The sequence below is a fragment of the Vulpes lagopus genome, chromosome 23 (assembly GCF_018345385.1).
Source record: "Vulpes lagopus strain Blue_001 chromosome 23, ASM1834538v1, whole genome shotgun sequence".
Classification (NCBI taxonomy): Eukaryota; Metazoa; Chordata; class Mammalia; order Carnivora; family Canidae; genus Vulpes; species Vulpes lagopus.
Genome location: NC_054846.1, coordinates 29,019,500 through 29,307,857, shown reverse-complemented (window position 1 = coordinate 29,307,857; position 288,358 = coordinate 29,019,500). Strand labels below are relative to the sequence as shown.

General features: G+C 37.4%; 4 protein-coding genes and 1 non-coding gene across 11 annotated transcripts; 1 reads left to right on the top strand and 4 right to left on the bottom strand.

Moving 5' to 3' along the window:
• Nucleotides 1-18,528: 18,528 nt before the first annotated feature.
• On the bottom strand, nucleotides 18,529-42,661 carry NDUFA12 (NADH:ubiquinone oxidoreductase subunit A12). The gene is made up of 4 exons (XM_041739174.1): nucleotides 42,505-42,661; nucleotides 41,347-41,429; nucleotides 37,970-38,057; nucleotides 18,529-18,805 (listed from the first exon to the last, which is right to left on the bottom strand). The coding sequence occupies exons 1-4, from the start codon at nucleotides 42,588-42,590 to the stop codon at nucleotides 18,625-18,627; spliced, it is 438 nt and encodes a 145-aa protein (XP_041595108.1). The 5' UTR covers nucleotides 42,591-42,661; the 3' UTR covers nucleotides 18,529-18,624.
• A 9,109-nt stretch (nucleotides 42,662-51,770) lies between these two features.
• NR2C1 (nuclear receptor subfamily 2 group C member 1) lies at nucleotides 51,771-95,673 on the bottom strand. Of its 3 annotated transcripts, XM_041738382.1 has the most exons (15): nucleotides 95,537-95,604; nucleotides 94,396-94,462; nucleotides 85,354-85,427; nucleotides 82,782-83,012; nucleotides 79,234-79,315; nucleotides 76,931-77,110; nucleotides 75,547-75,694; nucleotides 75,360-75,450; nucleotides 71,992-72,176; nucleotides 70,222-70,387; nucleotides 64,647-64,768; nucleotides 58,611-58,750; nucleotides 57,061-57,198; nucleotides 54,634-54,739; nucleotides 51,771-52,287 (listed from the first exon to the last, which is right to left on the bottom strand). In XM_041738382.1, exons 3-15 carry the CDS (start codon nucleotides 85,405-85,407, stop codon nucleotides 52,113-52,115), a joined length of 1,818 nt encoding a protein of 605 aa, XP_041594316.1. In that variant the 5' UTR covers nucleotides 85,408-85,427; nucleotides 94,396-94,462; nucleotides 95,537-95,604; the 3' UTR covers nucleotides 51,771-52,112. The 3 variants fall into 3 exon arrangements, with proteins under 3 accessions (XP_041594316.1, XP_041594314.1, XP_041594317.1); XM_041738380.1 differs by lacking the exon at nucleotides 94,396-94,462 and having other exon boundaries at nucleotides 95,537-95,673; XM_041738383.1 differs by lacking the exons at nucleotides 82,782-83,012; nucleotides 94,396-94,462 and having other exon boundaries at nucleotides 95,537-95,673.
• A 5,734-nt stretch (nucleotides 95,674-101,407) lies between these two features.
• FGD6 (FYVE, RhoGEF and PH domain containing 6) lies at nucleotides 101,408-211,679 on the bottom strand. Of its 2 annotated transcripts, XM_041738378.1 has the most exons (21): nucleotides 211,379-211,679; nucleotides 202,965-205,365; nucleotides 171,734-171,878; nucleotides 159,831-159,898; nucleotides 159,720-159,750; nucleotides 146,917-147,068; nucleotides 144,276-144,432; nucleotides 141,747-141,834; nucleotides 126,023-126,073; nucleotides 122,849-122,907; nucleotides 122,694-122,765; nucleotides 121,925-121,993; nucleotides 121,290-121,373; nucleotides 120,226-120,305; nucleotides 113,613-113,715; nucleotides 112,970-113,116; nucleotides 112,063-112,165; nucleotides 110,235-110,362; nucleotides 105,017-105,145; nucleotides 103,620-103,768; nucleotides 101,408-101,546 (listed from the first exon to the last, which is right to left on the bottom strand). In XM_041738378.1, the coding sequence occupies exons 1-21, from the start codon at nucleotides 211,392-211,394 to the stop codon at nucleotides 101,510-101,512; spliced, it is 4,269 nt and encodes a 1,422-aa protein (XP_041594312.1). In that variant the 5' UTR covers nucleotides 211,395-211,679; the 3' UTR covers nucleotides 101,408-101,509. The 2 variants fall into 2 exon arrangements, with proteins under 2 accessions (XP_041594312.1, XP_041594313.1); XM_041738379.1 differs by lacking the exon at nucleotides 101,408-101,546 and having other exon boundaries at nucleotides 103,356-103,768; nucleotides 171,734-171,881.
• Nucleotides 156,436-156,620, bottom strand: LOC121481705. The gene has a single exon (XR_005985375.1). It is a non-coding gene; the product is annotated as a U2 spliceosomal RNA (small nuclear RNA).
• Nucleotides 211,680-211,928: 249 nt separating the features above from the next.
• Nucleotides 211,929-286,314, top strand: VEZT (vezatin, adherens junctions transmembrane protein). Of its 4 annotated transcripts, none has more exons than XM_041738323.1 (12): nucleotides 211,929-212,059; nucleotides 239,188-239,322; nucleotides 243,146-243,232; nucleotides 250,192-250,367; nucleotides 252,409-252,684; nucleotides 255,386-255,523; nucleotides 259,376-259,523; nucleotides 264,135-264,466; nucleotides 266,580-266,773; nucleotides 271,434-271,534; nucleotides 273,286-273,493; nucleotides 276,974-286,314. In XM_041738323.1, the coding sequence occupies exons 1-12, from the start codon at nucleotides 212,024-212,026 to the stop codon at nucleotides 277,486-277,488; spliced, it is 2,346 nt and encodes a 781-aa protein (XP_041594257.1). In that variant the 5' UTR covers nucleotides 211,929-212,023; the 3' UTR covers nucleotides 277,489-286,314. The 4 variants fall into 4 exon arrangements, with proteins under 4 accessions (XP_041594257.1, XP_041594256.1, XP_041594258.1 ...); XM_041738322.1 differs by having other exon boundaries at nucleotides 255,374-255,523; XM_041738324.1 differs by lacking the exon at nucleotides 276,974-286,314 and adding an exon at nucleotides 275,896-276,905 and having other exon boundaries at nucleotides 255,374-255,523.
• The last annotated feature ends 2,044 nt before the right edge of the window (nucleotides 286,315-288,358 follow it).

Genomic DNA, 288,358 nt, shown 5'->3' with positions numbered 1-288,358 from the left:
AGTGAAAGTCTCTCTCCTGGAAGGACTTTTGCTTAAACAAAAAAGGAGGGGACAGAGAGAGACTGTGTATGGGAGAGGATGACTGGAAGAGAAGGCTCCTGTGGTATGATTGTGGCCATGCTCACCTGTCCAGCAGCTGTGCCAGCAAATGAAATGAGACACAGGAAAACAACTCACATGAATAATCTCTGAAGATGGATCTTGATACCCTCTTGGAAGGACTCATGGAGCACACCCCAAAGGATGAGTTAATGTTCTGCTAAGTTCTTGCTTTATTTATTATCAAGGATGGTTGCTTCCTGAAACCCAGCACTCTATTAAAACATTCTGCATGTCACTTTGGTTCAAGTAAGCCATAGGGAAGATGGATCACTATTCATTCCCTGAAGAATTTCCCAAGTTAGAGACATAATTAATAATGTTAGAGCAGCCCAGTTCAAAACTCTAACAAGTTACATAACACAGAAGATAAAAAATAGTGAGAAGAGTCATTCTTTTGTGCTTAGAAGAGAATAGTAAATAGTTTTGGTATTATGATTGTTCAACAGATTTTTTTCTTACCTCCTGAGCTACTTCTCCTTGATTCATGCCAGGGGTCCAGGCAGGCTGAGAGAGCCAAAATGTATTTATCTGAAATAAAAGTTTCCAACTGGTTGTTAGAATATAGCAATAGATTTCAAAGTCTTGCCTGGTAATGAGGTAATTGTTTAAGAAAATTATAATATATCTCTAGAATGTAATTCTATTCATTCATTTAAAATGATGCCATAGATGAAAATATATTTGTATAACGCTCACAATATATTGTTGATTACAATTTTAAAAAACAAGTTAAAAAACAACATGGAGGTTATAATCATATGTTTATAAAATACTAAAATATTTATATTTTTGCACAGAAAGAATGAGAAGCTATCCTATAAGATGTTCCTGTGGTTTTCTCCAGGTGGTGGGATAATGAATATTTTTTTTCTTAATTTTTTAAATTAAAAAAATTTAATGAATATTCTTTTTAATCTCTTTCTTCTTGTTTATATTGTCTAAATTTTCTACAATACCCTTTTATTACTTTTGTAATAAGAAAAATACAGCAGAGATATTTTTAATTAAAAAAATAGGGCATCCTGGGTGGCTCAGCAGTTTAGCGCCGCCTTCAGCCTGGGCCTTGATCCTGGGGACCTGGGGTCGAGTCCCACATCAGGCTCCCTGCATGGAGCTTGCTTCTCCCTCTGCCTCTCTCTGTGTCTCTCATGAATAAATAAATAAAATCTTTAAAAAATTAAAAAATTATACCCACTACATCTGTAAATCTCTAATTGTTCTTATATTTTATTCTTTAGAAATTTTGGTATTCTTCCTGTAAGCAGCCACAAATCCTCTGTGGAAAGAGGTCAGGGAAGAAATGCACACATGCATGTATAAATGAGTGAATGAATCAACACAACACTAATTAGAGCAGTAAAGGAAACTCTGGGGAATCCCAAGGCTGACTGGCTATTCCCTTACTTGAATTTAGTTAACATCTAAATGAGATCCCATAGTAGGAGAATAGTCCCAGTCCAAGCCATGTGGGGCATTTTAGTGTTTCTAGGTCTGGAGATGAAGTTTTCTTGCTCCCAGGAGTGACATCTCAAGAGTTTAAGATTCTCATACTCTAGTAAGGAGTCAGTCATCTTTTCCTTCAGCCCCCTGTGGATTTTTTTTTTTTGTCTCATGATCCCTAGATCCTTCCAGTCTCCCATAAGTGGGGTTCATTTGGTATTGGAGGGAATGTTGTCAGTGCTGGACCTCAGGGGCTCCATGACCACTCATGCCAGGGTTTCAGGTGCTGTCCATTGCGTCAACCACTTTCTCTAGCACTGCCACCCCTACGTAGCCCTCATTAGTGGTCACCATCACTGCCTTCACCATGCTCCAGGTAAGCTAGACCACTCCCCTCTTCTTGACTTCTGAGCCAAGAGACCAAGAAACTCCCTCTCATCAGACCCCTATACTCCAGAAATGCAAATGTCCCATCACAGGGTTTTTTCCTAAGTAGGGAAGGAGATGGGCACATTGACTTTCTATCTCAGTCCCCCCAATACCTCTCCTTTCTGCTCACCAAGCTGCTGGACTGGGGGACACACAGTGACGAAGCCTGTAAGTAACATAATTGAGTTATCCACTGGTTGTCGAGCTGTAGCGGGTTGTTGCCAAAGGTAATACAGTCTCAGTGTTGACAGGTTTACTTTTCAAGAGAGTGCAGGGGCAGCCCTGGTGGCCCAGCGGTTTAGCACTGTCTTTAGCCCAGGGCATGATCCTAGAGACCCTGGATCCAGTCCCATATCAGGCTCCCTGCATGGAGCCTGCTTCTCCCTCTCCTGTGTCTCTGACTCTCTCTCTCTGTGTCTCTCATGAATAAATAAGTAAAATTGAAAAAAAAAGAAGTGCAGAAATCTAGATTATGATGTATAATCACTCCATTTTTAAATATTGATTTTAAATATTGACAACTAGTTAAGTAGTTAACTTTTTAACCCCAGGATAGGTTAGGAATTCTGTTTGAGATTCCTGGTTAGGAATAGGTTGCAAATTCTGTTCAGCTGCTGGTAAAAGAAATGAGAAATAATACAACTTAAGATAGATGGGATCCCTGGGTGGCTCAGCGGTTTAGCGCCTGCCTTTGGCCCAGGGCATGATCCTGGAGTCCCGGGATTGAGTCCTGCATCAGGCTCCCTGCGTGGAGCCTGCTTCTCCCTCTGCCTGTGTCTCTGCCTGCCTCTCTCTCTCTCTCTCTCTCTCTCTCTCTCTCATATGAATAAATAAAAATCCTAAAAAAAAAAAAAAAAAAGATAGAGACACGGTACTCTATTTTGGTGAGAACATGAAAGTAGTTCAAAGGTGGGCAGTCTACAGTTACATGCAGCTCCATGAGGCCATCATGTTCCAATCACCCGGCTTGGGTTTCTTTCTAGTGGTTGCTAGACTAAACTGGAACTTGAATTTAAAATCAGATAGCTTGAGTGTCCCTGGGCACAGCCATTTACCTTGCTATGCCTCTGCCTCTGCATTTGTGAGGTGAGCACTAACAGCACCTGCCTCCCAGGCGGGTTTTGAGAATTGAATGAGATATACATGGAAAGCACTTAGCACAGTAAGCCCCCAAAATGTTGATGTGAAACAGAATGAACCCATGACACACTCTTTGATAACCTGGGCCCTCATACACTATCATGACAAAGCAAAATCCTTAGTTATGCAGACATTTGGGCATAGGATAGATGAAAACTGAATTGCTCTGTATTATGTAAATGAGAACTCATTTTCTTTCTTTCTTTTTTCTTTTTTTTTACTTACAGTGCAGGAAATAACAGGAAAGAGAAGGGAAAAGAGGAGAAGCAAGCAACACAGCAGAGTGGAGGAGGACATTTAAAAATACTTGAGGGATCCCTGGGTGGCTGAGCGGTTTAGGGCTGCCTTCAGCCCAGGGCATGATCCTGGAGACCCAGGATCGAGTCCTACATCAGGCTCCCTGCATGGAGCCTGCTTCTCCCTCTGCCTGTGTCTCTGCCTCTCTCTCTCTGTGTGTCTCCTATGAATAAATAAAAAAATGTTTAAAAAATAAAAATAAAAATAAAAATACTTGATAATGGGGCACCTGGGTGGCTCAGTGGTTGAGCGTCTGCCTTTAGCTCAGGTCATGATCCCGGGGTCCTGGGATCAAGTCCCACATCGGCGGTCCCCGTAGGGAGCCTGCTTCTCCCTTTGCCTTGGACTCCAGGATCACGACCTGAGCTGGAGGCAGCGTAAACTGCTGAGCCACCTGGGCTGCCCCCAAATCCTCTTTTTAAAGTCTGATAGGCCCAAAAATATCTGTTGTGAGTAATTTTTGATGGTAAGTGAGAGAAGGGGCTGAGTTCCGTATTTGTGTTGATGTAGAGTAGCAATGTATAGCACATATAGGGCTATATATTCTATCAAATGAACTATTTCTGAATATGTTAGTTCAACAGAAATGGGAATCTGGGGCCAGAGCTTAGTCTGCAAGAATGTAAACCATACCCTTCCCTGAATCTTTGGATAGACTGTTGGGCTTTCTTCAAATGTGAAAGGAGCAGAGAGAGTTTGAGTCCATTTTATCTAAATCTAAAGCAGCAGGAAGAACCTAACCAACATTTGAGTTACATAGAGAGCACCTACCCTCCCCAAGGCCTCAATAACATTCCTAGTGACCCTTCACAAAATGGAAAGGAAATCTTTCCGACATTGCCTCTGCTTTTGCAATACTGAGAAGTCAGGCAAAGCTCGGGTTGGCTGTAATTCTAAAGGATGAATGGATGCTGATGGTGTATCCTAGCAACGGCTGAAAAGAAATCAGCGTCACGTGATAAAAGCTCCGTGAGTAGAACCAAAAGATCCACTGAAAGGCAGTCAGAAGTAACCTGGCCCAGGTGATGACTGCCGGACCCAAGCTGGCAGCTGTAAGCTGACCTATTGTTAGGAAGCTGCACAGAGCGGTTTGGCGCCTGCCTTTGGCCCAGGGCGCGATCCTGGAGACCCGAGATCGAATCCCACATCGGGCTCCCGGTGCATGGAGCCTGCTTCTCCCTCTGCCTGTGTCTCTGCCTCTCTCTCTCTCTCTCTCTCTCTCTCTGTGTGACTATCATAAAAAAAAAAAAAAAAAAGGAAGCTGCACAGATAAAGCAAGAGCGAAAGACCGAGTTAGGCTAATGCGGGCCTCATAAAAATGACCCAACATAGCAATGTTCAATCAGAGTCCAGGTTCAGAGCGACAACCTTAGCCAGAGAAAGCCATTTCATCCGTAAAAAACGGAAGGTCAGTGAAGGCTGTCCAATGTTTATTTGGGGAGGTGGAGATTTCCCTTTAATCTAATTACAAATAACATTTCTTCCTTTAAAGAAAGCCACATAGTGTTAAATGAGACACTAATAATCATATCTCACAAGAGTAAAAATGACTCTTCCATAACCCTCTTTATAAGTTTGGAAAGCATTGATTGTTAGCCGAGTAACATGGAAGACTACAAACATCCTATTGCATTTGTCAGGGCTGTTTTTACTGCCAATAAAAGAAATTCACCTTGAACTTCACTTGAGCAAAAAGAGGACTTGCAGGAAGGAGAAAGTCAGAATAAAGGAGGACATTCCAGGAATCGGGCAGCCCTCAGGCTCTCCAGAGCTAGGAACCACCTTAACACACCTAAGACTCTATTTTTTTTAAGTTAATTTTTAAAAATTGAAGTACTACAAAAACTGAGGTATAATTGACATGCAATATTCTGTTCACGTGTATATCAGGATTTCAGTATTTTTTTTATTTTTTTTAAATTTATTTATGATAGGCACACAGTGAGAGAGAGAGAGGCAGAGACACAGGCAGAGGGAGAAGCAGGCTCCATGCACCGGGAGCCCGATGTGGGATTCGATCCCGGGTCTCCAAGATCCCGCCCTGGGCCAAAGGCAGGCGCCAAACCGCTGCGCCACCCAGGGATCCCCAGTATTTTTTAAAGATTTATTTATTTGTTATAGAGAGAGAGAAAGAGAGTGAGAGTGAGTATGGGACAGAGGGAGAGGGAGAGAGAATCCCAAGCAGACTCTCCACTGGCCTGACTCGAGGCTCAATCCCACCAACTGTGAGATCATGACTTGAGCCAAAACCAAGAGTCAGACCCTCAATTGACTGAGCCACCCGGGTGCCCTGTGATTCAGTATTTTTATACATCATGAAGTGATGTATAAGTGATCCCTGGGTGGCTCAGTGGTTTAGCGCCTGCCTTTGGCCCAGGGCGTGAGTCATTACCACCTGTCACCACACAAAGTTATTACAAATTATTGACTATATTCCTTATGCTACACATCATATCTCCAAGACTAATTTGTTTTATAAATGAGATTGTACCTCTTAACCCCCTTCACCTACTTCACCAGCCCCCTAGTCCATCCCCTTCTAATAACCAACAGTTTATTTCCTGTATCTATGAGTCTCTTCCTGTTCTGTTTTTTAGATTCCACATATAAGTAAAATTGTATGATACTTGTCTCTTTCTGTCTGACTTATTTCACTTAGCAAAATACCCTCTCTGTCCATCCATGTTGTTGCAAATTGCAAGATTTTATCCATCTTTTTTTATAGCTGAGTAATATTCCATTATATATATAGTAAATATATTTTTCTCTGCTTTTCTATGGGTGTTACATTTTCTATGGCTTTTTTCCTGTGTCTAAAGACATGGCCACCTACCTCCCTGGAGCTGTATGTAGTTTTGTTGCCTTGATGATACAGAGCACTTTCTCTACTAATTTCACTTAGAAAAAAAATCTTAGGGAAGGATTTGGTTAGCCTGGTATGGGTCACAGGCCTATCTGTGGGTCATAAATTGGGGCCAGGAAGATGGTGCTAGGCTTGGCCAGGACTCAGTCATGTGCTTACTTTTGGTATAAGGATAGGAGTGGGGTACTCTAGTTAAAAGGAGTGGGATGGGAAGGAAAAGTTCCTCAGAGGAAGGGGGTGCTATTTTCAAAGAGAAAAAACTGGTGCTGAACAGACAAAGAACAAATGCCCACTACATTTATTAAAATAGTGATGAAAGTCATTTTCATAATGTGCTACTATCCTTAGCTGGTCTAAGTTGTCTTGGCAAAGGCAAAACATTACAGAATCACAGCTGTTTGGAATGTACTATGGATTTGGTTTGATCTTTCCGAATCATTTAATTAGCCCCTATAGGAGGTGGGACATTAGCTCTACATTACTGAAGATACCAAATATAAATTTTCCATAAATTAAAGGAAGTTACTATAAAGATAGAAGCTAATATCATAGTTATATTTTAGCTTTGTTTCCAAATATGTTACATTTACTGAGGATTCTTTAATCAGTAAAATAATAATTCAAAGGGTGCCTGGGTGGTTCATTTGGCAAAACGTGTGACTTCAACTCAGGTGGTGATCTCACCGTCCTGAAATTAAGCCCTGTATGGGACCCCAACCTCAGTGGGGAGTCCGCTTCTCTCTCTCCCTCTGCCCCTCCCCCCACTCATGCACTCTCTCAAATAAATAAAATCTTTTAAAAAATAATTCAAAATTAAGTTTTTATTAAAACTTAAAGGAATATTACAGAAAATGACTTTTTTTTATTTTTTTTAAAGATTTATTTATTTAATCATGAGAAGAGAGAGAGAGAGAGAGAGAGACAGGCAGAGACACAGGCAGAAGGAGAAGCAGGCTCCATGCAGGGAGACTGACGTGGGACTCCATCTCCGGTCTCCAGAATCATGTCCTGGGCCAAAGGTGGCGCTAAACTGCTGAGCCATCCGGGTTGCCCAATAACTTTATATTTTAAAGATTGTATTTATTTTGAGACAGAGAGCTTGTGTGTGCGTGTGTGCATACACCTGAGTAAGCAGAGGGGATGAGGGGCAGAGGCTGAGGGAGAGAGAATCTCAAGCAGACTCCATCCTGAGCATAAAGCTCAATGCAGGGCTTGATCTCATAATCTTGAGATCATCACCTGAGCCAAAATCAAGAGCCAGACGCTTAACCAACTGAGCCACCCAGATGCTCCCCACAAAATAACTTTTAAAAATACCTCTAAGACATTCTTGCATAGTGACCTATATTTTTTATTTTTTTAATTTTAATTCCAATATAGTTAACATAGTGTTACATTAATTTCATGTAGACAATAGAGTGATCCAATAATTCTATATATTACTTAGTGTTTATCATGGTAAGCATACTATATAGTGACCTACATCGACATCTATTATAAGGTTTAGTTGAACTAGTATTTATATGATTTCTATTTATTTAAAATAAATAATAGTAAAAAGGCCTAAAATTAAGGACTGCAAATCAGTAAACTAAATTATCATTATTCTAAAATTTTTGTTAGGTTTTTGGATCTTTTGCCTATGAGACTATCAAAATAAATAAGGTATTTCCTCTGGAGATCCATTATATAGCATAGTGCCTGTAGCTAACAATGCTATATTGCATACACTCCCTCATGCTCTTTACATTTGTCATGAAAGTACATCTTATGTTAAGCATTGTTACCACAAAAAATTATAATAATAATGAAGAGTTGGGAGGCGATGGATATGTTTATGGCCTTGACGATAATGGTTTCATGGATTTATAATTATTGCCAAGTTCATCGAGTGGTATACAAAAAATATGTACAGCTTTTTTTCCCCATATGTACAGCTTTTTAACATGCCAATCATACTTCAATAAAGTGGTTTAAAAACAAATAAAATTAAAACTACAAAAAAATTGAAGTATGATAATAATAATGATGACTACCATATACCAGATGCTTTACCTGACAACTCTGTGAGGAGGGTTTTATTATCCATATGTTAGAGGTGAGGAAACTGAGTTCCTAGAAGTTGTCGATTGTTTGAAGCTACATGGCTAGTAACCTCTCTGGTAGTCTTAGGTCCACTTTAGAACCAATTACCTTTCCAATCTGTCATGCTGCTTCCCTGACTAAGCAATGCTAGAGAAAGGAACAAAATTCTGCAGAGTGTTTGTTAATAAGATAGGAATCTAACAATCAAATGTTCTGAACTAATCACTGAATCGTAAATTACATAAATACACTATAAAGTTAGGCAAAGAAGTTAATTTCTTAGATTCCAAAATGTTCTCCAAAACCAGAATAGACATGCTTGCAGCGTGCAAAACGAGTGGCTAATTCTAGGAACTAAAAAAATTCTCGGCATCAAACTCAATGAGCAAACACACCAACAAGAAATGAAGGCAAGGCAGCCATTCCTTAGTCAAAAGTCAGGGAGAAACTATGCGCTAAGGGATGATGAGGGAAAGTATGAGAAGATCATAGTTCTTCTTCAATAATGGAAAACTAGTTAAGGGTTTTAATTTACAGTGTGAGGACAAAAAGGGAGCTGGAGCAAACATAGTTATGTGACAAATATTAATGGCCATCGCAATTCTCAAACTGAAAAATCCAGGTCAGCCTGCAGGGCAGGCTATCTCCAATGGCTTTTTTGAGATTCTCTGGTAAAGCCTACCTAAGTAAAGGAGGTCATCTGAGGTCACATAGAAGTATACAATTCAAAATAAAAAGGGGTTTGTCAAAAGAGCTTTACATTTTTGGCCAAAGCCTCGGATCTTATTTTTTCCGGTAGATGAGGCCACTTTTCTGCACTGGAGAATATTAATCATGACACCACTAAAGCCAGTTGGGCACCACCAAGCTCAGATTAGGATTCTGCATGACAGATATCATTAATGCTAATCAAGAGTTTTCCTCCAGCCTTTGCTAACAGAATCTTAATTTTGTTTGCCTTTCATGTCTTTCAACAAGAACTGAGTCCTCGTCTGGCCTCTGGAGATGAATGTTGATTAATAAATCATTCTTGGTCATCTCATGATCCTTGTCAGGTGACTGGCTTTGGCACGGGCAAGAGATGCAATTCTGGCCAAGAGACTGCTGGAAGTTTCTGGGAAGATTTTTGTCTCTCAGAAAAGGGTTTAAGACAGGGGCATCTTCCCCCTTTTCCTTGTCATCTGCATGTGATGACATGCATCTGGGCATGTGATGCCCAGAACTGTGGTAGCCATTTTAGGACTATGAAAGGAGCCAAACTAAGAAAATAAATCATCATATTGAGGATGTCTCAGAGAGTGGAGAGATGGGAAAAACCAGAGTTCTTGGTAATGGTATAGAAACTGAACTTAGAAACTACTGTTTAATAAAGTCTAACTACAGATTCTTTTTCTTTTTTTAAGATTTTATTTATTTGTTCATGAGAGACACAGAAAGAGACACAGGCACAGGCGGAGGGATAAGCAGGCTCCATGCAGGGAGCCCAACATGGGACTCCATCCTAAGTCTCCAGGTTCACACCCTGGGCTGAAGGTGGCACTAAACTGCTGAGCCACCCAGGCTGTCCTAGAGACTCTTTAATGTGTATTATTATTATTTTTTTAAAGATTTTATTTATTTATTCATGAGAGAGAGACAGGCAGAGACACAGGTAGAGGGAGAAGCAGGCTCCCCATGGGGAACCTGATGAGAGACTTGATCCCAGGACCCTGGGATCACGCCCTGAGCGGAAGGCAGATGCTAAACCATTGAGCCCTGGTACATGTATTATTAAATGTCTTATTACTGATGGCACTTTTGGATTGGTTTTCTCTTTAACCAAAGCTTCCTGAGATTCTCTCTGAGCCAGAGGTATCAAAATCTAGTATCAGGACATCCTGAACAGATCAGCATCCAGTTCTCTCTAACGGCTTTTCAGCTTTCGCGTGGTCTCCTAATGCTTAGGAATTTGGCATCCTTACCTACCTTCTCCTCCCTCCCTTCCTTTCCACTCCCCCTCCCAGACCTTTACTCCATACCTATCCACCCTCAAGCCACATTGCAGTTGCCTTTCAGGTTATGGAATTTGCAGAAGACTCAATTCAAACTATGTTAAGCCCAATTGCCAAAAGATGGCATAATCATACAGTGTTTGCCCACTTTAAGAACTATAGGAGGGTAAATGCCACTTTTTTTGTGCGCTGAAGATACAGAATGCTTTCAATAATTTATTAGAACTAAGTTTCTTAAACCTTTTTTTTTAAAATGAGATAAAAATCACACGACAAAAATATACCATTTTAAAGTGTCTAACTCAGGAGTTCTTAGCATACTCAGTGTTTTGCAACCATAATCACTGTCTGATTCTAGAACATTTCCATCACCTCAGAAAGAAACCCCGTACCTATTAGCAGTTGATCTCGATTCTCAATCTTTTTTTTTTCTTAAAGATTTTATTTATTTATTCATGAGAGACACAGAGAGGCTGAGACATAGGCAGAGGGAGAAGCAAGCTCCCTGTGGGGAGCCCAACATGGTACTCGATCCTGGGACCCCAGGATGATGCCCTGAGCTGAAACTCAACCGCTGAGCCACCCAGGTGCCCCTCTTTTTTTTTTTAACTCACATATCTGAACAGCCAAGAATTTAACTGAGTTTTGTTTCTTACTTGTGTCATGAAAATAATATGGTGGATTGTTTCATTCATTTTACCAATGCAAAATTGTATTTTAATGTCTATTCTTTTTGAAAATATAGATGCCTCCCAGATTCTAATAACCAATATCCTTCCCAATGGGCATCCTCTCTTAGCCCTGGTTGAATATTGCTCTATTTGATTAGATGATACTTAGATATTTTGTGTGGATGGCCTTTCTATAGCCAACTGCTCCTTCTGGGAGTAATTTTTTAACATTAACATTATAAATTTATTAATCCTACCTGCAAACAGATAGCTTTTCCTAAATGAGAAAACAATTTTTCATGGAAACTTAATTTAAATTTCAAATTAGGACGCAGATTTTCTGGCACATAATTTTTCATCCTCCTTCTAATGCTTTGAAAAGAGTATTATAAATCACCTAAAATTGTGGGGTTGATGCTTAGCCTTATTTAGTGACATAAAAATGATTGTCCATTTTTTAGCGATTTTATTGTGGCTCAAAGCTCCAACTCCAGGCTACATGCAGCTGAATCTGCAAATCCACAGATCTCTCCAACTGGAATCATCCATCACATACAGGAATTTTAAAGACCTGGACATATCCTCAAATGCATATACAGAGGCCTCATGGAATATATGTATTCACCTCCGCACAAACTTAAGAATTTTTAAATACAGCTATTTATTAGTTGACAGCAATAAATCCTAACAAACACTACTGCTCCATCATATGCCCACATTTATGAATCAGAAAATTCGTAATCAGGCCTACATCTAATAAGAAAGATGGTGTGTACCAATAATAAATTTCATTACTATATACAGAATAAAGTCATAAGGATGTTATATCAGTGAGGACATTCAGGTCCAAGTGAAAGAACTCTAAATCAATCTATATTTGGGAAAAAACATTGGGGAACTTTATTGGCCCACATAACTGAAAAGTCTGAGAGCTAGCTTCAGGCACTTCCAGAGCCAGGTGCTGAACACTTGCATCAGGAATCTGTCTTGTTCCTTCTCTCGGCTTCCCTGTCCTTTACACTGACTCTAGTTCAAGCTGTCTTCCTTAATGGAGTGCCTCCCAGCGACACCAGGTACAGATTCTCCAAGCTTCAAATCTTACAGAATGAAGAATTCTATTTTGCATTATTTCCAACTCATGTCATGCTCTTGAGTTTCCTTGGCATGATTTGCGTCACTTAGTCTTTCCTGAATTAATCACTGAAGCCAGTGGGATACAATGTTCTGAGAATTAGAGAGTGATTAAAAATCCACTGATCCATATAGACTAAAAGAAGGGGAAGGATGGTCCCCAAGAGAAATCAGGATTCTATGAGAGAAGAAAGGAAAAGCAATGCTGGGAGAGACCAAACAACAGATGTCTAGACATATGCTTTCCAGGAACTGAATTCTCTCTCTGACACTCCTGGTGAGTAACTCAGAACTAATGTATTGTGTGACGCAGGGGACACACTTTATACTGCATGCACGTAGATGAAATATGTAGCACGGTGATGCTTATGTATGCCCCTCCCTCCAGGGGATGGGGAGGCTGCATCTACACTAGACACTAGCCTGGGAAACAACTTTTCAGAGGCCAGTTCTATCCCTGTGGATTGGTTAAACCATCTATCACTACAAGTCCACTTCTATAATTCCATTATTTGCACCTTCCTAGAGCCAGAGCTGACAAATGTGCCTGGATTACTATGTACTCATGATACAGCTGCATTTCATACTCATGGACACCTGGCACCAGGGTATGAATTAACTTGCTTTGGAGAAGAATATTATAAATCAGGTTCCTCCATATGTAGGAGCATGATTTAAAGCAGTGAAGCAGGCCTAGAGGTCTTTGCAAGCTGATCACACAAGTGACTATATACCCTTAAAATAAAACCTGATCTTTTTGGACATGCAGCACAATCATGGCAATTAGTGTACTCTTTTCTTTTTCTCATAAAAATTGGCCAATGAAACTTTTTCAGTTTCCTATTCATAACTATTTGCATTCTTTGATGTTATTCTCCACAGGGGCTTTTACCTCCTGAAATTTCAGAATTGGCTGTTTAAGGACGCTATTTAATTTCAGTTCCTATATCTCACCTGTTGCAAAATTCTGAAATCTGATCGATACTGGTTTACTTCATTATGTTGACATGCATAGTGCCTTAGCAAGTGGACAGTAGGTGTTCAGGTTGTGCTGAACAATTATTTACTGGAATAATTTTGTTCATGCTTTTTCTCAAGAAGGATAGTAAGTACTATGAAGAAAGTAAAGCAAGAGAATTTATAGAAAAAAAAACTGTAAAATAATAGATGTTTCAAGGGAGCTACTTTAGATTAGGTGGAAACAGAACATCTTGTTGAGGTACATGGAGATATCAATGATACAAAGGGGGAAGCAGTACAAAGATGTTACTATCCCAGGCAGAAGGAATAGCAAGTGCAAAGGCCCTGAGACAAGAATGAATCTGGCTGTTTCAAGAATAGAAAGACTGGTGTGACTGACATACAGAGGGAGATAGAGGGAGAAATGAGAAAGAGGATGCCTAAGAAACAGATGAGGGCCCATCTCAAACATAAGCAGGGATTCCCACACACGCTGTTCACTGCCTCTTCTGTTTTCTGTGAAGTGAGTTTCTCAGCCAGGGGCACTCTCCTGTGTATGACAAAACTGCTGGTCAAGGTATAACAGGCAAGGAAAGCAGATCCTCATTCAGAATAAGTGCCTCTTTCCTTGGAAACAAACGCCCTCCAAAATGGAAGAAGTCCAACAATATGAACTTGCCACCATGAGGCTGCTGGTCTTAGATGTATGTTTTGTGTTGGCTTTCCCCAGAAGCCGATGCTGAGATAAGGATTTGTGCTCAGGAGGTGATCCCTATAAGCACTAGCTGCTTTGCTCTAATCTTCTTGGATTCTAAGTCCAATTCTCAAGGTTCCATTGCAAAGCTTGTTCCCAAACCTTCCTATCAATTTTTTTTTTTTAGATTTATTTATTTATTTGAAAGAGAGAGTAAGCACGAGGAAGGGGCAGGACGGAGAGGGAAAGAAAGAGACTGAATCTCAGGCAGACTCCCTGCTGAGTGGGGAGCCCAATGCAGGGCTTGATCTCATGGCCCTGAACCAAAACCAGGAGTCAGAGCTCAACTGACTTGAGCCACCCATGTGCCTCCCCTCTTTTTTTAGGATTCATTTATTTGAGACAGAGAGAGAGTGCATGCACACGTGAGTGGGGGAAGGGGACAGAGCAGAGGGAGAAGGAGAGAATTCCAAGCACACTCCCTGCTGAGAGTGAAGCCTATCTGGGACTCGATCCCACAACCCCAAGATCATGACCTGAGCTGAAACCAAGAGTCAGATGCTCAGCCTACTGAGCTACCCAGGCACCCCTTCACTCCAGTTTTCAATGTTGCTTTTTTCAAGTCATTAGCCATATAACTAGTGATTGGTTACAGAGCCGGAGTCAGATCATGCTTCCTTCAAGTCAAAGTACATGATAAAAGGCATTGCTTGAAATCCTATCTACTGAGATTTGGCTTCTGCTGTCCTTCAAGATAGCTGCTGATAGGAGCCGTGGGATGCAAGAGTACACCTGCAGCCAGTCGTGAATATTGCTCAACAACTCCTATAAGTCAGGCTTGACTTTCTGCATTCTTAATTAGCCAACAACTCTTCATAAGAGCAAAGAGACAGATTGGTAGCAGCAGGGTGTGGGAATAGGGTAGTTAAAGGCACAGAGTGGGGAAAAACCTGTTCCCACAAACTAGAAGTGCCTTCATAACCTGCTCCCTTACCACCTATGAGGTGATACGGTGCTACTGGAAATGGTCAACTTTATGAGTAGGTGGATCAGATAATACATGGTGTCCCACTGTTTCCAACTTACAGAGCAAATGGAAGCTGTTTCTCAAAGGGAAAATAGTAATCTTCCTGAAGGGGGGGTTATGGGCTTGCTCTAAAATCCTGTGGGCTTCCCCCGTGACTCTGGTGGAGACACTTGTTTCTGACTTCAGTAGGTATCCCAATCATCTAGATGCCTTGAGAGCTAACAGAGCTGCCTGGACTAGAGCCTGGGCCATTGAGAGAGACCATTTTTGCACTGCTAGGTTTTCAGGTCATCTGGTACATAAGTTCAGGACACCTGTGTGCTATATGCTGTCTCTAAAATCCAGGGCACCACAAAGTACTGTGCCTTTCTCAGTTGCAGCAATCTGTCCCTAACCCTGGAGGAGCTATCTCAATATGTGCTAGACCACTGAATCCGTGAGAATTTCACTAAGGGGTCAAATCCTTATATTTCTGCAAGAATCAGATTCCTCTCTTGGCATATATGTGTCTTACCAAGGCATTAGGGTATCTGGTATTTCCTGCTCCGCATCAACACAGTAAAGTATTATAACATCCTATGGTTCAGTGACTCATTACGTGTCCTTGTGTAACAAATGGCTGGAGCTGACATTCATGAGACAGATTTATAAAGCTATTTCTGTCCCTGCCATGTTAAAGCAAACAGCTGCTGATGGACTCTACAAACCAAAATGGATAAAAATGCAGTGGTTAGACGAATAGTTACCTCTCAAACGCCAGAGGCTGTATTAAGCTGCTCCAATAAAAAGACCATTTTAGGAACAGCAGCTAGTTTGGATCACCTCAAGATTAGTTTTATTGTAGCGTCCACTGTCATTCTCCAAGACCTATCAAACCTACTCACTGGTCAAATGGAGTACACTGTCCATTTGGGGATATGACAGAAATGATCTGTATCTTTCTACCTTTTGATGGTTGTACTAACCTTGGTAATTACCCCAAGGAGATCCTGCTTTTTCAATTATCATTCTAGTAGGGAAGGAACACTACAATGGCTTCTCCTTGGACTTCTGCCACAGGAACACTTACTCCTTAGGGCAGAGACCTAATGTGGAGGTTCCATTCCATCTACACTTAGGAACTGAGGAAATAAACCATGAGATGGGCTGAAGGGAGAAAAGTTCATGGCCCAATGAGTTGAGAGTCCCATCTGCCTACCATAGTCTCTATTCTGACCAGTGAGTGAGCCACAGTGTTCTCAGCTCTCCATAAAGTTGGTACTAATTTGGAGCAAGTGACCACTGATCCTGAAAACTGTAGATATTTCTCTATTCCAAGTATACATCACCTGAAGAAGTAGCTGGGTAGAAGGTTCATAGTACACCTATCTACTATCAGAGCACAGCCCTTAAGGCAAGCGTTCTGGTCCTGAGAATTGACTTACGTCCAAGAGTTAAGAGAGAAACTGTGATGTTGGTAGCTTGATTCAAGTGCTTATTTCCTAGACCTGTACAGTTGTTTAAAAAAAAAAAAAGGAGGGGGGCTACCTTGGTGGCTCAGTTTATTAAACATCTGCCTTCAGCTCAGGTCATGATCTTGGGTCCTGGGATGGAGCTTGACATTAGGCACCTCGCTTGGCAGGGAGTCTGCTTCTCCCTCTCCCTCTGCCCCTCTCCCATGCTCATGCTTTCTCTCTCTCAGATAAATACATTTTAAAAATCTTAAAAATCAGGCTAAGCCCTTAAGTAAACGCTTGGTGCTCTCACACCCAGAGGCAGGCCCTAAGATTACTTAACCACAGCCAGAGATTGCTGCAGCTCGGATCATTTCCTAGTTATCACCTCTTTCTGCCTTCTCCCTCCCCATAAAGACAACATCCATTTTCACAGGTGAACCTCCAGCATATCTGACCCAAAAAGTCTAGCAGCCAGGACGGCAGAATTTCTAATTGCTCACAAGTCTGATGTATTTCTAATGGCATTAGAAATCAATGTTTTGGGCTTCAAACTTAGTGAAGTGGCGGGTGGACAGAGTATAGGAAATCCCAGTCTAGCACAGACCAGCTTTTAGTGCTTGGTTCTGTTAATCAATCAGCAAACTGCCCAACAGAGCACAATGTATAGTGTCTCCTGAGGGCACAACATTTAACCAGATCCAGCTAAGTAAGGAATACTTAGCAGTGAGACCATGAACAAACTTTAGCGTCTTATGAATCAAGAATGTTTCACAAGAATGTTTGGTGTATTTCTTTAGCTCAGTAGTTCATAACCTTGGCTGCAAATGAATTCATCAGGTTGGGAACAAAGTGGGGAGCTTTAAAAAATACTGGTGCTGGGATCCTACCCTCAGAGATGCTGATTTATTAACTTGGACCTCTTTATTAAAAACAAAGAAACAAAACACCCCAGGTAACCCTAATGTATAGTCAATGATATTCTAGTTTCTTCTCCATTCTCCATGTCCCTTATACCAAGTCAGTCAGCTCTATCCCTTAATATTTTCTTTTTTAAGATTTTATTTATTTATTCATGAGAGACACAGAGAGAGAGGCAGAGAGAGAGGCAGAGAGAGAAGCAGGTTCCATGCAGGGAGCCCGATGTGGGACTCGATCCCAGGTCTCCAGGACCACACCCTGGGCTGAAGGCAGCACTAAACCGCTGAGCCACCGAGGCTTCCTTTTTTTTTTTATTTTTCTTCAAGATTTTATTTGTTTATTCATTAGAGGCACAGAGAGGCAGAGACATAGGCAAAGGGAGAAGGGACTTGATCCCAGGATCCTGACCTGAGCCAAAGGCAGATAGATACTCAACCACTGAGCCACCCAGGTGCTCCACTATCCCTTAACTTTCATATAAGAAACCTGAGGAGGTTAGCAAAGTAGCAAAGTCCTGAGTTTTACTCAATGTCTTGAGTTGAGATTTGGGAATTGAGGTTCATTTTCTTCTGTAAATTATCCAGTGCTCTTAAAAGCAACCATGTGGTTCCATAATCCTGGCGTATTTCCCCCAATACCACTAATTGTTCTAAGGTGGCTGCTAACCAGTACCCAAAGGCCGCCTGCTCAGGGGCTCATGGAAACTGGTTGACTAAAGGCAATAGAGCCTGAAAAGCTGATCACTGAAGCTGCTAGCTTTCCATCCAGAATACAGAGGGGCGTTGCACTGCCTTTCACCCCATCCAGATACAACCAATTCCGGAGAGCCCACCTCTTCCTCAAGGTCTTTTACCTATAACCCATTCTCTGGAACCAATCTGGGTATTAAAATTCCTTTGTTTGTAAGTAACAACGACAACAAAATCAATGACCCTGGTTAGCTCAAGGAAGTAAGAATACATTGGGATGGATCCTGGAATAGTTCAAAGGTCCAAATAAACTGTGAAAGAACCCAAATTCAGGAAATAGGAAATCTCTGCTGACCTCCTCCCTAGAGAGCTGCCATAAAAGCCATCCAGTTCTGGTGACTCTTAGCCTCTGTCGCCCTCCATTCACCTTTCAGATTCCCACAAGAAAATCTGTCAGCTCAGCTCAGCTTTAGGTCTTCCCCTGCGGATCAGCTATGTGAGGCGAGGTCATGAAGCACAGACATGGCACAGTGGCAAGGGGGTAAACCAGGCACCACCCAACAGAAGTGTACTTCAATCACTCACGTTTGGAAGCTTCTATTCTGCAGTTCATGAACGATAAAGGTATGGGCAAAAAAAGCACAAAAGACACTGCTTAATCAAACAATTTTAATCAAATTAATAGGAAGCAGTAAAAGTGCAATTGCCTGAAGATCCCATATTTCACATTTCAAACTGTTTTCCATTGTCTTTACTTGTAAGGTGTTGCAGGTGGGACCCACTCTTGAATCTTCTTTCTTGTGGTAGAATAAGGTACATATTGTTCTGGAGTGCCACTCACATTGAACTTATGGTTTGTCCAGATGAATTTACGAGCGACAGGTGGTTTTACTGTTGGAGGATCATCGGTCATACAGTGAAGCCAACGATGCCTTTAAGAGGAAGAGAAAGACAGTTACAAAGACGCAGGGTGGTGTGGTGGGAGGAGCACTGAGCAGGAAGCTCTGGGGCTATTCTGGTGGCTTGAGCTCAAATCTCAGCTCCCCTCACTTGCTAGCTGAACTGCTATATGCCTTAGCTTTTTCATTTGAGCATCCTGACTTCCCAAGGATGGTGTAAGGATTAAATGCCCCTAGGAAAATTCCTGTGTACGGTAGGTACACAACAAAACATTAGCTATGCTTTTACTGTTACTGTATCTCATCATATGGAGGACACTAGCAATTTTAAGATACACATTAGTTTATGTATCTGTAAGAAAAAAATGCTACCAACTAACTCACACTACTATTGATTATAATATGTACCCTAATTTTAGATGTAAAAAGGTATTTCCAAACTGACGAATATACTATTGCTATTAGATGCTAGAGGCTGCTCTGGGATTTCAGTTTGCTCAGGCTGCTCTGGTGATGGAGCTTTAGCTTAAAATTCAACAAGGCTCCTGCTGAAGAAAAGGTCTCTGCGTGCATCTTAAATTCAGCTTAAGAGCGGGTGTTACAGGACATACGATTTATTATATTAAAAACATTAAATCACAGCCTAAAATTCACAAGTATTTCAGTTTTAAGTGTTTAACAATTTAATTTCAAAGGAAGCTGGATGCCTGGAGTAGAAAGGAAAGAGACCAGTGATGCTGCTACTCACGGCAGAGAAAGAAGGAATAAAGTCCAAGGGACAAAGAGTAGAACTGAGCAGGAAGCCACTCTGAGTTTATATGACACAGGAAGTAGAGAACTCACACCAGATCTCCCAAGGCTGGGAGCTCAAAGACAGGATTATGTTAAGGGAAAAAGGAGTAATGGGCAGGAACAAGCAAGAGAAATGTGGCTCCAAGGGGAAAAAAAAAAGATTTTTCAGCTATATAGAAAAGGGCAAGTGGAGGTTTCAGTAAAATAACTAAAACTAAAGCTAATGAGAAAAGGTTATGGGCAGCCCGGGTGGCTCAGCAGTTTAGCGCCGCCTTCAGCCCAGGCATGGTCCTGGAGACCCGGGATCGAGTTCCACATCAGGCTCCCTGCATGGAATGGAGCCTGCTTCTCCCTCTGCCTGTGTCTGTGCCTTTCTCGGTCTCTCATGAATAAATAAATAAAATCTTTAAAAAAAAAAAAAAGGTTGTGATGCTATTTAAGAATATTTGCTAGCAATAACTGATAGGTATAGGTAATTGGCCAAAACCAATTAGCCTCTCCTAAGAGAGGAGATAAATTACTATTACTGTTGCTCTATTTGTGTCTAAAGATATACCATGATCAGCTAACATAATAAAAAATGAAGATGTCTCTACACACTGGGCTGGTGTCTTTTTTTTTTTTTTTTAAATAGGTACTTCCTAAAGTAAACTCCTTTTTATTTATTTTTTATTATTTTTTTAAGATTTTATTTATTTGAGAGTGAGAGAGAGAGTAAGCATGAGCAAGGGGGTGGGGGAGAGGGAGAGGGAGAGGGAGAAGCAGACTCCTCACTGAGTAGGGTGCCTCCTACAGGGCTTGATCCCAGGACTCCAAGACCATGACTTGAGCAGAAGGCAGAAGCTTAACCGACTGAGCCACCCAGGCACCCCTGGGCTGGTGTCTTATATTCTCCAGCATTAATTGGGGACTAGTGAAAGTGATGTGGACCAATAAACTGTGACTATGAACACAAGCTCTGAACCTCTGAGATGCTGGCAGTGAGACAGGCTCCACTAGTCACTCAAAGGAGGGATTAGCTGTCAAAACGAAGGTTGTTACTTACCAAGGGGCTTTATGTAAGCAGAAATATTTAACTTTTACCTTGTCGAGGCAACTTAAGTAATTAATTTATTCTATTAAAATAAGGAAAATGTATTAGAATAATTGCTGTCAAGACTCTTAAAATTTAAAATGATATTTAAGAAATCAAGAGTCGAAATCTTATATGTGCCTGTTCAGCTACTTAAGTGAGGAACTGAAGATCTTATGGAGAAGCAGAAAATACTCAAGAAAACTAAAAATATTTTTTATCACAATACATAAAATCTGAAAATGTCTATCCAGCAAGACTACAGGCAAAAGTCAAGGAATGAGTAAGTGATAATTTATTCTTATGATGGCAGTATAAGAGCTCTAAGAAACAAGAAAATGTTTATAATCTACTAGGGCTGATGTAACCCTCTCTTGTTATTAAATAAAGGCTAAATAAATCATACCTTCTAGGTTTCCACACCAAAGAGTTTTGGCAAAAAAGATTTTCAGCTGGGTCATTAAAAAATACATATATTTAAAAAATTTTTAAAGTAATCTCTACACCCAAAGTGGTGCTTGAGCTAAAAACCCAGATCTGTTCCCCACAGGGAGCCTGCTTCTCCCTCTGCCTGTGTTTCTGCCTCTCTTTCTGTATCTCATGAATACATATATAAAATCTTTAAAAATAAATCAGTATTTGTAAAGAAAATATATTACATTTTAGGAAATAATGAAAACATATCACATTTTAGAAAAAACCTAGTACTCAAATATATTGAAGTGTGTCTAAATAACTGGAAACAAAGATACTAAATCACAATTACAATATCAAGTGGAAATATTTGATATTTCCATTATCAAATGGAAATAAATCTCAACAGTGGTTAATCCTATTTTCAGTTGTTTAAGAGGAAGAGTATGTCAACAAACAAGGAAGGAAGACATTCCCCTTCTTTGAAAATATATTTCACTTAAATAGTCCCTCAGTGGGAGATTGTCCACCATTCTAAGTGCAAAATGGAGGGATTTGTTTGTGAAGAATAGAATAACCTAATAGGAAATTTAGGAAGTTAAAATATATGCCATATAAAATAGATTTTTAAAAATCACTGCAAATGAAAACAGTTTTTTAAGATTGGTATTAATGTCCAAAGGGTACAAAGATCTCATATAACTCAACACACAACAAACCAATTAAAAAAAAAAAAAAACAACAGGAAGAAGGCCTGAATATAGACATATCTCCAAAGACAGATGGTCAACAGAAACATGCAAAGGTGCTCAACATCATTAATCATCAAAGAAATGCAAATCAAAACCACAATGAAATATCACTTCACATCTGTCAGAATGGCTAGTATCAAAAAGATAAGAAATAACAGGTGTTGGTGAGGATGTGGAGAAAAAAGAATCCTTGTACAACTGTTAATGGGAATGTAAATTGGTGAAGTCACTATGGAAAACAGTATGAAGGTCCCTCGAAAATTAAAAATAGAAATACCATATTATCCACCAATAACACTTCAGGGTATCTGTCCACTGAAAACAAAAAACTGAAAAAGACATATACAACTCTATGTTCCTTGCCGCATTATTATTTATAATAGTCAAGATATGGAGGGAACTTAAGTGTCCATCAATAAATGAATGGATAATAAATAAATAAATAAATAAATAAATAAATAAATAAGTGATAAATGGATAAAGATGTGTATATATAAACAATGGAATATTACTCAACCATAAAAAAGGAATGACATCTTGCCATTTGTAACAAAATGGATGGAACCAGGATGTATTTTGCTAAGGGAAGTAAGTCAGAGAAAGACAAATACCATATAATTTCACTTATATGTGGGATCCAGAAACAAAAAAAACCCAGAAACAGACATATATGCAGAGAACAAACTTGTGTTTGGCAATGGGGAAGAATGGGGCAAATGGGTGAAACAGGTGAAGGGGATTAAGAGGTAGACTTCCAGTTATAAAATAAGTAAATCACAGGGATGTAAAATACAGCATAGGAAATATATAATCAATAACACTGTAATAACCTTGTATGATCACAGATGGGTGTGCTGAGCATTTCATAAGGTATATAAATCTCAAATCACTGTTACACACCTGAAACTAATATAATATAATATGTCAATTACACTTTAATCAAAAATAAACGAAAATAAAAATCTTTGGGGTACCTGGGTGGCTCAGTCAGGTAACCATCTGCCTTCAGCTCAGGTCATGATCTCAGGGCCCTGGCATTGGGCCCTGTGCTAGGCTCAATGCTCAGCGCATAGTATGCTTGAGATTCTTTCCCCTCCTTTTCCCTCCCTCTGCTTGTGCTCGTTCCTTAAGTAAATAAAATCTAAGGGAAAAAAAAGACATCAGAGGATGAAGAACAGTTTCAGAAGAAAATGGATGATTTGAATAAAAATACTCTTTTTCCAGAAAGCCAAGAACTGCTCTACCAAGAAACTGTGAGATGGAAGCAGAGTCCAGGAAAAGCAGCAGGAGAAAAAAAGGGCTGGAGCAGTTGAACTCATGAATAGAACAGGAACTGAGGGCAGCCCCGGTGGTGCAGCAGTTTAGCGCCGCCTGCAGCCCAGGGCGTGATCCTGGAGACCCTGGATCGAGTCCCATGTCAGGCTCTCTGTATGATACCTGCTTCTCCCTCTGCCTGTGTCTCTGCCTCTCTCTCTCTCTGTCTCTATGAATAAATAAATAAAATCTTAAAAAAAAAAAAACAGGAACTGAAAGATAAAGTTAGCCAATTAATATTAATGGCTGAAAACCTGCTGAAGACCATCCCGTTCCCTTATCTCCTTAGAGGTCACGCTTGTATCATGTGAACTGGGAAGCTGAGCAAAAGAGCGAAGCAGAAAATGGCAATGACCCTGTGTATCAGGCAGAAGTTGAAGTGTGTTACTGATGATGCAGACTTCAATGGATCCTTTCAAAGTCCTGAAGAGGAAAACCAATAAATAGCCAGAAAATCGTGGGAAGAAAAGCAAATGAATTAAGAGCTTACAGGACAAACAAATCTCCAAACCGAGGAAGCATTTTGCAGCATGGAAATTCACAGCTTGAAAGTGAGATTAATAAGCAGCTGAAGCTTCAAATTACATTAAGAACATGTCATGCAACTTCAGGGAAAACTATCTTAGGAGGAAACATAATACTTAGAAATAAAGAAGAACTTCCCAAAGTGTGCAGAAACGTCAACTCCACATATCAGATTCACAACCTCTACAAGGTGGCAGAACACATGGCCAAAGAACTGGAGAGAAACACTTCTACTATCGAAAGGAGATCCTCTTCCATGAGAAAAGAGCCCAAGAAAGCTATATAGCAGTTGTGTTGATTGGGAGAAAACTCAAGAAGCTAAGACAAGAAAAATGATCAACAGGCAAATGTTGGACAATATGAGGTCCCACTTCCAGACTTTCCCAAGTGGTCCTTTTACTCCTGTTGTCCATCTGCAGCCCAGAGACCCAGAAGTGTCAGGCGATCCGTTAAAGCATCTGTTAAAGCGCATCAGTTTGTTTGTTTGTTTGTTTGTTTGTTTGTTTGTTTGTTTTTTGGGCTCCAGGGGTAGGGACGGGTCAGGGCAGGGGGGGCCAGCACTGAGGCTGTCAGGCTGTGGGGGGTCTCAGGCTGGGCTCCAGGGGTAGGGACGGGTCAGGGCGGAGGGGGGGGGGGGCTGCACCGAGGCTGTCAGGCTGCGGGCGGGGGCGGGGGGGAGGGTCTCGGGCTGGGCCCCGGGGGTAGGGATGAGTCAGGGTGGCGTGGGGGTGCTGCACTGAGGCTGTCAGGCTGCGGAGGCGGGTCTATTTTTGTTTTTTAAACATTAAATTTATCATTCCCGTCCTGGGGTTAGATGAATCTAGGGATTTTCGCAGATACTTAAATGCTATCATAATCCTAATCCAGTTTCATCTCTTGATTATAATTTAAGTTTCTTGGCTAAATGGTTCTTTTCAACCATTGGGAAGTTTTGTTCACGCCTCAGCTTTGTGGCATATGTGCTGTGGGATCTTGGGAAAGTCATTTCAATTCTATTTACTCAGTTTTAAAATTCGAAATACCTACATTAGTATTAAATAAGTGATTTGAATGGTATGTATGGGTATGTTTCATAAACTAAAGTGGGAGAAATAATCATTTTAGTGTGATGTATATTTTTACCTCAAAAAGCAATCATCTTTTTCTTTAGTCTTTCATATGATTTTTAAAAATAATTTTTTTTTTTTTAAGTAAACTCTATACCCAACATGGGGCTTGAACTCAGAACTCTGAGATCAAGAGTTGTATGCTCCACTGACTGAACCAGCCAGGCACCCCTCCTACCCATTTCTTGAAAAATTGAAAAAATTCTTTGGAATTTCTATGCCCAATGATGTTAACTAGAAACACTGCAACATGAACATTATGATCAGAAGCCAGCCTTGATTCCCAAAATTAATAATATATATTATCCAAGAAGAAGAAAGACACAAAACTGCCTAGATTTTTGTTGTTAAATTTGCTGCTATCAGGATGCCTGGATGGCTCAGCAGTTGATTATCTGCCTTCGGCTCAGGGCATGATCCGAGGTCCAGGGATCGAGTCCCGCATTGGGCTCCCTGTGAGGAGCCTGCTAGCCTGCTAGCCTGCTTCTCCCTCTGCCTATGTCTCTGCCTCTCTCTCTCTCTGTGCCTCTCACGAATAAATAAGTAAAAAAAATTTTTTTTTTTTTTAAGATTTTTACTTATTCGTGAGAGAGAGAGATCCAGGATCACACCCTGGGCTGAAGGTGGCACTAAACCGCTGAGCCACTTGGGCTGCCCCTGAAGAATCCTTTCTAAGATTAATATTAAACCCAAAAAGCCATAAAGAAAAAAAGTGTAATTCTATTACATAAAAACAGAAATGTCTGTGTCTTAAAACTCTGCAAACAAGATTAAATGATGAGGTTTTGGCTCAGGTTATGAGCTCAGGGTTGTGAGACTGAGCTTGCTTAAGATTCTCTTTCTCAGCAAAGAAATAAACAAAAAGTTAAAAAAAAACAACAACAACAAAATCCAGGACGCCTGGGTGGCTCATCCATTGAGCGTCTGTGTTTGGCTCAGGGTGTGATCCTGGAGTCCTGGGATCAAGTCCCACACTGGGCTCCCTGCATGGAGCCTGCTTCTCCCTCTGCCTGTGTCTCTGCCTCTCTCTCTGTGTCTCTCATGAATAAATAAATAAAATCTTAAGAAAAAAAAAAGTTTCATGAAAGAGAGAACTGTGACTTAGACAAGAATAATACTGATAGAGGTCATGATCGATGTGGGACATATTTGGAAAGAACAAAAAAACCTGCTGATAAACTGGATATTAGAAAGACTTGTGAGGATGACTCTTCAGTTTCTGGCTTGGCTAAACATGAGTCATCTAAGGGCTTAGGAACATTCTGCTTGAGAGGTCTGTTTATCTGCATTGGACATTTGAAGACATCGAAAAAAAATACACTACATTTATAAATGTGACCTAAAATGTTGAAAGGAATGTAATTACCTAAACTTGCAAATGGAGACAACTGTTTATGAGATTTTAATCCTTTCCATTAGAGTTTATCAAACATTCATCAAACAAGAGAAAATAATTGTTCTTTATTTTAATGCAAAAATGTTCAATTTACTAATCTTGTTATCCTATTTATAAATTGGACCTCAAGGCTTAAGAACAACTAGGTTTTAAAAATTGCAGCTGTAACTCTCAATAATAGAGAACAATCTGATGGTTACCAGAGAGGAGGTGTGGGGAATGGGTGAAATAGGCGATGAGGATTAAGGCGTGCACATGCTGTGAGCACTGGGTGATGTATGTAAGAGCTGAATCACTATATTGTATACCTGAAACTCATAACAAGGCATGTTAACTGGAATTAAAATGAAAACTAAAAAAAATTTGTGATAATAAAAATTGCAGCTGTAATAAACAGCCTATTAATTTTAAACCCAAATTCCCATTAATCCTTTATACATCAAATGCGTCTCAGACACTAAAAACCTCAAACTGACAAGTAGAATATTTAGTGGACTAGGGGAAATGTCTGTGACTTATTGAGAAGAAGGAGATAGTAAACAGAATATTATATATAATAATGATATATGTATGTGTATATATACACATACCTATATAGTTACTTATAATCATAAATCTTCTTCTAAAAAGGTTATGATTAATAAATTACAATCTATTCTCCACACTGTGACCCTTTCAAAATATTCCTTCTCTATTCAAAAGCAGATCCTCAAATATACATTCAATTAATGAATGAAATGTTAACAGTGCTTGTTTCTGGGCCAAGGAATTAGCGTTTTTGTTTTTACCTCACATATCTCTGTACTTTCCAGGTTCTCTATAACACTTGTACATTTTTATAATCAGAAAAAAAATTAGGAGTGATTTTACTGATTCATTACATGGAAAACTGCATATAATACTAAGAGGGAAAAAAAAACCCTGAATATGATTATGAACACAACTACTACCTAAAAAATTATTTAAAAGACTAAACGAAATATGCCCAGTATTGACAGTGGTGGTCTCTTACAGGGCTATGCAGATTATCCTTCCCCATACCAGATTCTTTAAACTTTTCTGATCTCTCACATTTTTTTTTTTTAACTAGGCTGGGCACTCTGGATGGAGCCCTACATGAGGCTTGACCCATGACCCTGAGAACAAGACCAGATGAAGAGTTGGGCACTCAACCAAGCCACCCAGGTGCCCTGATCTCTCACTGAAAGATCTATTTATTTGAGAGAAAGAGAGAGCAAATGAGCATCGAGCATGCAGGTGGTGGGATGGGCAGATGGACAAGGAGAGAATCCTCAAGCAGATATCTGCCCTGAAGAGCATGGAGCCACACCCTGAGATCATGACCTGAGCCAAAATCAAGAGTCAGAAACTCAACCAACTGAGCCACCCAGGCGCCCCATGAACTCTCAAACTCTTAAGAACAGACTCCATTTAGATTCAACGAAGTTCATATTGCCAAATCACATGAACACTTTTCTGTCCTTATTCTATGAAATCTCTCAGCAACAATTAATACAGCTAGCCTTCTCATCTTGTTGAAATGCTATTCTCTCTTCCTTTCCTTTTAACCTTGCTAGCTACTTTTCTTCTTTGCTAGCCTGATCTCTGTCCTAAGCTTCAGATTTACATACCAGCTGTTCACTTGACATATTTCTTCTCTGACAGTTATCTCAAACTGACTACTTCCAAAAAAGAGGCTTCTAACTGGAATTCTCCACTCCCTATCCTACCTTTCTCCCAGTCTTCCCATCTCAATGAATGATACCACCATCTATCCAACCTCTCAAGCCCCAAACCTATGAAGCATCCTTGATTCCTACTACCCCAAGTAATTCCCCCAACTTGCACCCTACTTTACTACAAGGCATTTAAAATATCATATACTAACTGAAAAAAAGCTGACCACAAGGAAAAGGAATTCTCACAAGAGCAAAACATTTAATTTCACCATGGCCCTGGAAAAATCTTTAAGAAAAAATTATTTTGTTAAAAAATGGAAATTTTCAACATATGCTATTATTTTTAAAAGGATGTTTTTACGTATTATTTCAGGAACTTAACCATTAATCCTAATAAGAAAAATCATTATCAAGAAAATCAATAAGGAGATACGGACTCTACTACACTGAAGGAGAAAAGACGTTACTTAGAAATGAACATAAGGTGCCACCAAGTGGGAAAAAAGTATATACATGGTAGAGAAAAATCTAGGCAAGCCCTATTTGCTTGTTATAACTTGATTTAAAGGATTTCAGGGTCCCAACACTTCACAAAAAAGCATCTTTGTTTCTCCTGATAAAAGCAGAAACAGTAATTTTATACTATTATGCATAGAAGAGCCCAAACTTTTCAGCAATTTACTCTCAACATTTAATCTTGTCAAATTGCATGTAGATACTAATTACTCACTTGGTTTATCAGTCACTGATTCTATACAAAAGCTAACTAGCATAAATACGAAAAAAAAAAAAGAAAATAAAGACTTTTATGCATTACTATCCAGACGGCAGCAATTAGTTTAAAAGAAAGATAAAATTAAGGACAATCAAAAGTGATATAAGACAGTATTTGTATATAGTTGCCCTGATACAGGTCTCCTAAAACCCTTATAAATTCCTAATAAGAGCAGTTAAGAGTAGCTCTTGTTCTAACAAGGTGACTGTGACTAGGCTCCTAGATGGTCCTGGATGAGGTTAGTCACCAGAAAGACCAAGCCATGATCAAAAGCTAGGAATTTTCTGCCTCACCCCTTCCGGATCAATCTATAGCTGGCTGATCAGAAGCACAGGTGACAACCTGGGCTTATGAGTGGCATCTGGACAAGAGGTAGAGTAGCGCAGTGTTGTGGGGCTGAAAACCTTACCTGTGGGATCTGATGCTATCTCCAGGAAGACAGTGTCAAGAATGAGTTAAACTGTAGGACATCCAGCTGGTGTTAGAGATTTACTTGTTGTGGGGGAAAATTTCTAAAGCTTGGTGACCAGAAGTGTCAGAGTGAAGAGTTTTGTATAAGTAGTAAAGGAGACTCACAAGAGAAACACATAGCAGGGAAGAACAGAGTTTTTCCCTAATGAGGAAGGAAAAGATTGAAGTTTTTATCCCCTTTCATCCTTTCTCCATTAGTGTGGGCTGTATTTGCTGGCTCACTTCTAATAACTAAAATACAACATAAGTGTAGGATGTCACTTCTGAGATTAGGTTTTAGAAAGACTGGCCTAATATGTATTGTGCTAACTACACTTCAATTAAAAAAAAAAAAAAAAAAGATAGGCACCTAGGCACCTCAGTTGGTTGAGGGTCTAGCTCTTGGTTTCATACAACCCATGGTGAATGTATGTTTCTGCACAGCAAAATAAAAATGGTAAATGCATTAAAAAAAAAAAAAAAGTGACATCTCAAGGTTCTGGGATCGCTCTGCATTGGGCTCCACACTCAGCACAGTCTGCTTGAGGATTCTCTCACTCTTACTCTGCTCCTCCTCTGTTGTCTCTCTTAAATGTTAAAACAAAACAAAACAAAAAAACAGAAAAGAAAACTACTCACACACAAGGCTGTGTCTTCCATCTCAGGTGATCTCTTTACTTGCTCTCAGGAAGCCACATCCAGAGATGGCCTTGTGGAAGTACAGAAGCAAATCTTCGAGGTCTGCCTATAGTTCATGTGAATGAATTTGGCCGTGGATCCTTCCCAGATTAGACCCTGAGATGACTGCACCCCAAACACTATATTGAGTGTAGCCTTGTGAAAGGTCCTAAACCAGAGGTATCTAGCTAAATTGCACCAATTCCTTATCCACAGAAATTGTGAGATACTGTTTATTGTCTTTTTTTTTTCTGTTTATTGTCATAAGCTAAATTTAGGATAATCTGTTATAGAATAATGGATAACTGAAACAGTCCTAAAACACAACCTGCATCACTATCACCTTAGTCCAGCCTCCAACAGCTCAGACAACTACATACAATAGTTTTCTAAGTGATTAGCCTGTTTTCACACTGTCCCCTTCCTCATTCTTCACAGCAATGACAGAGATGTATGCATGCATGTATGTATATATTTATTTACTTATTTAAAGATTTTATTCATTTATTCATGAGAGACAGAGAGAGAGAGGCAGAGACACAGGCAGAGGGAGAAGCAGGCTCCATGCAGGGAGCCCGACATGGGACTTGATCCCGGGACTCCAGGACCAGGCCCTGGGCTGAAGGCGCTAAACCGCTGAGCCACCTGTGCTGCCTGACAGAGATGCTTTTAAAATGTAAATCACACGTGGTAATCTTTTGGACATTGCCCTTACCAACATATTTATGGATGTGTCCCTTCAGACAAGGGGAATAAAAGCAAAAATAAACTATTGGGACTACACCAAAATGAAAAGATTCGCACAGCAAATGAAATCATCAAGAAAACAAAAAGGCAACCTAGAGAATGGGAGAATATATTTGCAAATGATATATCCAATAAGGGATTAATATCCAAAATATATAAAGAATCTGTACAGCTCGACACCAAAAGACCCCAAACATTCTGATTAAAACATGGGCAGAGGACCTGAACTGATACTTTTCCAAAGACATAAGGATGATCAACAAATACATGAGAAGATGCCCAGCATCACGAATCACCAGGGAATTGCAAATCAAAACCACAACGAGATATCACCTTATAGCTGTCAGAATGGCTAGCAACAAAAAGATGAGAAATAACAAGTGCTGGTGAGGATGTAGAGAAAAAGGAATCCTTATATGTTATTGGTAGGAATAAAATTGGTGCAACTGTGGTGGAAAACAGTATGGACGTTCCTCAAGAAATTAAAAATAGAGAGGCACCTGGGTGGTGGTTAAGTGGTGAAGTGTCTGCCTTCAGCTTAGGTCATGGTCCCAGGACCTTGTGATGGAGCCCCACGTCAGGCTTCTCCCGCTCCCTCTGCCTGCCAAGCCCCCTGCTTGTGTGCATGCACGCTGTCAAATAAATGAATAAGATCTTTAAAACAAAACAACAACAACAAAAGAAATTAAAAAGAGAACTACTAAATGATGTAGCAATTCCACTACTGGGTATTTACCCAAAGAAAATAAAAACACTAATTCAAAAAGTACATGCACCCCTATGTTAACTGCAGCATTATTTGCAATAGCTAAGACATGGAAGCAATTCAAGTACCCCCCCCTACACACACACACAGATGAATGGATAAAGATGTGATATATATATACAGTGGAGTATTAGTTATATAAGACTGGGATCTTACCATCTGTGACAATATGACTGGACTAGAGGGTATTGTGCTAAGTGAACTAAGTCAGACTGAGAACAACAAATACCGTAAGATTTCACAAACATACAAAACATAAAAAAAAAAGTAAAAAGCAGAAGCAGACTTATAAATACAGAGAACAAACTGATAGTTGCCAGTGAAGAGGGAGATAGGGTGATAAAGCAAAATAGGCAGACTGGGAAAATAAATAAATAAACACACACACACATTAACATACATACATGCATAAATGGAACAAGTGCAGTAATGAATTATAACCCATTATTAGAGCAGGAGTTCATACTGACATAAAATGGGTAGAATGAAAGTCTGAGGAGTAATGGGATACTTACATAACCTCAAAGTACCTCCACACAAAATGCTAATTAACTGCAAAGGGAAACTTTAGAAAGGAAAAACCAGACAGAATCACCAAAACTTTAATTCAAAACTTGAATTATTCAAGTGAGAGAACTTATCATCAGTAATGGGACAAGTCAAAATAGGGTGCCACCTAACAGAATGCAACAAGAACATGATGCTGTTTCTGTGACATTCCTGCCAAAGATACATAGCCTGGATCTAGTCATAAGATGAGATCGATGGACTCCCACTGGAAGACTTTCTGTAACGGCCTGTAATTTTCAAAACTGTACAGGTCATGAAAATAAAGGAAAAGCTAAGGAACAAATCTAGAGGGAGACTAGACAGAGTAAGATCCACCTGAAATGCACGATTAGATCTTCTGGCTATGAAAGACCTTGTTGGCACAACTGATGAAATGAAATGGGGTCTGAAGATTAGACAGTAGTGGTATGCCATTGTGAATTTCCTGACTTTGAGAGTTAAACTGTGGTTACACAGAATATCCTTGTTTGTAGGAATCACACACTTTTGAGTATTCAGGTCATCCCTTTGGCAACTTACTTTGAAATGACTCAAATACTTGTAACTTTTCAGAAAGTTTAGTAGGACTGTTCCCAATTTTTAAAAAATTGTAAAACAGATCACATCCTGCTTTACCTTCCAGTGACTTTCGAAGAAATTTAGAAAAAAAGCCAAAAAAAAACATGGCTTACCACATCTGCATAATCTAGGCACTAGCTGTTTCTCCTACCTCATTACCTACAATCTTCCTTTCATTCGTTCCATTCCAGCCAAACTGGCCATGTTGCTGTTCTTTGAATGCAAGCAAATAAATCTCAACACACAGGGTTTTGCGCTGTTGTTCCTGCTGCCTGGAGCTCTTCCCACCACCTCCCCCTTCTCCGGCTTGCTCCCTCCCATTTCCAAACATCATTTCCTCAAGGAAGCATTTCCTAACCTCCAAATAAAACAGCCACCAGATCTTCCCATTACTCATAAAGTCATCCCTTTATGAATGCCAGCTTCGTGTTATCTCCCTTGCATTTATCACTGCCTAAAACATGGAATGTATTTGTTTTTCTGCCTTCCCCGCAAGCAGAGCAAGACCTTTGTTGTACTCCCAGTGCCTACAACACTTCTTGGCACCTGGTAGGTATGCAATAAACAGTTATTTGAATGAGTAATGATGATAAATTGGGTTTGCTATTCACTACTTTATATGTAAGATATATAACTCTCTAATTAAAGATACATCAACCCAACTTCAAATTTATTCATGGATCAAAGGTAAGAATCCACAAAGTTAGAATTCCACAGTGTATTACACTCAACAAAGGGGGTTCTGAGAAACAAACAGCTGAACTTGTCCAACAGCACTTCTCCCTACATCATAAGCCTTTAAGCTTCCCTTACAAACAAGGGTCATGAAAAGTACACAGCCCTTAGGAAGATTCTCTCCACAAAGAAATTCAGCTTTATATCCTCAACTGCCCTCAGGCTCCTGCTGGAGTGATGTTATTTTCTACAGCTTTCAACCTCTTTTCCAAGTGATCTCAGGTCATATAAAAGAACTTGCTTGGCTGAATAGTACTTTTATCTTTTCATAATGTTTACTACTTTGTAATTTTAAATGTTTCATCACATAATTTAAATCAATTCCCCTCCGCCCCCACATCACAGTCACCCAAAATACAGACCATGAGCACCAATGTAAAGATGAGTCCTTTGAGATAGATCTCAATCCATCTAAGATCTGAACAAGACTGCCCACTGACCTTCTGTATCCTCCAAAGACCAATCTTGCCCCGAAACAATCAAATAAACAAATAACTAGGACACCTTGCCTCCTAAAGTCAAATCCACACTAAGACCTGGGACTCAAACAGTGCCCCTGACATATAAAATGCCCCTTCAGAGAAAAATAGATAGCTCTTCATCTAAAATCAGTCTCTCAAACCTTAACAGAACCACAGACTGTTACTGCCCATTGAAAAAAGGAGAGGCACGTGGATGGCTCAGTCAGTTAAGCATTTGACTCTTAATTTCGGCTCAGGTCATGATCTCAGAGTCATGGTATAGAGCCTCGAGTCAGGCTCCATGCTCAGCGTGAAGTCTGCTTCAATTTCTCTCTCCTTCTCCCTCTTCCCCTCCCCCCTGCTTGTGTGTGCACATTCTCTCAAATAAATAAATTTTAAAAAATAAAAAGAATACAAAATCCAGCCTCAAATGCAGAATCACTACTGCGTTCTCAGGTTAAGAGCCCATGAGTTTTATTACAAAGACATAATCCAAGGCAGGCATACCTCAGAGAAATCGTAGGTTTGGTTCCAGACCAATACAATAATGCAAATATTGCAATAAAGCAAGTCAAAGGAGTTTTTCAGTTTTCCATGTATGTAAAAGTTATGTTTATGCTGTAGTCTATTAAATGTGCAATAGTAGTATGTCTAAAAAAAAAATAAAACAAAACCAACATATGCCTTGATTTAAAAATACTTTATTGCTAAAAATACTAACCATCATCTGAGCTTTTAAGGAGGTTTGTTTTTTTAGTTTTTAGGGAGTTTTAATTTTTTGCTGGTGGAGGGTCTTGCCTCAAAGTTGATGGCTGCTGATAGTGGGATGGCTGTGGCAATTTCTTAAAATAAGACAGCAATGAAGTCTGTCACACTGATTTGACTCTTCCTTTCACAAATGATTTCTCTATAGCATGTGATACTGTTTGACAGCATTTACCCAGAGTAAAACTACTTTCAAAATTAGATCAATCCTCTTAAACTTGCCACTGCTTTATCAACCAAGTTTATGTAATATTCTAAATCCTTTGCTGTAATTTCAACATCTTCACAGCATCTCCACCAGAGTAGATTCCATATCAAGAAACTTCTTTGTTTGCTCATTCATAAGAAATAACTCCTCATCTGTTCAAGTTTAATCATGAGATTTCAGTAATTCAGTCACATCTTCAGGCTCCACTTCTAATTCTAGTTCTGTTGCTATTTCTACATTTACTTCCATGGTTACTTTATCCACCGTCTTGAATCCTCAAAACCATCCATCATCAATAGGTTGGAATCAACTTCTTTCAAATTCCTGTCAGTGTTGATATTTTGAACCTTTCCCATGAAATCACAAATGTTATTAATGGCATCCAGAAAGATGAATCCTTTTGAGAAGGTTTTCAATCTACTCTGCCCAGATCCATCAGAGGAATCACTACCTATGGCAACTATAGCCTTATGCAATGTATTTCTTTAAAAAGACCTGAAAATCAAAATCATGCCTGATCTGTGGTCTGGAGAACAGATGCTGTGTTGGCAGACATGAAACAACATGAATCTCATTGTCCATCTCCATCAGAGATCCTGGGTGACCAAGTGTATTCTGAGAAAGCAGTAATATTTTGAAAGGCATTTTCTGAGGTGGGCTTTTTTTCCAAGCTTTTTTTCTGAGGTGGGCTTAAATATTTAGTAACTATGTTGTAAACAGATGTGCTATTACCCAGGCTTTGTTGTTCTACTAATAGAACACAGGTAGATTTATCATAATTCTTAAGGGCCATAGGATTTTCTGAACAGTGAATGAATACAGGCTTCAACTGAAAACCATCAGCTGCATTAGCCCCTAAGAGAGCCAGTCTATCCTTAGGAAACTTCAAAGCTAGGCACTGGGTTCTCTTTAGCTATGAAAGCCTATGGCATCTCTTCCAATAAAAGGCTATTTATTATACATTGAAAATCTGTTGTTTAGTGTAGCCATCTTTACTAATTATCTTAGTTAGGTCTTCCAGATAACTTGCTGCAGCACTTGATGCTTCACCTTGCACTTTTACGTTATGGAGAGAGCTTCTTTACTTAAACTTCATGAGCCAAATTCTGCTAGCTTCACTTTTCTTCTGCCGCTTCCTCACCTCTCTCAGCCTTTATAGAATTGCAGAGAGTTAGGACCTTGGTCTGGATTAAGCTTTGGCTTAGGGAATGTTGTGGTTGGTTTGATCTAGCCAGAACACTAAAACTTTCTCCATATCAGCAATAAAGCTGTTACACTTTCTTATCATTCTTATGTTCACTGGAGTAGCACTTTTAATTTCCTTCAAGAACTTTTCCTTTGCATTCACAACTTAGCTAATTTTTTGATACATGAGGCCTAGCTTCCAGCCTATCTTGGTTTCGATATGCCTACCTCACTAACCTTTATCATTTTTAGCTTGTGATTTAAAGTGATAGATGCACAACTCTTCCTTTCACTTGAATACTTAGAGGCCTTTGGCGGGTTATTAATTGGCTTAATTTCAATATTGTGTCTCAGGGAATAGGGAGGCCTGAGGAGAGGAAGACAGGGGAGTGGCCAGTTGGTGGAGCAGTCAACACAACCAACATTTATTAAGTTTACTATCTTATATCGGTACAGGTATGCCTGTATCATGGTCTTCAAACGACATCACTGACATGCATCAAAGTTAGTTACTCCAAATAGTACACGAGAGGTTCAAAACTGATTGTAGATGAAATCTGACAACTGTGTTTTTGCTTAGTTCACAATATATTTTTAAAAAACTATTCTGTCCAATCAAGTAGCCTATTTAAATTAAATTAAAAATTCACTTCCTTAGTCACAGTAGCCACATTTCAGTGTCCTGGGCTACCTTTCTGGACAGCACAAACAGAATATTTCTATCATCAGAAAAAGTTCTACTGGATTGGGCTGTATTTAAATTGACAAATATTTTAAATTAACATTTAAAAAACAAGAAATCTCACAATGAAATATGCATTTCCACTTTCTCTTGAAAAATCCTATCTAGAGACTGTTGGCTAGATTCTCAGCTGATGGAACTGGGGAGTGATGAATAGCACTGCTGCCCTCTTTGAGAGAGTGTGCTTTTTGGTCCTTTAGATCCCCACTACTCCCTACAGTCTCACACTGTACTTCACTCACTTATGTTACATGCCTGGACTTCCAAGGTATGTCTTGGAATGGAAGTGAATAGAGCCCGAAACTGTTTCTGATGATTCGAAGTTCAAGTAAAATAAAATGTCATAGTTAACCTAATACACTTATTTCTAGTTTTTGGTGAAATTTTCTAGACTGTAACAGATTATCTAAAGTTTAATGGTGTATTAAACAAATGTCATTATCTTAGCAATCTATGATATAGATTATGAGTACTTGGCTTTGAAATATTTTATATAAAATTTGATAATTCAAGTAAAAGCATTTAGAATTCTATGTCAAGATAGGTATATTATAAAATTATAGTTTTTGGAGACCTAAGGAATTTGAGGGCTCTCATTTTACAGATGAGAAAACTAAGATCCAGAAAGGTTAAAGAACTCGCCCAAAGTCAAACTGCCAAATATTCAGAGTCAGAATTCTTTTTGGCTTTCCCTTCACCCACAGCCAGGTGATAATGTGGCATACTGTTTTTCCCCAAAGACAAGCACACCATTGCATACGCCACCATGTAATGTGATGTTGACATGTCTCCATTAAGAGATAGGAATCGGGGCAGCCCGGGTGGCTCAGCGGGCTGAGCCTAGGGTGTGATTGAGTCCCATGTCGGGCTCCCTGCAGGGAGCCTGCTTCTCCCTCTGCTTGTGTCTCTACCTCTCTCTCTCTGGGTCTCTTACGAATAAATAAATTAAAAAACTTAAAAAAAAAAAAAAAAAGAGGAATGTTCTCTTTCATTAAACTTGGGCAGAGTTTTCTAATTTCCTCCACCAACGGAATGCAGAAATGATACTGGATGACTAAGTCCATGACTTCCATGACTAAGTCAGTTAAGACAATAGGGCTCTGCCAAGTGCTTTCTCTTAGAGCACTTGCCTGAGGAAGCCCAGGTGACCTGAGGGTATTCCAACCCAATGCCTCAGCTATGTCCCCAGCTGACAGCCAGCACCAACTGCCAGATAATGAGTAAGTCTTCAGATGATTCTGGTATCCAGCCTTTGAGTCTTCTACCTGACATTGTGAAGCACAGATAAGCTATCCTGACTGTGTCTTGCCTGAACCCTTAAAAACTATGAGAGATAACTATTATTGCTTTAAGACACAAAGTTTTAGGGTTGTTTATTACAGTCACCGTACCTGAGACAGATACTTTCAGAACAACACTGACTTTTATAGATAGATATTCAATAAATATCTGTGTAATTAAATAAATACTGCCAAGACAAATAAAATAGAATGTTGACTTAGTTTACCATTCAGGGGGCACCATGCTTCCATCCACATCCCAAAATGTGTTTTTGCCATTCATTTCAGTAGTATATATAACCCATCGGTGACGACCTGGATGGAAAGATCAACATTTATAAAGATGTGAGGAAATAAAGACAACCTTAACAAAAATGAAAACAAAAAGCATAATTGCATATCAAAGAAGACAACTATTTTTTATTAGTAAAAGACGTTTTTGTGTTCTTACATAGAGAAATGTTAGAATGAGAGACACCTAACTCTGGGAAATGAACAAGGGGTAGTGGAAGGGGAGGTGGGCGGGGGGTTGGGGTGCCTGGGTGATAGGCACTGAGGGGGGCACTTAGTGGGATGAGCACCGGGTGTTATACTATATGATGGCAAATTGAACTCCAATTTAAAAAATTTTAAAAAGAGAGAGAGAGAAATGTTAGAGGAATAGCACCCTGGATGTATTAGTGGAGGCAAGTCTCAGGAAGTGTATGGTATGCTTTTATCAATAGCCTGGCAGCTGCAAGAGCAAAATCCCTACACTAGGGCTGAGACTCACTCTGTGGGTGGAGAACTCTTGTTTCTCCCCTGTTCTTCTGTGAACGGAGTAGAGGAGAGTAGGGGAATGTGTTCCCAGCTGTTCAGGGTATGTAGGAGAGAAAAAGCTCTTCCTGAGACTGGGGCAGGAGAAATGTTTTCACAAGCAATCATACTCAAATTATATGCTTCCATATAAATATTTAAAATGACCATCAGAGATCCTTTTGGAAATTGATGATCATATATAATAAACAAACATTATAAACAATGGTTATATAAGTAGGACAGCTCATGTCATCAAAATAGTATGGCAGTGTTCTTTACTTAACAAGTTTCTGTGGAATAGTTAGGGGCCTAACTACAATTTACATGACTGTTTCTATTGGGTCCTTAAGTTGAGGAGAGACCTGGATTCTAATCAAGACTCTGTTACTTATTATCAATGGACTTTAGGCAAATTTTATGAGCCTCAGTTTCTATGTCTATTAAAAGTGGGTGAGGGATCCCTGGGTGGCGCAGCGGTCTGGCGCCTGCCTTTGGCCCAGGGCACGATCCTGGAGACCCGGGATCGAATCCCACGTCGGGCTCCCGGTGCATGGAGCCTGCTTCTCTCCCTCTGCCTATGTCTCTGCCTCTCTCTCTCTCTATGACTATCATAAATAAATAAAAATAATAATAATAATTTAAAAAAAAAGTGGGTGAATATAGGGGTGCCTGGCTGGTTCAGCTGGTAGAGCATGAGACTTTTAATCTCAGGGTTGTAATCTCTACACCATGCTGGGTGTAGAGATTACTTAAAAATAAAATCTTTTTTTTTTTTTTTTTTTTTTTTTTTTTTTTTTTTTTTTTTTTTTTTTTTTTTTTTTTATTTATTTATGATAGTCACAGAGAGAGAGAGAGAGAGGCAGAGACACAGGCAGAGGGAGAAGCAGGCTCCATGCACCGGGAGCCTGATGTGGGATTCGATCCCGGGTCTCCAGGATCGCGCCCTGGGCCAAAGGCAGGCGCCAAACCGCTGCGCCACCCAGGGATCCCCTTAAAAATAAAATCTTAAAAAAAAAAAAAAAAAGGTGGAGGACTATACATACTACATATTCAGGTTGCTATGAAAATTTAATATCACACGCATACATCTAGTTTAGCACCGGTCAAAAAAGTGCTTAATACATATTAATTCTTTCCACTCCTTCCTTACTGCCCCTACGACCCCCAATTAGAAAATACTGAATTCATCTCTATAATGGATTTTAAGCCAATAAACAAAAAAGTAATCTGCATTTACTTTACAGAGTTGTTTTTTCTTTTTTTAAGATTTTATTTATTTATTCATGAGAGACACACAGAGAGAGGCAAAGACATAGGCAGAGGGAGAAGTAGGCTTCCTGTGGGGAGCCTGATGCAGGGCTCTATCTCAGGATCCTGGGATCACAACTGGAGCCAAAGGCAGAAGCTTAACCACTGAGCCACCCAGATGCCCTCAGAGTTTTCCTAAGTAATATCAACGAATGCTAATTAAATATGGCCTTATCTAGTAAAGAAAATACAGATTTTCAAGCACTACTAGAATCTTCTGGAGCACAGGTGCCTTTCAGGGCCCCCTCTGGGATCCCTCTGGTGTTAAGGCATTTGCCAGAGCCTCTCCCTGCAGCCCCTCAGCAGCTTCTAACCACCCTGAAGCCTTCTCCCAAGTCCTAGACCAAATGGAAACTATAAAGATTTTTGAAGGGAAAAAACAAAATCAAGATTTGGCTTCTTTTATTAGAGAAACCAATCTTGAGAATAAGCAACTACAAGTAAACTATAATCCAATTAGGCAGGGAAATGTGAAGGCAGAGGAGAAAACCTTGGAAAAGGTTTCACAGAATTAGGTCATGATGATAAAAATGGGCCTTAACAATCTCACAATAAACATTTATCAAAATTTTAAATGTACTTTTTATTTTTTTAAGATTTAATTTATTTATTCATGAGAGACACACAGAGAGGCAGAGACACAGGCAGAGGGAGAAGCAGGCTCCCCAAAGGGAGCTCGATGTGGACTCGATCCCAGGACCCCAGTATCACACACTGAGCCAAAGGCAGACGCTCAACCACTGAGCCACCCAGGCACCCCTAAATGTACTTTTTACACTCAGGAATTCCACTTCCAGGAATTTATTCTTACAATACTTAAATGAATATAGATGTAGTTACAAGCAAGTCACTGCAGCATTGTTTTTCTTTCTTTCTTTCTTTCTTTCTTTCTTTCTTTCTTTCTTTCTTTCTTTCTTTCTTTCTCATTCATTCATTCATTCATTCATTCATTCATTTTATTTATTTGTGAGAAACACAGAGAGAGACACAGGCAGTGGGAGAAGCAGGCTTCCCGCAAGGAGCCAGGTGCGGGACTCAATCCCAGATCCCGAGATCATGCCCTGAGCCAAAGGCAGATGCTACACCTCCCAGCCCCCCAGGCCTCCCTGCAACATTGTTTCTAATAGCATACAGCTGAAGGCAATCCAAATGTCTATCAATAGTGAAGTACTTGAAAAAGGAATGATTTCTTCCATACAGTGGAATACTATGTTGTTATTAAAAAGAAACTTTTTTTTAAAATAAAAAAACACCAACAAAAATCCAAAGAAGAATGCTGTAGATACATCCAACTTACCATTATGGAAAAATGGCCCATGAGTTTTAAGTAAGAATATTTCCATTTACAAATAATAGACATAACATAATCCCATGAAATTAAAAAAAATGTACGTTGGTTATATAGTCACTGAAGAAGCTCCTTGTACATTATGGAACACAAGAGTTAAATCAAGGCTCAATCTCACTCTCCTTATTTACCAAAAAATACTGTACTCACCAAAAAACTGCTTGTTGTCTTCATAATATTTGTTTCCATATTTGTCTTCCCCCACTAAGGTACCAACCCTCACATCATTCGTCCTGTGAATATCGAGAGAGAGAGAGAGAGAGAGAGAGAGAGAGAGAGAATTTAGTATGATCTTTTGTCCAAAACACAAATTTATGAGCAGCCCAGGTGGCTCAGCGGTTTAGCGCCCCCTTCAGCCCGGGGCGTGACCATGGAGACCTGGGATCGAGTCCCGCGTCGGGCTCCTTGCACGGAGCCCGATTCTCCCTCTGCCTGTGTCTCTGCCTCTCTCTCTCTCTGTGTTTCTCATGAATAAATATTTTTTTTAAACCCCACAAATTTAATAGAGTTGAGTATAACAAAGGCTGCTGCATCGACTAGGAAAATGAGACCTGGGGCGAGTCAGCAGTTGTGCACGTCTAGCCTTCATCTGCAGGATCAAGCCACCCACTGCTGAAGAGCCAGCTTTCAAGGAAGAGCTCTAGGATCCCCCGCTCAGGTCGCCCCCAGGACCACGCAGATACAGAGAAAGAAAGGACAGATCGACTCAACTCACAGTCCTAAAAATTACACTAAGTATAGAGATGCAATATCTTCAAATTACGAGACTACTTTTATCTATAACTCCAAGGCCAAGAGGCACTGCGGTTAGCAGAGACCCTCAAGGAATCAGGAGCCCGAAGTATTTCATCTTCAAAGGATCCGAACGTCTCCAGGCTTTCACTCGGCTCTGGGTCTCTGGAGGAGCGGCCGCTGCTGCTCCTCCACCTGAACCGATGTCAGGACTAGGCGGGACCCTGACCATCATCTCGGCCAACAGTTTACCGGCCGGAGGAGGAGGAAGCTGGAGGCCACGAAGGCACACACTTTGCCAAGGTCAGAGTGTGGGGCCACGCGCGCTGCGGTCCGGGAGGCCGGGCAGGGCTGCCGCACCCACACGCACTCGACTCTTCCAGTCTTCACAGCTGACTCCGAACCTGCCTCAGGGAGACTCCTGGACGCACGCCTCGGCCTGGGGAGGCAGCGCGGAGACTGACGGCCGACTGTCCTTGACAAGACCTGCGAGTTCTCCCAGGGGACCCGGCCCGGCCCTCCTTCCACGGACTCACGCACACTCCCGGGGGCAAGCGCACGGCTCCGGCCGCCTACCTGAAGAAAACGCGTAGATAGCCGCGGAGGCCGCCGTGGCCGCTGACCTGCTGCAGCCCCCGTTTCAGGACCTGCAGGAGCTCCATCTTGTCCCGTAGGCCCAGCCTCCCCCGCGCGACGCTCAAAACGCACCGGGGGGAAACCAACCCGCGGCAGCGCCGTTCCGGCCACGAAAAGTTCCCGCTCGCGCATGCGCGCCAGATCCGCGGGGCATGGCTCTACGCATGCGCGGAGCTGGAGCGCCTCCGCGCCGCCGCTTTATGATGGGCGGAGGGACGCTCGGCTGGTTTCCATGGGAAACGAAGGCGCGGGAAACTAAACAGTTTTCAGGGTCTGGACTAAGGTGCAGGGCTGGTGCTGGAGAGCTCGCCTAGCCTAGGCTTTCGCCGGTGGAGGTTGCACCTTTGGGAACCTCGGTGTCCTCGCCTAAAATGATCTGCTCAGACTACCTCAAAAATCCTTCCTAGCAAAGAAAAAAAAACCCTTCCTAGCGCCAAGAGTCTTTAGAAACGACTAAATTTCGACTTCCTTATAGAGCACGAATGACATTAAATAAGTTCGATACACTAGTGTAGGGATCGAGGAGCAGGTATTGAAAGGTGTTAGGTTAATATCTGCTCTCAAGGATTTAGTTGCAAAGTTAAAATTCAGAATTTAAAGACTTAAAATTTTCTTAGACAATTAAATCATGCATATTTACTTAAAACATTTTAAATAATAGAGGATACTAAATAGTATTCTAATATTCCAGGAGGTATTTTATGATTATACATAATATGCTTTAAAACTTGTATTCCCCTTTTTTCCCTTCCTTACTTTTTTTTTTTTTTTGTCCTTCCAGTGTATTTGATGAAAAACAGGCAGTTTCTTCAGTAGAGTGTTCCATAGTCTGGGTTTTGTTGACTGTGTCCCTGTGTTCCTCTATCCCCCCTCTCACGTGTATGTATCTGTGATTACACCTAGGTGCTGGACCAGATTTGTGTTTATGTTTTATGTTGTTAGGTATACAGGTTATAGGTGATGGTATCTTTCCATCAGAAAGCATACACAGTGTCTGTTTCACTTTTTGTGATTTTTGGCAGACAGTGGTGAGCATTGCCTAATAATTTCATTTTTTCATTAGCCGCAATTCTTTTGTAAAAAGATAGTTCCCCTCAACTATCTGGGGATAGTTTTTAAATGGAAACACTAATCTTTATTTTCATCATGCTGAAGTGTGTAGGTTCCTGATACACAGTTCATATAGGAAAGGCAAGATAGGTGCTTGATTCTCTCTTTTAGGTGTTTAAAATTACAAATTGGTTTCCTGACATCTTTTTTTTTCTTTTGTGGCAAAAAACACAACATCCTAATCATTCAGGTGTATGCCCTGGGCGGAAGGCAGCGCTAAACCACTGTGCCACCGGGGCTGCCCTATAGTCCATACAGTCTTGGTAGATTTTATTTCCATTTCAACATTATTATAGGGCAGCCCTGGTGGATCAGCGCTTTAGTGCCTTCAGCCCAGGGCCTGATCCTGGAGACCCGGGATCAAGTCCCATGTTGGGCTCCCTGCCTGGAGCCTGCTTCTCCCTTTGCCTGTGCCTCTGCCTCTCTTTCTGTCTCTCATGAATAAATAAATAAAATCTTTAAAAAAACAAAACATTATTATATTTGATTTCAAGGACTCTTTCTTGATCTCTTGTTGCTCTTTTGTCACAGTACCCTGTTCTGATGTTTGTCATTAACTTGATACTAGGATTATTATTATAGAGCCAAAGAAACCTAAAGGCATATGCAGAATCCATTCAGATAATATTGCCCTGCTCATGTGAACAAAAATATTGCACAAAACCTTAATTCTGCTCTAAGCAATCTAATTTGCTGTTTAGCTCACCCATTTTTAAACAAATTTAATACATGGAACATATGTACCTGGTCAAAAGAATCATATTAGTTCTGCATCCTGATCTGATTTCCAACTCCCAAAATCAGGCAGGGAATTGTTTCAACCCTTTAGCTGCTTATCTTGGTATTCACTAACATATTGCTAAATTACATTATTTCTAGAATTTAAAAATTTTAGATATTACCTGACTTCCCAACATAGATGATTCAGCTCTTTGACAACACTGTACTCACACACGCACACACACACATATATTCATGTTCCATTCTCTCAGTACAGTTTGCTAAGTTTATTGGTACATATCTATTAAAGGGCCAGTTTGTCCTGACAACTTTTGAAGGACTTATTCTCCCTCTTCTAGATACAGGGAATTGTGGCAATCTGGCAGTCTAAGACCATCTAGCTTTTTTCCATTTAAGGATTATTTTCTATCAAATTTTGTGAAATACATATATAAGTGTCTATTTAATCTTAAGAGTCTACAACTGAGTCACACAACAATCTGTGACAGATTGTTTTCCAAAAATGGTTGCAAAAAAATTCTGGTTCTCTATACTGGTACAGAATTTTGCCACTCTCCTATCAAGAAGTATAGTTTAATAGCACCTGGGTGGTCAGTGGTTGAGCATCTGCCTTTGGCTCAGGTCATGATACCGGGGTCCTGGGATCGAGTCCCTACATCGGGCTCAACTCAGGGAGCCTCCTTCTCCCTCTGCCTATGTCTCTGACTGTTTCTTGTGAAGAAAACCTTTAAAAAAAGTATAGTTTAGGGGTGCCTGGGTGGCTCAGTGGGTTAAACCTCTGACTCTTGGTTTCTGCTCATGGATCAAGGGATTGAGCCCCAGGTTGGGTTTTGTGCTCAGCATGGAATCTGCTTGAAGATTCTCTCCCTCTGCCCTTTCCCCACTCTTGTGTGTACATACACACGTGCTTTCTCTCTCTCTCCAATATATCTTTAAAAATAAGTATATTTTCCTCTGAATTTGAGGCCTTTGTATTTGTCTCAATGAATAAAGTGACACAGAAGCAATGATTTTAAGATTTTTAGACAGAGTGAGAGCGAGCGAGTGTGAGCAGGGGGAGGGGCAAAGGGAGAGGGAGAGATTCTCAAGCAGACTCCCCACTGAGCATGGAGCTCAATGTGGGGCTCAGTCAAGGACCCTGAGATCATGACTTGAGCCAAAATTGAGTTGGATGCTTAACCGACTGAGCCACCCGGATGTACCAATGATGCCTGGTTTCTGAGTGCTACAGTCTGAATGTGTCCTCCCTCCCCAAATTCATGTAAATCTTAACCCTCAAAGGTGATAGTAGGTGGGGGCTTTAGGTGGTGTTTAAGTCATGAGGATGGTACCCTTGTGAATGCAATTAGTGCCTCTAACAGACTCTAGAGAGATCCTTAGCTCTTTCCATCATGTGAGGACCCTGCAGAAGCCAGCAGTCTGCAAACTTTGGTCAGGAAGTCAGTAGAACTTGACCACACTGGCACCCTGATCTTGGGCTTTTAGGCTCCAGAACTGTGAGAAACAAAAGTTTGTTGTTTATAAGCCACCTGTTTTCAAAAACCAACCTCTGTCCTCCTGAGCCAAAACAGAATACAAAGACAGACTTTGGGGACAAAGAGGAATGATAGTTTTATCATTTGCCCAAAAAGGACGGGCATATTTGTTGGGCAAAGGAGGTTGCAGCAGGCTAATGCCTTCAAAATTGCAGACTCGCCTAAGGTAATAGGCTGAGAGATTTTATATGAAAATATAGGATCTGGTTGCTTTTTTTGTTTTTTTGTTCTAAAGATTTTATTTATTTTTTATACAGGGAGCAAGGCAACACAAGCAGGGACGAGAGGGAAGGGGCAGAGAGAGAGGGAGAAACAGGCCCCCTGCTGAGCAGGGAGCTGGTGGTTGGGCTCCATCCCAGGACCTGATCATGACCTGAGCGGAAGGCCAATGCTTAACCGACTGAGCTCCCCAGGCGCCCCCTGGCTGATTTTGAGAGGAATCTGGTACATGCTGCCAGCCAGGTTTGGTCATGTCTTCAGGGTGTGGTCTCATGACTAGCGCTTGTGCTGGCCATCGGAGTCTACATTGAGGTTGGCAAAGATGTCAAGATGGATACTGAATTCCTGGAACAGAGGGTTCTACAGAAAAACAGTGAAGGGGAGGAGGAGGCTTCAAGAATGAGAAGAGAAAAATTTGTTCAGTTTAAAGTCAAGGTTTGCTGAAGCATTAGTGTGTTCATCTTAATTTCTATCCATCTTTACGTTTCTATAGTGGTTTCACATCCTGTATGTGGTATATTATTATAGTAGCCTAAACGGACAAGGACCCTGAGGCTAGGTTGGAAGACTATCTGGTTTCCACCTGTCTCTTGTCTCTTAACCCTTGCCCAATGGCCACATGGAAATTACCCTTTATTTTTCACAAAAAGGGGCCTATGTCTGTAGCTGAGTAGTTTTCTTTTTAAAGTTTGCCTTTGTTTTTAAAGATTTTATTTATTTATTCATGAGAGAGAGAGAGAGAGAGGCAGAGACACAGGCAGAGGGAGAAGCAGGCTCCATGCAGGGAGCCCGACGTGGGACTCGATCCTGGGTCTCCAGGATCACACCCTGGACTGAAGGTGGCGCTAGACCGCTGAGCCACCCAACGCTGCCCCGCTGAGTAGTTTTCTTAGTCTTCCAGCCCATATAAGTTTGAAGGTCCAAAGGTCTATTTTGTACTGTCCTGTATTTTTTTAGTCCAAAATGCTACAATTATTTTAACTTCTCACAACTTCTTATGTGTCAATTTATAAACAACTCCATTAGACAAAGACCCATCAGGAAACCTTAAGATAACCTCTTCTCTACATTGGGATTCTCCTGAGGCTGCTGAGATACATCCTTCCCAAGAGTGGCAGCAACATTTTTGGTTCTTCATGCTCTTCCAGATGATTGCCACTTCTGCAAAGCAAGCAGCCACTATCAGATAAATGTGTGTGAATGATTCCAAAAATCCCAATTCCTGCCCTTTGAGCTGTTGGGTACAGAAGAGCTGTCCATGCCAAACTCAAGTTTAGAATCATGAACTAACAAATGTTTTAAGCCACTAAGTTTGAGTGGTTTGTTACAAAGCAAGAGAATTTGTAATGAACAGAAGGCATTAATACTTTGAAAGCCCTTGTATGTCCCTCCGTTTGTATCTTCTTCCTTCCTACTCTTCCAGAAGTAACTAGAATTCTAAATTACTTACTAATAATTCCCTTGTTTTTATTTTTTTAAAGTTTAATCTACTTAAGTAATCTCTACACTTGACATGAGGCTTGAACTCACGACCCCGGTATCTAATCACATGCTATTCTGATGGAGCCAGCCAGGGACCTGTCCCTTGCTTTTTTTTTTTTAATTTATTTATGATAGTCACAGAGAGAGAGAGAGAGAGAGAGAGGCAGAGACACAGGCAGAGGGAGAAACAGGCTCCATGCACCGGGAGCCCGACGTGGGATTCGATCCCGGGTCTCCAGAATCGCGCCCTGGGCCAAAGGCAGGCGCCAAACCGCTGCGCCACCCAGGGATCCCCTGTCCCTTGCTTTTTAAGTTAATTTCACCACCTACCTAAGTACCTCTCAATGATGTATTGTATTTATGTTTTCAATAAACAGGTTAAGTCATACTTTTGAATACTCTGGGGTCTGCTTTTTCACACATGACTTGAATTAACAAAACTAAAAGGCAACCAACAGAATGGGAGAAGATATCTGCGAATCTGATAATGGGCTAGTATCCAAAGTTTATGAAGAACTTATCAAACAACACCCAAAAAACCCCCAAATAATCCAGTTAAGAAATGGGCAGAAGACATGCATAGACACTTTTCCAAAGAAAACATCCAGGCAGCTAATAGACCCATGAAAAGATGCTCAACATCACTCATCATCAGGGAAATACAAATCAAAACCATGATGAGACACCACTTCACACTTGTCAGAATGTCCAAAGCTAACAACACTGGGAACAACCGATGTTGGCAAGGATGTGGAGAAAGGGGAACCCTTTTGTACTGGTTGGTGGGAATGTGAGCGGGTGCAGCCACTCTGGAAAACAGTATGGAGTTTTCTCAAAGTTTTGTAATGATGTGGATGGAACTCATGGTGTTATGCTAAAGTGAAAAAAGTCAGAGATAAATACCATGTGATTTCATTCATATGTAGAACTTAAGAAACTAAACAGATAAACATATGGGGGAGGGAGGAGAGGGAAACAAACCATAAAAGACTCTTAATGGAAAAAAAAAGGCTCTTAATGGTAGAGAAGAAACTGAGAAACTGAGAGGTGATGGAGGGAGGTGGGTGGGGGATGTGCTAGATGGGAGATGGGTACTCATCATGATGAGCACTGTTTTGTACTTAAGTGATGAACCACTAAATTCTACTCCTGAAACCAATATTGTACTAGAATTTAAATAAAGCTTTGAAAACAACAAAAAACACCAGACACTCCCAAAGCATCTTTTCTCATTTACTGGATACAACATCTACTTTCTTTCAAAATATTAATTACCTTTGGGGTGGATATTTTTCTGATGCCTGGATTGTATTTCTTTGCCTCCCCTCAGCCCTAACAGTGTCTTTTTTTTTTTTTTAAGATTTTTTTTTTTTATTCTTGAGAGATAGAAGGAGAGAGAGAGCCAGAGACACAGGCAGAGACAGAGCCAGAGACACAGGCAGAGGGAGAAGCAGGCTCCATGCACCGGGAGCCCGACGTGGGATTCGATCCCGGGTCTCCAGGATCACGCCCTGGGCCAAAGGCAGGCGCCAAACCGCTGCGCCACCCAGGGATCCCAGTGTGTCTGACTTCTTAATGTACTGGAGATTTTCTGCAATTATCCTGGCTCTAAGTTCATATTTAATGGTAGTGAATAAAGTGTCTACCCCATGTATACATGTGACTCAAAATTAGTGGGCTTCACTGAAGAATGATGAAGTGGCAAGCAGGCTTTTCACCAAGATACAACCAAAAGTTGAGTATCTGCAATCTTTTCTCTAAGGCCAATTAATTTCTCTGAAGAAAACAACTCTGATAGAGGTTATACCCATGGCCAGCATTGTGGGAACATGATTAGGGAGCCCACATTCAGAATACGTATTTTCACTTAATCCATATTTTTAAGCCTATATATATTTAACCCAGGCTTTCTGTTATTCCTGGTACCCTGTTAAATCTGATCTTCCACTTGAGTGGCTCAAGAGAATTAACCTCTGGCCTCCTGCTCAAAAAGATGGAAGGAAAAAAAATGGTCACCTGACTTAAGTACTTAAGTAAGGGCAGAAAAAAGATAATTCAATGATTTTGTACACAGACTTGCAACCAATCTTTTTAATGTCCCAAGTATCGTTTCTGAATAAGAGCACCAATCTCTCTAGGTAAAGAGCATCTTTTCTGGATACCAGCCTATCTCATTGAACTGCCTTTTGCAGGCACTCAGATTAGAGCTTCCTTGGTCCTGGCTCTGCTAATAAGTCAGTCTTTCTCTACTTGCATTTTGTTTCCCAAGAATTTATTGAATTCTCTTATGCTTTGATATCTTGCTTCCTGTTTTATCATGTGTGGCTACACTTTACTGTTATTTTACTAAAATTTCAGGAGAGAGACAAAATAATAGTCTGCAGTTTTAGTGGAAAGTCTTCAAAGGGAATTGTAAATAATCCTGAAATATTTGATATGGAAATGTTTTCCATGCATTTCCCTTCCTAGAAGATTTTATTATTTTATTAGATTTTATTTATTTATTCATGAGAGACACAGAGGGGAGAGGCAGAGACATAGGCAGAGGGAAAAGCAGGCTCCCTGTGGAGAGCCCCATGCAGGACTGATCCCAGAACCCTGGGATCATATCCGGAGTCAAAGGCAGACACTCAACCACTGAGCCACCCAGGTGCCCCCCTAGAAGTATTAATAAATCCTGTTAGAGACTTCTTAACAAAACAAATGGATGACCAAACACTGAACAAATAGGACTCTGAAATCAAATAAATGGACATTTTTAATGAAGGTCACATTTTAATATAGTTTTAAAACACTTCCAAATATAACTACAAATTTAATCAGGAAAAATACCTGAAAGGAACATGTATCTTAATTAACCACTGGTACATTATTTTAAAGAATTATTTTCCTGAATCCTTGGCTTACTTCATTGGGTTTATAAAGATATAAACCTCCTGATTTTTTTCATTTGAATTATTTTGTACTAAATGTAGTTTTTCCCATTTGATAATTATAAATAAACCTGTTGACAAAAAAAATCACATTTTAAATAGGGAAAAAAGTTTCCTTAATAAGTTGGTAAAGACTGTAAGTTGATACTTTTAAAATTCTGATTTACTATAAAGTAGCAATTAGTAAAATCCACACCCTCCCTTAAATTCAGCTTTCTATTGCAAAAATCTTTGTTAAAAAATGTACTCTGAGTGCAATAAAATCTCCACCTTTTTTTTTTTTTTAAATCAACAAATAGACATACTAAAATAATTCATCATGACAATCAGCAGATTTAACAGCATCAGGTTTGCTAAGGAAAACATTACTGTGGAAGGCATCTAAGGAGTCTAAAATGGTTTTGTCGTGGCAACAGGCTTCAAGCTGATGCTCATACTATTGTTAAAAAACAGCTTTCCCCCCCCTTTATGGTGAAACATCAGTGCATATTCCTTTACATATTAAAAAACTTAAATTTTTAAAATTATCAATTTGCTTTAAAATAGTTTAACTCACCTTGAAAACACAGATTGGCTATGATAAATCCATTATTTAATAAGTTGGGTATTTCTAATGACCTAAAAGAAAAGGACTAAAACTCATGGAAAAGTCAGGAAGTTCTAATGTAGGTCAGAAAAGAGGGAGAGGAGTCTGATGCTTTTTGTGGAATGGAAGAACAACAATTTTAATATCTATTTTAAAATACTGAAACATTTTAGGGGTCAGTCTCTACTACTTTTAAAACACAGCAGTAAACCAAAAATATTAAAACATGAACCCTATCTCATTCTCAAAAACAATTTTCTGCTACATACATAAATAAAAAGTGCTTGCAACTAATAATATACAACACTAAAAAATAAGTCTTGAAATTTCATGTAGGCCTATGTCTCATTGCCAGCAATGAGTGTTATATGCTAATGGTGTCATATATTCACAAAAGACAAAAAATATATATCCAATTATTATTTCCTATGGTTCTAATGTTATTATACCACTGAGCATAAAATAATCTTTTACATAGTAATTAAAACAAACAGATTATATTATGGAAAAGTAAAAATGCAAGGAAATCCTCCTTAGGGATTTCTGAAGATTAAGTGTTTATACTAGTTCATAATGAAAAACATGAATAGAACACAATTCTGGAAAAAAAAACTAATTTATTTGTTTATAAGATAAAATGTAATGAGTGATCTTAGTTTAGATGCCAAGAAGTGATAGCTTAAGGTGTCATCTTAACCAAGAATAAATTCATAGTATTTCTTACTCACTTAAATAAGACAGGAAGGGAAATTCTAATTCCTGTTACCTGTCAGTCACTTAAAAAAATTCTTAAGAAGTTAAAATTAAAAAAAAAAAACACCTTGGGTTTTTGGTTACTCTTTAAAGTCAAAATTTCCTGATACCCTGGAAGCAATGAGTTCAATTTGGTATCTTCTTGTGTTCTGGGGAACAACAGTAAGGTTTGTAGTGCTATTTCAGCCTTCAAATGCTGTGACCAATTATCTGTGAGTTATAATCTGCAGGCTCCATTTTTAAAATATGTGGGATGACACTGTCAATTCGTACGTTGCCGATGAGACCTTTGAAAAACAATTCTTCAGTGATGGTAGCATTCATCAGTCTCAATGCTGGCAATCTGAGTAGTAATCTGGATAACCTAAAAGTAAAAGAAGGGAAAGGAAAAAACAAGAGTGTAAATCAAAAAGAAACTCAGTAGAAAAATATGAATAATTTTTGTATGTATATTGGTTGTGGTGTAATTTAACAAAGATCTGTCAAGAGTTAAAATAACTTAAGTATTTTCAAGCCTTAGAGGGTATGACAATCATCTGGATATAAATGCAGTGGATAAGACTTTGTAGGAAAGCCTTGCTCTTAGCTGCTACACTGTGTTGCCTCTGCCTGGCCATATGGGCCATGGAACTAAGTTACTTATTTATTTTTAAAAAGATATGTTTATTTGAGAGAGAGAGAGAAAATCTCAAGCAGACTCCCCAATGAGTGCAGAGCCTGACAGAGGGCTGATCTCATGACCCTGAGATCATGACCTGAGCTGAAATTAAGAGTTGGACACAATCGGCTGAGCCACCCAAGTGCTCCACCATGGAACTAAGTTATTAAAGCAGAGATCAAATTATATACTTAAGAATGGCTTAGAGGGGATCCCTGGGTGGCGCAGCGGTTTGGCGCATGCCTTTGGCCCGGGGCACGATCCTGGAGACCCGGGATCGGATCCCACATCGGGCTCCCGGTGCATGGAGCCTGCTTCTCCCTCTGCCTGTCTCTGCCTCTCTCTCTCTCTCTCTCTCTCTGTGTGTGACTGTCATGAATAAATAAATAAAATCTTTAAAAAAAAAAAAAAAGAATGGCTTAGAGACTCAGTTGAGGTTGTAAGAAGAGCAATGTTTTGTGTTATCAAGACACATGGGGCTCAATGGTTATCAAAAAACAAATGGAAATGGTAAAACAGGCAGTAGTTATTACTGGGAAGAGCACAGAATACAAAATCAAGACCATTGGTTCCAATCTTGATTCAACGACCTCTCTACTTATGTGAATGAGTGTTAGCCACTTACTCCTGGTTTCTCTGTGTTGTGGTAAAGATCAATGAAATGATTCCTACTAGTTTCTATGCTACTGAGGATTTTAAAGGCAAAACCATACACTGCATAAGGTATAAGTTGAAAACTGCTATCCAAAGATAATTTATTATTTTTAAACAAATCAGAATATAAGAAACTGAGAGAATTCCAGAGATTAGTCGAAGTATGTGGATCCTAATGGAACTGAGGTCAGCAAACCAGCTGTATGTCAAGGAGGAAAAATTTAAATACTACATTTGTACATTGAGATATAAAACAACTTTCAAACTTTAAAAACTGAGAACAATCATAACAAAACCAACAATAAAAAATCTAACTTTCCAAAAAGCTTGGGTATGTGTAACCCTCCTGTATTCTAAGGCCTTGCACTCTAACATCTGAGACCAACTGAAAAGAGGATTAAGTTACTTTCTTGTAGCCACTACTCTCCTCAAACTACCCAATTCTTGTCTGTTCTACCACCTGAGTTGCAGCAATAAGACTGGTAGGAAAACTGGTTAGGTAAACTAAGGATGGTTTTCATGATGGAACTGGCTTATAAACCTACTATGTAGTATCTGTAAAAAATTATTTTACCTTATTTTATTAATATGAAGCATGTTAAATTAATAATAGTAAACACATTTATATAGCCCTTATTATATCATACATATATGTTACATGATATGCAATATAATACACTATACAATAGGCACTGTCCCAAGCTATTTACATGCATTAACTGATTTAATCATTACACGAATTGTGGGTACTATTATCTACATTTTACAGATAAAGAAACTGAAACACAGAAGTTGAATAACTTGTCTAAGGTCATACATATAGTGAGTGAGTGACTGGGTCAGGAGTCAAGCCCTGGTCTTCTGGCTGTGACAGCCATGTGCTTAACTACTCTCCAATACCATCCCTCTTCAAAAATTAAGTTTGATCTTATAAAAAAATTTCTTTTCAAGGGAATACCTTAGTATTCAAGAAATACCTTGATAGAAATACCATAAACCAAATTCCTAAATTATTTATACAATAGTCAAATGGTGTTTTTATTCATTTATTCCTGTTTTTTTCCCTTTCACTAACATCCTTTACTTCATCTGAAGAAAACAGAGTTTGGGCACTAGAGTCAGGTAACCTGAGTTCCCAGGTAGGCCTGCTACGGGTGTGCAACCTTGAGCAAGCTAGGCTTTCTCTGCTCAAGTCTCCTATAAATTGTAAGAAATGCCAAGAAATACTACCTGTAAATCACCTACAACAATGCACTTCTGCTTTTAGTAGCATTAACTATTTCAAAGGTCTGCTGACTAAAAACACTGATTTACACTTAGAATGGAAAATAATGAAGTAATAGATTCACAAAAAGTTTTAAGATGGATTTAATTAGATAGTATTTAACTTTTAGATACCTGTAGGTGTCATCAGGATATGTTTTCGTTATATAATCTTGGAATTCCACATATGCCTTTTCTTGAAATTTCTCAATTTGTTCCATGTTCTCTAGACCTGGATGATCTGAAACATTAAAGAATGTATGTTACCCTAGTTCTGAATCTCATTTAATATGGACAGGTGAGATAGAGGGGGTGGGAAGTATGTTTAAAAAAAAAAAAAAAAAGCACTATCCTATGCATGGTTCTCTCACTCCACAAACATATTTAGTAATTCACCTACTAAATGCCAGACACTGTATATTAAACCCTTTTTTTTAAGTTAAAGATTTTATTTATTCATGAGAGACAGAGAGAGAGAGAGAACGAGAGACAGAGAGAGAAAGAGGCAGAGACACAGGCAGAGAGAGAAGCAGGCTCCATGCAGGGAGCCTGACACGGGACTCAATCCTGGGTCTCCAGGAAACCTGATCCTGGAGACCTGTGATCAGGCCCCGGGGTGAAGGTGGCACTAAACCGCTGAGCCACCCGGGCTGCCCTTTAAACCCTTTTTAAAAAAGTTATTTATTTTTAAAGATTTTATTTATTTGAGAGAGAGAGAGAGGGAGAATAATCAAGGGGAGGGGCATAGGGAGAGGGTGAAGCAGACTCCCCGCTGAGCAGGGAGCTCAGCTATGGGCCTCTATTCCAGGAACTTGGGATCGTGACCTGAGCAGAAGGCAGAGGCTTAACTGATTGAGCCACCCAGGTGCCCCTGTACTTTAAACCCTTAAAACTATTTTGTTTCATATACATATTCTAAAACATAAATGACATCACTGGTTTCTACTAAAATAGTTTTCTCTATTCCAAAAGCCATGGAAGGGAGTTTGATCATTTTGCTTCAACAGGAACAAAAAAATAAAATGAGCTTCATTAAAGAAGCACTTTAATCCAATGAAATATTTGCAGATTATATTCTATGCTATTTTTTTTTTCATTAGAACCCCCTCATCATTGTTAGGATCATTGCTAGGTAAAAATATACGTCTGAAATTATCAAACTATGGACAGTATCTCTATCAGAAAAACTATAATGCAGAAAGAGGAAACTATATAAACATTTCAATAGTCACTATAAAATTTCACAAAAATGGGAATAGTAAGAGAACTTAGGCAATACTGAAAAACATGGGAAACTGCTCTAACGAGAATAAAAATTAAATAGAAAATATTGGTAATATCTAATAAAATAAAATTGCATTAAATCAAATTTATGTTCTTTCAATTTTAAAGAAAATGAAGGTGGCAAATTGGCTGTGATTAAAATGGAAGTACATGTCATTAATTTACATGAAATACTGTAAGAAACAGGAAAAAAAGCTTTGTCATACTGGTATCACTGAGTTTAAGATGCAAGTTTCCTTAGGTAATTTTATTATCATGTACAGAATAGAAATATATACCAAAATAAAAAATATAGGATCTGAAAGAATAAATTTTTCTTATTCATAAATTGATCATTGAACTGTCATTTTACAATGTGAATGCTAGAAACTGGCAGGAAATGGCAAGAAAATAAGAGACATTTTTCTATCCTTTGGTAACTCTAATAAGAGGTTCTAAGTTTAACCCATTAACAAACCAATACTCACCTTTGCCTTCTAATGATGCCTACCAAAATATGCCTAAGAACTCAAATGTTGTTGTGGACAAAATTATGTCATTTCAATGATTTCTTTCCTTTTCGTACTTAGATAAATGCCTACCATCCATAAAATCCACTAATTTAAAGTGTGTGATTCAATAGTTTTTAGTATATCCAGAGTTGTGCAGCAATTGTCATTATGACTGAATTTTATAACATGTTTGTCACCCCAAGAGAAACTCTCTGTCCACTAGGAGTCACTTTCTATGCACCCGCCCCCCTTAATCCCTGGTAGCTATGAATCTATTTTATGTCTCTACAGATTTACCCATTCTAGACATTTCATATAAATGGAATCATATAAAATGTGGTCTTTTGTGACTCACTTCTTCCACTTACTGTACTGTTTTCAACCATGGTGTAGCATGTATCAGAATTTTATTCCTTTTAATGGCTGACTGATTCTCCCCTGTATGTGGATACTACATCTGGTTTATTCATTTGTTGATGGACACTTGGGCTGTTTCCACTTTAACTGCATCATTTCACATCCCCACCAGCAATGTATGATATTTTGATTTCTCCATACCCTCAAATACTATGTGTTACAAGACTGTATTTATTTATTTAAGAGAGCGAGCGAGCATTAGAGGGCACAGGAAGGAAAAGGGCAGAGGGAAAAGCAGATTCCCCACTAAGCAAGGAGCCCAATGTGGGGCTTGATCCCAGGACCTGAGATCATGACCTGAGCTGAGGGTAGACACTTAGCAGTGCCCCACAAATACTATATTTTAAAAAAGAAGTAAATATGTATGTACCTGGACTGAAGAGTACTATTGCCTTCAGGTAGGCATATTCATATCCATCAATGCAGAGTTTAACCATGCTGTTACAGAACTCCTGTAGCTTAAAGATGTGCTCCATCAATAATTTTCTTCTTTCTGTTGACATTTTATCTTTAAAAACAAATAAATAAATGACAACTTCTAGTTTTTGGCTAAAATTTTTTAACCAAGTAATTCCTTCTCATTAATTTCTAGCTTTGAATATAACCAATCTGTCAGTGTTTAAAATTAAATATCTCTGCAAGTAAAGATGAAACTAATTAGTGATCTTCAGCCGTTGCTCATTCAAGCAAAAACAAACAAACAAAAAACAAAAAAAACCCCAAGCTGTTAGCAAAACAAAACAAAATCCCAACAAATTTAGTGTTTCAAGATACACCTTTGAAAGATAAGCTGTAAAGATAACCTCCTGAAAAACTGGCCTACAAAAGACCCAAATTTCGATAACACGATTTTATTTAAGTTTATAATTGGTTGAAAAAAATGAGCAAAAGCACCTTGATGTTTTAAAGTTACTAATACTACTAAAATAAAAACAAATACTTGGTAAAAAACACTGCCAAGACCAAAGAAAAGTTGATATAATAAAGTTTCATAAAAAATTTTATTGTGTTTATGTTTAAAATACATCTGATTAGCCAACTATAGCTTTAGTGAAGTAGGCTATTTATAATCCTTTACAAATTCATGATAAATTAATCAAGACTAGGAGTCCATAAATAAGATGGAATAGTGTTAATTCTAGCATATCTACTGTTAATGATGCGGTTAATCAATCATCTTAATGACTTCTCTGCCCTCAAACAGGAAGTGGAAGCAGATGATTTAAAAATAATGTAAAACAATGAGAAATGAGACATGCTAAGGAAATAAAACATAATTCCCAATTTGTAAATTATTCCTAAATTCAAAAAGCAGTTCTTCTCATTTGAAGATGGGACATGCTCATGGTTAGTCACAAGCCAATTTAAAGTTAAACATTTATAAATCAATGATTCCCTGTTTCTTCAAATAAAGCTGTAATTACCATGGCATCAAGAAAAGATACAAGAGTAGACTATTCTGTGACTCTTCAGTACTATTTACATGAGAGAATACATCCCAATGAACGGATTTAAAAAAAAAAAAATCAGCCTATGTTGGGATTCAAAGGACTATAGTAAAAAAAAGTTTGAAAATTGGTGGGAAGTATGTATTTAAAAATATCTGATCACCTCTATGTAAGCTAACCCTGGATTCTTTGGTACCTATGTTCAAGTATGCAAAAAAATCAAAGGGCTTAGTCAGAAGCAGCCTGTCAGACTTAAAAATATAATTTTTTCAGTTTTGTTATGCTCTTTTGAAAATATTTTTAGGTGACTAATGGATGAATTCATCAAAATGTAAAAGTTACCACTAGTAAAAAGGCTGTTGGTATCTAAAACATTAATTAGCTATCTGATTTTAATGATAATATACTTTGTAGAACTGACACCCTGCCTCCTCTGATAGCCTGGAAAAAGAAAATATAAAATGTTCCTTACCCTGTTGAAGGCTACTGTGAAGACAATTGACAAATGTTGCTAATATAGTTGCCACATTCATCACTTGCCAGCACTGGGCAAGACCAAGAGTAAAAAGTTCATTCCAATAAGCTTTCACCAATGATATGCTATTTTCTTGCCTATTAGAACAAAACACAACAAACACGTATCAGATATTAACATGTATTTTATAAATTTTACAACTGACTCTTTTATTTAAAAATATTACTGAACTAAAATTATCCTAGAAAGATCACTGGACATGGACCTGATCAATTGCCTTTTGTATAACTGATAGCAATCGATGAAGAAGACTTAGAAATTTAATTGTTAGCTAGCTTATTATTTAATCAGCCAGTTTATAAGAACAGTTGCAGGTAGTTTTCAGGGGCACCTGGCTGGCACAGTCAGTTTAGTGTCTGACTCTTGGTGTAAGCTCAGGTTGTGATCTCAGGATTATAAGACTGAGCCCTTTGTTGGGCTCTGTGCTCAGTGTAGAGTGTGCTTGAGATTCTCTCCCTCTCCCTCTACCTCTCCCACTTGCGTGTACTCCCTAAAATAAATAAATAAACCTTCAAAAGCAAAACAAAAACAGTTGCAGGTAGAATTTGGGACTAAAAATTGGGGCTTTAATTCTACATTTCATGGAAACAGATGGAATAAAGATTATTTTAAACAATATTAAAAGCAAAAGCATACATTAAAAACTTTCCCAAGTTTTTTTCTGCTTTAAATGAAGGCTAATGTTTTTTAAAGAAAAGGTAATTGGAATGAATTGATGATAGGTAAGCAAATGATTTCCTGGGAGAAATGGTTTATTCTCTAAGTTATGTTTCAGATGTGATATTGGTATCCCTATACATGACATACTGAGGATTTTGCTAGGAGTAATGAAAATAAGAAAGGTCCCTCTCCTGAATTTCTGAATAAGAAATCTCAAGAGCATGAGAGAGTAGAAAAAATACTAGAATAGAAATCAACCAGGGTTTTAAAACCTAGATCATCCACTAATTATCCATTTGAAATCTGGCTAATAAGCTTCCCAGGTCTCAGCTGCTCAGCTGTATAAAATGAAGAGAAACCGTATGTCCTATACCCTGCTCAGAGTTATTATGAGATGTAAACATAAGAATTATGTGAATAGAGGATGACATAAAGTATATGCCAGGCATTATTCAAGGCACTGGAGAAATAGCAATAAACAGGAAGGATTAAGTCTGCCTCCATGACACAGAAGGTAAACATAAAAAATACCATTTCAAATATTTTATATAAATATTATACACACATGCAAATGGTTATATATACATTAAGTTACTTTCAGGTAATAAAATTCTACATTACTATGAAGTAGGGCGATGTATAAAAATGGGGGGGGGGAGTGTTCAGGTAAGGGGGCTAGAGAAGGCCTATCTGAGGGGCTGACATCTGAGTAGAGAAAGATGGGAAAAACTTAAAAAGATCTAGGGTACTGCTAATTTCTTATGGCAATCAAAATCTATTTGAAAGTGAAGTTTTAAATGAAAAAAAAAATCAGTATTTTCAAATCTCCAAATAAAAAATGATGTAAAATTTAAATCTTAAAATCAAAGAAAAGAGAACAAGATACTATTTTCATGTATCAGAAAAGACAGCTAAAATCAGAATTTTTTTTTTTTAAAGATTTATTTATTTATGATAGAGAGAGAGAGAGGCAGAGACACAGGAGGAGGGAGAAGCAGGCTCCACGCCAGGAGCCCGACGTGGGACTCAATCTTGGGACTTCAGGATCGCGCCCTGGGCCAAAGGCAGGCGCCAAACCGCTGAGCCACCCAGGGATCCCTTGAAATCAGAATTGAGGAAATATGCATTCATTCTCATATAAGCATTGCTGATGTTAACTGACTCAACATCTTTTTGGAAGACAATTTAATAGTCCCTATCTATCTAAAAACTAGAACATACACTCTGTTAGACTCAGCAATTCCACTTATAAGAATCTATTTTATAGAGATACACAAAGTAGGTAAATTATATTTACAAATATATATTATATTTACAGTAAGTACTGCAGCACTGGTTAGAGTAACAAAGAAAATTAACAAGAACCCAAATGTCTACTAATGAAGGATGAGTAAATCAATAGTAGATCCTGTAAAAGAGAATACTAGGTAACTGTTAAGAATAAATTTACATGTGCTGACATAAGAAGAAATCCAACTGTAAAGAGAAAGACAAAGAATAGGATATGCAACTGTATATTGGATTGCTAAAATAGGGAACTGAAAAGGCCTGGTAGGAGGACACCAAATTGTTAATTAGTGGGGTTAGTTACCCCCGGAGGATGAAGTTTTACTTTATACTTCTATACTACGACATTTATTTTTTAAAGATTTTATTTATTTATTTATTTGAGAGACAGTAAGTGAGAGATTCTTAAGTTTTAAGGAGGAATCAGCTAACCAAGGTAATTAGTGGACACAGGACAAGAAAAGGAACACAGCCAACTGATTAAACAACAACAACAACAACAACAAAGCTCTTTCTGGTCTGTGCTACTACTCGTAGTAAAGAAAGTACTCTGACTTTGTTGTAGAAAGCTCAGAGAAAAGGTTAAGGAGTAACGGTGCAGAGGAACACCAAAATTGTTATGAGTACCTCAAAAAAAAAAAAAGGTGAAAAGTGGCAAATGAGGAATAAGCCATCATACTATTGTGTTTCCAAAGGAACACTGAAAGAACTAAATATGGAGATTAATTACAGAAAGATAACTATATTTACATCTTCATCCAAAACAAAACCTCAAATATCCTTGTAGTACAGCTAGCTATGCTGTTCAAATGTCTGAACATTTGAAGGAAAGGAAAACAGCAAGTCCTTTTTAAAAAGAAGATTCCTAAGAGAGTGAAGGAAAACAAGCACTGATAATCTAGTCTGTAGCAGCACTAGATAAGGTGATATACACCCATCATCTCAGCTATGTAGCCTCACCAGCAAGAAAATTTCTGCTCTTAATTCATAAACGTAGAAACAGAGCTTAGTTAAGTAGCAAAGCTCACAGATGAATAAATCTGGAATTTGAATCCCGCTGTTCAAAATCTATGCTTTTGTATAAATCATTAAAATTTTAGCAAATAAAATGCTAAAGTCCAATTTCTTAGTAGAGAATCCCTATTTACAGCTAATATTCTGTGACAGTAAGAGCATGTTTGCTATCAACTTTTTTCTGTTAAAAACAAATAACTTGGACGCCTGGGTGGCTTAGTGGTTGAGCTGCTGCCTTTTGCTCCGGGAGTGATCCTGGGGTCCTGGGATCAAGTCCCGCCCATATTGGGCTCCCTGTGAGGAGTCTGCTTCTCCCTTTGCCTATGTCTCTGCCTCTCCCTGTGTCTTTCATGAATAAATAAATAAAATCTTTATAACAAAAATAAAAAAAATAACTATAGTAATTACATTATACTATCTAATTTCAAAACATCTTTCCTTTGAAAAGTAAAAGTTGCTAATAAATAGGGGTAATTTAAGTACCAGTTAGGTATGCTGAAAGGAATGCCAGTGTTATTTAATAAAGGCATTAGGTTGCATAACAGTAAATATGTCAACTTCTTTTACAAATAGCTATAGGTATTCTTCTCTATTCTTCTATATTGTTAAGTTCTTTAAAATATGTACATAATACTCATAATTAGGGATCAGATAATTGTTTATACTATTTATCTTGATAAAGTAATGTGACTTTAGAAGTCACTTATACCTGGGGATACCCTAACCATTTGTCTTCTACGCAAATAAACCCAAGGCATTATACTTTACCTAGCAGCATCTGTTTGAAAAGAAGGCATTGGAAAAGTAGTCAGTGATAAGGCAATAGAGCTTGTTTTCAACCCATGTCTATAGTAAACATTATTTTGTCTCAGTGGGATTTTAAAAGATATATCCTTCAGGTTTAGTATTTATGGAAAGTTTCTTAAATTACTCAAGAAATAAAGTTTTCTGTAGCAAATAGTGCTACTTTAGAACTTTGGTTATATTACAGGAATCTAGGTAGAGAGGACTGCTGACAAATCATGCCAAATACCCATAACTGAACCTACTACTGTGCAGTCACATAAATTATGCAGGTAGAAGTGAGAAACAACTGAATTCCTGTAAGTATTGAAATGACAAATCTTAAAAAGTAATATCCTTGTAGAACACAAAGGACTGTACAATACAAACAGTATTAACCATCCATTGTTTGAAAGGTTCTTAAAGGTACTGTTCCCCTCCATTCAAGTAAGTAATCAAACCAAACTTGACTTTTAGAAAATGATTAATGTTGCTTATCTGTTTCTCTCTGTAACATTAGGGCTTTGTTCTCAAGTTTTGTGTCTAGGGACAAAAATGCAACCAGTGTCAGTTTCTAGGAGATTCAGAATAGCTGTTATTACCACACAACAGAATTTCCCATCATCAATACTTAGTCTTCTTTCATCTGATTAATTCAAACTACAAATGATCTAGATGGGGACCATAAGAGTTTATGTATTGATTAATAGCCTCACATGCACCAATGGTTAATTCTAATTGCAAAGACTCCTGTAGCTGTTACATTAAAACCAATTTTCAGTACAGATCAGAGGGAAATGTGGCTGCCACTGTAAAACTATTATAACTGTAAACCTCAGGCTTTATTTTTGTTTTCTTTAACATTTGGAGAATGTTTCCATATAATAATTACACTTAATTTAATAGAAGTACTTAAGATCAATAGTGTTATATAATAAAGAGTTCAAAGCACTCCCTCTTGTTTTTTTAAATTGATACCCTGTTATAAAAAAATGGCTCCTGGCTACATTTCAACACAAAAGTACTCCAGTTACAAGTATAGGGAACTAATTAAACCTAATCTTAAAATAAATTGTGAATATGTAAATTTATATATTTTAATTTTTTTGTTAAAAAAAAGCAGCCTGGAGAAATTCTGAAAACTAAATGTTATTTTGAGAGAAAAGGCTAACAATAGTTCTAAAGGTTAACCATTCTAAATCAGGCTTTCAATCTATGCAATTATATTAGTTAAGTATGTGATTTAATGCATAGTACACCCAACACCAAATTATAAACCAGTGACAGTGGGGTTCTATGTGTGACTTTTTTTAAAAGTAGGCTAAAACCCAGCAAGAGCCCAGCAAGAGCCCAACGTGGAGCTCGAACTCATGACCCTGAGGATCAAGACCTGTGCGGAGATCAAGTCAGATGCTTAACAGACTGATCCACCCAGGTGCCCCCTATGTAGGCTTTTTAAGGTCATGATTGAGATTTATTTCTTATTCCTATTATAAAATATTCTGTGAGAATAAAGGATGGGCAGTTATCACTCTTATCTGGCAAACAGGAGAGCAGATGTACAGCATATGAAAGCATATTGAAATTTATGCTTATTTATGAAATCATATTGGTGAATAGGGCCCTCTGACTAGAAAAATACTTTTCTAACTATGGGCTTAACTTTTTCCATCACCTCTTTGCCTCTTCATACCAGTTACTTTAACACAATCTAAATAAATTTGGCAACCTTCAGGTAATACAGATGTAATACAGATTACTCATGTACTCCTTAGTGGTAGGTATTTCCAAATTATCACAGTGGTACTATGGGGTTGATAATTTTTCCCCCTTCTCCACTTCTTGTAACCATAGACCGGAAAACCATTGTTTCTATTTTGAAACATTCACTGTATGCCAGTTTCAGCTCCTTTAACCCCAGGACATACCTACAGCCTCCCTATCCTCAGATCAAAGATAGCCTACTATAAATGCTGGCCATGACTTATCAGCTCCACTGCATATATTCCATTTGAATTATTAACTCAAATTATGTAACATGGATACTCTTCCCACATAAAGATAATATAAGAAAATACTGCCATAATTTGTCAAATAAATAACAAAACTTAATAATGTCATACCATTTTTTCCTTTAATGCAAAACCATCCAAAATAAAAGTGCTTGCTTAGCGTACATTTGTGCTATAAAAAAATCACATTTATACTCAAGGACTTCAAAACACTTACCCTAGAGCCTGGAAGGAAGGAATCGAAAGTGCCCAGTGCATTGATAAGAACAGCAGCCTGGAGGCAGACTCCCCAATGTAGTGCACATTCAGGTACTCAGGCATAGGAGAAGGCATGGTGAGCTAGTATGAACAGGGACTGAGGTAAATTATCTTATGATAGTTCTAAATTAGAATTTCTTTGAAAAAGTTAAATGTAAACATATCAAATATGAGTTTGATATATTCACCAAAAGGCAAGTCTTGAAATAATCCAAGTGACTGGATTTTACAGCTAAAAATAGGATTTAGAAAGAGTAGGTCATAATTGCTAACAAACCAATATTCAGACAAGCAGAATCCCATTTAATAAATACTAATCATGATACTCTCTGGTTGTGTTTTTATAAAAGTTATTTCTGTCTTGGTCTAACAAGGGTATTTTTTTTTCCCTTTCTTCTCTTCCTTTATAAATAATGGTAAACAACAAATTGAGTTTAAGGAACAATCTTGTATGTTAAATGTTCCTTTCATGCAGGCTATGGGGAATAACAAATTCCAATTGTACAGGGTCAGAAGAATAATGAGTGAAGTGGGCCTGCTGGTGCCATCTAAGGAAGGGCATATTCCCAGATAAAAAGCATAGCTATGGGGATCCCTGGGTGGCTCAGCGGTTTGGCACCTGCCTTTGGCCCAGGGCGCGATCCTGGAGTCCCGGGATTGAGTCCCACATTGGGCTCCCGGCATGGAGCCTGCTTATCCTTCTGCCTGTGTCTCTGCCTCTCTCTCTCTCTCTCTTTCTCTCTCTCTCTCCCTATGTCTATCATTAAAAAAACAAAAACAAAAAAGCATAGCTATGACTTGAATTCCATATATTGAAAACATGGTAATTTGGGCTCAGGACTGCCTACTCTGTTTTTCAAAGAGCAGGTTCTGTGTGAAATCTACAGGTAAAACAAAATATGTCTATGGCTATTATACTCACAGGCTGTCAGTTTGTACTGCTGACCTTAGGCAGTTATGTTAAGTGTGTGTCAACTGTTGAAAATAAATATCCCACATCAAAACACTTCTAAAAGCATTTTTGAAAATCTTGTTAAATGAAATATAATTTCATCCATAAGAAACACTAACCTAAATTTCTATCACTAAGGAAAATAATGTATGCTATAAAGTACTTTGTAGGCATTAAAATTAGTGAGATACAACGGCTTAGAAAAAAAATACCTCACAGACATCTATGTGGAAAAACTATGAAACAATATGTAGATGACCCAATTTATGTTAAAGAGAAAGGGACAGTGTGTGTGTGTGTGTACACATAAATATATATAAAAAGAACAGAAGATGTACCACAGAGTTAACAGTGGCTACCTCAGAGGTGGAGTAGGTGGATGTACCCATATGTATTCTTCTGGGGAATGGATAGCTTTAATCAGATTCTCAAAGGTGTCTATGATACCTAACAGATCAAAAGGTTTTCATCAAAATGATATAAAAGTTCTCCAGAAATGTTAGATAAAAATGTAAAAAATATTAACTGCCTTTGTTCATTATTAGCCACAAATGGTTTATCTATTTATAAATGGTGCCAACTAATGAAATGACAGAGAAATTCCACATATGAGAAGAGTATTTTTTATTAAAAGAAAAAAACTTTTTAAAAGATTTTATTTTTAAGTGACCTCTATACTCAATGTGGGGCTCGAACTCACAACCCTGAGATTAAAAGTCACCAACTGAGCCAGCCAGGCACCCAGAGAGTATTTTTTAAATGCCTGAGAAATGTTTTATGGGGTAGTAAATTAAAATGCCATTATTTAAAGAGAATTCTTAAGATAACTATAGGCAGGCAGATATTAAACATCTTAAATATAATTATCAGGATGCAACTGCTTCTATACATAAGTATATAAAAAAAAACAAACTGGGAACTATTATACCTTTTCAGAACTGCCCAAGGTGAGGAGGGGAGACAAAGCCTGAAAAATCAGGGGAATTACCAGAGATGACTAGTTTTGGGGGTAGACTAAGTAAGATGAAAAACAAGAGTTGTTTAAACAAAACAAATAGTTTAAAATCACTTTTAAGAAAATAAAATAGTGTTAAAAATTAGATATAAGGGCTAAAAGATAGATGTACCTTGACTGACACAACAGTGATGGTAATGTTGAAAACTGTGCTTTAATCAGAAAATTGAAATCATTTGCAATATATACTAGAGGAATTCATGATTTAAAAGACGGCCATGTTGTATTATAAAGAGAAGAAATATCTCATAATTTATGTTTTACATAATTTTCTTAAAGCAAGATACACTTCTAGCATTATAAATTGGCCAGTACTGGCTGAAGAAAAAAGAATTTATTCAAGAACTCTTTTAGATTGCAAAACAAAGATTTCTTCCTCTATATACAGAAGATAAGTTTCTAATAAAGGGGTTAAAAAGCTTCCCAAAAATGCCTGTAGACTTTCAGGTTTATAAATTGAATTACACACATTTTAAAAATTATACCCATTCAGTACATTGAGGTGATTTTTTTAAAGTAGGCTTCAGAGCCAGCATGGAGCCCAATAGAGGGCCCAAACTCATGACTGTGATCAAGACTTGAGTGGAGATCAAGAGTTGAATATTCAACCCACTACCCACTGAGCCACCCTGGTGCCCCAATATATTGAGATGATTTTTAAGAGTGTTGACATGAACTAAAAGTGGCTACCCATTTTAGAAGTTACTTGTCTATCATTACCTTTCTAGTAGTTTCTATAATTCTGATAATAAGCTAAATGATAGAACTTTAAAAAAAATCATGTGACTTGAGTTAGAAGATCTGAATTCTACTTCCAAAATGTCATTGTTATACATTATACATTATAATTCAGCAACGACTTACTGAAATTTCTTTCTTTCTTTTTTTTTAAAGTAAACTAAACCTTCAATGTGGTACTCAAACTCACAACCCAAAAATCAAGAGTCACATACTCTACCAACTAAGCCAGCCAGATGCCCTGAGATTTTACTGTCAGATACTATGCTAAGTGCTGAAGCCTCAGTGGAAGAATAAAATGGAAATGGAAATGGAATGAGCTACAGAAAGGGCTAAGAAAGGGATGGCATGTCTGAGAAATGATGGGCAACTGAATCAGAATGTGGAAGGTCATGGACTTTATCTCACATGGGCAATGGAAGCTGATGAAGGCTTTCAGGTAGCAGAGTAACCTAAATGGACTGATTTTTAACAAACATCACTCTGTTACCAAGGCACAGGAGACAAGATGAAGAGACTGGAAGCAAAGATAGTACTGTAAGTTTGAGTAAGAAATTTCAAAAGGCCTGGACATATGATAAAAATGAAGAAGAAGGGAGAAATTCAAACAAAAGAATGAGAATGAGTAGGGTTTAATTAGGGAATGGAGGGGAGTGAGGCGTGGAGAAATGATGATGACTCCCAAACATCAAATATGGTGACCAAAAGGATCGTGATTTGAATACTGAGATGATACATATGAAAGAACAGTTTTGGAAATCACCTACCTATCTTTGGAATATACACTTATTTCTAAATGGAAATTCTATCCACCTTGATTAACCATGTTATCAAATTATAAGAAACAAGAATAAAGTATATGAAATCACACCAAAAACTCTGAAATTTAAAAAAATGCTTAATATGTCTATTGTTCTAGATCTCCAGAACCAAATTCCAAAATGCATTATTAGAATTACTTCTCCTGTTTGGTTGCTTTGAACAAGACACAGAAACCCTCCGAATCTTTTTTCATGTACAAAATGACAATAAAAATCCAAACTTTCACAACCAACTGTGATTAAAGCTCAAATATAAGAATGTACACATGAAAGCATGCTGTAAACTACACTGTATATAAATAGGGACAAAATGCTATTTAGCTCAGCTGCTAAGAGAGAAGTGAGTTTTTAATTACAAATGTCAGGTTTTGTAACTTATAACACATCAATGAGAAAGCCAACTACACGAAAGTACTGAGCTGGGAAGTGAGGAAAACATATAACTCTTGATTTCACAAAGGCAGTAAATAAGAATCAGAGGGAGAGAAGAAGCTGTCTTTGTCAGGAGACCAAGAAACTTCACAGTGTTGATTCTAAGGACACCCAGAGTACAGCAGGTCAAAGACTAAACAGAAAGGAAAACAAAAAAACAAAACAAAACAAAACAAAACAAAAAAACCTTCAGAGAGAGGAAAAAGGTTCTGATCTGCCTAACTCATCTGTCCTTAACAAATATTTGAAAGAATCAAAATTTCAAGGACCAATATCAACAATAATAATACAAAAAAATTACTTCTACTTCCTGTAGAAGTACTCTATACTTTTTCTTGCAATACATATCTTTTTCCTCTCCTTCCCCATTTAAATCCAAAGGTAGAAAATAAAAGACAACAAAAGCAAGTCTATTATTTAGAATAAGAAAGAGCAATGGGTAAAAATCAGTTTTGCTTTATTCCACCCTTGTCCATAGCTCCTACCATAATTTTTAAGAATGGCATTATTCCCAATGTCTTTTCTTACAGTCCCCATAAAAATTTTTCATGTACGGTACAAATAAAACATTTCTAATTTTTTACATATAGGTTATATGTGGTAAAATTTTACATGAAGATTGGTTTCACTGTTATGTTTTACTGACTATATCAAGTTACAGCAATGTATTATGTCACTGAGTTTTCTCTGTGGCTACATCCACCATGTCAAATTTTACAAATATAAATTTTATTGTATGCAGTTTTAGCCAGTGTTAGATTTGTGTTATTTGTACCAGTCACACAAATCTCTATTTGATAACTGTGTATATTTTCATTAGAAACCCATGGAAACTTATAATTTGCTGACAGTACTCAGTCAGCAGAGCAAAGATAAAGAATGATTAAAACGGAGAGGTCAAAAAATCAAAGTCTTAATGTAGGGCCGCAAAAATCAGTGTATCTGTAGCTATAGTCCAAATAGTATTTGAATGATAAAGTTATTTTCTAATATTCTACATGTATTCTTTCCATCATGTATTAATGCATTTAAGGGAGCAAAAAAGAAACTACAAATTATCTCCTCCAAAATGATTAAAGTGTAAAAAGTTAAAAGCCAAAAGTTAAAATGTATTAAGTAATTTTTACATTCTTAAAATAATACTGAGAGCTAGCTAATTAGGGCAATACATAATAAATGGAGTTCTTTAGAGTTACTACGCTAAGAGTATCTGGGTCTCACGTACTGGTATACACTAAAGTAGTAGAAGCTAGGCACTGAACAAAACTGATACAGCCAACACATCATGAATGTCAATACTCAGTTAACAACACCCAAAAATCTAAATGTTCTAAAAGGTAGCTTTTATATACTTAAAACCATTAATCGATATTATAACCATGATTGATAAGCAGGATGCTTTATTGAGCCATCGCTTTATATAGCCAGGTGTGTATGTTTCAGCTACTATTTTGAATTTTATCAGGAATATTTCTGACTTTAAAAGCACAACAAATGTACTCTGATGTCTGAAGGGAAGACTGAAATCAAAATGAGTAACACAATATAAAAAAAATATTAAAATATATGGAAGTACCCTGAAAGCTACATGTGAATCACTGAGAAGTGGCCCCTCTTTTTCGATGTAATTGATGCTTGAGTCTCCAGCAATTAGGTGTATGCTTCCTTCCATGCCCTCTACTGAGCTCTGACAGGCTGTGCTCTCTCCAGGATTCAGTGCTTTTGCAAGAGTGTCAAATGCCCTATAAGGAGACATCAGATGCTATGAGCTTGGTCATTCTCCACAATAAAATAAAATTCTACATAAAATTCTGGAATTAAGACTTAGACCTAAAAATATTACTTAGAAAACAGAACTTTGGTATATCACTGGTTATTCTATTTCAGTGATATCTGTTTCCCAGAGCAACAAACTTAACTTCAATATATATAGTATGAAAAACTATTATATTAATAGTATTATCAGAGAATTAAAAGTATTATATGGATAGTATTATCAGAGAATTAAAGTCTTTTTAAAAAAATCTATGTAATTACCAGAAAGAAAACCCCTTATACACTAGTCTAAAAATATACTTTTATAAGTTATACATTTGATACTATAAGATTAACAACCCATTTACTTTATTTACATACAGCAGCTATTTAGAAAGAACAAGGACAAGAACTTATGTCAACTTTACTGCATTCTACATTACAAAGTTAGATCCTATTTAAATATTCAGAAAATATTTTAAAACTTGTGTTAACACAGCTACCTCTAAAATGTAAGAATTTGAGATTAGGATGGCAAATAATGAACTAATATAATCAAATTTTTATTTAAAATAGCTCCCCATATTTTTCAATGAGGGGTCTTTTAGAGTTCCTTAAAATCTCATGTTCAACAAAGTACTTATTGAGACTATTTAAATGCAGTTTTCTCAACATTTAAATGATGAACACTGTGAAAAAAGCCTGAAGAAATTCAGTTTCTATACCTCCTGTATTAATATTAAGAGAATGAAAAATAGAATTCTCATATAAGTTTCCTGAAGTGTAACTTAAAATTGTAGTTAATTCAATTACATTTTTTTAATCTATTTTCAGGGGATCCCTGGGTGGCTCAGCGGTTTGGCGCCTGCCTTTAGCCCAGGGCGTGATCCTGGAGTCCGGGGATCGAGTCCCACATCAGGCTTCCTGCATGGAGCCCGCTTCTCCCTCTGCCTGTGTCTCTGCCTCTCTCTCTCTCTCTCTCTCTCTCTGTGTGTGTGTGTGTCTCTCATGAATAAATAAATAAAATCTTTAAAAAAATAAATAAATAAATCTATTTTCATCACTAGAAATTAGTGGGGAAATGACATGGCTGTCTGGGATAAGACAAATGTTTAACTCCAAATACACAGAGATAAAATCTCTGAAATGTCAGACCTAAAGTATCACCTTTAGCAAGAAAAAAAAATTCCTAAATTTTATGACTACATTTCTAATCTTATAATATTCATTTATCATTCATTATTTAGAATGTAACCTGCTGAATAACATTTTACACTGAATGTTAATAGTTCAGTTAAAACTTACTATGCTTTACATCTTCTAAGTCAAATACTTGTTTTCTGAAACTTCTATAAACAGTATTCTACATAAAAATATTGTAAGAAATACTAATATTTGGGATGCCCATGTGGCTCAGCAGTTGAGTGTCTGCCTTTGGCTCAGGTCATGATCTTGGGATCCGGGATTGAGTCCCGCATCGGGCTCCTTGCAGGGAGCCTGCTTCTCTCTCTGCCTCTCTCTCTCTGTGCCTCTCATGGATAAATTAAAAAAAAAAAAAAATACTAATACTTAAGATCAAAACAGACTTTACCTTGAAACATCACCATTGGTCTGCATTTCTTGATGAAATTCACACAAAGAGGTATCACCATTACTTAAGCTTTCAATCATTGACATTTCATTACTATTCTGAGAAAGAGCTTTAGTTTTTCCAAGATTTGCTAATGATGTAACCACACTGGCCAACGTACTTAAATCTCCCTGACATGATTCAGCCTTTAAAAAAAGAAAAAAAAAGTTAAAATCTGCAAATTGGTATCCAAGAACTTTTTGTCTGAGATATCCAATTCTAGATTGTGAAATGCCAAAAGTACTCTAATTAAGATAAACGAAACCTAGAAAGTAAAATCAAAAGGCTCTGAGCTTTTAGAAACTTCTTGAGGAAAATGTAATTTTAAAAACATCAGGTACTTTTCAGAGGAAATGTTTATATAATTAAACCAAAAATTGTACTTCATGATTAATCTATTCACATCAACAATCCCTTTCTCTGTAAACAGATATTAGATGATCTTAAGTTCTTTTTAGAATTAAAATTCTGACAATTTCCAAAACCTATGAACTACTGTATAGTGTTAAAATTAATATTACTGAAAAGAGAAAAAAAGGTCAATGTATTTATTACTCAACAGAATTCCTAAAACGCCAACTTTTACCAGCCATTGTGTGAAATATGTTAAATGCCACAACTGTGTAGGTGAAAAATCTCTTTACATATTTAAAATAACAGGCTTTTGTTACACATTGCATATTTTCCCATTTGTCTTTAGCTTTTGTTAGTGATGTATATATTCTTTTATTCTTTATTCACTAATTAGCTATAATTATTTTGTGTAAAAGTACATTTTCCTTAACTTTTTGACTACCCAGAAATACAATTTCCATAGGAAAGGCCGATAAATACTTGATTTTTCTTTATCAGTTTTCAGAGCAATGAGTCAATGCCCTTAGCAACCTCTAATGGTGACAGGTGAGTTTTAAGTACCATTCTAAATTTATAGATTTTTATATATTTGATGTGTTTAAGTGAATCATTTTTAAAAAAATACTCAAATTAGTCCATCCTAACCTAATTAATGAGAGACCCTTCACAATTGCTTCTATGGTCAACTGACAGTCCTTTAATGACATTCAATTCTTCCTTCATGGTTTTTATTTTTAGTGTTCTTAATCCTGAGAAAATGCACGTTTCCTTGCTGTTTCATGTTATAGCAATTCTTTGGTTTATGTAAAACTGATTTTCATGAATAGAGTGAAACAATTTTTTTGTGCTCCCCAAATTAATGAGTGGTCCCAGAATCATTTACTAACCTACCCGTTGTGGAGTTCTTACATAGTTACTACTTGTACCTGTATTTTATTTAATCCTTGTTAACAACCCTGTAAAATAGGAATCATCATCCCTTTATTACCAATAAGAAAAATTATCCATTATCACTCCAGCAGTAAGTACTGGAGGCAAGACGGGGCAGTCAGCTCTGATGGTAAAGCCCAGGCTCTAGCCACTGTTCCAGGCTTCCTATACATGAGTAAAAGGAGTCAACACTTAAGTGTTTTAATTTTCAACTAGAACTTTAACTTCTCTTCCATTTTGTAACATGCTCATCTAGCTATTTTCTTGTTCTTGTCAATGAAGACTCGTAGGCAATGTGAAAGACCTCATCTTATTACTAGACAGTTTTGAAACTGTCAGGAACTTACCACACAAGAGTGTTACTATAATTTACTACGAAGACATAGAGAAAAGTAGTGTCTGGGCAAATAGTAATTTCTCAACAAAACTTAGTTGTCCTCCTTTCCTAAAGGAGGTAATATGTCAGTGCAATTGTAACTACAGTCCTAATCTTGAATCATGTACACAAGGCTAAGCAAAATCTTCTAATTCCAAAATATATGGTAAAAGGTCAAATCCTCCCATGGAACAACAAAATACTAATGCCCAACCTGTATGGTTTGCACTCTTATTTGCCCTATTTTACAGATGAGAAAGGAAACTAAGCATCAAGAGGTCAAAAAACTGGCTCAAGGTTATGCAGCTACTAAGTGGCAGATGAAATGTGATTCCAGACCTCATGTATTAAGAGTGTCTTAAGACTATTAAACAACAAATATATAATAAATCTGACTATAAATTGGATGAATAATCTTTATAGGTCATATAAAACCAGATCATATCACAAGCTCTGAGAGAAAAACTAATCATAGGCTCCCTAAAATCTGTTTTCAGACATGAGTCTTTAGGAGAAATTTTTGTTCTCATAAGGGGTTTCTGAACACTGCAGAAACTCCACATGTTCTATCTAAATAAATAAACTTTTCCCCTGAGACTCCTTGCTCTGTAAAGAAGCACTCCAATCTTTAAGAGAACCCAGGTAACTTAGACACATAATGAGAGCTCTTGCAATCTTATTTCGACTCCTGACTCAAGTCAATGTTTTGAGTAAAAGGGGTGCTAGGATTTCTCTTCACCTGAAATATTTTAAGTATTTTGTTACTATAAAATCTGTAGGGGAACATAAAAGAAATATTAAGAATTCTGCACTTGGGCGCCTGGGTGGCTCAGTCGGTTAAGCATCTGACTCTTGGTTTCGGCTCAAGTCGTGATCTCAGGGTAATGAGATCAAGCCCTGCTGCTTCAGGCTCCATGCTCAGCACAAAGTCTGCTTTAGATTCTCTCTCCCTCTCTTTCTCCCTCTGCCCCTCCTGCTCATGCTCTTGCTCTCTAAAATAAATAAGTACATCTTAAAAAAAATTTTTTTTCCACACTTACTGTAATTTCTATTTTTGAGTTGTATTTTGAGATGAAAGAAACCTAGAAGACTTTTGTCTGTCATTTTCATTTTGAAGCTATAATTGTCCTAATGGAATAATGAACATTTCTACTGATAGTTATTCATATATGAGGACATACAAAACAGAGGCTATCCTGGTCAAAATCTAAAACTCCAAGTCAGCATCCATTTACAAGAAACACCTGTCAAGGAAACCTGATACACACCAATTATAATCCAGCAGCTTCAATTTAACTAGCTTACCTTATCCTAAAAAACAGGACCCACTAGCCTTACAAGGAAATCTTCAACCTCATAGCCATTGAGGCTACTTTCATATTACTTTCTCTAATATTCACTAAAACTTACTCCTGTCCCAAATTCTTCAGTAAGAGCACTCTCCTGATCTAGGGATTGTTTTCCCTTGCATAAAGGCATCAAATTTGTCACTAAGTTGTTTTAGCTGTCATGTAACACTTGAAATAATTGATCGTTTATATTAAAAAAATGTAATTTCCAATAGAGAATATTTAAAACCACATCAATTGACCAAAGTAATGGTGGAAATTAAAATAATATCTTAAAAGCTTAAAAAATTTAAGCTTTAAATTAATTGCACTAAACACACCTTATCTGGTGTCATCAGCACAGTTGACTCAGTTTTTATTCCAGACTGGTGAATATTCACAAACATTCCTGAATCTAACAGTCCTGCTGACCTGTAATAAACAAGTACAAATTTTAGCCTTAGTTTCACTGGGAAGAAAAACAAATGACCAGCTACTTAAAGTATGTTTTGCTTGTTTTTACTATACCTTGCAGTTTCACTATCTGTTACAAAAGTTGGAGTTGCAGCTAATGGGCTTCGAAGGTCTTTTCGGATGTAGATTTTTTCTGTTGAAGCGGCACAGTTGGAAGATTTTTCTCGTGATACTTCAATTGGTTTTCTTTCACACTGAACAGCTACAGAAATGTGTTAAACTATTACATCACAATGAGGAACTTACAGGCAATTATAAATGTAACCTTTCTGTCAGCAATGCTGCTCTCCTGGGAGACAGTTGCATAACTGAACTCTAAAGATAATCATTTATTTTTAGAAATTATTTTCAACTTCAACAAAATTGCTTCAGAATAGTAATTTGCATCTCTCATTCTCTTTTCTCTCCCTGGCCTAGCTATGGTAGAAATGTAGAGAAATTCTTATTTTTTAAAAGCTCACTGTCAAGAGGAAAAACTCAAGTTAGAAGTCTCTTCCCTATCTATGAGTTAAAAAAAATAATATTTGACCAAATGGAAACAATACTGATAGGGAGCCACAAAAAGACCAAAGTTAAAACTTTTTTCAGTTAAGGGCAGGGGGAGTTTTGAGAAATACTTCAATGATATAATCTTCATTTATATAATATAGGTAGTATATTTTATAGGAATTTTATTCCATGATACTTAGGAGACAGTATAGTTTAGTTGTTAAATGTACATTTTCTGAGGGGAAAAAAAACAACAACAACAAATGCCTGCCAAGATTCAGATCCAAGTTCTGCCACTTATTAGTTGTGTGACCTTGTGCAAGTTACTGTATTCTGTTTACTCAAATGTAAAATGGGTAAGAGTACTACCTACTGCATGGGGTTTTGCTGTGAGAATAAATAAGTTAATTCATATGTTATATACAGAGTTAGGCATGGTGAGAGCTCAATCAATATTAGCTACCCTAGGGCAGCCCCGGTGGTGCAGCGGTTTTAGTGCTGCCTGCAGCCCAGGGCGTGATCTGGAGACCCTGGATCGAGTCCCACGTCAGGCTCTCTGCATGGAGCCTGCTTCTCCCTCTGCCTGTGTCTCTGCCTCTCTCTCTCTCTGCATCTCTATGAATAAATAAATAAAATCTTAAAAAAAAAAAATTAGCTACCCTACTTATCACCTTAGTAGTTTGACCGAAAACTAAACTGGTATCTACTTAGTTATGTTTAAAAACAAACAAACAAAAACATGTTCAAACATACATACATGCAAAGTATATAGACACTCAAATAAGTATTTTGTTGAATCAATAAAAAATACATGCATATGTACACATTTCTATAGTTGGAAAACTGTAAATTAAAATCATATATATTGACATATTGAGTAAATTTTGACATAATTCTAGACTTTGCCTGAATTCTTAAAATTATTTTCTCCTTTAAAGCTAATACATACAGTCTTGTCTCATTCCAAACGCAATACATCTCTGTAACCTGCAGTATTGACAGCGGTTTCGATGGTGTTTATTGATAATACAGTCCTTTGATCCTCGACATGAATAAACTAAATTTTTTCGGATGCTTCTTTTAAAAAATCCTTTGCAGCCTTCACAGGTTACTGCTCCATAATGACGACCTGGGGACAAGATGTTTAAGAAAACACAAAAGTCACATATTTTGAAACAGAAATGGAAATAAGCCCATTTCTTCCTTTTAAATAACAATATATGTGATGAAGATTGTTAAATAACAATATATGAAGATTGTTAAATAACAATATATGTGATGAGATTGTTGAGTTTGTGACATGAAAAAATCTTTTAGAAGTTACTAAACAGATAATGAAACAATACTCTTTGCTAAATATATTAAACAATATGAATTTTTAATTCTGTTAACAATATGGAAAATTTCAGAAAAAGAAAGAGCAAAACCATCCATAATACCATAATAAGTAAAAATTATTTTTACTTCTGAGATAACTTACAAATTGTAATTCTCTTATATAAAGGTATTTTATTCTGAAAGCTATGCTCCAAAAAATACATCAATTAGTATTTGAGCTATAATATTCTCTTTTTGGGGGTGGGTGGATGAGTGCTGACAGACAGAGGGAAAGAATATCCACACTGGTTGTGGAGCTGCTATGGGGCTCGATCTCATGACCCTGAGAGATCATGACCTGAGCTGAATCAAAGGTTGGATGCTTAACCAACTGAGGCACCCAGGTGCACCTATAGTAATCTCTCTTTTTTTCTTAAGAGATTTATTTATTCATGAGAGAGAGAGAGAGAGAGAGAGAGAGAGGCAGAGACATAGGCAGAGGGAGAAGCAGGCTCCATGCAGGAAGCCCAATGTGGCGCTTGATCTCAGGACTCTGGGATCACGCCCTGAGCCAAAGGCAGGCGCTCAACTGCTGAGCCACCCAGGTGTCCCTATAGTAATCTCTTCTTATTTCGGGTGCCATTTTTTAAATTTATGGAGCAATTCATCACATTTTGATTAACATAGCACTTCACAAGTCATTTCTCTGATACAACATCTATTAAATTGAACAAACTCTTAGAAAAGTTGCAGTGGAGATTTTTGTAATGAAGCTATGGAAAAGATTTAAGATTATACTTTAGTGAACATGGGTGCTTTCCTGGCATAATGTAACAATGAATATAACTAAAATGACATAACCCTGAGTACTAATAATAGTACTTGGAGAAATGCCTGCTCAGCTATACACAGCATTAAATAAAGAGTAACCAGAGCTTTTCCATCTCAATGATTCAAGTTACTCTATATTCCTGGACTAGTAACAGGGCTTAACAGGTAAGTTAATAACTTGATGTTATGTGTGAAGCACAATTCATTTTTAAGCAATTCCTTTGACAAAACTGAACTCACATTCAAGAAAAATTTCCACATATTCAGCTTACATTTGCAAAGAAAAACTCTTTGGGGCACCTGAGTGGTATAGCTGATTAAGCACCTGACTCTTGGTTTTGGCTCAGATTGTGATCTCAAGGTCGGAGATTGAGCACCGTATGGAGCTCCATGCTAGCGTGGAGATTGCTTGAGTTCCTCCCCACAAAATAAATAAATCTCTCTTTTTTAAAGATTTTATTTATTTATTCATGAGAGAAAGAGAGAAGGAGAGACACAGGCAGAAGAAGAAGTAGGCTCCCTGTGGGGAGCCTGATGAGGGACTGCATCCCAGAACCCTGAGCATCATGCCCTGAGCTGAAGGCAAATACTAAACCACTGAGCCACTCAGGTGACCCTAAATAAACAAATCTTTTTTTTTTTTTTAAAAGCAAAATTTCATAATTCTTCAAAATATGCATTTTATGTCATTGCAAGATCAAATTAAATTGCATTCAAGTAAAAAAAAAAAATCCTCAGGTGAATAAAAAGCTTTGGGGAAAACTCAGTTAAATTTTATAGGCTTCAAAATATGAACTATAATTAAATAAAAATCTTTTTTTTAAAAAAAGGGACACCTGGGTGGCTCAACAGTTAAGCATCTGCCTTTGGCTCAGGGCATGATCCCATGGTCCCAGGATCAAGTCCCGCATCAGGCTCCCTGCATGGAGCCTGCTTCTCCCTCTGCCTCCATCTCTGCCTCTCTGTCTCTCTCATGAACAAATAAATAAAATAAAAACAACATGCTCTTTTCTTTTTTACTTTCAGAAGAAGAAACATGGTAGTATGGTAGTTATTCTAACAACACAACAACACAACATACAGAAAGTTATTTTTAAATGTTACCTGATGCTTTGTCTCCACATACTACGCAAAGATCAAAAACCTTATTTGGTCCTTGGTCTGGGGAAGAATTATCTGTTAAGAGCTAAAGAAAAACCCCCCAAAACAAAAAACAAAAAAATAATTTGTTAATAATGCTCTTAAAATAAAACATAAAAGAACAGTTAGTCTTAATTATTGCTTGCTTTCTCATAAGTTCTTCTGAAACTTTGAACTCTATTAAGAGTATATCAATTAAACTACTGTTAATTTTCTGTATATACAAGTAAAAACTTCAAAGTTATTAGAAGCAAAGGTAAGAAGAATATCTTTTAAATTTGTTCCATAAAATGTCAAACACTCAAATTCATGAATATTTAATGCATCTTACCTATTAAGCACTTATTATTCATTATTCATTCAACACATAAAATTACTGCAGCGGTCTATCAGCCCTATCATGATAGCTCAAAATTTTTCCACATGGAAAAACAAGCTATAACAGCATAAAAAGATAACTGAATTTTTTAAAACAGAAAAGTAGTTAAATTTTTTGAGGTATTTACTTGTAATTATGGAAATATGATTGATAAACCTTTCATCCATGAATATTCTAAGATTTGGATTAGGTGTAGTCATAGACAGCATGGGATGTGGAGTCTGATAAATGGTAGCATGTTAGTCGGACTGGGTGGGGAGGCCTTGGACAAATTATAAACCCTCTTTATATAAGGAGCTAATTACTAGTTATAGCTAACATAATGCTGGCAAAAAAATACTAGTTTCTTCTTTTAGGTTTAGCTTCTAACCTTTTTTTATCATTTTCTTTCAATCTTTTGAAACATGAACAAATTAACTCCATCAAAAATCAAAATCATTTATCAAAAAATGTGATCATTTTATCAAAAAATGTGATAGGGCATTCACCATATCACCTTCACCTGGCTTTAAGGCAACCTACAAAATAACCTTCTACTTTGATTCTTTCTTCTTTTTAGGGGTGTGAATGCCTTCAGGAGTTAATTCTGATTTTAAAAACTTTATTTATTATTTTATTTTATTTTTTTAAAGATTTTATTTATTCATGAGAGACAGAGAGAGAGAGAGAAAGAGAGAGAGGGGGCAGAGACACAGGCAGAGGGAGAAGTAGGGTCCATGCAGAGAGCCCGACATGGGATTCGATCCCAGGTCTCCAGGATCACGTCCTGAGCCAAAGGCGGTGCTAAACCACTGAGCCACCCAGGCTGCCCTGATTTTAAAATGTTTAAATACGGACACCTGGGTGGCTCAGTGGTTGAGTGTCTGTCTGCCTTTGGCTCGGGTCGTGATCCTGTGGTCTTGGGATCGAGTCCCACATTAGGTTCCCCGCAGGAAGCCTGCTTCTTCCTCTGCCTGTGTCTCTGCCTCTTTCTGTGTCTCTCATGAATAAATGAATAAAATCTTAAAAAAAAAAAAATACAAACTTTAAGTAGTCCTTAAAATCTTCCTTAAAATCTGTCCCTTGCTATGTTACAATGGCATTATTTCTTTCTATATTTATATCATCATAAAAATTAGTTTTTAACAGAACCTTAAAAAAAATAGTTGTCCTTTGAAAGCATCTATGAAAGGCATCACTCTTCCTTAATAGCACATCTATTGTGAATGATACTCATCTTTTATCTACTATTATTCCTAGGGGAAGAATAAATATTGAGAGATTAAGGGACTTGCCCACATTCTTTAGGTCACTAGATCAGATATCCAATTTTCTTGGTCCAGAAGAATTCTATCCTAAACCGGTTTCTCTTTCTTTGCCCTGAGAGGTGATCCATAAAGTAGGCAAAGTACCAATATTATCTTTTTCTCTTGAAACAGAGAAATTTTTTTTTAAAAAGTGTAGCTTTACAGTGGAAAAATAATCTGATACACATTTCTTAAGCCAAGTTGTCAAGATCAATGTCACCAGTTATAAAACATGACAATAGTAAATTTGATTACTTGATTTAGATGTGATGAAAATGGCACTTTACCTCTGGGCTCCTCCTTACCAAACCAATAACCCCAGTCTAATCATGAGAAAAACATTAGTCAAAGTCCCATAGTAGGGCCGTCTATAATATACCTGACCAAATACCTCAAAACTGTCAAGGTCATCAAATACAAGGGAAGTCTGAGAAACTATCACTGCTAACAGGAATCTTTTTTTTTTTTTTTTCTTTTGCTAACAGGAATCTAAAGAGAGATAATGACTAAATGTAATATGGTATCCTGGAACCAAAAAGAACATTATGTAAAAATCAGGGCAAGCTAAAATCATCTATGGATTTTAGTTAATAATCAAAATTAATTTGCTAATTATAATAAAAGTATATTAACATAAAATGTTAATAGGAAAAATTGTGTTTTGAGAGGTTATATGGAAACCCTATACTAACTGCTCAATATTCCTGTAACTATAAAACTTTTCTAAAAATATCAAATTTGTTGGTAAAAAGAAAACTTTTCTAAAAATATCAGATTTGTTGGTAAAAAGAAAAAGAAATTAAGGTATTCATGATGTTATAAATTTTTTTAGTGACTTTCGGCTTATTGATAAAGTAACTTCTTATAAATCCCACCCACTTTTTACTTCAGCTGTTTTTAAAAATAATACAAATGATGCAATTAGAAAGGTAATAGAATCTGTCAGGTTATACAGGCAAAATTTTGTATTTTATTAATTAGTTTTTCAATCCCAAAAGAAACTTTCTGTGATCAGGTTTTCATCACAAAAGAGAATTCAATTTTAAGTGGGCATTCTATGAAAAAGTTTCCAAAGGGTTTGTTGGATTTGTATTCAATCACAGCAACCAGCAGTGAAAATATCTAAGTACAGGCATGCAGTGTATATAAGTCTTAACTGGCTCTTTGAAAAATATATAACTAGCAAAATTTAAATGATGCAAAGTTAATCTGGACCACTGACTAACTTCCAGTATTAAAGCAGACTGGGGATAAAACTGTCTGCTACATCAAGGAATATGTAGATGACAACCAAGGAGCAAAGAGCAAAGTGACAAAGACAACAGCCATAATACCGACTTTTTGATTTGGCAGCTTCTTGCTTGAGGCCCAGGCAGTCTGGTCTTAGGCAGTGCTGCTACCATAGGAGAGGCTCTTAATTTGGTAGTTTCCTAATCGTGCAGAAGCGGCAGGTCTCTTAGAAGCCAGGTCTGCAGCATGTCTGAGTGGTTATTCTTGGAAACCTAACCTGGATCTGTATCTTCAACCTTTCCAACAATTCTGTGAATTCTCTACATCCTTTATTAAGAACCCCCTCCTGGACAAACTAGCCAGAGTGGCTCTTACTATATGCAACTAAGAACCAACCCCTTCCCCCACCCCCCGCCAAATATATGGATGTGAGGGTGCACAAGGAAAAGTACAGTGGCATACGGTAGTCACCACAGATAATGTGCACAACATATAATTTTATGCAATTCTTTCTTTTCCTTCAGACCACGTAGGATGTAAAGTCTTAACATCAGGACTTATGACCTGCTTTTTAATTCTTTCAAGTATAAGATGAAAAGATACTCTAAAGTATTTACCTGGAGATGTTGTGCAGAGAGATCAGGAGTTGTAAAAAATAACTGATTAACACCTGCTGCATCTGGAGTAGTGAGGAAAACTTTCCCTGGAGTGGAATCTTGCCTGGACAAAATGACTTTGCTTGGGGTAGAGCCATCGTGATTTGTCAGAATGAACTGCTTGCCTTGTGTATTATGATCAAGTGCCGTCACAATCTGGATTTTCTGGCCAGTTTGCTGCTCGGTAACAATCTAACACAATCATGTCAAATTAGTAATCAATTCAACTTATCTTTTTTTTTTCCCTCTAAGGGCACAATTTTCTCCTACCTTCAGACAAAGCTAGAAAAGGATACCTTTATATAGATATTTGATATGATACACATACACTATACCTTTTAAACTAGCAATTCTACTCCCACAAAATCCCATCCTATAGAAAAACAAATGTGCAAATAAAGGTACAATAGAAAAAACACTTGGACCTATTTTGATTCCTTGCTTCCCATTCCCTCCCACCTTCCATTTAGACAAACGTTTATTGGGTGCATTCCATTTGTCAACCACTGTTTATTCTGGGCTCTGGAATATGGCAATAAACAAAACCTTTGTTCTCATAACGCTTTCAGTGAGGAAAGGCAGATAAAAAACAAACAAGAAAATAATATTGTCAGATGGTATTAAGTACTACAAAGAAAAAATAAAGCAAGGTAGAAATGGTGAGAGTCACTGTTGGAACAAAAGCCATGAGGAAATATTTTTGCATAGACCTGAGTAACAGCCCAAAGCTTAGTGAGTCCCGAGAAGAGGAAATGAAACATGAAGGAAGGCCGTGGGGCAGGAAGAGTGTGTTTCACACATATGAAGCGAGAGACACTGCAAGAGAGCTATGTGAGTGAAACAGCGTGGCAGAAGGTATTAAGGTAAAAGATGGGATCTGAGTGACAGCAGGAGCCAGATGGTATAGGGCTTTGTAAGGACTAAGTCTAGATTTCCACCTGTGTGAAAAGGAGATCCACTGGAAGGTCACAGAGCAGAGTAGCAAGATCTTTTTCAAAAAGAGTAATTTTAGATTTAGTGTGTAGACTAGCCTGTGAATGTTCAAGAGAAGAATTAAGGGAGACCAGAAAGGATGCTATTGCTCTGCTCACACAATGGCAGTATCTGGGAATTCTATACGGGCAGAGATCCTGGTAGGGTACAGGGCAGTAGCCATGTTGGAGGAGAAAAATGATTGGATTTGGGATATTTTATGAAGGAAAATATGACAAGATATGCTGAAAGACTACATGTGGAATATAAAGAGAGAAGAGTCAAGGATGACTACCAAATTTTGCTCTGAGCAACTGGGAAGTCATCTACTGAGTTGGAGGAGACTGGGGAAGAGCAGGTTCATGAATAAAGAGAATTAGCCCAGCGTTGAGGGCTTTTGTTTTGTTGAGCAAATATTTTACAGAATAAACTCACTAAGCCAATTTAATACCTTCATTCAAATTTAAAATGCCAAAGTTGGTTTGTTTCCAACTTTTTTCCATTTCCCTGAAATTATTTTCAAGATTCTTTTCTATGCAAAATTCACAACAAAGTTCTGAATTACTAATCAGTTTTTATCTAGAACAGACTGTACTGATTATAGCTGCTGCCAATCTGAGTTTTCTTTATTGACCATTATTTCCAGCATGTCCTATTGTTCTGGGTGTACTTTTCATTGCTGTCAATTTTATTTTATTTTATCAATTTTATTTTACATAGGTTATTTCCACAACCATCTTCCCTAACAACTTTCAATGATACCTGTAAGATGTGAATTTGAATCAGTTTATTCATAACAAATTTTACCATGTAAAGCCTAAGCTATTGTAGGTTTCACTGTGGATTATTTCTAGCAGTAATATTCATTGTGAAGTAAACAAAATTCTAATGGCTGACCAACTTATTTCTTAGAGAAGAGCTATGGGCGCAGGCAAGGTGTTGGTAGTTCTTTGACAGCACATCCAAACTTGACAAGTGGTAGCCTTTTTAAGGCTAGTTGCAATATTAAATCAGAAACTGTATGAAAATCCATTGGTTTATCCTGCAATTTGAATAGATCCTTTACTTGTCTGTGATTTTCTAACATCACACTGGCCCACTGAGTGATGTACATCTTTTATATGTTGATCTGTTTCATCATACCATATCATTACATGGCAGGTAGCTCCTGGGGGAAAAAAAGGGCAACTAACATTTCAGTATTATTATGAAAATAGTTCTGACCTTCCTGAGTCTCTGAAAAGAGTCCCTAGATGATACTTTGAAAACCTCTGGATTATGGTACTTCTTACTAAGGAATAGGGCATAATTGTTCCAGGTCTCATCACCCTTCTGCTATTCTTCATTAGCTGTTTTTCTTTTGCACTCCCATAACTCTATATAGTCATCTGTTATAGCCCTTATCATTGTACTGTGACTGTTGGATGACTTGACTGTCACTAGATTTAAAGCTACCTTAAAGTCAAGAGTATCTTTTATCTCTTTACTTCCAGAACCTAGCATATACAGTTGATGTAAGTAGGTTTGATGGATCTGAGAATGAACTGTAAATCAAACATACCTCTCCCATCTGTTGTTCAATAATTTGATGTGCAATTTCTTCTATAGTTGCCATGTTCTAATTGCCAAAATGTCCTGCCAAAATAAAGATACCTTTTCACAATTATACTCATAAAACATATTTCCTGAAGAATTTATAAATAAAATGACATGTAGCTAAGATTTGTTTCAAAATAATCCAGTTGGGGTGGGTGGGAGAAGGAGGGAATAAACAAAACAAGATTGGCCATGCAATGACGATTATTGAAAACTAATGAAGTTTATATAGGAGTGCATAAAAACTATTCTCTTTGCTTTTATGTATTTTGAAAATATTAATTAAAAAAATGATTCAATACCAAACAATTTTACTTTTCAAAGATACTGAAGGCTAACCAGGAGAACTTTGATGCAGATCAGGAGTAGTTTAGTAATTTAAATAAGGGTAATCCTATCTGTTAATAAATATGTCACTATAGCCACTTGACACACTCTTTTACCAGTATACTGTAAAAATTAACAAAAGAATTGCATTCATTCTGAAGGAAAGATCTCTCCACAATTTTGTGACTGTTCTTTATTAGTGGCAGTTTCTTACATATTAAGGTTAATTAGAATTTAAGGTAAAACTTTCTCCAAATGGATTTGAGAGCCTGAAAGATTAATGTGCTGACTCTGACTTGCTTTTTCTCTGTATCAGCAAATAAGAATACAAAAATTATTTTTGATTTTGTCACATTATATAATGTCATAAAATTACTAATACCCTATAATTATAATTATTTGCCAAATTATAAGTTGTTTTCCATTAGAAGACTTTGAAAATTTTAAATGCTTCAATTGTACTAAAGCAATGTTCAATATTTAGCTTTATTTAACTATTTCTCACTAGATAAAAAAGCAGTGGCCTAACCTCTCTGGAACCAACCAAGGAAACAGAGCTGCTCCCCAGGCCTGTATCCTCTGACTCATCTTTGGATCTTTCTTCCTTTTTTTAAAGAATAACAAATATTTGAAACTGAATAATTCTACTGGCCCACCTAGTAGTATCACACAAGTCCAACAGTTTTTCTTCAATTCATCCTATGAATGTCCCCTTCAGTCCGAGCTGGCAACACTTCTGCTGATATAAAAGAAATCTTACTGCCTTCCCTGCAATTCATGGCGGTGGAGGCCATCACATATAAGAGCCCTCTACAGATCTCTCCTGGATAACCCCATCCAGGCCTCTGTTGAGATGGCTGACTGGATCCACAAATCACATGTCCCGAATCTCTTTAGCAAATGGTTGTCCAGTCACACCCAGGATAGTCCCTTCAGTCCTGGTTCCTTCGTTCCTTCCTTCCCTCTTTCTTTTTCTTTCCTTTCTTTTCTTCCTTCCTTCCCTCTTTCTTTCTCCTTCCTTCCTTTCTCTCTCTTTCTCTCTCTTTTCTTCCTTCCTTCTTTTCTCTTTCTTTTCTCTCTCTCTTTCTTAGATTTTATTTATTTGAGAGAGCATGAGCAGAGAGCCCAATGCAGGGCTTGATCCTAGGACCTCAGAATCATGACCTGGGCTGAAGGCAGATGCTTAACTGAGTCACCCAGGCACCCTTGGTTCCATTTTTCTTAATTCCTTTTTCAGTATCTCTCTCCTCTCACATTTTACTATAAGCAATGAGAAATGGCCAAGTCTTCAACAGTTTGCTTAGAAATCTCCACAAATAGCCAAGTTTATTGTTTAGAAGTTCTACTCTCCATGAAAGGCTAGAACACAACGCCAAGTTCTTTGACACTATCCTAAGGTTCATTTTGCTCTAGTTACCAATACTGTAACATGTTTCTCATTTATGAGACTTCACTAGAAGCACCTTTAATGTTTATTTTTTAAAAGATCAATTTGAGGGAGAGAGAGAGAGTGTGTGTGTATACACCTGTGAGCATATGTGTGTGGGGGTGGAAAGGTGGGGAAGGGCATAGGGAGAGGGAGAATCCCAAGCAGACTCCCTGCTGAGCTAGGAGCCCAAGGCAGGGTTTGAATTCATGACCCTGAGATCATGACCTGAGCTGAAATCAAGAGTCAAATGCTTAGGCAACTAAGCCTCCCAGGTGCCCCTTTATTATTATTTTAAAGAGTTTTTTATTTATTATTTGAGAGACAGAGAGCACCCCCCTCCCCATGTGTTAGGGGAGGGGCAGAGGGAGAGAATCTTCAAGCTGACTTCCTATTGAGCACAGAGCATGAAGCAGCATGATCTCATGTAGAGCTGATCTTACAACCCATGAGATCATGAGATCATGGCCTGAGCTAAAACCAGTCTGACGCCCAACCACTGTGCCACCCAGGCACCCCTAATGTTTATTATTTCTATCAACATTCTGTTCACGAATCTATCTGTGTATCTCTAAGACAACAGCAACTTTTCTACAGTTCTCTTTTCTTTCTGAACTCTTACCAAAATTGCCTTTGGTATTCTTTTTTTTTAGATTTTATTTATTCATGAGAGTCACACAGAGAGGCCATATTATTTTTTAAAGATTTATTTATTCATGAGACACAACACAGAGAGAGAGGCAGAGACATAGGCAGAGGGAGAAGCAGGCTCCCTGTGGGGAGCCTGATGTCCTTTGACATCCATATTTCTACCAATATCTCTTCAAGACAATCTAGGATTTTGCTAGCATGCATCACAAAACTCTTTCCACCTCTATCCATCTCCCAGTTCCAATGTTTAGGCATTTGTTAAAGCAGCACCCCACTTCCCAGTACCAAAATCTATATTGATTTGCTAGGGCTGACATAACAAAGGCTTAACAGGGCTACTTTTGGCTGTATGGATTCAAATAACAAAAATTAATTTTCTCTTGGGGCATCTGGGTGGCTAAAATGGTTGAGCATCAGACTCTAGTTTCTGCTCAGGTCTTGATCTCAGGGTCATGAGATTGAGGGCTCGTGCTCAGCATGGAACCTCCTTGAGATTCTCTCCCTCTGCTCAAGCTCACACACTCTCTAAAATAAATAAATAAATCTTAAAAAAATTAATTTTCTCACAATTCTGGAAACTAGAAGTCTGAGACAAGCTGTCAGTAGGGTTGGTTTCTAAGACCTTTCTCCTTGGCTTGTAGATGGCAGTCTTGTCTCTTTACATGTCTTCCCTCTGTTGTGCCTGTGTTGTAATCTCTTTTAATAGGGACAACAGTCATATTGGATTAGGGCCCACCCTACTGACCTCATTTTAACTTAGTTACCTCTTTAAAGGCCTCATGGCAAAATATAGTCACATTCTGAGGTAATGATGGCCAGGACTTCAATTTGATCAGGGAGCGGATGACAATTCAGTTCATAACAGGCACAAATCTAGTAAGAAATGCGCACAATACATGTAAGGAAACTTTTACAATGCTACCTAGAGAGAAGAAAGACTGAAAGAACACCAAAAAAAAAAAAAAAAAAAAAATGATTACAGTGACTATCTCCAGGGAGAACTGGAAGTTTGGGAACAGGGGTAGAATGCAGACTGACTTTCTGCTGAATAAGTGTCTGTCTCTTTTAAATTTTACCTACAAGTATTACCACAAACAAAAAGTAGTAGGAAACAAAAAGCCAGTTTAAAGGAATCTTTTCCAGAAATCCCAAAATCTACACCAGTGTTATTAGCACATTAGCCTCAAAGAAACTACTTCATAATGAAAACTTAGGTAAACTATTTGTATATATATTATTGTTTGATTACTTTTAAGTGTATGAATAGAAAGAACTGAAGTCAAATCTCAGTACTATTATACGAGCAAAAAATTACACTAAATCAACTTCTAGCAAAGACACCAAAGAGTATTAGGGTATAATGTGTAATGTACTTATGTGCATGGTATATACACATGTACAGGTTCATGTTTAACTGTATACTTTTTCATTAGCAATGCTAATGGTAATAAAAATGCTAAAGGATTTGAATCAAGAGTCTGACACTTAACCACCTGAGCCACCAAGGCACCCCCTTCGACTTCTTTCCTTATAAACTTTCTGCATTACCGCAGTAGTCTAGAGCCTTTGTTCATATTGTTTTACAGATCCAAATAATCCACTGGTTAGCAAAAGAATGCTTAGGCAAAGTTTTTGAAATACCTCAGTGATCGTATACCTCAATTTGTACTGAATGAAACAGAAATGAGAGGAATTTAGGGAACAGATTTGACCTGAAAGGCAGACTAAGAACTCTTCCCCTATGGACCCCTCTCCAACCAAACATAGGTATGTATGGTACATGCATTGCAATATCAAACTACTTACCTTATCCTACTTATAAAGCCTGTTATGTGTCTATCAAGCCAGCTTATTAAAATTCAAGTCTAGAAAGGCACAGACACAATGATATAAAGTCAAATGTATGATCCTATTTTCATTATTACTTATTTTTCTCATTAAACTATCAAGGAATATAACATTTATATGTAAATAAATCCATAAAATAATTCAAATACATTATATAATCTTGTTCATTAAAAATTTTTCCCACCACTTGCAAAAAGGAGGTAAACTATCTAAATTAATAACAAATTGTGGGGTGCCTGGGTGGCACAGTTGGTCAAGTGCCTGACTCTTGATTTTGGCTCAGATTCTCAGGATTGCGAGATAGAATACTGTATCAGCTCCACACTGGGCACGGAGCCTGCTTAAGAGTCTCTCTCTCCCTCTGCCTGCTCCCCACCCCTCCTGTGCACACTCTTTCTCTCTCCCTAATAATAAATAAATAAGTTACAAATTATATCCAGATGTTTTAAGTTTTACTAAAATTCAGGAATTCCCAGAGGATAGTATTATTTATTCTGATAAACGAAAGTATTACCAAGGAAGAAATGATAAAAACTGGTACAAAAGAAATAGGTATTTGGCATAAAAGCAGGTATTTATGATAATGTATCAGTCACTTTGGTTGTGATAAAGGCCTAACTATGGCTAGTTTAAGCAAAAAGGCAGGAGGTGGAGGAAAGCGGATTTACACTGATATGACTCAAGTAGAGCTGACTTTGGGAAAAAATGGAGCTAGGGTTTTTGGTGCTGTCAGGAATTTCCTTATCTCTATGTTGTTTTTTGTTTTGTTTTGCTGTTTTTTTGTCTCTACTCTTATTCTCCCTATATGGCTTCTTATTTTCTACTTTGTAGTAAAGCACCAGGAAAGGAAAAAAGAGTGTGCATCCCACACAAGAAAATACATTTTGCATCATGACTCAGCACACTTACAAAGATTAAACTGAAATAAAGTCTTAATGAGACTATTCTTACCCTCAGTATATCTGATGTACTCTTTTCCATTTCCTTTAAAAAAAGAAATATGACCTACTAAATTAATTTCTCCATCCATAAGTGGCTCACAACACAGTTTGCAAAATACTGCTTTGGATGCCAGCAGCCTACATTCAGTTAATGGTATTGGGACTGGTGGGGGAAAAATGAACTGTTTCTGATGTAGTCAAAGAACACAGACTTAAAATTTTGAATCTGAATGGAAGAAGGATGGCACCATTCATACTATGCTTTTTTTCTTTGGGAAGGTAAATAGAAATGAGATCATAGTAAATTGAAAAAAAAATCAGGAAAAAAAAATCAGGGCCGAAAATGTGGGACCGTTTGTTTTTTGTATGTTAATCAGGTCTGGAATAGTAAAGACAGCATCTTCCTGCTTTTTACTTTGTCCCTCAGGCTGGTGAAAATACTTAACCCTCAACGCCTAACTCAGATGTCTCCATGAGGTTTCTCCAGAGTCACCCTCTAGTGTGGTGGTTCTGAGCTCCTCTTGTTCATGTATTGAGCGCTGTGTTCATTCAGCTTTCTGGAAATATTTCTAATTTATAAAGAAACTGTCAACCGGGACACCTGGGCGGCTTAGTGGTTGAACATTTGCCTTTGGCTCCAGGGTGTGATCCCAGAGTCCTGGGATCAAATCCCACATTGGGCTTCCTACATGGGGCCTACTTCTCCCTCTGCTTGTGTCTCTGCCTCTCTCTCTCTCTTTCATGAATACATAAAATCTTTAAATTAAAAAAACAAAAAAGAAACTTAACCACTGGTGTAGATATTCTCACTGACACTGAATTTTTACACCTTTTTGAAGTAGATTATGTTGAATCCACTTTTTTGTGAGGAAACTGAGCCTCACAGTGAGTGACGTGCTCATACATTTAATAAGTAATAAAAACGGGATTGGAACTCTGATTTACTGACTTGAGGTCTAGGACACTACTTCCTATATAAACTTATTCGATTTCTCTGTTTTTCTCTTCATCACTCCTACCTAATTTGCTTCATAACAATTAGCACATGGTGATTTTAAAAAATGTTTTCTCTAAAACACAAGCCCTGTGGGGCAGAGCTTTCCCACTTTGTTCACTGTCAAGTCCTAAAGTCTCACAATGCCTGGTAAATGTTTCAGTAAATTCGTACTAAAGTTAAATGACTACTAGGTACTGTTTAATACTAGTGGTTCAGTGAAAACTACAGATCTTTTCCTTAGAAGTCTATTAGAGATGGGTCATCTATGCATAGGACAGGGTGCTGTAGGAGACAAATGGACATAATCTTATGTCCACACTGGGCCCACACCAGGCCCACACTGGGCTAAAAATGAGGGAATGCTTATTTTCTGATCATAACTGTAGGTACCCGTTCAAAAAAAGAGAAAGAAGAAAATAAGTAGCCTATAAATCTCACCTAGAAGTCACTTAACATTTGAGAATGTTTATTTTTAGCCCTTGTGTGTCTTGCATAGTTAGAATCAGTTGTAAATAAAATTTTGTTTCTTGATCTTTGTATTTAGTTTGTCATTAGCATTTCTGTCATTAAGCATTTTCCTCATATGCTATTTTAATGAAATAATTTTTTGTAGAAATCTTTGTTCATTGTTTTTGCTAAGATGTCACCTTCTCAGAAGAGTCATCTCACCTCTTATTAAAAATTGCAATTCCTTCCCTCCAGCATTTTCTGTCACTAGCCCTGCTCTATTTTTTTTCCACTCCGCTTTTTGCCATTTATTGGTATTGTATATTTATTTGTTTGTTGCCTGTTTCATTTTACCAAAATAGAACCTTCATAAGGGGGAATTTGTTTTAATACTACCTGCTCTATCTCTAACACTTAGAAAAATACTTCACCCATAGTAAGCACTCAGTAAGTATTTGTTGAGCAGAAGAATAGTGAATGAAGTATTGGGTCAATGAATATGAGCATTTTTAAGACTCTCAATACACAAATGGCAAGTTACGTTTCTAAGAAGGTGATAGCAATTTAGACTTCCAAAAATATGTGAAGACTGCTTGTTTTGCCTCAATTGTTGGAGTTAAATTTTGTCTTAGAAAACTAACTTATGTTGATTTAGTGATTCCATGGTCATGGTAGAAAAAGAAGCCAATAGCCAGAGACACGGAACCATGAGCAACATGGTAAATTCAAGGAATTAATTACTAGTGTGTATGGTTAGAATATAAGGTTTAAAAAATGACACCTTAAATCATATAAAGGGAAGACTCTGAAGAATATTAAAAGGTGAAATAATATTAAATACACGTTAGAGCAATCAGGCATAAAAATATTAAAGTTTCAATTAAATGAGTATTATTGGACTTTTAAATCAAGAGATTTGGAACTAGACTGGTTGTAGTTTGGGTTGTCCTCACAGTGACTGAAGTCATCTATGTTGATGGCAGGAAAGGGATTAACAGCGTCAATTTTCAATGAATAATGGTATTAGAGCAGAAGCTAATGAATGAGAATAATAGTCATTAGAAACTATGGTATAATGGATTTAAATGAATCTCGGAGGAAACATTTTTGGTGTGGGAGAAAAGTAGCCTCGTTCAGAGGCCTACCACGTTAGCACTGTCCTTGAGTTGTATATATATATATATGTGTGTGTGTGTGTGTGTGTGTGTATGAATACAAAATAGTTTCAGTCTCATTGGCGTATTTTAAAATATTGTACTGTCTTCATTAAGAATAATGATTCCGGGATCCCTGGGTGGCGCAGCGGTTTGGCGCCTGCCTTTGGCCCAGGGCGCGATCCTGGAGACCCGGGATCGAATCCCACGTCGGGCTCCTGGTGCATGGAGCCTGCTTCTCCCTCTGCCTGTGTCTCTGCCTCTCTCTCTGTGTGTGTCTCTCATGAATAAATAAGTAAAATCTTAAAAAAAAGACAAAAAAAGGAAAAAGAAAAGAAAAAAGAAAACTGACGGGAGTAAGGTTTCTCTCACCAGAAAACACAAATTCATTCACTCACACTGCAAATGACAGTATGCTGCATTTCAAGGAGTTCATAAAACCTCCACTAGCCTTGAAGGCCTTCAAGTTAACCCTTCAGGTAAAATCTGAGCTACTGCAGTTTCCTGAACACGCATTTAATATATACATGAAAAGCCCCTATTAGGCAAGAACCATATTTATGCATATTTAAAGTGCCAAGAAGACAAAAACCATTCTGGGGTCAGCTCCTTTGACAAGCAACAGTATCTCAGGGCGCTTACAGAACTGAACCATCCATATTCTCCTGCTTCAGAACCACCAATGTCTCTTTAATGGCCGAAGGATAAAGTTTCCATGCTTCTCTTTTTATTTTTTCAATATTTCCTGTCACTGTGGACACAGAGTTTCTTTCTAGTCTGACTTCCTCATCTTCCCATTTTATCTCCTATTGCTCCCAAGAGGGGCCCCTTTTCAGGTCAAACTGGGATGTTCTTTAGGCCTCAATATACTGTTTCCAGGCTCCTCTCCCCTCTCTTAAATCCCACGAGACGTTCAAGACTCAAATTTTTAAAAATCCAGTCCACTGAGGTAGGTCTAGCATTTACTGTGTACCCTAAAGCTGTTGACTTGAATTCAGAGACTTTTGTTAACTTCTAAAGACAAAACTTAAGTAGAGATACATTTCCCACAGCCCCTTCACTAAGGATTTTAAGAGGTTGCAAGAGGGTTCTAAAAAATCGAAAAAAGGTAACTATATTTATACCATTAATTATGTATGTTGTTTCTTTTGTCTTTTCTATTCCCGAAGGGCAGCAATTATACACTTTGTGTGACAGAAACACAAAGCGGACATACCTTGGAAATGTTTAATGCCTTTCATCTGTATCTCCCTCAAAACTCTTCCTAAAACACTGAAATGCTCCTAAAATGAATAATGAAATTAGTTACTCGTATGTGCCATGCGTTTAAAAAAAAAAAAAAAAAAAAAAAAAAAAAAAAAAACAAGAACAGAAACATCCCTCCTCTAGATCTACGAACTGGACACGAAGGCAAAATTTTAAAACAGTCACCGTGTACCAGTCAACCATCCAATCGACACTGCTCAAGAACGTCCACATCGAAGGCTCATTTTACAACATCCAGAGGAACAAAACCCCGAAAGGCCGTAACTTCCAGTCCTTTTGGCTTTTCCTTTCCAAGTATTTATTTGTTTAATCAACAGGCCGACCCTACTACTTAGTGAAGGTTCCGAGACAACTTGGCAACATTTGTAACTCCTAAAATGGTGCTGTGCAGGGGCTGCAGGCAGTTTCTTAAACAAAAGGACTACTGGAAGTCAGGACATGCCCCGGCCAGGGAGCACCCCGGGCCGGGCCGTTTTTCTCAAGAGACGGGTCCAAAGACAAGGGCTGCCGTGGCCCGGTTTGCGCAGGCAAGTCAAGGGCGTCGCTCCGTCCGTCCCGAGCAGCCACGAGAATTCGGAAGCGGCGTCGGAGGGGACGGAGGCCCCGGGTCGCCGACGCTCGAGCCCACGGCGCGCCCCCGGAGCCCGGCCCTCCCAGGCGGGGGAAGCGGCGGCGGCGGCGGCGGCGGCGGCGCCGAGACGGAAGCTTTTCCTGTAGGTGAAAGGTCAGAGGCGCCGCAGGAGGCGCCGGGGGAGAGGCTGCGGAGCGCGCCGTGCAGCTCGCGGACTCGCCTCCCGCGCCGCGGCCCCGCTCCGCGCCCGGCCCCGCCGCCGCCGCCGCCGCCGCCTCAGCCTCCCTCGGAGCCCCGCACGTTCGGCGCCGCCACCTCAGCCACTCTGCGCGCTCCCAGCCCAAGCCGAGCAGCCTGCCGCCGCGCCGCCACACGGGCCGGCCCCGCCGGCCGCAGCCCGCAGGCTGTCGGGGGACCCGGGGGTGCGGCCGTCGGCAGGTGGGAGGAAGGGACACCCCGCCCCCGCCCCCCGCCCCGGGCGCGGCCACGACGGCTCTGCTCCCTCCTCGGCACTTCTTACCGGCGCTTCCCCGACGAGCTACGTCCCGCGCCGGGCGTAGACCGGACAGTCCCGCTGTGGTGGCTGCTTGGGGTTCCGGGAAGAGACAGGTCGGAGAAAGCTCAAGGGGTTGGGGGTGAGGAAAAGTGGGGGCAGGGAGCTTTCTGGGTTTGTGTATTTGGGGGGGTCAGAGTTCGTGACCCCTCCCTCGGCTCTGCGGTACGTGCTCCCCTCCGCGCCTGCGCATTACTGGTGGACCGGCGGTGAGGAGGTCGTGACGTTCCCGGGGTGGAGGAACGAGGAAAACCGAGCCAGAGTCCGCCGCCCCCTGTCGGCTGGGAGGGGAACCGCACCGCCGGCGCGGCCCTATCCAGGACTTGAGGTAGCCGCGGGCGCTTAGCATCCCATTTGCCCAGGGTGGTCGGTCGTTAAAGGAACCTTCAGGGTTGAGTAGCACTAGAGAACCTCAGCAGTTTTAGGCAGTTTGGTTTCTAACTTGTGGAAAATTGGGCTTTGTTTTAGGCTATCTCTTACAAGTTTATTAGAGGAGTTTCAGTCTGGATAGATGCCAATAAAATATCTAAGATTTCCTAAAATAAGCGAAGGCAGAATCCTGCGCAGGAAGGCAAAGATTCACTTATTCGCTCTTGTGGGTAAATAGGCATAATGGCTAGATGGCGCAAGAATTACCACCTAGAATGTAAACTTCTTGAAGGCTGGCTTTTTTGTCAATTGGTGTATTCCCAAGCATACAGGACAATGCCTGGTGGTCCATGACAGGGGCGCCTGGGAGGCTCAGCGGTTGAGCCTCTGCCTTCAGCTCAGGGCCTGATCCTGGGGTCCCAGGATCGAGTCCCGCATGGGGCTCCCTGCAGGGAGCCTGCTTCTCCCTCTGCCTGTATCTCTGACGAATAAATAAAATCTTAAAAAAAAAAAAAAAAGAGGCATATGACAGAACAAGAGCACTGACAGCAACCACCTGTGGCATAGAGGTGTGGCAGGAAGAGCTGTCCTCTGTGCAAAGTACTGTGTGATGTGGACTTTAAGAGAAGGGGTCCTTGACATTTCTGTAGTATTGATCAGCACTAGAAAAGCAGTCATGGATTCAGGCCAGAAGCCCAAGTCAGAAAAAAACATAGGTGCACTGGGAAGGAGAATATCTCTATCATTTCCCTCTGGAACTAGGCAGGAAGACACGGAAAAGGGGCATGCAACGATCTCTAAGAAGGGGAATATGCTTTATGCCTCATTCTCTGAAAACAGGGCTGTGTGGTTCATCTTTAAATATGTGACTCTAGAAAAATATATGGCTTAAAAGACATCATCACACCGAAAGTAGATACAGTAAATTTATTTTTTATAAATATAATACATATTGACATTATTTACAATACTTGTTTTATTTATAAAGGATCTATATATGGACAATAAGATACAAAGTATTATCATTTTAGGTCAAAAGTGTTTCTAGAAATTCATGTCATTAAAAAATATATATATAGTATTTCAAGACTGGTTCTTAACATGCTATGACCAACTAATATAAAAGAGAGTTGCCCTTTTTCATCTCTCCCCACAACTAGGGGACTTACTATTGAGGCTTTTTGGAAATTTCCTACACATTTTTTCTTAAAATTAATCCTACTGGAAATTATCTTTGCTTTAAAAGGAAAGTCATAGGTAAGATTTTCTTTTAGAGAATAGTAAATGTGGCATAGGCTCCAGAATATTTGTACATGGAAGGCACTTAAAAAAATAAAAATCAGGGATCCCTGGGTGGCGCAGGGGTTTAGTGCCTGCCTTTGACCCAGGGCGCGATCCTGGAGACCCGGGATCGGGGTCCCACGTCGGGCTCCCGGTGCATGGAGCCTGCTTCTCCCTCTGCCTATGTCTCTGCCTCTCTCTCTCTGTGTGTGTAACTATCATAAATAAATAAAAAATAAAAAATAAAAATCAGAAGGAATCCATTTGGAGTAATTTAATTTGCCAAATAGTGAGTGTCCATAGCATGCAAGGTACTCTGCCAGATGCTGAGGAGGAGGCTCAGATTCTCAAGGACAGAATGTGATAGGCACCAGAAGAAAGTGTGTTTTCTAGCTAACGATGATGGAGACACAGAGAAAGGAGGGACTAGATTTGGTCTACAGGAATAAGAGAGGAGGAATAGGGGAGAGAAAGACTAGGACCAACTGTCACAGAAGTCTTGGATACACAGGCAGAAATGAGTTGGAAAGAAGGTGAGAACAAAGAAGAAAACCATGTGAACAGAGAAAAGTTGGGGTGGGCTTAGTTGGAGTGTGTGACACCTGAGGAAAAGTATTCCATACCAAGCCACTGGGAAGGCAGTGGAGGCTGCAAAGAGCAGGGATGAAACTAGGTTAGAATGTATAAGATAGTTCTGAACGGCAGTGTTTAAAATAAGACTGTGAAAAAAATAAAAAATAAGACTGCAAAGAAGGCACTGAAATTGGAAGAAAAGTTATTCTAATTATTGGGAAGAGGTAACAAGGACTTGAGCCAGGGGCTGTGCAGTAACAGGAATGAAGATGGAACACATACAAGAGCAATAGCAGAGGATCTTGTTGAGACTTGGAGGCAGATTCTGGAGCCTAGACTGCTGTTTTTCCAACACAGAAGAAAATAAACAGATCTGAATGAACAGAAAGTGGTCATGTAAAGTTTAAAATGCTTAAGGAGGACTCATGTAGATATCCAACAGGTAGTTCCAAATATGGCCTTGCAGGAAAAGAGTAGGTCTAAGATCTGAGTTACAATGCGGGCATGTGAGGGGCTGTGTTTGAGTTGTAGATGACACGAATCCTTTCGACACCTTCTATGCATTTCAACAATGATTTTCTCTTAAAAGACACTGGCTAGGCATTTTGTGAGACACAGATACAAGTATTTGCCTTTAAGGCATGTACAGTATAACAAAGGAAAAAGGATTTACCTCTCTGGAAATCCTAGTGACTACATTTGACTACAGTGGATCTCAAACTTCAAAAATGAGAGTACAAATGGATGCATACTCCAAGACCGATCAACATATGCTGTGATAACATTTACATTTTAACTAAATTACTAAATACAGGCTTTCTCTATTTCTGGAGAAACAGAGCCAGCATCTGGCTAACAAAACAACACTTTAAAGTTATCTTCTTCACTTACTTGTTTCATTACTGCTTTATATTAAAGTTGCTCTGATCTCATTTTAAGGAATGTTACTACATACTCAAAAGCATCAAGCTTTTGGTTGGAGAATTAAGGATCTTGGGCAAACTATAATAAGATCATACTGGGTACATTAGAGAACAGGGAAAGAGGTTGGAGAGAGGTTTGGATATGTGGGATGATGCCTTTCTCATTTTTCTAGGACTCTGCTTGATCCTCTACATTTACTATGAGGCACCTAGATGGGGGGGGGGGCACAAAGAATGCCAGGCATTCCCTAGTTTAACTTGGCATCTCTTATCAAGGTTATTTTTAGTGCCTTTTGCTTAGCTTTACAACTGCTCTTTCTCCTCCTTATGAATACAAGGAGAAACCTGAAGTGTGATGGAAACAGATGCATCAGCATAATAATACACTAAATACAATATTCTTGGCATCCGGGTACTATGTTAAGTGTCTGACTCTTGATTTTGTCTCAAGTCATGATCTCAGGATCATGAGACTGAGCCCCATGTTGGGCTCTGCACTCAGTAGGGAATCTGCTTAAGATTCTTCCTCTCCCTGCTCATCCCCCTTCCTCTCCCAATGTACCCAATAATACCATTTCCCCCCTCTAAAATGTTACCTCTCAAGAGACTTACTTTTTAAAGTAACTTTACAATAAAAGTATATTATTAGGTTCTCAGTTGACATTAACTGAGAGGTTAAATAAATAATTGATCAGCTTTAGTAAGTTATGAAGGATTGGTAAGGGGGAAAAGGGAATATAACACTATTCCACATTTAAAACATTTTTTTTTGGGGGGGGGGGTGGATGGTAATCTGATAGTTTCCTCAAACAACTGTATGTGTATTTTCAAAACCCTCTCATGGAGTGAAGCCAGTAGCCAGTACAGTCATACAGGTGTTTCACATATAACTATATTAATAGAAGTTTGTGCAATGTTGTTTCTATTTAGATTTATAAATGGCTCTTGATTTAGCCAGCTGTTGGAAGACAAAATAGCCTAGCTGATATTTTTTTAGATTCTGAGGTTTAAGCCAAACCTTACATTCAGAAGACTGAGAGCTCAAGAGGAAGGGGGGACAAAACTCCAAATAACTTGTCATTGACAAAATGCTAGACCCAAAGAAACAGAAGGAAACACTTTATAAGGTATAATCTTGGTCTCCAGAAAGGATACACTAAAAACTACAAGAATTTTAACATGGAAGCCTTATTTATGCTTCTCTTGATTAAAATTAGTGAGCTGCAAAGACGTATTAGTTTGCCTATTATGGACAGAAAGAATGGGGAGAGAGCATGTGAGGACTGCATGTGAGGGTGCAACAGGGTTTAAAATGATCCCACAGCAAGAAAGAGCCAGAAAAAAACTATAGCAGACAACTCTCGATTTAGTAGAGGCTCTGGTGCTGCAACAGACAACATTCAAAAGGCTTCAGAAAGGCACTCAGTAATTCTTTTGGCAATGGTAAGTATCACAGTGAATTAGGAAATACTTTATATAAAAGTAGAAAGGAAAATCCTTGTGCCCTTTTGTGAAATATTCTATGGATGACCTTGCCTTTTAATATAATTTATATTTAGTTTAAGCTCAGTCAATATATGTATATTATGAGCATCAAGAATGACTTTAATCATACTGTGAATTTCATTTTTCTTCTACTCATCGATAATTTTGTGTACAAAGCAGTTCACATGTTAAATAGTAAGTGCACCAGAATTATGAATATAAATTTTTCCTAATGAGGTGCATTTGGCAACTGGTTAAGGAAATAAAGGATTTGTTTTACTTATCAGGGAGGACATAACACAAAGTAGTATTAAATAACCTTTAAAAAATGGATACAGTTTCAGTTAACACTGGCTTAGAATCTGTGCTTTTTTGGTATGGTAATTCCAGTTTATTTTTTAAAGCACAGTATTATAGGAAAGGAACATTCTTTCTAGATACAAACACCACACTGACTTGGGCTCAGAGAACTTAGAGTAGCAAAGGGTATTGTGTAATATAATGCTTGTTATATTTTGTTTTAAAAATACATTTATGTTTTTGTTGAACTGGCAGCTTTAAAAAAAGGATTAGACTTTAATATAAAGACTGTACAGTTGTGTTCCTCTGCAAATGAAAACATTCTCTTTCCTACTCATAGCTCAATGAAAATTTTCACATTCTATCCCTTTGCTGTGATGCCTTGATGATATAACATTATCTCATGCCAAAAGAGGTACAACAGAAATACTCTAGACAATTTACTGGAATTTCATTTCACAGTTACTGAGGTAGGAGTTGGCCGTGTGTTTTTCCATTAAAAGATAAAAAAATTCATCTAAGTTTATTGATTCAAAAACATATATTTTTTGCATCAGCAGTTTTATAGTAATTTCTAAACCAAATACTGCATGGAAAGTTGCTCCTTGATGTGTTTTTTATTTACAAAGACTTACCTCAACTAGGAATGTTACAATGTAACATGATAAAGCACATTGAGAAAACACATTGAGAAATCTGTGTCACAAAGTTAATACAGTATCCAATATTAAGTTTTCTGGTTTCTAAAGAAAAGGTACATTAGAGTTCAGTGTGAGTCTCAGAAATAATTCTGACCATTAAGTAAACATCAAAATTTTAATAAATAACATACATGAAAAAACAAACATTAAAAAATTATACCTAACAAAATAATTACTAATATTTGATGAAGATTTTGGCTGGATTTATCTTGGCAGTGTTTATTTATATAAAATTTCTGTCCTGCATTTACTTCATCCTGATGAAATTCCACCCATTTGGAATCACAGAAGGGATAAAACCAACATCACTACAATATTGTGCCTTCCTGAAATGCTTCTATCCACCTATTAGTAAGAGAAATTTGTTAGATTTGTAAAATGCAATCATCTAATAGATGTTAAAACAATACAAATCATAGTTATGCCTGTGGATTCAATCACCCTAGCAGTATATTTAAGATGTTTCCTACACCAAATTAGAATTCTGCATATATGGAATTGTCCTTTATTTGGTAATATGGTGCAAAATTTGGCCCCAAAAGTACATCTTGTATGTCCATGAGGCGTGAAGAAGGGGCCATTTCATGTAAAAGCTCTATGAAATCCTGATGATCCCATATAATTGGTTTGGGAAATGAATACATTTGCAAAGACTTTTATTTCCACCTCCTTTCTGCTTTTAGGAACACCACCTTGTGTCTGTTTCCTTCTCTCTTAACTCCCTGGGCATCCATAGTCCAGGACTGTTCTAACATTCTCAATGAAAGAGAATCTACATCTGATCTACCTCAGTTGATCAAAATTTTGCATACAATACAAAGTATCTAAAAAAAAAGTGTTTCGAGTTTCGTAGAAGTCTTTCCAAAATTCATTAGTCTCAAAGTTTTATCTAACAATACCCACAGCTGCAATTATTCAGAAGACACTTGGAGGTAGTCTTTTTGTACCTACCTAGTACTGTAATGGCTTCTGAACTTATTATGAATATTTGAAATCACTCAATTAGTAAAAGTAGCCTGTAACAGGTTTAGCTCAAGTTTCAAAGACAGAATTTTCAAAAATTTAAATGCAAATGGCACAAGGTATAATAAAATCTTTTAAAAAGCTAAAACTTTTCCATTAAAATTAAGACATCTTAATATTCTATAATGTGCAAAAATACTTCCATATTAGTGACTCCAAAGAGAAACTTATAATTTAGCCTGTATTAATTTTAAATTCTAGGTAAGCAGATTCCCTTCACTTAACTACATTCAATTGTCTTGAAGGTTTTTCTACCTTGTCAACTTAATGATATAAACAAAAGATGTATATTCAAAAGAAATTTTATCAGTTTGATGATGAATATTGGATAAAAATCACGAGAAATGTAGTTCCTAACAGAATATTAGAACAATTAGTCTTTTATCCAAGTAGTTTTTGCAGAAAGAATAGTTAAGTAACATAATTTTAAATATTCTTCAGTTTAGTTGAAAAAGAATTATTTGGAGTAACAGATACACACTAGATGTCCTAACATAGACTGGAAAAAAAAAAAGTCTTACAAAGTATCTGTCACATTGTACCTGATTAATATTCAACACATATATAATTCTGGAACATTAGTTCTAATTGCCTTAAGAAAAGACGAGCCTTGTTTACTTAAGGCGTTCTGCATGCATGTTTTAAGCCTATTGAGAAAACATGAGCACTAAGCTCTTAGCGGAAACAAAACCGTATAACTTGTGAGGCCAAAAAAAAAAAAAAAAAAAATCAAATGAAAGATCTGGTGAAAGGTAACTACACTGTGTTGTTTACAAAGAACCTGGATTTCACAGAGATATGCTTCTCTATGTTAAACAACCTCATGACATCAAAATAAATATTCTTGTTGGAATTTTGAAGAGACTGTTTAGAAGTCTTTACCATCTAAAATGATATCCATTTCCTTCTACTCAGTTATTGGGAACAGCATGGGAGCCTCTTAATGTGTTTGACCCTTTTCCCAAAGAAGTAAGTTAGCAAGCAGCTGTTTAAACTCCCGCTGTTCCATGGCACAATTGAATCACTGGATTGCCAAAGTCCTGGAATGTTTTAAGAGATGATCCTTACCCTTACTGAAGGAGAGGTCAAATGCCTCAGCTTCCTTTCCTTTCAGCAGAGCAGCTTCATGCTGGTTCCTCAGAGGTCATGTATAGACAAAATATTTTGGACAGAACTACCTATTTTCTTTTCCCCTCTACCTCCTGAAAATATTCCAGATCTCTTGCCTGTCCTTAAAACAATTCTAAAGACTTTGAAAAATATGTTAAATCTAACAAATTTGGATCTCTGATTTAAATTCTTAGTTGTCCCCATGCATGAAAGTAGGTTATTTTAAAATCAATCATGTAACAACTTGAAACTCATGTATAAAAGAAAAATGTCTATATTACTTACTTCTGAGCTGAGTGAGCATCATCTGCTTTGAACACATAAAATAACATGTTTTTGTGTAGTAATTGAAACACTCTAGACTCTGAATTCTCGTCTTTGACTTGAGTGACAGTGAATCCTAGTAAAGGCTGACTCTCCAAAGCTGCCACGTCCTAATTTAAAGACACAAAAGGAAGATGAGACTTTAAATTGATACAAAATTCTGATTTGCAAACTCTTGAACTATATAGCTATAATTTAATTTCATTTATTTATTTATTTATTTATTTATTTATTTATTTATTTACGACAGTCACACACACAGAGAGAGAGGGGCAGAGTCACAGGCAGAGGGAGAAGCAGGCTCCATGCACCGGGAGCCCGATGTGGGACTCGATCCCGGGTCTCCAGGATCGCACCCCGGGCCAAAGGCAGGCGCCAAACCGCTGCGCCACCCAGGGATCCCTATAATTTAATTTCATATACACACACATATATAAACAATGATAATTCTAGCAACTTACTTACTTTTCATTTATTCAACAATATTAAGCTGTCCCCTCCCCACCTACCTCATGAGCCAAACATGGTGCTAGTTTTCAATGTGTTCATATGCACTGAATTTCACATATTTCCCTACAACCATGTGAGGTAGGTAATTCTATTACTTTCATTTTATGGATGCAGAAAACAAACTCAGGAAGGTAGGTGATTGGGCAGCCCAGGTGGCTCAGTGGTTTAGCGCCGCCTTTGGCCCAGGGCGTGATCGAGTCCCGGGATCGAGTTCCACGTCGGGCTCCCTGCATGGAGCCTGCTTCTCCCTCTGCCTGTGTCTCTGCCTCTCTCTTTCTCTGTGTCTCTCATGAATAAATAAAATATTAAAAAAAAAAGAAAAAGAAAAAGAAAGGTAGATGATTTACCCTATCCCACTAAGGAAAAGCTTGGATGCTAGGGCATTGGTTTTTATAGGATGTTGTTGGAACACAGGATGATCAGATAATAGAAAAGGGCAATATTAGAGCAAATAGCCAGGAATTGTTTATAAACCAAAGTCTATCTTCTCTAAGCTGAAGTCTGATCAGTACAATCCCGGGATAGTCAAGGGAGTGTCAACCAAGAGAGCTTGGCAGAAGGGATTAGAACCTTTGCCTTTAGTGAGGGTGTCAGTAGTCACAAGACAGCAAAAAAAGTTAGATTTTAATACTATGGAAAATTCCTAACATTTTTTAATAAGAGCACAAGGACATTGTTGACAGTAAAAAAAAAAAAAAAATCACAGCAACAACATCTCCCCCTCCAAAAGCAAAGCAAAACAAAAAATATGCACAAAACAAATAGATTAAACAGATACTGTAATAATTTCCAATTGGCATTATAAAACCAGACCCCACAATTATTCATCTTTAGATTTCAGATCTTACCTCACTTGCAGCATATGTATATAGCACTTTATTTTTTATGACAAACCACAAGTGTTTCCAAGGTTTTTTGTTGCCTTTTGATCTGTACAAGTAGCCACTCATGGAAGAATCTTCTGTGTTTGCTGATACCTACATAAGCAAACCCCATATATAGTGTAATGGTTTTTAGACAAACAAAAAGTTAAACAAAATTGCTTTTGATCATTGGTACTGAAAGCAATTACCATAATAATATAATGTGTCAGAAAGAAGCTGTTTATTTTCAAAGTCGGCTACGATACAAATATACCACCATTACTAGAGGCATGAAACACCCTTCTGTTTAAATGCAATTCCAGCACTGGGACACCTGGGTGGCTCAGTCCCTTAAGCATCCATCTCTTGATTTTGGCTCAGCTCAGGACCTCAGGGTTATGAGATCAAGCCGCATGTTGGGCTCTGCACTGGGCATGGAGCCTGCTTAAGATTCTCTTCATTCCCCACCGTTTTGCTTAAAAAAAAAAAAAAAAAAAAAGCAATTCCAGCATTCTGCCTGGTTTCATTGTGCTTGCATGTATTTCTTTGTGGCATCACCTGTGTTTTCTGGGTTGCCAGAAGAAAAATAATTCTAAAGATCAGAAATGTTTTTTGAAAGTAGCATTTTTGGGACCATATATGCTGTTTACTGTTCTTTGTATTTTGCAATGTTAGGGAAAATTACTCAAACCTTTAACTCTGTTCAATAATTTTTTAGACTTATAAAAACTATTAACAGAGAGGTAAATGGAAAATTATATTATTCATGGTGATTTAAAGGATTAGTTTCTGATCCCCAAATTTTGGTCTGAGAGAAGCTTATTTTTGCTTCATAAAAAAGGATGAAAATGTTTTATTCTCTAGGCCAAAAGACAGTAAGCTCTCAATAATTATAATCTGGCAGTTGAAACTTTTCCCTTTTTTTCAGAGTAACAGAAATAAAAAGCCAAGTTTAGGAATTGTGTTATTAGTAGAATGGTGAACAGACTTTTTAAAAAGATTTATTTTAGAGATAGAGTGTGCAAGTGAGTGAATACACTTGGTGGGGGTATGAGGGGAGAGGCAGAGGGAGAAAGAGAATCCTCAAGCAGACTCTCAGCTGAGCAAGAAGGCCCATGCGGGGCTTGATCCCAGGACCCTGAGATCATGACCTGAGCCAAAACCAGAGTCAGCCACTCAACGAAATGAGCCAACCAGGCTCCCCTAGAATCGTGAACAGACTTTTAGGATGGTTCCACATGATCCTTGCCTCTGATAATCATACTACAGTACAGTCTCCTCCCCCTTGAGTGTGAGGAGGACCTGTGACTTGCTCCTAACCAACAGAATATCGGGAAGATGATGGCATGTCACTCCCATGATTATGTTATATTCTATAAAACTCCATATTGCTAGTAGATGGGCTCTAGAGACTCTCCCATGCTGGCTTTGAAGAAGTAAGTAGTTGTCTTGGGAAGCTTATGTGGCATGGAAATTAATTCTGCCAACAACCTGAGTGAGCTTGGAAGTAGACCCTTCCTAGCCTTGCAATGAGAACTCAGCGTTGGCTAACACCTTGATTCTGGCCCTGCAGAGATCCCAGCTAAGGTATGCTTGGACTCCTGAGATAATAAATGTATGTTATTCTAAGCTACTACTTTTGTGGTAATTTGTTATGAAGCAACAGAAAACACACAGGTGGATTCCATGAATTTTAAAGGTCTACATTTAATTATGTATTGTATTAATTTCTTATAAATTTTATGAGAAGGAGGATATTGTCTAGTGGAAAATTTAAATCTTATGTTAAGTTAGAAATATCTGTTGAGTGCAAATAAATTTGTACAAAGAAGTAATACCCTGGTAGAATACAACCGAATAGTCTTTTTTAAATTAGAGTGTTGATATTCAAATGAGATTATGCTTAAAATGTAGTTACATTGGGATACTACTATGTACTTATGTTAGGTGTTACTATAATTGATCAAAACATTTTGTATGCCCCTCTTTTGGAATATTCTTAAATTGGTTTATTAACTATAAAAGAATATCAGTCACAATACTGAATAGTCATGCAGAGTCCTCCACTATCTTTTTTTTTTTTTTTTTTTAAGATTTTGCTCACTTATTTATAGAGAGTGCGAGCAGGGGGAGGACCACAGAGAGAGGGAAAGAGAATCTTAGTGTGGAGCCCAACGTGGGGCTTGATCCCACCACCCTGAGATCATGACCTGGGCTGAAATCAAGAGTTGGATGTTTAACCAATTGAACCACCCTGGTGCCCCTTATCCTCTATATTCTTTTTTACAAATAAAATTGTTCTTAACCAGCTTAATCACATGAATCACAAAACTTTCCTTTGAATGATTTGGTTATTTAAAATACAAATCAAATCTAACTCAAGTGACATAGCCTGCCATTACTGAGGGTACTGTGGCTCTGAATGCCATTCTACAAATAAGGAGTTTCTAAAAATGTATTGAACATTATTGGAATAAAAATAATAATTCCCAATTCCTCAAAAAGTTCAACATAAACTTCCATATTATTAAGACAAATGATAACATATATCCACATGGCAATATGTCCACACAATGTTTATAGCACCATTATTCATAATAACTCAAAGGTAGAAACAACTCAGATGTCCATCAACAGATGAATGGATAAACTGTGGTATATACATATGATGGAGTATTATTCAGATATAAAAAGAAACAAAGTACTGATATATGCTATAACTTAGGTAAACCTCTAATATATTATGCTAAGTGAAAACAGCCAGACACAATAGGTCATGTAGTATATTATTCCTTTTATACAAGATATCCAGAAGAGTTATATACATCAAGGTAGAAAGCAGATTAGGGGTTACCAGAGGATGGAGGGCAAGGACAAGGGGGGAATGATTATTTAATGGGTACAGGGTGTTTTTATGGGGTAATAAAAAAGTTTTAAAACTAGAGCAATGTGGCATTTGCAGAGTATGGTGATTACACTAAATATCCATGAATTGTATATATTTTTTTAAAGAAAACTCTACACCCAATGCAGGGCTTGAACTCAGGACCCTGAGATCATGAGTCGTATGCTCCACCCACCCACTGAGCTGGCCAGGCACCCCTGAATTGTATACTTTAAATGGCTTATTTAAAGTTATGTGAATTTCACCATAGTTATAAATAAAGATAAAAAACATAGCTTCCCAAGTAGGAAACTTTCATAGCACCTAACTGGATAAATTAATTTTCCTTGTCTGATTGCAAAGGTGCAAAGTGGTGGTTCTCAAAATTTAGTATACAGATCTGAATCACAGAGAATGCCTGTTAAAGTTTCTGATTCTGCAGACCTTGGGTGCGGCCTAAAAATTTCCATTTCTAGTAAGTTCCCAGGTGCTGCTGTTGTGCTGCTCTGGAGGATTCTGAGAACCAGTAGAGAAAAGAAATAGCTACAGTCAGGAAGCAGAGTTTTGACAGGGAAGGCCTGTTTGTGTGGTTGAGTGGAAAGATACAAAATGCGATTGGAGTTAGGCTGAGTCTAGTCTAGATTAGAAACAGTTTTGTAACCGGCACTGTGGAGTCTAGACTAACAAGAAGAGCAAATGTAAGAATTATATTTATAAACTGTGACATTAGAATGGAGAGGCAAAAAATTATAGAAAACTGAAAACTATTTCAGTTGGTTAAGAACCTTAAGTTCTGGGGATCCCTGGGTGGCGCAGCGGTTTGGCGCCTGCCTTTGGCCCAGGGCGCGATCCTGGAGACCCGGGATCGAATCCCACGTCGGGCTCCCGGTGCATGGAGCCTGCTTCTCCCTCTGCCTGTGTCTCTGGCTCTGTCTCTGCCTGTGTCTTTGGCTCTGTCTCTCCTTCTATCTCTCAAGAATAAATAAATAAAATCTTTAAAAAAAAAAAAAAAAAAAAAAGAACCTTAAGTTCTGAAAGTCAATTTAGAGTCAGGAACTGAGTGATGGAAGATACAGTTCAGAGTACTACACTGGCTTAACCAGTTTAAGAAACTTGGCAATTAGAACTCTAAGTCTTCTTCTTACTATTTCATGAGACTGGCTATGAATCATTTCCTAGTGTTTTAACTGCCATGATGGAATACACTGAACTTTACATAAAGAACACAATCTTGGGGCAGCCCCAGTGGCTCAGCAGTTTAGTGCCGCCTTCAGCCCAGGCATGATCCTGGAAACCCAGGATCAAGTCCCACATCGGGCTCCCTGCATGGAGCCTGCTTTTCCCTCTGCCTGTATCTCTGCCTCTCTTTGTCTCTCATGAATAAATAAAATCTTAAAAAAAAAAGAAAAAAAAAAAGAACACGATCTTGGTCAAATTTTTAGAGTTGTTTGCTTCCACTTTCCACGGTAGAACACCTCCAGAGAAAAAAATTTAAAACTTTCCTCTGCTGGCCACAAAACTGGTCATGGGAGGAAACAATAAACTAATAAAAAATGGAGGTGGTTAGATAAGCAGTGCTGACATTAGCTGACTGAACACTTGAGTTTGAGAAGATGGGATAGGATACTGGTGATGCCTATGGATTATACCACTGACAGGTCCAACTCTGCAGCCTATCCTAACCTTTAAAATTTTTCTTTTAAGTTGAAAGACAATTTATTATCAGTGCAGCTGTATATAGCCAATGCTTACAATGCTTACAAATAACAAACTGCGCAGATCAGTAGATGCTAATAAAGTGCCCAAAATATTCTGTAGACTTCTCTCTGGCATGAGGTCTCCTCAAGGTAATATTAAAAATTCACATGTGGGGATCCCTGGGTGGCGCAGCGGTTTGGCACCTGCCTTGGGCCCAGGGCGCGATCCTGGAGACCCGGGATCGAATCCCACATCGGGCTCCCGGTGCATGGAGCCTGCTCCTCCCTCTGCCTGTGTCTCTGCCTCTCTCTTTCTCTCTGTGACTATCATAAATAAATTTTAAAAAATTAAAAAAAAAATTCACATGTGTCTAAATTATCTTTACTTGTTATCATTGCTATAAAATCTCAAACCTTTCAACTGCCATTTTCTGAATGACTCAGATGATATGGTGGACCAAGCAAGAGAGTGAGGCATCAACCACATCCATCACCAGTATTAAAATGCTTATCTTAATGGTAGTGGGAAATGACATCTTCCTTTATGGAAGAAAAACAGTATATTATATGCATGTGAATAATTCAACCTATATCAGGTTGCAAGTTTAATGGAAACACTTACTTCTTTGAGAGCAGCTGGGATTTTTTTCTGTTTCCTCCCTGATGGAATACTGTGTAAAACTGATGACAAAGTACTTGAAGGAGATTTGTGATTTCCAGGAGATCCAATCTTAGGTGAATGCTGGTGATCTAAAACAAATCAGGTGCATTTATGTAGCCAGTGGTAAGCATTTTGTAATTCAATTTAATTCAGATCAATAAATACTGTTACATAAGGCATCTATGGAAGGATACTTAAGAAACTGATGATCCTGAGACCCCCGGGGAAAAAGATGGATGGCCAGAAGTTGAGTGGGAGGAAGATTTTCCACGGTCTCTGATTTTATGCTCTTTCAGTTGTAAACTACGAGAAAGGATTACCCTCTTGTGCCTTCAGAATAATGACACATGTTACTATACTACCAACTTTAAATAAATTATATAAACTTCTCTCCTGATTTAAAAAAACAGAATCACTTAGTACTTAGATATACAACCAAATAAGAATATTATAATGAATAAAGTGCTAGAAAAGGGGCTATAAGACAAGATAAGGAAGCCATTAATTTTGAGGCAGAGGTTCAGGGAAAGGTGGGGAGGGAGTAAGATATTTGAGTTGGCCATTAAGGTATAATAGGAGTTTGGCAAGCTATAAAGAGTACGAAGAAGACTCCATGAAGAGAGGTCAGAATAAGCAAAAGCAGAGAGGTATGAAATTAGATCATCTATTTGGAGAATAATAAGGCTGAGGGGGAAAAAAAGGCTAGTTCTAAGGAATGTGGACTGTTGTTAAAACCGTGGGAAATCAAAGGTCTTTTAGGCTGGGAAGTGACATGAACAGATTGAATTTAGAAAAAAAAATCTGGCAGTAGGAAGGAGGAAGGATGTGCAGTGGAAAACCTATTGGGAAACTATTAACAGTGGTCCAGATGAAAGAAAGGGCTGAGATGAAGAAATCAAGAGAAAGACAGGTCTTCAAAGATAAATTAATCAAGATTTACTGACTAAAATGTGTGTGGGTGATTAGGGAAGAAGATTTTAAAAACTGAAAACTGAATGTTGAATGTTTGCCGCCTATATTATACACCCAGAGAACAAAGGGAGGAACAAAAAGGCCAGTGAAGGATTAGATAAATGTGTCTTTTTGGAAAATGTAAACACATGGTTACTAACTATTATGCTATAAATATATGGATTCTGAAGTGGCATGCCATCTAGCTTTATTCATTGAGACATTCTCATTTGCTGATGGAAAGCTATCCTTCATGGAAATGAATGACAACTTTTTTGAAATTTAGATCCTATAGGTTTTAGGAATTTAACTAAAATTCTCTTTCTAAAATACAGACCCAAGCAATCCTGCTAGCTGCATTCATCTTAACTGTGGGGATGCATATCTGCAATAATGAGTAGGAAGATATGGTTTATCATTTTTGTATTCAGTGAAAAGCTCAACATTTATATATACCATAAAATCTCACCAAATCAGTCCAAGTGATTAGAAATAGGCTAACAAAGGGCCACCCAGTATATTTCCACAGAGAATTACTTTACAGATAGGTAAAAATGAGTTGTTAAGAGCATGCAGTTATGAAACTGGAAATTTCAAAATTACTTGAAAGCTAAAGTTCCCTTGTAACTGTTTTAAAAGCATTTCATCCTGTAATTACATTTCTACAATTGGTACTCTAGGAGTTAAGAAAACAACTAAATTATGAAAGCAAAATTCTGAATATTTTGAGATGAGCATCACCAATCATATTGCTAATATACCTAAGATGATTCTTTCAGAAGGTTGTTTGAAAGCACCTGGAAATAAAGGAATTTGTTAAACTTTACTTATGTATTACCTAGTTTCTGTAGTTCTTGGAAACAATGTTCACATACTCTTGCTGGTTGATTTTTCAGGTAATCTAAACCATACTTATTTGATGAACAAGCTTGGCATACAATCTGAAAACACATTGGAATTATTTCATTTAGAATAACCTCAGTATCAAACCATCTAATATGCTACAATAGATAATGCTGTCTACCTAGAGTGCTTTCAAAACCTTTTCTTAGTCAGTGACTTGAAATAACACCTTTGTGGAGTTCAGGCCTGCAGTGAATTCACACACAACACCACACTGCAAGATAAAGAGGCCACAAACTATGACTGAGTGAGTGCTAACTCCATAAAATAAAATGCTAATAGCATTAACTTGTGGGAAATGTTTAGAACCATGTGTGGTGTGCATAAAGTCCTCTGTTAGCTGTATTTATCATCATCATCCTTACTGTAAGCATGTCTGGTGCGCTTCTACCAATTGGCCCTCTACTAAATGCTCTTTAAACAGACTCCGTTTAATCTCTGCAGTAACTCTCATTGTTACTCTACTCATTTGACTAACGAGGTCATGAAGGCTTAGATACATCACTGGTGATAACTTTAACACTGAAAATTCCTCTGTTAAATACTTAGTATCTAGATAAATGTAGTTTCAATAATTAACAGTAAATGTGGGAGTCTAGTTAATTTTGAACTTTTTTTTAATTGAAAATTCTCTATTATTGACATTCTATAATAACTTTGGTAGGTGAGGGCAAGTTCCCTAATAAGATTACCCTCTGCCTAAATATTTAGAGAAAATACTATCCATGATTCAGTATCTTTTTCTCCCCTGCCATGGTTTACAGGAGGAAATATGCTTCCTCACTATGTACAGCCTGGAGCTATTAAAAACCATAATGGAGATGGATGTCAACATCTCCAACCTTCCCGCAGGCCCGGCAGTGGTGTCGTCTCCACGTCAGAGTGAATTCACTGGTGCAGATCATACACATTGTGGCTCGGGTATCAGGGATCCAGATGGGAGCCTTTGATCCAAGAGGACTAACTTCCTCTTTATTTTCTGAGTCAGCCTGTGGAAGAACGAGTTTTCATTACCTCCATGCACATAGAATGCTACAGAACTGAGCCCCCCCGCTTTTTTGGGGGGGCAATGGCGGCCCACAATGCTGATGGTGTCATTAAAGATGTGGGATGGATGGGCTACTGTAGTTGTCATTTTCTCAGGATATTAAGATTAGCTGTATCCTAATAATCCTTTGTTGCAAAATTAACTTTAAAAAATGCCTGTGGTAGTACCATGATGGCTGGTTAGTTTCTTCCTTAAATTATATTGTATTTCCCCAATTTTTTACAATGAAGTTGTACAACCAGAAAAAATATGAATGTGCTATATGTTATCACAGACTTGCAGTTAGACATTTATAGGATATTTAGCTCTGAAATTATACCCACACATGTATCTTTCTGTGAAACACATGTTGCTTTTCTAAACCTCTGGGAAAAATTTCTTTAGCGTAAAAACGGATTGAAACGAACTGAAAAAGAATAAGAAGGAAAAGACAATACCTCATCAAGACTCCTACTAGGACAGAATGTGATTCTTTTTTTGGCATACTCTTCTATTGACCTGGAAATCGCTTCTAGCCATTCATCCCTTTCAGTGGCAGAACTGTTGGGGGCAAAAGAAGGTTCCATCAACCAGATGTCAGCTTTTATTCTTTGCCTTTTTCCTACTTCTTTTCTTCCTGCCATGGCAACAGATTCCACCACCCTCCCCAACAATGCTAGTCCCAGGCAGCAGGTCTGAGGTTTGTACGCACAAATAATCAGAGTGGGCATTAAAGAACACATGGCATTTTAGCAAATACAATGCTTTTTTTTCTTCCCAAAAGTACTGCTTTATACTTTTGAAGTCTCTTAAATTTGGAGTTTTTTTTTTTTGCTTGGTTTAAGAGCTAGTCATGCAATTAATAATTATGGCTATTTACATAACCAAGGAGTTTCCTGAGACATAATCCTAGAATTTAAAAATATTCCAAGGAATCAAGTTTGTTTGTTTGTTTTTTAAGGATTTTATTTATTTATTCATGAGAGACAGAGAGAGAGAGGCAGAGACATAGGCAGAGGGAGAAGCAGGCTCCTCAGAGGGAGCCCAATGTGGGACTCGATCCTGGAACCCTGGGATCACACCCTGAGCCAAAGACAGATGCTCAACCACTGAGCCACCCAGGCGTCCCAAATCTTGGTAAATTTTGAGTCTGGGTGACTGAATATGCAGGTTCATTGTATTATTCACTCTAATTTTAAGAATATTTGAACTTTAAATAATGTTTTTATAATTAAAAAACCACTTGCCTTCCCCACAAAAATTATAGTCAGAAATGTACCTTCCTACTGAATGACTTTAAGTGCCATTTAGAATATGCACTCATATGGATATTAAAAAGTTGAAATCCACTTTACCAATAAAAATTTTAAAACTAGTATATTTCTCAAATGTTCATTATATACCAAGAATAAAATAAAATAGAATAGGGCAGCCCCGGTGGCACAGTGGCGCAGTGGTTTAGCGCTGCCTGTAGCCCAGGGCGTGATCCTGGAGACCCTGGATCGAGTCCCACATCAGGCTCTCTGTATGGTGCCTGCTCCTCCCTCTGCCTGTGTCTCTGCCTCCCTCTCTCTCTGTCTCTATGAATAAATAAATAAAATCTTAAAAAAAAATAGATAAAATAAAATAAAATAGAATAGCTCTTATTTCTCTAAGCCAAACAAAACCTACCTCAATTACCTCTATTACTCTACCATTTCTGTCCCAACTAGCTGCCATTTATTCAACAGTTACTACATGTCAGCCAACTGTGTTAAATGCTTCGCAAATGTCATCATATCTCATCCCTCAGAGCTACCTCATGGAATATATATTGGATCCTACACCCCCTTTCCCCAGTACTATCATTATCACCAACCAGCACCATTTACAGATAAGCAATCTGAGGATTTGAAAAGTTAGACAGTTTGCTTCAGACAACAGGCTACATGACTTGACTTGGCATTAGACCCACGTGTAGCTATAGACTGAACCCTTCACCACCGTGTCATTCATCTCTGTTCTCTGAACTACGCTATGAGAACATATGCTCAAGCTTCCAAGTAAACATTCATAAAATAATACTGTCCCTCTCTCTCACTCTCTCCCCTTCCTCTACTTTTTCAGTAGAAGAGGTAAAAGAAAGCAGAGAGGCAGATGGTTAATTTGAGAACTGCCGTCTGATTTTTCTGGAGCCCTGGGAGCATGTGGAATGTGATTTGACTGTGCAAATCATGTCACATATGCTGTTCTTTCATTTAATCATTCCTGGCTCTCTTGTGTGGGGATCTTCCAAAACAATGTTTACCAGCTCTTGATAACACATTTCTCACAGACCACACACATTTGCCTGCAGTTTCGAGTGGAGACATTCTAGGTTGTCTTTTGTAACATGGTTAGCAGAAGACTCAGCACCTTCCTCAGTTAAAATACAGTTAAACCAAGTATTTTTTTCTTTATGGAACGTGCACATTACCCACAAAGCAAAATTTTTATTAAATAAGCACCATTCTCCCATTGATTGGGATGAATTTCCAAAGGGAAAAACCTACGAAAGAAGGGGTTTTTGGTATGTTAGATCTTACCACACTATTTTCTCCTCGACTAACTGTGGAATGCTATTCTAAGGTCTAAAGGCCATATCACTGCATTTCATTTTTTTAAAATACTTTATTTATTCATAGAGACACAGAGAGAGAGAGAGAGAGAGAGAGAGAGAGAGAGAGAGAGGCAGAGACACAAGCAGAGGGAGAAGCAGGCTCCATGCAGGGAGCCCGACATGGGACTCGATCCCGGGTCTCCAGGATCACACCCCAGGCTGCAGGCGGCACTAAACCGCTGTGCCACAGGGGCTGCCCTCACTTCATTTCAATTCATCGCCAGCAGAAGCCTACTGAGTGCCATGGTACTAAGCCATGAACTGCGCATACAAAACACATGACTTTGTAAAGGCTCACATCTAATGAGGTGAGACACAAAAACAAGTAATTACTGTATGATATAATAAAGATATTAGACCAGGAACAAAGAAGCAGTAAATTACCTTATTTAGGTAGTGGGGAAAGCTCGGCAAAGGTGAGGACTAGTGTCTCTATACACCTACATTTGGCCTTCTAACTTTGGTTATATTCTCTAAGCTGATGACTCTCAAATATATGCCAAGTCTGGGCTCCCTTCTGCCCCCTTGATCCTTATAGGCACTGCCTCACTGATGGCTGTTTCTGTTTTTGTTTTTAAGTAGGCTTCACGCACAGTGTGGAGCCCAGTGGGGCTTGCAACACAGTGTGGAGCCCAGTGGGGCTTCATGCACAGTGTGGAGCCCAGTGGGGCTTACAACTCACAACCCTGAGATCAAGACCTGAGCTGAAATCAAGAGCTAGAAGCTCAACCAACTGAGCCCTCCAGGTACCCTGATGACTCCATGACTGATAGGCATGTTATATTGAATATGCATATCTCAAACTAAGTTCCTGATTCTTCTCCTAAAGCTGTTTCTCCCCCAGTGTTCCCTATCCCAGGGATAGTAATGGCATTACTACCTGGCACAGTGTACAAGCCCGAGACTAGCTCTTCTCCCCCTCTGTCTCTCAACCCCATGTCCAATTAATCATCTCCTTTACTTCCCCTTCTAAACCACTTTCTACTTAGCAGCCAACTTTTTTTTTCAATATCTTATTTATTTATTTATTTGAGAGAGAGAGAGGGAGAGGGGGAGAGAGAGCACGCATGAGTGGAGAGAGGGAGAAGCAGACTCCCCACTGAGCAGGGAGCCCAATGCAGAGCTTGATCCCAGGACCCTGAAATCATCTCTTGAGCCAAAGGCAGAGAGTTAGCCAACTGAGCCACCCAGGCACCCCAGCAACCAATTTTTAGAAAGGTCAATATGATCACATTCCCTTGTGCAAACCTTTCAGTGGTTTCTTATGGATTTTTGGCTCAAGACCCAAATCCACAAGTTCTGCATCAGTTTCCCCTGTCCCTTCAGGCTTGAGAAGGGTCACTCCCCTTCTCATTCTCTGTTCATGCCATTCTGGTCTTTCAGTTCTTTGAATCCACAATGCCCTTTCCACCTCAGGGCCTTCATATACATTATTCCTAATGATCAGCAGCCTCTTCCTTTCCTTCTTGCCTTGCTATCCAACTCCTATTTATCCTTCATAACTCAACTGACACAGCAGGTCTTTTGGGAAGCTATCCCTGACTGCCCTTTCTCCACCAAAGTTAGTTCAAGGTTCCTTGTTTTGCAGCCTCAGGGCACCTGGTAGTTTTCCGTAATCACAATAATTGATTTCGTTGATATTTTGCTAAGCATTAAGTCTTCCCTAACAGACTGAAAGGTCAGAGAAGGAAGGGCCCTTTTAATTCTCCACTGTCTCATGATGCCTGGCCCAAGGTAGAGAATCCATATTACTTACTGACCAAAGGAACCAATTTCAGGCAGCTGCCTGTGCAAAAGGCAGGAGGATGTGAGGTAGGCTGGCACGCATGGAGAGTATGCAGATCCATGCTGGTGAAACATGCAATGTTGTTTAGAACATGGTGGGGGCAGGGAGAATGGACAGAAATCAGGCTGGTGAGGTCCACAGGAACCAGATCACAGGAGGTCTTCTCATCTCCTTCCTACATGTTATACTGTACCCACTCACTGTGGCTGGAGTGGGTGGGTGGGGGCTCAGAAAAAGAGCATGGTATACTGGCAGCATTCAGTATGTGTCTACTCCCAACTTCCCAGGCCACCTTAGTCCTCCCTTTGAAATTTGCTTTCCCTATTTCAAGAACTTTCCAGTTTTATAGCTTTTCCTGCATAACCCACATTTAATTCATCAATAATCCTATTAACTCTACCTGGTTCTGATCATTTCTTGCCATTCTAGTTCAAAAGTGCATCATCTAGCCTTCTACCTGGACTTCCAATTTCTACTCTAGTCTCTAGATGGTCTATCATCGATAAAAAAAAAAAGCCAGTGTCCTCATTTAAAAATATACATTATACCACACAAATTCTTAGCTTATTAAGACCATCAGAGGGTTTCCCATCACACTTAAAATTCCAGTAATCTTACTAAGGTCTAAGAGGCCTATATGGACATCCACATATTTACCTGAATGGCAACCAAAGAAGGATTTATCATCATGTCCTGAATTTTTTTTTAAAGATTTTATTTATTTGAGGTAGAGAGCACAACCAAGGGGGTGGGAGGCAGAGGGAGAGGAAGAAGCAGAATCCCCACTGAACAGAGGGAACCGGACTAATATGGGGCTCGATCCCAGGACCCTGGGATCATGACCTGAGTCACAGGCAGATGCTTAACTGACTGATTCACCCAGGCGCCCCTGAATTATTTAATTTTCAGTAAAATGGAATTTTGTTTTTGCCAAAGCATATTTTTAGTTAGGATATTTACGTGCAACTGAAAACTTGACTTTACTGTAGGTACTTTCTGGATATTTGAAAATTCACTTTCTTGATTTTAAGAACCATCCTTAAGTATTTGTCAAGAGCCTGCTGCATAAAGGCTTGATGTTCCTTGCACTTTTATTCAAATTAAAAAAGTCTCAGTTCCAGATAATCAAGAGTTTACCATCTTTCTCCAAATATTAACCTGTAGGATGCATCAGGTACCTCCCAGGAACTGCTTGCTTTGGCTGGAGGTTGGGAAACATTTGACAAACCTTGAACAAACCCTATTTGTCTTCTCTTATCCCGAAATCTGGTGTCAGGCAGCAGTGGCCATTCCATTTCAGAAAAGTGACAATGACCCAAGGTGCTGCTCTTGTTCCCATCATGGGAAGTCAGACTGAGTCCTTGGTTTGAGTCCTTGACATCCATGGACATAGGCACTATTATAATGGTTGAAAGCATGACTTCCAGTGCCAGATACACCAGGTTAAAATTTCAGCTCCACTGCTTACTAGTTGAATAATCTTATAGTGTTACGAATCTGCATTTTTCTTATCTGGAAGGTCAAGACAACACCTACTCTACTAGTTATTGTGGAAATTAAAAGAGAAAATAAATGACAAGTTCAACATCATGCAAGATGCCAGGTAATACATGGCTCCAGTTAGGACACTAGCTGCTAGTGAGAATTCTAGTAGATTTTACTGGTATAGACATAGCTGGAAGCAGGCTGCCTGGGTTCAAATCCTGGCCCTGATACTTATAGCTGGGTGGCTTTTTTCACCAAAAAATGGGTATAAAATTAGTAACTTATAAGGTGTTTGTGAAGATTTAATGAAGGAAAATACAGAAAGTGCTTAGGAAGAGTGCCTGGCACAAAGTAAATGCTACGTCAAGTGTTTGCTACTATTTTTATTAGAGGTTAGGTCTGAGAGCTGGCCAGACTTGCTATCCATATCCAGATCCAGCAGTGGAGCATGCTATGGCTGCTGGTGTCTCTATCTACACCAGCCAAATCCTGCCAAACATCCCCTTCTGTCACATGGCCAGTAACTCAGTAATGTACACATATGAGACATACAGCTTCTTGTTTCCTTGGTACTTAATCTAAGTAATGGTAATATATTTTGGTTTACACATAAGTCACTGCAGGTTCCACTTTGAGGCAATGTGGTATCATAAATAACAACAGATTGAGAAGTAAAAAAATTTCTATTTGTACCCTGATTTTGTCAGCTATGTATCATTAAGAGAGCAATTCACTTTTTCTCTTAGTCTTCCTCATTTCTAAATGAGATGACATCTACCTCGTAGATTTGTCATGACCTTTCCAGGCTATGCAAGTTTCCTAGTGAATTATAAAGTACTAGGTGTCTTTAAGAACATTAGTTGCCATTGTAAAAGGTTTGAAGAATTCAAACAGACACACACACACACACACACACACACACACACAAAGATCAGCAAGGCACTTTTCAGCATCATTATTCTTTTCACAGGAACATTTTTATCTTCGTGCTTCAAACACATTACTGAATCAGCAATCAGACTTTTTACTTACACAGTAAACCAAGAGGAAACTGCATGGTTTTAAGACCGAAAAGGAAAAAAAATGTAAGTCTAGTAAATCTAAATGTAAAAAATGCTGTAATACTGGTAAATGTTCACATATACATATTTTTAAATTTTACCTGGCTGAGAGGATAAAGGAACGTTCTACACTTTCAATCTTTAGTTCATTCTGATATGCTTCTTGGGTAGGTTTTCTGACCTTAAAGAAAGCAAAACAATTTGAGCAAATTCATCCTATTGCAAATCTCATCTCTGAAGCATAGCTAAACCTGCCAATACCCTAGCTGCTATCATCCACCAACCCTCATATTCACCTTTATCTACCACGACTCTCCCTCATTGACTCTGTGTGCCAGAGTTAAATACCTACATACACATAGGCCCAACTTTCCCACTACTACTTTGCTCACACTACTGCCTCTACCTGGAATGCCTCCCCCACCTATCAGCATGGCCAAATGGTGACCTATTCTTTAAGGCTTGTGGCTTTTTCGCCAAAAACCTCCTCACTTCTCCCAGTTTCCTAGCTGCTACCAATTTCTCCACCAGATCCCACTGAAAGCTGCATGTTATTTTCTGAACTCCCCAAAACTTTTTTTTTAAAAAAATATTTTATTTATTTGAGGGGGAGGGGCAGAGAGAGACAGGGAGAGAGAATCTCAAGCAGATTTTGCACTGAGTGCAGAGCCCAACATGGGGCTTGATCTCACAACCCTGATATTGTGACTTGAGTCTAAGCCAAGAGTTGGACACTTAACTGACTAAGCCACCGAGGCGCCCCAGAACTCCCCCCGAATTTAATTGTACCTTTACAATTTGAATTGTACTTCAGTGATATCTACTACTGTCTATCTACTGATATTTATGTGTAGTGTACTATCTTCCCAACCAGTTGATAAGCTCCTGGGGGGGTGGGGTCTTGGGGGACAGTCAAAAAACAATCATAATTCAATTCATCTTGTATTTTTCACCAAATCTACTGCCATGTTTTGTTTATAGTTCTCAATAAATACCTCATGAATAAATGAATGTATGAGTGAGCAAATGACTAGTGAATGAATAAATGAACACATAAACAGTAACACAAGGAGAGAGGAAAGTCAAGGATATGAGAAAGATGATTATCTTAAGGCTTCTTTAAATTTATTTGGGTTAAGAAATATCTTCTAACAGATGTACAGACCTTCATTCCAGCCAATGAGAGCATGTTGTTCAGTTTATACATCCCGGACTGCACCGGTGTTGTATACAATAGGGCATCGTTAAACTGAAAGTAGAAATATTTCATAGGATAAACTAAAGCAACACATATCAACCTACAAATATCAACCAACAAGTATCAACCTACATTGATAAGACATTGAAATAGAGGATAAATGCTACTTTTTCATTAAAAGTTCTCTGAACAAAAACACTTTGTCCACTTATATAAACTATGACCATCCAGAGTGCCTTATTAGAATTACTTTAAAAAGGCAATTTCTAGAAAATGTGCTTTCTTTCTAAGTTCTGTAATAGATATGTTTTCTGAATTCTAAATCCTACTGAAGCATTACAACCTGACTAAATAATTGATTGAATCATTTTTTCTAAGTTAGAAATGACATAAACTGAATTCAAAAAGGAAATAATTTTCTGGTGATGCATCATAAAAGACTTTGCTTCCTATAACTGAAATGCAAGTAACCAAGTCAGCCAGTCAAAGATCCCACTAAAACTCTCTGAATGTATTAAGCTTATCTGTCATATACAAATGTCTCTGTCCATTAGGCAATTATCCCCTCCTCCGGCTCATAAGAAACACACATGGCCACTTACCAGGAAAAACACTCGGGGCTGCATGACTTTCCGTGACAGCTTCATCAGAGTTCCTTCTTTAAGAAAAACCTGATTCATCCAAACAAATGCCCATTTAGTCCCACCATAACACAACTATAATGCATATAATTTGTTTTTTAGCTTTCTTTCCCCAGAATTTTTTTGGAGACGGGGCTGGGTGGACATAATTTCCATGTGACTTTTTAGTCATGGTTTCTTTTTAAACACTTTAAGGAGTTGGACAAGCTGGCAGAGTTTCATAAATCCAATATTGGTCCCAGGGGTACTATGTGGTCTGAAATGTAATTGACTGAGCATGTACTTAATCATGGGGCATAGCCAACATCCTGACAATTATATTTTGTAATTTTCCTGAATTCATTCTCTAGGCCACTTTTGTGCTCTATGAAGAGCATCAAAATACCAACTTTTTCCCTCTCCTCATCATCCCCTCTTACTTTAAAGATTTTAAATGAAATTCTCTTTAAAGCTGTGTGAGGTCAGTTAGTATTACACAATAAAATGATTCTATTTAATCAGATACTCTGTGGGGTCCCCTGCCATTCTCCTAATTGAATTGGACTTCTTGTCACAGTGACTTAAATTACAAAAGTTTTGAGTGGATAGAATGAACTGAGTTGATCCAGACTGAGTCAGTGAAGAGTAAAAACAACATATAACTTGTTTTCAGAACTGAAATGCAAAATAGCTATAAAAGTTGTCTAAATGCATTGTACTAAATTTGCCAAAGGCAGCCTAAAACACTTACCCGTCCAGGCTGCACTATTTCATGGTGTCCATTTAAGCTGTACTGAATCTGCATAAGCTTCTGAAAGTTGTCCTACAGAAAGAGAATATATAGCATATGAAGGCCTAGGCCCCCAGGTTCAAAAGTATGCCAGCCACTGAAATCGAGATACTTACTCCTTGCTTCATAGTGTCATTGGCATGGTTGGCTACCTCTATAACGACAGCAAGGGCATCTAAAATGTGCAGGAACAGAAGGGACATCAGTTATTCCAGTGAACTGCAACATTAAACAATTCCTGATGGCAAGATGGCAAATTTGTAGCAGCAACCTCTGGAGGGGCCCAAAGTTAACTGAGGCAGAAATATGGATGATGAGGTCTGATGGGGGCAACAGCAAGGAAAAACAGTACTCATGTAAAAAAATAGCCCAAGAAAGACTCTAAAGAAGACATTATAGGCAATAGGTATCAACAGTATGAATGTTAGGGTTGCTTTGTGCTGAGCTTTGATTATACTGAAGTTTACAAGGACAAGGAGAGGATTTCACCTGGAAGTTAAGAACCATTCCACTATGAACTGCCTTGAGAGAGAAGTACCCTAGGATAGGAAACCAGAACTATGAGAAGTGGCAATCTAGAGGGTCAGGACTCAGCTGCCTCTTGTTAGTCTGATCCCAAGAGGGAGGAAGTGCCACACAGAAGCAAACTAGGCCTTAGAAAATGACATGCATTACTTTGTGAGCTGAGTAATTTAGCTTCGTTTGTGTTTATTCTTTTTATTAACCCCTTGCCTTTAGCAAAGTGTTTCTGAATCCTCCAGTCTTATCATCTTGACTTCATAATTAGATACAAAGGGAAAAGTCTGTACTTTGTCTCCTTTTGGGTTCTTAAGATAGTAATGCTTCTCTAGAGACATGGGTAAAGACAATTTTTGGTTGTCGAAGTGACAGGGAAGGTTCACTGGCCTTTAGCAGGTAGGAACCAGGAATGCTAAACATCATTGCAATTGCAATGAATTAGAAGTTCATACAAAGAAGGTTATCCTCTAGGACAGTAGCATTCCCATTGAGAAAAAATAATATAGTGTTAGAGGGAAGTATATCCCCTGAGGCTGGTGTGGCAGTGGCAGTAATCAGCAAGGAAAGGACTATTAAAAGAAAAATCAATTTCTGGAAAGAGGTTGAGGTTTTTTTTGTTGTTGTTGTTGTTGTTTTTTTGTCTACATACTATAACCCACCAAGAGTTTCTCTTTCTGATATTAACCTGAGAGGTTTCTACATTCTTTAAACAAGTATTATTATCAACATTATCAAGGAAAAGCAGTACTTCCTTATAGATACTCCATGCATGGATCAGAATGTACTGCACCTGACACTTGGCACACCAGATATTCAAAAGATGATCCTGGACACATTCCCTTCTTTCTGGCCCATGTGAATTCCCAGTGGGTGGAGAGAAAAGCTTTAGGATTTAATGAGTGAATGGATAAAATGATAAAGCTGCTGTTATTTGGTGACCAGATCTCCACACTACCTTCTTCCATCCATCCTGCAATTCTACTTTCCCCATGTCATCCCCGTAAGGATCCCTGGGGACTTTGTTCTTCTCACTCTTCTGCCTAACTTCTAGAGGTGTGTTTGCCTCATTTTCTCCCCTCCCTGGGCACTCTTGTCTACAACTGCTCATGACTTTACTGTCACACTTCTGGCCATACTGTACACTTCACTGTTCACCACTTATTCAAACCTATCTCTTTGCTGAAGTGTATAATTTCCTTTAAACAAGCTCCTTCATCTCTGGTCTTTTTTTGTTCTATCTGTAAAATGGGGCTAATAACTCACTTTCCTTAAAGGCAGAAACTCTGAGATAGATGCTGTCTTGAGGCCTATTCACTAAGATCTGCTAAAATGAAGCAGACACTGATCTGGAATGCCCATTCTTCATCTTGTCTACCCTTCATTTCGCATTTCCGGTCCCACTTCTTCCTAAGCAAAGCCCCGCCTCTTCAATCTTCACACTACCCCCCCTTCAAAATGATTCTGCACTGCTCAGTACATCTTGACTTTAAAGCTATGTGTTTTGTTCTTTATCTGATGGGTATTACAACTAGATTACATGTTCACCTAAGAAGCACACTACATCCTCTACTCTAAACTCTGCCTTTAAAAAAAGAAAAAAAAAACCCACTTTTATTCTATTTAAGATTGTATTTATTTATTTGATAGTGCAAGTACACACACACACACACACACACACACACGGGGGAGGTGCAGGGGCAGAGGGTGAGGGAGAAACTCCAGCAGACTCCCTGCTGAATGGGGAGCCCCGTGCTCCATCTCACGACCCAGATGTCATGATCTGAGCCAAAATCAAGAGTTGGAGGCTCAACCGACTAAGCCACCCAAGCACTCTAAAAAAAGCACTTTTAAAAGCAAAACACTCTTCAGGTGCTTTTTTAGAGTGCCTGGGTGGCTCAGTTGGTTAAGCTTCTAACTCTTGGTTTTGTCTTAGGTCATGATCCTGGGGTCGTGGGATCAAGCCCTGAGTTGGGCTCCATGCTCAGCATAGAGTCTGCTTGACCCCTCTCCCTCTGATCCTCCCCCCACTCTATGCTCTCTCTCTCTAAAATAATAATAATAATAATAATGATTTAAAAAACATGAAACACTTGTAAATAGATGTTACAGAAGTAGAAGTAAAATGATTAAGAGATTGAATAAGAATCTCTACAAAATGAGTTAAAAACCTGTTTAGTTTGTACTCTAAAGGTGTAAAGGATGCGCAAGAATTGTGATGAAAACTCACGAAATTAATGAGGTGGACATGTACTTCAGATTAGAGCCAGGGATATACCTATAGCATTTGAAATAAGTGTTTTGGGGATAAATGGAAATACTACTATCCTGAAGAGAATTAATCCCTGTGTGTATATGTGTGTGAGAGAAAGACAGACACACACAGTGGATTAACCTGTGAATATCAGTGAGTCCCTTGCATTGTAATGGAAGTTTTCCTTTAAGTGCTACTAGGAGTGAGGGTTAAAAGGATAATAAAGCAACTGTCTAGCATCAAAGAGTCCCAGAATATGCTATTTTAGACTGTATCCCTCATCTATATAGTTCAATCACTTCATGAACTCATGATTTTAAAGCTGGAAATGATCTTGCAGATCAACTGCTTCAATCCCTGCTTTTCAAAGCAACAGACATCTAGAGAAGGTGAATTTACCACTGGCACAGAGTGACTGAGCATAGAAGGAACCTTCCTCACACCAGATAATGCTGGGTCCCATGACCGGCTACAACATAAGAACTTCTGCAACATATATAATACCATAAAAATTATTTACCTTGAGTGTCTCTGTAATCTCCAGAGTCCTCTAGAAGATTTTTCAAATAATCTAGAAAAGGAAAAGGATTATAATATTTAGTAAAATAAAACACTAAGGAAAAATCACTTCATCTTTCTTATTCAATACTGGTTGGTTAATATATATGTGCTAGTTCAATGTGTGTTAACTTTTTAAAAATGTGAGAGAATAAAGCCCTGAGATGCATCTGAAATCAGGATCCAGGTTCAGAGCTAGAAAGAGCATCAGGGGTCAGTCACACTGGTCATTTTCAAGAGGAATCAGGTTACTGAGCACAGGGTCTCACCGAAGCCACAATCTCTTTGTGGCATAGCCAGGACTAGAATCCAGGTCTCCTGATGCCCAGTTCAGCACTTTTAGTCTAATACACATGAATTGCCTTAATTTCAAATCAGATGTATGTCCAGTACAAAATTCTAAGTATTGATAGACTGAATGCCTAAGGAATTTGTCACTCTAAGAGTTTAACAATGCAGAGGACAGCAGAGGAATATAAAAAATATGTCTAGAGCAGCGGTTCTCAAATGGGGCAAATTTGCCCACCAGGAGACATCTGGAAACATCTGGAGACATTTCTGATTGTCATAACTGGAGAAAAGGGGGTGCTACTGGCATCTAGTGGCTACAGGCCAGGGATGCTGCTAAATATCCTACAAATGCACAGGACAACCCCACAACAAAGAATTCTCTGACCCAAAAGAATTATCTGCAATTGAGAAACTCTGTTCTAGATGAAGATGATCTTCAAATAAGCTATGTGGTATATAGTAGTTTTTATTATACTGAAAAAATTTAAGGCAATAGGTTACTTTTTTAATTTTTTTATTTTTTTTAAAGATTTTATTTATTTATTCATGAGAGACAGAGAGAGAGAGAGAGAGAGAGAGGCAGAGACACAGGCAGAGGAAGAAGCAGGCTCCATGCAGGGAGCCTGACATGGGACTTGATCCCGGGACTCCAGGATCACACCCTGGGCCGAAGGCAGGCACTAAACCACTGAGCCACCCAGGCTGCCCCAATAGGTTATATTTTAGAACTCTTTAACACTAAGGAATGCCATGGGGTCTCAAGGTACTTCATTCTCTGTTGAGAAATGTTGGATGGTTTCCCATTACCTCTCAAAACAAATTCTGAAAAAAAAAAAAAATCCTAAAAAACAAAAAACACACATACACACCCCAAAACAAATTCTGTTCCCTGGAATTTAAATTCCCCCTACTACAGGATCACTATTGACTTCTGTTTTTTTTCTCTTGCTACTACTTACACAGGCCCTTTGAAATAAAAATTAAAAAAAAAAAATTTAAAAAGGGATCCCTGGTGGCGCAGCGGTTTAGCGCCTGCCTTTGGCCCAGGGCGCCATCCTGGAGACCCGGGATCAAATCCCACGTCGGGCTCCCGGTGCATGGAGCCTGCTTCTCCCTCTGCCTGTGTCTCTGCCTCTCTCTCTCTCTCTCTCTCTCTCTCTGTGTGTGTGACTTTCATAAATAAATAAAAATTTAAAAAAAAAAAACCACAGGCCCTTTGTTCTTACCAAAGTCTGATTCTGTGTAATGTGTTAAACAATTCCCATGTGGTCCCTGGCTCTATACTTTTTGTCCCTAATGTTCCCTTCTACTGAATCCTTTTCTTTGTCTCTGCATATAAAAATTCTACTCCTATTTTTCAAGGTTCATCTCAAATTCCTATTCTCTTGCCAAACTTTCCATTTGAAAGAAATATTCTCTCCCTTTGAATAATACATTACACAGTAGTTACTTTATGCCTTCTATCATTTTCTTATTAGACTCAAAGCTCTTTGCGGGCAGGACCCATGTTGCATTCATCTTTCTATTCCTTGAAGCACTTAGCCAGGGCCTTTGCATACAGGGGACAAGAAATGCTTCATATATAAAAATATAAATAATTTTGTTGACAGAATTATGTTTAGGTAAAGGGCAATAAAGGCTGAAACCAATCCTAAGCCAGTGGGAGTTGAGAAAGTAAAAAGAGGAAAGGCATAGGAAGAGACTGAATGCATTTCTATCAGAATCAATCACCACTCAGCAATAGTTATGGAACAGTATAGTTTCATCCCATGGATTTATGAAGTCATGCTCAAAGACACAAAGGGAAACTTGGATGTTAGTGTGAGCTTTTTTTTTTTTTTTTTTTTTAGTGTGAGCTTTTTAAACTCAATAGATGACATACACACAACACACCCAACTGCTGAAACTCTGTATACCTTTGAGACAGTGACCCAAGAACCTATGAGTCTAGACAGGCTCATTGTAAATATCCTGCACTGGCAACAAGCTCTGGTGAGATGCCGCGTGTGACAACAGTAAGCTTCTGCACACACCACAGCATAGGTCTGATCTTACCAGAGACCATCACTTAGCTATTCAGCTCTTCAAGTAATCTGAACACAAGTTGGAGAGTTTGCTACCAGTCAAATAGATAAGAAAACCACAAAAATTAACAAAATACATATATTATACATTAGACTTAGCCTCACCTGGAGATGAAAAATTAACTTAATCTTACTCTGACCCTACCCAGAATGCATTCGATTTATAAGCCATGTTTGGTAAGTCCAAATATTTAACTTTTCTATAAGAGTGAGGAGAGGAGAGGAGAAAAACCCACTCTCCTTCTTACATCTTTTCCATATCCAGGCTGTCTCATGAATCGAAAGTGATGTTCCTTAAAGGTTCTAGTGAGGTGAAGAGGGTGGAAAGGAAAGTAGATTTACCTAAGTATCAGATTCATGGAAGTTCCTACTTTGTCTTCAACTTTTGTTCTTTAATATAGAAGTATACACAAGCAAATGGACACATTTCTCTAAACCAAGAGAGCTCACTGGAAGATGTCTTTATTAGGAAATACTGACCTCAGGATCATGGGGCTGAACCTGATAAGCTTCTGAGTTTCATTTTTTCCCCCCTGAGCTCAGCCTGCCATCCTGAACTTTCATAAAAAGAGTAGAAATACACAAATGGGGACGCCTGAGTGGCTCAGCAGTTGAACCCCTGCCTTTGGCTTAGGGCGTGACCCCAGATTCCTGGGTTCGAGTCCCACATCGGGCTCCTTGCATGGAGCCTGCTTCTCCCTCTGCCTGTGTCCTTGCCTCTCTGTGTGTCTCTCATGAATAAATAAATAAAAATTTAAAAAAAAAAAAGAAATACACAAATGGGCTAAGTGGAAAACCCACCACTAAGATGTTGCAAAATCATGCTTCTAACCACAGAAGTTATGGCCTTAAGTTTACTTTCCTTGTCAATTTAAATTTCAACTTTCAAAATCCAATTTTCTAAAATTGAATTTTCGAAATTCAACTTTCCAGTGAATACATCCTATCCATACATCTATATTTTCAGGGGACCTTGTTGCAGTACATCATTTTGAGAACTTTTACCGTTTCAAAGACAAGACCATGAGCCCTCAGTTAAGAATCACTCAGTGCTTTAACGGCAGAATGAGAAGAATGTGACCGATCAGCCTCTGAGTCAGATGGGAGGAGCACTGAAACCACTAGCTGCCCCAGTGACTGTTATAACCCAGGTGAAACCCAGGAACAGAAACCAGACAGACACGCTTGTGTGAGTCATAGGGAATTCTTACTTGTACCATTTAGAACGGAGTATCCTGCCTGAGTTTCATTAGAAACAATGACAACAGAGTAGTTATTTCAATGTGCCATATTAGACTGATAGTATTCCATGACTTTCCTGCTTTTGCCAAACCAAGCTAGGCATTTTTAAAAACTTTGATAATAAAAATGCTTCAAATGCCGCGTAGGTTACTTATACCAAAGAAAAAAAGTTGATTGCAGTGTGTGTGGGCACCATAAAATGTACTTTCTGGCCACCAGGTGGCATCGTTGATTAATAAAAGTTAATTATCCCTATTAGCACCATTAGAAGCACAAAATTAAGCAAACACTCCATGTACCTCAAGAGATAATACAAGTTAATTTTGTTCTCATATATGAGGCCCAGAGTGAAAGAATAAGGACACAACAAATACCATATCTTGTGAGAGGTCTAAGCCATATTTTATATATATAGATATAGATATAAATATATAGATATATGTATCTATATATAGGCTGCTAGTAACCTTAACACCCTGATTACCTAATCAAAAAATAATCAACTTAAAGCAGAGGTCTAAGCCATATTTTATATATATATAGATAGATATAGATATAGATATATAGATATATAGATATAGGCTGCTAGTAACCTTAACACCCTGATTACCTAATCAAAAAATAATCAACTTAAAGCAGAAAACTGTTCAGAAGTACACTTAACCTTCCTAAAACTGAGTCATCTGTGGAATTCTTGGACATTTTAATTCAATGACACCCCGTCGGATTCCTAGACTGTGTGCTGAGAAAACTGTTCGTGGCATAGCACAGAGGAAATGAAAGTACTGGACAGTAACGTTCCAAAGTCAAGTGTTTTGAATTGGAGGACATGTTTTGCTTTGTATCACCCACATTTCTTCTTTCCTCCTTACATATCTAATGAAATCAGCTACACATCCTGAATTATGGGATCTGAAAATAAGCTGCTTTGCCAAAGCAACTAAGAACTAGTCTGACTTCTGAAACAAAGTGCAGATTATGTTAAATACCACAAAAAAGAGTCAAATGTTAAGTTGAAAGACATACTGCTGCCATCTTCAAGGCAGCTTGGTGAAGTGGTCAAGAGCCCTCAGTGGTAGTGAGAAGACAGATTTTCAATTGTCCAGCTACCTCTAGCTGAGGCATGTGACTTAGCCATGATCTGTAGCATTTATGCATCAGTATCCTCATACATAAAATAAGTTGGGCAGACCAAATTGAAAACCTGTAATGATTATCATTCTAATGTATTATGAAGCATATTTTTTAAAAAAAATTCTAAAATGCATTATAGGAAATTTGGTAAATTAAATAATGGAGAAAACTCCAAAACTGAAACTATGCCATCTCTCTAAGATAACTGTTATTTAAAAGTATTTCCTTCTGTTTTTATAAAATGCTTGGTTTTACTTAATTTAAATTTTAATAATATACAGGATTGTATAACCCAGTTACATTTAACATATTTAGATATTTTTTTCCGTAAGAGTAGTAGAATAATATCCCATGACAGGAATATATTATTCAGTACTTAGGTACTCTATTAGACTTTTAGGTCATTTTAAAGTTACCTTGTTTTGGCTGCTATAAATAGGATGGCCACATACCCTAATTTGCCCATAATGATTCTGCTGTATACCGAATGGGCACATATAGATATGCCCATGCATAACTACAAACAGTACCCTTAGACAAAGGGTACTGTTTCTCTTATGAAAGTTAATGAGCTTGAATAATAACTGTGTAATCGTTTTAATTATAAGTAACAATCAGTATCCCTTGATATATATGTCTTTTCCCATAGTTCAAACTATTTTCTGATCAGTGAGAATGAAGGGTTTTTTTTAAGTACTGATAAATATATCATGAGAAACCTTCCCTAAAGGGATGTACTAATTTAAAATGACATGAGAATATCAATTTCACTAAAATGATTCAATTATGTGTATTGTAGGTTTTTATTGCTGATGTGGTAGGAGGAACTGAAAACTTGTTTTAATTGATATTTATGATTCAGAAGATATTAGATATACCACTGTGTATTTATTATGCATTTTCTGAGTGAACTCTTTGTTCCTAAGTTTAGTCCATATATCTATGGGAGTCTTATTCTTAGCAAGAAAGCAATTTTTTTCATGTTTGCTACTAATATATTTTTCTGATTTATATCTTTTAATTTTGACTGTATTTTAAGCCTTTATGTTTATATTATTTAGAATACTAGAAAGGCATCAGTATTTTCCTTTAGAACTTCTTTATTAAAAAAAAAAAAGTTCTTAATAAAGAACTTCTTTATTTTTCTGGGCTTAGAAAACCATGTCTCCTCCTTTCTCTATCCTTAAGAGTTTTAATAAATAACACATTTCATTTTTTCCTGTTTTTACTATAGTTTACTGCTTTACATTTAGTTTTTAGTTTAATTAAGGCTTTTTTTTTTAAGAGCAGTTTTAAATTTACAGTAAAACTGTGGGGAAGGAACAGTGATTTTCCATATACTTCCTGCTCCCAAATATGCATAGTCTCTCCTATTATCAACATCCTCCATCAGAGGATTTACTACAACTGATAAACCTGTACTGACACATCATTATCCCCCAGTGTCCATCGTCCACTCTTGGTGTTGGACATTCTGTAGGTTTGGACAAATATAAAATGACACACATCCATCATGATAGTATCATACAGAGTATTTTCCCTGCCCTAAAAAGCTTCTGTGTTCTGCCTGTTTATGTTTAATTTTGATTTTTAGTGTATTCACTGACATATGAATCTTAGTTTTTCAAATTTTAACAGGTTATTCAATTAACAATCCTTTTTTTCTACTGTCTTACACTTCCTACTATCATACGTTAGATTCTTATAAACAGGGTGTTTTTAAGTTACTTCCCTATTACAATAACAGAATGATAATTATTATTTTTCAATCAGTAAGTCTATTCTTGCAATGGCATTATGTATTTTTAATTGCTGATGTTTTAGAATGAGTACTGTTTCCCTCCTAGAATATTCTTTAATTATGTACTCTATTTCTTCCTATATACAAAATTATTTTGATGTGTACTGATAAAATCCCAAAATTTCAAGTTAACCTTAATGAGAAGATGGAGCATTGGCAATTTGTCAGAAACTTCATTAATGATTGTACGGCGTCAAGTACCATTTTAGCATAAGTGCTAAACTGAAGGCTTCATGAGGAGAAGGAGCCTAAATTAAATCCTTATATCCCAGCATCTAGAATAAGGACCAGTACATATTCAACAAATGTTTCCTGAATTTATGATGGACTAAAATGATAGTCCATTTAGGGTTACTACTTCTTGCTTCTAATCTCAACTAAGCCGTTGAGAATTGATACTTTAAGGATCAGATTAATTAAAAAATTCTCAGGCCTCTGCTCTCATTCTCCTGCCTCTCAAATATTAATTCAATTCTGGTCTCTGCAGCCCTGGACTGCCTCTTGTACATATGTGTTTGTCTAAGTTAGAAAATGTGACCTTTCTGGGCTCTCAGGCTCACAGATTCATGGCTAGGAAAGTAAGCAATGCCTTTCTGTGAACTAGAAAAGGCTACCTTTCCCGGGCTGATGCAGCTCCTCACCAGGACACATGATGGTGAGCAAACTACAAGCTGAAGCTAGACGTCAGTTTAAGCCCTTACATAGCACATAACCATAGCAGGTGGACTACCCTAGACTTTGGTAAGTCTGGTCCTGAGGGGGTATGTCCAAAGGACTCATGAACCAAACCCAACTCTGGGCTCATCCTAACACAAAACTGTGTAGCAGAATCTCCTCTTGATCCCTTTTTTAGTGGGACAGACTAGCTAGGCACATCCAGGATGCCCTCAGAGGAGTCAAAACCATAGGAAGTCTCCCAACAAAGTAAATATCCATTGTTTGAGACTGCTTTCTGTTGTGGATACATTTTCTGGCCGTTAAGACTGCCAGTTTATCAAATGAGCATCTCAAAAGTATTGAAACGGTGTTGGCACACTCAAGCCCCACTTAAAGCAGTTCTTATCCATATTTGGTTCTTACCACTCGGATTATGAACAAAGAGCAAATTTAGGTTTAGGGAAGTAAGTATATTTTATTTTACTCCCCAAATAATGGCCAAGAGTGAAATAAAGCAAACATAAGCACCAAAGTGAATTCAAAGTTTGACTGAATCTCAGTTTTCTTCAAGTGGAACAGTTCCTGTCAGCCCATAACTCTGACAAACACATAAGAGGAAAATTCTTTAGCAACACAGCTTGCTTTAGCAAGGCAAGTCCCAGCAATAGAGGCATTTGGCTATCTACAGGGAATCTGAGTTAAATATACACTAAGAATTGGAAAAAGAATGGCTTTGTAGTAATGTCTATGGGTACGATTCTGGGGATCTGTAGCCTTGGATGGGTAAAACACACAAAGAAACAAATAATATTTTCACTACCCTTTAAGTGAAATACAGAATTTCCTTCCATTATGAATGTAGGCAACAAACCACAGTATCATCAATGATACCAGTGACTTTATCACCAGAGAAGTCATACATTTTTTTATATCACATTACAGCTGTTGTAGATATCTCAAAATATTGTTTATTGTCACCATTACATCAAAATCACAGTAATTCTTAGATCTGCCACCAGATCTTCTTATTTAATGCATTACTAAAGCAGCACATGTATTAACATGTAACACTTTAAAACTATTTTAATAACTGCATTTCAGGTCAATTGGTTTCCTCTTAGTCTTATGTATTTTACTCTGTAACTTTAAAAAAATTATTCTAAGAGATCCATAGGCTTTATCAGATTGCCATAGGGATCCAGGCACAAAAAAGGTTAAGAACTTTTGTTCTATAGAGAAACTGAGATTACATTTTAAAGCTATAATTTAATAGAACAGGCAGATATGCCTATATCTTAAAGTCTCTCCATAGTACTAAATGTTTATTTCCACAATACTATTTCATGGATATAATTTATTAAGCATCATCTCTCAAAATACCTTGCCCACAACTATAAATAAAAATAAAATGCAACAGGGACGCCTGGGTGGCTCAGTGGTTTGAGTATCTGCCTTCAGCTCAGGGCGTGATCCGTGATCCTGGGAGTCCCAGGATCAAGTTCCACATCGGGCTCCCCTAAGGGAGCCTGCTTCTCCCTCTGCCTATGTGTTTGCCTCTCTGTGTGTCTCTCATGAATAAATAAATAAATAAAATCTTTTAAAAAAATTAATTGCAACAGAGTGAGAGCTGAGCAAATAACAGGAATTCTGAATATCATCACCCTCCCGTGTCACATGGATAGAACTGCCTTACATCAGGGTCTTTGGATTCTTTAGGAATGAAATTCCTTGGCCGGTGCCCGGGAGAGCCCCACCTTTCATCAAATTCTGCCCTAGACAAAGTGTTAGAATGACTTCTGATGTAGACAATTAGTCCTGGGTTATAAAACAAATAGTTGTTAAGCAGAGTTTTGTTTTTCAGTAAGGATTTTTTTTTCATGCATTAATATGATCCTGACCTTTTCTTGAATCTGCTTATTAGTCTGTTCATAACTCAAATTAATAGCTTCAGAACACTGTAACAGATGTTTTTAATATCCCATTTTCTACCGACATGGGAAATCCTGGATTTCTAAAACCTAGAGGGAGTTAATGCCATCCCAGACTAAAGGAAAGATTACCGGAAAAGTAATATAATATGTCGTTAGTCACTTATAACATAAATATTTTGAACAAGATCAAAGAAAACTACCTGATCCAAATTTAATCAAAGTTCAAAGGACTGTTTTTCCCCTAAATATAGAAATGGAAAAGATATTTCAGAGGAATTTTTAAATTATGCTTTTCATTTTATTTTCTCGACATGATCCTCACTGATTCAACTTTTTTCAACACCAGTGTAGTAACTTTTCACAAATAAAGGTTTTTTTTGTTGAAAAAATTTATACTGCCTATAACACAGAGACAAAAAAATCTAAAAGAGTCTATGATAATCATCTCTGGATGGCAGAAGATAAAGAAGGACTTTGTTTTATAATGCTTGTATTTTTTTAATACACACAAAAGATCCCTTCAAAGAAAAAAAGTGGCCTTTAAGAAAAATAAATCCTCAAATATACTCAAACAAGTGAGATCAGTTTGATTTTCAGGACATGAGGAGAGGAAGAGCTTCGTGGAAGGCTGAGTGGTTGGGCATGGCTCTAAAGAGGACTACAGGCTCCATCAGCACAAAGACCACCTTGATGTTTGCCAGTCTATACAGGTGTCCAGCTCATGGTCAGCCCATATAAATAGAGATTAATGAAAGAGACAAGTTGGCCTTGAGGGCAGGTTTCAGGAGAGAATAAGAAAACTACTACAGCTAGAACAAAGGAAAACAAGGTTTGGGAAATTCTGGGTTATAACCTATAACCTTTATATTGTAAATAATAAGGGTTTTCTTCCTCCCTAAATTAAGACTTTATTTTTTTAGAGCAATTTTATGTTCATAGCAGAACTGATAGGAAGGCATAGAGATTTCCCATAAACCCCCTACCCTAGATGTGCACAGCCTAACTCACTATCAATATCCCCCACCAGAGTGCTAGGTTTGTTAGAATGGATGGAACCTACACTGACACATCACAACCCCGTGAAACCCCAGAGTTTACATTAGAGTTTACTCTCAGTGTCGTACATTCTATGGGTTTGGACAAATGACCAGTATATTACATTACGATAGGATAAGTCAGTTTTCATATATATACCTATGCCTCTGTTCCCAGTTGCCAGCACAGAGCTCCTAAAACCCTTGTAATTTTTTAAGTGATAAGGGCATTAGGGAGCATCTTTTGTTCTAATGTTTGGCCTTTGACCCTAATTCTGACAGAACTCCTAAATCTCTTGGAACTTTTTAGGTGATAGGTATGCCTTTTGTTCTAATGTGGTGACTCTGGGTGGGTTCCTGAATAGCTCCTAGATAAGGGCTGGTTCCCAGAAAGATCAAGCCATGATTATAAACTTTGGAACTTTTAGTCTCCATTCTCCATCCTACAGGAAAGGGAGAGAGGGCTAAAGAAGAGTTAATAATGGATCATGACCACATGATGAAGCATCCATAAAAGTCTCCAAGTACAGGGTTTAGAGCTTCTAGTCACTGAGCACTTGGAGGTGCTGGGAGAGTGTGCCTGGAGACGGCATGGAAACTCCAAGATCCTTTCCACATAGCTTGCTCTATGCTTCTCTTCCATCTAGATTTTCACCTGTATCTTTCATCCTATCTTTTTGTGATAAATGAGCAAATGAAAATAAGTGGTTGATCAGAAATACAGGTGAGAGCTTGGGACTTGCGAATGGCATGTGAAGTTTGCAGAGGGACAGTCTTATGGGACTGAGCCCTTACTCTGTAGAATTGGACACTATTGCCAGGTAGATAATGTCAGAATTGAATCAACGTATAGGACACTTAGTTCGTGTCAAAGAGAACTGCCTGGTTTAGGACAAAACCACACATCTGGTGCCAGTATTGTGAGTGTGATGGTGGCATGTGAATAAAGGGGAGACACAGGAGGAGTGTGTTTTTCTTTTTGGTGTCCCTGAAAAGAGATTGTGATAATGTGCCAGGCTACCTGGAGGTGGTGGCAGTGATAAGAGGTAGCACGACCAGAAGGAAGATACTGCCACAATTTGGCATGAGTTTAGAAAGGCCTGGTCTAGAACATAACAAGGGAAATGGAAAGAGCAGGAAGCAGAGGCAGAGGAAAACTGATCGGCAGATACTACAACAGAGGAAAAAAGGAGAAAAGGGAAGCATTTCAGAGTCCTTCCCACAATTTTGTGCTTGGATAACTGGAAGAGTATTTTTAACTCTTAACAATTTATTGGCCCATTCAGCCATCAAACATTCAGGGGATTCTCAACCTTATGAAAAGGAACATTTAATTCCCTAAGCCTTTCAGCTCCTTAACAGTCCCTGTTATATACCAGAATCTAGGCCAGACCCAGGGTTAGGATAATAAAGACGGTCTCAACACTGAAGAGATGAAGATAAAAATAAGCAGAGATAAAGAATTAATGCTGTTCCTACAATGGCACCTGTTTCCTTCCTTCACTTCCTCACTGTGGCCTCGAGACTCTCATGCTCCTAACTCGAAATAGGTTGTGGGCCCCATGCAGATTTCAAGATCTGGCTAGATCCATTTGCCTTGAGTGCTAATATAAAGGTAAAATTTACAAGTTTTTCCACTTAAATTAAGGAAATCATTTACTTTATTTTACCTTTTAAAAAAAAAAATCTAATCTTAAGCATTCATTATACAACACAGCATTTTCCTTAATCCTATTTTGGGTTGAGCTTAAAAAAATACTCCCTGGAATTTAGTTGGAAGTGTTTTTACTGTGAAGAATGAAGACAAAGCCCAAGTAGAATATCCAGGTGAAATCCAAATTATGTCCAGGAAGAAAATATTGCAAGACAATAGGATGGTTGTCGACTAGTAGGGGCAGGTTGCTGTATCTGGGGATTTCCATTTACCTTTCCCTAAAAGGATTCCAAAAGAAACTAGCCTACCTTATCTGTACTTCATCACTACATTTTTCAATCTTTCCCTCTTAAGAAGCCAAGGTAGGCACAAATAAATCTACACTGAATCAGGCAGGGATCTTTCTCCTTGTCTGCCTGAAACTTATTAATAAATCAAAGTTGTCAAAAGTTGTCCCAAATAGTCTCATTGTTCCTCTCTGTTCCTATATATTCTGTGCACTTGAAATTACTCCAAATTCTAAAATGAAAAGTTAAAAAAGAAAGAAAATGAAAAAAAAAAAAAAAGTATTTACCTAAGGTGATTCACAGGATTAAAACACTGAGCTTGTTTATCCAAAGATGAGGACCCAGTTAACTAACACGTTTGAACAGATGCAAACTTAAAGACTTAAAATCCAACTTCTGAAAATTTAAGTGCATAGACAAGGAGCACTTTGATAGCAACCACAGAAATAGCTTTCAAAGTAGGGAGAAATCAGAACATCATGAAAACGAGTACTGGAAAGTCAGAATTTTAAATAAAATATAAAACAAACTGTAGTATCACAACCTCCATAGGTCCTTAGGATTATATGACCATATGTACACTTCAACCAATACCATTTGTGTAGTCTTGGGAAGGTCATTTCAACCTCTCTGAACAGGTCTTCCCTTTAGAAGAAGACATCACCTCTGAAATTCTCTACCTCAATGTTGTCCTTTAGGCTAAAGATGTTTTGGTTAACAGGATGTTTTAAACTAAGCTTAAAAACAGCCAATTTATTTCCTGGATGGCTTCCAAGGTAACCAACTGACCTAGATAAGTTGGAGTGCACTAAATTATTGGTAAAAGACTCACGCCTTGACCTCACGGAGTTTATAATCAAATTAAGGAACCACTATTCAAATTAGAAAAAATTAGCAAATTCACAAGGCACTGAATACAGCAGTGCCCCCTTATTCACAGTTTCACTTTCTATGGTTTCAGTTACACAAAGTCAACTGCTTTGAGAATAGAGGCAGATTTTCCTAACATGTGATAGAAGGTCGATGGCAGCCTAAGGATACTTAGTGCCTAATGTCACTCACCTCCCTTCATATCATCACACGCATAACTATAGTACAATAAGATATTTAGAGAGAGAAAGAGAGAGCACATTCACTTAACTTTTGTCACAGTTTATGGTTGTAATGATTTTATTTGATTATTATTGCTATTAATCTCTTACTGTGACTAATTTATAAATTAAACTTTATAATAGGTACGTAGCTAGAGGAAAAGCAAGAGTATGCATAGCGTGTGATACCATCCACGGTTTCAGGTATCTACTGGAGGTCTTGGGACATATCCCCACTGAGTAAGGAAGGAATACTGTACATATTTGCTAGGACACAGGACACTAATATTAAGGGTCAGGGAGGACTGTACTAATCAGAGATGGCCTCAAAAGCAAGGGGGGATTTAAGGTCAGGCTTAGAGGAAAGGAAGAATTTGAATCAATGGATGAAAAGGCATAGGATGAAGAATATGAGGTCTATGTTGTTTCTTTGCAAAGTTTATGTTCTTTCTTAAACTTTAGTCCTGATTTTGTGACCTTGAACAATCCATTCATCACTATTACTCTTCAGCAAATCCACGATTACTGAGGGTCTACCATATATAAATAAATAATGGAGACTTACCAACTTAAAGAAGGGATGGCAGGCTTTAAGATTAGAGAAAGAGGCAGCTCAAAACCAAAACAACCCCAAGCTTATATTATGCTGCTAGCATAAAACAAAATAAAATCTGTTCTCTTAAAAAAGAATTCTTAAAAATTGCTTTTGCTATTTCATTTCTTAGTTAAAACCAAATGCTGCATGAATCCTAAACTAAATGTATGTGTAGCTTTTTTTACTTTGATCTGTCATAGTGTGTGTGTGTGGGGGGGGAATTTTTACATTAAAACTTGAGAGTCCTGCTCCATTCTTCTCTCATTTGAAACCACAGTAGTTCTTCTGCCACTAAAAACAGTATTTCATTCCACAGCTGTAGAAAGAGCCTAAGCCATTTGATAGCTTCATTTATGATACAGCATTGAACTTATCTAGCAAAAACACAGCACATGCATCTGTACTTCCTTTTGTTCTGTGTATTCTAAATCTCTGCCAAAAGTAAAGGAAAGAAAGTACAAATGGACAGGATATCCTCAAATTATTTGGTTTGCCTTATGTCATTCCAGAAAAAATCTAGTGCCTGATTCACAGTTAGAAATTCAAAGTAAACACTTGAAACACCTAGGGTAGCCAGGTCCTGATGCTGAAGGGGGTATTCCTCAACAGCACTTTGTTTTTTAAAAGGCAACCCTGGAAGGCTTTGCCTAAAGGACTATCAGGAAATCCTGGTTTTCCAGGATTCGCCTACTCTATCCAACATAGTTCTTGGCTTACGAGAAAGGATTAAGGAAAGGAGAATGCACACCACTTTTTAAGAATACCAGTAGGAACCAAGTACCTTAAAATCTATCCACATAAAATTACTGCAGATGGAATTTACAATTGTGGTGGCCTTTTTTTTTTTTTTTTAATTTCATGAGAGACATAGAGAGGCAGAGACACAGGCAGAGGGAGAAGTAGGCTCTTTGCGGGGAGCTCAATGCAGAACTCGATCTCAGTATCCTGGGATCACAACCTGAGCTGAAGGTAGATGCTCAACCACTGAGCCACCCAGGTGCCCCTAGTTGTGGTGGCATTTTGATATTCTTATCCATTTTGACACAATTCTTAATGTACATGACATAGGTATATTAATTCGCTGTATATCCACTGTATTTCAGCAAATACTCCAGAGGACCTAGTAGCATGTATCAGATACTAGACTTGGTGTGAGACTATACCAGCTTTTCTGTGATGACAAACTACTTATCTTTATAGGCCTGTGATTACATCTATGTAAATAATATTCTGATATATGCACAGCTATCGTGAAGACTTGGGAGAGCCAATGAATATACAGCCCTGAGAGCAGTATGTGCCTTCACTCAAATCATAGGCTCCACCCTTCTTCTTTTTGTTTTTTTCACTATTATAGTATCCTGTAATGCTGTAATCTTGAAGTTTACAGTCTAGTAGAAGATACAGGCAATGAACATGATAACAACATAATAATAATGATGATGATAAGGGTATTACTACTATTAATAGCAGCTGATATTAATTTAGAACTTACTATGACCAAAGCCCTTATACCATCTGAGGTAAGTGAGGGCAAGAGTAGTTGCTATACAGATATGTAGGAGTGACTCCCTTAAACTCATTCTTGAGTGGTTGGGAAAGGACATTCTTGGGATTAATAATATTAATCAGGTAAAACAGTGCAGGGATGTGGGGTTGGGATGGTATGATGTACATGTATGAATGCCCAGAGCAGAGAATGCACGGGGGGATGATCAAAGAACAAGAGAAGTTCAGTTCTGGCGATATATTATGTGAGGTTATAATCAATAAATCTATAAATCAGGTAAAGGGGTTACTGGAGTGTTAGAAAGAAAGCTGTTCTTAGAAGAGGGAGAGTTTCATAAAAGCAGCATTGGTTGGTTGGCAAACCGCCAAAGCCCACCTGTCAGCAGCAGTCGGTACTGGGGGATCCTCTGAACTGGCTTTAGCAGGTAGTGCTTGAGGGCCAGATTAGCACAGCGTGGGCTCATCTGAAACGAAATGGTATCCAAAATAAACACAAGCCTTCACTTTAAGAAGCAAAAGATCCAGATTCAAGCGCCCAGGAAGCCAAACTTTAGAAAGCCAACAACTCTGGAAGGAGACTCATGGAGAAGCTCTCTTTATTTAAGGCACAGCTTCTACGTTGAGAGTGAAACCACAGCCAACTCACCACTTAGCCCACCCTCTCCCACAGGTAGGTCTCTAAAGTCATGGGCTCACTGGAAAAATTTGTTCACAACCCTCTCACAGACAAGGGTGGCTGCAGCCTGTGCTCTAGGTCAATTAGAGCCCACCATACCCAGCAGCTGCCACTTAGGAAAGTATCTGCCAATGTATTCGCAAGGTCAAACAAACCCTAGAGAACTGCATGGCCCTAAAGATAAGGTAGAAGAAATAAAGCTACTGGGAACTAGATTCAAATAATAAGCAGGGCCTAAGGTCAGTATACTCACGATAACTGGGGAGCACTGCAGAAATTAAAGATAACCCGAAAAGCAGTCTTGCTAAGCATACCTTTTCTTTTCTTTTCTTAAAAGATTTTTTTTATTCATTCCTGAGGGACACAGAGAGAGAGGCAGAGACACAGGCAGAGGGAGAAGCAAGCTCCCTGCAAGGGAGCCTGACGTGGGACTCGATCCCGGGACCCCAGGATCACGCCCAGGGCTGAAGGCAGGTGCCAAACCGCTGAGCCACCAGGGATCCCCAAGCATACCTTTTCTAATAAGCCTGATGGACGTCTTTCTCAGATGAATGGCTATAAAAGACAACTTCCAAATCAGTGTATATATAAATGTTTGACTCCAGAGCCACTCTGACTTGACCAAAAAAGGCATTTGATTCTGCCTTTAAAGCTCTTTTCCTTAGTATGTACAACAGACACTTCTAACCAATCCTGGGCCTTGCAGCCATTCTCCAAAACAGGGAATTTACTGTGAGATGGCATCAAATGGCTGAGTGAAAATATCCCTGCATCCTAAGATGTCCTGCACTTCTTCCACAGCTCAGGTGGGTGGGGAAGGGTTTCTTTAGATTTGCTCCGATCATTTCATCTCTTTCTAAATATGCACCTCTAGGGTCTGGTACACAGAATAATTTTTAAAATTATAATGATACTGCATTTAAGAAAGCATCTACCATGCAAGCATCATTAACCAAGACAGCTAATTTTCCTGTCTTATTTCTTTTTTTTTGCTGCCAAGGCAACAAAACAATTCACTGGACACTGATGAAAACCTGGGTCAATTATCAGTTGCCATAGCTATATAAATCACATTTCCTTTCTTAACATCAGGAAGACATCAGAGGAGAGGAAAAGAAAAAAAAAGGAAAAAAGACAACAAATTATTTCAAGTTTAATTATGTGTTTCATTTACAAATAAGAAATCAGAAATATTACTTGCACAACTTTTCTAAATTTGCATGACTAGAACTCACTGATGTTTTTTAGTTTCAAAAAAGAGAAATATATATTAAAACACATAATAATTCACATTTTATCCAAGATTGGGGGAAGGCCTTAAATAAAATTTTAGTTAAAACTAATTTTCAAGAGATGTATTATATCATTTATCTCTAATCAAATCCGGCTGTACTCTCATAGCTTGAGTCAAAACACAGTGCTTTGGTTATAAACATGTCATTTTTCTTAACTTTGACACTGAACCTGTGTTATTTATCTAAAGAGAAACAAATTATATTTCCCATCCTTCACTGCAGATCAGTTGTTAGAACAATAAAAGGAAAAAATGAGTTAAAAATAAGAAATGTTCCTAGAGTAGTCAAATTCAGAGACAGAAGGTAGAATGATGGTCACCATGCTAGGAAGGGGAGACTAGGGAATTGTTTTAGGCATAGTTTCAGTGTTGCAATGTAAGATAAAAAGAGTACTAGAGATTGGTTGCAAACAATGTGAATGTACTTAATGCTATGAACTATACACTTAAAAATGGCTAAGATGATTAAGTTTTATTTTATGTGTACTTCCCAACAACAACAACAACAACAACAACAAAGGAGACCCATCAAAATATTCTAGCATGCAATAAGAGATTTTCTAAATTAAATCTTGTACAGTGGGCAGCCCGGGTGGCTCATCGGTTTAGCGCCACCTTCAGTTTCGGGACTGATCCTGCAGACCCGGGATGGAGTCCCATATCAGGTTCCCTGCCCGGAGCCTGCTTCTTCCTCTGCCTGTGTCTCTGCCTCTCTCTCTCTGTCTGTGTCTCTCATGAATAAATAAATAAAATCTTTAAAAAATAAAAAATAAATCTTGTACACACGTTCTCACCTTTTAATTTGTTCAATCCCCTCTTTGACTTTGAAGGGTTTGTATTTTAATACCTTTTGTTTTCAATGACTGCAAATTATTAGAGCTTTAAAAACAACAAAAAATGTAAAAGGGGTTCAATATTATATGGTAGCAAAATACCTCAAAATCTCTAACGACAGCAGCAAAAGCTGGGTTCTTCTTGCACTGCTCATCCAGCAAAGCTATATTTTTATCAAATTCTTTGATGTATGTGGAATACATTTTTAGATATGGTCCCTTCTTTACAAAGATATCAGCAATTCTATGTTGTTCAGTCCTAAGATAGAGAAGAGATAGACAAAAACATAAAGAGTCATTAATGTATCTAAAACATCCAACGAAGACCAGAGTCCCAAGTCTAAGCCATTAGCTCTTCCTCTTTTCTCTTCTTGTATGACATCTCCTATCCCCAAATGCCTACTTTCCACTATTCCCATGGTCACCATCACATCTTGCCTAGATTTTCCCAGCCCTCTGACTTTCCCTGCTTCTACTGTCTCATCCTTCTGCACAGCCTTGGAGTCTAAAAACATGCATTACATCAATGTGACTTTCGATGGCTTCCCATGAGCAGGAAAACCAACAACCCCTTACCTTGGCTTACAAAGCCCCATTGGTCCTGCTGCTACCTACTTTTCTGACCTGTGTCACGCTTCTCTCCTTTCTCAGTACTCTCCAACCACACTAGCCTTCTTTATATTACTTTGACATAGAGTCATTCCCACTTTGCAAACTTTTACTAACAGCTCTGCATGCCTGGAAATATGGAACCCTGGCCAGCTTCTCCTTTACGTTCAGATGTCACTTTAAAGTGCTTCGCCTCTTCAAAGGGCCTTCCTTAGCCACCCAATCTTCACTTGCCTGTGCATCATCTTATTTTACATCTTTCCAGATCAGAAATTGCTTTCATCTAATGCTTCTTGTCTATTTTTCTGGTTCTCCCCTCACTAAAATGAGAGCAAGAGCCTTATCTGTTTTGTGCAATGTGATATTCCTGCCATGCTTAGAGCCCTCACGAGTATACCATAGAAAACTCAAAACCTTGCTGAATGCAGAAGTATCTCAAAAGTTACTAAAAGCCAATGTAAAAATTAGTGTTATTTTAGAAAGCATACAAACCAAAAAGTATGCCTTAACCTGAAGGCCCCTGAGAGAAAAAGATTTTATTTAATAAGTATCTTATCCAAGGATTAGAAGAGTTTTATGTCAGTAATAAGTGCAGCTTTTCCCATAATTATCGTTTTAGCTGTCCCTTTAATCAATTTAGTCTGTTTCTTATGAATGCTTAATACTTTAACGCAGAACATCTATCAGTCTAAACTCGAGAAAACTTTTAGCACAAGCAAAAAATATATTTAAGCCACTTTTACCATCTACTTGCATAAATATGTATATCTTTTAAAGGCAATTAAAAAAACAAAGCTAATTGAGTAATTTTAAAGATAATTATAAGAAGAATGACAGACTGTGTATGAGAAAACTGTGTTTTGTTTTGTTTTTTAAGATTTTATTTATTTACTCAAGAGAGGCACAGAGAGAGCAGAGAGAGAGAGGCAGAGACATAGGCAAAGGGAGGAGAAGCAGGCTCCATACAAGGAGTCTTATGTGGGATTCAATCCCAGGACTCCGAAATCACACCCTGAGCCAAAGGCATACACTCAACCACTGAGCCACACAGGCATCCCAGGAAAACTCTTTTGTAATCACATTTTATTTCTAGTATGACTTTTAAAAATACCTCTTAGTCATCCTCAGTCCTTAACTCTGTGTTATTTTACACTTAGGCTGCATCTAAGAATTAATCACTTATCTAACACATTTTCCCAGCATGCAGAGAGGCATGATATTTCCAAATCAGGCAAGAGGTATTTTTCTGGAAAAGAAAACTTACAAGGAAATTTTGATCATGAAAGTATGTGATGCTATTTTGTAATTCTAACCATTTGGGGTTCCCCAGGGACAATAAATCTGATCCCCCTAGAACGAATTTCCTACATGTTTCCAAAAATGTTACTGAAGTTTCTGCTTACTTTCTACAACCCACTGAAGTAGTTAACCTTTTTGGTATTCTTTTCCAGTTTGGAAATCTATAGCCTACAATGGTATCATACACATGTAAATTTTCTAAACCAAACAAACCCATTATATCTCAGAGAATGGCCTGTTTTCTAAAATATAAAGAAAGATTCATGAAACTTCCGAAAAGATAATAAAGCATTTAAAGACATTTTGATGTGAATATGTCAAGTAAACTCCTTCAATCTCAAAAAGTTAAATTGGCTGAATATGAACCCTTTTGCTTTTGGGCAATATTACCAAAGAATTTAAACAAGTCTAAAATTGAGCTCAGTGCATCAAGGTTGTGAATTTCGGCCATCTAAAATGACCAATCTTGGGGCACCTGGGTGGCTCAGAAAGTGTCTGCCTTTGGCTCAGGTCATGATCTTGAGGTCTTGGGATGGCCTGTTGGGCTCCCTGATCTGCAGGGAGTCTGCTTCTCCCTTTGCACACCTTTCCCCCATCCTGCTCATATGCGAGCTCTCTCTCTTTTTCTCTCTCACACACACTTGCCCTCTCTCAAATAAATAAAAGCTTTAAGAAAATAAAATAAAAATAAAATGACCAATCTACAGGTAACTGCCAAGAAGATTCAATCCATTGAAACAACTCAATTAAGGAACACCACCTCTCTGTCACAAGCAGGGCCCCTATGGCTTCATCTGAAATTGGACTTTGGGAAAGCCGCTCAGTCCATTTTTACCAGTTTGACATTCTTTCCTCCAGTTCCTTCAGGAGATCCCGGTTAAGCTCATACAGCTGAGGCAAGTAGTACAGAATCTGATTTAGGATCCGGTCCTCAATAACTGGTTTCCCAAGTTGCCTGGAAGCATGAGCCACTGCGTCTCGGAAATCCTATTACAGTTCAGAGAAGGAAAAATAACATACATAGACATATATTTTGATATAAAGCTTTCCCCCCTAGTGATTCTCTCCTCTAAAACAATATAAATCACAAACTGTACTTTCTATGTAGAATTACAAATTCAAAGTGCCCACTTCCTTCTATCCTACTTAGTTGGACAGAAAAAAATCCAACACAACCAAGTACCTATGGTAGAAATTTGGTTTTAAAACAGTCTGTATGACATTTCTCTTAAATCTTTTGGTTTGATCTCCAAACTTAGTAATTATATTAAAGGGTATCTGGAAATTATACTGCAACTCTAAGTAGCCTTTAAACTTATTCCAATAATGCTATACGAACAAAAATCATTTATTTTAGAAGTCCCTAAGAGATCTCAATTTTTTTCTGGAAAGTCCCTTTGCTCACTTTCAGTAATGATTTCCCAACAACAAGAGCATTCTAGGTAAGGCATGTGGAGGAGACTGGCACATTCTTGATGATCAGAGAATACTGGATCCAGTATTATTGTGCTTCCTTGGGCTAGCCTCATTTTCCTCATCTGTTAAGTGGATTATGAGACGTTCATATTCCACATCATCAGATAACACACTTAAAGCGTTTGACAATGTGTCTGGCACACAGAATCCATCAAATATTTTCACTGGGGACCTTAAAACTCCCTCTCCAAGTGACCTCTCAATAAATTCACTGGGATTTATACTTTACACAAAATAAAAATTTTTTTCCATCAACTTTTCCCTAGAAAATGATTTATATACCATGTTTTACGACAAGTCCACACCATCCCACCCTGTCACCCCAGAGGATTTGGAAAGGATGGTGGTGTCTGAGATCCTGTTTGTCTGGTTTCACCCTATCTTGAGGCCACCCTCAGGGAATAAGTAAAACAATAGTGGAATCTGTTCCACAGTCCTAAGGACTCAAAAATAGAGACTGTTCCTTCTTAGAAACAGCAGGTTTAATTAAAACCTTAAAGCAAAGTTGGGTCAAAAAGACTATTTACTAGGCTTCATTTTCCTCAATCTTTATTTCTAACTACTTTCCCTTCAGGGATTCACTGGGCAAATCAAATAGACCAAACAAAACAAAACAAAACAAAACAAAGCAAAACAAAAAACTGGTTTCTCCTCTGACCCCTTCAACCACTTGCCTCCAATATACAGACATTAACCATACACATTCCTTATGCTTCTTGTGAAAGATAAAAACTTATGTGAAATTTAAAAGTACATGTGAAAGGATTCCTTTCCTAAAGGACAGTTATTTTAGACAATTCAAATCCTCTTGTGCTGAACATAAACTCTAATAAACTCTTCACCTTAGGCCTCAATACCTGGGACTAATTTTATTGGTATAATAGTCACATGGGCCCAAAGGAACCAAGCAAGTACTTAGACCAGTAACTAAAGAATTACTTTTACAGCTAATTACTGTTATATAAAATAGGAATTTATAACTTGCATAAACTCCAATCCAGAAAACCACACAAAACATCTCCAGAAACCAAATGGATATTGGCCAAATTCCACCTCCTAGCAGCTTGTTTCTATCAGCATTCACATTTACTAGAGAAAATAGAGCTACTCAATGCTTTTGAAAGTCATTAGATTTTTCCAACAGGCACAAGAACTGCAGAATATATTTACATGTCACAAATAATTTCCCCAACCCCAACAGTATTGAAAGCACAGTAAACATCCTCGATAGTGCTTTTTCTTTTTCTTTCTCCTTTTTTTTTTATTTACCGATTTAATGATTAATATAACTTAAATGCAAGAATTCCTTGTTCAGCAAAGCAATTATAACTGCCCTTTATTCTGGTAGAATAAATGATGAATATATTTGTCCCTTGGCAGCAAGTTGACTTTTATTTTCCAATTGGAAGATATTTCCTCAGTCACAGCAGTGACAGTAGCCATTAGCAGCTAAGTAGCTTAAGGACCCTATTTGACATAGCTTTTGCCAGACTCTTGCATTCCGTATGTCTGACACCGTTGCCAAAAGGAAAACTTGTTTATTTAAGAAACATTCAACAGAGTCCAGCCAAATTCACACTGGGCTGACCAGTGAGATGGTTGCCTCTAACTAGAGGCATCTGTCACATACCAGGCAAAGTGTCACTTTTTCCAGTACTACTGGATGATTGCAGGTAGCTCTGGATGAACTAGTGGCCTGTACTGTCCTTGTTAAAACTATGAGTAGCACAATAAAATATAATAGAAATTTAATAATTAAGAGAACAAAAGAACAATTACTAGAGATGATAGGAATTTAGAGTTTCTATCTAACTATTACAAATTATTCCTAGGACCCAGAAAGTTACATTTAAAAAAAAAAAAGATTTCATTTATTTATTTAGATAAAGAGAGCGTGCATGTGTGGGAGGTGGGGTAGGAACAGAGGGCAGGGACAGGAAAGGAAAAGAATCTCTAGCAGACTCTGTGCTGAGCCTTGAGCCTAAAGTGGGCTTGATCTCACAACCCCAGATCATGACCTGAGCTGAAACCAAGAGTTGGACACTTTACTGACTGAGCCATCCAGGCGCTCAGGAAGTTATCTATTCTAAGCAGGCACTACCAGAGCCATCAACTAGTCTTCATTGTACCTTTTTGAAAACAGAAATGGGTACCTTTATACTAGGCCAATGCAACCCACACCAAGAACCCCACTTGCTACTCTTGGCCTTCACAATTACACATGGCTCTGGCCAAAAGCTCATCCCCTGAAAGCAATGTGCTATGGCCCCAGTGCCAGATGTAACTAATGCACACAAGAACTACATGCAGAATCTTTAGCTTTTCAGCTCTTCATGAACCTCAACCATTTCTAGAACTGGTGCCACTAGAAGGAGGAAAACATTCTTTTTTTTTTTTTTTAAATAAAAAGGATGATTATAACATATGTCTGGTTATTTTTCTAAATGCTAACAGCCAGGATAATTTGGGAAAGTGTGATGACACTTAAGAGCCAGAGGCAAAACTATTCTGGGGCAGAAGAATTTAAATTCTCCAACACCTTCTTGACTAAATCAGTAAGGACTTAAGACCACACGACTGTCACTTCAAAAATTAGATCCAGAGTATACTTTTCCACACTGGAAAGGCTGGGTAATTAGAATGGAAGGGGTGTGGGAACTAGAGTGTGAAAATGTTAGGCAAGCAATAGAGTTTACTTATATCAACCACCTATAGTGCAGTCTATGCTTCCAACATAAAACCCACCAAAGATTCTTATGTAAAACTGAACCACCTACACTCAAGTTTCTGATCACAGCAACCAAATGCGTGGTTCAGCTCGGCACTTTTAGCAATAGAAATAGGCTCCTGAATTATAAAGCATATCATAATATTATTCTTAATAATTCCCAGAAAACCTACAAATGAGAACCAGATCAACTTTTCAAACATATTCAGTTCCTCAGATATTAACATACTAGCCTTACAAGCTCTGATCACTTGGGCAAGACCTAAGCAAAAATCAATGCAAATAAAGTCAAGTATGAACATCTAAAACAGTGAAGCACAAAACAGATGGTCTTACTTGTCGGGTCAGGCTTTACAGCTCTGATGCCAAAGAGAAGTAAGTGACTTAATTAAGCTGTGCGGACTAGGCTTCCTGACCTCAGGCCATTACTTAACCAGTATGATGACACAGTGGATTATAAAGACTAAATGGACATATGGGTGCACGGGGAACTCTGCAGGGCTCCTTGCCTTCATAAACGGCATTAAGAAACACTTCATGTTACACAAAAGCAAAGCAGCTGCAAAGGTCAAAGAGCTTTGATAAATATGCAGAAAGGGGTGTAAAACTATGAAGTAAATGTAGAGGGGAGAGAATGTCCCAACACTAACATTTTGATTTTGTTTTTAAATTAAAATATCTGATCAATGAAATGATGCCTCCCTCTATATATATTCAGACCTGGTGACATTGTGCATAATCATCAATGCATGCAAACTGTATAAAACATGACTAAAACCAATCTTTTATCTTCAGTCTCTAACTCCCTTAACAACATTAACAAGCAATCTACATAGTATTTCCTAAGTGACCAATATTTAGCTTCATTTTCCTCTTTAGAAGATGTAAAACTAGGGATCCCTGGGTGGCGCAGCGGTTTGGCGCCTGCCTTTGGCCCAGGGCGCAATCCTGGAGACCCGGGATCGAATCCCACGTCGGGCTCCCGGTGCATGGAGCCTGCTTCTCCCTCTGCCTGTGTCTCTGCCTCTCTCTCTATCTCTCTGTGACTATCATAAATAAATAAAAATTAAAAAAAAATTAGAAGATGTAAAACTAGAATTTCTCTGTTTTTTTTTTTTTTTTGGCCAACTGAACAAACTAATATACCCAAAGATATACTACTATCCCCCATATAGCATACCAGAGATTTCCAGTAATAATTTATTTTCCAGTAATAAATTTTAATCAATTTCTGAACAATCATTAAGTGCAACATCTCAGATAGACTAGAGTTAAGTCTGGCTTTGCCATTTAGTTAGTAGTGGGTAACTTCTGGCAATTAGTGTTCTTCATTGAAGATACAGAAATAACACGTATTTGATAGGGTTGTTATGAGGATTAAAATAGGCAATTTCTATAACATGTTTAGCATGTTTCATGGCACACAGTGGAAGGCCATCTATTTAAGTAAAGAAGATTTGGTTAATTTAAGTGATCACACGAATATCATTAAAGATCCACAAGTCCCTTAAAATTTGGAAAGAGAACTCTGAAGTAGAGGCATATTACAAGAAGGAAATACCAAACCAAAGTAGGGAAAACAAACACCTCAGCAGTGAGAGAAGGGAGCTCTTAACAATGAACTTCATTCAGTGAAGGACAGTCACATGAAGGAAGCTGCTCAAAAAGTAAAGGTTTGGCAGCCTTGTGAAGATACACTAAAAGAACATTCTTTACAACTAAAGAAATAAATCATAATGAATGGTTAACAAGACTCAAAAGACAGGGTGCATTTAGCAGAAAAGGATGAAGTTATTTTAAGATGGGAAAAACTGAAGAGTTCTAGGAGAAAGTCTTCTATGCTTTTCATAGTGCATTAAAAAATAATAAAAGATATGTCTAGTTACCAACAGACACATAGATGTCTCAGTAACATTGCTTCTAACTCTATGGATTTCACTGAGAGTCTTTCAAATTTTTAAGGTAAGTGTGTCTCAACCTAAAGAAACGATGGAGCAAACATGCTTCATTACTAGAATTTTTAAGGTAAGTGTGTCTCAACCTAAAGAAACGATGGAGCAAACATGCTTCATTACTAGGATCACTTTACTGCTTAATCAGTCCATTTTTGTCAAAAAAGACCTCAGTCTCTGATCATTCTCTTGCAAAAAAATTAAGTCATGCTATTTGGACATTCGTAAAATAAGTTTATAAAGCTTTGTGTTAAACTAGTCTCCCATCAAAGAGAAAATAAGACAACAAAAACAACAACAAAAGTATGTCACTTGTACTTAATTAATTATATTAAGGTATCTAAGGCGTTTTACCTTTAAAATATGCATTTATATGTAATACAATAGCAAGCTCTGGATTGGACAACCCTGCTACATTAGGGAAAAACAAATATAAATAACTAAAATTTTACCAAGTATTATTTTATTCATTAGTTGTCTATCATTCATTCAACACATATGAATTTACTGGGATAAGAATCAATGAAATGTAAAAATCCCTGTCTTCATGGAACTTAACTCCTAGCAGAGGAAGAACCTTAGTAGTGTCTATTTCAGAAACAAGCTATTTTGACTGATTTGATTAAAAGCTTATTTGAAAACATCATAATTAAGTAGTATGCATTTTAATTTATATAAATAAGGTCTGAATAAAAAAGCAGTTTATCTTGAAGGCCCTCTACTTAACCTGCAGCTAAAACTACTTAAGTGCTTAACATTTATTTTGCATGATCTCATTTAATTATCACACCCACTTTATTATTTTTTTTAAAGATTTTATTTTTTTAAGGTAACCTCTACACCCAATGGGGGTACTTGAACTCACAACCTGAGATCATAAGTCATACTCTACTGACTGAGCCAGCCAGGTGCCCCATCATCACATTAACTTAATGCAATTATTTTTATTATTCCCATTTTCCAGAAGAAACCAAGGAAGGCTTGACTAATTTGTCCAAGAGTACATAGTGGTAGAGGCAGAATTCTTAACCACTGATCAATTAGTCACACTCATTCATTCAACAAATGTTTACTGAAAGCCTTCTAAAGAACATGAATGACGGTAGGTGCTGAAGATATGATCCCTGCCCTCACCTAGCTTACATTTTAGTAGAGTAGACCATAATAAACTAGTAAACCAATATGCAATTATATTAAATGCCAAGAAGAATACAAAAGGGAAAGTGAAAGAGAAAAGGATAGTCAAGGAAGGCCTCTCTGAGGAGGTGGCATTAAGCCCAAATTGGAAGGATAAAGAAAAAACTAGCTAGGAATGAAATGAAGAACAAAGATTCTAGGAAACTAAATTAGCAAAAGCTGTGAGCCAGAATAATATTAGCAACCAAACTCAGAGCCAGAAGGAGGCCTGTATGGCCAGTACATGGTCAGTGAATAAGAGAAAACCTCTCTTTCCCCTGCATCTCATCTTAGTGAGAGACCAAATTACATAGCACTTTCTAGCCAGGGAGAACCATAATTTAATGACTCAACAAGAGAAAAGGGACTGTGATAATAATCATGCCAAGACAATAACCAAGACTATCAAAAGCAGACTGGGACATACAGTCATTCTATTTACTAGCCTTGGTGAGTAATGTGGACTTTATTTATTAATTTTAAAGATTTTATTTATTTATTCATGAGAGACACAGAGATGTAGGAAGAGGGAGAAGCAGGCTCCCGACAGGGAGCCTGATGCGAGACTCAATCCCAGGACCTTGGGATCATGCCCTGAGTTGAAGGCAGACACTCAACCACTGAACTACCCAGGCATAACTATCTGTCTATTTAGATTTTTATTTATTTGACAGAGAGAGAATACAAGCAGGGGGAGCAGGAGAGGGAGAAGAAGACTCCCTGCTAAGCAGGCCCGACTCAGCACACAGCCTGATCCCAGGACCCTGGGATCATGACCTGAGCCATGGGAAAGATGCTTAATCAAGTGAGCCCTCCAAGTGCCCCATGTGGACTTTATTCTTAATGGAATGAAAGTCATTTAAAGGGTTTTAAGCAGGGGAGTGACATGCTCTAATACATATTTTAAGAAAATCACTCTTAAAATTTATTTTTAAAAAATCGTATAAGAAACAGATTGGAAGAAGGGTGAGAATGGAAACAGGAGGCTGGAATGGTTGTCTATATAAGAGATACGTTGAACTAGGTTGGTGGCAGTAAAGTGGAAACAGAATCAGGAGGTTTGCTGATAGGTTGGCTGGAGAAGTGAGTGAGAGGGAGAAATAAAGAACAAATCCTAGTTTTCTGACTTTGGCAGCCACAGGGATGGCACTACCATTTGAAAAAACAAACACTAGTATTGGATATTGACTTAGAGGCATTGTGTATCCCTGAACCTTTTTTTAAAAATCTAGTTCAGGGGTGCCTGGCTGGCTCAGTCAGTGGAACATGTGACTCTTGATCTTAGGGTTGAAACTTCGAGCCCCAAGTTGGGAATAGAAATTACTTAAAAATAAGATCTTATTAAAAAAAAAAAAAAAAAAAAAGAAAGAAAAGAAAAAAAACAACCTAGTTCCAAGTCCAGAAGCTCATGGCAAATACTGCAGAGCATGTTATCACAAAAAACCTTAATTGTAAAGTCTTGGACACTGCTGCTATAGGCCCAATTTTCCCTCACAAACATCAGGCAGATGAATCAAAGGCCTCAACTGCATATATTGGCTCATAGAATCTTGAGTAGATTTTAAACTGCATGCCTCCATCCATGCCTATTTTCTTCCAATGTCATAACAGCTTAAATGATGAAATTCTTTAGTTTAGGTTTTTAGTTTTTCTTCTATGAGCTATGTCACCTAGTTCAGCAAATTCTAAACAAAGAAATGTCTATGAGCTACAGTGATATATTAAAGTAATATATAATGTGTTAGTGAACTATAGTGACATATTTAAATTTTTAAAATATTGGATAGTGCAAATACTGAGCATTTCTATCATCACAGAAAGATCTATTAATGCTATTCTAGAATCTCTAATATAGTAAACTATTCACAGGAAATCATGTATAACAGAAACAATAGTTTCTCCCAAGCCACTTGGATACCTAGTTGATATCCAAAAAAATATCCACTGGATTATCTAAAGCCTGTTATTGAGATATTTTAGAGTAGTCATATTCTAGGATATAATACAGACATTAGCTCATTTATATGAAGTCAGATAGCAGTAGTGCTCAGGATTACTACCATCCATGGGCACTACCTTTGTGAACTACTTTTAATAGAAGAGTAAATATGAACTTTAACAGTGTGGTGGGGGTGGTGAAATGAAATAAGAGATTCTTTTGACTTCATCCATATTATGCTGGTAACAAGTCTCTTCTAGTAATGGCTCTCCCCTGGCTAATGTTCTGTTGTTAAAGTTCCTGTTAGAGCTGGGCTCTGCTGAGTTAACATTTGCACATACCAGACAGGATGCTAACATGAGGTTGGCAGATGATCTACTCTCACTCCTAGATTAAAGTCTTAAGAGGTTTTGAAAATGTACCAGTCAAGATGGGTTTTGAATGATTCACAGTTCAACACCATCTAGGAAGAGGCCAAGGCCATCCAAGAGAGCTATCAGATCTGAAATGACATGGGAAGTACTTGGGTCTGACTCTCCCAAGTGTTTATGATTTCTTCTAAAAATACAGAGGTAAGAATAAGATACATGGTTTTAAGTAATCAATAAATAAACTAATGAAGCTTTTTTTTTTTTTTTTATGTCTCTGCCTCTCTCTCTCTCTCTGTGACTATCGTAAAATAAAAATGAATAAATAAACAAATAAATAAAATAAAATAAAAATTAAAAAAAAAGAAAAGAAAGGAAAGGAAGCGAAATTGTGTTCATGGATAGGAAGAGTCAGTACATCCATTCCTTCCGACCGGATCTGTAGAGGCAGTAGGGCCGGTTGCATTAGAGTTCCCAAAAGCCCGGGAACGCTCAGCGGAAACACACAGAAGGCAGAGAGACAAGGCAGAGAGACGAGACCTCTAGCGTCAGAGCGCCCCAAGGAAGCCGAAAAAGAGACCGCCCGGCACAAACGCAGGCTCCAGCTTGGCTTGAGACACAGGCCCCACAGCAAGAAAGAAGCAGGCTGCAAACCCAGCGATAGCCGCATTCCCCGCAAGGCAAAAACTTCTCTTCGACAAGGTTATTTCCCCCGAGGGGGTGCACCGTTCCTGGAGGTACTGCAATACCAGGTCGATGCGCGGAGTGGACGGAGCAAGCTCCTATTCCATCTCCCTGCTCCAAAAATCCATTTAATATATTGTCCTCGGATAGAGGACGTATCAGATATTAAACTGATAAGAACATGGATACATGTATCCATGGATACATGGATAAGAACATAAGATACATGGTTTTAAGTAATCAATAAATAAACTAATGAAGCTTTTTTTTTTTTTTAAAGAGAGGGAACATGCATGAGTACGCAGGTGAACAGGGAGTGGGGGAAGCTGGGGGAGTAGAGGGAGAGAGAGAATCTTAGGCAGGATCTATGCCTAGCACAGGGCCTGAGTCTCCATCTCACAACCCTGAGATTATGATCTGAGCCGAAATCAAGAGTCAGATGCTTAACCCACTGAGCTACTCAGGTGCCCCATTAAAGTAATGAAGCTCTGAATGGCTTCTCTACGTATCAGAATCAGAACTTCTCCATTAAAATTTTAGTACAGGGGAAAAAGGGGATAGAATTATCAAAAGGCTAGTGTTTGATAACAGTGAATTCTTCCCATTAATTGATGTTCTACAAGGGAAGATGAAGAGGGTAATGAAAGGCAATTTGAGTACCTACTGTATACTGTGCACAATACTAGGCTGTTTCACATACTTTATTCCACTAATTCCTCACATCCAGAGAGATCAGTATTTGTATCCCCATCTTACAGATGAGGAAAGCTAGACCAAAGGGTTAGACTAATTTCACATAGCTACTGAGAAACAGAATTGGGTCCCTGCATGGCTCAGTTAAGCCTCTGATTCTTGGTTTTGGCTCAGGTCATGATCTCATGGGTCAGGAGACTGAGCCCTGCATCTGGCTTCCCCACTCAATGGGGAGTTTACTTGGGGATTCTTTCCCTCTGCCTCTCCCCCCATGCATGCTTGTGCTCGCTCTCTCTCTAAAAAATAAATATATAAATCTTAAAACAACAACAACATCAGAATCTACTCAGGCAGAAAAGGCACTGATAAAATGTCCACAATAGCCAAACTGTGGAAGGAGCCTCCGTGTCCATCGAAAGATGAATGGATAAAGAAGATGTGGTTTATGTATACAATGGAATATTACTCAGCCATTAGAAACGACAAATACCCACCATTTGCTTCAACGTGGATGGAACTGGAGGGTATTATGCTAAGTGAAGTAAGTCAATCGGAGAAGGACAGTGTATGTTCTCATTCATTTGGGGAATATAAATAATAGTGAAAGGGAATATAAAGGAAGGGAAAAGAAATGTGTGGGAAATATCAGGAAGGGAGACAGAACATAAAGACTCCTAACTCTGGGAAACGAACTAGGGGTGGTGGAAGGGGAGAAGGGCGGGGGGTGGGGGGGAATGGGTGACGGGCACTGAGGTGGACACTTGACGGGATGAGCACTGGGTGTTTTTCTGTATGTTGGTAAATTGAACGCCAATAAAAATTAATTTATAAATAAAAAAGAAAAAAAAAGAAAAGGCACTGATATTTTTGCCAACATTCTCAAAGTGTGGTCCTTAAATTGTTATTGGTCCACAAAGATATTAATTAGAAGGGTGAATAAAGGATTGGAAACGTTTATGTCAATTTGACATGGTCATGACATTTCTATTGTATTTTACAAACATTCTGGTCCAACATGGATTTTGGAAATTTTAAAATCCAGTCTCTCATCATATTATAAGAAGCACTACACTCACCTATTGGCACTATGAGGGCTAGGACTCTGTTGTTCATCTTGTTCATCTTGGAATGAATATTCAACATGTGTACCATGCAAGATTTGCTGAAATACTGCACTGAAGTTCTAACCAAGCTTTTCTGACTCCATAGCATTATTTGCCTCCATGAGCTTATCAATCAAATGCTTAAAATATCCTTAAAGAGGTCCAATTTCTATTTAAACATGTCTACGAGAAAATGTACAATTTGTCCTACATATATGTTGAGCTTTAAAGAAAAAGGAAGTTTTGCTTTTTCCTTTTCCAATACAATTGTTTAAAACAATAGAGAGGTCCGTTAAAAAATGGAATTTATTCAGTTCAAAATGGAGTTTATTTTGAAAAGTTATTTATTCATCATGCTGTTATGTATTTGAAATGACAATATACTTCAAACTCAACAAATAAGTTTGGGTGACCAAATATTATGCTATAATTTTTAAAAATGAATTATAAAGAGAACTAAGCAACATGGTCAAGAGTTATGTAAGAAACTATTCACAGGATAGTAATTTCTCAGAACAATAATGTTAAGAATTGTTTTAGAAAAGTTTCCAAAACTAGAGGTTTTTCACACAGGAATTAGAGCTCCTGGTTTCTCTTGTACTAAGTACAGAACACAGGGAATCATTTAGTGAATATGAACCACCCTTAAGTGTACCCCACTTTTTATATTCACATGTATCTTTCAAAAGGAAAACTGAAAATAATGATACTCTTAGACATATTAATGGGTGTGAACCTACCAAGTCTCAGTAATTAAGTTTAAGATGTTAGTAATTATACCATCTAAGTAAATTTCCACTTCAATTTCTTTCTTCATTGTTTCCTCTAACTTACCCTTCTTTTGTTAAGTCTTAATAACTTGCCAAAATATAACTGGAATAAAGTGCTTTAACTTCCAATTCATAATGAAACTTGTAAAAACTTGCAGGTATAAAAAAGTGCATGAGAAAAATGAATATGCTGTCAGACATATCATAATTGTTTCCCAACAGGTTCATTCAAGTTGACAATTATAAAAATTGGATAGAGAACTTTAAAAAGTTAGTCATAAAAATGTCTATTTTAAGTGTCTATTTCTGGGAGCTGATTCAGATAGAAGGAGAATAATTTTGAATACCAATCATGACATTCTTTTTATATTGTTTTTATACTGTCTAAAATTCTACTGATAGACATCTTCTATAACTACCCAACAAGAAATAGTATCACTTTAAAATGAACACAGAAAATTTGAAGACTTTGGAGACATGGATATAAAGGCCCTATTTTTCGGGAATCATCTGGTAATACTACACAGACATTAGATACATACATTTTAGAAAATATAGTTATTCACACATATATGAATTTAAAGATGTAACCATAATTTTCTAACATATATACATATACATATATATACATATATATATACACACACACACGTTAAGTATATTTAAATTATGCTGAAAATTTTTTGACATAGGGAAAGATGCAAAGGAGGACAGACTCAGATTTTAAGAAAATATTTGCAGATACTTACAATGTGCAAAAGTTTTAACACATCCACAAATCTGTAAAAGAAAAAAATAAATGTTTTAAATGAGCCAATGGTGAAATAAATGGTCTTCTGAATTATAAACTGAATACCTACACTTTCTCTGAGCTCATGATCTCCTTGGCAATATGATGGACTTTACTTTTCATTCCAGTATCTTCATCCTGTGGATAAGAGTGCATAAAGAAAGCATTAACTCATAAAAGGATAATGAAGATCAGCTTTGATGTAAATTCGAACTCTGATACTTCTAGGTTTCTGATTTCATACTATATAACATCTCCAATGGCAAACATGAAGAATTAGATACAGTTATGAAGCATAATACAGGAGGAGCTGAGAGCAATAGGTGATTCTCACCACTATCAGCACTGGACTGATGGATTGTCTTGAGGAGCCTGAGCCTTGGTGGAGCACAACTGTCAATGGTTCAAAACTAAAAAGTCATATTCTACAGGAGAAATGACTCCTACAGGTATCACATAAACATGAGTTCTTCCCATTATCTAACCTAGGAATTCTTCCACTACCCTAAATTTCTCTTAACTGCTGGTAATCATGGCATCTCCTCACAAAGATTCACTGCTAGATATATACCCATATATATCTCCCCTCTGCTTCCTTTAAGATTTAACAAATCCCAAACATTCTGCAATACTGGTTTAAAACATATTATGAAACAAAATGTTATATATAACATTCAAGTTTCCCTCCTCCTCCAAGAATAAATACTAATCTTGCAGTGTGTATTTATTCCTTCCATGTTTTCATATTTAAGTTCTTATGTACTTAAGAACTTAAATACGATATAAAAAAATCCTAACTCTTCTATCAGAATATAAATATTATTATGCAAAAAATATTCAAGGTAGGCTATGAAACAACTATTTACAAAAAGTCTTTAAAGAGTTATTCATTCAGAATGCATTAATACTGCAGTCTAGTTAGCCTTAGATATTTTGCCTTGCTATTTGATCTTAGCCCCCAAATTCTTTTTTTTAAAGATTTTATTTATTTATTTGAGAGACAGAGAGAGAGAGAGAGAGCACGCGCACACATGTGTACATGAGAGCATGACCAGTGGGGAGGAGCAGAGGGAGAAGCAGACTTCCTGCTGAGCAGGGAACCAGATGTGGGGCTCCATCCCAGAATCCTGGGATCATGACCTGAGCTGAAGGCAGATACTTAACTGAGTCACCCAGATGTCCCTCAGATTGAGCCACCCATGTGCCTCTCAAACTCTATCTTTTAAGGAACAGTTAGATAGATGAATTTGACTTCCATCCACATTATTATTCCTCTTTTCTAAAACAGGTTGTTGGATGATCATGACCAACAGACTGAATAAGTTTTGCTCAACTGAGCAAGATGCAGCATAAGATACTCAGCTCCACTGACCAGCTACATTCCTCAGGAAGCAGTCTTAAGCACAGCCTTATCTTGCAGACCATGTATCAGTCATGTGCTAATAACCATGACTGTACACAACACTCATACACAGACACACACACACAGGGATAATTGTTACTTTGAAAAATTTAGCAAGTCACTGCTTTCCTATTATAATGAGTTTCTTTATATCATCTGTAGCTAGAAAGTTTAATATTTGTAAAATACAGTATATCTTTTTTAAATTGAGAGCCAGAAGAAATACATTAAAAATGAAAAATGAGGATGCCTGGTTGGCTCAGTTGGCAGAGCATGAGACTCATGATTTCAGGGTTGTGGGTTTGCACCCATATTGGATGCCGAGATTACTCAAAAAAAAATTAAATAAATCTATTTTTTTAAAAAAGACCTGAAAGAAATAAAGCCATAACTCAGCACTCTTATTTTCAAATGATGTGAGGTCCCTTAAAGGTCAAGAGATGCTAGCAATAGCTTTAAAGAAACTGAGGTATACTATAGACAGTGAAGCATTTGACTAGCAGAGCCACCTAAAATGTATGCCACTTTTATACCATCTCTTCAAGTAGGTGTACTTTATTTTCAGTATTTCCCCTTTATTTATGCTCCTCTTTCTAAGATTTGTTTATTCTTTGAGAGAGTGAGTGCAAAGGAGCAAGTGTGGTGGGGGTTAGGGGATAAAGGGAGCACAGAGAGAGAGAGAATCTCAAGCTGACTTCCTGGGGAGCACAGAGCTGGATGAGGGGTTCAGTTCTGGCACCCTGAGATCATGACCTGAGCCAAAATCAAGAGTCAGATGCTTAGCTGACTCAGCCACCCAGGCGCTCTTCCTTTTCTCTTTTTATAACTTTGCCTTTGTTAAGTTTCTACTCCAAACAATTTTTTTCCTCTTCAGGATCTTGCTCTGCCAGGTCTAATTTAGAGAGAACTGTGTGATGACTCCATAATAAATGTTATCCCCAGGCAGATATCATGCTTCTGTTCCAGCAGAGGACAAAAAATACTTTAACTTAGAAAAACAATTACAGTGTGCCTGACATTCCTTATCTGTAAAATGAAAGTGCTGAATTTGCAACTTTACAATCTTAAGATTTAAACATTAAACATCTCAGGTGTGGCATGGCAAGTCCCTGAGACATAAAGTGGCATCGATTCAGAGTCACTGGAGCTGGTGAGTATGAAGGATGTGTTTCCCTTCTAGAAGCTGAGATTGTAAACTATGGGGGGGGGGTGTTTCTAAATGGTGAGTATTGGCATAAAGACAGACATGTAGGTCAAAGGGAAAAAATTGAGAGAAGCAAGCCCTTACTTTGTCAATGGATTCTTAACAAAGTTGTTAAGACACTTCAATAGAAGAAAGAATTGTCTGGTTGGTTTTTGTTCAATAAATGGTTCAAAATTGCTGGACCAATTAGATATCCATAAGTGAAAAGATGAATTTATAAGCTGACACCACATAACAAAAATGAATTAAAAATGTACCCTAGACTTTAAGAGCTAAAACTATAAAACTTCTAGAAGAAAACCTTTGTGACCCCCTGTATAGGATAACAGTTTTTAGATATGACATCAAAGGCATGATCCATAAAAGAAGAAAATATCGATAAACTAAACTTCATAAATTTAAAACTTATGCTTAAAAAGACATGATAAAGAAAATAAAAGTCCCAGGTGGTAAAAAAAAAAAAAAAAATTATAAACATGGTTCTGTGTCCAGTATATGTAAGTTTGTGAACTGACATTTCATTAAATATTTAAGAATAGCCAATAACTTTATGAAAAGATGCTCAATATAATCAGTCACCAGGGAAATGCACATTAAAACCACAGTGGGATTCCAATTCATATCCATAGAATGGTAATAAAAAAAAATCAGAAAATAGTGGGGCACCTGGCTGACTCAGAAGAGCATGCAACTTTTGATGTTGGGGTTGTGAGTTTGAAATTACTAAATTACTAAAGTACTAGATTATTTTAAAAAATAAATAAGCTAAAAAAAATCAGAAAGTAGCAGGTGTTGGTGAGGATGTGGAGGAAACTTTATTGCTGCTGGAAATGGGAGCCTTTATTCATATATTGTGATTGGAGGTTTTAGCCATCTTCTAATATCCTCAAAGACAGAATTTGTATTTCTTATCCTCCTTGTTATTCTGAGATCATTCCAAGAGGAAGGAGAGACTACCATCCTTACACTACCATTTAAAAATCTATAGTAACTGACCATCCATCATTTGATAGCAAGGTTAGTAGGAGAAAACAGCTCTACCCTCAGCCGATTCATTGCTCTACAGCTAAATTTGAAAACACTCCTTATCATTAGAACCCCAGGCCGCTCTTAAATTTCAGGTTCCCATTGAACTGTTGGAAATTCTGATCTGTAGGTCTGAGATGGGGCAGGAAATTGGTTGTTAGAAGAGGAAATTAAGGATAAATTTTTGAAGAGCCCCAGCCTTCAAGAAGTGAATAAAGAGAACAGACCAAATACACAAATAACTATGAAATGTGCTGACCTCTTGAAGGAGGAAAAGATTTTAACAGGCAGCAGTGTGTAATTCAGGAAAAGATTCACAAAGAATAAAGCATCTGATGACCTTTGGTCATTCCTTAAGTCATCAAGTATCTGCATACTAGATACTACAGATAGCCACTCATCAAAGCCAGAAATCTGGACTCCTTTCTTCTCCACCTTCTTTGATCACAACTGAGTCCTGTCTATTAATCCTTACGAATATTTCCTTAAAGTTTCATTGATTCATACCTCTCTCCTTTAATATTGCCTCCTTATTTCCTGTTTACCCTACTGCAGGAACCTAAGTAGTTTCCTTGGCTCTAGATTTTGTTTTTTTTTAACTCCACTGCAACCCAGTCTCTATACTGTCACAGAGTAACAGTCCTAAACTGTAAAGATAATCACTTTAATTCCCAGGTTGAAACACATTAGCAACTCCCTATCACCTATGGGCAACAAAGACTCAAGTTTCCTTTGCCATGTATCTGAGATACTTCTCAGGGTATCTAGTTATCTTCTGCTCCCAGACACAATATACTCTCTACTCCAGCCATAATGGCACCACCTTGCCAACTCCAAGTGTGCTCTGCCCTTGCATGTCTGTCCCTATATGCTTTTCTGCTTTGACTTCCCTCCTCACTTCTCCCCTCCCCAAAAGTTTCTGCCTGTCAAATTCCAACTTATTCTTTAAGAGGGTGCTCAAGGGTTTTTTCCTTTATGAAGGTTGCCTTCATATTCTCTCCCCACCACTGCCACAGGACAAGTTATTCTTATTCATGTATGTACAGAACTTAATCCAGTGGATTGTTTATTTACTGACATGTTTAATTCCCCCTACTTTAGGACCTTGTATCCTTCTGCACATAGCACAATACCTGGTCCACTGTGCAACTGATATGCATGAATGAGCAAACGTATACAAGGGTGGCTGTCATCTCAGAATCTAAGGACAGAGCACAGTGCTTTTGAATATGTATTGAGTTAGAACTGGAGGGTATTCTGCTGAGTGAAGTAAGTCAATCAGAGAAGGACAAACATATGGTTTCAATCATTCGGGGAATATAAAAACTAGTGAAAGGAATTAAAGGGGAAAGGAGAGAAAACGAGTGGGAAAAATCAGAGAGGGTGACAGAACATGAGAGACTCCTAACTCTGGGAAATGCACAGGGGTAGTGGAAAGGGAGGTGGGTGGGAGGATGGAGTGACAGGCACTGAGGGGGGCACTCGACAGGATGACCACTGAGTGTTACACCATATGTTGGCAAATAGAACTCCAATAAAAAATATACAAAAAAAAAAAAAATTAAAGAGATTTATTAGAAATATTTTAAAAAATAATATGTATTGAGTAACATGAAAATATAATCTGAAACAAATTATTAGGTCATTATAGATATTTCATCATGTAAAAAAAGGGTAAGGGGTTGGCCTAGATGATTAAGGCTTTTTAAAATTCTAAAATTCTAGGCATCTATGTATTCTTTAGTCTACTTTTTAAACTAGGAAAACTCTAGAGCTAAAGAGGGATAGTAACTATTAGAAAATGATCCAATGGATTACAACCATTTTCAAAGTAGAAAGTCAAAGATAACTAAAAAACAGAACAAAGTAAAAAGTTCTGTATTATCTTCAATTTGTAAGAAGAATGACTTATTCTGACCCAAGTCAAACAATGATGGAAAAATACATCCCACTGTAAAACCTCGAGAGGCCCTATTTGGCATCTAAACTTCCCAGTTAATGACAGTCCTCACTTGAATTACTTCGCATTTCAAAGCAGATTGCCTGTTAAATAACTGCATCTCCCAGAAGTACCCTGCTGTGGAAGCTGAAACATTAGCCACAATGAAATTACTTTGTGAAGATCATAAGTCAAACAAATTCCAAAACAGAACCTTTGATGTGAAACCCAGTTTTATGTTCTGATCTCTTGATAATAGCTCAGCTTTGTAAATTCTTAACGGTGTTCTCCTCTATTCACATTTGTTCACTACAAGTAAAATCCAGTGAAATTTATCCATTATTTTTTAATATAGAATTCTTTTTTTTTTTTTAAGATTTTATTTATTCATGAGAGACACAGAGAGAGGCAGAGACACTGGCAGAGGGAGAAGCAGGCTCCCTGTTGGGAGACCAATGTGGAACTCGATCCCGGGACACTCCCCCCAACCCCCATCATGACCTGAGCCAAAGGCAGATACTGAGCCACCCAGATGGCGCTAAATAGAATTCTTAAAAGGCCTCTGCTATGCTACTCAAGGGCTCTACTAAAAAAGCAAAAAAACTGAACAACCAGATCTGCCTTCCTCAGGCATCTTTATCATTAAATTATCCCCCAAATGAGGTAACACCATGATTAACCTAGAAAGGACAAAGTTTTCTTGGGTTTTCATCCCTTTCTTCATGGGGTATATATCATATTAGCTATTTTACAAAGAAAATTTGGAAAAGAGGGAGGTATAGAAGTCAATATACAGGAAAGTTGAACAGTGGTGAATATTCTAACTACAATGAAGGGGAATGAACAGATCTCATTTTCAAATAACCATTTATTAAGCACTGAAAGTAAAGACCCCAAAACATAAAACTAAAAACTTAGAACAGGAAAAAAATAGAGATTACCATGGCTATCTCTACTAATAACTTGGGATAAGCCACAGAAACTGAATGATGTCGATGGAACACGTTTGGGATGGTAGTGAATGGCATGTTTTTAAAGATTAAGTGTAATATCTGTACCCACAGTACAAAGACAAGTGCAGGCACACAGATGTGGTATACAATGTTAACATTCTTCTTCCTGGTAGCACTTTTACCTTTGCAAGACTATCTTTTTGAGCATCTGTTTGCTCTCCTTTCACAAAGGCAAAACAAGGGCCCAGTGGCACATATCCATTATTTTCTCCTACTGAGTCTGGATATACTTCATAAGGAAAACATCTCATACTATCAGTTTTGTGTTCATTATTATGTTCATGAAATCTGGCACACCTGTTTTGGATTGAACCATGGCCTCCGGAAGAAATTTTGGAATCCTAATCCCTAGGGATCTCAGAATGTGATCTCTTTTGGAAATGGGATTGTTGAGATTAAATTAGTAAATTAAGATGAAGTCATATTGGACTAGGATGGGTCCCTAATCTTAATGGTGTCCTTACAGGAAGAGAAGAAGTACACACGCACGAAGGGGGCACACTGTGAAGATGGAGGCAGAGACTTATGTGCTGCAGCTATATGCCCAGGAACAGTGAGGATGGTAAGCAAGCCATTAGGAAGAAGATTCTCTCTTGTAGGTTTCAGAGGGAGCATGGCCTTGCCCACACCTTGATTTTGGATATCTGGGTTCCAGAACTTGAGACAATAAAATTCTGTTGTTTTAAACCACCCAGTTAGTGATATTTTATAACAGTAGCCCTAGGAAACTAATACAACCTATCACAAACACAATCCTAAAAGAATATTACAAATGCCTAATGTGTGCATAAACTTTCTTGACCTCAGAAGTGTTTATACTGTAATTATTTGGTATGTTACAACTATATATCCTGTATGATCCTTGGAATGACTCAGGAGATTACTGTCCCATTGTGTCACCTGAGAAACTAAGGGTCAAAGAAGTTATATAAAAGAAGGTCTCTTTCTATGTTTCTACTCCAAAGACCTTCTGGCTGATAGAACTACACCACAGGCATTACTCTGTACAATATTCCACTTAGCTTTACTGTTTTCCCTTTAGCACAATTTTTAATTTTAATAGTTTTGTTAGAATATTCACATTCCATAAAATGTATTTTTGCTCTTCTAAAACATAAAGTCAATAAAAATAAATAAATATATACATACATACATAAAGTCAGTGTTTTAGGGGGTTTTTTGGTAAAGATTTTATTTATTTGAGAGAGAGTGAGAGAGAGACTACAAATGGTGGGCAGGGGCAGAGGGAGAACCAGAACCCCCCACTGAGGGGATAGCATGATGTGGGGCTTGATCCCAGGACCCTGAGATCATGACCACCTGAGCCAAAGGCAGACACTTAACAGCCTGAGCCACCCAGGCAGCCCAAGTCAATGGTTTTTAATATATTCAAGGTATGTAATCATCACTACAATCTAACTTTAGAACATTTTCATCACCCCAAAAGAAACTCCATGCCTGTTAGAAGTCACTCCCCAACCTCCCTTCTATCTACCCCCTTGCAACCAATAATCTACTTTCTATCTCTATGGATGTGCTTATGCTGAACATTTCATATAAATGGAATCATGTATTATGTGGTCTTTTGTGACCACTTTTCTTCCACTTAGCCTATTTTTAAGGTTCATACAGGCTGTAGCATATACCAGCACATTTTCTAATTGCTAAGTAAGATTCCATTGTGTGGATACACTACATTTATTTATACATTCATCTGTTGATAGATCCATTTATCAGTTGATGGATCCATTTATCAGTTGATGGGTATTTGAGTTCCTGCCATTTTTTACTATAATGAATGCTGTGAACATTCTGCACAAAGATTTTGTCTGGATATATGTTTTTATTTCATGTGGGTGTACACCAAGGAGTGGAATTGCTGGGTTATAGGATAACTCTAAATATAAACTTCTGAGGAACTGCCAGACTATTTTCCAATAAAGGCTATATGTACCATTTCACCTTCTCACCAGCAATATGTAGAGATTCTAATTTCTCCATATTCCTGGACATTTGTATACCTTCTTTGAAAAAAAGTCTATTCAGATAGCCCATTTTAAAATTTCTTTTTTTAATCAAGTTGTAAGAGTTCCTTATATACTCAGGATACAAGCCCTTTATCAGAGATGTTTGCCAATATTTTCTCCTCCTCTGTGGATTAACTTTTCATTTTCTTGATGACACTATGCAGTATAAAATTTTTTAATTTCGTTTTCCTCCCATCACTTATACTTTTGTTGCTGCATCTATGAAGCCTTTGCCTACCCAAAGTCATGAAGAGTTATTCCTAGATTTTGTTCTAAAGGCTTTATAATTTCAGCTCCTACATTTAGGTCTATGATCCATTTGAGTTAATTTTTGTGTATGGTAAAAGGAAGAGGTCTATTTTATTCTTTGGCATATGGATGTCCAGTAGTTCCAGCACGATTTATTAACCCCTTTATTTAACTACATATTTTGGCATACATTTTTTTTTTGCTATTACTTGAAATCCATTGTGAAATGAGATTGGTATAAATAAACTAGTTGACTTAAAATTATTATTTGACCAAGGTCATATGTCTAGTAAGTAGCAGAGCTGTGACTGAACCACAAGTCTTAGGATGCCAAATTTCATGTTTTTGTGAGAACATAATATTACCTTTTATGTGAACATGTTTCAGACTTATTCATCAAAGATAGGAAAAGATACTTGAAACTATATTTCATTATACAAGGAATGACTGAACATACTTAAGATTTTGCTTGCTTCTTTTTATATATGTCAATAAGAACAGTTAAAATCTGCTGAGCACTCAATTTGTGCCAGAAATGTTTTAAGTCATCAGTGTGATCTTAATCATCATAACAATCTTAAAAAAACAAAAACAAGTGTCAAAAAAAGAAAGAAAGAAAGAAAGAAAGAAAGAAAGAAAGAAAGAAAGAAAGAAAAACAGCATCTATCCTATTCCCGCCTGTTTTTACAGATGGAGAAACTAAGACACAAAGATAATAAGCACATTGCTGAAGACCACAGAGTTGGTAAGTGGTAAGAATCAGGCAATTTGGCCCCAAAGATCATGATCTTCTCTTTTATTTTTTGATGATTTTATTTATTTGGGGGGGGCATGCATAAGTGGGGATGGAGGGAGAAGAGAGGGAGAAGCAGACTCCCCACTGAGCAGGGAGCCTGACGTAGAGTCTGACACAGGGCTGGACCCCAGGACTCTGAGACCATGACCTAGGCAAAAGGCAGATGCTTAACTGACTGGGCCACCCAGGTATCCCAAGACCATGTTCTTCTTAACACTTTGAAAGCAAATTATTTTAAGAGAAAAGCATTTACCACGTTATGCTTAAACAGATCAGCAACCATCTAGAAAGGGACACTTAGCTCTTTTAATTATTGCCACTGCTGTCACAGCTAAAGAGGCAGTGAATTAGGTCGTCAGGATGGCCAAAAACTCTAAAAGAGGGAAATTATCAATACACTAGATTCAGGTATAAAAATACTAGATGTCCATGACTAACTGAAGAAGTAATCTCATTTTAAAAACAGAAAAATATTTAACAGTGATACTGCAGTGAGTGGCACAACTAAAGACAAAGCCCAACAATATAAATACCAAAAGGGAAAGGAAAGGGCCGTACAAACACAGAGGAAGGAACTCTGGAAGTCTCCAATGGCCACAAAACGAATGAGTCAACCAGGCAGTGTTGTGACAGGAAGTGTTGAGAAGATGTGTAACACCAAAGGGCTAGAGAGAAATCGTTCCTTTATACCATCAGTGAGACCCCTAGTAGAATGTGGATATCACTTTTGGTCACTATATTTAAAGAAGCATTGGGAGAAATCAGAGTTTGAACAAGAGAAAAAAACAAACCCAAATAACGGGAAACAGTACTTGTAAGGAAAAGAACTTGCAGTTTAGCCAAGACAGTAAAGGTTCATTTAATTACTGCCTTTAGAGCGGAAGACCACTGGAAGCCTATTCCCCAAACTCTGAAGGCTTGGGCTTTTTCTGGTCATTTATTTCTGTCAGATATCACTTTCTTAGAGGCTTTTATCCTAAATAGATTCCTCAGTTTCCAGCACATTGCTCTGTTTTATTAAATCCATAGCATGTAATAATCTGGAGTTCTCACTAGTCCCGTGAATATATGACCCCTCTTGTCCCATTAGGATGTAAGTTGTTCATAAGCAAAAACCTTGAGCACTGCTTTATACCTACTTCATACTTTTTTACATCTGGTATATATCTGGGAAATAGAATTTTACAAATACTTGTAAAATGTGTATCCGTGAAGAAGCAACAAGGAAAATAAGCTTTCAAATCTTATTTTGAAACCACCCAGTTAGAAGTAACAACTTCTAGTGTTTACTCCCAACAATATGATTCAATACTTTATGGCATTAAGTCTTACAAGAAATAAGCAAATAATCATTGAGTTCTTACAATGTACTGAATGGTGTTCTAAGGCTTTACGCATATCAAATCATTTAGTCCTCAACTAAGAGATAAATTCTATTCTTTTCTTCATAAAATGGGGGCTCTTTAGCTTAAAGAGATTAAATAATTTGCCCACTCACCTAGCTCTTAGGTGGTAGAGCTGGGATTTAAATTCAAACAATTACACAATTTATACCATTCATTTAAGGCTGAAATAAATGTAAACAGAGCAAAAATACATTAAAGAGGAAACAACTGATGTTATGGCATAGAAGTTAGGTAATGTGGGTTTTCTCCTCTACAGTTTTATAGGCTTGCTGTATGGATCCTTTCAAATTCTGTTTTGCTGTAAGATGTTTGAACACATCTTGGGGTTATTTTTTCCCTTGTAATGATGTCTTTATTTTAAAAAAAAATTATTTATAATGAAGCATTCATGTCAAACTAGAGAAAATAAAATGAACTTCCAAGTACTAATGTATCTTTAATAATTATCAACATGTAGCCAATCTTACTGCAATGTATACTGAAAATACAAATACTGAATCACCTCAAAGGGAATCCTACTGTGTTATTAATAGCAGTCTTTATTCTATCTCTAAAAAGATTTCATTAAGTCTGAAATGCATGTAATTCCTTTTTTTCAAGTAGAACTGTTAGCAATACAAGGAACAAACCTGAGAGGGTATTTTTGTTATGCAAAAGAAAACCAATGGACAGTGCCAAAAATAATTTCTCAAAATATTACTAAATATCTCTAAGTGATGTGCCTTTAGAAATGTGACATCTTAGGTACTACATTATAGCAGGAACTAAATTTTAATTAGAAAATATTTTATAAATTTTAGGAAAAAACTAACTAGGAATTTTGTGCCTATTGTGCTAATAAATATTATTTCCAAATGTCACGAGAGACCAACAAACACAGAAGTAGAAACAAATTAAATACCAACACATACCTGTTTGTCTCCTAGGTCAGGGTCCCCTTTACTAGAGTCAGAGCTGACATCGTCTTCATCAGAACTGTTGATGTCTTCCTCATCTGAAGGAAGTTCACCAAGACCAAGATCAAGATCATTGTGTCCTTCCTGGGATGCTCCAGAACTGCTTCAGTGAAAGTTATCCACATTAGTCACCTTAAATAACAAGAACACTACCAAAAAACCACACAGGACAAACCATGTTATTCCTGTGATGTAAGTAAGGTATACCTAATGGATATAAACACAGGGATGGGAATATCCAGACCAGCCAAACTTCCCCTTTTCTTTCACTATCTCAGGTGTTAAAAATTCAAATTCATTTTTGGTTTAAAATAAACATCTTGGGGGCAGCCCAGGTGGCTCAGCGGTTTAGTGCCACCTTCAGCCCAGAGCATGATCCTGGAGACCTGGGATCGAGTCCCAAGTCAGGCTCCCTGCATGGAGCCTGCTTCTCCCTCTGCCTGTGTCTCTGCCTCTCTCTCTCTCTCTCTCTCTCTGTCTCTCATGGATAGATAAATAAAATCTTTAAAAAAATAATAATAATAAATAAATAAACAAACAAACATCTTGGAAAGCATGTATTTTCATAATAGGAAGGTGGGTGTGAGAAGCAAGTTTCCCAGCTGCCCTAATCCTATACTTCCAAATCTACTTGAAAAGAACAGGTCTCTGCTCATATAAATCAAGGAGCCTCACAGGATTTGGCTGGGTTACCACAAAAGGGGCACTCACTAGCTACACAGGAACATTAGAAGCAGTGGCGTTTCCCTGAGTTTCAGTGTTTCTTTTTTTTAAAGCAATTAACCAATCTATCAGAATTGGGAGGTAATGATGGTGAACACAATAAACAATGCATGTGCTACTGTAAACATGTGCCCAACCACCCTGATTGTCACCAATTCCTTTAATGTAACCACCTCATAAGACATGAGAAAGGACAAGGATGTTAAACATTCTTGGGCTCTGATCCAGACCTGTTGAATCAAGAAGTCTAGGGGTGCAGGGCCCTGAGAGGATACATGTTGGAAGTCTGAAAATCACTGTACCAGGCCATTTACCAACTCTGCCTCGCCAGCCTGACACTGTCAACATTTCCCACTTTCTACTGAAACAGAGCTCTTGAATCTTTTTTTTTTTTTTTTTTTTTTTTAGAGCTCTTGAATCTAACAGTCATTGTTACAATCTCAGTTTGGGGTAGGGGGAATTCCACAGCAAAGTTCCCCAGGAAGACAAGAGAAATAATTCTTTCTAACTTTGATTGTAAAGACTCAGGAACAAATTATCTGTAGCAACTGCTTTCCTGCCTGCAGTCTACAAGAATATCGCAGAATAGAAGAGTCAGTAAAAGATGCACAGAAAAGAAAATCATCAGGGGAAACACTCAGAATAAAGAGATAGTTGTATTTCACCCTCACAGGTCCCTTTACAGGTCAGGGGCAGGTCCACTCAACTGCCAAGGCTCCCACCAGTTATGAAAATTTCTAACAGGAACTTTAAAAGCTAAAGATGAATTTTCTGCCAGTTCCTGATTACACATTATAGGATACAGACTAGCCTCACATGCCATTCCTGGAACTCATCTCTTACAGAAATCAGTTGGATGAAGGCAGAATGCCAAAAGGAACACCTCCCTCTGCCAAAGACAGGGGTTCCTTATTATTCAGTAGCTGGAGGGCCTGGGGAATCATATCGCAGCCTCAATTAAGTGGGTGCACACCTTATCATAGCTCCATGACACGGAGGAGACTCACTCCCCAGGGAGGAGTTGGGGGTGGAGAGCTGAAGCTTCCTAGTCAGATCACTGGCAAGATTCACTGTCACTGGGTGCACAGACAGGAGCCCAACCCAGTTGGGTAATTAGTTGATTTAAGTTAAGTTAGCAAGAGTAAATAAAGCTAACAGGATGTAGAGACTGCAGGATACATTCATATAAATAAAAGAAAACATACCTTAACACTTGTTTTTATCTTCTTTATCTCTTTACATCCTCTAAAACCCTGCTACTCAAGACACATTCAATCTATGAGCTGCTTCAGCAGCACCAGGAAGCTTTTTAGAAAAACAGAACTTCAGGCCTCACCCTGCTGCACTGAATCACAACCTGGTTATAAACAAAAATCCAAGTAATTTTGTTTTTTTCACTCAGTGCACTCTTTTAGACTCAACAGTATAACAATTTTGAATAATCAGCAACAAAGCTTGTAGCACCTGCGAAGAAATTAGGTTTATTTTGTCTGAGAGAGAGCTGAGAGGTGTTTCTTGGTCCAACACTTAGAAAGCCATTATTAAGGAGATGGTAAGCAGCTACCTGCCACAACCATTAGGGGTACAATTATTTATAAAAGTTAACATTTAATAACAAGAAGAATAAAAGCTTTAAATATTAAAAGGACATGGATCAAAACATAACAGCCACAAAATACTGGGAGATTTCAGGTCTGAAAATTGCCTTCCTACAGAAAACCTCCCCTGGCCATCCCCTCCCTATCCCACATTAATATAGTTAATATATATTAAATAAGAGTTAATATATATTAAATATATAATATTTACCTCTTCTAAATCCCACACCATCTCACTCAACCGCACATGGTGATATATTTATTTCCCTCACTAAAACATAAACTCCTAAGAACAAGTAAATGGTCTTTTTCAGTTGAATCGGAAGCATACTGCTTAACATTTAATAGGCCCTCAGTAAATTTTTACTGAATAAACAAAAATTATATGAGAAAGCAAAGGCTGTTAAATCTCAGAGGTTCAGATGCTAAGTATTTTTGGTGGTGGTGATCACAAAGATTTGAAGAGGGGGAATACTACAATAGTGTATGGTTTAAAAGGGAAACACCATCCTAGGCATCATAATCAATGGTGTGGAAGTGGGAATGTTTGTATTTAGGAAATAAAAAGAACATTTTGAAGACACTATAGGGTGGCTCAGCAGTTGAGCATCTGCCTTCGGCTCAGGACGTGATCCTGGAGTTTCAGGATCGAGTCCCACATCGGGCTCCTACATGAAGCCTGCCTCTCCATCTGCCTATGTCTCTGTCTCTCTCTGTGTCTCTCATGAATAAATAAATAAAATATTTTTTAAAAATAAAATAAAATAAAATAAAAAGAACATTTTGGCTGCAGCACAATTTCCTATACATAATTAATTGGGGGGGCAGGGAGCTTGGAGAGGATGACAGGTACCAAACAACAGAAGAGTCCATATTCATCTTGTAGGCCTTCAATAAGAACTCTCAAATCTTCCAGTAAACCTCAAAGATTTCCTCATTAGAACTCGAACTGGAGGGGTACCTGGGTGACTCAGTGGTTGAGCATCTGCCTTTGGCTCAGGTCATGGGCCAGGGTCCTGGGACTTGATCCCAGTCTCACAGATGCAGAACTGGATCCCAGGACCCTGGGATCATGACCTGAGCCAAAGGCAGATACTCAACCACTGAGCCACCAGGTGCCCAAATAAATAAAACCTTAAAAAAAAATAAAAACATGGGCAGCCCGGGTGGCTCAGCGGTTTAGCGCCGCCTTCAGCCCAGGGTGTGATCCTGGAGAACAGGGATTGAGTCCCACGTCAGGCTCCCTGCATGGAGTCTGCTTCCCCCTCTGCCTGTGTCTCTTCCTCCCTCTCTCTGTATGTGTCTCTCATGAAAAAATAAAATCTTTAAAAATAAATAAATAAATAATTAAAACAAAAACAAAAAACCTCCAACTCAAATATCATTACCATATTTCTCTCATACCAATTCAAGAATAAAACAATACCTCTTCCATCAATCCAGCCCTTGTAGGCACAGCCTCTGCTCCACTCCCCCCACCCAACCAGATGCTCACTAATTAGCATCAGTAAGCTCCTCTTAAGGATCTCAAAAGATTGAACTGGAATGAACGGAGCTCCCCAAACATCTGGATGGTAACCATACTGGAGACCACTTATGATTTCTGAAGCATAAAAGGGAGGAAAATGAGCAAACTGGATTCTAAGGAGACTAATCTTGTAACCCAAAGTCAGTGAACTAACTGTGGGCCAAACGGAGCTGGGCACAGTGAAAGAAGTGGAAGGGGGTCTAAGAAGTAATTTCAACAGTGCAGACACCCTAAATGAGGTTGGCTACATGAGGAATTAAGAAGAAGGGTTGAATCTAAGAGTTAAAAAAAAAAAAAATCAACAGGGCTATGGTAAAGAGGGAGGGGAAAAACTTGAGTCTTCCTTCAAGAGTTCATGAACAGTCACTAGCAAAATGAGGGAAACATCACAATTGAAATAGAAACATATTAACAAGGGATGTGATTTTATTTTTTTAAGGAATATGATTTTAAAGGAAAGATAATGAAGGGGTTTAGCAGCAAAATCAGGAAAGATGGCAGCCAGTATCCACATTTACATGTTCATTTCTACGTGATCAAACAGAAAAATTATTGATTAATCTATTTTCCCATGTAATCTTAACAGCCTTTAAATCTATAGATCTTTCATAATGAAATATTCCTTACCAACTCCTTACCAATGCCAGCCATTAAATTGGGGGCTCTTCTATTCTTTACATTTCCTTCCCAAGTGTCAAAAGATAATGTCTTAACACTGTCAGCTTTCTGGGCTAAAGGAACAGAACATAGTGTTCCCTCCATACTTTCCTGCCTGGCTATTTCATAATTTGATAATAAAGGTAAAAGGAAAGTAAGCTGCAACCACAACCAAGACAAAGTCAGGTCTGGGCTCTACCTCCCCAGGTCATCCTTTTCAAGTGAGAATTGTTTCTGGATGGAGTAAGGACAGAGAAGAGTAACAACAGAAGCAAATTCCCACTGATTAGGCAGCTGTTCTTCGGTTCCACATGTCAAGGATCTACACATTTGGACTGATTATTTAATACCATCATTTTTTTAAAATTACTTATTTTTTGTTTATGTTATTTACAATATAGGGACAGTACATCCTCCACTGGGAGTACGTCAAATTTCTCATTCAGAAGGAATTGTCTTTTTAAAAATACTAATTTAATTGATTACCCCTGAATTTTCAGGAATGTGAAATCTGTACAACATTGAGTCAGACATTACTACCAAAATACTCTTGTGAACCTTCATTAAGCTGAAAATGCCAGCAAAGGGAGGGAAGAAGGACAAGGATAGCAGAGGAAGGAAAATGAGAAACAGAGTTAGCTGAAGAACACTTTGAAAGCGCTGAATTCTGTTCTCTGTTGTTGATGAATCCAGTTATCTTTTTCCTCTCTTGCCTGCAATTTTATTCTGAGCCCCTTAAACAAAGAATGTTCCACATAATTCCTCTCAAACTTGAAGAAAAAAAGTTTATTCCAACATCCTCAGCTTCAAAGTTTCTTTCTCACTTTTAAGTCACAACGTGTAAATCTGAACTGTCATCTTTCTCTTCCTCTTCCTTTTACGCCTGGATCAAACTGAACAGAACCTGCTAGTCCTCAGGATGTTGTTATAGTTCTTTTACAAATGCTGTCTCATTATGACTTGGTGATTAGGTGGTTTTTTTTTTTTTTTTTTGGCTGCTTTCATATTTATTGCAGAATGAATGGAAAAAACTACTGGTGAGCACTTAAGGATGAACATTATATAGAAAAGTCAGCAAAAATTTTTTTCATAAGTTATGTATTATATGCCAACTACATAATATTGGTTCACGATTTTCACTAGAAAAGTGTTTCTATTTAGTGTATATACCTTTATAGGTATATACGTTTAGAGGGTATAGGTATATACATTAGTTTTTAAATATACATTTAGTTTTACTCTGGTACTTGAGCTCCTTTATTGAATTTCAGGTTGAGAATCATGAATCAAATCCATTAAAGAAGGAATTTTTTTAAAGATTTTATTTATTTATTTATTCATGAGAGACACACAGAGAGAGGCAGAGACATAGGCAGAGGGAGAAGCAGGCTCCCTGTGGGGAGCCTGACATGGGACTGATCCCAGGGCCCCAGGATCATGCCCTGAGTCAAAAGCAGACATTCAACCACTGAGCCACCCGGGCGTCCCCACAAAAAAAGGATTTAAAAACCATTCTTATTCTTGTTTCCAGGTCCTCTTTTTAATTACAGTTTTGGGATAATTTTCCACCCAGATGACTTTGCTGGGAACTACCCCTAAAATAAGTAAGTAATCTCTCTACTACTTTTAGGAAACATGGCATGACTGTGAAATAGGTACATGTGCCCACTTTCATCCTCAAATAAAGCCAGATTCGTGTACTTGTGTCATGTTTTTAGGTTTTCCAAACATATGATCTTGAACAATTATTTTAAGTACGTGCAGAGCCAGGCTGACAGAACATAAAAGCCAAAAGATAACAGAGCCTGAAGCAAACTTATCTGACCTGAACAAAAATCAGGTTCTTCAAGTGTGAACCCTATGTGCTATCATGTGATAGGTATTTTCTATTACTAACTGCTTTGACTAAAAAGAAACTTCAGTGATTGAATAACATGTAAGGCTGTGGACGGATGGTATTCTTATTACCGTAATAATAGCGAAAATCCTTCCCCTTAAAGAAAGGTATATACATTAGTTTATTTTTTAAATATACATTAATTTTTAATCTCTTGAGAAGTTAAGAGAAACTTTAATTTTAAAAATTAATGATATTATTGTCTTGATTTTAGTAAAAATATATATAATATATAACATATTAACTTCTTTGAGTTAAACACTTTCATTAATGAAACGCAAAATACAAATGAATAAAATCACTGCAATAAGGGATAGGATAGCAGGAGTTTGTTACCAAAAAAAGAAAAGGAAGTGAAAAGAAACTTGCAACATAAAATATACACAATTAAGTGTTTCATTCTTTGGTTCATGAATTTTAGAGGTGTTAACAACCAAACCTTTTAAAAATAGCAAGCTGGGGGATCCCTGGGTGGCGCAGCAGTTTGGTGCCTGCCTTTGGCCCAGGGCGCGATCCTGGAGACCCGGGATCAAATCCCACATCGGGCTCCCAGTGCATGGAGCCTGCTTCTCCCTCTGTCTGTGTCTCTGCCTCTCTCTCTCTCCCTGTGTGACTATCATAAATAAATAAAATTTAAAAAAAAAATAGCAAGCTGGGATTCTATAGCTTCAGGAAAAGGAACCACAGAGAAATATTCAGCTTCCCTGAAATATAAACTGGGTGTTTAAAAGTTTAAAAGTGAAAAAAAAAAAAAAAGTTTAAAAGTGGAGACACTGTCAGGATGGAATACCAGGCTTCAGTGATGGACTTTGAAAAACACACCCAGTTCAATTTCTAGGGTCATCCTTAACTTTTAAAATACCATTCTCATTCTCTTCCCCCAGAAATGCATTTGTTACTAGGATTACCTAAATGATTAAAAACAAAATCAAAGGTTGGTACCCTGAGGCTGTTCTTTAAAATAGTCATTGCAGGATGACGGTTTAAAAAACAAATGCAGGGATCCCTGGGTGGCGCAGCGGTTTGGCGCCTGCCTTTGGCCCAGGGCGCGATCCGGGAGACCCTGGATCAATTCCCACGTCGGGCTCCCGGTGCATGGAGCCTGCTTCTCCCTCTGCCTGTGTCTCTGCCTCTCTCTCTCTCTCTCTCTCTGTGACTATCATAAATAAATAAATAAATACATACATACATAAAATAAAATAAAAAACAAATGCAAAATGGGGCACCTGGGTGGCTCAGTGGTTGAGCGTCTGCCTTTGGCTCAGGGCATGATCCTGGGGTCCTGGGATGGAGCCCAGCATCAGGTTCCTCACAGGGAGCCTGCTTCTCCTTCTGAATATGTCTCTGCTTCTCTCTCTGTGTGTCTCTCATGAATAAATAAATAAATAAAATCTTTTAAAAATATATTTTAAAAAATGCAAAAAAAAAAAAAAAGATAAACCTGACACATAATGTTGAGAGGGAGGCAAAAAGCCTTTGTATTATTTATATGAATTATTAAAACACAAAACTATACCCTAAAAAAGAAAAAAAAGGAATTCAAAATTCCTAAAGTCAAGAGAACCTACTCAGATGTTCACACCTGTTATACTTAAGTAGCTTTTTAGAGTCAGGAAGGTTTAACTACAAAGAAACAGTACTAAAAAGAGTTTGCATCAAAGGCCATTAATATGGAGACTGGTTAAATAAGCTGGGACACATCCATACAATGAATTTCTAAACAGCTGTTTAAAAAATGAGGTAGATCTATGCACAATGATATAGACTGTTCTCCAAGAATATGGCTGGGTTTAAAAGAAATCAAGGCATGGAACAGTGTGCATCTATTTGCATAAAAAAGCAAAAGAACACATATACACAGAAAAACATACACATATATATATACAAAACAAAAAACACGTTTTTGCATATACAGAAACACACATTTTTATGTGTGTATGTATATATTGTTTGTATATAATTGTACACACACACCCAGAAATACAAATATACCAGTAGATATCTCTGTAAAGATTCAAAAGAAACTGATAACAATGTTTGCTTCTGGGACTAAGGTAAAGTCTGAGTTAAGAAAGACTTCACAATTTACCTTTTGGTGTTTTTTAAAAAACATTTTTAATATGTATATTATTACTTTTTCAAAGACAACACAACAAACCCAGAGGCTTTGGAAAGTTTTAGAAAGATGATTCAAAGCACCAACTCTTTAGGTACTGCTTAGTTCTTCCCAGAGTGATAAGTAAAAAAAAAAACAAGAACTACTTTTTACGTGGGAAAGGTATACAGATTGCTTTCCTTTACAACCTGTAGGGGTTTATTCGGGGAAAATTATTAGCATGCCTCCTGATAATAGATTGGAGTAATGAGCTTCCGGCCAGCCAGCTGATTGCTTTAAAAAGAGAAAAAGAGGGGCACCTGAGTGGCTCAATTGGTTGGGCATCTGACTCTTGATTTCAGCTCAGGTTATGGTCTTAGGGTCCTGGGATTGAGCCCCACGCTGGGCTCTGCGCTCAGCAAGGAGTCTGCTTGGGTAGGATTCTCTCTCTCTCTCTCTCTCTCTCTCTCTCTCCCCCTCTCCCTCTTTCTGCCCCTCTCCCTACTTCTCCACACCACCACCCCCCCCACACACACACGTGCATGCTCTCTCTCAAATAAATAAAGAAATCTTTAAAAAAAAAAAAAGAGGTTGTAAAGGGATTCTTCAACATTCTACAGGGGCTAGAGTAACCACACAACTTGCTGCCTATGCCACAGTGAACAGTGCCATACTATTAGACATCTCCCACAGCATTCTGGGGTGTGGAGAATTCCTGGCCTCTAAGTAAGGACAATCATGTCCTGCAGTGTTCCAGGTATAATCCCAGTGAGACAAGAGGAGCCTAAGGTTGATCACAGTCCAGCAGACACTCTTGTCCCTCTGGCTTAGCTGGAAGGCATTTGGTTCAAGCATGAGCTGCTCCCAGCTAGAGAGGAATAGATTGTTATAAAAATATCTCCTGAAACAAGCACTAGCTAAAATAAATACCAAACACTGAATTACTAGCAATTTTGCTTTATTAAAACTTGGAGGGGTTTGAGAATGATTCCTTGAAATACTCTTCAAGAAGAAATGTGCACAGAAATCTTTTTCTTAATACAAATAAAAAAGCATTCTATTGAGCTTAGAATTGCCTCTAATAAAATATAGCAGGATGCCAATCCAGTTTTGTCATTACAGCAAGATGGTGTTTATTTGTGGAAAAATAAAAATTTTTAAGTCAATTTAGAGTTGACCCAATATCCTCTCTTACCTTTACCTACTCATTATGTAATATGTAACTCATTAGTATCACACCAAATAAAGGACACTAGAAATAATGAGGTTGGGATGGCTACACGAGGGTGCTTCACATTTAGACACATACAGGCACACACATATACAGATGCTGCATATTTAGATATTTACACACATAAATTTATACACATATTTTCATATATATATTATAATATTTAAAAAACATAAAAACTGCTATGCCATTTATCTCAATAAATATTGAGGACTTATATATCATATTATTTTAGGGGCTGGATGAAGATAATCTAATAGAATTAATGTTCAAACTGTAAATTTTATCGGTTGCTCCCCTTTTTACCTGCTGAGTGGAACCTTCCTAAACAGATAGAGGCAGAAGGAACTGGAATATCCACAAATAATTAGCATAAAGGCATGGAGTATTTTCTAAAATGAATACAACCAGAAGTTAGTGCATGCTAAGTGTTATTAAAGGCAGTGCACAGACACTAAGGCTACAGAACCAGAAAAATAAACACTCCATGCAGGCTGGGGCAGTCAGAGGTTTGAGGTACAGGCACTTGAAAGAAGACTCCAGTGAATGAAGAGGAGCACAGGCATCCTAAGTGGAAGAGGACTGAAGGGAAATGGTATGAGCAAAGGCTTGGAGGTAGGAATGGAAGTGTTGTGGTGGGTGATGGGGGCAAGGCGGTGGCGAGGATTTCTGCGTGATGAGAAGTTAGAGGTCTACCAAGTTAGAGAGAGACCCCCTTCTCTTGGCAGGCAGCCATAGCAGAAAAGGCAATCATCCATCCATGATGGGAACTGGGGATCCAAACTCAACACCTTTCCTTGGCCTTGCCAGGTTCTAACACCAGAGTTGGGAACCTAGTGGGGGAGCTGGGTCAGGGGAGTAAGACTGGTTGATGAGCACGTAAAGATAACACCTCATCTTCTATCTTATTAAACAGGGTGACCTTGTATTTTTGTGTCAATTGTACATGCCACATTGCTTACACTAATTCCTTTTCCTCATAATCTGAGCAGCCACTGAAAAGGTGGTGAGACTTTTGGAAAATATGATCATTCCCTCTGCCCATGCTATGCTCTTGATTGCGAGTTGGTACGAAACTACTGTATAACACCTATTGTGTTCTGCCTTTCCATCTATGGAAAACCAAGAGGACACCAAATGGTCTAATGACCAGCTGCCCTTCCTGCTCTGTTCCCTCAGGTAGGGTGCCCTAGCCAAATAACTTTCTGTATTATAGGGGCAGTTCCGGCTACATTTGGGTAGAGAATTTTAGTTCCTTGCCAACACATGCAATTATTCAAACCAGCCAATCACATCCTCCCATGGGAACCAAAGGTCACCCCCAACCCTGATACTGGCTTCCATAGCCCCTGGTGACTCACTGTTCCCAATGCAATCTCAGTGTGGCCCTGTGTTATGTTCTCCCTCCCTAGGCTGTATATGTGACCAATAAACTGCTGTTAATCTCATCTGTCTAGTATCATGCACTTGGCAATCCCTATAACCCAAGGGCAGGAATCCCTTGCTCGCCAACAGGGTGAATAGGAAATAATAAGAACATCAGTAATTAAATCATTTATTATATTGCAAATTAATTTAAATATTAAACTATATATTTATTTTTAAATTACATACAAATTGTAAGTTAATTAAATATTATTATTTTAAATAATTATTAATTTAAAATAATTAAAACCACCAAAGAGGGTGCCATTTTCCAGGATTTTTAAGTACAAAGCAGGTACACTAGTAGTTTCTAATAGAATTATCCCGAGGAATGCCCTTGAAGGATATATCAAGTCAGCTTCCTATACACCTAATTATATTTTGCAGATACATCCAAAGTCTGCTGTAATAAACTTATGCTATTTTCAAGTTATAGAAATATGATATATTCCATGTTACAGAATATTAAGTGTTACATTAAGTATAGACCCTAGTAAATAAAATAGTAGAGAATTACAAGGAAACCAGTAGTTAAACTCAAAGGACATCTGCCTTCCATCCCAGATCTTATTTTAGCCAGGCCTATTCGAATGTCCCCTTTTTCTAACAGGAACTACAACGTGTAATTGGGATTTCCCACTGCCATGGGGAAAAGGATAGTAGGCTTCTTGTGAGTCCATTAGTAGCTGAGATGGGGAGGTTAAATTGTCACTCATGAATACGTCAGTTCACTTTCTTATTTAAAACTATACATGAACAATTCTACTTATCATCTGTCTTCCTCAGGTACTATCCACAAAAGAACTGTCCTAAAAGTCTACTCCAGGCTATCTATGAATCATCAGTAATCCCAGAGACCTACGTGGAAACCATTTCTTTATCAGAGCATGCTGGGGACACAGGTCTATTGTTTCAAGATTGAGAGGCTGTGGAGGACAAAAGGACATGGGTTTTCTTCCTCCACTCTTATTCCCATTCATCCTTGAATCTTTTCACTGGTTACATTATTAACTAGTTCTGTGTTTATTTTTAGCTTTCTTGAGTGGGAAACCAAGAAACATCTTAACATTCTAACAAACTTGTGTAGCATCTTTGAAAGCTAGAGCCAGGACAAATGGAAGAGAAGTAAAAATAAACATGTATTTAAGAAGTGAGATACAAAGATTCACTTTAGACAGGATCAGAAGCATTTCATTACACTTTCATACATCTCTAGGAGCAGAGAGAAAGAAGGCAGTAGCAAAGAGAAGAAAAAACACCTAAACCTAAGACAGACTTGTATTTGAATCTAAACTCTACTTCTTACCTGGCTGTGTGTAATGGCTGGCTCTTCAGGCTCTTTAATTTTATATTTCTCTAAACTATAAAATTGAGATAATGCCACCAGCTATGAAGATTAAATGAGATAATGTACACTTGTCTGGTACATGCAATAGGCAGGAAATAAAGACAAATTTTTAAAAAGCAGACATGAGAACAACAACAACTTAGTCCATTAAATAAGTGGAATGAATGGCAAGAGGAACTGGAAGGTTTTGTTCTTGTTCACCAGTGATCACCCCAGAATTTAGTATGATACCTGATCTATTTCTTGCATGCATGAATTAATAAATTAGTGGCCTTTATCCTAATATCTCACACAACAATAGTATAGTATGTGTAGACAAGTCTAGTCTGCCTCTTCTTTTTATATGGCCCAAGAGCCAAGAATGGCTTTTACATTTTAAATGGTGGTAAAAAATCAAGAATAATATTTTGTGACATGTGGAAATTACATAAAACAAATTTCAGTGTCTACAAGTAAAGTTTTATTGGATCACAGCCACACATTTGTTTTTGGACTGTCTATGGCTGCTTTCACACTATATGCACAGAACTGAATAGTTGCAACAGAGATCACATGGCCTGTAAAGTCTAAAATATTTACCATTTGACCATTTAGGGAAAAAGTTTACTGACCCTCACTTTATTAGCTTACCCAGAGCACAGTATATCTGCTTTGGAGCAAAAAACTGCCTGTTTTTTTTTTTTAACTTTTTTTTTTAATTTATTATTTATGATAGTCACAGAGAGAGAGAGAGAGAGAGAGAGAGAGAGAGGCAGAGAGAGAAGCAGGCTCCATTCACCGGGAGCCCGACGTGGGATTCGATCCCGGGTCTCCAGGATCGCGCCCTGGGCCAAAGGCAGGCACCAAACCGCTGCACCACCCAGGGATCCCAACTGCCTCTGTTTTAATCTGAACTCTGCCATTTACTATCTAAGTGAAACTGAATTATAAGCTTTTAACCTCAATTTGCGTCAGTTTCCCCATCCATAAAATAGGGATAATAATACTGTCTACCTGAAAGAGCTTTATGAAGATTAAATGAATTTATATGAATAATGTATTAACAACAGTGCCTCGTCATAGAAAGCTCATTTGCTTGCATGCATGTTCTCTGTCCTCATACATTTAGTGTCATCTGTAATATTAAAAAAAATTAGACACTTAAAAGTCTAGACTTGTATAAAAAATGACTTCAGAGAGAAGCTTCTGCATTATCAGTCATGTGAAACAGCTCATCATCAGTGTACACGGCTGAGTAAAGAACTCCTGCAATGAGATCATATGAGCCATGGTTTCATAGCAGGTCACCCTTGGTCTTGTTCTAAACGTTTAATTTCACTGTTCTTTTTGGGAGCTTACTACCTGTACAGTAATATCCTGCAGCTCAGAATAATCATAGTTTTACCCACATTACAGCACTGTCTCCTAATTCTGAAAGAATTTTGGTCACCAACTAATTTAGAGGTGTCTCATTAGATCTCAAAATACTTTTAAAAGCACTTTTCTAAACACTAGCTTTAACCCTCTTTGGTAAATAAAAATTACAATGAACATACAGACTGAAAAGACAGCTCTGAAAGATACAAAAAGCACGTGTCATGCAATGAAGGTGCTGATTCTTTTGGTTATGTGAATTCTAGTCTGCCATGTAAAGCAAAGTACCTGTATTTCTTTTCTAATTACAGATTTTCATCCTAAAGTTAAAGGAGTCTAGTGAACAGCACGTCACAACTCTGATCCCCTACTTTGAGCCACTAGCTAGCTAGCTAAAGGCACCAAAAAAGGAGAAGGAAGGAAGGAAGGAAGGAAGGAGGGAAAGAGGGAGGGAGGGAGGGAGGGAGGGAGGGAGGGAGGGAGGGAGGGAGGGAGGGAGGGAAAGTTAAGATACCAGAAAATAGTAAGGAAAGAGGGAAAGAGGAAAGAAGCAAGGAGCAGGTAGTAAGACCAAGCGTGATGCGCTCCTCCATCTGTGATGTGTGTCTGCATTACCCTAGGGTTAGCAGTGCTTTGAGCTCCCAGTGTGTTAAGGGTTTGTGTAAGGCATGGAGGTGACACAAGAAGGAAGGCTTCCTGTCTAGGAGGAAACAGTGCTGACAGCCTCTGCCTTTCTCAAGTACCTCCAAGATAACAAAGGCCTCCTGGGAACAGAGATTAACTACTTGTAAACTTTCCATTTATTCTAAAACTTTCCATATTAAAAAGCAAAACAAACAAACAAAACCCCCAGAAAAACTCTTCCCTCAACTGGAATGGAAGGGGATAATGAAAGGGAAAGGAAGGAGGATTTTAGTTTTCACCTTTATGCACATTTAACTTTAAAAGAAAAAAAAGAATTCTATGTAACTTTTATAATTAAGAAAATACATAAAAAACTGAAAATCCCCATTCTCCCTCTCCCAAGTTTAATAACCTCAATTATTTCAAGCATCCCTCATAAACATTTTTTTTTTAATACTTAGGAAGAAAAGATCAAAGGTAAGGGGGAGGGTGGGCTGGAGACAGTCCTCTCCATCTAAGCCTCCCATGAAATGAAAAAAAAAAAAAATCAAACCATGTTGACATGTAGATTATGGCAATAATTTTCAGTATACTTCCTGTACAGACTTTAGGTGAACACACTTCTAACCCTCTAGACTGTGTACCACTGTCAAGGAAAATGATAAATTCCCTATATGATAAACCCAAGTAAGAAAGAATGTTTTCACCTTAACCTCAGGTGAGTATGGCAAAATAGAAGCTACTGTGAACTCCAACACCTCTATACACAGTCACAGATTTTAACTCATGGAATCCACCCACAGGGCATTAGCAAAAAGGACAGAAGAAATATTTACTGGGGCCAAGATTTCAATGAGCACTAATCTACATAGTACAGAAGAGCATCTGAAAATACTTTGCTCCTTAACAGTGGGAAGAGCTCAATTAAAATTAAAGATGTTTAGAATTAGTACTATGGAGAATAGATCTAACAAGGCTACATTCAACGAACTGGCTAGGATCTCCACTTAGTCTACTACACAAAAGCACTGGCGCCTGCCTTTGGCCCGGGGTGCAATCCTGGAGACCCGGGATCAAATCCCACATCAGGCTTCCGGTGCATGGAGCCTGCTTCTCCCTCTGCCTATGTCTCTGCCTCTCTCTCTCTGTGACTATCATAAATAAATAAAAATTAAAAAAAAAAAACAATCAAGAGTTAATAAAATAACCACTGGATATAAAAACATACGTAAACTAATTTTACCAACAAATAAATTCCTGAACCTATTAGAGCTAATATATTTGCTTATTTTCAGTGATTAAATTTTGCTCTATAGTTTATATATTTTAATGAGACCAAAATTCACTTAATAATCACAGAAAACTTTCACCCTTCACATCTTTATTTTATATTCTTTGCTAAAGCCTTAGTACCAATTTTCATTTTAAAAGTTCCCTTTATCCTTCTCCAAATATGGTACTCAGCATATACTTGATATGTAGTTAAGAATCTGTGATCTAGTTTATAGCAGCAATGTCCACAATAGCCAAACTGTGGAAGGAGCCTCGGTGTCCATCGAAAGATGAATGGATAAAGAAGATGTGGTTTATGTATACAATGGAATATTACTCAGCCATTAGAAACGAAAAATACCCACCATTTGCTTCAACGTGGATGGAACTGGAGGGTATTATGCTGAGTGAAATAAGTCAATCGGAGAAGGACAAACATTATATGGTCTCATTCATTTGGGGAATATAAATAATAGTGAAAGGGAATAGAAGGGAAGGGAGAAGAAATGGGTAGGAAATATCAGAAAGGGAGACAGAACATGAAGACTCCTAACTCTGGGAAATGAACTAGGGGTGGTGGAAGGGGAGGAGGGCGGGGGGTGGGGGTGAAGGGGTGACGGGCACTGAGGGGGGGCACTTGACGGGATGAGCACTGGGTGTTATTCTGTATGTTGGCAAATTGAACACCAATAAAAAATTAATTTATTATTAAAAAAAAGAATCTGAGGGATCCCTGGGTGGCGCAGCGGTTTGGCGCCTGCCTTTGGCCCAGGGCGCGATCCTGGAGACCCGGGATCGAATCCCACATCAGGCTCCCGGTGCATGGAGCCTGCTTCTCCCTCCACCTGTGTCTCTGCCTCTCTCTCTCTCTCTGTGACTATCATAAATAAATAAAAAATTAAAAAAAAAAAAAAAAGAATCTGAGATCTAGAAATAGTATTTAATACATGAAAAGGAAACATGTAATCTATTAAATAGTTTTCACGGGTTATCTGTGCAAATTCACAAGCGTATTCTATATTTTACTTGTCTTCTTAACAGCTACAACATGGGATTTTATCTGTTGTATAGTGAGAATACTAAAAATAAAGGAAAGAAGTTTTTTTTAAGTGAACATTGTTCTAGAAGACCTCATAACTTTTTAGTTAAGGTAAGATACTTTTTCCATCTAGATACTAAACTCTAGATTGGCGTTCCTAATACACTTTATTTGCAGACAACAAAGAGTCTAATATATTTCGGCAGATTAGATATCCAAATCCTAAAATAATTATATAGATAATTCACCCTATAAAAGTACATTTTCAGTAACTAAATCATTGCAATCATTTCCATATATATATATTTATATGTATTTATATATAAATATATATATAAAATATATATATATATAAATATTTATATATATTTATATATATATATTTTATATATATATATATATATAAACTGCACAAAGGCCTTCACCAGATTCTTGACTTTGGAGCATCTTAGTAAATTCCTTTGTGCAGTTTATATATATATATATATTTATAAATTTATAAATTTATAAATTTATTTATATTTATATATTTATAAATATATATATATATATAAACTGCACAAAGGCCTTCACCAGATTCTTGACTTTGGGGCATCTTAGTAAATTCTGGCTAACTCCAAAGGTACCTACAAACTGCTCAGAATTTTGTTTTAATTTGTGTTCTTACTACATGTAAGGTTACAGAGACAGGTCTTTCATTTAAGAAGAGTTTTATAAAATTATTTATTTATTTTTTTAGTAATATAATTGTATTTTCTGAATAACATATCAAATAGATACCTTAATATCTGTACTACTTTGAGAAACTGTCAAAAATTGCTTTTGATTGGCAGGGAATTTAGACCTATGGCTTCTTTCTGTAGGTTTGGTAAGAAGACCAATAGAATGAGGAGAATGGAATGTTTCTTAACAATTCCATAACATGGCAGGATGCTCACTATCTAATAAAGATACTCATACGAAGTCTTTTAGCTCAATTTCTCTTCTTCAAGGGAACTCTGTTTAAGCAAATAGCGCTAATTCTCCAAGTCAGTGTAATTGCTTTCCAAAATTAACAGATGTTTCCGGTGCATTCTGGAAGCCTGGTCAGTGGGACACTGGTTTACTCAAAATGCAGCTGGATTCTGACCTCATACAAGTAAAAGCAACATATAACCTGATAACTATTTACTCAGATGTGACCACCTATTTTGTGCCAGGTATTTGCTGAGGCCAGGGACACAAAGATGCTTATACTCTCATAAAATTTATCCTTATATTTCTTATGTCTTATGTTCCTCTTTTTGGAAGAAGTGGTGGGGAAAGCTAACAAAGTGCTATGATAGAAAGGTGAGGTAGTGCTGTGCAAAAGCAGACCAAGAAAAGGGGTGACTACTACTACTTGGCATAACAATCAATACAGTAGATAGCAGCTATTAATTTTATTACACCATAAACAGGAAATGCTAGGCAATATGCTATGGAATGGAGTAGCAACACAAGTATCCATAAACTTACCTCCTCATTTAGTCTTCCAATGAATATTTACTAAGTGCCTACTATGTGTAAGGCACTATTCTAGGCACAGGGGAGAAAGTACTGTTAACAAAATTAAATACCTCTCATTCATGCTGATTATATTTTAGTAGGAGAAACAGATGGGCAAATAAAAAACAGATACTATACCAATGAGAATAGAAAGTGTTAGAAAGGACAACAGAACTGCGTAAGTAGGACAAGTGGATGGGTTGAAGAGGTAGGAATATTTTCTTACCTTTTTTTTTAAATAAATATTTTATGTATTTAATCATGAGAGACACAAGAGAGAGAGAGGCAGAGACATAGGCAGAGGGAGAAGCAGGCTCTATGCAGGGAGCCCCAGCAGGATTCGATCTCAGGACTCCAGGATCACACCCCAGGCCGAAGGCAGGCACCTAACCGCTGAGACACCCAGGTGTCCCTTTCTTACCTTTCCTACACTGGAAGGGGGGATTTTTTACAAAAGGTAACATCTGAGTTAGGTCTAGAAGGATGACGGATAACCTGTCTGGCAGGAAGGGTGTGTCAGGTTGTAAAACAAAGCTATAAGCAAAGTGCTTAGGAATGTTGGTTGGTCTCATACAGGTGGGCAAACTGATGAGATTAGAAAGGCCAACTGGGACCAGACCACAAAAAGTCTTATATTATAAGGCAAAGAGTTTGAATTTTAGTCTCTGGGGCATAGGGCATCAAATGATGCTGAATTACAAGATAATTCTTTAAAAACAATAAACCAAAGATTCTCATTTGAAAATAGGCCAAAGAAACAGAGATTTCACCTTAGAGGATACATAGATGGCAAATATGCACATGAAAAAGATATTTAACATCATCAGCCATCAAGGAAATGCAAAATCACCACACTGGATGTCACTGCACACCTATCAGGATGACTAAAAAAAAAAAAAAAAAAAAATCACAAACACCAAGTGCTGAAGAGGATGTGGAGACACCCAACTATTTACATTGCTGGTGGGAAAGTTAAATGGTACAGCTACTCTGGAAAACAGTTTGGCAATATCTCCTAAAACTAAACATGCAATTACTACATAACCCATAATTGTACTTTTGGGTATTTATGCCAGAGAAATGAAAACATATGTTCACACAAAAACCTATACATGAATGTTCATTATAGCTTTATTTTTTTAAAGATTATTTATTTATTTATTTATTCATGAGAGACACAGAGAGAGAGAGAGGCAGAGACACAGGCAGAGGGAGAAGCAGGCTCCATGCAGGGAGCCCGATGCGGGAGGGACTCGATGTGGGACTGGATCCTGGGTCTTCCGGACCACACCCTGGATTGAAGGTGGTGCTACATCACTTGAGCCACCCGGGCTGCCCTTCATTATAGCTTTATTTGTTAAAAGCCAAACAATAGAAATGGCCCTTTAACTGGTTGTCCTTTAACTGTAATCTTACTCAGTAACAAATGGAAAGAATTACAGATGCATGCAACAACTCAGATGGATCTCCAGGAATGAATAGAATGATGATTCCATGATATGTAACATTTTTGAAATGACAAATTTGAAATGGATTACTGGTTGCCAAGGACTGGGGAGTGAGATGGGTGGGATGCTGGTATGGTTATGAAGAGATAACAAGAGGGATCTTTGCAATGATGGAATTATTCAGTATCTTTACTATGATGGTAGATACACAAACCAACTCATGATAAAATTATACAGAACTACATATACACTGAGTACAAGTACAACCAGGGAAATCTAAATAAGATCAGATTTTATCATTGTTAATATTCTAATTGTGCTATTTTACTATCATTTTACAAAATATTATCACAAGGAGAAACTAGCTACAGGATACTACTTTTTCTCTGTACTATTTCTCACAACTACACATGAATCCAGTTATATCAGTAACAATTTCAACTTAGAAATAATTAACCAGATTGTAAATTCCTTATGAATAGGAACTGACTTTGGTCTCTCTGACTTCTTGTCTGATTCCCCCACCCCTCATTTCTAAAAGTTGAGACCAGTGTGAGAGAAAGACATACTAAGAGGAAATTATTTGGTTTCTGGTTTATCCAAGGGGAATTAAGTTTATTAATTTCTATAAAAGTAAAATCTATATTTTATCAAAATTTTCTATAAATTCTATAAAATAAAGTCTAAAACAACTGTCTTTGATGTTGTTGGCTTACTAGTGAATAAAATCACTTGAAAATATCCCCAGTAGCAGCTAAAATGTCACTACGTTTACATAGGAACCAGACGCCTTTGAAATCAACTGTCATTAGGTAGGAGTCTTTGGGCATGAGAGTCACAGAAAACTGGCAGATTGAGGCCATGAGATTTCAGCAGGCTCCTCTAACAAAAGCCTTCAGAGCAGTAGCACTCTGCTATCCCCTTTCTATCCTGTTTTAGGATGAAGCATTAGAAGAGGAAAGGCAGGAAACAAGTGATATACAGGGCAGTGAAACATATGTCTACACCTGTAGACTAAAAAATGCAAGCATTTATTTATACACTTTTTTTATAATGAAACATCCTCACAATGAAGCACATTGTGTACTTATTTCTAGATAGATTTTAATTTGGATTGAGAAAAAAACCCTAAAAATTAGAAGTCTGAATTATAGAATATTTCAAATGAAATACAACTTGGGTTCTTTCCTTTACATGTATCTCCTTTAATACCCAAGTAGAGGTCTTATCAGGGTTGCTTTAGAGAAACTTATAATCAGCACTGAAATAATTTTATGAAGCACACATTGTTAAAATACCCAGCAGAGTATGCAGAGAAGGAATTTAAGTATATTTTCTATAAGATGATTTTCAGCCTTTATTTACTTAAAACTAGCCAAATTCAGCTGAACCAAGACAGGATAACTACAGATGCCAAATTAAAAAGTCACAAAGAGGGATCCCTGGGTGGCGCAGCGGTTTGGCGCCTGCCTTTGGCCCAGGGCGCGATCCTGGAGATCCGGGATCGAATCCCACATCAGGCTCCCGGTGCATGGAGCCTGCTTCTCCCTCTGCCTGTGTCTCTGCCTCTCTCTCTCTCACTGTGTTCCTATCATAAATAAATAAAAATTAAAAAATAAAATAAAAAGTCACAAAGAGGCATCATGATCAGTGTCACCTTGGAGATAGAATCCATAAACCTCTTGGTTGTCAGCTGCCCCAGAAATGATGCAAACAGTGCTCATCTAAGAATTTCTTTCAACCCACAGCCCAAATCTATGCATTCCCTCACCCAGTTTCAGGTCTTGCCCTCTTGTAATTTACAAGATTACAGAAATCCTACCTCCTCTAATATTCAACTAGAGAGTGTATCACCTGCCTCTTTGGGGGAAAAAAGCCCTGCCATTCACCTAAATCTCTTTTTTTCTCATTAAGATAATAAGGACAGGGCAGCCTGGGTGGCTGAGCAGTTTAGTGCCGCTTTCTGCCCAGGGCGTGATCCTAGAGACCAGGGATCGAGTCCCACATCGGGCTCTCTGCATGGAGCCTGCTTCTCCCTCTACCTGTGTCTCTGCGTGTCTCTCTCTCATGAATAAATAAATAAAATCTTTAAAAACATGATAATAAGGATAGGATGGTATCATAAAAGGTATTTCAGCCTTACAAAATTATTTACTTTGGGGATCCATAAGTAGTGATTAACTATTAAACTACAGTGCTTCAGAGGTCAGAACGTATTTGACAGAATGACATGACAAATAGTGATAACAGCTAAAAAAGTAACTTTCATGTAAATCAGCAGGAAAATATGAGACATGCATAGTTCTTTCTGTGTCACCGATGTCCCCAAGAAATGGTGGTAAATGAAAGGAACCATTTTAACTTGCTTTGAATAGAGCCACCATTAACTTGACTAAATGCAAACATGCTATGATTAGTTCCGTTTCCAAACACTGAAATATCAATTTCCTAACCATATAAATTTTCTAATCAATGAGCTCTCTTGCATGAAAAATGTGGGGCCTCTGAAAATGCTCAGTGATGTCTATATATATCACTGCAGATGTCCTTGTGTTTTCTGTCTAGACAGTGTACAAATTGTGTACAGAAATATTTTGTCCCCTGGGTAAAAAATTCATAGACCTCTACCAATATCAAACATAAAAGAAACAAAAAATGGCAAAACCAATGCCTTGTAACACAGAACATTATGAACATGTTCTAATTTAAAATCAGTCATGTTTCAGGGTCAGAAAACTGGGTTCCACACTGTTTACCTACATAAACCTGTGTGCCCTTGGGAAAGTTACTTAATTTCATTAAGTCTTAGTTTCCTCATCTGTAAAAGAAGATAATATCTGTCTTATAACAGGGACTAAATTAAACACATGCAAGAGCTCCTAGCATGATGGTGGCATAGCAGAAATATTGAGTAAATAGCAGCTATTACTATTTAGCATGGAATCTGTGTTACGTGATGTTAACAGCATTTCTTTGATATTATCTGATTGATAAACTTTTGATGAAGTGGGGGAAAAATTGGATTGATTGAGAGTCAGATAATGGAGGGAAGAAAGTTTGTTAACATATGTGAGAACCATCAGGTATTCATTGGCTGAAAAGTTTCTGCTTAATTTGAATCCTCATCTCCCTGAAACCACCTTAAAAACAGAGCCATATAATCCTATGTTCATATGCATATATAATCTTGCATTCATAAGCTGTATGCAGCTGTCCTTCCTGTCCATCTCTTGTAACAGAAGAAAAAAGGCAGTGTCACAATCAAATCTGAACTTTTTATAACAACTAAGATCACCTGAGTTTTCCTAATCTTGCTGACTTTCTCTGCAAAGGTTCCACAACACCATTAGCAGGGACAATGTGGTATTTTAAAGCAGAAGGTTGGAGTCTTGATTTTGTAATTTCCCATCTCTGTGGTATGGGGAAAGTCAACAAGTCTTGCTGGGCTTGGCTTCATCAGTAAATGAAGAGGCTGCACTGGTCAATTGTAATGACTCATTTAGTTCTAAAATTTAACGGTTTCATAACTACATTTGACCTAAAACCACTAAAGGCATACCTGACTTTCCAAACTCCTCAAACTACCCCAAAGACACCCCATGTATGTTTCCTCACCCAAACCTGATACCAAATAAATCATATCTGACACATGAACAATCTCATTACTCATCTCTCCCTCCCCTGTCCTGAGTCCTTCCCACAACCTAGCAAGGCATAGGCAGGAACTGTGCTTTCATTTCCCCTCATGTAACAGTGGAACCATGCAATAAAAATTTGAGTGAAACTATTACTCATTTAAATTGAAATTTCTGTTGACTTGTGACTGGATACATGTAAAGACCAATAGAAAGACAGGGGAAAAAAGTCACTAATTATTCCTTCTTTATATTATACCAACTTTCCTGGACTTGAAATTACAATTGACAAACAGTTCAAATCAGAACTGCTTTTCAGATGAAGAAAACAAAGTATAAGCTATTCCAAATTTATTAAAAGCCAAAACTCATAAAGACTCCTAACTCTGGGAAACGAACTAGGGGTGGTGGAAGGGGAGGAAGGCGGGTGTTGGAGGGGAATGGGTGACGGGCACTGAGGAGGACACTTGACGGGATGAGCACTGGGTGTTTTTCTGTATGTTGGTAAATTGAACACCAATAAAAATTAATTAATTTTAAAAAAAAGCCAAAACTATTCTTTATTTCCTAACGTTTCAGATGATACTAACAAATGCCAAAGTATATCAATTATCATAAATGTTACCAAGAAACTGACTTCAAAGAAAAATATGAAGTATTTTTTAATACTAAGTAAAACAAATTTTCAATGGAATCCACAAGAGCTAAAGACTAAGTAGTTGTACCTTTTAAACAGAAAAAGGCTAACTGTGTTTGTTTTCCTTTTCATTTTTATCTAAACATTCAGGGGAAACTGACTTTCTTTGTTCAGTGTTTATTATTTCACCTTTCCTGAAGCAGAAACCAAAACACTTTGATAATGGGAGAGCCTGGTAAACAGATCCTTGGACATTAGGGCTCAGAACGACTAAGCCAGTTGCATTTTAGAGGTCCATTTTTCCTGAAGTTAATATCACCATGATTTGATTTCTTCTCATATAAAAAGGTATGATAATACCATATACAACCTCACTCAAGTCCACACTTATATAGAACCAAAATGGATCTATAATACATGCAAAGGCTGAGAAATCTAAAAGAAAACTGCAGAAGACAGCTGTTCTTCCTGGAAATGCTATTATCACACTTTATTCCATTGATATAGTCTATTTGGTCAACCCAAGTTTTATTAACTCCAAGGATAGATTATCTCTGCCGGATGTCAAAACTACTTGCAAATACTTTTTTCTTTCTCTTCAGAGATCCACTAACACACTTACTAGATTCAGATCAATCCAAAGCAGTTTTTCTATACCACTCAGAAGAAACTAGGCAGTTCAGTTCTTAAACTTAATTTTTAAACTCAATATTTAATAAAAAAGATCAGTAAGTACTTCTTTATAGTTTCCCATACCTAAATGTGTTACAACTGAAACTGCTCTTTGAGTTGTAACACATTTTGCTACACTTTGCTACTAACAAAGTTACAAAAAAGTATTAAAATAAATAGGCTCTTGTAAAAAAATAAATAAATAAATAAATAAATAAATAAATAAATAGGCTCATATAAACATGTCTACTTTTTAAATAAAGGGCTTTCCCTAAAAAACAAATTAATCTATGCAATTCCAGGAAAAGATGATGCACTTAAAAGAAATGTCTGGAAGAACACAGAAAGCTTACAAAAGTAATATACAAAGCACTGGCATTATTATGAATGTCTGAAATATGAACATACTCATCCCCCTACATAAGAACATGAGCCTAGATTTGGAATTCCCCTGAACCACCTGGAGGAATGGTGAGCCAGATTTTACCTTCTCCTCCTCTTCATCCTGTTCCTTCCCCCTTAATACTTTCCTCAACACACTGCCCTCTACCTTCTTGAATGTACCAGTACTTAAAAGTTATAAAAATTTTATTTGATTGCTCTGCTTTAGTATTATCATAGTTTCATCTGCTATTAATTCCACTGCATTCTTCATATATTAGAAGCTAAATAAGTTCCTATGTGCTGGCTAAGAACCCAAGACCTACTCACAATTATTTCTACTGCAAAAATGCACTAAATTCCAAACATCCTACTAATAGGTTTAATCCATTTACTACTGATTGATGGGTTATCAGATTATCTTTACCTATTAGGTCCTTACAGGAATTAAAAATGCTTAGGAAAAGAATGAGGGACTTCCTTGTCCCCTCCCCACATGTGCCATTTCCCAAAAGGTTCACATTGAGAACATTTTTCCAGGAAACAGGTCAGAAACTCATTTTGCAAAGCAATTTCTGTCTCACTGATGTAACTAATTATAATTTTCAAAAAGTAAAATCATGATATGATTGGCTAAATAGAGAATTTTTAGATTTTTACTATTCAAAAAGTTAATAAGCACAGCAATAGAAAACCAATTAGGTCTAAAAATAATGCTACCTTTCCCCTCCCTCCAGAAATGTGTAAATATCAGCTATCTCAAAACAGTATATTTTTTACGAAGACAGGATGTGTGTGTACATGTGTGCATGTACACACAATAACAATGTAGGATACTTGTTCTTCTATCTCTTTACTAAAAATATACCTCTAAAAGCATAATGTGACATTCTACCACAGAAAAGCATATATTTGATAAAATGTCACTTATCTGTTTTGGCAGGAAATGAGACCAAAGTGATAGAGCTGGACAAAATAACGCAATTTCACTAATTGCTAATAATTAATTTGAAAGAAAAAAAAAGAAAAGCCTTATTGCCAAGAATTAAAATCCAATGCATCTAGCTGCAGTTTCAAATGTAGGGTAAGTATGTAAACAAAGAGATTTGCCAAAATTGTGTGTTATGATTCCAACACAAGAAAGATAAATTAAAGAGCCATGCAAATTTTTTATATTTCCTGAGCTGATGCTGAAAATAACTCAGAGGAAAGGGCTTCTTTTGAGATATAGGAGTCCTAACCCTTATCCTTTGTGCATAATCTTATCAGTGCTGTGACAAGATGAAAATGCTTATTAGGGCTATTAATTTATACTTTAGTCATTACATTAAAATCCAACAATACCACCAGATGGTAAATACAACCCAAGAGAGATATCTTCTAGCACAGGTCTGACGATTTATAACACAAAAGCCATAACAGGATTTTAGAGGATTTGTAATTTGGCAGCTCGTTAAGCCCAGTTTTGTGTTTAAAATGGGGAGAAGACAAAAAACTTAAGACTTCCTTTTATCAGAAATGAAGGTATACTAATTAATTAAGAAGAAATTAATTTTTTTAAGATTTTATTTATTTATTCATGAGGGACGCACAGAGAGAGGCAGAGACATAGGCAGAGGAAGAAGCAGGCTTTCTGCAGGGAGCCTGATGCAGGACTCAATCCCAGGACCCTGAGATGACAGCCTGAGCTAAAGGCAGATGCTCAACTGCTGAGCCACCCAGGCATCCCAAGAAGAAATTATTTTGAAGTTTATTTTATTTTGAATCCTGGTACTTGAGGAAAACCGAAAGATAAATCCAAAACTGTCAAGTGATGGGGACTTCCAGGCAAAGTTTCAAGAAAACAGCCATCCACATTGGCTGATTCCATTTCCTCTCTTTGAAATCCTCAGTCTGCAATCTGGCTTTTTCCCAGAATACCAATGACACTGCTCTTATCAAGATTAGAAAATGACCTCCTACATGCTAAATTCAATCACATCCATTTTATAAGCCTTGGGTCAAGTGTTAACAAATCCGTGAAGTCAACTTTAATACCTTAATTGGGGTATAACTCAAACAAAGCTTGGGTCAATAACAACAACAACAAAAAAAATGTTGCCCTCTAATTGTCTGTTACCTCACTGGACAGAAGTTCCTGGGAACACGCACACCTCTTTCACCTTTGAAGGCACAGTGCTTTACACACGGTTAATATCATAGAATAAATAAACTGAGGACTTGCCAAGTTACCCAGGAAAACCCAGTAATTGTTCTTTTTTTTTTTTTTTTGAAGCGCTTATAATAACTAAAACGATAGAGGAAAGACCTAGAAAGGTTGCAAGGAAAATTTTTCTTGGTTAGAGAATTAAGACATCTGCTACAATTTTAAGAGAAAAATTCCCATATTTGCACACTATTATTTTGATTTGTCTATAACTCTTTAATATTAAAGGCCCGAATTTACTAACTTCCCTATGAAAATCAAACTTCTTAATAATACTAATAAATGAGCATTCACTAACTGGACAAGTCAGTGAGAAAAAAAGAAAGGCCTACTGGCCAGTGAGGTATTTTAGGATAATTATGTTTGAAACATTTTGGGGAAGAGAACTCATAACTGTACCCAAAAGGTACCAAAATGCCTGAGTTTCTCACAATCTTCCTCCCCAAAAACCTGCTTTTGAGAACCCAGAGCAGTAAGCAAAGGACGACCTATCTGGGACCATGTAAAGCAACTGTTTCTCTGGCCACAGGAATTCCCTTTACCCTCTTTTACCTTCAGATTTGACTATTCACCCTTCCCTGCTGTAGGGATTCCCAGGACCACTTCTTGCCCCATCAAACGCTCTTCCTCCAGTTTGTCCTCCTCACTCTTGCCTGAGGTCAGAAATTCAATGAGCAGAATTATGCAGAGAATGGGGAGGGAAGGGGGCAGGGGATAGAAATAGTAAGGAGAAAAGAGGGAAAAACATCCACTGCACACTAAATCCCAACTACCCAGCCCCTCCCTGCTCCTTATCACTGCCAATGCCTTACAGTCTTTCTCAGAGCAAACACAGCCCCCAGTTTCCTCATTCTTCTTTAGTCACCTCACCCTTTCCACAAACACTGCTGTCTCAGACCCAGGGGATGTGCTCCTCTGACAGAACGGTGCTCAACCCCACCCTGGCTGACCAAAGCTCCTGTCTGAGACAAAGAAGCAATGGGAGGAAGAATTCACCTAGAAAAGGGGAAGGAAGAGCCAGTTCAGTAATGGTTAATATAATGTAGGTGCTAACCCAGGTCCTCTACCAACATTTCCAAATCTCTTTCTTTGGGCAATACACTCGAATTTCCAAATTATCGTGAACTTTTTAGAACACAATCCAATTTGTAACTGGGGAATTGCACACAATTTCTTACTGAGAAATTACAAACATGCTATGAATTAGTAAATTCATACCAGCTGTTGGATTCATGAAACATCTGTACTCTAAAGAAGGTGACTGTATGGGCCACCCCAGGCTTGGCAATGTCTGTTTACTAATCCAGAATCCGGTTGGTTATATCTGTGGACTCTGCAAACCTAGTAAGTCTCTGTTAACCAGTCCCTATGAAAGATCCAGAATCTCTTCCCTGAGGATCAAGGAACTGTTAAAGACACTTCTTTATTCACTCCAGCAGCACCATCTTAAATAGGATTCGTTTGCGTTTTTTCTATCATTTTAGAATTCTATTCTATTGGATTTTAAATTAATTACTCCCAAGCAGAGGCCTATGTATTTTCAACAGTCAGACTGCCAAACAGGATTTCCATTTGGATCCACTCAGCTCATGTGAAATGTATGTCCCACTTCTCATTTACCTTGTGTCAGGCTGTCCAGGTGTCCTCCACATGAGGGCTTGGATTTTGCTTTCTCTATTCAATGTTTTACAAAAGATACAATCTCCTAGGAAAAGCTGTTACTCTGACCCTACGACTGAAGGCTTTTGATTCAGCTGGCACATTTCAAGAGTCTCAAGCCTGGCTCTCTGCTCCAGGCCTAAACAAAAATCTCTGTGGAAAGCTAATTCAAAAGCAGAGCTCACTCACTCTTTACCAAGCTGCTCTACTTGACAGCCTGTAACCTGTCCAAAGCCGCCCTCAGTTTCCTGTGGCCTTGAGAAAGAACCCTCCTTAAGAATGCCATCCAGCTGCACTGGCTGGCTGTGTACATTAACCCCTTCCAAACTGGTTTCCCACCATCATCTGAGCAGCAGTGCCCTAACTGCATAAGAAACATACCAGAAAAAGGACAAGTTCCAAAAGTTTACAGCTGGTGTTAGCAATAATCACAAATTCTTGGGATTTAAGTCTAAGGGCCAATAGGACAGCCAAATCTCCAATTTCAAGAAAAAAACTTCGCCTTAGCTAAGGATTGTAGTATACCATAAAGAAGCCAAATCAATTCCTCTTTCACATACACACACACATTATACAAAAGCATATTAAGAGGAAAGCACTACCAACAAAACTGTTCCATGGAGAGAAGAGCAAGCAAGAGTATACACAATTTTTTTTTAGTTGGATATTTAATTTCAATTTTCTGTCCAAATATTTATGCCAAAGAAAAGGCTTTACCTTGGTATTAATACTCAGGCAGTTGTAAATAGAATAAAGTCAAGCTATGAGAAAAGTTAGGCAAAGAGGTTAAGTCTTTTAAGACTCAAAGGAGGAAGGGCACAGATGATGAGTAGAGAAAAATGCTAAGATAGCATCTGAACACTAAAAATTAGAACAATTTTACTTGATACGCTAAGATTTTGCTTGACATTTTTATTTATTCAGTTCACCTGATAATCTTCTGAGCCCCTACTGTGTCACCATATATGCTACTATTTCTACAAAAATCCGACTGTAAGACCTGAGTACTTGAAGGGTTGGGGTGAGTGATCTAAGAACATCAAGACTTCAAAAAGGGCCTGTATGCTTTATGTTACACACATAACATCTTAAATACACTGCAAAGGTCTTCTTTGTGACTACAGAGAGAGAACAAAGCTTCCCCGGTGGTTGTTTACTTTGCCTCTTTTTCATTCATTCTCTCACCCAACCAACATCTACTCATCCTTCCAAACACCCTTGTGTGGCCTCATAAGGGATAAAAGATATGACTCAAACCCTTCATGGAACTTAAAACTGAATACAGAACATCAGACATACCAGTGAATGACTATACCTTAAGACAAACTGAGATAAAGGCTGTAGGGATACCACAGCATAATGGGGAGATCAGAATAGGAAATAAACATTTCCTACTAGGTCTGTAAAAGCTTCATAACATAGCCAATGGTTGCTGAGCTGGACCACCAAGGATGGTCAAGGTTTCAATAAGGTGGGTACAGTAGGGATATCACAGGTAGTAAATACACATACAAAGGTGAGAAAGAAAGGATAGTAGCTTTCCCTTTCCCACATTTTTCCTATGTCCATATTTTGGCAGTAATTAGTCTTTGAGAAGCAAAATAATCCTCAGAATAGAAAATTTTGTAAACTTAGAAGTTTTACCTGACAAGGCAAATGCATGGATTTCAAATTCCACAGATTCCTTTTTCTTTCCCTCTTTTTTTAAGTAGGCTCCATGTCCAGCATAGAGCCCAACACAGGGTTTGAACTCAAGTCCCTGAGATCAAGCCCTGAGCTGAGATTAAGAGTTGGATGCTTAATCAACTGAGCCACACAGGCGCCCCCAAACTTCACACATTTCTTTTTTTTTTTTTTTTTAACTTCACACATTTCTACACCTAAGAAATGAACCTCACCAGACTGGACAATTTCCTCCCCTAGATTCCTGCTATAACCTCTACGTTGGTGCCTTAGAGGGCCTGCAACCTTGCTGTTCTAGGTCTCCCTTGTACTACCTACACTACCACTGGTTCAAACCCTTTGAATCAGCTATTAAGTCAGCTACTTGCAAGCTTGCACTGAAAATACCCATTAACTGACTATATGATAAAATAACACTGCAGTTTGGAATAATTTAATATATGCTTAACTAAACCACTCAAGTGATTTTTCCCCAACTCACAGGGTTGCTGAAGGTTAATTTCAGTGATCCATGCAGAAGTAGTGTCCGTCAGACACCTAAGTGTTACCTGGAATGCTGATGTCTGGGTCCAAGTTGCAGCTGGCCATCTGGAGCTTCATATGGCTCTTCTACCTCATACACATTTGCATCGTCCTCCATGCTTCTGGAATTCTGCCTTTCTAACTCGGGAGTTTTCCCTATGGCCATAATAAATGGCAAGTTCTCATACTCTGGTATTTCCTCATAATGGCGTACATTTTCATACTCTGGTGCACAGCCACTTGTAGTAGATTTGCAAGGCCCCTGAGATGATGATTCCCTGGAGAGCATTTGATCATCCAAAGACTCAGCTCTTGGTCCATTAGCTGCACTGGTGTGGCCCCGAGACTTCTTCCTCTTCTTTTGGGATTCGAGGCTGTAGTTATCTGCAGAATATGCCTTGATGGGCTTACTTCTCTTCTCTTCTACCAACATGCCATGCCAATCACTTTCAATTCCTTTCTTCTCCCCACCTGAGAGACTGCCTGCGGTTGTATCTCCAAGCTGGCTATTCTTGAACCAAAATTTCTGGAAGTCACTCTTCATGAAACAGATGGACAGTTTCATGTTGAGCAACTTCTTTAAAGAGTTTTTCTTTTGAGTGTCTTTGCAAGGCTTAGTGCACCTTTCTGCATCCATAGCAGATAACGATTTTGCTCTAGGCTTAGTATTGGCAGTTGAAAGCTCACTATTTGATGATATTGTGACAGACTTTAGGGATTCCGGGTTCCCTGAAAAGGGTAAAATAGGATGAGGTAATTTCCACACTGGCTTTTCTGAAGCCCGTTTAGGCATATCAAAGGAGGACGACATATTGAGGTTTTGGGCACACAAATGCTGAAGGTGATTGCTTTCTAGACCCTTCTCTGAATTATTTTCTTCATTTGAGGGGTAAGAACTTTTCTCCACAAGCTCCTCTGAGGCAGCCTTTTTAAGAACTCCTGCAGCAGGCAAGCTGTGTCTCTGAGGTTTTTTGGGGACAATTCTTGAGGAACTTTCACCTTTTATTTTAGATTCCTTTTGCATTTGAGAGGCAGACACTCCCAGGTTACAGGTGGTAGGCAAATGTTCATTGCAGGTTAATTTGAGTTGCTTAGGCAGGCTCATAGATAAAGTACTGCATCTTATAAAATTGGTCCCTTTGTCCACAGCAAGTGACATACTAGAACCATCTACTGTCTTGCTGTCAGAACATAAATTAGAATCTGTTTCCATTTTTTCAAAGGAAGATGTTTCATGATGCATAGCTTTCTGTGGATTGACTAAATGTTGTCTGTCTCCATTGGAGTCCCCATTCAATTCACTTTTATTTCCTGGATTCACTTTGTCCACCCGTTCCTGGTTACACAAAACATTCTGATGAAGAATACTGATTTTATTGTTTTTCAAAGCAGCATCTAAAAGACAAGAAGAGTTACTGTCTAAATTCTCTGGTTCTTCAGTACTTTCACTAGGAACATCTACATACTTTTGACGTAATAGACGAGCAGCCCGTGTCTTTCTGGGCTTGGGGGTTGGAAATTTGGGGGTATATGGTACTAAGTGAATTTCTAAGGGACCAAGGTCTTTGACTTCTGATTTCTTACTAACACCACCTGAAGATAGAAAAGTACTCCTTTTACTATCATTTTCCAGAGTTTCTTGTTCAGATGAATGAAAGCAGGTATTGCTTTTTTCACTGGTATGCTGATAAGTTTCATCATTAAGTAGCTGTAGGTGGCAATGGTGATGATCAGGAACTTTTTCAAAGCTGGACGGGGAAGGTGACAAATCTGCAAACTCAATTCTGAATTGTCTGTTGGAATTATAGCCATCATTCATTTCTGGGTTGTCTGTGGATCTGTGCTTCTGTAGAGAAATAAAAGGTGATGTTCGTTGTGTTAAAACATCTTTGAGCTTCTCTTCTAGGATATTTGCCTTTAAAACTACTCCAGTCTGGGTCTTGATGTTTTCAACGTTAGAATCACATTTACTCCTTGTTTTTATAGCTGAAGAGGACTCATCAATTTTACTATTTTCTAAATTTTCATGCATTTCCAGGGGCTCTAAGATAAGTTGCTTTCCAAACAAACTCTCTCTATTCCCAAGTTTATGGATACACTGAGAATTGCAGGAACACACTGGTAGAATGTAATCACTGCTCTGATGTCCTACATTTTTACAATTAGAGTTGTCAGCATTTTCAGGTAATTCCTGTTTGTGCTCTTCCAAGTTCACAATGATTTTCCTTGATGGTAACTGCCCGATGTCTCTAACAGATGAGCCCTTCAGAACTTTTGGTTTTGGGGCTATTGCTGGTTTGGTTTTCTTTGTTGGCTGTGGAACACCAGAAATTACAATATCGGGTTTAGGTGCAACAGGAGGTGGAGCTGGCTTATTATTTGCTACCACAAACTTTGGCTTGGGGGCCACTGGTGGCTTCTTAATCTCTAGGAAAGAAAAAAATAATACTTTGATGACAAAGAATAAAAATCCAAATCAAAAGATGATAAATAATTAAGTTTGATAACATTTTTACTTTTTTTGACAATCATGGTAAACCTGCATTTTGCTAGGCAGATTATATTACTCTTGAAAATTCCTTAAATTTACCTTCAATTCCAATAATATAAAGCTCTGGGCAGAGTGTACATTTCTCAGCAAGTCCAATACATTTTTCTTCTAAATCTGGAAGATTATTCTATCTTCAGTAGACACTAAATGAAATCCCTGCCTTCTGCTTGGGACCTTAGTTTGTCTGCCAAGTGCTAAGTGAGTGAATTTGCCTCAGTTATATAGAAAAGACACCCTTTACGCTTACACATCAATTATTCTTCTACCTCAATGATATACCACAGAGTTAAGTGCCATTTCTCAAGAATCTACCTCATTAGAACCCCAAAACAATCTTAAAAAGGAATACAGAAATCAGAAATTTTACAAACTTAAAAAACAAAACCAATTCTTCTATATTATTTGATTTATTACAAAGTTGGTATTTCTCTGTATGGGCACTGTCATTAGGAATTGTCATTATAATCCTTCAATGAGGGGATCCCTGGGTGGCGCAGCGGTTTGGCGCCTGCCTTTGGCCCAGGGCGCGATCCTGGAGACCCGGATCGAATCCCACGTGGGGCTCCCGGTGCATGGAGCCTGCTTCTCCCTCTGCCTGTGTCTCTGCCTCTCTCTCTCTCTCTCTATCATGAATAAATAAATAAAATCTTTAAAAAAAAAAAATTCTTCAATGAGCTTTATTTTTTAAAAAGTCATGTGTATAGGTTCTATGCCATGTCTAATCAATCAGAGTTTCTGGGAATACAGCCTGGACATGTGTATTTCTTTTAAGTTCCACAGGTGAATATTCAGTGTTCTCTTTATTAATAACTACTATTTTAGAACATTTAAAAGATGACCACAATCTCTACTGTAGCAATCCTTCCCCACATTATATAAAAAGCACTTAACAAACACCTATTTTTTTTTTTAATAAACACCTATTATACTACACTAGATTTGTAGAGACCTGGTCCTAGCCTAAAGGCACCTCACAAAAAACTCACACAAAAGACCTATAAAATGAAGATATACAGAGCCCAAACATCTTTGGGCTGTATCTATTTTCCTTAGGTTCTTTTTCTCCCTATACTATCACTTATCACCTAGTCACATTTCCCCAAGGAGATCTGAGGTAAAAATAATTTATCTTATGTTTCTTACACTTCATGTATCTTCATCCAACAGGATCTAATGCTTAATAAAAACAATTTACTAAAAAAATCCTCAAATTTTTCAAAATATCTGTTGGACGTTAAGTACTTGAGTACAGAAGCTTTGATACTTCATTTAATGATGACTTTTTTTTCAATAAAGGAAATTAGTCACAACATTTGGGAAAATATATGAAAGTGGGGGGGAGAGTGGGAGGAGAGGGAGAGAGAGCGCGCATGAGAGAGAGAGAGAGAGAGAGAGAAAGAACAGGCCATTCTACTTCCTTTTACCAATCATTTTCCCAAACCAAAGTCCCATGATGCCATGTGCTTTCTCACTTAATTCCTGGGTGTAATGTCCTGATAAAGAAGGTAACAAAATACTTACAAAATAATTTAATAAAAATTCCCAAAGCTATACAATTTCAGTTAGCTATTCAATAAGCATGTTATTATTTTTGAGTACAAAAAATTGTAAACCCATTCAAAGCCTAATGACGAACCCTGCTATAATAGTCTATTAAATTAAACCCTTGACCTATTAAGTCTTTTTTTTTTAAGTCTTCTTTTTTTTTTTAAAGATTTTATTTATTTATTCATGAGAGACACAGACAGAGAGACAGAGACACAGGCAGAGGGAGAAGCAGGCTCCATGCAGGAGCCTGACATGGGACTCGATCCTGGGTCTCCAGGATCATGCCCTGGGCTGGTGGCGGCGCTAAACCTCTGAGCCACCTGGGCTGCCGATTGACCTATCAAGTCTTAAGAGAAAAGTATGAATGCCCAGGGCCTCCTTCAAACCTCCTACCTTACCCCAGATAATGAAATCTGACAAACTGTCATGTTGATTTCTGTAACCATTCTTAAAACATCCTACCTCTGGAATTTTTGAAGGAATTAAAAAAAAAAAAACAACTCAGTTTTGCAAGATGGAAAGAGTTCTGGAGATTGGTTTGTACAGTAACTTGCAGGTATTTAACACTACTGAGCTATACACTTATAAAGATGGTAAATTTATGTTAGGTGTATTTTCCACAACTAAAAAAACCCCAAAAAAACAAAACTTCAATCTCATCAAATTAATCTTTTACTTTCTGAATCTCAACAGCCTTGTCAAAAGCTTCAGGACCATTTATCCAATCAATTTTTGCTTTTTTAGTTAAATTGTTTTTTAATATTTGGTACCAATTTTAGTCTTTTCTTTAAATGTGTTTTATACAAGTCAGCTTCCAAGAGCCACAAATCCCTGTTATCCCTCAGTGTTGTAGAAATTCAAGTAACTACATAAGAGCTGTGGATGATTCCTAACAAATATAGCATAGCATTATGTACCTAACATGCTCAACACACTCACTGAATTAAATAACTGCGTAATTTAGCTTGCCACTCTTAGTTAACTGTCTATTGGAGGAAGCAGATGACAAAACTCAGCTGGCTAACCTAATTCTGTGTCTTTGTGAAGCTCTGCTTGCCTCAGTTTCCTTACTTGTAGATGAGAGAGCCGAACAGATCCCTAAAGCCTATATGATTCTGAGATTATAACTTCTGTGATTCTTGCTTCAGGAGAATCCTTATATTCTCTAATCTCTTTTCCCTGTGTGATTTTTCTTCAGTATAATTTTGTCAGTCTTTACCACTAAAAGGCAAGCTCCAGGAAAGGAGGCATTTTAACACATTGCTTTATCCCCAATGCTGAAATTAGGACCTGGGAATAGTGAAAACTACCACAAATTATACATACCCTTTAATATGCCTCAGTAACAGGATATTTCTTTAAAAAAAAAATCAGTATCCATTTAAATGTAGAATAATATTTTGAAAAGTTAGCAGGAATCAACTTCAATAGGATTACTGAATAAGTTTTTAATTCTTAGCGAGAGCAAGTGTTTAAGTCACTGATACAGCAATATCCCGAATCCTTTCTTAGTAGTAGTATTTGGTGGCTCTATTTCGAAAGAAACACAAACTCAAAAAATAACAATCCGTTATATTACAGCCTGCTCCTATGTCACTCTTGAAGTAAGTGCATGATGTTTGGAAATGCACTCAGTACCTTTGGATCTTAATACTGTATCAACATTTAGACCCAAAAGCTGTAGAGCAAAGCAGCCCATCTTTTATTTACACAGCTGTTTGGCTCCAGGGAAAAATAAGGTAAGAAAGTAAAGCACTGGTACCATTTTACTATTACAAACATACTCGTCATCTGTTACACAGAAATGGCTGTGGTTCACGTGCACACTTTCTCAGCTATTGGACCAGCCAAAAGGCAAAGCACAGGCATTAATGAGGCTGTATGTGTTTTAAATATAAATATGAAAAATACACTGATAAATATCTTTTTCATATACTAACTAGAATAATTCTAAAATATTATTGGCCTACTCATTCACAGATGCAGAAAACAAAACAAGCTCTTCTTCAGGATACACATAAGTCAGATGTTCTACAACACTTTATTTTACCATTTATCTTATTTTTAAAAACTAAGCCAATCAAAAAAAAACTAAGCCAATCATCTCAAATACCACAGATTAGATTCAATATAAACAAACATCCTCTCCAATCACGAGTAATATCCCTAAAGTTTTAATGAAATTCATTATTGTGCCAAAAAAGCGTCATAAAGAGCTTGTAAGAATGATAAGCATATAATAATATAAGAATGGAATGGAAATAAAGCCTCAATTCTCTTCCATATTCTTCATTTAGAGATGAGAAAGAATTATAAAAAATCTTAACACATGGGTGAACAAAAAGGTAGTTAATGCTTCTCAGCAAGTCAGGCTAGAAACCAACTAACTCAGCTAAACACAGGAAATGTTCCTCTTTTAAACACCACAAAAATGTCTGTGGATTTCTTTAATTGTAAAGTTGATAAAATATAAAAATAGCCTGCATTATCCTAGGGTAAATTCAAATGAAAGAATCATAAACTTCCAGTCTGACTCCTAGATCAGATTTACACATCTAAATGTCAACTTAAATGCTTCTGTACCTGTTCATTATAAACTACTAGGGCTAGAATTGAAAATAATACATTTAAGGTATGAACATTTTAAATGTGTTTGACATTCCAAAGGAGGAGAGAGTTAAAAATGGCTGGAAAGATTTTTATTTTTTAACTTTTTTTAAAGATTTTTTTATGTATATATTCATTAGAAAGAGAGAGAGAGAGAAATAGGCAGAGACACAGGCAGAGGGAGAAGCAGGCTCCATGCCAGAAGCCTGACAAGGGACTCGATCCCGGGTCTCCAGGATCAGGCCCTGGGCGGAAGGCAAGCGCTAAACCGCTGAGCCACCCAGGGATCCCCTGGAACGATTTTTAAATATCCAATGACTTTAAGGTTAAAGTAACTGCAATGGGTCAGTAATAAAGAAAAATTGAAAGGTGAGGCACAGAAACTTAAGACGAAAATAGTTCACCTTAAGTAGAAGGTCTCCCCTTAGTAAGAAAAAGGTAGTTTATAAATAACTCCCACACTATATGATAACTCCTATACATCCACACAGCATTAAAAAGGAAAGATCTGTAACATCTTCACGAATACTTCACTCCTTTCTTCTTATTTCTATTAGCTAACTTCTTGCCTTGTTGGTTGTAATCTGATTACGTCTAGCAATGCAACACTCCAATATATCTGTTTTAGGAATAATACATATCAGAACATTTAGAGTGCTGTTTGACAGCTTCGAGTTGCAGGAATTTAAAACAAATGCCAAGAAAAGCAAAGAAAATTTAATCATTCTGAAGTGCTGATTCTAGAAGTAACTTTGAAGGAAAGCCTTACACCACTTTACTATAAAACTTCTAATAAAGATGTATTTCTTCCAACGTGGGCAAAAACGTAAAGGAGAAAAAAAAAACCCCGCAATAGTTCATGTATTATTGAGTTCTGGTTTAAAAATCAACCTATGTTCTTATAAAGTGATTTTCATACTAATTAGCAATGACTCTGCTAATTATATTTGGAAAATAAGAACTGTTCCTTAAGACCGTTTAGAAAAATACGTGGAGAATTGCTCAAAATCCACACAAAGGTAAATCACAGGCTTTGTCAATTCGATGAAGAGAAAGGACTATGCAAGGCAGACAGAAAATGAGGCTTCGTTTACACTAACCAGGTAGAAATAGGGGGAAAAAAATCCATAAAAACTGGGTGAAGATGAGAAGAAGAAAAAAATCGCCATCAACAATTCTACTTCTTGCTTCTCAGGTAACAGAGGAAAAACCCACCGGGACAGGAGGGAGTCCCAGGGTCTAACTCCTCCGTCTACCAAGGAAGGGGCCAGGGCTTCCAGGGGATGGATCCTGGGTTCACAGCGACCCAGCACAGGGGCCGAGTTCAATACTCCAGGAACACTGCCCTTTCCTAGAATAACTGATTGCTTAACACAGGAACCTAAACTCCTTTGACACGCAAAGCACCGTCCCCCAAACTCGAGGAGGGACGAGCCAGTGTTCCCCCGCTCCCGGGTCTTGATTCACCTGGCGCTGAGAGCTCCCAGCGCCGCGGGGCTCCGCGTTTAAAGGGCGGTCCCAGGAGATTCGCGATTGCCAGGCAGCCCCTCTCCGCAGGAAGGGACGAGAAAACCCGGCAGCACACGCCGTCCGCTCAGCACTGGCACGGCCCTCGGGAGAGGTAGGGCGGGGGCGACGCCGTTAACCCCCCGGGGAGGAGAAATTTGCTCCAGAGCCACGACCAGCCGCGCTCGCTGCAAACTTTCCAGCCGCAGCGCGAGCGCCGTCACTTACCGGCGGCAGAAGTCATGATTCCCCCGTGCAGCTCGCTTCCCCGCTCGCCCCTTCAATCCCTGCTCCTCTTACAGTCCATTGTTTCAAGAGTTTGGGCAGAAGAGAAAAGCCTCCACGGCGCCCGCATTCCGTCCCGCGGCCCCGCGGCGCGGCTGGGGCGCCGCACAAAGGACGCGGCCGGCTCCCGGGACCCGGCGACGCTCCCGGGCGCGAGCCGCAGGCGGCGGGCGGGCACGAGCGCCAGTCAGCCGAGCTCCAGACGGACGGCCAGGCGCGGGCACGAGCAGGGCTCACCGCGGCTCCGCCGGCGCGTGCACCTCTCCAGCTCCAAAAAAAAAAAAAAAAAAAAAAAAAAAAAATCAGTGCTCCTGGCGCCCCCTGTTAGTCGCGGCCGTAAAAGGCGGACAAAAGCTCCAGCCTCCTCCAATCAGCGGGCGTGAGCTTCCTCCCGCTCCCGCCCCTCCCGCCCACAGGCTCAACCTCTGCTCCAATAAGCGGTCCTGAAAAGGGGGCGTGGGCTGCGCGGCCTGCTGGGAATTGTAGTTTTGCGGACAGACGCGACGGTCTGTTGCAGACGCCGGGGTGCCGCCTGTTCTCCCGCCTTCATTTCCCATCGTGCTGAGGCGGGTGGCATGGCGGAGAAGGATGACACCGGAGTTTGACGAAGAAGTGGTTTTTGAGGTAAGGGGAAAATGGCGGTGGGTATGGATTGCCTTTGTTTGAGAAGGACGAGGGGGAAGGCGAAGGGCCGATCCCAGGAGAAGGGATCGGGTGACGCTCCTACCCGCCTCGGGCATCGAATCTCGGCGATTTCTGGGCCTAGTGTGGGTCGCAGCCTGACAGGTGTAGCCCCAGGCACGGTCGCCGCGGCAATCTCCGCCTCAGGCCCGCCCAGAATTCCCAGCTGGGGCCCCGTTGCTAGGCCCGCGCACCGGAGCCCTAAGGGTTCCTTCCCGGGAGATGACTTTGCCGCGGGGGTTCAGCGCCCGGGTGGGGCGGGGCCCGATCGTGCATTTTTTGGATACTCCTCAATACAACTTAGCCTCCCCCCTTTTTCGTCCCGGATTTTTTGGTTCTGTCTCCAGAAGTGTCGCAGGTCACGGTTCACCGTCGAGGCGTGGCCCTCGTAACGAAGGCAGCAGGTGCTAGTTTTCTAACACGTTTTAAAATCTGTGTGTGGGATCTACCGAGAATGATTAGGACCGAGGCATCTCAACATCTAGGTGCCATTCTTTTGTCCTTTGCTGTTGCGCTAGGTGTAGCCAGCTCTCCTGACGCGAGGCTCTGGGTGTGAGTGCTTTTGTGTGGGACTATTTTAAGACGTTCTCTGCCATCTTGAATGAAAAAAAAAAAAAAACACCACCAACAACAAACAGGCGAGTGTTTTTGTTGCCATTTGTCTATCAGATCCAGGTGAAAGCTTACATCCAGTGTAGATCTATTGCACGTATGTAGGCTTTAGGTTTCCTCATCCAACCAGATTTTTTGAAATTAAAGAAAAAAAAGAAAAAGGAATGACCCATTCCAAACAGTGGGAAAAGCTAGGCATTAAACTGCAGAGTGATAAATGGTGAAATATGTATAAACTGTCATTGGAGGATTGATGTGGAAACGGCAGTCTGTTCTTGTGAGAGGCTACACCCAGTACGTGATATCGGAGGTAAGCCTTGAACTATGAATCGGATTAGAACGAAAGGAGAAAATGCTCTACCGGGAAAGAGAACTGAACATGCCAGGGTTAGGAGGTGTGAGAGGACCTGGTATGGATTTTTTCAGGGGCATGAGTGTGGAGGGTCGCTATCTAAAGGGGTTTGATGTGGCTAGAATGTAGAGGTAGTGGAAGATAAGGCCATTTTATTTACCAAAATGAAGAATCTGGATTTGAGGAGCACATTTGGGAAGGCAAGTGTCTGAATTTCGGAAAGGAGAGAAGAAATAATGGAATAATGGCTTGGATAGGGAATTCTTAGAATTAAAGGTAAAATCAAGGAAAACAGTTACAGATTGAATGTGGGAGATGAAGGAGACAAAAATCTAGGTTGCTCAGGGTAAAGAAAACTGGGCAGCTGTTATTTTTTTTTACCCTATATTTTCTTAGATTTATGAATATAATAGTAATGGATGCTCAAAACTATTTCATTGTAGGGCAGCCCAGGTGGCTTAGCGGTTTAGCGCCGCCTTCGGCCCAGGGCCTGATCCTGGAGACCTGGGATCGAGTCCTACGTCCGGCTTCCTGCATGGAGCCTGCTTCTCCCTCTGTCTGTGTCTCTGCCTCTCTCTCTCTCTCTCTCTCTCTCTCTCCCTCCCTTCCTCTCCCCCTCCTCCTCTCCGTGTCTCTCATTGATAAATAAATAAAATCTTTTAAAAAAATATTTCATTGTAGAAAATAAGCTATAGAATTAAAATCATCCTTTATCCTATCACCCAAAGATGGCCCCTACTAGTATTATAGTACTGTTACAGACTTTAAAAGCAAATGTATATTTAATGTGTGATATTTTTTAAAGCAAAAGGTATCATACCACATAGAATTTTGTATGTATTTCTAACTTAAATTCATCATGATTATTTATTCATTACTGAAAACATTATTAATAATTTAATATTATGTATGTGTATTTTAATTTAACCATTTTCCCATTTTGGATAATTGTATTGTTTTAAAATACATTGTAATAACACTGATATGATGGCATCTTTAACTGCAACTCTGATTTTTCCTTAGAATAATTTCTAGAAGTGAAACTAATTGGTCAGTTTTTTAAAACTTATAGAGAAATAAGAGAAAGGTTATACTAATTTATATTTCCACTAGGAATAAGAATATTCATTTCACCAAATGCTCAACAATGGTTTTTTGTTTGTTTGTTCCTTTTAATCTTTGCTAATTTGATATGGAAAAATAGCATTCCATTGTTCTAATTTATATTTTGTGCATTTATTGGAACCATTTAAATTTCTTTGCATGTTTCTCTTTATATTTTTTTGTCTACTTTCCTATTGGATGCCAGCTTCTTTTTTTTTTTTTTTTATTTTTTTTTTTGGAGGAGGGAGAGACAGAGCATCTTCGACAGGGTCCATGCTCAGCATGGAGCCAGAAGCCTGAAGCAGAGCTCAGTCTCACGATCCTGAGATCATGACTGAGCCCAAATCGGAAGTCCCATCACTTAACCAACTGAGCCACCCAGGCACCCTTGGATGCTAGTTTCTTTTTTTTTTTTTTTTAATTTTTTTAAAGATTTTATTTATTTATTCTTGAGAGATAGAAGGAGAGACAGAGCCAGAGACACAGGCAGAGACAAAGCCAGAGACACAGGCAGAGGGAGAAGCAGGCTCCATGCACCGGGAGCCCCACGTGGGACTCGATCCCGGGTCTCCAGAATCGCGCTCTGGGCCAAAGGCAGGCGCCAAACCGCTGCGCCACCCAGGGATCCCCTGGATGCTAGTTTCTTAAAAATTGGTTTGCAGGAGCTCTTGGTTGGCTCATTCAGTTAAACACGTGAGTCTTGGTTTCAGCTGGGATCATGATCTCCTAATGGTGTGATGGAGCCCCCAAGTTGTGCTCAGTGCAGTGTCCTCTTCAGGTCCAACTCCCCCCTCTGCTCTGCTCCTCATGGTCATTGGCTTCTTCTCTCTCTGTATTTCTCAAATAAATAAATAAAATATTTTTTCAAAAACAATGATTTGCAAAAAAAAAAAAAAAGCATAAGTTCTTCATGTGTTACTTAGCCTTATTACACTTATAGAAAATTGTTTCTAGTTTGCTGTTTGTTTTTTGTCATATAAGCTTTACTGAAGCATAATATGCGTAAGTGTACAAAGCATAAATGTGCAGATTGACAAGTTTTGACGTGTTAAATACACCCATGTGACCAACAGCCAAATCAAGAAACAACAACACCAGCACACAAGAAGCTACCTTTTATTTTCTGTGGGTTTTGCCCACCTCAGAGATAACCATTATTCAGACTTGTAATAACTTATTTTGTCTATTTTTATACTTTATACACTGTGCAATTCTTTTTTAGACTGACTTTATTTTTGCTCTATGGTCTTGTTAGATTCATCCATATTGTCATATGAGCATTTTTATTTCTCCATAGTATTCCATATGAGCGACAACTTTTTAATCCATTCTGCTGTTCTAGTTTGGGTAGTTTCCAATTTGGGACTGTTCTAGCTAGCGTTGCTTAATATATATGTTTTGTTGAATGCTTTTATTTTATTTCATTTTATTATTTTATTTTATTCATTTGAGAGAGAGAGAGAACAAGTGGTAGGGAGGAGCAAAGGAAGAGAGAGCGATCAGGAAGCCCAATGTGGGGCTCAATCCCGGGACCCAGAGATCATGACCTGAGCTGAAGGGAGAGATGCTTAATTGACTGAGCCACCCAGGCGCCCCTTGTTGAGCATATTTCTGTTGAGTATATACTTAGAAGTAGAATTACTGAGTCATGGGAAATGCACCTGTTCACCTTTTGTAGATATTGCTAAATATTATTCCAACCTAGTTGTACCAGTTTATACTCCTGCCAGCAGTATATAAGAGAGGTCTGGTTGCTCTACATCCTCACCAACACTTGGTAATGTCAGTCTTTCTTGTTACTATTCTGGTTGTGTCTTCTGGTGTATTCTTTTGCTTTCAATTTGCATTTTCCTGATAAGGAAATTGAGTCTTTTTATATGTTTATGAGCCCACCCTATGTATCTATCCACTTTGTAAAGCCAGTTCAAATTGTGTATTTTTCAATTGCGTTATGTCTTTCACTGTTGAAGGGAGTTCTTTACATAATACTGGATATAGGGATGCCCGGGTGGCTCAATGGTTGAGCATCTGCCTTTGGCCCAGGGCTGGCCCAGGGCATGATCCTGGAGACCCAGGATTGAGTCCCACATCAGGCTTCCTGCATGGAGCCTGCTTTTCCCTCTGCCTGTGTCTCTGCCTCTCTCTCTTTCTCTCTCTCTCTCTCTCTCTGTCTCTCTCTCGCTGTGTCTCTCGTGAATAAATAAATAAATTTAAAAAAAAAATAATAATACTGGATATAAGTCTTTTGTTGGATATATGCACCTCAAATATCTCAGAATGTGTGTGGCACTCTCTTAATAGTGTCTTTTAATGAACAGAAGCTCTTAGCTTTATTATAATCTGATTAAACCTTTTTCTTTTGTGGTTAGTGCTTTTAAAGAAATATTTGCCTACTTTAAGGTTAGGTATTTTCTCCGAAAGTTTTATTTTACCTTTTGCATTTAGATCATCCATCTGGAACTGATTTTTACATGGTATGAAGTAAAGGTCAACATTTTTCTTCCCGAATGGATGTCCAGTTAACCTGACATTTGTGCAGCAGACCATTCTTTCTCCCACTGAACTACCTACCATGTTGCCTTTGTAATAAATCAGGATACCTTGTATGTGTAGCTCTATTTCTGGATGTTCTCTTTTCCATTGGTCAGTTTGACCATCCTTGTGCCATAACATGTTATTTTAATCAGTGTAACTTTATAGTAGGTCTTAGTGTCTGGTAGGATAAACCTTTCAGCTTTATTTTCCTCCAGGGTTGCTTTGGTTATTTCATATTTGGTCCTTTGCATTTCCAAATGAATTTTAGAATCAGCCTATCAATTTCAATTAAGAAAAAAACCTACTGAGATTCTGACTGGGATTGCTTTCAATCTGTATTTTGATTTGGAAAGACTCACTGTCTTTAAAATACTGGATCTTTCAATCCATGAACACTTCACTGCATACCTTCTAAAAGAGGCAGGTTCCCATCTCTGTGCCCTTGAACTGATTTTACAACAGGGAATATAAGAGAGGAAAATAATTTTCCCTCTATCCTTCTGAATTCTTGACTGAGACCCCTGGTAATAAAAGATAACATTAACAAGAAAAAACAAAGTTTATTAACATGTATACCTTGTACACTTGGGAGATTCTGTTAAAAACCACAGCTGGACAGTATTTAAAGCAGTAAAAACATTTTAATTCCAACTATCACAGTAGGAGAAAAGAGACTGCAGTGCAGAACCAGGCTTAATTACAAATATAGCATGGGCAAGTAGGAATTTAATTACTAAGAGGAAACACTGAGGTGTGAGGGGTTTTTGGTTAAACTGATTAGGATTCTTCCTGAAGACAGGCCAGGGGGTGGGAGACATCAACCGGGGAGGGGCAAGGATGGTGATAAAAGATGAGGAACCCAATATCATATCAAGGTTGTTAATGCTCATGAAGCTGAAAACACATGATCACGATCATAAGCAACAACCTAAGAATCAGGAAACCATCACAACTGCCTCTCAATAACCCACAAAGCTGGTACAGTGGTACTGGAACTCGAAATCTATCCACTGTCTCTACTACAACTGCCTCTGCATTACCAGAAAGCTGGTAACACGTATAAGAAGGAAGGACAATGGGAAGGGAAGGGAAGAAAGGAAAGAAAGAAGAGAGAAAGAAAAAGCCCAATTTATATCTAGCACCCTAGCTGCAAAGTAATTTGGGAAATTTTACTTACATTTAGCTTTCCTGTCTCTTTATTTCCTGTTTCTTTAATATAAGACTCACACTTATAAAGCAGGAAGATAGAATGGAGGTTGAACAAACTAGTCTATCATCCATCATAGGACCTAACCTCTCCTCCCTGAAGAAAATCTGACTGGATATTTTTGGTGTATTTGTTTTAATAGTGTTATTTTAATGACTTTCAGAGTCAGAAATCAGACTCATTTATATCTTAAGACATACTCAGAATGTCATACTACATTAACATTAAAATCTTAAATTTAAGTAAAGCAAAATTTTGGAAAGTATTCCAAATACATCCTTTCCCTACTTAAAATTCTTTAAGTATCTTGACTTTTTAAAATATTTTATTTATTTATTCATAAGAGACACAGAGAAAGAGAGGCAGAGACATAGGCAGAGGAGAAGCAGGCTTTCTGTGGGAAGCCTGATGCGGGACTTGATCCCAGGACCTGGGTATCATGACCTGAGCTAAAGGCCGATGCTCAACCACTGAGCCACCTAGATGCCCCAAGTATCTTGATTTAATATCAATTTCCTGTAGTATTCATAAGCCTACTGTCTTTTCTTATAATTCTGGTCCAGAGGTCACCCTTGAGTCATGCTAGTCTGGGTGGTCTAGGAGTGCACTGAAAGATGGTGTAGTAGAGGAATTAAGAAAAGAAAAGAAGAGTGAGATTCCCAGGTCCAGGTCCAGTCCTTGCCCGAGAATCTGACCACCTTCATTTTATTAGTACTAGATTCCATATATATGTTCAAAGTTATTAATTCCAGTATCTTTGAGCCTAACTACCCCAAAAGGCTCCAGTGGAAAGGACAGCATAACCTCAGACTCAGACCTCTCAGGCTGAACAAAGTTTAGAAAATGATGAGCAGCATATCTAACATGATACTGCTAAGCAAAATAAATACAGAAATACCAGTATCATCATTTTACTCTGTAATTGTTATCTCTAAGATGTTTTGAGAGTAGGAAGTCTGTTGACCTCAGGCAGGTGTTAAAAATTTCTGATGTTGCTTTTTTGTAGCTTTCATATTTTTTCATTATAAATTTATTGCAGAAACTTTGAATCAGTCATCCTCTTTTAAATCCTTCCACTCCCAGAGGGAAGAGTACCTGAAAATAAGAACATTTTATCTGAAGGACAAATATTTCTTCCTCTTTGCATTATTTGTAGTGCATCTAAACCATTTCTTTGTAACTTCCCCTATAGGGACAAAGTTGTCCTCTGGGATCTTTATTCCACATTTCTGTATGTAGTAACCTTACTTTCTGTAGTTGAACTCTTTTTGGTGTTTGTTGAAATTCATTCTCTTTTCCTTTGTTAATTACTGAGAAAGCTAATTTTTGCCCCTTATATGGATTTCTTTCCCTCATTCATACTTCTCAGTAAATTATTGTTAACTCTGTTGGGAGTATGTTCAGGTTTATGTCCCCGCCCTCCATCCCCACACTAATCAATCAGATAAACATGAAATGGGTCTCACAGTACCTTGCACATTTAAAAGTACTTTTAAAAATCCTCTCATAGGGTACCCGGGTGGCTTGGTTGGTTGAATGTCCAACTCTTGATTATGGCTCAGGGTCCTGTGATCAAACTTTGCCTTGGGCTCTTTGCGGAGCTTGCTTAGGGTTCTTTCTCTGCCTTCCCTTGTGCTTACTCTGTCTCTGTCTCTCTATATATATTTTTTAAAAAATCCTCTCTTGCTCAATTCTCCTATCTTTATATTATTTTTATAATTTTATTTATTTTTTATATTTTAATTCCAATATCCTTTATATTTTTATAGGTTGTTATACATCTCAAAAGAACATTAAGGCATTTTTTATAAGTATCATTTGTAGATTCTTTCCTTCTTGCATTATTGATTTGATTAATGGAAGTAAGTTGTTTTTGTGAATGTATACATTGACAGTATTTGCTATTTTGATAATGGAGTTATTGTCGGGAATAATAAAATTTAAGGTATTGTATTATTTTATTTTCACTTAAAATGTATCTTCAGTTTTCTGTAGTACATTAAGCTCCACAATTGTATTATATAAAATATTCTATTTCTGAATAGTAGCTGAGATTGAAAGCATAGCAAAATTCATGCTTTTGTCACTATCTGTAATAGAAAAAATACTTATTAATGGAGTTATTAAATTAGAACCTTATTGACATAAGGATTAATACTAAGGCCAAAGCTAATTTATTACCAGATGTACAATAATGTTTGTTTAACATGAATTATAAAAATTATTCTTGGAAAACAAGTCTTTGCTTTTTTCTGTATGGGTCCTGTTGTTTCTTTCATTTTGGCTTCACATATCCTCAGAGCTCTAATAAAGTTTTTAACATTTAAAAAAATAAAACCAATGAAACAGAACAGATTTGGGGCAAAAAAAAAAAAAAATACTTTAACATTTTTTTTTAAATACAAGCATTCCGGGACACCTGGGTGGCTCAGTGTTTGAGCATCTGCCTTCGGCTCAGGTCGTGATCCTGGGGTCCTGGGATCGAGTCCCGAGTCCCACGTCGGGCTCCCTGTGGGGAGCCTGCTTCTCCCTCTGCCTGTATCTCTGCCTCTCTCTCTCTCTGTCTCTCATAATAAATAAATAAAATATAAAAAAAAATACAAGCATTCTAAAACATAGTAAGTAGGTCTCTCTCTTATTTGTTTTTTTGCATTTATTAAAAGTTTATTTTAATTTGCATTTATTAGAAGTTTATTTGCATTTATGCAAGTTTCTTTGTCTCAAGTTATGGTATAAAATGCTTAAATTATTTTTATGGTTGTCTTGGTATTTTACATAGTTCTATTAAAGGCTTTCATTTTTTTTTTTAAGTTTTTTATTTAATCTCTACACCCAACATGGAGTTTGAACTCGCAACCCTGAAATCAAGAGTTGTATGGTCTTCCTGCTGAGCCAGACAGGCACCCCAAAGGCTTTCATTTTTTAAAAGCATTGTAGAGGGGCACCTGGGTGACTCAGTTGGTTAAGCATCTGCCTTCTGCTCAGGTCATGGTCCTGAGGTCCTGGGATTGTGTCCAGAGTCAGGTTCCCTACTTAGCGGGGAGCTTGCTTCTCCCTCTCCCCACCCCCCCACCCCCACCTGCTGGTGCTTTCTCTCCCTATCTCTCTCTCTCTCTCTCTCTCAAATAAATAAATAAAATCTTTAAAAAATAAATAAAAAATGAAAGCAAGGGGACTAGACTAGTAGTCAGGAGACGACATTAATTAGCAATGATATCTTGAATGAATCACTTAATTTCTCTAAAATTTGCTTCCCATTTATTATAAAGGAGTTATACCAGCTCATCCTTTAGTATTAAATTTTTCTCAAATCTCATAGGTTGAATAAATGAGAGTAAACCCTTAGAGTCTTCCATTAATTAGGAAATACAGGAAGAAATTCTGCTCATTTCCAGTCCTTTTTTAGATCAAAAACCTTTACTCAGTTTTATTTTTCCTGGTTCTGTACCAGTGTTGCATAAGTTCCCAAAGTTGGGATTCTGTGGACTAATCTATACCATTAATCTCTTTGACCTTTATTAAAGTCGGTTTTCCACTTCTGTATGTATCTTGCCCAGTCCTTTTAGTTTTACTTTTCCTTACAGATTCTCTCTTTCGAATGAAAGGACTTAATGCATCATTTTGAGAATTAAAATCTCTCCTTTATCTCTTAAGAGAACCACAAATTCTTTCTCCACCCTTTTTATTATCATTTGGGATAAGGAGAAAAAATAAGGTTGGATATGATCTAGTGATACCCAGATCTCATTTTAATGTTTATTGCATGCTCTTCTCACAGCGTGTTGCCAATGTGTCTGACCTGTTCTAATTTTTGTCCTAAAGTAGTTAGAGTTTCACTTCCTTACTTTGCTTCTGCCATGCATTCAGTAACTGCCCATTATATGCCAGTTGATTAACCAGATATTGAATGATATTAAGGATGGTGTCAGAACTGAGAGCACTCAATCCACCATTGCTATCTTCCTTTCCCTTAGTTAAGACCAAGTCACTGTCGCTCTTTATATTCAATCAAGTATATGAGCTGTGCAAGTCAGTTTTCTCCCTTTGCATCTCTTCAGCTTTCTTTTGATGGATATGTTTTGTTTTGGACTAGATACTACTGTTCTTAAGTACATTTCTTCTTTTATATAGAAAAAATTTAGTTACTCTCTTTAAAACTTTTTGTTGTGTGTAACATTTCATGTAAGATTAATTAGATAGGATGCACTTTGATTGGGAAATTTTAGAAGCCTGTAGCCAGGAGAATTTATCTGTGTCTTACCTGCTGCTAGTTTTAAAAAAATGTTTAAATAAAGACAAGCTTTAAGTAATATCCTTTAAAGGCATTTAAAAAACCCTATTCTTTCTATTACTTCTGCACTTTCTGAGTAATACTGAGTGGCAATGAAGAAATTATGTTGAGGTTTTTTCAGAGAGCTGCTTCTGATAGGAAAATGCTTAGTAATGATGAAGACACACCCTCCAGTTCAGTGGCCATTTTGTAGTATAGCTCTTCTGGAGAAACAAGTGGGAACCATCAAAGAAAGAAGTGTATGGATCAAAAGAATATGGGCAAAAGGCAATACGTTTTTCATCTAGGTCCATTGGAGAAATTATAACTATGCTGTCCGTGAGTAGTTTATTTAATTAGTAGGACCAATTTTTATGGATGCTTTTAGCTTACTTAATCTTTTTGATTTCTATGATTAGATTTTGCTTTGCTCATATTGAGGAACAATGAAACTATGCTTGGATTCAAGGTTTTGGGTATAGTAATTTAGAAGTTGTGTTGAAATGTGTAAACTCCAAAAAGTATTTCCTGTTATTTTATCTTGCAAGGTACTTTTTTATGATATTACCTAGCTAAGGTTTAAGGTTGGGGGTGGGGGAGACAGTGAGCAGTTATGTTCAAATTATACTTTCTGGTTGTATACTGATTTAAAGATAAGTGAAAAGAATGGAATTCAGTATATTGGCAATATAATTAATAGTAATGGGGAAATTTTTTTTTGTAGGGTTTGTTAATTATGACAGTTTTAGTTCTTTATAACTAAAAGGGTCTTCATTAAAAATAGAGAAAATAGCTACCTTGTATAATTTGGTAACGACAGTCTTCCTCATCAGCTTATTTTGTGGTGTTCTGCAGTTAGCCGGAAATAAATAAGGAAATCATAACAATTGACAATAGGAGTTCCTCCTTTTCCATCATATTTTCCCAGAAAATTACTGTTCTATATGTGGTCATTACATTTAGACCTATAGCTTTAAACTATATTCAATGATAAAAGACTTTTAAAATATTTTTAATAGCTAGTAAACAATCATTTCCGGGCAGATAATCTCCATCAAATTAAAGTTTATAGTATTTTCTTTTCTGAAGAAATTAAGGACAGATACAGATTTTTTAAAGAAAAGTTACCTTTAGGTAATTTGATGAATTCTTTTAACAAGGGAATGGAAACAAAGGCTTCTAGGTAAGCACAGGTTTATTGTAAGTTGAGGTCTTCATTAACAAAGTCTCTTCTCTGTTATAAAATTTCATGTCTCTGTGCTCATGCCTCCTGTCTCTTACTGCCTTAGTAGCTAACTGCCTTTTCCTCTTGGTTCTTGTGTTTCATACAGATTTGTAGAGATCAAATGACATCTGACAATAGTTAGCATTTTATCAGACCTAATAGTATGGCTTTGATACAGTACTAACATTTTAAATAATAAAACTGTGTGATAGTTGACTTGATCATTAATTTTGATGCAGAAAAGTGCACAGGATCATTCTATTCATTTGCAAAAATAACAGTTCAACACCTTTTATATCAGGCCTTATGCTGGGCACCTTTTTCCGAACAAATAACGCATGAGTATATTCTCATTATAAAAAAAGTCAACACAGGGAAAGCATCAGCCCTCCCTTACCCTTCCTTCTCTTCCCCTGTTCCTCTTTTCTTCCCAGAAATAACCACTGTAACCAGTTACCTTCCAGATCATTTTCAGTGTGTTACATTCACTTATATATATGCAAATATGTATGCATAATACACATAGAAATGTTGTATAATTTGACTTTTTTATAATGTAAGTGGATTCTTAAATGGCTGCAGTAGTCAGTGTTCTTGTATGTACATTTAAGCATTCTTTTATAACTATATCCATAAAATAGATAACTAGTTGAATCGCAAGGTCAATAGATATATTTTATAGATGTACTCTCACTAATAGTGTATGAAGTATCTTTTCCTCATACCCTTGCCAACACTAAACACAATCAAACTTAACTGTTGCCAAGTACCAGATTAAAATTATATATTTGTTTGAGTAAAGTCTAACATGTTTTTATTTATATTCACCCATTTGTATTTTTTTCTTTGAACTGCCTCTTTATATCCTTTGCCCGTATTTTTAGTTTTTAATATTTTCTTATTGGATTATATGGTCTTACTGTAAGTTAAGGAAATTAGTTTTATCATATGTTGGCCATATTTTCTCTTCAGTGTCATAAGACTTGTTTTAAAAACTCAGTGAGCTGGGACACCCAGGTGCCTCAGCCTAAGGTTAAGCATCTACCTTTGGCTCACGCATGATCCGAGTCCCTGGATCGAAACCTGAACTCTGAACCCCACATTGGGATTCCTGCTTGGTGGGGAGTCTGCTTCTCCCTCTCTCTCTGCTCCTCCCCCCTCTCGTGTTCTCTCTCCCTCACTCTCTCTAGTAAATAAATAAAATCTTAAAAAAAAAAAATACTCAATGAGCTGGACTTGAAAATAATTTGTAAAAATCAAGTACTATTGTTTTTATAGTCCATGATTCTTTGCAGCTAGTTTTAAGGTATGTGTGATCTGAGGTAAATACATATGAATTATATAGCTCTTCGGAAGAGAAAAGATTGAAAATAAATGTAGATATTATCAGGGGAATTATGCTATATTAAATTTTCTAACTTAATCTGTTAGATAATTTTAAAATTTACAAGTCCAGTTTCTGGTTAAAAAAAACTATACAAAATACTGTATTAGACTGAGTTAATGAATTTATTACTCAAAATATTTGCAATGTAGTGAAGTAAATAACAGCTTTGACTCTGTTGGCCTGTGTATGTTCAAATCCTGAGTCTATCATTTACTATTTCTGTGACCTTGGGCAAGTTACTTGGGTCCCAAATGCCTTAGTTGCATTTTATCTTAGAAGAGCTCTGTCTCATAAAGTCATTATAAAGATGAAATGAGTTAGTACATAAAAACGCTTAGAAATGTGCCTGGCACAATGTAGGTACTCAGTAAATGTTTGGTGTTGCTGTTTAGGAGGAATTAATGGGAAGAAAATCAACCAAACAGATGTGAACTGACATTGATGATTCCTTTGAGGAAAAAAAGTGCATCTCAGTAGTATCAAACAGAATTAATATCCTCCTCTGACATCTCCATACCAGGGCTAAACAGTGCTGTCACCTAAGAAATAGCCTGGCAGAGCAGGTCAGGGACCATTTCCAAACTCCCACTACCGAGGGCTCGCAAAGCCTGTGGGAAACTGCAGCACTGGAATACTTGTTTAATAGTGTTTATGTGATCTTGATCATATCAGCTCTGTCACCTTTGGTGACTGGATTTCTAAATTGGTAATCTGTTGCCTATTGATTATTTTTCTTCCTTGCATTTATACCTGAAATTTTCCCTTTGATTTCTGCCTAAATTATTCCCAATTGCTACTTTATTAACTCTAGACTAATAAATATAGAACTCGCTTAAGGACGAGTAAACAGAAAAATCATGGAGCCTGGAGATCATAAAAACAATTCTATAAAGATTTGGAGTTGCCACTCTCCAAAATATATTCACAGAAGGAAAAAAAAGAAAAACCAGATTTGTGCATCCAGATTCAAGTGACCATAGTTCTTTGAAATTTCAAGCCACCAGTGAAAGGGGAATAATTTGAGATGAGGACAACCTGAAGAAAAGAAAAAATATGACTAAGTTAAAAATTGTACCATGCAGAATCAGCATTTTGGACCTTACAGAATATAAAATCTGATTTACAAGTATGTTAACCATGTCTTTTACTTTCTGTATTCTCATGCATTTATCATCTCAGGGCCTCTCTAACCTGGGAGGGATAGCTTCTCCCAGAGTTAACCGGTTCTTCCCAAGAGACAGCGAACTATTCTTCTAGATTACACGTCTCTCACCTGGCCACAATGTACCTACCCTAATCATGCCAAGGGTCAGGTACCAGACCCTATTAGGAACAGCCTCTATGCTTCAGAGCCTGTTGAAATTATTCAAACTAGCCAGTCTTAAGTCTGCTTGCCTTGCCTTCCCCTTCATTCCCAAAGAAACCACAATAAAGGCTCTGGTCCATAATTTCCTCCCCTCTCCTATCCTGACCAGTCCTGGTGCTGCCCACTGTGTCATCTTTTCCCTTCAAAAGATGGTCTGCCTCCATCTTTTGAGACCTGTGAATATAACTGGCTTTTCAGTGGCAGTCATCTCCTGATCTGTTGGCCTTACCATACCTGAGTGTTAAAACTTATATTTTAAAACAATAAGTTTTGGTTTAGTTTAGTTTAGTTTAGTTTAGTTTAGTTTAGTTTAGTTTAAAACAATAAGTGTCTAGCTGGCTCAGTTGATGGAGCATGTATATGACTCTTGATTTCAGGGTGGTGAGTTCAAGCCCCATGTTAGGCGTGGAGCTTATAATTTTAAAAAAAAAAAAAAAAGGACAAATGATAGAAGACTTGGTTCCTCTTTCTAGTTACCTTTTTCCTCAAAGAGAATTTTGTTATTAGGGGTGTAGGCTTTGAACTCAACACCAGCTACCTTTACATTCCTGCTGGGTGATCTTAGACAAGTTATTTAATTTCCATATGCCCTAATTTCCTTTTAAACTTGGAGGAGTAGTAAAAATTTGTCCTTAGAAGTTTGTTGTTAGGAGTAAATATAGTATTATAAAACATCTTTAACTTAATGCCTACCATATAAGCCACTCAAGAAATGCTAACTATCTTTACTATCATCACTCTTACTATTTTCCAGCTTTGGACCTATTCTTTTCTAAAATATTGGCCTCTCTTAGGACCCTCTTATCTTCTCATGCTCTGTATTATCTCTAGCTGATCTCATCACCTCAATATGTTTCTGTATCTGTACATTACGATGGGGATTTGCCACCATACCTATTTGCTAAAAGTTCAGATCCATGCATTCAAATTATCTGATCTCCAGATATTTTAGACCTAAATTATTCATCATTAAGTATCTCACAGGCTCCCCCTTCAAACTTGTTCTGCCACTATTTTATATTCGAGTAAATGGCATCACCTAATTGTCCAAACCAGAAATCTAGGTAGGATTCATCTTGGCACCCTCCATTGCCAGCCTTTCAAGCATAAATTGGTACTAGATCTGGAGAGAATGTATTCACAAAGAATGTTGATTACATTTAGGAGAGGAAATAGAGATGAAGGGTAGGATAAAGGTATTTCTCATTTTATATCTTTTTTGTGTTATTCAAATTTTTTATTTTAAAGATAGCAAAACGAGGGTGCCTGGGTATCTCAGTCGGGTAGGTGTCTGCCTTCAGCTCGGGTCATGATCCCAGGGTTCTGAAATTGAGCCCCATGTTGGAGCTGTCGGCTCAGTGGGGAGTCAGCTTCTCCCTCTCCCCGCTGCTTGTGCGCTCGCTCGTTGTCTCTCTCTCTCTCTCTCTCTCTCTCAAATCTTTAAAAAAAATTAGCAAACACTTGATGGGATGAGCACTGGGTGTTATTCTATATGTTGGCAAATTGAACACCAATAAAAAATAAATTTATAAAAAAAATTTTTTAAATAAAATAAATTAGCAAAACTTAAAAAAAAAAAACCTGAGTTGAGCAGTTGAACTTAATTTCCTTTTATAGCTAAAAAAATGTTAACTTTTTCTTGACTATTCCCAGAAAGAAGTTAATGGCAGAAAATTTCTGTAATTTAGTGCCAGGTATATAGTAGGTGTTCATTAAATATTTGATTAGTATACATGAACAAATGATGATTGCCATTTGTTTCCCCTTTTCTAGCTAAATGATTTTTCCAGTGGAATGCTGTTAGCACTCAGTCAGTGGCATCTGGAAGACAGAGCGGAAACCAGTGTCCGAATTTGGCCAATAGTTACTATAGGCTACATAAAATGCTTTTCTAAGAGTGTACAGCTCTGCAGACCGTCCTTCTGGGAAAGAGGAGAGAATCCATAGGGTACATCAGAGTTAGTGTGAAAAGAGCATCTAAGGTTCTATGGGCTATTTCTTAGCTTAACTTAGGTGATTAGCTTTGAGCCTCTAGCATTGACAGATATGTGCCAGTAACCAAAGGAAATCACTCTTTTCTTGATGGCTGGCTAAAATTTTAGTGCATAAACTTGGATGCAGTTATTTTGAGGATAACTCATTTCACTCTTAGAATGCCTGTTGAGTTTTAGACTGCAAGTCATGGAAAAATAACTAATTTTCCATTTTGGTTTCTGCTTTTTTAATCTATCATTCTCCCAAAATAAGAAGTAAAGAAAAGAGCTGCTGGGTTCCTTTTTTTGTGTGAATTTTTTTCAGTCTGATTCCTTATGCTCTAAAAACAGGTTTCTCAACCTCAGCACTATTGACAGTTTGAGCTGAAAATCTCTTTGTGGGCCTTCTCTTATTCATTGTAGGATATTACATGCTTACTATATGCCAGTAACATTCTTTCCCTCCCCCGTTGTAACAGCCCAAAATGTCTCCAGACGTTGGAGTTGGAGGATGGGTGCAAAATCTACTTCGAGGACTACTGCTCTATAGGAACATAATCTTTGGTTTTTGGGTTTGTTTTTTTTTTATAAGAATTTTTTTTTTTAATTTTTATTTATTTATGATAGTCACACACACAGAGAGAGAGAGAGAGAGGCAGAGACATAGGCAGAGGGAGAAGCAGGCTCCATGCACCAGGAGCCCGATGTGGGATTCGATCCCGGGTCTCCAGGATCGCGCCCTGGGCCAAAGGCAGGCGCCAAACCGCTGCGCCACCCAGGGATCCCCTTGGTTTTTGTTTTTAATTGTCTTGCTTAATGCTATTTTTGAAACATGACTCCAAAAATCCCATAATTGAGACTTGCTTATTCCAAAAACTTTCCATTAGCTTGTGGAAAGTAAATATGAATAGTTGGCATTGACTATTAGTCAATTATTTGACTAATTGGTAATTAGTCATTTATTTTTACCTCCACTAAGACTGGTAACTTGAAAGCTTATTGCTAGAGAATACGTTTGACATTTGTTATCCTTGGTAGTAGTATGGAGTGACCTGAGCATTGTTGCAGAAAATGTGCAAATCCAAATATCTGCCAAACAGTATAAATACATAAAGAATCATGTGTATACGTTACAGTATGTTAGTTGGTGCTGGTGTGATTAACTTACAAATTTATTTAAAGATAAAACTAGGGCAGCCCGGGTAGCTCTGTGGTTTGGCGCCACTTTCAGCCCAGGGCCTGATCCTGGAGACCTGGGATCGAGTCCCGCGTTGGGCTCCCTGCATGGAGCCTGCTTCTCCCTCTGCTTGTGTCTCTGCCTCTCTCTCTCTCTCTCTCTCTCTCTCTGTGTGTGTGTGTGTGTGTCTCGTGAATAAATAAATAAAATCTTTAAAAAAAAATAAAGATATAACTAAATTAACATTTGCTATTATATTCTCTTTCAATAGATATTACAATTTCTTCTACAATTATGGAAGTTTGGAAAGATATGAATGTTCTGTTCTAAAATTTAATAAGCTTATCTTTTCCCCAGATTAAAATAATAAGTTGAGTTTTCTCAGTTTTACATTTTTCTGCCATATTATTTTCTTAAATCTTTTATACCAGACTCTAGGAAAACCTGACATCTGATTATTTACGTATTTTTATTTATTTTTTTTAAGATTTTATTTTTTTATTCATGAGAGACACACGGAGAGAGAGGCAGAGACACAGGGAGGAGAAGCAGGCTCCCTGCAGGGAGCCCGAAATGGGACTCGATCCCAGGTCTCCGGGATCACACCCTGGGCTGCAGGCAGCGCTAAACCGCTGCACCACCAGGGGTGCCCCTATGTATTTTTTTAAATTCAAGTTAGTTAACATATAGCATAGTATTAGTTTCATGAGTAAACTTTAGTGATTCATCACTTACATATAACATTACCCAATGCTCATCACAAATGCCCTCCTTAATGCCCGTCACCCATTTAGCCCATCTACCTCTTCTCCAGCAACCTTCAGTTTGTTCTCTATAATTAAAAGTCACTTACGGTTTGCCTCCCTCCCTGTTTTTTTCTTATTTTATTTTTCCTTCCCTTCACCTGTGTTCATCTGTTTTGTTTCTTAAATTCCACATATGAGCAAAATCTTATGGTATTTGTCTTTCTCTGACTTATTCTTCTTAGCATTATACCTTCTAGTTCTATCCATGTCGTTGCAAATGACAAGATTTCATTCTTTTTGTTGACTAATACTCATACACACACACACACACACACACACACACACACACACGATGTGGTTTATGCATTCACCAGTCAGTGAACATTTGGGTTCTTTCCATAATTTGGCTATGTTGATAGCACTGCTATAAACATTGGAGTTCATATGCCCCTTCAAATCAACATTTTTGTATCCTTTGGAGAAATACCTAGTACTGCAATTGCTGAGTCATAGGGTAGTTACTATTAACTTTTTGAGAAACCTCCATGCTGTGTTCCTGAGTGGCTGTACAGTTTGCATTCCCACCAACAGTGCAAAAGCATTCCCCTTTCTCTGCATCCTTGCTAATATTTATTGTTTCCTGAGTTGTTATTTTAACCATTCTGACCTATGTGAGGTGATATTTCTTGGTTTTGATTTGTATTTCCCTGATGATGAGTGATGTTCAGCTTTTTTCATTTGTCTGTTAGCCATTTGTGTCTTCTTTAGAGAAATATTTGTTCATGTCTTCTGCCTATTTCTTAACTGGATTATTTATTTTTGAGTGTTGAGTTTGGTGAGTTCTTTAGAGATTCTGGATACTAACCCTTTATCTGATATGTCATTTGCAAATATCTTCTTCCATTCTGTTGGTTGCCTTTTAGTTTTGTTGATTGTTTTCTACACTATGCAGAACCTTTTTATCTTGTTGAGTCTCAATAGTTCATTTTTGCTTTTGTTTCCCTTGCCTCAGGAAGGGAAACAGTAAGAAGTTTCTATCTCCAAGGTCAAAGACATTACTGCCTGTGTTCTCCTCTAGGATTTTGATGGTGTCCTGTCTCACATTTAGGTCTTTCATCCATCTTGAACTTATATTTGTGTATGGTGTAAGAAAATGACCCCATTTCATTTTTCTGCATGTTGCTGTCCAGTTTTCCCAATACTGTGTGTTGAAGAGACTGCCTTTTTTCCATTGGCTATTCTTTTCCTGCTTTGTTGAAGATTAGTTGACCATAGAGTTGTGGGTCCATTTCTGAGTTCTCTGTTCTATTCCATTGATCTATGTGTCTGTCTTTGTGCCAATATCTTACTGTCTGGATAATTACAGCTTTGTAATATAGCTTGAAGTCTGGGGTTGTGATGCCTCTCACTTTGCTTTTCTTTTCCATCATTACTTTGGCTCTTTGGGGTCTTTTCTGGTACCATACAAATTTTAGGACTGTTCTAGTTCTGTGAAAAATGCTGATTATTTTGATCAGAATTGTATTGAATGCATAGAATGCTTTGGGTAGTATAGACATGTTAATAATATTTGTTCCTCCAATCCATGAGCTTGGACTGTTTTTCCATTTCTTTTTGTTTCTTCAATTTCTTTCATAAGTGTTGTATAGTTTTCAGCATGCAAATCTTTTAACTGGCATCTGATTTTTTAAAAATTTACAATGGACTTTTAAAATTATACATATGTATACATGCACATATTATATATTAAAAAGGAAAGAATAATATGGTAAAAGCTCCAAGTACTCATCACCTGGCTTTAGCTTGAGCAAGTGTAAACATTTTGCCAAGCTACCTCATCTGTTCCTCTCCTGTCCCCACCTTTTTTCTTGGAGTATTTCAAAGCAGACCCCAGACATTACCTAATTTCACCTGTAAGTGCTTTAGTATGCATCTCTTAGAGATAAATACACTCTGTCCTTTTTTTTTATTCTAACTCCAGTGTAATTATTTAATAAAATTAATATTGATTCCCTTATATTGTCACCAGCTAGACCCTAAGACCTGACCTTTATTACTACCTGCTTGTACCCACAGACTTTTGTCCCACATTCTTCCTTAAGTTCTTTTTTTCCAGCTTATCTCTTAAGTCAGGCAAAAGACCTGAGGGGCATAGCATCCCATGATATAAACTGAAACTACCACTCAAGCAATAAGGTCTGCCTAGATAAACAATTCCAGCCAGCCCAGGACCAGGACACCCAGACCAGTTTGAATTTAACCCCCAACTCATGTCTACACAGTTGGACCATGGATGAAGTGACCCATAGAGTGATGAACAGTTACCTTTTCCTCATTATAATATCAAAACCTCTACCCAAGACGGAGCACAAGCCTCATTTACAGAACATACCATATATATAGGTATATTTCCTTAAGACACATATGCCACCCTATATGTTGATCTAGTGGTGACAAGGCACCCTTATGTAAATATTCGTTCTAATCCTTTTTAAAAAAAAATAATTTAAAAAAAGATTTTATTTATTCATGAGCAAAAGAGGCAGAGACATAGGCAGGGGGAGAAACAGGCACCCTGTGAGGAGCCCAGTGCGGGACCCGATCCCAGGATTCCAGGATCACGACCTGAGCCCTGACCCAAAGGTGGACACTCAACCATGAGCCACCCAGGCACCCCTATTCATTCTAATCCTAAATAAAAGAAACCCGTTCACCCTTGCTCAGGGAGTCAGGCTTTGGAAGTTACTCCTCATGTTCTACTTATATGCTGCAAATAAAGTTCCTTTGTGTGACAACTCACCTGGTGTAGTTTCTGTGACTCACCAAGGATCAGGTTAGTTTGATTATAGTATCACTTAATATCTAGTCTGCATTTCAAACCAGGATCTAAACAAAACCCATACATTACATTTGGACGATATGCCCCATTGGCCTTTATAGCAGTTTTCTCTACTTCTTCCACCTTTATTATATTGCTCATTTGTTGAGGAAACTGGGTAATTTGATATGTAGAATTTCTGTATTCTGGCACTGGCTGATTGTGTAGGATAAGATGGCATTTGATTTAGCACAAAATTAGAATTTTTTAGCATATCACTTTTTTATTTTGTTTCTCAGGGAACATCATGAGTTTCGTTTCACCACTTGAACAAGTTTAAGAAACCCAAAGAATCCTTATTTTGTACTTAAGGAAACTGGGACCAAGAGAGGATTTTCCTGAAACATAGCAGCCAACCTGGAAAGTATCAGAATACTCACTATTTTCCTTGATAGTTAAAAGCAATGATCCTATCAGAAGCATCATATAATGAAACTTTTTAGCAAGGACCTCACCTGTTTTGTTCTGTTTTCTTCCTTGTGCCTGGCACATAGATGTTCAGTTAGTATTTATTATTGAACGAGTTGCCTAATGCTGCCATGTTGGTATGTTGCCTATTCCCTCTCTGGCCTAGAACCTGGAAGGTTACAATTTATTCTCTCTATAAGGGTTTAAAGCAGTTTAGAAGAGGGGCACCTGCGTGGCTCAGTTAGTTAAGTGTCCAACTCTTGATTTTGGTTTAGGTTATGATCTCAGAGTTCTGGATTCAGCCCCATGTTAGGCTCTGCGCTAACATGGAGTATGTGTGGAGTCTGCTGAAGATTCTCTTTCCCCCCCACCCCTGCCACCAGCACATGTGCACCGCTCACGCTCGCTAGCTCTCTCTCAAAAATAAATAAATAAATACATAAATAAATTTACAAGAGAACATAATAATGAAAGTATTTACCCATCATCTCAATTTCAGCACCAATTTATCTTCCTTTTTAAATGCAAGCCAGCAATAATGGCACTGGCACTTCTATAGAATGCACCACAAATCAGGCTGAAAGCAAACTGCATTAAATGGGATCTGATATCTTTAATGGGTAGGTGGGCATGATATGCAGGTAGTCTCGGATTTAACTGAGTCATTTTCTTGAAGTGCTTGTTCAGCAAAAATGTTGGGGTTTCCTTGTCTAGTTTTGTTTATTTTTCTTACAAAAATATGTTTCAGCCATCAGAAAAATCTCAGCACAACCAAAGACTCTTGGCCGTCTTTCATTTAGCAAAATTCTTTCTGGTTCTGTGATGTGTGTTTTCTGTCAGCTAAAATTTACAGGAATAGTGAACCACAAGGATTTCCTGAGGAGAAGCTCCCACATGCTGTGTCTGAGGTTTCTCATATTTCTTTTGGCAACAATAACATTCTCCAATACTACAGAATTATAGTTTGAGTCCAGTGCTAATAATTTCTCTTCAAGAAAACAACTTAACTGAAACATTTGTGGTTCTATTTTGCTTGAACCAAGGAAAAAAGTTATAATAGAAAATTACCTATCATCACCTACTCTGCCTTACCCTCCAAAAAATATTCTCTTTCTGAGGCTAACCATCAGCCTAGAATAATATTCACTATATGAGACGCAGAGATTTCAGTTTGTTTATAAACCTAATAACCCCAAATCTGTAAATACAGTGGTTAGGGCTCTTGTAATGTGAAGCTTCATCTTGCTGAAAAGAAGAAATACATTATTTTATTTTGGGCAATCACGTTTTAATACAACACGTTTGTTTTTTTACTCTCATTCATGTACAGTGTATGAAAAGCTCATCAATATGGTTTCACGTTCCACATTAAAATTAACTTTTTCAAAACTATCACTTGAGTTTTGTTATAGCTATTTTTGTTAATGCAGTTATCAGAAAAGACTATTAAAATACTCCTTTTCCAACAATATTTATTTACTTGTTTGTTTTAAGTTGGCTCCATGCTGGGCTTAAAGCCCAATATGGGGCTTAAACTCACCACCCTGAGATCAAGACCTGAGCTGATATCAAGAGTCAGATGCTTAACCAACTGAGCTACCCCGGCTCCTTCAACTGCTTACCTGTTTAAGGCTTGATTTTCTTTATATACTTACTTCATCCAGAACAATAAATTGCAACACATTGAATGAAGAAGCGTATAAGAATCCAGCTATCTCCTGTTAAGCCAGATAATAAGATTTGCAAAAAAAGTAAAACCAGTCCACTTTGGTCAATACATTTTTTTCATTTTGGATTTTTTTTCATTAAAATTGTATTACTTACATTAATATTGTAATGAGTTTATTGTTATTTTTAAGTTAATAAACATTTTAATTTTAGTTTCATTTCCAATATGATAAATGTTGTTAGACATTCACAAAAACTCTTTGGAGCTCTCAATAATTTTTAAGTCCTTAAACAGGTTTTGAGACCAAAAAAATCTGCGAACCACTAGTCATGATGTGGTTTTCTGAGATCTGCCAAAGAGTACACAGGTTATTTGGCAATTTCAGAGAAAAAGTGTAATTTTAGCCCCCAAACATTTTTTGAGATTAATAAAATAATAATGTTACCAAAATCCCTTTGCCTTCTTAAAAATTGCTCATGTGCTACAAGGTCTGCTTTGGTCAGTTTCATCTTGGCTCATGTTCAGTTCATTAACCACAGGATCTTTGTTTTTCATTTATGTGTTATTGTTATCATTGACTAAATTTTAAATTTTATTTTGGCGCAAAAGTGATTGAAGCATAAAAATAGAAATAAAACAGTAAAATAAATGCTACAACTCAGAATACTATCATAAACGTAATGAATAAGAGCTTTAGAGTTCATACAGTCTGAGTTTATATGTGTTAGAAAGTGGTATGATTTGTAGTAGCAGTCCAAAAGAGGAAAGTGCAAATACGAAATACACTAGTGATTGGAGTTACATTCTGTTGGACCTGCAATACTTTCTTTTTTTTTTTTAAAGATTTTATTTATTTATTCATGAGAGACACACAGAGAGAGAGAGGCAGAGACACAAGCAGAGAGAGAAGCAGGCTCCATGCAGGGAGCCCGACATGGGACTCAACCCCGGGTCTCCAGGATCAGGCCCTGGGCTGAAGGCAGCGCCAAACCGCCGAGCCACCCCGGCTGCCCTGGACCTGCAATACTTTCATCCCTAGTCTCCAAAGATTATCTACTCTGAAATTTGTCAAATACTTAGTTATATAAAGCCATGAAACAAAGCACAGTGATAGCCTTGGCAAGCCCGAATTTTCCACAAATGTAAAACAGTGCTTTCTAGGGTGAAAGTGATGAATTCTATCACTAGAGATGGGGAAGAAACCAGAACTACTAAAGCATCATTCATTGTTGCATAGGCTCAAATAGATGTATCTCACACCTTTGACAAGAACGTTGTGAAACCAACCAAAAAGGTAATGAAATATTTCACATTTGTAGAAAAGGCAGAATAAGGTACTAACAGAATTATACAGTTGGACATTATTGGTATTAGTCAAGGTAAATGATTAATGCTGCTGTTTTTGCAAAGTGTGTTATAGCAGGTGTTCAGTTTATGGTGTTCCCAACTGAATATGCATATGTATGCTCGTAGTGGATGTGCAGTATCTGTGTACACACACACACACACACACACACACACACACACACACGGAACACAGTATTCATTGTTTCTCTTCTGTTTAACCTTGTAGAACTGTGTTACAAGTAATCCAGTTTTGTTATTTTGTGAGCTGTGACATAACCTGGAAAAGAAAGGGACTTTGGGTTCAGTGCTGACACAGCATCAGCTAAGTGTGTAGCAAGAAAGGTATTAGAATTTGAATGAAAAGTTTGGCCCCATCCCTATACCCCCCAAGCCTCCTGCCAGAGAACAAGTGGCAATCAAGAGTATGCCTCAAGATAACTACTGAGCATTTAGTTAGAACAGAAGTCAGCAAACTAGCTGTTGGGTCAGATTTGTTCTCCGTTCCCCACCTATTTTTCTGCTACTGGTGAATAAAGAGTGGACTTTACATTTTTAAGTAGTTTGGGAAAATATCAAAAGAATGGTATTTTGTGACACATGGAAATTATAAGTTCAGTATTTCCATAAATAAAGTTTTATTGGAGCATAATTACACTCATTGGTTTATGTATTGTTGTGGCTATTTTTACACTACAGCAGCAGGATTGATTAGTTACAATAGAGACCATATAGCCTGTAAAGTGTGAAATATTTACTGTGTGGCCTTTTACAGAAAAACTTTGGCAACCCTAGAATTAGAGTAACTCCACTTTGATCCATCTTATTTATTGTTCTTCCCCATGGGAGTTCACTTGAAGAAAGGGTTCTACTGCCTTAAAAACAAGTTTTGTTTTTTTATTTTTATTTTTTCTAAGTATGTAAACTTTTCAAAAGGTCAGCCCAACCGAACAAGCATTCTTTTGCTTTTGCCACTCTGGAGACAGCAGGGTGGAGTTCACAACTCATTTTAGAAATGCTTGAGTAATTCAAGGCAATATTTGAAGATACATTATGGGTGATACAAAGATTAACCATTTATGCTACCAGAGATTTTTCTGGTAGAGAGATAAGAAACATAATCCTTCTTTTATCATTTTTTGCATATTTTTCTCAAAAGAGCATTAAACATCACTTTAAAAAGGAGGCGTTTTACTTGTCTTTTATTTTCTGGAATTGATACCCAGCAAATTGCTACCAGTACAAGCAAATTCCCACCATTCCTCATTTTCCCAAACTCAGGGATATAGTCCCTAGAAATATCACTCTAAATTTAGCTGCCTCCCCTTTGTTTCCATAGCATCTGATACAATCCTGTAATTATTGATTTGCTTGATGTTTCTATGCTAAACCATAAGGAAGTTTCCCTGTCTTCCTCTGTAGATGCAGGAGGAACTATTTGTTATTTTAGATGGTGTAGTATAATATTACAGAGTGTTGGCTTTGGAGTCAGACCTATCCTGCTTTCTGTATCTCAGTGAATCTGTTTCATCTTCTATGCAATGGAAATTAGCAATAATAATGATAGTAATGATCATCATACTTTTTAGAATTTGTTGTGAACCTTAAATGAAATGATGCAAGTAGAATACTTAGGTAAGCCTTTGCCATATGGTACTATGTTAGTTGTGTTGCTGTTTTGGTGGTGGTTGTTATTGTATCTCTATTACCTAACATAAGGTCTTTTTTAAAGTATTAAATATTTTTGTTGAATGGAGCCAAGGTTTATTTTTAAACATATCACCAACTTTGTGCTTTAGAGAAGACTGAAAGTTAAAATTAAACCTTGATTTTTATCCAGAAAATTGTCCCATAGATTTTTTTCATCCAACAGCTGCTGATGTATCTGATGGAATTGAAGTTTTTTGCTTTTGTTTTTTTGTTTGGTCTGGTCTGTTCCAAACCTGTGCCCTTTCCACCTGGCTTATATAAAGTTGAAGTATAAATTGAGTGATTACTATGGGCCAGGTACTGTTCTAAGTGCTTTGTATTTATTTAGTCCTTATAAGAACCATATGAACTAGGTATTATTATTATTATTCCTATTTTAGGATGAGACAGCTGAAACACAGGATTATAAACTATCATAAGATAGCCAGTAAGAAGCATAGTTAGGATTTGAATCTATAGTCTGGCTCCAGAGTTTTTGTTCTTAACCACCATGTTCTACTGCTTTTATTAGTCACAGAGTCTCTTGTTTGCCATATGGTTGTATTTAAGAAACAGCTTATTTTGGGTAACTTCTTGGAGTTTTAAGTTTATTTACAGTGTTGAGCATGTGGTAGATAATACATATTTGTGCTTGAATGAATTAATGACTGATGGTATGATAAAATTATAATTAATGTAATATAATCATTGCTTAATTCTTGGCTTCAAGTAATCACGTCTTTTCACTGTAGGCCCTCTTAGGAGCTATCTATAACAAGGACTTGGCTATTTTGAAGCCATCTACTCTAATACTACAAATATTTGGGCAAAGAAATTGCTTAACAAATCTATTTATATTCCTAAATTCATTTTTTTCTTGCTGGTACCCACTCAGAAAAATCTGTGTTTAGAGTTTTTCCTTTTTTGGGTACCTCTGTTGAATTGTTTGTAAATTGTTTAAAAAATGTTAGATGGCATTGTGACAGACAATTCACTTTTTAATAGATGAAGCTTTAAAGAATTTGGGCATACTGGTCATGATAGTGAAGTCTGGTATTGAACTTGTCCTCTAAAACTTTTGACATAGTAACCATCTTGAAGTTTGCTTTATTTTATATATCTCTTTCAGAATTCTCCACTTTACCAGTACTTACAGGATCTGGGACACACAGACTTTGAAATATGTTCTCCTCTGTCACCAAAGCCAGAAAAAAGCACAGTGACAGAGGGACAACAAAAGCTTCCTGCAAGAGCCCTGCCAAAGGTAAGAAAGCACGTTCAATCTCTATGATTAATCTGGGTTTTTTAAAAAGATTTTATTTATTTATTCATGAAAGACACAGAGAAAGAGGCAGAATCATAGGCAGAGGGAGAAGCAGGCTTCTCACAGGGAACCCAATGCTGGACTCAATCCCTGGACCCTGGGATCACGCCCTGAACAAAAGGCAGATGCTCAACCTCTGAGCCAAGCAATGTCCCGTCCCTATGATTAATCTTTTATTCTTCACCTCACTGATTATTTAAACTGCCTTTGCCCTTATCCTTGCAAAGAAACAAACAAACAAAAAAAACATCTTAAAAGCACCTCCATGTCTTCCCCAACACCGGTAAGACTTTATTTTTTATTTCATCAGTACAAAACTGTTTAGATAAATATAACTCCTTGCTGTTTTGGACTATCTTAATAATTTCTATAATGAATGGAAATTAAAGTGGTTGAGGATTAAAATATATCATTTCTTTAAAATACTGAAGTTGTTTGGAAGGAAACCGGAAAAATATACTAAAACCTTAAAGAGAACTCAACCATTAGGACTTTTGTATTAATTGGAATTCTTTCTTTATGTATTATTTTTTAAAAGAGAGCACAAGTTGTAAGAAAGCAGATTGATAACATATTTCGTAAGCAAGGATATGTGATGGAGTGGGTATATTTACCTCAATTTGTGATGCCCTTTATAACTCCACAGAATCCTTTTATGTAATAAATATCTCAGTTGATGTATAAAATTGTAAGGCTGAGATACGGGAAGAATCTCCAATTATGTTCTATAAAATTCATTTACTAGATTCATTTATGTTCTATTAGCCATACTTAATAAAATTAAAAAATATTCTAGTACATTTCAGTTTTAACAAAAGGAATTCTAATTTAATAGAAAAAATAAACCAGATTACCTCATTTCTTTTTTTTTTTTTTTAATTTTTTATTTATTTACGATAGTCACACACACACACACACAGAGAGAGAGAGAGAGGCAGAGACATAGGCAGAGGGAGAAGCAGGCTCCATGCACCGGGAGCCCGACGTGGGATTCGATCCTGGGTCTCCAGGATCGCACCCTGCGCCAAACCGCTGCGCCACCCAGGGATCCCAGATTACCTCATTTCTTGAACATTCTAGTTTAATCAGTGTTTTATTATAAGACATCATTATTTTTGGGAGGAGGCTTTTTAAAGTTTTCAATTAGTTATTTACTCTGTGGTAATAGAGAAGGAAGTCTTTTTTCTCCTGTTCTTAGAAAAACCTCTAAAATGTGAGGTAACCAGGCTGGGGGGCCATTTGCAAGAGTAGAAAAAATACCAGAGAAATGTTTTTTTGACTGATGCTTCCAGGGTAGGATTTAGAGAGTTAGAGCTCACATGGATCAGAACCAATTTGCTAGTCCTCTGGACTTAAACTCTTTCTCTTTCTTCTCTCTGCCCCTTTCAAATGTGATTGTTCCTGGGAAGTGTTTTGAAAGCAAAACCAAAGGATATAGCTAATAGGTTATTTATAGATTAAAACTTGGATTTGAGATTACTTGGCAACAGAAGACAAGAATGGACCATGGGATAGTCTTAGGCAGGATATGGGCATTGGCCTTTTTTGTTGTTGTTCAAACTTGGGCTTTACAGGTATTTAATCCTTTTCATTTATGATAGGTATTTTTACATATAGAAGTGTTATTAATTTATAAGTAACTAAAATGAGAGTTTAAAATTTGCTAGTCCTCAGAAATTAAAAAATACCCAGAGAATGTTTTCAAAATTACCACATCTAGAAAGTTCCTTTAGTTTTCATATTACATATTTCAACTGTATGAGCTATATTTTTCTAAAATGGAGTTTTTCTATCTGGGACAGCTAAATTTTAGAAAGATTTATTGCATTATTTAGTTCCTTCTCAAGGGATATATTTTTAGAATTGCCCCCAAAGTTCTGTTCAAGCAGTGAAGTACCAGTTATTTTCTTTGGAAAGCAATTTTTTTGTATAATATGAGATCATGATAAAACTTGTTAGCCTTAATCACTCTTTTTTAACTTTTACTTTTTAATGTTATCATGATGTACTCTTACTGGTATTCTCACTATGAATATTCATTCTCTGTATATTTTTTCTAGTTTTCCTGTGATTATTCATAAATGTTCCTTCCATAAAGTTTTAACATCAGGCCTCTTCCCTGCTTGGTCAGTTTTTCCTGAGTGATCTCCTCCTCTTTCTTGCCCTCATTGACCACTTATGTGTGTTCTCTGTCTTCACTGAAAGCTAGATGTTTGTTTAAACATTTTCACCTGGCCTGTGCCCCAGGAAACAGATTCATATATGTAAAACAAAATATTCTTCCCATGTTCCCAAATTACCACTCTTTCAGTTAACTTAAGATTTCCTATTACTCCCACATTAATTTGGTCTCTAAATGATATATCAAGTGAACTTCTTATGTCTTGAAAATCCAACCCTTATCCTTTACCATTTTTTTGCTATCCTACTTAAGGCCTTTGTCAGTATTTAGCTGGACTATTAAATATTCTCCTAATCATGCTTCTTGGCTACAATCATTTCCTGCCAGTGCTGCCTCTGCACTGTAGCCAGTTATTTTTCTTAAATGCTGATTTTTATTGTTTCATTTCCTTGCTTAAAAATCTTTGATAGGGGATCCCTGGGTGGCTCAGTGGTTTAGCGCCTGCCTTCGGCCCAGGGCGTGATCCTGGGGTTCTGGGATCGAGTCCCACATCGGGCTCCCTGCATGGAGGCTGCTTCTCCCTCTGCCTGTGTCTCTGCCCCTCTCTGTGTGTATCTCATGCATAAATAAATAAAATATTTTTTTTTTAAATCTTTGATAGCTTCTCACAGCCTACAGGATAAAGTCTAAACTATTAGGGCATGTAAGACCAAAGCCCTTTAAAACCCTTCTCAGTGATCATGACTATTCCCTTCTTCCTTTGGGTCTTAGCCTGTCCCAGTTTATGCCACCATGCCCATGACATGTGCTTCCATGGCTGTCCCCTTTATTCATCCTGTTCTCTTACCCAGAATTTTCCTTCCTCCTTTGTTAAATTCCTGCTCATCTGTTAGGGCATAGCTTCAGTGTTAGCACCTCTTGACCTCTTTTCCTACATTTTCTCAGGCCTTAAATTGGTTTGTAATTATTTATACCATGTCTTCTATACTAAGTTCTTAAAAACAGCAGTTAGGTATAGTCATCTTTGTTCCTATGACCCTTTTTCTGTACCAGGGATATAGTAATCACTCAACAAACGTAAACTTCATTTACTAGCATATACAGGAAATGGCTATTAACAGTAAGGTAAATTGAATTTTTGGCTGACTAAATATATAACTTTTATTCAGTATGAGATACTTTTTCTAAAATTGGTTAAAATATCTTTCTGCCATAGATAGCATTGTGGAATGAAATGTTCTTGGTATTTGAGAACTGGGTGCATCGTTTGGTTTTCATTTTGAAATACATACTGTCATCATTTTGACATATTCAAGGTAAATGAACTGCATCAGGATAACTTCTGAGTGTTCTTTAAAAAATCTACTTTCAGGTCTCATTTCAAACTTATTGAGTCTGAACCTTTAGTCTGGGGACCCAAGAGTTATATTTCTAACTAAAATCTCTAGGTGATTCTAATGTGCAAGTAAATGTAGGAACTATTAAGAAGCCTGAGACAGTGACAAACGATATAACCTAGATGATTTCTTTTCTCCCTTTTTCTAATAAAAATTCTGATTGATTAGAAGTAAGTTATTTGAAGTTTTTCTGCTGTTTGGATATGTTTAATAAATCCTATACTATGTCATTCATCTCCTTCAGCAAGGCATCCTGTTAAAAGTGGCTGAAACCATCAAAAGTTGGATTTTTTCTCAGTACAATAAGAAAGATGACTTACTTCACAAGTTGGTAAGTGTTTGCTCTACTTCTTTGTCAGTTTTCTGAGCTCCGGTTTATTAGTGACAGAATCTAATGAATCAGAATGTTTTGCTACTGATTTGGGCAGTGATTGATTCTAAATAGAAATTCTGAAAGGAGAATAAAATCTCTGAAGGAAGACTACCTGCCTTATTAAGTGTTAATAAAGTTTGTTGGTGTCACCTTAAAAAAAAGAAAAAAGAAAAAAAAAACACCAAGAATTTCTTCAGTAATTGTGGATCTTTGAATTTGGATTTATTAGTATTATTTCATAGTTCTTTCAAGAGGCTATTAGCTATTTAGAATAGAATATTCTGGTAGTTATTAATACCTTATTTGTTAGATTATTAATTTCCTGCTGCTATCTTTCTCCATTGACAAGTATTCCTCTCAATAGGGAAAGGAATATATCTATTAGTGAGATCTTCTCCCATTTCGTTAGGAGCCCGTCTTTTCCTTATCCCACAGTCTGTGATTACAAAGTTTGGACAAAATCAAAGTGGTTCCCCTCTAATTTATTTATCATTAATTTATCATTTTCTGACAACTTCATATGTAAAATTTAGTCTCCTGAGACTACTAAACACAGAATTTCCCAAAGACTTGGATTTGTGGCCATTGAGAGTCTTTGTTTTCCTGGGAGACTTGCTTTTTTTCCCTTTTTTCCTTACTCTCTACTGTAATAGATCTGGAGTTTGACCTCTGACCCTCAAGGGGGAGTGCTTCAACTTTGTACATCCTAAGCAATGCAAAATCCAGATAGTATAGCTAAAAAAATCGAAGTTAGGAAGTTCTCATGGCTCTCAGAAGGAATAATCAAGTTACAAGAAAGCATATTTCAGGATCCTCTGCTGGTCTGTGACCTTAAGATGATGATAATTATCATTCTTGTAAATTATCATTTGTAAAGAGATGTTTACAAAGTGCTTTCACATTTTGATTTGGTAATCCAAACACTATAAGGTTTAGTGCAGTTTACCAGTTGGAAAACCTGAGATTCAGATAGTTTGGTTTAAGATTACTTATTAAGTGAATTGTTCAAGAACGGTTAGGTAGAAAGTGGTAGTTAGAATTTGAACTTAGGTCTCCTGTTTCAAAGCCCAGGCTCTCCATTATAACATACCACTCTCCAGCTTGAGTATTATTATGTATTGACTGACTAAAATTACTTTTTTAGCAATCCAAACGGGCAAGTTCTCTGTTCAGGGTTTCATCTTTGTAGGTATGTTGAGAAGGTCAATGAAGTGTCTTGTCACCTACGTAGAATATCATCTCTATCCAGGTGGAGCCATCCTCATCCTTCAGTGATACTAGGACTGTGGTAAGGTATATGGATCCATATACATTTTTCTGTGGTTTAATCATAGTCTACATAGTCCTGATCTTTTCATTCTTGGTTCTTTGTCACTGGCCGCACATTTCACTGTAAAGCTCCAGCTTCTATATGCATTTCTTTTGTGCCTGTATTATAGAGAACCGTAAGAAGTACGTACCAAAGAAATCATTTACTAGTAATGGAACAAGGAATTACCCTGTTGGCTTCTGGCATGAGATGCTTGACTTTTCTCTCAGCCATGACATATTTAAATTTTTTTTGGCTATACAGATACTGAACCATTCCCTCTTTCCTTTTATAAAAATACTGGCAGTTGTTCCATGATAGCTGAAACTTTTGCCATTGTTCCTTTTTATTAAAGTAGTACTTCTTAAAGATTAAAAAAAAAGTTCTTTTATAACAATTGTAATGGTAGTGGTATTTGCACTTTTTAAGCACTTTTTAGCCTGTAAAGTGCTTTCACACATGTTATCTCATTTGATCTTCATCAGCTTTATGAAACAGCACAATATATTTAAAAATATACAAGATCGTTGAAATATATTGATGCATGAATAGTTCCCTTCTCTATCTCTAGGGGTAAAAACAAATCTCTCTCTTCTTTAGCTGACTTCTCATACCCTTTCATTCTATACAGGCAGAAATCTTTTGAGTTACCTTCTCATACCATTTTTCCATTTAGATCCTTAAAAGATCCTGTTACCCATCAAATCGAGTCTAGTTCATCACTTCAGCATGAAAAAGTCTGCATAATTTGGCCCTGAACTACCTTTCCAGCCTTATCCACCATGTTTTCATCAGCCAACCCAGTCTTCTTTTTCTTTTATTCCATAATTATTCTGTATGTCTGTTTTTGTGCCATTATATTGTGGTAGAATTCTTTCCATTTTTCCTCTTTTATTGCAGTCTTTTTCTAAGTAGTCCTAGCTCTTCCTCAAGGCTTTTCCTACAAACTTCAGCCTATTGGATCCTTATTTTCTTTAGAAATATAGTAATAATTATCCATGCCATGTTTTGTAGGTTTTTGTATTGTGGGTGCTTTTCTTTATTGTATTTTAATTATTTTATGTGTACTACCAACATTAACAGCCAACACTTACATAGTACTGACTACATAAATGCTCACTGTGCACCACTTAATATTTTATGAATATTGACTTAATTCTCACAACAACCCTGTGAAGTAGCTACTATTCTTAGGCTCATTTTGCAGATGAGGAAACGGAAGCAGAGAATTAAGATGTGGAACCAGGATATAAACCTAGGTACTAACTAGGTCTTGGTACTCATACTTGTTGAGGGTGAGCCAAAGTTCACATGGTACACCTCCCCACAGCATACAGCACCCAATCATACAGATGATATACAAGTATTTAGTCAATCAGAATTAGTACCTTTTAAAGGTCTTCATTTATTTGAGAATTGGACCTGAGTCCAAATAGGATTATTATGAGGTGGTTTTTTTTTTTTTAAGATTTTATTTATTTATTTATGAGAGACACAGAGAGAAAGAGAGGCAGAGGGAGAAGCAGCCTCCATGCAGGGAGACTGATGTGGGACTCGATCCCAGGTCTCCAGGATCATTCCCTGGTATGAAGGCAGTACTAACCCGCTGAGCCACCCAGACTACCCGGGAGATGTTTCTTAATATAACAGGTATCTATTTCCCCACTACTTTGATTGCAGTATTGCAACAGCCTCTCTCTTTAATGCAGTTCTCATTTTTATAATTAAAGAGTAACATACAATTTTATAATTTATCCTTAAGAAAAAATTTATTAATTTAATCTGATTTCATTTTATGATCAGAATATAGTCCAAATTCTTCCTTTGTAGAAGCAGTCTAGTACTAGATAACACTGCTTTAGTTATTTAGAGTGTCTTGGTCACTTTCAAGTTTATTTGTATGTTTAGGTGATTTTAGGTAGTGAGTCACATTCTAGAATCACATATTCCTAGAGCTATTAGTACTGCCTCAGAGCAGAATAGTTTTGAGGAAACAACCCACTTTTGCAGACAGGTCTGATGCCAAGGATGATGTTAAAGAAAATGTGTACCTCATTAAGCAACATATCTATACAAGGAACTATGAAGAGCGAAAGCTCCCTTTTATGTTAATAGCTTTCCCCCTATCTCTGAGCTATAGCCTTTCTTTAGTGAAGCTTCTTTATAAAGTGCATAGAGGTCTCATAAAAGGTACAATTTAAAGCTTTTATAGCAAAAATTTAATTTTTAATACTTAATATTTTAATATCACTGTGGGGGGGATCCAAGTCAAATAATAAGGCCAATGTGTGGAGATTTATTTCAAAGATTACTTGAAAAGCTGCCGTGATGCTCCTTCCACCCCTTCTCCAACAGTGGTATAAAGTGAATTGTGCTATTCTGTTTATGAAAGTGGGGTGGAGGGTCAAATAATTGGTTCCTAATGTTAGAATCATGATTTTTTTTAAGGTTTATTTATTTTGGAGAGAGAGTGAGAGTGAGCTGAAAGAGGAACAGAGGGGGAGGTAGAGAGAGAATCCCAAGCAGACTCCATGCTGACTGAGCATGGGACCCAATATTGGGCTCAGTCTCATGACCCTGAGATCATGACCTGAGTCAAAATCAAGAGTCAGATACTTAACTGACCAAGCCACCAGGTGACCCTAGAATCATGATTCTAAGAAGAGAAAAGAGGCACATGAAAAGATGCTCAGCATCCTTAATCAGGGAAATGCAAGTCAGTACCACAATGAGGTATCACCTTACACCTGTCAGAATGGCTAGTATCAAAAAGACAAAAAATAACAAATGTTCCAAGGATGTGGGGGAAAAGGAACCCTCATGTAATGTTGGTGAGAATGTAAATTGGTGTAGCCACCATGAAAAACATTATGAAAGCTCCTCAAAAAATTAGAAATACACATGTAATCTAGTAATTCCACTATTTGACTATTTACTCAAAGAAAATAAAAACACTGATTCAGAAAGTGTTTATTGGAGCATTAGTTACAATAGCCAAGATAGGGAATCAACCTAAGTATCCAATAGATGAATGGATAAAGAAGAATGGTAGATATATTCAATGAATATTACTCAGCCTTAAAAAAAGAAAGAATGAATTCTTGCCATTTGCAACAATATGCATGGACTTAGGTATTAAACTAAATAAAATAAGTCAGACAAATACTGTATGATTTTACATATATGTAGAATCTAAAAACCAAAACAAACAAAAAAGCAGAAATAGACCCAAAAGTACAGAAAACAAGCATGGTTGCCAGAGGGGTGAGGGATAGAAGGATGGGCAAAATGAGTGAAGGAGAGTGGGAGCTTCAGGCCTCCAATTATAAAATGAATAAGTCACAGGGATGAAAGGCACAACAGAGGGAATTTAGTCACTGGTACTATAATAGTGTTGTATGGTGACAGATGCTAGCTACACTTGTGGTGAGCTTAGCATAATGTATAGAGTTGTCAAATCACTGTGTTGTACACCTGAAATTAATATAACATTGTGTGATAACTACAAAAAAAAAAAAAAAAAGAAAGGGAAGGGAAGAGAAAAAAGAAAGAAGAGAGAAGAGGCAGTGGTTTAAAGATGAAAGAAAAATATTGCACAGGTGCATGCAGGGTATGTCAGTAGATGGTAAAAAAAAAAAGTCCTACCAGGAAGACCAGCATTCCAAGAAGATGTTCTTGTTTTAGATAATTGAAAATCAATAAAGGGATGCTTGGCAGACTCAGTCAGTAGATCATGTGACTCTTGATCTTGGGGTTATGAGTTCAAGCCCCACTTTGGGCAGAGAGTTTTCTTTAAAAAAAAAAAAAGAAAGAAAATCAATAAATATGACCATAATAGGACTAATATTAATTAAAAATATTCTTCTCAGGGCGCTGGATAGCTCAGTTCGGTTAAGCATCTGCCTTCAGCTCAGGTCATGATCCAAAGGTCTTGGGATCAAGCCCTGCATCGGGCACCCTGCTCAGCAGGGAACCTGCCTCTCCCTCTGCCTGCCATTCTCTCTCTCTCTCTCTCTCTCTCTCAAAAAATAAATAAAATCTTTTAAAAAAAATTCTTTCTAAAAAAAAAAAAAAAATTCTTTCTTCTCCTTCTCCAGAAGTGATGTATAATGCACAATTGAGAGGACGTGCACTCATAGTTAGGTATATGGATCACTGCATTCTTATTAAGTCCCCATTATGGTCAACTTAGGCAGGATAGGTTGGCTCCTGTGTGGGAATGATTAACTGGCTAAGAAGAGCAAATCCATTGCCTTCAAACCCTAGTTTTACTTTAATAGCTAAAGGCCTTGTCATTAAAAGATCTCTTTATTTTTATCTTATAATAGGACCATTCTATTCCTAAATTTAATACATAATAAAACTTCGTATTTTTCATGCAACAGACTCCATTTAGAGGACTGTAACTGATTACCAAAGATTCAGGATCTGAAATTAGAATTCTGGAAAGTTACTTATTCTCTTTGGGCTTCAGTTTTCTCCTCTATAGAACATAGAGGAGGATGGAAATGTACACCATGGAGTTTTTGTGAAAGTTCACCTGTGTAACATTGCGATTTTACCTCTCACCTTTTTTTTTTTTTATGTTTAGCTATTTATTTAAGTAACCTCTACACTCAACATATGGCTCAAACTTGTAACCCTAAGATCAAGAGTTGGATTCTCCTCCTCCCTAGCCAGCCACGCACCCTTCATCTTTCACCTTTTTACCATGTACATTCATGTAAAACTGAAAGGAATGACTTGGCTTTTGTTCTTCCCATCCCCCTCTTCCAACTCTTTGATCTGGTCAGTTCTTGTTCATGCGCTAAGACTGAGCTCAGGCATCACCTCTTTTCCTTTCTCCAACTTCATTGAAAGTTTTGGTTCCTCTGTGCCATTTTCATAATACCCCAGCATACACCTTATTGCACTCTTTGCTCATTACGTTGTAACTGTTTACTTTTTAGTCCTCTTCATTAAATTGTGAATTCTTTAAGAGTAGAGACTTGTATGTTATGCTCATTTTTTGTGCCCTTGGTGTCAAGTATGGTTCCTGGTATATATAATTTTTTTTAATAGGAGAAAAATAGGAAGGAAGGAATAAATGAGCTAGTGTATGTGAAAGCATTTTGTAAACTATAAAGTGCTATGCACATGTTAGTGTCGTTTTGCATTACATTCCTTAATGTTGTGTTTTTAATATCCAAAGTCTGTTTTTAGGTCTGGATCCTGCTGACCTACTTTATTGGCCATATTGTTACAATATCCAGGGACAGCATCTTATGTTACAGGATTATAGTTTCCATGCTCTGTTCCAGCAATTTAATTAATTAGGCTTAACTAGACAGGTTTATTAGTCTATAGTTACTTCACAGTTTTTTATTAAAAGTTTATAATTCACATCTGGTGGCTCAGTAACATCCATCTCAATCTTTACTTCACATTTACAGTGAAACTAAAATCCCATACATCATACTAAAGATAGATTGATTGGACTGTTGTATCTTCTTCTTGGAGGCTATACTGAAAATAAATTCTCTAAATTTTGTTAGCATATTAGGAGCTTAGCCTTTAATACAAAATTATGTATGTAATAATGCCTCTCTTCCGGTTTTTTAATGGCAAGGATATTGGATTCCGACTCGACTCACTACATACCATCCTGCAACAGGAAGTCCTGTTACAAGAGGATGTGGAACTGATTGAGCTACTTGATCCCAGTATCCTGTCTGCAGGGCAACCTCAACAACAGGAAAATGGACACCTTCCAACGCTTTGCTCCTTGGCAACCCCTAATATTTGGTACTGTCCAGAAATCATCTATCTTTTGCTTATGTATATGGTATTAGCAGAGGAAATCCATCATCATATTCTCTATTGTGAAGACATAAACATTCCATACATTTTAACATAGTAATTAATGTAATGATACCAAAGAGGCTTTTTTTTAAGTACCTTTCCAAAATAAATACTATTTAAAGTGAAGCTGGAAAAAAATCCTATTGTTACATATTTTAATTCAGTATAATTAGTTCTGTGTTTAATAACCCACAAACAAGCATAACATTGCCCCAAGAATCTCTCTTACCCATATACCTGTACACATGTGTGCGTGTAGTCCTAGCCAATTCTTCATATATCTTTAAAGTTAATAGATTATATCATAAACACATTATAGAAATATCAAAAATAGGACGGGACATGAGGTAAACAGTCAATTCTTGATTTGTTGGCAAGAAGCTGTAGAGAATAGACCAACTTTTTGACTACTTGAAGTATTTGGGTCTAATGCAGAAATCCCAGGCCATAATTTTAGAAAGAATAGCAAAAAGGAATTATATATAAAGAACTGTTCATGTCTTCTTCCTATTAAAGTATGGGTTTATTAAATGAACAAAATCATTGCTTGAACTATTCAAGTTATCCAGGCAGTCACATAACATTGGCCTCAGTGTTCTGAATTTCCCTGTCATGCTGACAAATGTTTCATACTGTAACAGGTAGCAAGGTATGTCTTCTAAATCTGTAGCACTCAGCATCATGATGAAGTAAAGCATCTTATCCTTTACAAATATAAGAATGCAAGGGGCTGCTACAAGGAACCAGGGTTTTAAGAATTTTACAGCTTTAACTTTCAAGTTTCCTTTAGCCATGATGTGATTAAGCAACCTTCAGGCCTGTAAATACTTTTAGATTTTGCTGTTAATATATAAAAGTATATGATGAGATTTTGCTTTGATATTATCAGTACCATCTGAAAGTTAAAGGATTCCAAAAGAAATTAGGGCAGGTAAATATTTATTAAGAAGCATTCTTTAAAAAAAAGAAGAAGAAGAAGCATTCTTACACTGACTTTCTTTATGATTATTATAACTATCTTTAAGTGTTTTTTTAGATATCCTCAGATACATCTCCCTATATTTACCTCTTTCTTGTATACCTTTTTACCAAAGTCTTCATTGCCTAAAAGATGTATTTTAGTCTGTAGATTTCTAATTGACCTAGAGAAAAAAAATTCATATATTTTTACTTAATTTAAAGCAATGTAGGGGATCCCTGGGTAGCTCAGCAGTTTAGTGCCTGCCTTTGGCCCAGGGTATGATCCTGGAGTCGCGGAATCGAGTCCCACATCAGACTCCCTGCATGGAGCCTGCTTCTCCCTCTGCCTGTGTCTCTGCCTCTCACTCTGTCTCTCATGAATAAATACATAAAATCTTTTAAAAATCAATCAATAAATAAAGCAGTGTAAAAGTACAAAGTTTGTGCATATTATGGGCTGCAATAAGTATGTATATTCCAGATTTATGATAGTGATTATTTAAAATTAGATGACTTAAATGAAACAGTTACTTAAGTATATATTATTTCTATTGGAAAAATACTTATATTTTCTTGAGATATTTGTTTCTGTGCAAGTAATTAGTGTCTGATTTGGGAAAAGAACTCATAATAATTACTTATTAAATAATGACTTATTAAAATGTATTTTAATATTAAAAATTAGTAAAAATTATTTTTCTTTTAAATTTTAAAGTTGGATTTTAAACTCAATACTTTGTTTTTAGGTTAGAGGAGTCCATATCTTTAAAAAAAAAAAAAAGTCATTTCAGAAGACATCTATTACCTAAACTTAGCTCAGAATTTAATACCTAAGCACCATTATTTAGTTGCTAGATTTTTTTAAAACTATTTCACATTACTTGTTTAAATATCATAGTTTTTTAAGTTTTACTTTACAAAGAATCTAGCATTTTATCTATTTTAATAAACCTAAATTACTGATTAAAGTAATACATCTTTCTGTGGTCTGATGAATATCATTTTCTCGGTTTCTTTGTTGTAGGGATGTCTCAGTGTTGTTTGCCTTCATTAGTTTGCTCATTATGCTTCCCACTTGGTGGATTGTATCTTCCTGGCTGGTATGGGGAATGATTCTATTTATTTTTCTGATCATAAGAGCTTTGAGATTATGGAGGACAGCCAAACTACAAGTAACTCTAAAAAAATACCATGTCCATTTAGAAGATACAGCAACAAATAGCCGAGCTTTTACTAACCTTGTGAGAAAAGCTTTACGTCTCATTCAAGAAACTGAAGTCATTTCCAGAGGATTTACACTGTGAGTTCATTCTTCATTTTATTTTTAAAATAATATTTTTCTATTCCATAAATTAGAATTTTATTACCTATTTTCATTTCTGTGTTGCATTTTTTTAAAAAGTAGGTTCCTCTTAGGCACTTACTAAAGTCTATTAACTGCGAAGGAATAAATACATTATATACTGGATTTAATATGTAGTATGATTCTGCTTATCTACTTTGAGAAACCAAAGAGCTTTGAGAATTATGATTATTTCTGTGTTATCATGTGATTATTTTATGAGATAATGTAGAGAGAGTGCCTCACATTGAACCTAGCATGCAAAATTACCCAACAAATCTTTGTTTCCTTTACTCTCTGCCAGATGCTCTCTTTCCTCAGTTTAAACAATAGATGTATTGGACTTGAATTCATTCTGAAAAATTTTGACATGCATTAAGAATATTCCTTAGGTAAATGTTAGCAGATATTTTGGCACTAATACTCTCAGAATATCAGACAAATAATGATGTTTCACCTTCTCACAGGTTAAATTAAATATTTAAAAGTTAAATTAAATATTCTAGTCTAGTCATAATTAAATATTAAGCTACCAGGTATATAGGGTATTTATTAAAAGGGTAGTTATATTTATTTATTGAGTACTATTTATGTTCCAAATACTGTGTTAGGTAATTTTACATATAACTAAAAGCATACAATTACATGTGGGAGAGCAAATGTTCAGATCTATTCCACCTGACTCTAGAGCTTGTTTCCAGTCCACTAGGCTACCTACTAACCACTAGCAAATGACAGTTGTACTGTACTATATAATGACTTATTTAACTCCTATAACCTTTGCAATATGTAGGTGGGAGAAAGTAAGTATATGGTGAAGAATAATTATTACTCTTAATTTTACTAATACCTGGAAAATCACATAAAGGGAGCACAGAAGAACCGTGGGTAGTCAACTCGTTCTTCACTTTGCCATGCTCTAGAATAACACTTAAACAGTACTGACGGGAAAACTGTCTATGGAAAATCATGACCCAGGGAAGTAGAAGAATCTCCAGTAGTCATCTCCTTCTTCACTCTGTTGCGTTCTAGAACAGTATTTAAACAATGCCAAGCCATGAGGGAGATTTTGTGATTTCCCTTTCTGCTTAATTCAAAATGTAATAGTTCTCTGTTAATTTTTGTCCTTCTATTGTAGTTAAAGTCTGTTTGTTGGTAGAGCATAGCAAATATTAAGTTGTTTGAGCATCTTGATTTTAAAAGTTAAAAATAGCTCCTTTTCATTCTTGATTTGCACAGTATTTCATTGAGAAGATTGGTTAAGCAGAGTGGCTAGGTGTCCAGTTAATGTTTAGGCATGTATAGGGGATTTTGTGCTTTTTGTCATTTTCCAACTTACATTAGAGAATTATGTATAGAATTGGCACAAAGAGCTAAAATAGGCCAGCTAGACAGGACTTACCGCTAGATTACAACTCTGTTGACGTGCAGTCAGACAAAAGAAATGTTGGAAAAAATTGTTTCACTTATCTCCATCTAACTGGATAATGGATTGAGAAAAAATTATGAAGGATAATGAATCTTGAACCATAACGCTTTTAGAAATATTGTCATCTTTACAACTGATTTATTAGTAAAATGAAACTCAATAATAGTACCATATATTGAAAACATGTGTTTTGTTCTGCCTCGATTTGTCCTCTCTAGCAAGGAATTTAACCATTCTTTATCTCATTTTGTTAATATCTGAATGTATTTTAGTTTGGTTTAATATTTTAAGAGTTTTGAGTTAGATAATCTTGTTTTGAAAATTTGTGGTTATAGTATAAGAAACTTATAAATTTCAATATTTTGTTTTGATACTAGGAAAGGTTACTGGTTAGGTGAAAAAACTATTATCTGATAGCTATGTAATATGTAATTATTTTTTGTCTCATTAATAAAAGAATGATATTATATATCATTGTTGCAAATAGGTACTCCCCTTTTATCTTTTGGAAAGTGCTATAAAAATGCATCTTCTTGAATAGCTTTGAGAGTAGCTCTGCTACTACTTAGTAACCCTTCCTTTGCCTTTCTACTTGCATTCCCCTGTTGGCCACTGGTCCTGTTATCTCTCTGCGTCCCCTACTTCATTTTGAGTAGGTAAGTGCCAGTGGCAGCAGGTGGGTAAGTCATTTTACCCTACTTTTATGAATGTACAGAATGTATTTCTATATAATATTTGATTGTTCTGTACAAGTGACCAAAAATATGGTTGATGAACATATTAAATGCATATTAAGAATGTAAAAGTTTTTATAATTAAGGCTTTCATACTTACTGTAGATACAGGTTTTGAAAACTGAATATAAAGTAGTACTACTCTAGTATATTTTAGCAAGTAGAGTGTCTATATCAAAAAGTTGCAATGTCTTACATAAGTATTCCTACATTTCTACTATATTTTGACTAAAATTTATTGTTTTCTCATATCAGAAGAAGCCTTTACTCTGTGAGATTTTAATTTTTCATTTGTCTTTTTTTTTGGTGGCTATACATGTATCAGAGAAATGACTATTTGTGAGACCTGAATTGGGATATTTACAGTCATTTTCTAATAAAAATCACAAAAAAGGATTTTTTTTCTAAGTTTAATAGAATTGTGGATTGAGGAAACAAAAACATTAGGACACCTGTACAGTTGTATCACATTTTACTTTTCAAGTTTGCTTGACAGGGTCAGTGCTGCTTGCCCATTTAATAAAGCTGGACAGCATCCCAGTCAGCATCTCATCGGTCTTCGGAAAGCTGTCTACAGAACTGTAAGAGCCAACTTTCAAGCAGCAAGGCTAGCTACCCTATATATGCTGAAAAAATATCCTTTTCTGTCTATATGTAAGAATAAATATGCTTCCAGAGTTGTGAATATAGATAGCATAGTTGCATCCTGTATAAGTTGAGTGTAAACTGAGATTGCCTGTTTTAAAGCTAATTTCCATTATCACTTCTATTTTAAAACTGGAAAAGCATTCTAGAGGGAATAACAATAACAGACAGGAAGAAAGTTTTTCTGTTCTTGTGTGGCTCAGTTTCAACAAGGAAAAAACTTGAAGGCCCTCCCTTCACTTGTCTAAAGAATAAAGTCAGGAGAATCTGGCCTTGCTAGGACTGACATTTTTAAGTTACTGGACCCAGCAAATATGCGTCATGACATGGGAATAAACTGGTAACAGGAAATCCTTCCCCTTTCATAAAAACAGAATCTCTCAAGTCAGATTGGTTAAGTTTAAATTTTGGCTGTATTGGTCACTGCCTAGCTGACCTCTAAGCAAGCTTCTTAACTTTCTGTACCTCACTGTATTCATTTTAAAAATGGCAATAACAGCATACTCTTCCTGACTCTTTTTTGTTGACATCAAATGACTTAGTGCCTGTAAAGTGCTTAGATATTGTCTGGTGTATAATAAACACTCAGAGACTGCATGACAGTAAGTCTGTCACTTAAATTTACTAAGTCAGGAAATTAGTTATGTTTATCAGGAAATAAAGGTATATAGGATCTTTATTTCAGTTAAAATTCATAGATAATTTAAATTATGAGTAAATGGAATGCAGAAACACTACTTGTACCTTCAGTATTTGGGGTAAACTCTGTAAATGTTAAGTTTACAGAGTGCTTTATTATATCTTTATATATACCTTTCCAGCTAGGTCTTTTTATCTCCATTTTAGGAGAAAAACTAAATAAAATCTCCATTTTGTGTGATTTGCTTGGTGTTACACAACTGGTAAGAGGTGAAGTTGTGTCTTGACTGTAGGACTTATGACTTAAAATCTTCTCTATATATTTTTTAACTGTACAGTACTATAATACTTTGGAAATTGAAAGCATTTTAATTTTAGTCATGAATTTGTCCATTCAATTCCCCGCTACCTAAATACCTCTGCTCTGTGCTACAAAGACATAAAAACTTATATGCCCTACTTCTAAAGACTTGAGTATACTTAATAGATAAGCTGGTGTTCATAATACAGTATAAGTGCTGAGGGTACCTTCCAACATAGCATGACATATACTTGGTCAGTAGGGTCAGAGAATGCTTTTAAGGAGTTGACCTTGAGGATAATAAGTGTCTGCATTCCAAGTAGAATGAAGCAAAGATATGAAAAGAGATAGAGATATGGTAGTGTGGCATGTGAACTTCAAGTAGTTACTCATTCAGTAAATGTTTTTTTAGAATAAACTCAGTGCCAAGCAATATGCCAGTCACTAGATTTATGGTGGTACACATAATAGACATGATCCCTGCCTCAAGTTTCTTAACAGATTAGTGAGGGGTAAGGGAGTAAAAGGGATAGCCTAATGAAGATTACAAATTTGTGTTTCCTGTGCCAGTCACTTTCCTAGATAATAGAAACCTAGCAGTGAACAAGAAAGACAAAATATTTGTACTCATGGCTCTCCCCTTCTAGTGGATTAGTGGATTAGATAATGAATAAAAAGTGAACAGATGAGATTTTCACATATCTATTATAGAGTAAAAAGCCCCAGCAGAGTAGGATAGAGAGTGATTGGTGGGTTACTGCTTTTGATTGGATCGTAGGGGAAGGCCTCACTAGGAGTTGACATTTAAAAAGAGATTTGAATGAGGAGAAAGATCATGTTCCAATTTGATGGACCAGTGAGTATAAAGATCTTGTGACAGGAGTTATTTTAGTGTGATTGAATATAGCAAGAAGGCCATCCTGACTAGAGAGCACAGTAAGTTGGGAGTTGGGGTATGAGATGAGATCCAGAGTAGGCAGGGACCAGAACATATTTACCACACAAGAAACCTTAAAGAATTAAAATAAAAAAGAATCCACCTATTATTCCTTTAAAAAGACCAATATAAACCCTTGGATGCCTGATCAAAGAGTAGAAATATACAAAGTTAGTAATGGGAACAGAGGTGTAACCATAGATAGGGAAGACAATGGAAAACTTGCAGCTGTAAAAAAGTGATAAAGTTCTTGATGCACTACTATGGAATGATACCCAAATTATGTTGTTGGGAAAAAAATGAAGTGTACAGAGCATTATTTATGCTATGCTTCCATTTGTGCATAACTGTGTGTGTGTGTGTGTGTGTGTGTGTGTGTGTGTAGCTTTTATGTGGGAGATACATATATATTGTATATGATATATATCCCCACATACACATTTATATATTTGGATTTGCTTTTATGTATGCATGTATACATAATATCTTGAAAGATGCACAAGGATGTCTTGAGCAATACTAGTAAGAGTGATTGCTTTTACCTTTGGCCAGGGGAATGAGGTGGCTAAGGGACAAGGGTAGAAGGCACTTTTTACTGTCCTCTTAATGCCTTATGAATTTTTTATACCTTATTAATTTTTAATCCTGTAGATATATTTACATGTTCAAAAACTAAATTGGTAAAAGAAATTTTAACTATCAGATCCAGATGGTTTTAAAGTTTTTTAAAAAACTATTTCATATTGTGCCGAGGCAGCCTGGGCTTCCTCTGGCTCTCTCCCTGGGGCGGCCGTGGGCCGGGAGGGCAGAGGCGCCTTGTCTTCCAGGCCTTTGCTGCCGTGGCTGCTCCTGGGCCCACCCGTGTGGCTCCCAGACATCACTTCTGCTAAAATAAATCCTAGTTCATGTCCTGCCGGGGAAAAAAAAAAAAAACTATTTCAGACTAGAGAAAAGGTTAGGAAGCCTCCCCTACATCATTTTATTTATGAAGATTCTATAACTGCAGTACCAAAACACAAGTTACAAAGAATTAAAAATTAGACCAATCTCACAGATGGAGATACAAAATACTTAAATAGAATATTTATAGATTTACTATAGTACTATATTAAAATATTATATGACCAGATAGGAGTATGCTAGAAATATAAAAATCGTTCAGTATCAGGAATTGTATGGATATAATTCTTTACAAAAACTGTTGAAGGGGGGCTGGTACCTGGGTTGCCTCAGTCAGCTAAGCATCTGACTCTTGATTTCGGCTCAGGTCATGATCTCAGGGTTGTGAGATCAAGGCCCTATCAGGTTCCATGCCGGGAGCATCTAGCCCAGCATGGAGCCTTGGAGCCTTACTTAAGATTTTCTCTTTCCCTCTGTTCCATCCCCCACCACCACCACCCACAAAAACCTTAAATTAAAAACAGCAACAAAACAAAATCTCTTGAAGGGGGAAAAAATCACATAGTAAATTTGATAGATGCCCATGAGGAAGAGGAAAGCAGAAACAGAACAGTGGTCTGTGTGGAACAACTTAAATACAACAGGCTTAGTTCTAATGATGTTCTGGGTGCACACTGCAAGGATGCACACTGCAAGGAACTGATGTTTCCTGTAGCATAGTCAGGGCCTCAGCCATGATTACAGTAAAGTACAAGATACAGTTTCTAAAGGTACTGGTCAGAAATAATGGAAGTTAGCACTTTAGCACTTGTAAAGAGTTGAACTTTTGATTCTTTAGATAGATGTAAAGATACTTTATTCACAAGTATCCTGTAAGATACCAGAAGTATGTTAATATAGTAGATTTTGAGATTGAGTTGTTTTTGTTTTGTTTTGTTTTTTTAATGGGCATTCATCACCTCAAGTCACAGTTCAGAATAAAGATTAGTAATCTTTGATGGTTTTACTGTACCCTTTATACTTTCAATGAAAAGGCTTTGTTGATTGCCTTAACCTAATTTAACCTACCCCCTGAACTCTGAGAGTGACAATGTAACCAACTACATCTGTGTGGTGCCTTTTAAGGAGCTGGGCCTGGGACTTAGTGAAGAGCAGATTTCAGAAGAGGAAGCCCATAATCTTACAGATGGCTTTAGCCTGCCTGCTTTGAAGGTAATCTGTCTGTGGAACGGAAGGGCTGACCAAAAGATAGATTGTACCTGTGCTATATGAATGTAAATGGCTAAATACTATAATCATAATAGCCTTCTTGATGTTTGTGAAGCTGTCTTTAAGAGTTGAGAGCATCATGAAGATTGGATGAGGTGATCCTTATATTTTGATATCAAAATACCTAAAATTCTTATTAAAAGCATTTCTTGCCTTAAATCAGAGTTTATAGATAAGTGATTTTATGTTAATAGGAAACCAATATGAATGATTTTATGACTATTTGTTTTAACAAACTTGGGTAAAGAATTCTGAAAATCAAAATCTTTCCTTGGAAAATCTGCATAAAATGATCTATTTGACTATATAAAAATTAACTTTTAAGTTAAAAAATTGCAGTGATTTTTAACAAGGGTAGATACAAATCTTTCTACATAAAGAGTACCATGGTATGTGAAGCCTAGACCAGTTATGTCAGGTGCATAAACTGATTTCACAAAGGAACAAATAGAAATGGCCGATAAATACAAAACTTTAAATCTCATTAGTAATAGGTAGATATTTTGCCAAGGATCTTAAGTTGATAATATTTGTTATCTATGAAGATCAGAGAGACCTAACACACTAGTTAATAAAAGTATAAATTGGTTCACTTTAGCAGTTAGTATCAATCTTCAGAAAGATACATACTCTTCAGTAATCTTAATCTTAAAGATTTATCTAAGTAATCAAAATATACTCTAGGTAGGTTCATGGTATTCCTATAACGACAAATATTGGAAACAAAAGTTCAGTAATATAAGATTAATGATGATTTATGGTACATTCTTTGAAATGAGTAGTAGAAAAATTTTAAGATGGAAAAAACAAAATAAATGCAAGTTACAAAAACCATGTGTTTGGTAAGATTCTAGTAGTGGTTTTAAATAGTCAGTCCCAGTGTCTTTAGATTCCTTCTCAGTATTTAGCAAACTCCACTTAGATAACTCTTTGTTTCTAATCTTAAGAACTTCACTTGATACCCATGAAAGCCAGTGCAAGTGTAGTTGACAGCATACATACCAAGATCCATTTTGTTTTGAGACTGCATTGATCTCTGTATCTTTAAAATTTTCAGATTCACATAAATATTCTAATTCTTTTGGTTTTATTTTTTCCTTTACTATTACTTGAAATTTGCCTTGATTTATTCTTATCCCCTTTCTATCCCATTTCAATAAATGGCAGCACACAACTTATTAAGCTAGAAACCTGGATACCATCCTTCTTATCTTTTTATCCCTGTATCCAGTTTGTCAATAGATTCTTGTGTCTGTTTGACCTTGAAAATGTTTAAACCCATCCATTATATCTCTTCCTGCCATCTTCATTCTAGCCCTCATCATTTCTTACCTAGGTTACTGCAATAATTTTCTTATTGGTTTCCTTGATTCCCTAAAGTTGTTCATAATGCAGTTTAACATAGGGACACTTGAGTGGCTCAGTCAGTTAAGTGTCTGCCTTCTGCTCAAGTCATGTTCTCGGGGTCCTGGGTCTGAGCCCTGCGTCAGGCTCCATGCTCTGTGAGGAGTCTGCTTCTGCATTTCCCTCCCCCACTATGCCCTCTCATGCTCACAGTCTTTCTCAAATAAATCAAAATCTTTAAAAAAAAAAAAAAAAGGATGCAATTTGATCTATAAAGAGCCTTAAAAATCATATGTGCTTTGAACAGTAATTCCACTTCTGCAAAAAATGCTAGTTGTTGGCTAAATCCTTTTTGTTCACCTAAGTTGTTTTACAAATTAGACTAACTTTACTACTTTGGCTTTTGCTTTTATCTTGACACGTAAGTAATCCATAACCAAACTCAATGATTGTGTTGCGTTATTACCAGGAATATCAGTCTCTGCAAGAAGCTTTATCTTGAGGTCCACAGAGTTTATAAACTACTGAAAACCTCTGTATAATGTTCAAAAACAATGTTTTGCCACCTTGTATAGTTGTCATTGTACCCAGATAAAGAATTTAAAAACAGATTTTGTAAGTCAAGTTTTAAAGGAAAATTCTCTCCCTAAAGGACAACATTAATTAAAGCTTTTTTAAAAAATATAGTGAAAGATGTTTTACAAATAAATCAGGGCCTTTTGTTTCCCTTTGTAATTTTTAATGTGTCTATAAAGAAAATGCCTTTTGGATTTAGATTTTATTGTTCACATATCTTCTCTCAGAAAAACTTAGCAAGTGGTATACCTTTTTTTTTTTTTTTAAATTTTTTTTTAAATTTTTTATTTATTTATGATAGTCACAGAGAGAGAGAGAGAGGCAGAGACACAGGCGGAGGGAGAAGCAGGCTCCATGCACCAGGAGCCTGATGTGGGATTCGATCCCGGGTCTCCAGGATCGCGCCCTGGGCCAAAGGCAGGCGCCAAACCGCTGCGCCACCCAGGGATCCCAAGTGGTATACCTTTGAACAAAAAAAAAAACTACTCTTTGTTGTGCCCAAGGCGATGTATATGGAATATTAAGTATAATAGAATCCTTATCTCTTTTTTCTTTGTTCAAATTTTAACTAGGTTTTTCATCAGTTTAAAGTATTTTTCCTGCTTTAAAAAAAAAAAATCCCCATTTTGTGAAAATGCTTTAAATCAAAATTTCCTATTTGCCCATAAGCAGTGGTTATGCTGTTATCCAGAGCCACTTCCCTATCCAAACAACAAATGGGAAAAAATGTATATTTCTTAGTTTTGTTTAACTGGAGAATGTGGTAGTGATTCAATAATGATTTAAGCTATGCCAACTTAATTCTTTCCATTGCTGTGGCCCAAACTCCATCATCCTTGATAACACTTTTTCTCTCATAAACAGTCTGTCAAGAGATTGTCTTTGTTCTATTTTTATGGTATATCCAGAGTCTCACTATCGCTCTCCTCTTAGCCACTAACCACTGTCGTACAAGCTACCTTTAACTCTCACCTAGATTATTGTAGTAACCTTCTGACTGTTCAGAACCCTTCAGTGGCTCCCCATTTTTCTTAGAATAAAAGCCAGTTATTTCAGGGACTTCATTGCTTACCATGCTTCCCTTACTTACTGTACCCAGCCATACTGACCTTACTGTTCTTCAGATATGCCACATACTGTATACTCCTACTACAGGACTTGGCACTTGAACCTCCTGCTTCCTGTAACTCTCTTCCCTGTTAATAGTCCCATGGCTCAATTCCTTCAGATGACACTTTTTCAGAGACCTTCTTGGCCACCCCATCTTTCCCTCCTTCTGCCTCTACCCCTTTCCCTCTCCCCATGTATGCACACATTCATTATTCCCCTTCTTTGCTGTGTTTTTTCCCATAGCTCATCAGCCAAGAAACTATCTTTTACTTGTTAGAATCTTTTGCTCCCCCTGCCACCTGAATATAATTCCATCAAGAACGGGATTTTGGGGGCACCTGAATAGCTCAGTGGTTGAGCATCTGCCTTTGGCTCAGGTCGTGATCCCAGGGTCCTGGGATCAAGTCCTGCATCAGGCTCCCTGCAGGGAGCCTGCTTCTCCCTCTGCCTATGTCTCTGTCTCTCTCTGTGTGTGTCTCTCATGAATAAATAATTAAAATCTTTAAAAAAAGAATTTTTTTTCAGTTTGTACTCTGTCGTATTAGCAACACCTAGAACATTATCAATATCTAGGTGCTCAAGATTTTGCTGAATGATCAAATAAAAGACTAAAGAAAATCATTGCGGTCACAAAATTATTAAATAAGAAGACTTGGGAGGTAAGCTGTTAATATAAATTCAAGAATTCCTAGATAGTGTGTCTTTAGCAGTTTAGAAATTTGACTTTGCTCAGTTAAAAAAGCAAGTTAATAGTAAAATAGGTTTATATTAAATGCATTAATTGTATAACTTAAAGTTCATTTACTAAAGCAATCAAAGTAATATCTACATCCACGGCTGTGAAACATTAAAATCTGAATTATCCAAGTGTTCATTTATCTTTTTGTTGTCCACTCTTACTCATACTAGATTGCTTCCTCATGTATTTGTTTATTTGTGGGATATTGTCCACATCTTGAACAGGACTACATCTGGAGAAATCCTTTGTTGATTCAGGGTGTATCTCTCAAGAGTGGATTTTGCAGTTTCTCGTGCCAGACATTCAGAGTTATGAACACTTGGGGCTGATTTTTATGTTATTTCTTAGCTATTCCCTGGACCAAAATGGTATATAATTTTGAATCCAAAATTTTGGATGCATCACTGATTCATTTCTTTGGACTCCCATAGGTCCATTATTCCTACTGTCTTCTTTTCTACTTTGTGTAAAATTTTTAAGTAATTCATCAAGGAATATTCATTTTTAATAAGTATCTCATTATCAACACTTCTTTTCTAGGATAGAACTATTCTAAAATACATACTGGTGTTACATGCTATATTTGTATTAGAAGTTCTCACATGCTATGACTACATAATTCAATCTAACATTCTTGGCTACTCTTCAGGATTAGTTCAAACTCAGCTATACTCATTACTTAGGATAAAGTGGGAAATTTAACCAGAAGTTAAGATAAACAAATTTATAGTTTGTTTTGAATTTTGACAGTTTTTTTTATTGATCTAGTCCCTTTTTCTTTTTAGGTCTTATTTCAACTCTGGGTGGCACAGAGTTCGGAGTTCTTCAGGCGGTTAGCCCTACTACTTTCTACAACTAATTCACCTCCCAGGCCCTTACTTACTCCAGCACTTTTGCCTCATCGTATTTTATCTGATGTGACTCAAGGTCTACCTCATGCTCATTCTGCCTGCTTGGAAGAGCTTAAGCGCAGCTATGAGTTTTATCGGTACTTTGAAACTCAGCACCACTCAGTACCCCAACGTTTATCCAAAACTCAACAGAAGTCAAGAGAACTGAATAACGTTCACACAGCAGTACGCAGCTTGCAGCTCCATCTCAAAGCATTACTGAATGAGTAAGTTTAGAAGCCAAATAAGAAAATGTCCCCATGATTAGCAAGCTTCATTCTGGCTGTTGGCTTGTGTCATAGCTAGAAAGAAGCAGCAAAATTGAGACATGCAGTATGGAGGATGGTTTATAGCTGTTAATGTAGCAGAGAAAGAATGATTCTAAGTTCTATAATTTGGGGGAGTCATTTATAGTGTTAACTTTGTCTGATTTCAACAGAAAACCTAGAAACATAAGACAAAAGCAGGTGTTCATTCTGTTTGAGAGCTGAAATGGAGATGTTAACAAAGATTGAGCTTGTTTTAACTCTTTAATTAGGGCTCTTAACCTGAAGCCTACAATTTAAGGAACATAGCTGCCAGCCCTGGAACAGTAAGTTATAAAGGTATTGGTATATATATAGCTGAAGAATAATATATTACAATTTTTAAAAATAAATTATAGCAGGTTTGGATATTTTCTGAACCAGAGGACACATTTTTTGGCCCAAGTTGAATAGTAAGATGCAAGGTCCATAGTTTATATTTGTTTTTCTTCTACTTGGCTTGGTATTATTGGTACTCTGCCTTGGTCAGATGTAGGATCCATTCAGTCCAGTGACATTTTTCTGTAACAGATACTTCTAATATATGACTGAATCAAATGATGGTTGGGGTCATGTTGTGTTGGTAATCAGGGAAAGGCATGGGAATTTAGCGACTTGATGAGATTATAGTTGATGTACTTGATCCTGGAAACCTCTACTTTAGGGGACAACAAATGTTGGGTATATGTCAGAGAAAAAAATTTCAGTGGAAGTGCGGTATTGGGCACAGCCAGAGTCTCTAAAGAATTGACTTTTGGCAATAGTATCAGAACTACATAGGACTTAGTAGAATGCATTAGAGTGAGGGAAGATGACTCAGGGAAGAAAGAGGCTACACTGGATGGACATGGAAAAGAGGGGCTTTGTGCCTGGGGCAGATTGTGAATTATGCATGGGAAGGATGTCTCCTGTTTAAAAATGAAATATTCTATATATGGTACTATATGTTGCCTTTCAAACACAGTATACCAGTCACAAACCAGATCTGATTTGCTCTGTGGCACTGCTGCACACAATTTTTAAAAGTGTTATCTAAACATTTGTTTTGTGTGTCACTCCTCATTCTCACTCATCCCCTCTGCTCTTCCTAGTATGGACACTAGGGCATTAACCCTTATACTGTTCTCTCTGCCTCTAGAGTGCTCACTACCAAATTAATGTTTCTGAGGCATACATTTGCTTTCTCAACCAGAAATCTTCACTGGTTTCAGAGTATAGCAGCATGGACCAAAGTCTGTATAAAATAGTCTGTTGAAAGGATTTGCTATAACCTGATTATAGTCTGCCTTTCTATTTCTCACTTCTTCAGTCCAAATAAACTGCATAATGCCTTTTCCCCCTGTACCATTTAGAATGACCTTCTTCATTTTGTACATGTTCAAATTTTATCCATCCTTCAGTGCTTCCTCAGAAGTACCTCTTCCTTAGCTGTTCCCTGTCTGTACCCATAGCTGGTAACAACTTCCTCCTCTTCTGAATTCTTGTACCATGGTCTTTATCTTTCTGTGGTATTACACTTTTGTGCTTAGATTCAGTCCAGACTTACAGCTTCCCAGCTGCATAACTCTAGGCAAGTTGCTTCAACTCTCTGGACCTAATTCCTCATCTGTAAAATGCAAATAAAATGTTAGCTATAATTTTTATGTTATTATATTTATACATATATATGCCTAATCTCCCTGATTCTGTTATGTTTCCTATTAAATATGAAATGAGCTTAATTTATCCTCTCAGTTCATAAGTGGCCTCATATATGTAAAGAAATTCTGTTGAATAAATAGGTGATACTCTTTAATAGGTGATACTCTTTATAAGCTTTTAAAAACATTGTGGCAAAATGCACATAACATTAAATTTACCATTTTTAGGCATACATTTCAGTGGCATTAGGTACGTATACATTTTTGTGCAACCATTATCACCTTCCATCTCCAGAACTCTTTTCATCTTATAAGCTTATTACTTAAATAAGCTTTGTGAATTATAAATTGTTACTTTAATATTTTAGAAATCCATTTCTGTTTTTATTACTCAGGGTAATAATTCTTGAAGATGAACTTGAAAAACTTGTTTGTACTAAAGAAACACAAGAACTAGTATCAGAATCTTATCAAATCCTAGAACAGAAGTTAAAGTTGATTCAGCCCCATGTTCAGGCAAGCAACAATTGCTGGGAAGAGGCCATTTCTCAAGTGGACCGACTGCTACGAAGAAACACAGATAAAAAAGGTACCAGTGAGAGCTTTCCTTCATGTACATCTATCATACATGGTTACTCTAGTCCAGTAAGATTTTGTTAGGTGGATTTCTTATCTCTATGATGTAAGTGACTTGACAAAACTTAGCTTACATTTGAAAGAAATGTTGAACTTATACATACAAATTGACACTGAATATAGACTGGCCTTATTTTGTAAACAAATGAATATGATTTGAAAGTTCTCTGAATCCTTAGCTCCTTTTTAAAAAAACTTAATGAAAAAATAAAAAAATAAAAAAAAAATAAAAAATAAAAAAACTTAATGAAAGGATAGATTTTAATAAGTGTTATTCCATTATTAGAACTTCTAGAAACTCTTTTCCAGTTAGTGTAGTAATGAGTTTGATAGTTAAGGGCCAGAAAAGGAGTCTTGCTTTTAAGGTAAAGTACGTCAGAAATTCAGAAATAGTAAACCAATGCTATGATAGGTGGTACTGTGTATTTGTGCAAATACTGTGTATTTGTTATTAAGGGTCTGAAATATGTTAAGTGCCATTATTTAATGGTGACATCGGAATGCCTTGTGTTGCTGGGCAAAAGGGCAATCTTGAAATCTTCTGCAAAATGGCTTTCATTTGACCCAGACTTTATATTAGTTTTTACTAATTTCACTAATTCACTGTAAATATTTGGCATATTAATTTTTAAATTTGTGCTATAAACAGTACCATGTTTATCCCTTGGGCCTTTATTATAATCAGATATATATGTGTAGAAATTGTATTGCTGCCAAAGATAATTAATGCTTTATCATCCTGTTAGTCATTGTTTTGTTTACAGCTAGATCTGTAATACTTTAATGTCATTAAGAAGCTGAATAAGTCTTTACATAGTGAAAGTTAACTTTTTTCAAAGGAAATGTTAACATGCTAATTACTGATGGATGCATCACTAATAGATTTCCTTTATATCTAAAATGTAAATGGCTTCCAAAAAATAAATACATAAAATAAAATGTAAATGGCTAGTAAATTTTTTCTTCAGAGGGTAAATTTGCCAATGATTTTTAATATATGCAAATATTTATGCATGTTGCACTTTTTGATATGACAAGTCTAGAACTTTTGAGTGCATTTTCTTTTTTTTTCTCAAGTTTTTATTTAAATTCCAGTTAGTTTCTTGAGTGCATTTTCTTTAAATGGAAACACTCAGAAATGATTGGGAATTAAGAGATACATCCCATTTATTCCTCCCCTTAGCATACTCTGAGATGGTAAATTGTAGCAGTCACTTGAACATGATTGTTAAAACTGTCTCCAAAACATTGGGCAAGTGATAAGCCATGATGTTCTGCATTATGTGGCTTTTGCTTATAGGTGATAATGATGCTAATTAAGATATAAGTCACTGGCAAAATTTTCTCACTAAAATGTTCATATTAGTGAGATTGTAACTCACTAATATGTATGTATTACATTCTATGCAATGTATGTAACATTGAATATGTAACTTTGAATAAAATATTTGTATGATTTTTTTAAGAAGCAGATGCTTTGGGCAGCCCAGGTGGCTCAGCGGTTTAGCGCCACCTTCAGCCCAGGGTGTAATCCTGGAGACCCGGGATCAAGTCCCACGTCAGGCTCCCTGCATGGAGCCTCCTTCTCCCTCTGCCTGTGTCTCTGCTTGTGTCTCTGCCTCTCTCTCTCTCTGTGTCTCTCATTAATAAATAAATAAATTTTTTTTAAAAAAAGCAGGTGCTTTAGTTAGTTCTTAGCTCTTTTAAGTTATTTCAAGACTGCAGAAATGACACAAGATAGTTCAAAGTAGCCTTCTTCACCCATATTCCTCAGTTGACATTCTACCACATTTGCCATACCTCTCTCAGTATCTGTCTATAAATTCTTTTGGTGGTATTATTCTGAACCATTTTGAGAGTGAGATGCAGACATGAGATCCCATTACCCCTAAATCTTCTGTTTGCACTTTTGAAAAAAGAGCATTCTCCTACCTACAATATACCATCAAAATCAGGACATGAGCACTGATCTAATATTGCTCTCTAATCCACAGATCCCATTCTAATCTCACTAATTGATCCAATGGTAATTTTGTATGACCAGATCCAGATCACACATGGCATGTAGCTTTTATGTTCTTTAGTCTACTTTAGCCTTTTTTGTCTTTCATAATAAGTATTTTATTTAAAAAAAATATCCTGAGATTATATAAGTTTTTTCCCACTATTAAGCATATATGTCCCATATGCCCCACTAGGATCATTTCACATATTTATTTAAGAGATATAAAAAAGTAATGTTCAAAAAAAATGTAATGTTCACATGAAAACCTATAAACAAATGTTTATAGTGGCTTTATTCATAATCACTAAAAGCTAGAACCAGTCCAAGTGTCCTTCAGCTGACGAGTAGACAAACTGTTAAATCCATCCACACAATGGAATACTACTCAGCAATAAAAAAGAAATGAGCTACTGATACATCATTAAGATGGAGGAATCTCTAATACACTGTGTTAATCAAAAGAAGCCAGACTCAAATCACTACATAGTCTATGATTCCATTTAAATGACATTCTTAAAACAGTATAATTTAATAGGAATGGCCGATATACTAGCAGTTACTAGGAGTTGGATATGGAGGGAGGAATGGGCAGCATAAGTAAATGTTTTGAGGTGATGGAGCTGTTCTGTATCTTAGTTCTATCTATATCTTGGTTATGGTGGTATTGGTGGTTATATGACTCTTAATTTGTCTAACTTCATAAAATTAGATACCAAAAAGAGTGAATTCTCTGAGTAAAATAAAATAAGGTTTTTTACCCATCAGTTTCAGCATCTACTAGTTTAGTAGTTCTTGCTCAAATTAGATATTATTGTGATTGTTGCCAAACGGTGATTTTCTAATTCCATTTTTCCTTTTATACATATTAGCATTTTGTTGTGAGGCAAAGCAGCCCTTTTGCCACTTACTTTTTTTTAAAGATTTTATTTATTCATGAGAGACACACAGAGAGAGGGCCAGAGACACAGGCAGAGGGAGAAGCAGGCTCCATGCAGGGAGCCCGATGCGGGACTCGATCCCAGGACTCCAGGATCACACCCTGAGCTGAAGGCAGTGCTTATGCACTGAGCCACCCAGGCATTCCCCATTTTCCACTTATTTATATCAATATGGATGTATGGATTTTTATTTTATTCTGTAGATCATAATTTGTTAGTCAAACAGGATTATTAAATGTTAGTATTACATTACATGTTAGTATTATATTATGTTAGTATTATAGTACTATTTTGCTCAAATTGCCCAAAGTTTAACCAGAGGGAGCTTGTTCAAGGTGGTTTGTGCCATCATCATTCTTTGACCACTTCTTTACTTCTTCATACTTACTTTGCCCCTAGCCCTAATAACAGCCATGTATCCAAGATGCCCTATTCCTTTAGTGGAAAAATGGTATTTAGAAACCAAGATGTGGGTGCTAAGTACTCCTGGCCACTGGGATTTTACCATTTCTAAGCACATAGGATGGTGAGATATATCTGTGTAAATGTATATATCAATATCTCTCTCTCCATATATGTTGTGTACCATGGGTTCACACCAATACTCCAATTCAGTCCCAACACTACATAGTTCATTATGTCCTTCTCCTTATTTGTCCCTCTCTTTTCTGATTATAAGAAACTTGGCTCTCTTTATCTTCAATGTTTAACTTACTTATTCAATCCTTTGTATGTAAGCAATCGCCTGACAATATGGGCTGTCCCCTGAGCCACATTGCTACTCACTCACACCTACTGAGAGTCTGTCCCATCCCATCTCATTCCAGTCCAGCTAGCTTTGTCCACACCAGCCCCTGAAGCCAGGAATCTCCCCCCAACCCTGGTGCCAACCAGTTACCTGTCATTACTCTTGAAAGGTAAAAATCTAGATTCTTGAACTCTACTTCTTTTTAAGTAGAGAGATAATGATGAAAGGTAGAGAGCTGGATATGTGGCTAAGTAACCCTGTGATTAGAATCCAGACACTAATATTAAGTAATTAAAGTTAACACCTGGGTGATCTTTTCATGCTATTACTTTTAAAATTCATTTCCAATTCTAGCTTCTGAGAGTAGAAGTAATATAAAGGAAGTGCAAAATTGAAGTTTATTTTTTTTTTAATTTTTTTAATTTTTTATTTATGATAGTCACACACACACAGAGAGAGAGAGAGAGAGAGGCAGAGACACAGGCAGAGGGAGAAGCAGGCTCCATGCACCGGGAGCCCGACGTGGGATTCGATCCCGGGTCTCCAGGATCGCGCCCTGGGCCAAAGGCAGGCGCTAAACCACTGCGCCACCCAGGGATCCCTGAAGTTTATTTTTTGTTGGGAAAAGTGATGGTCTGTTTTGAGACTGTTCCTATGCCATGAACAAAAGTTGATTTGTTCAGTGAGTATTTATAGAGTACCTATTGTATGCCAGATACTATGGTAAGGTGAAGAAGGGAGAATATAATTTAATTGTTAAGTCTGTTGCTGTTATAGTTAACTTTAACATCCTTAATTTTTCAATATAAATTAAAAGTTACAATGAGAACAAGTTGGGCTATGAAATTGGCAAAATATTAGTACTAATAATGTTTTTTAATTAGATGTTCACTCATTTCTGTGTGGCCTGTTGCTTTTTAAGGCAAGCCTGAAATAGTATGTGAAAATCCACGTTGTACTGTGGTACCTTTGATGCAGCCTACCCTACACATTGCAGACAAAGATCCAATCCCTGAGGAGCAGGTAATGGTGAAAATTGCTTTTTAAATCTACATACAAAGATTCCTATCTTTCTCTTTAAGAGGCATGGATGATTATTAACTAAGTTGTTAAATTTATATTTGTGATGAGCTTCAAAATTACAGCATAGTATATTGAACTGATATCAAATCATTTGTCTGTATGTCTTAATGCCTTAAATTTGAATCTACCAGTAAATTTTCATATTTTTTATATCTTACTGTCTATTTTTTAGACACCTAAAAGTGATCAAACACATTACAAATGAGTGCATTGGCAAAGGTAACTTCTGGGGTGCCGGAAATGTGACTAGTGGTTACTGGTCAATATACATATGTAAAAATCCTGTACATTTGAGATTTGTGCATTTGGCAGCATGTATATAGCTCACTTTAAAGAAACAGTTTTTTAATGATTTAATTAGATATTGACAAAAATGTCTTTTGTTTATTCTATGGAAAACTTCTTTTCCTTTGGTCATAATTGTCTACTCAGTATTCTTAATTGCAGAAGGAGACCAATTCTGTTTAGTTTAACAAACAAAAGATTTTTTTTTTTAAGATTTTATTTTATTAAAGAGGGAGAGAAAATCCCAAGCAGACTCTCCACTGAGTGTGGAGCCTGACACAGGGCTCCATCCCACTACCCCAAGACCATGACCCGAACTGAATTCAAGAGTTGGACGCTTAACTTACTGAGCCACCCAGGTGCCCCAACAAACAAAAAAAATATTTTAAAAAAACAGTACCTGACTGACAATATTTCTGAGGGTTACATAGTCAGGTTTGAAACAGGTTGCTGTAAACAGCCGAAATCACTCAAAAGAACTGTTCCATTTCCTGCATTATCACTGCCCAGTCACTGGTTTCAGACATTGCCATTTGCTCCATCATTGCTGAATAACAAAAACTCCCTTTAGAACCTCTACCTCTAGAAACTTGATCTGCCACCACTCTTGCCAGAATGGATTCCTTAAGATGCCTGCTTCCCTTGTAACAAAACTTCTAGGTCAGATGTGATCCACATACAGATATAGCGGATCCCAAGTCATTTGCCTGAACCATAACTGCAAGGAGGCTGGGTAAGCAAGAATCCTAGTCTGTTCCTTAGTGAGACGAAGAACCATAAGATGAGGTTCCCTGGGGCAGCCCCAGTGGTACAGCGGTTTAGCGCCGCCTGCAGCCCAGGGCGTGATCCTGGAGACCCTGGATCAAGTCCCACGTCAGGCTCTCTGCATGGAGCCTGCTTCTCCCTCTGCCTCTGTCTCTGCCTCTCTCTCTGTGTGTGTCTATCATGAATAAATAAATAAAATATTAAAAAAAAAAAAAGATGAGGTTCCCCAATCCTAGAATAATGTTCAAACGTCCTGAGAAGTCCGAAAGAACTGCAGGTACCTACCACAAAAAGACAAATACCTGACCACCTCCACAAACCACCAGGCCTTCTAATTTGATTGGTTTTATAGAGCTAATAACTGTAATCTTAACTGGAACTATAGAATGGTATCAGAGCAGAAAAATAATGATTGAACTTATTAAACTTTCTTATCTACAGTCCCTTTTAGTATCAACTGTTAAGTTTAAGACTTCAGTTTATCTGTAATAATGTATTTGCTCTGTTTGCCCACCTTTGCTTTAGTGACCTGTGCCAAGAGTCTTCATTTTTTAATCTTGGAGCTGGGTAGGTACAAGTTAATGAATGCTACTAGAAAATTGTACTTGAAGTAAAGTGCTTTTTCTTTTATTCATTTTCAGGAATTAGAAGCTTATGTAGATGATATAGATATGGACAGTGATTTCAGAAAGGATGATTTTTATTACTTGTCTCAAGAAGACAGAGAGAGACAGAAGCGTGAGCATGAAGAATCCAAGAGGGTACTCCAAGAATTAAAATCTGTGCTGGGATTTAAAGCATCAGAGGCAGAAAGGCAGAAGTGGAAGCAACTTCTATTTAGTGATCACGGTAAGCACTAACTTCAGAGTAAACAATTATTTTATTATAGAGGATTCTTTTTTCTTGAACTATGAATCTTACTTTAGCTATATAATTCTTATAGCTTTAATTTTAGGGATCTGTCAAGTATAGTACTTTTTTCTTCTAGACACAAATCAGTATGATCAATAAAAGAGTAGGTATATAATCAAATTGGGAGTATGAAATCAGAGTTTTTCATCAGGTATTTGATATTTTACTAAATTTTATTTGGAATAGGCAGTGAGTTGAATAAATTACAGTGTTTTCAAATTTAGTGAATTTGAGATTCTAAACTCTGTTCTCTTTATGTTGATATTATAAATACCTCAATGGAGCACCAAATTAAAAACTCTTTGTTTACCATTGAGAGAAATGAATTAAAATCTAGGCCAATTAGCTACATCACTAAGGTTATGTAATTGATTTGAACGCTTTAGTAGATGGGAGAAAAGGAGGTGCTTTTGTGCGCACTGTCTCCATACTTGGATTGTCAGTACTGATGATTGTGTTAAACTCCTTTAAGTTTCCCACTCTTCTTTTTCTTTAGTTGGATTTCATGAGAAGTGAGGGAAGGAATGAGGAATGAGGAATGAGTATTATACTTAATACTTGACAGTATCAAACTAGCTAATTCCTAGTTGAGAAGAAACTTCTGGAGTTTTCTAAGTAGAGAGAGTGGGTTCCCCCTTTTATAGAGTACTTATGTGGAGCCTCAAAATCAACTGCCTTCTTTCCTGTTCTCTTTTTTTACTAGAAGTTTATAGATTACCTATACTTCTGGAAAGTTCCTCAGGTTTCTCTTTTCTTCTCTTAGGAGCCCTACCATTCTCCCTTGTCCACATATACATTTCTTGGTTTTATCCTTCCTTATCCCAAGGCCCCCTTTAATAGTCCAGGTCCTTATTAGATTGTGCTTGTAAATTGTAATGGTGTCTTAACTGACTTCCATTTTCTTTTTTATTATGTAACCTCTAACTCCCAACGTGGGGCTCAAATTCATAACCCAAGATCAGGAGTTGCATGCTCTACTGACTCTGCCAGTGTGGTGCCCCAGCTGACTTCTATTTTCAATACCTTTTTCTTCTAAGCTATCCTTAGAAGATAGCTTCTGAGGTAGCTTCTATCTATACAGGCTCCCTCCTGATTTTTCTCAAACAGTAGTACATTGATAATGGCTCTCTATCTTTAAAACCTGGAGTGGTTCCCCCCTGTCCTACTATATTAAATCTAAACTCTTTTTCCTGGTTTCAAGCCTCTCTATCATATGAGTCCATCATTTCCAATTATATTTCCTACTCTTTCTAATATAGATGTCCTCCTCTGGTTATATTTATATAATGAGACTATGGTTCCACAAACTGATTGTTTTTACTCATGAAAAACATTCATGCTGGGGCGCTTGGCTGGCTCAGTCAATAGAGCATGCAACCTTTGATCTTGGGATAATGAGTTCAAGCCCCCATGTTGGGGGTAGAGATTACTTAAAAAAAAAGAAAAGAAAAGAAAAAGAAAAAAAAACATTCATGCTGATCTCTTTACCAAGAATTCTGTCTTCTCCACTAAGCCGGCCTTTCTACTGGTTGCTTGTTGGGAAATCCTCCTCTCCCTGCTTTCTCTCCCACCACTGCAAAGCCTCATACCAGAGGGGCACTTGAGCAGCAACATATGCAACAGATTAAAAACTACCCAGGGGCAGCAGTAAAGATAGAGTTCCTGCAACCTGTTTGTTCATATGTTGGGCCTACATGAATCAGAGATTGAGAGTATTATGTTTTAGGCACTATTGTTTTCTATGCGTTCGGTGTTTTTGTCTGTATAATGAAATTACCATCTCTGTCAGTAGGGGCTTTATTATCCCCCACAGTGTTCATTCAGTAAATTACTCACTCAACAAGGAGTTACTGAGGTACTGTTTCCTGCTGTATCCCGAGTGTATAATCAAGAGACAAAAATCCCTGCACTCCTGGAGGCTTACCTTCCAGCAGTGTTAACACTCGATCCTCCAGTTGCCTAGATTATATTGCCCTATTTAATTAGCCATAATCAGAGATATCAATCAAATCTGTTTCATTCTTTAAGAACTAGATTTATCGCCTCAAACTGTACATGAAGACTGAAAATACCATTGTATATAAACCTGTATCCTTTCTATTGTGCAGTACTTTCTCCATCTAGTTTTTAAATATCCTATTGACAGTATGGGCAAGGATATAACAATGAAAGAAATGTTATCTTTTTTCAGGTATGTGCTTCTGGTAGTTTACATTTGAAAGGGTAGTAATGCTGATTTTGTTTGTGAAAATAAGTAAAAAGCTGCTGATACCATAAAATGCTTTTTCCGTGAAAAATTTCAGTACATCTTCCAGAGTTGTTTTCATCTCTGCCTACAGGGGTAAAGTCCGAATGGAATTAGAGAGGGATATTCTACACTGGAACCTGCTGTGGCCATATTTTTCTGTTGTTGCTGCTCTCTAGTGGAGTTACTGCAGCTTAGGGATCTGTTTCTTGGAAATGGACACCTTTTACAAATTACTTTTTAAATAAACGCCAGATCTTCAAGAAGCACTTTTTTTTTTTTCTTCCGTCATGCTTCCTAATATATTGTATTGTACTAACCCCTCATACTGGGAGGAGAGACTGCCTAGCAAGCAACCCACTGCCTACTAACATCAAGAGGGGCTAAATAAAACTTCATTTTCCTTGAAAGGACAACTTCTACCGTATGGATATAATATTTATGTATTATGCTTTGTACAATAGTTTATCTTGAATACAGATTTTATTTTGTTTATATTTTTCTGTGACGATACAAAATGTGTAGAAGTTATGGCTTTACTTTCATCAGGGTCTTATTAGGTGGTTGGCAAGTAAGGTGAACTGTGTGCATTTTTTTCCGTGCTGTTTTAACTTGTAAATATATATGTGCATAAGATACGATTATTATCTGGATGACTTTAGGCCTTTTAACTCCCACATTATCAGTAAAAACCATGTTGCTTATTCTTTCATAAGAATGGTTCTCAAACATTAGTGTGCATCAGAGTTGAGCATAGGGCTTATCAGCACAGCTGGTCCCACTCAGTGTCCCCTTCAGTAGGTCTGGGTGGGGCCCAAGAATTGTATTTCTGCCAGATAACCTGGTGGTTACGACTGATGTTGGTTTGGGGACCATACTTTGAGAACCACTGCTTTAATATTTTGAATAAGAGAACGTGTGATGTGTTTTAAAATCTTCATCAAAACCCCATCTCATTTCATTTCTTAGGCATTCTATCTCTTATAAAGTTCTCTGGATTTACAAATTTACATAGATTTTACTAGAAAGTTTTATTTAGCTTTTATTTATTGTTCTTTATAAGAAAAAACTACTGGAAATTTAAATTAAAGTTTAAATCATTGCTGGGTCCTTAGTTATTATTTTTCTTTCTTTTTTTTCTTTCTTTCTTTCTTTCTTTTTTTCCTTTGAAGCTGTGTTGAAATCCTTGTCTCCTGTAGACCCAGTGGAACCCATAAGTAATTCAGAACCATCAGTGGATTCAGATATGGGGACAGTTGGTAAAAATGATACTGAAGAGGAAAATAGTAAACCCTCCACAGCTGACAATGAAATAAGTAGTAGGACTGAGTATTTATGTGAAAACCCTCTAGATGATAAAAATAAAGACAATTCTGCAAATGAAGTCTTCCTTCAAGGAGCTGAAGAAAGAGTGTGTTACCAATGTGAGAGTGAAGAGGAATCTCAGCAGTCAGATGTAGGTAGCCTATCCACTGCCCATCCAACTCCCAGGGACTTATTACAGCCCTCCATTAAGCAGAGGCTGGCACGGCTCCAGCTGTCATCGGATTTTAACTTCACTGCTGGTCTTGCTGCAGAAGTGGCTGCTAGATCTCTCTCCTTTACCACCATGCAAGAACAGACTTTTGGTGATGAGGAGGAAGAACAAATAATACAAGAAAATAAAAATGAGGTAGAAGAGAAGTAAGAACCAAGATGCCCATGAAGGATTTAAAATTGTTGCTTTTATGCAGGTGTTTTAGCTTCAACACTAGATAATCCACTGGAAAGGGAAAATGAGTGTTAAGTTTACTATATATAAAGATGTGAATTTACAGCAAGAACCCTGGTTTGAACAACTGCTCTGAAAATAGTAGCTAACCTGTAAATGGCAAATCTTTTAGGAAAATAAGAGAAAGGTAAGGGCTCTTTTGAATAAATTGCTGTTTTATTTGCAGCACAACTGATTGATCTTGGAAATTCTTTAGGTACTTTTAATAAGAAACAAATTTATCATTTCTTGCCAGAATTTGCTACCATAAAATGACTGGGATAGTTCTGTTGCAAGAACATTAAGATTTAGTGTGGCTCCTTTTTACTATATTCTTGCAGTTAATAACTGCAGCTATTATGTTAATAACTTGTTGATATTTTATTTTTGTTTATACCAATCTTAAAGATGCAGGTTCTGAATTTTAAAAATGGAATTTATATAATTAATGTGTATTGGGGTTTAGAACTAAAAAGTAATGTCAAAAGTACTGGGATTGTGACCTGTTTCTTACACTTCTTGTTCATACCTGTATTCCGCAGTTAACTTTAAGATGTCCTAATAATCTTTAAAAGAAAAACATTGTACTGTTTTAAAAATTACCCTTTCAGTTATTTTTTGTGTTTATCTTCTGTTCTTGTTATATATAATCAGTAGGGATGATGTCAAACTGGGGTCCCTATCGTCCAAGGCCCCATTTCCAACTTTGCATAAAGTTCTTTGTTTAGGTTTGCCTACAGATAATTGAGTGCCATTAATGCAAGCCGGTCCCTTAAGTTGCTGATTCCCAGCCTGAGGGTATACCCTTTCCACCTTATTGAGTCTGCTTCCTGGAAAGCATCCTTGTCTCCTTAGTACTTCATTTATAAACTACCTCTTAAAAGAGGTTGCTTTCCAAATTATCCAGTGTTAAATCATTGCATTTTCAAAATGTGACATTTTCAGGAGTATATTGTTTCTTGAAACCAGTAGCTCTTATGCGCTGACATAGTTTATAGACCTTACTTTGGGGAAAGTATAGGAATAATAATTTATGCTGCTGTCCTAAAGAGGAGATTACACGATGAATATAGATTGTCTTTAGAGTTAAGAAACATTCAGATTCCTGTAAATTTAGCACTTTGAGTTAGTAGATTTATATATACCAAGGGGATTTTTTTTTTTCCACCAACCTTAGGAAATTTATTTTTTAACATGAGGAGAAACTTGGTTCTGCTTTATATGAATAGTAGAGATCCTTCGTACAGTAAGTGCTTCTGCCTATTGCCAAAAGTTTCTGGGACTTATCCATAATTAAGCTCCTAGGATTATCTTAGGGTAGGCCCAGTTTACTACTTAGAAATAGTTAGCTAAATTTCAAGAAAAAACAAATCTTGTTTTGAGACTGATGATTGTATTCATAAATAATATTTTTTTCTTTTTAAATTACTTAGTTTGCCAATTCCTTTTCTCCTTGAATTTAGAAGCAGCAATTACGGAAAAACTTAGTAATCTTTCTCTTAATCTGTAAACTTACACAGGAAGAATTAGAGTTTAATAACTTTTAATTCTTTTATTGTATTTTTATTATAGCAGTTTGGTAAAAATATCTTCATAATATTTTATCAGTTTTATTCAATAGTCTCTGAGGTGATTCTTTCTAATTTTAAAAGACTGATTTTAATCAAGAATTCCTAAGCGTCCAGTCTGATTTGTTTTACTCACCAGTTAAATTAATTCCATAAAAATTCTACTTGTTGAAACCATGATATAAGGATCTTGGGCCTTAAAGCTTCTTTTTTGTGTAGTTTTCAAAATTTCTTTCATCTTTTAAAATGTTTCTAAGATAAAATATTACCTTCCCTGTGAATATTCCTAATTTTCTTTTATAATAGTCAGTGTTTCTCAGGTTTTGTTTTGTTTGGGGTTTTTTGTTTGTTTGTTTTTTTATGGGGCAACTACCTTAGAATAAATTGGAGGTCTTACTTTTACATTTCAAATTTGGGGCCATACTCCCAATCATTCTCAGCTGGTCATTTTGGAATGAGGCCTAGATGACGTTTATGCCCAGTAAAATCTAAGAACCTCTGTCTAGGACTTTGTTTTTCTTGTCATGAATACCTTAGGAAATAAAAACTAATAGGCCAGTGTAATATAAGTAAGTACTCGTTTGTTACTTTTCTAAGAGTATTTCACTTTGTATTATCAGACTTTTGACTAGTTTTAATAGTTGCCATCCTTCTTCCAAAAGAAGCCCTCTGTGAAAAATATTTTGTGATGCAATGCTTATAATTGTGCTTTCCAAGTTTTACAATGATATTTTGACAGGATAGTTCTTATGAGGAGTAATATCCTAACAGCTTTTAACATGAACATTTACATAGTTTATTTTATCAAGACAAACCTGGTACTTAATGTAAGAATTCACGAAAGAAGCTATTTAGGGTACTCTTGAAGACAAGATTTTTACCTTTTGCCTACAGTAAGGAAAGTCATGGCAATAAATGACCTGGTAATAGTTATCATGCCTAAAATTCTTATTTTTTTCAGCTTTCATTAAAACCCTGCATATCTGGCATACCTTGGGCCAAACTCTTGCTGGTGTTTGATTTGTTGTCCTCTGCTTATTTTTTAAGTTGTCTGTGTTATCTGACTTCATAAGTTAAGTCTTCTTTAAAATTGTGCTTCATTAAAAGTGTACGTTTTAATATATTTAATTAAGAACTGATGTATTGACTCAGGTTTGATTTCTCAAGTTATTAGACACAAATCAGGAGAAACACATTTAAGGCAAATTACTAAGGAAATTTAAGAATATGGGTTTAAGACTATAATACAAAAGGATGTACTTGAGTTTAAATCTCAGATCCATCATTTAAAAGCTATGCGTACAGCTGTCCTTATCATGTCTTGGGGAGTTTTTCCAACCCAAACCAAATTCTCTGGATTGCTAAGTGATGTTGGTAAATTCTGACTTCTCAAAAGTAATTAAAAGAGAGGTGAAACTTTTGAGGCTGAAAAAACAAGATCTGGTTATATTAGTAATATAATTCAAAAAATTAAAAACTCACTTTAAAAAAATAAATAGTAATATTCAAATTCACATAATAAAGGTGGAGAAGCTTTTGATGTTAAAGCATAGAAAGAATTAAGTTCTGAAACAATTCACAAAATTTTAAGTCAGTGGGGTCTTAATTGGAAGGGATCATTTAACTCTGACTTTTATTTATATACTATAAGTAATATAAAATGCAAAAATATTTTAATAAATTATTAGAAATCATGTAGGAAGAGTTCAACTGATTTAGTTTAATCATAATACATTGTTTCCATATCCAGAGGAAACAAGAACTAAATGCCTAAGACTGTGCTGTAGCTCAGCTGACTCATTATTTGAACTAAAGTAGACAGCATGCCATGAATGAAAACCAGATAAAGCAAAGATTGATTTATTCTTCCACTTCTATGGATAAGAACATGTCTGTGTAATTCACACTTATATTAGAAAAGAAAGCTGCAAATCTACTGGCAGAGAAAAAAATGGAAAATATACCCTAAGTACAGTAACAATTTACCTGTGACCACTGACAGGTAACTAGCTTTGCATGAGTTAATTTTTCATGTAACTGAGGCAAATCCATTTAATCATAACATTTTTATTTAATAGTGAATAGGAAAATTTCTAGAATGTACCATATATTTTTTTTTCTGGAATATTCAGGATCTTAATTTAACTTTGTCATGTTTAAGAATATCAGTTCCTATCACAGGGTGATAAATAGAAATGCACCCGCAGGGGCTCCTGCAATAGATGAGGTTATAGGTCCTTTTTCTCCAAGGTCCTGCAATGCTGTGTTTTAGAGCTATGTCTAGTTTTCACAGCTTCTCTATCTTCCCTCAAAATCAGTTGTCACTTTTTGTTTTGCTGCTGTCTTGGGTGCCTGCCTCTTGCACTAAGACCCTAATTTGCTGCTTCTAATCTGCCATGATCTGAGAAGCCAGGTTGTCAACCTTGCTAGAATTGTAAAGTAAGAGTAAGTAGACTGAGAGAAGGCTAAGGAGCTTTTCTGTCAGTTAAGTGCATGGACTTTGTGGTACCTGTTTGGCTGCTTAGCATACTTTTGTTTGCCTCTTCATTACTTACTAAGAACTTGCTAAAAATAGTTGGTTGAATATATGATTGCCATATATTTAAAGTATTAATTCAGTTTTTATATGTTGATGTTTCTAGGACTCGCCATTAATGAATTCAGCTATAAAAGAAAATTCGACTATTATCTTTGTACAAATCATTGTGTATATTTTAGGAAAATGTTAATGTTTTGTTCTTGTTGATTGTTCCTAGTATAGGACACAGACTGAAAACTTAGAACATTATAAATGTGACTCTAACTCTGTTTTACCAAGATTTATATTCTAGAACTATAGGCTTGAGACTAAACATGCATGGCTAATTTAGTAAGAACTGGCTGAGTATTTGGAGAATGATGCATTCTAGATATCCCAGTTTTCTATAGACCTTAACCCCTTTAAGCATTAAAAATTTTTGGAATAATTTCTGAAGGTAATCCTTTTAAACCAGTATGCATTGCTGTCTTATTAAACAATATATGAAAATCATTTTAATCTTTTTTGATGTCAGAATGATCATTATTAACAACAGTTATTATACTGTAATAGTCTAACTAGGCCCTGAGAGCTATATGCCCTTTTACTAAATGGCTCCATTCTGCTGTGCTTTTTTCATCTTGTCTTTGTTTTCTGTTAGTTCTGATTCCTCCAGTTCCTGCAATTTCTGCTTGCTTAAGTGTGCCTGTAGCAATGGCCTTTCTCTACCTTCGTAATGCTCCTTCAAGTCTGCTTTGGTTTTGGAAACCAGGTAACTAAGATGGCTAGAGTAATGTATAAAGGAGGAGTACATCGACTCAGTGAAGACCTAAAAAACTGAATTGTACCTAAACATGGATTCTGTGGATATCTATTCCTCACTACCTATTTCATTGCTATCTTTAAAATAAGTAAAGTTACTAAATTTGAAACCGGCTCTCAAAATAGAAGAGCTGTTTTTGTACAAGGGGAACCATTTCATTTCCATACTTTACCCTCTTTATATTCTATCATTTAATTTTTTGGCTCTGATTAAAACCAGTCCGCTCAAATGAGCATTTTCTATAGTACTCTCTAAATGAATTGGATGCCACAATGCTGCTAAGAATTTATTTGGTTAGTTTGGTTTTGTTGTTATTTGGTTAGTTTGGTTTTGTTTTTAGAGAGATGCATCTTCATTTCTGAAACACAAAGTAGGTTGAGTCCTGGGAAATAAGAAAACTTTCATCACTGATATCCCAGAGAGATGAGAAGTAATAAGGTTTTTAGGCTCTAGGCAGTTTCACCCCAAGTAAATTATTCTTTGTGCAGAATTTCTAAGATGGTATCTTTATTTTCTTTCAATGAAATGTATCTTAAAAGTTTGCCAAAAGTTATCAGTGTTATATCTAGTGATATTGACAGGTATTTGACTGATTAAATTCCCAGTGTCATTCTTTTTTGCGTGTTTAAATTATCATTTAATATGTTAAATAAGCATGATGATTTTTCTCTCTTGAATGAAAAATAAACATGAAATTTGCATGTTATAATGTTTGCAAGTAAAATTCAAATCTGTCTAGAAAGGGATATCCTGGCTTTGAATAACTTAAGTCAAAAGGCTGATTATGTTTTAGTCCATATATTGATTCATCCACCCATCATATGCAGGGTAATTGGAAAATCAGTCTGTGGCCATGAGTCATCACCTAACATTATTCATATGCTACTGGAAGGGACTTATGATATAATATTCATTTAAAAATAGATGATCCAAACTTGTTTCTTGAGTTGAGACTGCCATTACAGGACAGTCATGATGCCAAACCTTGGTTAGTGCTACGACTTGAGTATAGTCACGAGAGGAAAGTGATTCTACTCAGTGTAATTGCTATAAATCAAAAAAAGGATGAGTTGAATCCAGGATTCACATATACATATACAAAAGCATAACATGAAGGAGGAGTTGATTTTATGGAAATCCTAAAATGTGTGATAAATTAAAATGCATATGGTATTTTTTAAATGCTGTACATTTTAACCTCAGCAATTAAGTTAATTTCTTTCATCCCTATTTACTGAAATTCACTCATCACATGGCAGTTTTTGAAATAGGACAATACTTAAGTTGTGTATGCTTCTGACACACTGTTTTTCAAAGTGAGTATATTCTATGAGTCATTGTTGTAGAAATATATATTTCCCCTATCTGTATCTTAAGAGTTTCTCAAGATAAGGGATAATTCTCCTGTTTTGAACTTTACATTTTTCACTTTTACAGCATTTCGTAAAGGTTGGCTGTCTACAAATGAGTTTATTTCATCTCTGAACATCTTTTCTAAAACTGAAGCATGTCTTTCGCAAGTTTATTTTTTAGGATCTACTAAGAAATGCAATATCTTCTTTTCTCCCTCCCAAGTAAATTTAAAAATTAATTCCATTTTTAAGTCAAACTTATTTTCTGCACAGTACTAGCACTTGGCAATGTACAGAAAACTCCAGAAATATCATTCCCTTTCCTTAAAGATTGCTGTATGGTCCTGATACAGCCCTGGAGGTCCATATGGGTGAAAAGCCCAGAAGTCACCTGAGCTGAAAGCACTCCCAAGGAGTTTGGTTTTGTTTGGGTTTGTTCTAGGTATGGTCCCAGGGATCCCAGATCAAACCAGGCCCCTGGGCCTATCCTAGAACCAACCTAAACTCGCGCATCATTCCTGGAACATCAAGAGTGTGAAGACTGAAGAGAACCTGAGGCTGACTAGACATCCTGCGTTCACCAAAACTCACTTTTCTTTGTATGTGTGCCAACAGTTAGCAAAAATTGGTTGGTTAATCCTTCTAAAATTAGAGGAATAACAGTGGATAGCAAGATAAAGTCTACCAGACTTTGATATTATAGTGAAATTTATCACAGTAGAAATATGATATGTAATATGGTTATTAATTGCTGGTACGAGAATTGTTATTGTAACTTACCAGATCTTTATCTCTATTTTATGATTAGACAATTTAGCCATGAAAAAAATTTCTCCCCCAAATCCATGGTTCTGTTTTTCTCACTTTCTACTCAACAATATAACAGTCTCATTGAATTGTGCGTAGTTTCTGAAAGGCATTTGGTCTTTGCCCTGTAACTCCAATGCTAAATAATTTTAAACGTTTGTTTCTGGAGACCAATGCCTTTTTCTTATAATCTTCTTGAATCCACTATATCACTTCGAGCTTGCTTTTTTAGGTTCAGGTCTGGGAAGAACCTTAGCATCATTTGTAGACAGCAAGTCCTTTGTCAGATTCATTGTAAGCTACATTTCAGAATCGGCTCTGGTTGATGGAAACAGGCTAGAGTGGTAGAGTGGAAATGGATCAATACTTCACAGATTGCTAAAGTATTTTGCAGAATAAGGTTTTTTAGTAAATTTATTTTTGTACCCTGCTGCTCTGGGGTTTTTAAAAGATTCTGACCTACTTGATTCATCATACGGTCTCACATCATAACTATGACGTTACTAATTTATTTAATTTGAGGACAGGCTTTCTGAAGAGGCATGAAAAGACCCCAAATCCACAGGTTATGCTAGACAATGGAAATGTATACTTTGGTAATACTGACATTTAATTGGATTTAGACTATGTTTGAAATAATTGCAGACAATCAGACAATTTCACTCCCAACTGTGAAAAGAGCCCCAAACTGTGCTATTCCTTCAGGCCTTGTCACCAGAAAAATTGCATCAATGAGTTATCCTTTAAAATAGGACTATGAGGTTGAGGCCCATTCTGAAGAATTCAACCCTGGGATTAATACTGTGCTACATTCATCACATAGATGATTCATCCCATCGATTCTATTATTTTTGCCTTTTAAAACATACTGTGTTTAACCCTTCTCAATATTTTCCTGTTTGCATAAATCAAACACTATACATGTTAGTATATGTGTATTTTGTGGATATAACAATAGACTGGATCGAGAGATGTTTGGAGTTTGATTCCTTTTAATGTCAAATGATTTAAATGCATTAACTGTCTTGTAAATTCACTCAATTTATGCCTCAATTTGTCAGATTCATTTTTTTTCTTATGAACTATATTGGAATAAAATAGGTGAGCCTTCTATCAATATCTTCCAAAACTTACGACATTTTGCATTCACTCAAGCATGAAAATGTTCTGACATCAGCAGTCTTGTATCTGTGCGGTAATCTGTGAGCATAGGTAACTATTTCTTGACATACCCTGAAATGTATGAATCCATCTATGTTTATGTACAGTAAGTGTTCTCGGTATTTGGAGAGCATCTACATTCTCTCAACATTGTGTAACACTGAACACAGGAAGGTATGAACTGTCTTACAAAGTTCAGGCTTGTTTACATAGTTTCTAAAATCAGTCTTCATTCTTAATTTAAAACTGGGGTGTTAGCCTGTATTTTTTTAAAATATCCTTTAAAAATATTCTCTCAGAGATATTTTAATTTTTACGTTTGACTACTTATATTTTATGTAGAACTGTACATTTGCTACCCACCTGAAGAGTTGAGGTTATAACCTTTCCCATCAATACTTTCTTTGATCACTTGATGTATTTTATCATATCAAATTTCTAAAGGATTTTTACAAGAACAAACAGGTTTGTATATGTCTGTATTATTGTTCCTCCTAAGCTTAACAAGTCTCTAATAAAATCTGTACTGCTTAGTGTCTTCTGTGTGTATGCTTCTTTTACTCTGGTGTTTGCAACATGAATTAACCAAAAGGTAAAAATTCCTTTTCCTTTTGTCTCCATTTTTCTTCTGTTACAGTATTTTCCAGAATCTGTTAACATACTGACAAAAGATAGCAGTGTTTTTAGCAAAGCTGTGATTCATTAGTCTAAGTTTGGTCATAAAAGTACCTCACATGATAATTTATCAGAGTGAAAACAGCAGATGAATTTTAAAAGCTCCATTTTCACCCTTCTCAGTGACTGTCAGCCATTGCATACATTCTAATCAGGTCATATTTGTTGACTTATATGACGTCCCTGACAGAAAAAACATACTGAATTCAGAAGACCATTAACATCCAATGGACCATATTTTGTCCTATGTAATTGAATGAATTACTGGTTTGAGTCATTCTAAGCTTGGCTAGTCGGGAACATTCATGGTAAGTCCAGAATGGCACTGCAGACTGAGTGCTAGTTAAAAAGAAAGTGGCCTCCCTTGAACTGAACTTTTACTTATTCATTTGTTTTACTATTACAAAAAATATTTAACAAAAAAGTTCTATAGGAAAATGCACATGACCTGATTTTTATATTGTGGAAAAGCAGGCAGTACAGACAGGGGACATGTGGAAGCAGTTCATTTCTTCCAGTTGAACACCCCCATTGTTTATTTTCTTCATATTCCCACCATTCCAGTAATGTTTGTTGCCCACTACCTGCCACCTCCATATATTCATCTATCACAAGATTCATAAAGGGATTGAATCCCCACCCCACCCCCACAATATTGGATCCGTCACTACCATTTAATTTCAGTGATAATTTATTGTTTGTAAATTTTCTCAACCCTTGAGGGTAAGCTTAGCTCATGGTGTCCTGTCAGCAAGCTCAAAGATGCCTCATATGGATGGGGGCTGAAATTTTAAATAGATTAGCTACCTCTTTCCAGAAAAGATTTGAAGCAAGACACAAGCATTCATAAAGGCAATTCTTGAAATGTGGTCCTTGCCTGGGATTTACTAATTGAAAGTGTGAGAAAGTTGAGTATGTATAGTTACTCTACTGAATCCTGAAGTCCTTGGGTAGGAAATATCCTGTGTAATAATCACTCCTTGTCTTCACAATTTGCTTTTGAAGGTCTTTAGCCGATGTGCTATAACCATTGAAAATAAAGTTGGCAAATACTAATTTTCCCCGAATGTACATCTGTAAAAATTAATATAGAACATTTTCAGAATCTATTCATATGAAAATCAGTCCTTCTTTTTTCTCAGCTTGTTTTGTTTTAAATTTTAAGTAAGCTTTATGTCCCACATGGGGCTTGAGCTCATGACCCCAGATCAAGAATCATGCTCTACAAACAGCCAGGCACTTCTTTGAAGAAAGAGGTTAAATGTGTCCCTATGAGAAAATGTTTACATTTATATACAAAATAATATTGGGCATCAAACATGTTCCTAGAACTTGAATATATTGTTTGAAGGTAGGAAACAGGCTCAGTTTTTTCACTCCAAGCTGTACACCTGGAGTGTCAGGGCCAGTATCCTCCCCAGCTGTGAAAGCTTTCACATCAGCTGCTGGCAGATTCATTTCTTTTTACAGCCAAACTAGGACAGTACAGAGTGCTTGAGCAGACTTGGATTACGGACAAAACTACTATAAAACTCAGGCAAATCATTTAACCATATCAAGGTACAGTTTCCTCTGTTTAAAAACAAACTATGAATTGGACTCAACCTCTAAAATTCTCTTCTGGGGCTATAATTCTCAAATTCTCTATTTTTTAATGAAGAGTTACAACTCCGAGTGGCTCAGCGGTTTAGCGCCACCTTCAGCCCAGGGCCTGATCCAGGGGTCCTGCGTGGAGCCTGCTTCTCCCTCTGCCTGTGTCTCTGCCGAGCTCTGTGTGTCTCTCATGAATAAATAAAATAATAAAATCTTTAAAAAAAACAGTTACAACTCAATGTAAAGCCAAGTTTGTCATTCTACTCCAGGATGAAAGGGACTGTTTATGGCACAGGTGAGCAGCCTAAGA

Bases quoted from the DNA above. Each gene is read 5' to 3' on its own strand.
- VEZT (XM_041738322.1), top strand. From the start codon at position 212,024: ATGACACCGGAGTTTGACGAAGAAGTGGTTTTTGAG. The intron at 239,323-243,145 runs GTAAGAAAGCAC...CATCTCCTTCAG, and splicing joins CTGCAAGAGCCCTGCCAAAG to CAAGGCATCCTGTTAAAAGT. The intron at 271,535-273,285 runs GTAATGGTGAAA...ATTCATTTTCAG, and splicing joins ATCCAATCCCTGAGGAGCAG to GAATTAGAAGCTTATGTAGA.
- NR2C1 (XM_041738380.1), bottom strand. From the start codon at position 85,407: ATGGCAACTATAGAAGAAATTGCACATCAAATTATTGAACAACAGATG. The intron at 75,451-75,546 runs GTATAGTAAAAA...TGTTTATTACAG, and splicing joins ACAGATAGTGAAACTGCAAG to GTCAGCAGGACTGTTAGATT. The intron at 57,199-58,610 runs GTAAGGAACATT...TTGTTTTTAAAG, and splicing joins TCACAGTAGCCTTCAACAGG to ATAAAATGTCAACAGAAAGA.
- FGD6 (XM_041738378.1), bottom strand. The intron at 159,899-171,733 runs GTATGTGTTGGT...TCTTATCCACAG, and splicing joins CTGACCTAGGAGACAAACAG to GATGAAGATACTGGAATGAA. The intron at 121,374-121,924 runs GTAAGTGGCCAT...TTCTACTTTCAG, and splicing joins AGCCCCGAGTGTTTTTCCTG to TTTAACGATGCCCTATTGTA.
- NDUFA12 (XM_041739174.1), bottom strand. From the start codon at position 42,590: ATGGAGCTCCTGCAGGTCCTGAAACGGGGGCTGCAGCAGGTCAGCGGC. The intron at 41,430-42,504 runs GTAGGCGGCCGG...CGATATTCACAG, and splicing joins TATCTACGCGTTTTCTTCAG to GACGAATGATGTGAGGGTTG. The intron at 18,806-37,969 runs GTAAACTAAGTC...TTCCTCTTAAAG, and splicing joins AGCATGGTGCCCCCTGAATG to GCATCGTTGGCTTCACTGTA.